The 288,358-nt window shown below is 40.0% G+C and overlaps 2 protein-coding genes across 9 annotated transcripts; one reads left to right on the top strand and one right to left on the bottom strand.

Annotated features, from left to right (window-relative positions):
* The first annotated feature begins 40,833 nt into the window (after positions 1–40,833).
* LOC126349167 (piggyBac transposable element-derived protein 4-like) lies at positions 40,834–41,244 on the top strand. Its single transcript, XM_050002412.1, has one exon. It carries the CDS (start codon positions 40,834–40,836, stop codon positions 41,242–41,244), a length of 411 nt encoding a protein of 136 aa, XP_049858369.1.
* Positions 41,245–47,914: 6,670 nt separating this feature from the next.
* LOC126348550 (metastasis-associated protein MTA3) lies at positions 47,915–250,095 on the bottom strand. Of its 8 annotated transcripts, none has more exons than XM_050002362.1 (18): positions 235,029–236,022; positions 230,487–230,554; positions 180,921–181,014; positions 94,024–94,220; positions 92,993–93,110; positions 88,803–89,005; positions 88,524–88,712; positions 88,294–88,427; positions 88,082–88,185; positions 87,710–87,826; positions 84,602–84,652; positions 83,862–83,926; positions 83,329–83,554; positions 72,749–72,952; positions 67,252–67,371; positions 55,274–55,291; positions 54,665–54,893; positions 47,915–49,255 (listed from the first exon to the last, which is right to left on the bottom strand). In XM_050002362.1, the coding sequence occupies exons 1-18, from the start codon at positions 235,054–235,056 to the stop codon at positions 49,147–49,149; spliced, it is 2,274 nt and encodes a 757-aa protein (XP_049858319.1). In that variant the 5' UTR covers positions 235,057–236,022; the 3' UTR covers positions 47,915–49,146. The 8 variants fall into 8 exon arrangements, 7 of the variants coding, with proteins under 7 accessions (XP_049858319.1, XP_049858326.1, XP_049858320.1 ...); XR_007565175.1 differs by having other exon boundaries at positions 49,166–49,255; positions 54,598–54,893; positions 235,029–235,804; XM_050002365.1 differs by having other exon boundaries at positions 49,172–49,255; positions 54,613–54,893; positions 235,029–235,804.
* Positions 250,096–288,358: the final 38,263 nt, after the last annotated feature.

Below are 288,358 nucleotides of genomic sequence, written 5' to 3'. Positions count from 1 at the left end.
GAAGTGGCTTTTGGCCTTGCAAAGAATTTCCGCGGTGGTGCTGATTGTTGTTCGGCACACACCATGCAAGAAGAGCACATATTCATAATCGCGGCATCGATTCCGAACCAAGTACAGTGCAGACGAGCAAGTTGTTTCGTTCTCACTATACCCCAATATCCTTGGTGGAGAAGCTGTAAGACAGAGGACCGTAACAAATGTGGTACCACGACCCTGGACTGATCATCACCAGAACGCAACAGCAAAACACCACGTCATACAAAAAGTCCTTGTGAGCAAAAAATCGGCGAACCAACAGGTCCCCGATCTGTGACTTTGACAAGGCCCATTGCGTAGCAACAAAACGCAGAACAGGAGCAGCAGCTGCGGCTGTAGCTACACGACGAAAATCAATCAGAAACGATTCGACCACATCATTGGTTTCCGCATTAATGAACATGCAAGCAAGTTCGGAGGAATCAAATGCCCTATCCTCAACAACAGGCAAGCGGGACAACGCATCGGCATTTCCATGCTTAGCAGTCGACCGATACAAGATATTGTAGCGGTACTGCGAGAGGAAAATAGACCAGCGAATGAATTTCTTCGCTGTACGTGGAGGTACAGGCTTGGTCGGATGAAAAAGCGATGTCAAAGGTTTGTGGTCTGTGATTATGGTAAAGTGACGACCATATAAGAAATCATGAAACTTTGTAACACCAAATACGAGAGCCAATGCTTCTTTCTCGATCTGTGAATAATTTCTTTGCGCAGACGAGAGCAATTTGGACGCAAAGGCAATAGGGCGATCATGCGATCCATCTTTGTGTGCAAGCACAGCACCAATCCCGAAATCCGATGCATCCACCATCAACAAAAGGGGCTTCCGGGGATCGAATGGCGTAAGGCAAGTATTGTAAAGCAACGCCGATTTCAACTGGCGAAAGGCGCGTTTGCATTCCATCGTCCAGACGAACGGAACACCTTTACGGCGTAAGCGATGAAGCGGAGCTGAAATGGAAGAGGCGTGTGGAACATATTTATGATAATAGTTGATGTTTCCCAGCAGACTCTGTATCTGCTTCAAATTCAGCGGCGAAGGCAAGTCTTGTATGGCAGGTGCATGGGACTGGGTGTATGCCTTGGGCATTGAGTACATGTCCCAAATATGGCAAGTCCCGAGCAAAAAACACACATTTGTCCTTCCGCAAGCGAAGACCATTTTGTCACAAGACCTGAAATAATGTTATGAGATTGGCCAAATGTTCTTCTTCCACCTTTCCGGAGATCACAATATCATCCAGATAATTTGCTGCAGTAGGGACCGACGCGCAAACAGTTTGTAGATATTGCTGAAACAATGCAGGGGCAGATGCACACCCGAATGGCAGTTGTTTGAATTGATACAACCCAAGATGCATGTTAACCACCAAAACACGCTGGGATTCTTTGTCCACCGGTATTTGCAAGTACGCATCTGCGAGGTCCAACTTCAAAAAATATTTACCCGGGCACAGTTTGTCAAAAAGATCTTCCGAGCGCGGTAAAGGAAAAGTTGCAATCACTAGTTGTGGATTCACTATTGCCTTGAAGTCTACACAAAGTCTCAACTTTCTGGAAGGTTTTGGCAAAATTACTAAGGGTGATGCCCAGAGAGAAGCCTGCACACGTTCAATTACACGTTGTGATTCCAAATCGTGTAGTGTTTTTGTGATCTCATCACGCAATGCGTGGGGAACATTGCGCGCTATGAAAAATTTCGGTCGCGTGTTTACTTTCAGTTCCAAATGTGCTTTATAGTTCTTAGCGCAACCGAGGACCGGTGCAAAAATGTCTGCAAATTCTTCACATAGACGAGAAATACTGTCTGAAGGCACAGTCTGGTTCACTGATAGGACCTGATTTACTATAGACAAGTTAAACAACTGAAATGAATCGAAACCAAACAAGTTCACTGCAGAAGAAGAACGAAGGACGTAAAATGACACAAGTTTTGTTTGTCCTTTGTATGTTGCAAGAAGGCTGCACTGTCCTAACACAGGGATCTTCTGTCCTGAATAGCTAGTTAACTTAACATTTGCGGCACACAACGGAGGTGTTCCCAGCAGTTTGTACGTGTCTTGATTGATCAGTGAAACTGCAGCTCCGGTATCAAGCTGGAATGATATCACTATGTCGTTAATGTCCAAGTCTACAAAAAGTTTATTGTCGTGCTGACGACAAGAGTGACTGTCTTGTGCAACGTGAACTGACACTGGTACATAATCACTTGCAACTTAACGGGAGTTCCGGCTATGTCGACGCACACTATTTTTGGGACGAACACAGTCACTGTTAGAGAGAGTGGCACTGGACGAAGTGGAATGAACTACATGAATTACCATGGGCAAAGTTTCACCATCCTGAGTATCCTTGGTTTGATTTCGATTCCGGCGCGAAGCAAAGGGCCTGGAACTGTTTTGAGCTTCCGATCTGAGCTTTTTCTGGCAAACACTCTGAACATGTCCCTTTTTATTACAATAAAAGCAAATAGCTTGGCGTGACGGGCAATGCTCACGCGAATGTTTAGTAGCACACCGTGGGCATGATTTGATCACTGCATTTGCGTGCCGGCGTGGCACACGTGGCTGAGAGCCTGGCGGTAGCGGCGCGGCCGGGCGCGAGGGCTGTTGACTGCTCCGTGCAGCTCGCCCGGCGGGCCGGTTGACCTGACACACTGATGGCGAAGTTTCAAATGATTCCTGAGCAAAGTCAAGTGTGTCCTGCCGATCCAATATGTCCATCACTTGTTGAAGGGAGGGATTTACTAGTTTCAAAATTTTTTCCCTTATACGAACATCAGAAACGTTCTGTGCAATTGCATCACATACCATGGTATCTGAATAAGGGAGTCCACATTGACACTCAAAAGCACAATCCCTAGTAAAGCCTTGCAAGGTTGCAACCCTCTCCCGATTAGTTTGACCTGCCGTACGTTTTGTACGAAAGAAGGTATACCGTTTGGCAACTACATTGACTGATTCTTTGAAATATGCATCTAATGCAGACAAAATTTCGTCGTAGGACAGAATTGCTACGTCGCGTCGGGGAAATAATTTGACTATCACACGGTACGTAGTCACGCCGACCGACGATAACAAAAAAGGCTGCCGCTCGTTACCTTGAATTCTGTAGGCGGCGAGATGGAATCCAAATTGGCGTGACCACTCCGTCCAGCTTTCCAGTGCAGCATCAAAAGGTCGTAAAGTTGGTGCAACAGCGTGTTGTGGCTGCGTTAGCCGTGAAGCGGCTGCCGCTGCATCGTTTTGCATCGCACGTTGACCCTGGACGAGCTGGCGTTGCATCAATTTTAACTCCTAATGCAGGAACTGCTCATGAGTGCAGAACATCTGATGCTCTTGTTAATACTCATACTTCTGTATTTATTGGTAGAATTGTTCGGTTATCTACATCTAGAAGTCGGAATCCATCATTTTCTAAGTCTTGTTCTGGTGTTATATAAGTGTCAAATTCTATGTCTATAAAGTCTGAATATTCATATCTTCAATATCATTGACGTCCAATGGTTTTAATTGTAATTATTGCATCTACTGAATCATCAAGTAAATATAATAGTCGTAATGATGGAAGGGCAATAAAAATTAGTGTAATTGCTGGTAAAGCTGTTCAGATTGTTTCAATTAAATGTCCATGAAGTATATTTCGGTTAGTATAGGCAATAAATAATATATAACTTAAGGCATAACCTACAATTACTGTAATTAATAATAAGACCATAGTATGATCATGAAAGAATGATAGTTGCTCCATTAATGGTGAAGCTCCATCTTGAAGGGATAAATTTGATCATGTTGCCAATTGAATATTTTCTAATAAAAGGTTAAACCTTTATTTGTAGAGTTTAAATCTACTGCACTAATCTGCCATATTAGAATCTAGAGATTAATGGTAATTCTGAGTATCTGTGTTCTGCAGGAGGGTTATTTTGTAGTCATTCTGTTGATCTTCTTATGTTAGCTCTAAATATAATTGCTCGGTTTGTAACCATTCTTTCTCATATAATTACAATGAACATAATAATTCCTACAATAGAAATTGTAGATCCCATTCTTGATACTACATTTCATGATGTATATGCGTCTGGGTAGTCTGAGTATCGTCGAGGTATTCCTGCTAATCCTAAGAAGTGTTGAGGAAAGAATGTTAAGTTTACTCCAATGAATATAATTGTAAATTGGATTTTTAATCATGTATTATTTATAGTTAATCCTGTGAATAGTGGATATCATTGAATAACACCCACTATAATTGCAAATACTGCTCCTATAGATAATACATAATGGAAGTGGGCTACTACATAATATGTATCATGTAATACAATATCAAGTGATGAGTTTGCTAATACTAACCCTGTTAATCCACCAATTGTAAATAGGAAAATAAATCCTAGAGCTCATAATAATGGTGGATTGAACTTGAATTTAGTTCCATATAATGTAGCTAATCATCTAAATACCTTAATTCCTGTAGGTACAGCAATAATTATTGTTGCTGATGTAAAATATGCTCGTGTGTCAACATCCATTCCTACTGTAAATATATGATGTGCTCATACAATAAATCCTATTAGTCCAATTGATAATATAGCATAAATTATACCTAATGTTCCGAATGATTCAATTTTTCCTCTTTCTTGACATACAATATGTGAAATAATTCCGAACCCTGGAAGAATTAAAATATAAACTTCTGGGTGTCCAAAGAATCAAAATAGATGTTGATATAGGATTGGGTCACCCCCTCCTGCAGGGTCAAAGAATGATGTATTTAAATTTCGGTCTGTTAATAATATAGTAATAGCTCCTGCTAAAACTGGAAGTGAAAGAAGGAGAAGTAGGGCTGTAATAGCTACAGATCAAACAAATAAAGGTGTTTGATCTAAAGTTATACTTTCTGATCGTATGTTGATTGCTGTTGTAATGAAATTTAGTGCACCAAGAATAGATGATACACCTGCTAAGTGTAGTGAAAAAATAGCTAGATCTACAGATGCACCCCCGTGTGCAATAGCTCCTGCTAGAGGAGGGTAACTGTTCATCCTGTACCAGCACCGTTATCTACTATAGAAGATGTAAGAAGAAGGGTTAGTGAAGGTGGTAATAATCAAAAACTTATATTATTTATTCGTGGAAATGCTATATCTGGTGCACCAATTATTAATGGAACAAGTCAATTACCAAATCCACCAATTATAATAGGTATTACTATAAAGAAAATTATTATGAATGCATGAGCTGTAATAATAACATTATAAATCTGGTCATCTCCAATTAGAGATCCGGGCTGACCAAGTTCAGCACGAATAAGTATTCTTATTGATGTTCCTACTATTACTGCTCATGCTCCAAATAGAAAGTATAAAGTACCAATGTCCTTATGGTTTGTTGAGAATAATCATTTTTGCGGTAAGATGGCTGAATTTTAGGTGGTAGACTGTAAATCTACTTATGAGATGTTTTCTCTCTTACCATATTTAGGTCTTATGTTCAATTATGATTCTAGACTGCAATTCTAGAGGTGTAAAATTTTACTAAGGCCTAAAAGATCATTCTTTTAATTATAACTTTGAAGGTTATTAGTTTGATTAACTTAAGTCCTTAGTATAATGAAATTAAGGTTGATGTTGAAATCAATCCTATTGTTGAAATTATTACTGTTATAGGAAGAATGATTCTTGATTTTTGAGACTTTATCTTTATAGATCATGAATTTTCTGTGTATGATATAATTAGGGCTGAGAATCTAATACGTATGTAATAATAGAGTGTAATTGTAGTTAATACAACTATAATGGTTATAATAGTTGTTATATTGTTTTCTATTAACGATTGTATTACAATTAATTTTGGTAAAAATCCAAGCAAAGGTGGTAGGCCACTTAAAGATAATAAAGATAAAAATATTATGAATTTAATTTCGGTTTTTATATTTCTGGCTGAATAAATTTGGTTTATGAAGAATAAATTTATTTGCTTAAATAATAAAACTATAATTAATCTTAATAGTGAGTAAATAATAAAGTATAGTTCTCAGATGTTTTCTCTGACTGTTAATGATCTAATTATTCACCCTAAGTGTCAATTGACGAATATGCTAGAAGTTGTTGTAGGGATGTTTGATTCAAACCTCCTATTGCCCCAATAATAATTCTTAAGATGATAATTGTTCAAATGAAAGTTCTTAATTGAATACAATAGAATAAGACCATTATTGGGGCAATTTTTTTGACATGTTACCAATGTTAAACAATTATTTCATCTTGAGGCTCCTATTACTTCTGGGAATCAGAAATGGAAAGGTGCAGCTCCAATCTTTAATAATAATCTAGATCTAATTATTATTGATGGGATAAATTCTGTTTCCCATCCCATTGGATATTTTATTTGAATCGGCAAAATTGAAAATAATAGTATTTTCGATGCTATTGCTTGGACAATAAAATATTTAATTGATGATTCGTTTATTATTATATTTTTATTTCTTGTTAGGAGCGGAATAAATGAAAATAAGTTGATCTCAAGTCCTATTCAAACGCCAAATCAGGAATTTGATGAAATGGACAGGATCGTTCCTATCATTAATGTTGATAGGAAGAGAAGTTTTGTAGAGTTGTTGGTCATTAAAAAGGAGAGGATTGATACCTCTATAAATGGGGTATGAACCCATTAGCTTGATTAGCTTCCCTTTTTACATTAAGGTGTATGATGCACGTTAGTTTTTGATACTAAAGGAGGTAGTTTAATTCTATCTTATGTAATTTTAATGAAGGTAATTTTATTTACTTTATTTACTCTATCAAGGTAACCCTTTAATCAGGCACTTCATTTATTAAATATAAAAATTGAAAGTTTCTTTTTGAAATTCTTATATGTATTATTTTGTTTATTTTGGATTAATTTATCCTGCTTCTTTTAATTTCTTTATATATATATATATATATATATATATATATATATATATATATATATATATATATATATATATATATATATAATTCTTTATATTAATATATTACATTTAACTAAATTTAAATACATATAACCTTATTTTATTTCTATTAAGTGATTATTTTAATACATTTATTTACCTAGGATTATAGCTACTTATGTTTTTAGCTTAAAATAGGTTATTATAATATAATATATATAATATGTAATTTAATATTATTATAATTGGATATAATGAATAAAATAATTAACTTTAAATATAAAATATTATATTAATATAAATATTTATATTAATTATAATAATATAATTAAAAAATTATCTATAATTAGATTATTTAATTATTTAATATTTAAGTTAACTTAATATAAAAAAGAATTCATATTAATAACATATTATATTAAATTACATAATTGTATAAAATATATTTATTATATTATTTAACCTTTCTTTATTTATTAGTGAAAAGAAAGATTAAATTAGAAAGATATAAATCATTTATTGCTATACATTTTCCATATTAATCTTTAATTATATATATTACAGAAGTTGTTGTGGTCATATGGGGGTGCGTTTCTTTTTTTTTAATGTTTGTGGTTTTTTCTTTTTTTTCTTTAAATATTTGAATCTTTTATTTTTTCTTATTTTAATAAATTTTTAAATTTCTTATTTTTTATTCCTAAAAGTTTTATTCTTGCTTGTTTATTCACTTTTTCTTTGTATTATATGTAAGTTTTGTTAGACTAAATGTTCTTTTTGCAGTAATTTGATTTAATTATCAAGTGATTTTGGATTTAGCAGTTGATTTAGTATCGGCATAATTCGTGCCAGCAGCCGCAGTTATACGATTGATACAAGTGAATATTATTGGTTAAAACAGTTGTTTATATTATTAGCGTTAAAATATAAATTTGTAAGGTGAAATGTTAAAATTTATTTGTGGCTCTTTTTATGAATCTGTGAAATTTAAATAATAAACTAGGATTAGATACCCTATTATTTTAAATGTTAATTATATTTACCAGGGTACTATTAGTTAAGGTCTTTAAACCCAAAGAATTTGGCGGTATCTCATTCCATTCAGAGGAACCTACCCCGTGATTGATAATACACGATTTACTCTACTTAATTTATTTGTTTGTATATCTCCGTTATCAGAGAATCTTTTTAGAGTTATAATTCTCAGGATTTATAATTGTAAAATATCTCGGGTCAAGGTGTAGCTTATAGTTAAGAGGAGGTTGGTTACAATAGATTTTTGTTTATAACGGATTTGATGGTGAAATACTGTTAATGAAGGTGGATTTGATAGTAATTTAATTTATTTAATTTAACTGATATTGGCTCTGAGATGTGTACACATCGCCCGTCGCTCTCATTATTGATTATTCTATTTTATTTTAAAGTAGCTTCAATTTAGATGAGATAAGTCGTAACATAGTAGATGTACTGGAAAGTGTATCTAGGAAGAGGTTCAAGATATAACTTATTAGTAGAGTGTTTCACTTACACTGAAACTTTGTTTTGCAAATCAGGATATCTTGATTATTTATTTTATTATATATATATTTTGTTTATTTAATTATTAAATATAAATAATTTTATTGGATTTTGTCTTAGTATATTTTATAGAATTGATTTTTTAAATTATAGTTTATTGGTAATGTAAGTGTTTTATGAAATATTATTTTAAATTTTTTAAAGTAGATTTTATTTATTGTACCTTTTGTATCAGGGTTTATCAAAATTTTAGTATTTATTTTATTTGTCTCGATTTGGGTTGATTTATAAATAATTTATAGTTAATGTATCATAATTATTATTAAATTATTTATAGAAATGAGATGTTAATCGTTTCCCAAGATATCTAGTTTCTTAAGAAAAAATTTAATTTTTTAAAGTTAGTTGTTTTTATTTAATTTTTTAAGTATAAATATTAACTTATTTATTCTTTAAGGGATAAGCTTTGAAGTTAATAACCTATAATTTATTTTATAAAAATATAATAGTAAGCTTTAAACCAGCTATCTTTGAGATTACATTTTAGTTCATTATTTTTTATTTTGATTTTTAAATATTTTATGTTTTCTATTAAGATTATTAATTTAATTTTAAAATTTTTGTAATAATGATAGAATTAGTATATTTGTTTGTATAAAATTTTTACCTTGTGAACTTATTATAAGGAACTAGGCAAAATTGATTTCCGCCTGTTTATCAAAAACATGTCCTCTTGAAAATACTTTGAGGTCTGGCCTGCTCACTGAGCGTATTTTTAAAGAGCCGCGGTATTTTGACCGTGCAAAGGTAGCATAATCATTAGTCTCTTAATTAGTGGCTGGAATGAATGCCTTGACGAGAAATCAACTGTCTCTTAATAAATTTTTGAATTTAACTTTTGAGTCAAAAGGCTTATATTCTTCTTTAGGACGAGAAGACCCAATAGAGCTTGACATTTTACTTTTATATAGTTTTTTGTTTGTCTTTCTATATTTAGTGATGATGTTTTGTTGGGGTGACATGAAGAATAGATAAACTCTTCATTATTATATCATTTATTTATGTTTGTTATTTTGATCCGTAATTTATGATCATAAGATTAAGTTACCTTAGGGATAACAGCGTAATTGTTTTTGAGAGCTCATATCGACAAAGCAGATTGCGACCTCGATGTTGGATTAAGAAAAATTTTGGGTGCAGGAGACCAATGATTAGGTCTGTTCGACCTTTAAATTCTTACATGATCTGAGTTCAGACCGGCGTGAGCCAGGTCGGTTTCTATCCTAAGATTATTAATCCATATTAGTACGAAAGGACCATATGGTTAAAATATTTTTTGTTATATTGATTAATATTAATTTATTTACTATTTTGACAGATTAATGTGTTGAATTTAGAATTCATTTATGTAGATTTTTTCTACAAATAGTATTGATACTTTATGATTTATTTATATTTATTTTCTTTTATTAGTTATTTGTGTTTTAATTAGTGTTGCCTTTTTTAACTTTGTTAGAGTGTAAGGTTTTAGGTTATATTCAGATTCGAAAGGGTCCAAATAAGGTAGGGTTTGTTGGAATTCCACAACCATTTAGAGATGCTATTAAGTTAATTTGTACGGAGCAGCCAATTCCTATTATATCTAATTACCTACTTTGTTATTTTTCCCGTTTTTAATTTAATAATTTCTTTAGCTGTTTGAGTAATTTTTCCTTATTTGACTTATATATGTTCTTTTTCTTATGGATTTTTATTTTTTTTATGTTGTACTAGATTAGGTGTTTATACTGTTATGATTGCTGGTTGATCTTCTAATTCAAATTATTCATTATTAGGTTCTCTTCGTTCTGTTGCTCAAACAATTTCTTATGAAGTTAGTTTAGCTTTAATTTTATTATCTTTAATTATTTTAATTGGTAGTTTTAACATGTTTGATTTTATAAATTATCAGCTTTATTGTTGGTTTATTATTATTTCTTTTCCTTTAGCTTTAGCTTGTTTTGCTTCTTGTTTAGCTGAAACTAATCGTACTCCTTTTGATTTTGCTGAAGGGGAATCTGAGTTAGTTTCAGGATTTAATATTGAATATGGTGCGGGTGGTTCTACTTTAATGTTTTTAGCTGAGTATACTAGAATTGTTTTCATCAGAATATTATTAGCTTTAATTTTTTTAGGTGGTGATTTTTATTCTTTTATATTTTTTATTAAGCTTGCTATTATATCTTTTGGTTTTATTTGAGTTCGTGGTACATTACCACGGTTTTGTTATGATAAATTAATGTACTTAGCTTGAAAATGTTTTTTACCTTTATCTTTAAATTTTTTTATTTTCTTTGTTGGTTTAAAGATTTTATTTATCTCATTTATTTAGTGAAATTTTTTGAGAAAAGTTAATAGAAGAGTTAAACTTCTAATTTTATGTTTTCAAAATATATGCTTTCCCTAAGCTAATTAACTTTATTATTCCTTAATTAATTTATCTCATGCGTTTGCAACATGGACATTAATTAAGAAGTATGTAAAGTAGATAATTGTTAAGATTTGTCCTGTTATAATATAAGGTTCTTCAACAGGTCGTTTACCAATTCATGTTAGTAAGCATAAAACAACTACTATAATTCAGAGTAAAATTTGGTTAATAGGATAGAATTGAATACCTCGGAATGGTGTTTTATTATAAAATGGTAAGATTATGAAGATTCTAATTGATAAAAATAATCCAATAACACCTCCTAGCTTATTAGGAATTGATCGTAAAATTTCATATGCAAATAAGAAATATCATTCTGGTTGAATATGAACTGGTGTTACTAATGGGTTGGCAGGTACAAAGTTGTCTGGATCTCCTAATAGATAAGGATTGATTAAACATAGTATAATTAATAGTGATGTTATTAATGCAAATGAAATAGAATCCTTAAAAGTAAAGTATGGATGGAATGGGATTTTTTCAATATCTCCATTTAGTCCTAGAGGGTTATTAGATCCTGTTTGGTGAAGAAGAGATAAATGAATTGCTGCTATAGCAGCAATGATAAATGGTAATACAAAATGGAATGTAAAGAATCGATTTAATGTTGCATTATCAACAGCAAATCCTCCCCACACTCATTGAACTAAATCTGTTCCTAAGTATGGGATTGCTGATAATAAATTAGTAATTACTGTTGCACCTCAAAAAGATATTTGACCTCAGGGTAAGACATATCCTATAAATGCAGTTGCTATAACTAAAAATAAAATCACTGTACCAATTATTCAGGTATATATATATATATATATATATATATATATATATATATATATATATGTGTGTGTGTGTGTGTGTGTGTGTGTGTGTGTGTGTGTGTGTGTGTGTGTGTGTGTGTGTGTGTATGTGTATGTATATGTATGTATAAGATCCATAGTAAATTCCCCGTCCTACATGTAAGTAAATACAAATAAAAAATATAGATGCTCCATTTGCATGTAAGGTTCGAATAATTCAACCATTGTTTACATCTCGGCAGATGTGTACTACACTACTAAATGCTATTTCAATATTTGATGTATAATGTATAGCTAAAAATAGTCCAGTTACGATTTGAATTACCAAACATAACCCTAATAGGGACCCAAAATTTCATCAAAATGAAATATTTGTTGGAGCAGGTAAGTCAATTAAAGAGTTATTAATAATTTTAATTAAAGGATGTCTAAATCGTAAGGGTTTATTCATTAGTGATTTATCTTATTTTACGAATAAGTCCCTGATTAATATTAGTGATTTTAACAACTGCTAGTAGTGCTAAAAATAAATAAATTATTATTATTATTGTAGTAATGAATGTTGGTCTGTTATATAATTTTTCTAAAGATATTGTTATTTCTTGATGATTGATTGAATTATCAATATTTATAGTTTCAGTATTTTTGAAAAAGTCTATAAATATTGTTATATCTAGAATAATTAATGTTGATATGATAAATACTCACATTGTTAATGTAATAATTATAGTAATTGATTTAGGTTGAAATATTTCGTTTGATGCATTTCTTGTAATATAAATAAATAGGACTAATATACCACCAAGAAACGATAAAAATAAAATATATGATAATCAATATCTTTCTATTATTGTTCCTGTTATTAATCCAACTAGGAAGGTTTGAAGGATAATAAAAAGCATTATTGATATTGGGTGTCTCAATTTAATAAAATGAATATTTATTACATTTGATAGTGATATAATTATTATTTTAGTCATTTCAGGGGTTAGTTTATTTAAAACATCGGTTTTGGGGACCGATGATGGAAGCTCTTCCACCCCTGAAGTTTTAAAAGTGGGGGCTTGACTTATTTACGGTTTACAAGACCGGCGTTTTTTTTTAAACTATTAAAACTAATGTTTATATTCTCTGTTGATTTATTTTGCTGGTGTTTATGTTTTTTCTTCTAAACCTAAACATTTATTAATGGTTCTTTTGAGATTAGAATATTTTGTTCTTTCTTTGTTTATATTAATTATTGTTTTTCTTATTGAGTTTGATTATGATTATTTTTTCCTTTATTTTTTTAGTTTTTTCTGTTTGTGAGGGTGCTTTAGGTTTTTCTATTTTCGTTTCAATAATTCGTTCTCATGGTAATGATGTTTTTAATTCGTTTGGTTTATCTTTATGTTAAAGTATTTATTTATAACAATTTTTTTGATCCCTCTTTGTTTATTGAATAATTGTTGATGGTTGGTTCATTCTTTAATGTTTCTGTCGAGTTTTGTGTTTATAATTTGTGATTATTCATATGCTGATTTGAATATAATTAGATATTATTTTGGTATTGATTATTTTTCTTTTAGTTTAATTTTGCTTAGTTTTTGGATTTGTTCTTTAATAATTACTGCTAGAAGTTCAGTTTATTTAAGTTCATATCATTCAAATTTTTTTGTTTTTATGGTTTTAATTTTAATAATTATGCTTTATTGTTCATTTGCTAGATTAAGTCTTCCTTCTTTTTATATTTTTTTTTTTTGAGGCTAGATTAGTTCCTACTTTACTTTTAATTTTGGGTTGAGGTTATCAACCTGAGCGTTTGCAGGCTGGTGTTTATTTAATTTTTTATACTTTAGTTGCTAGATTGCCTTTATTATTAGTTTTATTTAAGGTTTATGATTTTTCTAATACTTTATATTTCCCTTTATTAGTTGATTTTGGTTTTTATTATTTTATGTTTTATGTATTTATTATTTTGGCTTTTTTAGTTAAGATACCAATATTTTTAGTTCATTTATGGCTTCCTAAGGCTCATGTAGAGGCCCCTTTTTCAGGTAGAATAATTCTTGCTGGTGTTTTATTGAAGTTAGGTGGTTATGGCATTTTTCGTGTTATAGAGGTTATTTCTTATTTAGGTTTAAAGTTTAATTATTTTTGATTATCTTTAGGCTTGTCTGGAGGTGTTATTGTAAGATTTATTTGTTTTCGTCAGGTTGATTTGAAGTCTTTAATTGCATATTCTTCTGTTGTTCATATAAGAATGGTTATTGGTGGATTGATGACTATGAATTGATGAGGTTGTGTAGGTTCTCTTTCTTTAATGGTTGGTCATGGTTTATGTTCTTCTGGTTTATTTTGTTTGTCTAATATTGTTTATGAACGTTTAGGTAGACGAAGATTATTAATTAACAAGGGGATAATTAATTTGATACCAAGAATGGCTTTATGATGATTTCTTTTAAGATCATCAAATATGGCTGCTCCTCCTTCTTTAAATTTGGTAGGTGAAATTAGATTATTAAATAGAATTATATCTTGATCTTCTTTTAGATTTTTTTGCTTTAATTTTTTTATCTTTTTTTAGAGCTGTTTATACTTTATATATATATATATATTCTTATTCTCAGCATTGTAACTATTATTCTGGTGTTTATACTTGTTCTCTTGGTTATTTTCGTGAATATAATCTTTTACTTTTACATTGATTGCCTTTAAATATTCTTTGTTTAAAGGGTGAGTATTTCTTTGTTTAGTTTGCTTAAGTATTTTAATTAAAAATATTGTTTTGTGGAATCAATGATATGAAGTTTTTCATCTTAGGCCGTGAATTTATTTTCTATTTGTTCTTTAAGTTTTTTTTCTTTGTTTTTTTCGAGAACTATAATTTTTATTTTAGGTATTTATTATTTAATAATTGATTATAGAGTTTTTGTTGTGTGAGAGCTTTTTAATTTAAATGGTTCTATAGTTGTTATAATTTTAATTTTGGATTGAATATCTCTTATTTTCATGTCTTTTGTTATATATATTTCTTCTTTGTTTATTCTTTCTATAGGTTTTTTAATTATTAGCCCTAATTTAATTAGAATTTTATTATGTTGGGATGGTTTAGGTTTAGTTTCTTATTGTTTAGTTATTTACTATCAAAATGTAAAATCTTATAGTGCGGGTATATTAACTGCACTTTCTAATCGTATTGGTGATGTTGCTATTATGATTTCTATTGCTTGAATGTTAAATTTCGGTGGTTGAAATTATATTTATTATTATGATTTTATTTCTAATTCTTTTGAAATAAAGCTTATTACTATATTAATTGTTTTGGCAGCTATAACTAAAAGAGCTTAGATTCCTTTTTCTTCTTGACTTCCTGCTGCTATAACAGCTCCTACCCCTGTTTCTACTTTAGTTCATTCTTCTACTCTTGTTACTGCTGGTGTTTATTTATTAATTCATTTTAGACCAATATTAGATACTTATAATTGTGGTTGATTTTTACTTTTAATTGGTTGTATAACTACACTCCTGGAAATGGAAAAAAGAACACATTAACACCGGTGTGTCAGACCCACCATACTTGCTCTGGACACTGCGAGAGGGCTGTACAAGCAATGATCACACGCACGGCACAGAGGACACACCAGGAACCGCAGTGTTGGCCGTCGAATGGCGCTAGCTGCGCAGCATTTGTACACCGCCGCCGTCAGTGTCAGCCAGTTTGCCGTGGCATACGGAGCTCCATCGCAGTCTTTAACACTGGTAGCATGCCGCGACAGCGTGGACGTGAACTGTATGTGCAGTTGACGGACTTTGAGCGAGGGCGTATAGTGGGCATGCGGGAGGCCGGGTGGACGTACTGCCGAATTGCTCAACACGTGTGGTGTGAGGTCTCCACAGTACATCGATGTTGTCGCCAGTGGTCGGCGGAAGGTGCACTTGCCCGTCGACGTGGGACCGGACCGCAGCGACGCACGGATGCACGCCAAGACCGTAGGATCCTACGCAGTGCCGTAGGGGACCGCACCGCCACTTCCTAGCAAATTAGGGACACTGTTGCTCCTGGGGTATCGGCGAGGACCATTCGCAACCATCACCATGAAGCTGGGCTACGGTCTCGCACACCGTTAGGCCGTCTTCCGCTCACGCCCCAACATCGTGCAGCCCGCCTCCAGTGGTGTCGCGACAGGCGTGAATGGAGGGCCGAATGGAGACGTGTCGTCTTCAGCGATGAGAGTCGCTTCTGCCTTGGTGCCAATGATGGTCGTATGCGTGTTTGGCGCCGTGCAGGTGAGCGCCACAATCAGGACTGCATACGACCGAGGCACACAGGGCCAACACCCGGCATCATGGTATGGGGAGCGATCTCCTACACTGGCCGTACACCTCTAGTGATCGTCGAGGGGACACTGAATAGTGCACGGTACATCCAAACCGTCATCGAACCCATCGTTCTACCATTCCTAGACCAGCAAGGGAACTTGCTGTTCCAACAGGACAATGCACGTCCGCATGTATCCCGTGCCACCAAACGTGCTCTAGAATGTGTAAGTCAACTACCCTGGCCAGCAAGATCTCCGGATCTGTCCCCCATTGAGCATGTTTGGGACTGGATGAAGCATCATCTCACGCGGTCTGCACGTCCAGCACGAACGTTGGTCCAACTGAGGCGCCAGGTGGAAATGGCATGGCAAGCCGTTCCACAGGACTACATCCAGCATCTCTACGATCGTCTCCATGGGAGAATAGCAGCCTGCATTGCTGCGAAAGGTGGATATACACTGTACTAGTGCCGACATTGTGCATGCTCTGTTGCCTGTGTCTATGTGCCTGTGGTTCTGTCAGTGTGATCATGTGACGTATCTGACCCCAGGAATGTGTCAATAAAGTTTCCCCTTCCTGGGACAATGAATTCATGGTGTTCTTATTTCAATTTCCAGGAGTGTATATTTATGGCTGGATTGGGTGCTAATTTTGAATTTGATTTGAAGAAGATTATTGCTCTTTCTACTTTAAGACAACTTGGTTTAATAATAAGAATTTTAGCTATGGGTTATCCAAAGCTTGCATTTTTTCATTTATTGGCTCATGCTTTATTTAAGGCATTATTATTTATATGTGCAGGTTCAATAATTCATAATTTAAAGGATTCTCAGGATATTCGTTTTATGGGATCAATTGTTAATTTTATACTTTTAACTTCAGTTTGTTTTAATGTTTCTAGTTTGTCTTTGTGTGGTATACCTTTTTTAGCAGGATTTTATTCAAAGGATTTAATTCTTGAGATGGTTTGTTTGAGATGAATTAATTGTTTAATTTTTTTCTTTATTTTTTTTCTACTGGTTTAACTGCTTCTTACTCTTTTCGTTTGTTTTATTATTCAATGTTTGGTGATAATAATTTTTATTCTAGATTTTCTTTTGATGATAAGGGTTATTATATTTCGTTTGGAATAATTGGTTTATTGTTTGTTGCTGTTTTTGGTGGTAGTCTTTTATCTTGATTAATTTTTCCTATCCCTCCTGTGATTGCTTTGCCTTATTATTTAAAGTTTTTAACTATTACAGTTGTTATTTTAGGTGCTTATTTAGGTTATCTTATTTCTAATTTTGACTTTTCTAATAATTTATTTTCTTTAAGTATACTTTCTTTCGTCAGATTTGCCGGTTCTATATGATTTATACCTTTTCTTTCAACTAAGTTTATTCGATATATTCCTTTAAAAATAGGTTATTATTCATCTAAGTCATTTGATTATGGTTGAGGTGAATTACTTGGTGGTCAAGGTTTATATAGATTATTTATTTATTTAATTAGTTATATTCAGGGTTGATATGATTGTAATTTCAAGATTTATCTTTTAACTTTTATTTTTTGAATATTTATTTTAGTAATATTATTTTTCGTTACTTAAATAGCTTATAATTAGAGCGTGACACTGAAGATGTTAAGGAAGTATTTTTACTTTTAGGTATTTATAAATATAGATATATTATTTTTACAGTGAAAATGTAATGTTTTATTTAAACTATATAAATTTTAGAAATGTTAACGGAGTTTAACCGCTAATATAAAAACTTACACTACACTCGTTCATCCTCTGTTAGAATATTGCTGCGCAGTGTGGGATCCTTACCAGGTGGAATTCGATTACTCGATAAATAGTACAATTCTCAAGGCTGTCAATTCAACTAAGTACCTGAGTGTTAAAATTACGAACAACTTCAGTTGGAAAGACCACATAGATAATATTGTCGGGAAGGCGAGCCAAAGGTTGCGTTTCATTGGCAGGACACTTAGAAGATGCAACAAGTCCACTAAAGAGACAGCTTACACTACACTCGTTCGTCCTCTGTTAGAATATTGCTGCGCGGTGTAGGATCCTTATCAGGTGGGATTGACGGAGAGCATCGAAAGGGTGCAAAAAAGGGCAGCTCGTTTTGTATTATCACGGTATAGGGGAGAGAGTGTGGCAGATATGATACACGAGTTGGGATGGAAGTCATTACAGCATAGACGTTTTTCGTCGCAGCGAGACCTTTTTACGAAATTTCAGTCACCAACTTTCTCTTCCGAATGCGAAAATATTTTGTTGAGCCCAACCTACATAGGTAGGAATGATCATCAAAATAAAATAAGAGAAATCAGAGCTCGAACAGAAAGGTTTAGGTGTTCGTTTTTCCCGCTCGGTGTTCGGGAGTGGAATAGTAGAAAGATAGTATGATTGTGGTTCGATGAACCCTCTGCCAAGCACTTAAATGTGAATTGCAGAGTAGTCATGTAGATGTAGATGTAGATCAAGTAATGCCTGCATCTGCTGATTCTGCAAGCGATAAAATTCGGACAGTACATCTGGAGATTGTGGCGAAGCCATTACACAAGTAAATCAGGGCAATTTAGATAAGAACACTTTTACTCTCATCGCCAATGTTGTGGTTGGCAGGAGAGCCAACACCATATTACTAAAGGAGGCCGAAATGCACGCATTTTAGCTCACGCAGGCTGACGTGAGGTCTGGAGCATGACAAGGGAATTAGAATTGAGAAACCAGATATAGCTGGTGGAATACTTAACTTTAATCCATTAATGACGAACGTCACTCTTGACATTACATGATTCACAGTATCAATCGTAACTGATAATGGCGCCTTGCTAGGTCGTAGCAAATAACGTAGCTGAAGGCTGTACTAACTATCTTCTCAGCAAATGAGAGCGTAGAAATCAGTGAACCATCGCTAGCAAAGTCGGCTGTACAACTGGAGCGAGTGCTAGGAAGTCTCTCTCTAGACCTGCCATGTGGCGGCGCTCGGTCTGCAATCACTGATAGTGGCGACACGCGGGTCCGACGTATACTAACAGACTGCGGCCGATTTAAAGGCTACCACCTAGCAAGTGTGGTGTCTGGCGGTGACACCACAAGCTTGAAGTACCAGTTCTCTAAATTATCTCAACAGTGTTCTTAGAAAAGAATGTTGTCCTCCCTCCAGGGATTTCCCTCTGACTTCCTGAAGCACCTCCCTGCTTGTATGTTGCTCGGATCTATCGGTAACAAATCTAGCCTCCTGCATCTGAAATGTTTCCATTTCTTCCTTTAATCCTACCTAATTTTCATCCCAAACTAGTGTTATATATGCAGTCTCCTTTACAGATGATCCACACTTTCCCAAAATTCTCCCAGTAAAATGAAGGCAACCATTCACCTTCCTTACCACAGTCCTCACATGCCCGCTCCATTTCATATCGCATTGCAGTGTTAGGCACAAATTATAAACGACATGACTGTATTCAGCAGGACACTACTGATGCTGTATTCGAAGATTATGAGTTTGTTTTTCATCTGAATGAACTTAGATTTTTCTACCTTTAGAGCTAGCTGCCATTCATTACACTAACTAAAAATTCTGTCTAAGTCGTCTTGGATCCTCCACAGTCGCTTCTCAACGACGACACCTTCCCGTACACCACAGCATCATTGCCAAAATCAGTACCTGCTCATCCTATCTGTCAGATCATTTATGTATATAGAGAACAATAGCATTCCTATCATACTTGCCTGGAGCACTCCTGACTATAATGTTTTGTCGGAAGAGAGATTGCCATTGAGGACAACATGCTGAGTCCTGTTACTTGAAGTATTCAGCATGCTCATACCTTCATTAACAGTCTGCAGTGGCGCACCGTGTCAAACACTTTTCAAAAATCCATGAATATGGAATCTGCTGCTTGCCCTGCATCCATAGCCTGTAGGATGTTATGCGAGAAAATAGCACGCTGAGTTTGCGCTGAGTTTGGCATAAAGGATGCTTTCTAAAACCGTGATGATTTGCGAACAGAAGTTTTTCTGTCTCAAGGAAGTTTACGATATTTGAACTAAGAATATTTTCAAGAGTTCTACAGCAAACAGATGATAAGGACGTTGGTCCATAATTCTGAGGGTCCGTTCTTTTATCCCTCTTATATACAGGATTCGTGGTTCATGGTGTGGGTTCCTGTAGTCATGTCCTAGTTCATGAACCACGGGCAACGTATGAGTGGCCAAGTAAGTGGTCCCGACAGTCGGAACACCAGTTACTTTGGAAGAAGGCTGGGCATCTCGGAGATATTCTGAAGTGTGGTCACCTTTGTGCTCATACGGCAAAGACTACCAAATCCACCTGTTAGTTCCTCAACCGTTAGGGATAATACCCAATGGGACTCAGGGCAAGTAAGGCTAGCAACCTGCTTCCCTGGTACCATAAATATGATGCTGGCAACAATCAGAGCAAAATGCCTTGGACCTTTGGAGTTGACGGAGTCCCACCTCTAACTGACAAACCAGGGACTCCTAAGATATGACTTCGCAAACAAATGGTAATGAGATAGGGAGCTATTAATATCAATGGGGGCTACTCTGGGAATATGGTAGAGCTGGCAGAGGCTGCAAGTAAGATGGGGCTGGACGTTTTAGCTGTTAGTGACATTCGGGTAAGGGGTGAGAAAGAAGAGGACGTGGGAGAATACAAGGTCTACCTGTCAGGAGTCAAAGCAGGAATAGCACAATGGGGTGTAGGGCTTTACACCAGGAAAGAAATGGAACCCAGGGTAGTTGCAATAAGGTATGTAAACGAACGACTGATGTGGATAGATTTGACAGTGGCTAGCAAAAAAATTAGGACTTTGTCAGTATATTTGCATTGGGAAGGGACAGATCAAGATAAGCTGGATAGTTTTTATGAGGCACTCAGTGATGCAGTTGTTAGAGTAAAGGACAAGGACAGTGTTCTGCTCATGGGTGATTTTAACGCCAGGATTGGAAATCGAACAGAAAGGTGTGAAAAGTTTATGGGTAAATTTGGAGAGGATATGGAGGCCAACAGGAACGGGGAAACAACTCTTGGATTTCTGTGCCAGTATGGGCTTAGTAATCACAAACTCCTTTTTTAAACATAAGAACATTCACCGGTATACTTGGGAAGGCAGGGGAACCAGATCTGTCATTGACTATATAATAACAGATCAGGAATTCGGGAAGGCCGTGAGGGACACACGTGTATTCCGGGGATTCTTTGATGACACTGATCATTATTTAATCTGCAGTGAAATTGGGATTGTGAGACCGAAGGTGCAGGAGGTCAGGTCCACATGTAGGAGGATAAGAATGGAGAAACTTCAGGATAAGTAAATTAGGCACAAGTACGTGACAGCGATCTCAGAAAGGTACCAGTTAGTTGAATGTAGTCAATTACAGTCATTGGAAAAGGAATGGACAAGGTACAGGGACACAGTAGTAGAAGTGGCTAAAGAATGTCTTGGAACAGTAGTGTGTAAAAGTAGGATGAAGCAACCGGCTTGATGGAATGACACAGTCAAGGAAGCCTGTAAAAGGAAAAAGAAAGCATATCAAAAATGGCTACGTACTAGAGCTCAGGTAGACAGAGAATGTTATGTTGAAGAAAGAAACAAAGCCAAAAAGATAATTGCAGCATCCAAGAAGAAATCTCGGGAAGACTTTGGAAACAGGTCGGAGACTATGGGTCAAGCTGCTGGAAAACCATTCTGGAGTGTAATTAGCAGTCTTCGAAAGGGAGGTAAGAAGGAAATGACAAGTATTTTGGTCAGGTCAGGAAAACTGCTGGTGAATCCCGTGGATGCCTTGGGCAGATGGAGGGAATATTTTGAAGAGTTGCTCAATGTAGGTGCAAATACGATCAGTAATGTTTCAGATTTCGAGGTAGAATGGGATAGGAATGATGATGGAAATAGGATCACAGTTGAAGAAGTGGAGAAAATGGTCAATAGATTGCAGTGCAATAAAGCAGCTGGGATGGATGAAATTAAGTCAGAACTCATAAAATACAGTGGAATGTCAGGTCTTAAATGGCTACACAGGATAATTGAATTGGCCTGGGAGTCGGGTCAGGTTCCATCAGACTGGACAAAAGCAGTAATCACACCAATCTTTAAACATGGAAACAGAAAAATTGTATCAACTACAGAGGTATCTCTTTAATCAGTGTTGTGGGTAAAATCTTCTCAGGTATTGTTGAAAGGAAAGTGCGAGTATTAGTTGAGGACCAATTGGATAAAAATCAATGTGGGCTTAGACCTCTTAGAAGTTTTCAGGACCAGATCTTTGGCTTATGGCAAATAATGGAGAAGTGTTATGAGTGGAACAGGGAATTGTATCTATGCTTTATAGATCTAGAAAAGGCATATGACCGGGTTTGTAGGAGGAAGTTATTGTCTGTTCTACGAGATTATGGAATAGGAGGCAAACTTTTGCAAGCAATTAAAGGTCATTACATGGATAGTCAGGCAGCAGTTAGAGTTGACGGTAAATTGACTTCATGGTTCAGAGTAGTTTCAGGGGTAAGACAAGGCTGAAACCTGTCTCCACTGTTGTTCATATTATTTATGGAGCATATGTTGAAAACAATAGACTGGCTGGGTGAGATTAAGATATGTGAACACAAAATAAGCAGTCTTGCATATGCGGATGACTTAGTTGTGATGGCACATTCGATTGAAAGTTTGCAAAGTAATATTTCAGAGCTAGATCAGAAATGTAAGGACTATGGTATGAAGATTAGAATCTCCAAAACGAAAGTAATGTCAGTGGGAAAGAAATATAAACGGATTGAGTGCCAAATAGGAGGAACAAAGTTAGAACAGGTGGACAGTTTCAAGTACTTAGACCAACTTTGTTGTATGGGAGCGAAAGCTGGGTGGATTCAGGTTACCTTATCAACAAGGTTGAGGTTACGGATATGAAAGTAGCTAGGATGATTGCAGGTACTAGTAGATGGGAGCAATGGCAGGAGGGTGTCCACAATGAGGAAATCAAAGAAAAACTGGGAATGAACTCTATAGATGTAGCAGTCAGGGCGAACAGGCTTAGATGGTGAGATCATGTTACACACATGGGAGAAGCAAGGTTATCCAAGAGACTCATGGGTTCAGCAGTAGAGGGTAGGGGGAGTTGGGGCAGACCAAGGAGAAGGTACCTGGATTCGGTTAAGAATGATTTTGAAGTAATAGGTTTAACATCAGAAGAGGCACCAATGTTAGCACTGAATAGGGGATCATGGAGGAATTTTATAAGGGGGCTATGCTCCAGACTGAACGCTGAAAGGCATAATCAGTCTAAAATGATGATGATGATGATATACAGGAGTCATCTACGCTTTTTTTTTCAGTCACCTAGGACTTCATATTGGGCGAGAGATTCACGATAAATACACGCTAAGTAAAAGGTCTAAGCCTCTCTGTAAAACCGAAATGGGATTCCATCCGGACCTGGCGAGTTATCTACTTTAAAATCTTTCAGTTGTTTTTCTATGCCAGTGATCTCTATTACTATGTCATCCATACGGGAGTCTGTGTGATGCTGAAACGAGGGTATGTTTGTATGCTTCTGCTGGTGTCTTCTACTGCCACACCAGACTGGTCAACAAGTGACTGGATGGAAGCCTTAGCCCCTCTTGGTTATTTTACATAGGAATAGAATTTTCCCGGATTCTCCACCAGATCTTTCGCTCAAGTATGACGATGATAGCTACGCTTCGCACATAGATCTTTCTACAGATGCACGAATTCCATTAGTCTTGTCCTGCCATCATTTGTGCGTTCTTTTGAACCAGAGTTGCAACAGAATTTACTTCCTCAGTATTTTCCGAATTTCGTCACTAAACCACGGTGGGTCTTTTCTGTCCTTAACCCATTTACTAGGCACGTACTCCTGCAAAGCATGATTTACAGTCTATTTGTACCCACATCTTTACATCCATTATACGCGAACTAAATGTCATCAGTTAATTGTATAAGTGAGATGCAAACAACTACATATCTGTCCTTTGTAGCAAAAATTCTCTCCTAGACTTCTTGACTGATTTATTAATTCTAGCAACCGTAGTTGCTTTGATGACACCATGATCACTAATCCCCGTCTCTACACTGACGCCGTCGATAAGGTCAGCATGTTTGTAGCTACAACGTCTAAAATATTTCAGTTGTGTGCGGGCTACCGGACTAGCTGCTCAAGACAGCTTTCGGAAAATGTTTTCAAAAATACTTTGCAAGACTGTCTGCCTCTACCCCCTGCAATGAATCCATAGTCGTCCCAGACTATGCTCGGTAGATTAAAGTCTCTTGTATCTAGTATCACATGATTTCGGTATTTACGTGCTACTGACAGTAGACTTTCTTCGAATGACTCTAAAATAAATTGGGTGGCTGGTAAAAACATCCAACGATTAACTTGATTACACCTAGAACTGTTTGCAAGCGACCATATAACTTCACTGTCACATTCAGTTTCGTCCTCAATAGAGACAATATTTTTGTCAATTCTAATGAACACTCGCCCTCCTAAGGTGTCTGATATGTCTTTCCAATACACATTTTATGATACGTATCTCAGAGCTTTCTACTTTAGGTTTCAGCTAGCTCTGGATCCCAAGAATAATTTAATTGGAGGGCAGTAAATTTGGAAACTCTCTGAAGAATACTTCGACAATTTACTAATAAAATTTTGTATCGTCTGGTGAGTGTCCATGAGATTATCTCAAATGCCTGTCTAGCCTAAAAACCTCCCATGTGCACTCCACAAGTACTCTTCTACTCAAGTAACTACTTCCTTTATGTAGTGCAGCATTGACCTATCAGGGAGGTTCCTACAATTCCCCACCCGACTATGCAGGTCCAGAATCTGCTGCCAACACGGTCATAAATGAAGCCTTTGACTAAGACGGCATACTCAGTTCCCCTGGGAACAAAGCTGCAAATTGCAAGTTCTATTACACACCATGCACGAGGCCAGCGGCCTCCACTACTTCCACCAGCAACCTATATGAACTGACAATGGCCTCAGAACCCATGTGACAGGTGTCATTCGTGCTGACATGAACCACAACTTCCAGATGACTGCAGCCTAAATGCTCGGTGGCTCCAGGCTAATCTGCCTTCACATATTGAATGAGGACCACTATCACATATACCGAGTGCGCCTTGGCTTCCTTTCCAGCCCTGAACGCTATCTCCCTAAGGGGCTTTATTAAACGCCTAACTTTGGAGCTCCCAGTACCTAGCATTCCCTTGCCCATGTGTGCCTGCTCGGACACAGCTGAATGAATAGCCACATGCTCACTCAGAGTGTCAATAGGCGAGGTCAGACAGCCAGTCTTCACACTGGAACTTTGCCTCAGGTGACGCAAATGCATTACGACCTGCTGTAAGGGTAGATCCACGACATTGGGTGCACTATGATGTGACTCGGCAGAAGAGCCAGTGGGCAAAAAAAGTGATATGTGAGGTGTCCCATGTGATGTGCCAGATTCTCTGCCCCCCACACATAGCATGCAAATATCTTACACATCCTAACAAGACTAACTGAAGTAGTAAACTACTCGTATGAAAGCATGCAGCAACCTGGATGCAACTTGCTACCCTCCTAACATGTCACCAAAGGATGTTGATGTCTTAATGAGCTGTGTAGCTAGCTGTTTAAAAGAAATGTGTTGCAGTTTGTCTGAATTTAAAGTTGCAGTTACAAAATGTGAGAATAAATCTTTTAAACAGGAAATTTAAGAAATATGGTACTAGGGAAAACTTAAATAGTTAACTTGCCATTGTAGAGACGTGTAACAGGCGACATCTGGGGCCTAACTGACTGACTTGCTAGGCTGAAACCTGCGGACACTTACCTTGAAAACAAAACAAATGAGCAATTACTGTGCTAAAGACTGCTTTAATTTACACTTACAATTATAAAACATGAGAAAAACCTCTTAAATTTTAGAAATATAGTACTAGGAAAACACAGGAAAAGTTAAATATGTAACTCGCAGCTTTGAAGGTGTGTAACACATGATAGCTGGGGCCTAGTCTGAAATGAACGAATGCTTGTCTCCAAAACAAAACAAATGAGCAACTACTGCCCCAAAGACTTCGTGAATCTACACTTACAGTTACAAAAGTCTCTTAAATGGAAAAACAGGCAATTTTATAAAATATGCTGCTAGAAAAAGACAGGAAAATCTACACACATAACTAGCCACTTCTCCACATTTTCTCCGTCTCTTCATCTTTTCCTCTCCCTTTCTTTGTCCGTTTTCCCCATTCCCTGACTCTAACCTATCTTCTTTGGCCTGCCAAACCAACCTGCTTTGCAGGGCCAGCCTACATGTCACAAGCAAGAAACAGTTTTCCAGGTCCCAACATGTAGGCCACCCTGTGTGGCAAGCATGTTGTGTTGGAGTAGCTGGAATAGTATAAATTATTTTCAAGCCCCTAGTGTGTTTCCTGCCCTGCATGACAGACATGTTGTGGGAGTAGTATCAGACTGCTTCATTGAACTGTTTTACAAGGGCTACACATGCCAGTGTGTGTGTGTGTGTGGGGGGGGGGGGGGGGGGGGGTGGTTAATGTTTAACGTCCTGTCGACAACGAGGTCATTAGAGACGGAGCGCAAGCTCGGGTTAGGGAAGGATTGGGAAGGAAATCGGCCGTGCCCTTTCAAAGGAACCATCCCGGCATTTGCCTGAAACAATTTAGGGAAATCACGGAAAACCTAAATCAGGATGGCTGGAGACGGGATTGAACCGTCGTCCTCCCGAATGCGAGTCCAGTATGCTAACCACTGCGCCACCTCGCTCGGTATGTGTGTGTGTGTGTGTGTGTGTGTGTGTGTGTGTGTGTGTGTGTGTGTCCGTCCGTCCGTCCAAGTCCATGTACTCGTATATAGACTAGCCTTTTCTCTGTGGCTTTGCTCACTTAATTGTTAGACAAATATATTGCATCCCCTTCTCCTCCCCCTCCCTGTGTGCCCGCCTCTTTCTTACCTTATTTCTCTTCTGACCACCTCATACTCACAATTCTATCTGCCTATCTTCTCCTCCCCACTCTCTCTCTCTGTCTCTTCATTTTCATCCCACTTTTCTTTCTGCATCTACTGTACTTCCTCTCCCTGATAATATCTTCCCAAACTTCCCTCTTTCATTACCTCCTTCTCTGCCCGCGTCTATATCTCCACTTCCTCTCACTTTCCATCTCCTGCTCTCCCTCTTTATTTTCCAACTGCCTACTAACCGTCTACACCTCTCATTTGGCCCCTGAATCACTCTCTTCTCGTCACTCGCTCTTTCCATCTCCTCCTCCCCTTTCTCTGTCCATATCCTCCTTTCCATTTTCTCAGTCACTCTCATCTCCCCCTTCTCTCTGTGTATCCCCTCTTCCTCGTCTCTCTGTCCACCACCTCCTTCCCCTTCTCTCTGTCAACCAACTCCTCCCTTCTATGTCTGTCCATCCCCTCCTCAAGTTCTGTGTCCATCTGCTCCCCCTATTGTTTTCCACGTGCTCACTGCACCCTACACTGTTTAATTTCCTAATGTGCACCCCCTCCTCCACCCTCTATGTCCTCTCCTTGTTCCTTTTCCACCTGCCCACTTTCCCTCTACACCTTCTATCTACTGTCTGCAACTTACCTCCTTCCCTTTACACCAATTTCTCCTCTTCCTCTCTCTCTGGCAATCTCCTCCTCCCAGATCTCTGTATACCACATTCTGCCCCCATCTCTATGTGTCCCTCCCATCCCCCCCCTCTCTCTCTCTCTCTCTCTCTCTCTCTCTCTCTCTGTGTGTGTGTGTGTGTGTGTGTGTGTGTGTGTGTGTGTGTGTGTGTGTGTCACTATCCTCCTCCCTGCCGTCTGTCTGCCCATTTCCTTCTCTCCTCTTTCTATGACCATCTCACTGTCGCCCCTTTTGTCACTTTCCATCTCCTACCCCCTCTCTCTGCTCAGCTGTGCCCACCCAGAAATCACACCTGCAGGGCAAAGCAGTCTATAGGTCAGGTGTAGAAAATCCTTTTTTGCCTTTATTTACGCTCCTATGGATGCTGATTCTCACAGAGCACGCAACATGTGTCCCAATTTGGTTGAAATCAATCCAGTGGCATAGGAGAAGATACAAGACATACACACATACATGCAGCCTTTTTTTTATAGATGTACTAGCCTTCTCCTAGGATCTTCACCCATACACAAGTTCAACACATATATTCCAAACATCTCGTCCTTCTGCCATTCTGACTCCACCATTTCCTCTCCCTTCTCTCCGTCCACCTCATCATCATGCATCTATGTTTTCATGTCTTCCTCCCACTCTCTCTGTTTCTTCATCTCTTTCCCCCTGCTCTATTTGTCCATCCCCACCACCCCTTCTCTATTACCATCTCTTGCTTCCCTGTCCCTCTATGCATATCCTCTTTCCCCTCCTTCTGTTGATCTGTTCCTCACACCTTGCATTTTACCCTCCTTCCCCTCTGTACATCTCCTCCTACCCCTGTTTCTGATCATCTCCTACTCCTCCCCTCTCATTATGTCTCCTATTTTCCCCCCTCCCAGACATCTCCTCCTCCACCTCACATTTCTTTCTGCCCAAATTGTCCTCTTCCATCCATCTGTCCACTTAATTCTCACTTCACCATCCATCTCCTCCTCCCTCCTCTGTTTGTTATGACCATCCAAATGCATAGCCCCTGCAGGGTATGTTGATACTACATGCACATCATGACTCTTCCCCTCTCTATCTGTACCTCTCCTTCTCCCCACTCTGTGTCCATCAGATCCTTCTCTCACTCTCTGTCAAATCTTCCTCCGCACTCTGTGTCTATCAACTCCTCCAGCTTCTTGTCCATCCATTTCCTCCTCCTACTCTGTTCATTCCCTCCTCTCTCTCTCCATCTCCTCTTACTCCTCTCCCTATCACTCTACTCTTCCCCCTCTATCTATGAATTCCCTCCCGCCCACCCATCTCTCTGCCCATCCCCTTCTCCTGCCTACCACTCATGCCCTCTTTCTCTGTCCTTTCACTTACCTATCTGTCTCAACCTTCCCCAGTCGCACACGCAGTCCCTGCCTATACTTTGGGGTCACCTGGAAAACTGTTTCTTTTCATTGACATGTAGGCTGCCCTCCAAAGCAGGTCGCTGAGATAGGCTGATACTTCTCCCACACAAAAACTTGTGTAGCAGAGCAACCTACACAGCTTGTTTTTGCCCATATTTCTGCTCCTCATAGAGCTAGGTTATAAAGCCCCCAGTAGTGCTGATCAGCATGTGAAATCAGTTGGGGGGGGGGGGGGGGGGTGTAGGATTTGTGCACCATTAATGATTACATCACAAGAATTATCTCCTACTATAATATCCTGAAGGCAGTTAGTTATAATGAGACAAATTTCAAAACATCCAGTGGCAAAATATTTTCACTTCACGAATAACTTTTCATTAGATAACTAATAACAGTGCATTGGACTTTATGAATAACAATTAATTTTTTAAAATATCAGCAATGATTGGAAATTTCGAATTTGCTGTGGTACAGTTATACAGTGTGGCAGTTGAGATTATATGCTTGGCAACTGCACATTGAACATTGAGCAGCTGTAGAAAATGTAAGTGATTCTTGTCAGTCTGTCTACTGAAACAAAGGAGAGAGCACTAAAAATGGACGCCATGAAATGTATAAAAAGTGGATTAATTACTCATTTCTTTAAACCTGATAATGTTAATACTAATATACTATCAGTAGATTCAGTGATATCACAAGATACGGTAACTGAAAATGTGGGACAAAAGACATCTAGAATACTTAGAAGTGATGATGCAATCTCAGAGGTGGAGTATTTATCTTTCAATGAAGACAGAGATAGAGTTCTAAGTCGCAGTGAAGATGAACCCATATCATCATAAAGTGCGAGTGTGACAGGAAATTACTTTTCATTGTCCTGGCAGGAAAATTAAACATGGTTAATGTTAAGTAATTTTTAGACTTTCCTGGTGATTTTGTGACATCTCATTGAATTGGGTGTACTGCTGGTGGTCTGGGTTTATCTAAGACAATATTTCGACGTCGTGCATTGGCATCTTCATCAGGTGCTTCCTGTGACTGAATGACAGGCTTTTTTTTATTTTTATTTTTTTTAAATTTAATTTCTTTTTTTTTTTTAGACTTTTTATTCCCTTACCTGAAAGGGATAGGGTGGGCCGCTATACAGCTTCTTCATGCTCTTTTCAGCCCTAATGTTAAACGTATTTATTTAGTTCACTTTATTTATTACAATTGTGAGGGTATGTTAGGGGTATGGTTTTTGCGGTTGTTGGTTGTGTCTTCTCGGAGGTCTTTCTTCGTCTTCGAATTTTTTTTCTGATCTCTAGCTAGTTCCTGGCATTAGCGTCTGAACTTCTCTCTTGCACTGGATTGAACTTGGAGAAATCGATTTCACCCATTAGTTCAGAGTTCACTATGTTGTTACACCAGTTTACAAACTCCCTGGTTTGAATTGTTTGGTTTACGAGTAGCCTTTTCTTGTTTGGAGTTCGTTTCCAGTATCGGGGGCAGTCTGGGTGGCAGCTTCAATCTTTGCCTGGGCAGTGTCCTGTGTCACCCGCATTTCCATATCTGGCTATGGGGAGGGCCTCCTTCAGCCTCAGGCAGGGTGCCTCATTTCAATGTGGAGAGCCATTCGGAAGCGGGATTCTGCTTCCTGGATGGCGGTCCCGATATCCACGTTCGTTGCATCGCCCACTGTCAGTGTGGTGACTTCTTCTCTTCGGCGTTTGACAGCATTGTGCTGTCGCCCAGGTCCTGGTGGACACCTACCCCCTGCGCCACTCTAACAGGCTGCAGTGGGCGCCCCCGCAGGCGGGGGGGGGGGGGGGGGGGGGGGGCTGACGTCAGGGCACCTTTCCTCATTTCTGGCGGTGATGTCGCGGCTTTCTTGCCGCACTTCCACATCTTCGTTCTTCTCCCGCCTCTTTGTTCTTCTCTTCTTGTGGGGCTGGTTTGTCCTGTCATCTCCTGGGTGGTGTTGCAGCCAGCAAACATTTAATAGCCGCACCAGCTTGCGATGTGTGACCTGCCGCAGAGGGCACAAGTTGGACGGTTTCCTCTTCTGTGTGTGTAGCTGCGACTGTTGTGGCTGTCTCTTGGTTGTGGCAGTATTTTGCCACATGCCCTGCTTGCTGACATTTGAAGCATTGGGGCTTCATGTCTAGCTCTGCTGGAAGAGGTGTCACTGTTACTGGGAAGCCCATGAGCTTCTTCATCTCGAGATTTCCGCTGCAGGCCGTTTCTGCTCACCTCTGGCCATTTCCACAGTCAGGATGAAGAGTGGTGGTCTCTGTTTGTTGGTCTGGTTGTGGATTTTCACTGCCACATTCTCATATCCTTGCAGCAGCAGGCCTTTCTTGACTGTTTCTTCATTGCACAGCTAGGACAGTCCTCTCACAAGTGCTCTGACTGTGCCCTTCCTCTTCTTCACCACCTCCCTCCATGGTTCCGCGTTGATAGTCGGTGTGTCGACAATGTACGGCGTCAGGTGTGGGGCGAGTTTCTTAGCGTTGCCTACTCGCATTTTGCTAATATTGCAAGTAGCGAGTTGTCGTCCACTGTCACTGTGGCGGCTTCTTCTCTTCAGCGTTTGACAGCATTGTGCTGTCGCCATGGTTTGTTCCAGTCAGTCGACTAACTCTGCCCAATCTTTAACCTGGTACCGAATGTAGATTGGGTGTGTCGATGCATCTGCTTGGCAGAATCTCTCGTTGGTTCCAGTGTCTGCACTGGTGGGATCGTTCGTTCGTGGAGTCTCCTCGTCTTTTTTGTGTTTGGTGTCCATTGTCAGCTGCTGACTGTCGGGGCTGCCGAGCTTTCGATCTGCGGAGTTGGGTTCTATTCGCTCACTGGTCAGCTTTACCGTGTATTCCGGGTCTGTAGGCTTGGAATGTTCAGCATGCTTGACATTCGCAGCTTCTTGATCTCTCGATTCATCCTTTTTCTTTACCCTTCATTGCCCATAAAGTTGCGTGTGTGTCTTCACAACAATTTTGCCTTTGCCATTAAAACAGCAATGCGACAATTTGCTGGCATGCATGCAACATCAGACAATTGCACTTCATGTCCTCTCATTGCAGCGAGCACTATGTACAGCGATGCGCACGCTCCAGCTGCCCAAGCGGAACTGAATGACAGGCTGACTGTGTCCCTTATTTATGTCTGGATGGTGTCTGGCGTTCCGTATGCCGTCCGCTCCTGCTGCAACCATGTCGGTTGGTCGCCAGATGTTCTGTCTTCCATCTGCGCCCGCTTACACTGTTTTCCCCGGTGGCAGCCATTTCATGGCGTTCCCTACTAGGTCCGTGCCCACCAGGCGTGTTCCTCACACTGTCGACAAGCTGTGTTTGCTGTTGGTGACCGCTCCAACTTTCTCCAGCGCCCGTCATTCTCCTGGTCTTGTGTTTTCTTCCACTGTTTTTGTAATACGTCCAAAGCCGGGTTCCACACGCCGTGCTGAGTTGGTATCCAGCTTCCTAGTTTATCAAGTTCTCTGTCATCTTGATTTCGATCGATTCAGTGATGGTGCTATCCCAAAATTTGGGGGTCTGAGATAAGATCCTGGTTTTATCATAACTCGTGGTGTGCTCAAGTTCCAAGCAATGTTCTGCTATTGGGGTTTTAGTGGCTTGTCATAGCCTGGTATGCCTTTGGCGCTCTTTACATCTTATATCAATGGTGCTGGTGGTCTGGCCAATCTAAGACCTACTGCATTCACAGATACCAGGTTTTCTCAATCCCAGATCATCCTAAACCATCCCAAGAAGCGCCCTGATCTTGTTTGGTGGGCAGAAAGTGTTTTGACTCGGTGAACAAGTGGGCACAACATTCAAAATATTCTTCAGCTAGGTTATTCATCAAAAAATGTTTGACAACTGATACAAGTGTATCAATTTGTTATTTGTGAAATCATCGTTGTTTATATGAGTACAAATTTATGGCCCATAAAATATTCCTGCTTTTAACTTTTCTATACTGAGACCAGAAAATAACTGACAAATTTATTTGAATCAATCACTATTATTATCTAGCTTTAACAAACTGTTTTATAAGCCCAAGTTTAATATGTAGTGGCGGATGAATGATTTTTTCCCGACTGGCCAACAGTTCACGAACGATGTTATCTTTCCCTATAGTCAGGTTCATTCTCAGTGACAAGTCTTCCCTACTCCAATGTTCATTTTCCGCATGACTATCCCACAGACAAAGAAAATGGGTATTTAGTCTATCCACTGTGCTGATCCAATAAAAAATTCACCATTTTTAAAGCTACACACCCAGACCACTTATGTTTATGAAATGAAACTATCTCTAAAACAAGTTTAACATTTTGACATTCTTCTGTAAAGATAGTTGAATGAGCTATTGGGATCAAAGCCAATTTATTTCCATTATGCAGTAACACACATTTAAAACTTCTTTTTAGCTATCAGGGAAAAGTCGACAGTCTTTTGGTTGGTATATTGGAAGACCCATTACATTTAAAAGCCCAGAAATATCACTACAATAAATGATATCATTCATCTCATTAAAATATGGAAGAATGTCACGCTCCCTAATTCTATACGATGTTACTGGTATGACAGGCTGAAGGCAATGTTTTTCTTTTGGCCTTGACGCAAGAAGCTCAACTTATTTCTTAGATAAGTTTAAATCTTGACAAGTGGTTTAGCCCACCCTGAGAAAAGTCTCGCAGTGTAGGACTGCATTCTTCGCATTCACTTTCACTATTGCTTTTACTCTGGCTGTCTAATATTTTGACATCATCACAGATATCATCTGATAAGGACGTAAATACCACTATTGGCAAATCTTCAATGTGCAAGGTTGGTGGCTTACCAGACTGTAAGTTGGGATAAACTCAACAACAGTTTCTGTGTCTATTTATACCTTTTACATTCACAGCACAAAAGTAGCAATCACGGAGGTGGTTTCTTCGTGCTCTGTCCATGTCATCTGTTTCCAAACGGAAGCCCTTTTCATCCTCCATGACTCCAGTATCGAAGTGATCCTACGCAAGTTATACAAACATTGTGTGGAGCCCAACATTTATCTTGTTGGCCAAGTTGTTTTTCAAAATATGCCCAATAGCTTTATTTTGCAAAATCATTTATATTCCATCATTGCTTTTCTTAATATCTACCATGTATGTAGCAGAAATGGTCAGAGTTATTAACACAAGACTTCCATGAAGAACTCGTACTTTCTGTAACAATAACGCCCAAACAGAACAGTTGTATGAAGTAGTTGGTACAGTCACATTTGTAGAAAAATTGTAATGCAAGAAGCTTGCTAGCACAAAATAATAATGACTAAATGGCAAACAACAGAAGCTCACCTGTGAAATGACTGACAGTCATGGCACTCTCTGTGAGAAGCAGAGATAGTTAACATAGTCCGCCAAAAGCACATGAGGTGCCATCTGTCAGATTCCTGTCATAGTTACCAGTACAAAGGCACTAGGCCATATTGAATACATTTACCTTACTTCGAAAAAGACATGTTAATGATGGTAGGTTAGTAAAAATGTTATTATTTTTAGAACAGTTTATCACGGGAACCAATTCCAACAAAATAATTTAAAGGCTAACTACTTCATCATCATATATATCTAAACAGACTCTGTAAATTTATTCTGCACAAAAAAATTTGTTTTGTTCGCCTGTGTTATTGTTAGTCATCTGCGTATCTCTTAAAAGAGTATATTGGTTGTTTGGGATTACTGCAGGCAATGTAGAGCTGATGCCAGGCTGTAATGTGATCTTCCATCACTGACTTAAGTCATGGCAATGAGGTGGGGTATGTGTGTTAGCTGGTTGTATGGAATCGGAACACATAAGAGAGATCGATATGACAGAATCACAGAAGGGAGCCATTGAGTTTGGAAGTGCTCATGACCACACCATGAATGAAGTTGCTCAATTTGTTGGTATATCAAAGCAGACTGTATAACATGTCCACAAGGAATGATATACCTCTTGCAGCCATGTAAAACGGTGTAAGCACAATTTTAAAATAATCCTAATGAGGCTAGAGACTGGTCTCACACCTTGTCATTTATAATCAGTTTCAATCCTGACAGGAATTACTTCTGGCAGTAAATGCAGATCCACCTCGTCCAATTTCAAATTTTGCAAACGGAACTGCATACAATTGACATTTGGAGTCATGTACCATGCGAAAGGGCATCTTTCTTTATCAAACAACATGGAAACTGGACAATAGCTGACTGAATGCATGTGGTATGGTCTAACAAGTAGTGATATGCCTCTAATGCAGGGCACTGAGTGCAAAGTTGGCCCAGTAAAGCGGCTAATCTACATTGCGGGAGGGTTTAGTTTAGGATGGAGGTACAACTGTGATGTTTTGGGGAGGATGTTTATTTCATTGTTCTTGTTGAGCAAATGCAGCTATTTCTTCTGTACGTTCATGATGAGTATGCTGAGGTCATTCCCATCTTCCAAGATGACAATAATCATGTTCACATGGTTGCACACATACATTCCTGATTTAACAAATCCTCAAGCACCCTATTCATCTCATCTGGCCTGCTAAATCAACTGATCTTAGTCCCATAGAAACTGCCTTCGATTACTTGAAACAATAGATGAAACATGTCTTTAAAATGTCCACAATCTATGGTATCTAATCATGAACAAACAGTTTCAGCTGGATAAGGTGTACCTGAAGAAACTTGTGGACTTTCGTACTCTCTGAACTGAAACCACTGTGAAAACAAAATGCAGTAACATACAGTACTACCACGGTATCTCTTGTGGGTGCCCTGTGTGTGTGTGTGTGTGTGTGTGTGTGTGAGAGAGAGAGAGAGAGAGAGAGAGAGAGAGAGAGAGAGAGAGAGTATGACAAATACATGTACTGGAAAATCTGTTTATGCCAAGGTATATGACAAGTTTAAGATACGTTATCTGCTTTTACAGAACATTCTTATTGCTTGCCTTTTTTTACCTAAGTTCCATTGCCCTGATTAGATAATTCTACACAACAGCAGGAAACAAAGTGCGTCAAATAAGTAAGCACTCACCAAATATGAAACATTGTGATCTAAGCTTCTTGATAATTATTATGTGGACTCCATTTTAGCTGGACACTAAGGATTTTTATACATAAAATTTCATTTAGTATGACAAACTATCTGCTGTGTACCAGTAGCAAATGTGTTCAGGTATGATGATGGTTCTGTCATCAGTAAAAATACAATTTTTGAACCATCATTTAAAGTTACTGGAAGGTCATCTGTGGTGTTAAAAAGAGTGGATCCAGTATTGAACTGTACAGTGCTTTGTATTTTATGTTCACCTATTCTGTATTTAGTTTCACTATTGTAGAACAATTTGACAATGTGACCTTCATTTTTGGCTCATCTTTTATACTGTATTTGCCCAAGTATAAGATGACCCTTTCACAGGCAATGGGGAGATATCTTCCCACAAACCTTAATGTCTTCCAGGGCCACAGGACTTGACATTCCCATATCTAGCTGTTGCTGCCATCTGTAGACTAGTTTTAGGAACGTGAAAATTCCCACCGCTGCCAGCAGTCACTCTGGCAACAACTGACAAAGTATTATGTATCTTTTGGGTGCAATCTTGTGGCAAGTAGTCATCGTTTTGATGTAATTTCATGATTTTGTTTGTATATCTGCAGACAAAATGACATTTGTAAATAACTCCGTTGTACTTACTTTATATTTTATGTAATTTTCTACATGTTAATGCATGAAAGAAATTTTCTAGTCAATTGTAACACATTAAAAATAAGTTGTAAACATGTGGGATTATTTGCTCCCACAGCCCAAGTTGGCCATATGTCTGGCACTATTTCAAACTTTTAGTGTAGACAACAGACCTGATGTTTCATTAGGCATATTCACTTAGCTTAGGTATTTCTCATTGCAGAATTATTTTACCAGGTGAAGACGTGCTAGAATCTCTCTCCTCGTTTCCTGAGAATGAGTCAGTTTCTGACATTGGATCAGACAATGTTTCAACTTATGAGCATCCACCCACAATCTCCTGCTACTTTTTAACAACAAGTGCCATTAGTATGAGACAATGTTTCAGTCCAAGGACTGTGTTCAGTCTCCGCAGGTTCTCCCACAGAGTCGAAAAAAATTCCAGCTTTGAGTGAGTGATAGTGATGAGTGTGCTGAAACTGATTGGAATGTAACACTGCCCCCGTGATTAGGCATAGATTCTGTTAGGGAAAGTTTAACATTACCAACGAAAGCATTCTCTAAAATGAGTCATCCATATGAGTATTTTCTTGAGATCTTCAACAAAATATCATTCAGAATATTGTCGAACATACAAACTTGTACGATCCCAAGAGTGACACAATTTTCAACTGAGCTCTGAAACACCAGTAAGAACGAAGAACTGGGTGGACGCAACAGACTCTGAAATAAAAGCAGCATTTATTGGACTGCTTATCATTATGGGCATCCATAAATTGCCACATTTATCAAATTACTGGATTTCAGATACCGTTCTACATCTTGAATCAGTGTCGAACGTGATGACACCGAAACAGTTCAAAAACATTTCAGAAAACCTTCATCTGAATGATAATTCGAAGGCAATGGGGGAGGGTGCTAATGGATATGATAAACTATATAAAGTGTGCCCTGACTGATGCCCTAAATGCTAATTTCTTAGAGGCATATAATCATTCAGGCAAATTATCTGTTCATAAAGCTGTGACACCTTTCAAGGGTACAAGGTCTGGTGGGCTGGCTCATGCTAAGACAGGCTATCTACTGAAGTCCCTGTTCTATTGTGGAAAAAGGGTAGACAAAAGTGCTAATATTCCTCTTGGTGAAAGGGTTGTACTTGAATTGTGTTCATTTTTTGAAAACAGTAAATGTATTGTTGCATTTGACAACTATTTCACTTTGTACGCCCTAATGTAAACATTTCTAGATAATGGAATATCTTCTGTGTGTACCGTCAGAGTCAACAGAAAAAGTCTTCCATAAATGAAGAAGAAAAAACAAAAGGCGACTTCAAGGTGCAGATAAAAGATCCAGTCGTCGTGATAAAGTGGCAAGACACATGGACAGTAACAGTTTTGTCTACAGCGACATCTCCCAAGGATGTAACATTCGACTCCAGGAAATGGTGAGATGGTTCCATATGTGGCACTGCTTGTCCACGTGCCGTAAATTTGTACAACAGTGTAATGGGCAGTGTGGATCTCTTCGACCAGAAGCAAAAACGATGTGAAGTTGCATGGTGATCGCTAAAATGGTGGCACAGAATTTTTTTTTTTTTTCTTGTTGATGCTGCCACTGTGAATATGTTTATAATGCATACAGCAGTCACAGGAAATGGAGGCCAGCTAGCAGTCTGTTTACAGTTGGCAAGAGAATCACTGTCAGGATTCTCATTAAGGAAATGATGTGGACGTCCACCTGTATTCATCATTTTTTTTAAAAAAAAAGACAGCATTGGTGATCCTGATGAACTCAGACTTTCAAATGTGGGTGAACATCTGCAGTACAAGAATAGAAGAAAAAAGAATGAGAATAATATGCTCAAATTTCAATGTTGCTTCGGTCTAGATTCATGTTTCAAACTGTTCCCTAACATCCAGCAATTGAATTTTTGTTAATATTATGAGAGTGAAAGATAATCTAGTGATGATATATATTTATTATTTTGTTTTGCAGTGTCAATATTTACAATAAGGGAATTCCTAAAAATTTGATAGTATCATCCTGCGGTCCGTGGGAAGCCATCTTCCCACATAAATTTTCAAAAACATGGATGCCTAAATTTTTTTTGTTTTTGCATGATATGGCATAGGTGGTTCATAACAAGTCACGGAACTACTGTCACCTCTAATAAGCTAAGAAAAATGTGCCCACAAAAGTGTGAACTAATCAAAATTGCAAATTGTTTTAGTACCACAATGCATCTGCCCAAAACAGGTTAACATTATACCTATTCTAAACTCCTGCCATTTATTGATTGTACACTTTCTGACAATACTTACTCAATAAATTAGAAACAAAATGGTTTACATTAGTTTTTATCTTTACTTCATTTTGTGCTAACTAAAAGCCAGTCCTCCATGCTTTAACTCCTTTTAATCACCACTGCCACCGCAGGTATCTTTACCTCCATTTCTAAGCCTACTAGTACTTCTATCCTTACATGCTTCCCACTTTAAGCCACCTTCTGAATCACCCATAGCACTGGATATGCAGCACTTTTTGAATCCTTTGACAGCAAGTTCCCTTGAGATTCTGCCCTAGACGGTAATGATACACTGACCCAGAACTGGTCTTGAGAGTTTCTTTAATGTCCACCCTAGAATGAGGAAGCCAGTCAATGTTAAGCTGTTGCAGACGAGCCTTAAAGAGCATCTACACCTGAAGTTCTGAAATCAGGCTATCAGGAATTACCACCAAGTCTGCGCCGTTCTTTGCTCAACTTCTTAAGTGAGGTACCCCCCTGAAGAAATCCATCATAAACATTTTCCTTCTATTAACTCTTTCAGGGGCAGTAGTTATCTCCAGGCATTCTCTCTTTCAATGGTGGTGGTTATAAATGTCAACCACCTATTTTACGACACCTGGTGACCAAATAGGGCAGCAATTATCACTGCGAGCCACACAGTTAGTCGAGGGAGTTCCCCCTAGATGGTACGGCATTGGATATCACACATTTTGCTTTCCTGTTGGTACAGCACAATTCGTTTGTTGCTTTGCAGCAGTTTTGTGCCGTTTAGTTGGCATACATTTTGAAGAACAAATTTGGCACATATATACTACTTTCATTTCAAGTATGTATTTTCATATGTAAATTTAGTTTATGCCAATGACCGTCAGTGCAATAGTTACGTGAAACAAGTTTATTTATTTCATATTTTTGTTAATTTAATCTAGGTTAGCACTGCTAAGCACCATGCAACTGGGATACAGCTTTCATTCAGTATGGCTCGGAGGTGTCTTAGTGATGATGAAATACGAAAACTACTTTTCGAGGACCTTCCATCAGACTAAGATAGTGAAATAAGTTTGTTTGAAGACTGACACTGATCGTACATATATACCTGACTGTGGTAATATTGTGTTATGTGCTGAAGAGAGTAGCAATGAAGCAGATGATAATTTACCTGAAAGTAATCATCACTTGTGCAATAATAAACAACCTTGCGTGGCTAAAATTCCATCAAATGATGAATCACTTTCTCAGTCCATGGCTAGAGATCACCACTGCTTAAAGCAACAACATCTGTGATAGTTAGTTCTTCACATATACAAACATCCCAAATCATTTTGGTACCTCTGGTGGATCTGGAAGTGTATGCATTGTTCAGGATGATCCTCCACAATGGAGCCAAATTTCAAAGTTGAAGCACTGCCCAATTTTGTGGAAAAAATTGGCCCTGTAGCTGTTTTTACAGAGATGTCAAATCCATCACCACATAAAATATTTTGTGAATTTTTTACTGATGAAACGGTAAAAAAGTATTACATTTCACACCAATTTGTACGCCACACAAAAAGGAAAGCCTTTCATCTTAACTACCGAAGGAGAGATAAGGGTTTTCTTGGGCATCAATTTATTGGCTTACGAGTGTCAAAAAATTACGAAGTTACCGAGGTTCTTGGTCTTCATCTCCAGATTTAAATGAGTCATATATATATGACTCGATGACTGTAAAATGATTCAGTTCTCTCCTCAGTCATATCCATTCAAAATGACAACCAGATGATGCCTAAAAGGGGACAGGCCGATTTTGACAAGCTTTTTAAAATAAGGCCTCTTGTTGAAATGTTGAATAAAAGGTATGCACAGTGCTATCAGCCTCATCAAAAAGTAGCAATTGATGAGTCAATGGTGAAATTCAAAGGCAGAAGCTCAATGAAGCAGTACATGAGGGACAATCCTGTGAAAAGAGGCTATAAAATATGGATGCTATGTGATGAATCTGCATATAATTTCAAGTTCCAAATTAATAATGGAAGATTAGCTACAGAGAAGTCTGAACTGAGAGTGGGTGCACGGGAAGTAACAGATTTAGGTGAAGAACTTCATGGCAAAAATCATATCGTTTTCTTGGATAATTTCTTCACATCTTATGATCTTTTTGTCCTACTAAAACATTTTCAGTTGGAACAGTGAACCCTACACATAAATTCCTCCCAAAACTGAAGGAAGATAAAAAGATGAAATGAGGGGACTTTGACAGCTAAGTCCGCAATCATGGTGTAGCATTTTACAAGTGGATGGACAAACGAGCTGTGAGTTTGATCTCTACTATGCATGGTCCAAGTGACACCATAAGTGTAAATAGGTAGGAAAAAGATGGGTCAACTACTGTAGTGGCATGTCCCTGTGTATTGAGTGGCTATATCAGGAGGAAGAATTTAATTGACAATTTTGATCGTCTATAAGAGACTACGGTTGTGATTGCAAAAGTAAAAAATGGTGGCATAGGCTTTTTTCCCACTTTATTGATGTGTGTGTAGTCAATGCATTTATCACACACAAAGAAACTGAAATGGAACAATTCCCGAATAAAGACTTCCGAAGGAAAACGTATGAAGGAGTGCTTGCCAAGGTCATTGTCCATCGCAGTGGCCTAAGTCAAAAAGGGAAGAGCATAACTCTCAATAAACATAAACAACATGTGGACAAACAAATCAGATTGGAAGGTAAGGCACATCAGCCAAAACAGGCCACATCAAGATGTATGCAGCACACGTGCTATTCCTGTTGGAACGGTGTGGATGTTTTCTTCATGTAATGTGCCTCTTTGTCTACAAAAAGGCAAACCTTGCTTTCAAACATTTCATTCTCAATAATGATGTACTTTTGAGTTGTTTGTGTAAATTTCCTAAGAAAACTGTTCAAAATTTCTCAACAAATAAGTAACTAATGAGTATTATGTGTGGTGGTTAACAGACGTAACCACAATTTAATTCATTGTAATTAAAAAAGTAAGCAATATTATAAAATAGTATTAAAATAAATTGTTTTGATTGGTAAGCAATTTTATAATTTTGACAAATCACATTTTCATTTTAAAAAAAATTCCTGCCCCTCAAAGAGTCAAACAATGTGTCGTTTACATTGATAACCACTGCCCTGAAAGAGTTAAGCAGAGTCTCTTATTCTGTTCGAAACAACCTTCAACCAATCTACTATCAAGTCATTTGTCATCCATTCCTTTTTGTGGCGCCTAAAGATAAGTCCTGCAGGCAGTTCTTCTTTCAGTATCATTTTCTTGCAAAGAATTGCATATGGGGGCAGAATCCTTCCATTTGCTTTTGCATCCAACATCAGTGTTATACTGGCCTTCTAACTGCTTGAACTTCTTATAGGAACACTTGTTATGCACTTCACATCAAGAGTTAACATTCGATGTCATATCAAAATAAAAGGCATCCAATCTGTGTTGTCCATATGACCCGACAAATAGGCATGCTGTTTCCATAGAAGCCTTTATTCGAATAATTTGCAGGATAATCAGGAAACTTTCATTGACTTTCTCTTACACTTACTAAACAACCTACTGCTCTAATTTGTGAAACCTTCCCTGGTTTGGTCCCCTGAAAGTTTGGCATGTAGAAGTGGTGTTCCTTTAATTTATTCTTCATCTGATGCTGTCTCCAAACATACTCTTCTGCGACACCAAATTTTCTTCCTGCTCTATAGTTGTTTGTAGCCTCTGCTTTATAATCCACTATTAACTTCAAAGTAGCATCATACTGTCTGCATGAACCAGTTGCGAACTGCAAACTTGTAGGAACCATATTTCTGAACAGCTGTGGATGTAATTGGTAGCCGTTATTGAGCGTTACAATTTACATCTGTTACAGCACTGTCAACATAAGCAAACTAAATTACAGCCTGTTGTCCTCTTGATTCACAACAACTTAATTGGCAGAGATCTAACAACTTCAGACTAACACTGTAGCCCATCTTCAAAATCGACAGTGCTGTGCAGCAGTCACAGCTTTAGGCCCATTGCTGAAGCTCATGCTTCATTTGCTCTGCAATGTCTAAAGTATACTGTGTGAACATAGCATTAATCTGTCTCCTGGGCCAAGAATAGTCAGGGTCACTGCCAGTCAAGGCTGTGCATCTTGAATGCTTTCAGATAGGCAATGCATCAGCTGTGTATAGCCACTAGGACAACAGTTCCAGGTAGCAGATTTGGCATGTACATACTTGAGAATGTAACAAAACTGATTAGTCTCTTGCATCCAAACATGTCATCCAGCCACTGCTCTCTCATTGTGTAAAACCAGCAGCTGCCACACCTTTCTTTCCCGTTATACAACATAGTAACCATTCACAATATTGCTGCAAGAAACAAGTATGCCACTGGCCCCTATCTCCTGCATAAATGTATACTGTTGCCGAATATTTGGCAAATTTTGAAGTCAGTAAATTCTAACTGCAAATAGATTCAGGCAAACTCTGGTTTAAATGTGGTAGATCTTCATAAAAAGCCATGGTATGCAATATACATTCCCATGGTTAGCAGCACAACAAAATTTAGTACCCACTTACGACTTCCCACCTTACATCCATTCCAGTTCACAGCCTGGCTGTGATATTGATCTCAGTGGTAATAGTTTAATCCGCAAATGTAAGATGGTCCTGTATTTTTCAAAGGACAAATTTGGGAAAAATTTCATTTAACAGTATAATCAGAGTGTGTGAGTGTGACTACAGCATATTTATGCCCGGCAATATGTCTTTATTCATTGACTGATAAAAGGTGACTCAAGACAGTACTATCAAGTAAGCACTGCACTTCAATACTCTATTAAAAACATCATACACAGAAGAAAACTTTTCAAACTAATGTCCACAGGTGCTCTGCCTACTGCAGTGAATGTACGGCATGATTATTTGGTTTAGTCAGGCAGAGTTTAAATGTTTTGCAAACTACACTAGAGCTGCATCATGATACAAACCCCCGACAATTTTCTGTTGTTAGAATTTAACCATCTTTCATCACTTCACTTCAGTACATAAAATTCCAATATAGTCAGAAGCTTTGTCATTATTTTGACTTAACATTGCTTGACAATAGCTATTATTGATGGGTTTTGCTGCTAATTTGATACAGCTGACTTTTCAGGCCCAGACCTCTGGCTTGACACAGATTGCGTAAATCAACAATTTAATCTTGTGGTAGCAGCAGTCAAAAAAGTTGAAACATTCTTCACTGTGACATAGCGTATCACTCCATACATACATTTAGTACAAACAGGACTCGGGGATTAGGCCTTAAGTCTCTTCTGACTGGTCGACTGCTGCATACAAGGCATGATCCACGATTGTGATTCATGTAATCAATGTATCATTAATCTATCCTTGGCTCTCCAGCAGGGATACGACTTCCTAAAATCCTGCCCCGAAATGAGATCCATCCTTCATTAAATCCTCCCCACTCCACCAAGAGTGTCTTTCCGCCGTCCACCTAACCTTCGTAACCTCTTGGTTCATCCCTATGAAATCCCCAAACCACCTTCCCTACCCTCTGGCTCCTACCCTTGCATCCGCCCCCGGTGTAAAACCTGTCCTATGCACCCTCCCACCACCACCTACTCCAGTCCTGTAACCCGGAAGGTGTACACGATCAAAGGGAGAGCCACGTGTGAAAGCACCCACGTGATTTACCAACTGACCTGCCTGCACTGTGACGCTTTCTATGTGGGAATGACCAGCAACAAACTGTCCATTCGCATGAATGGACACAGGCAGACGGTGTTTGTTGGTAATGAGGATCACCCTGTGGCTAAACATGCCTTGATGCACGGCCAGCACATCTTGGCACAGTGTTACACCGTCCGAGTTATCTGGATACTTCCCACCAACACCAACCTATCCAAACTCCGGAGATGGGAACTCGCCCTTCAGTATATCCTCTCTTCTCGATATCCGCCAGGCCTCAACCTCCGCTAATTTCAAGTTGCCGCCGCTCATACCTCACCTGTCTTTCAATAACTTCTTTGCCTCTGTACTTCCGCCTCGACTGACATCTCTGCCCTTACTCTTTGCCTTTAAATATGTCTGCTTGTGTCTGTGTATGTGCGGATGGATATGTGTGTGTGTGTGTGTGTGTGTGTGTGTGTGTGTGTGTGTGTGTGTGTGTGTGTGTGTGTGTGTGTGTGCGCGCGTGTGCGTGTGTACACCTGTCCTTTTTTTCCCCTAAGGGAAGTCTTTCCGCTCCCGGGATTGGAATGACTCCTTACCCTCTCCCTTAAAACCCACATCCTTTCGTCTTTCCCTCTCCTTCCTGAAGAAGCAACCATCGGTTGCGAAAGCTAGTAATTCTGTGTGTCTGTTTGTGTGTTTTGTTCATGTGCCTGTCTGCCGGCGCTTTCCCGCTTGGTAAGTCTTGGAATCTTTGTTTTTAATATATTCTGCCACTATTATCAGTAGATGAATCATGGTGAAGCCACTGGTTAACTTCCTAGCTCAGAAAAATCAGAGGAAACATACATTTGGTGTAATAAAAATATAGCAGTGCTGTAGAAGGTCACACTATGACAGTGGCATTTTATGGATTGAATTCCTAGTGATGTTACATCCCTCGTGACAGCATTCCAGACATATTCAATAGAACAAGCAACATAAACAATCATTAAATTAGATACATATCTTCTGTACCTAGAGTGCTCATAGCACACAGTGTCATCCATCTTCGTTGCAAGATGGACAGTCCCATTTCGCCAAGACAATGGCAGTTTATGGGATGAATTCCAAAAGATGTCAAAGACATTAGGGGTCCTGACCATCGACATCTGCAGATATGTTCAGATGTGAAATGAGCTGGTGCATTGGAATTAAGGCAAATATCTGCCAGTCACAGCATTTTCGTGAGAAATAACAACTCAGGAAGCGATGGGTTTGTATTTTGTACTGCTGAATCTTCAGTTACACACTGAAATGCTTGCAGCAAACAGATGCTGTCTAAAGTTTTGTATTGTTCACTTATGACACATCATGTATACCAGATGTTCTGTTTCATATTATGTAAATGTGGGGTGCAAACACTGAAATGAACTGCATCCTGCTGGCAAGATGGGGCCTTGCCTGTGTGTTCTTTTCGATGCATTTGTACCAGGTGGTACGTCATACCATTCTTTCCTGTGTGTATTCCAACACAGCTTTTCTGTATCCGTGTAACTTTTATGCCCTGCAGTTTATCCACTCATGTAGTACAATGCATTCTATACCTCAAACCCAGAGTCATATGGCTGTATGTCATGCCAAGCTATTCCTTCTTTGCCACCACTGCCTCGCGAGGCCTCATAAATCGTAATTTTCCAAGCATGGGTAAATTCGATAAACACCCTACCCACACCTACCCACCCCAAAGCTCAGTGAATTTAATATTTGTTCTGCATTTCCATGTACACTGACAGCATTTTACTTATAGTCTACATAGGAAAATAAGACTGTTTAAGTAATTCTGAAGACAGTTGCTGATTACCTCATAATTTTTAAACCTTAAAAGAGATGTAAAACCTGTTATAAATATATGTAGAAGTCGTTTGTACTCACAGATGTAAAAGCAAAGCGTACAGTTAAGTAGAATACACAACAAATGTCACTGGAAATATTATCCGTATCATTCACTATAAACGTAACTCTTAAAAGTAAATATTTTCAAATAACTCACTAAAATTTTATAATGTCTGAGTATTTTAGTTTTATATCATCTCATTCTCAGTCTGGCTGGAAATGAATCACGGCCCACTCTTCAACACACAAATCTGCTAAAACATAGAGCTTGTGAGTTTTATGTAGCATCGGCATATTTGTTAAAATATAAAATGAAAAGCCTTCCATATTCAAATAGAACTAGAGATATTAACACAAGTGATGTCTGATTATTCATGGCTGTTTTACAGCAGATAAAATATTTTATTGCTCGTACGGGGAAAAAAAAAACACTTTAGAAATACACATTAAATATGAAATATATATATTGTGTGAAATGTACTTCATAAATTTTCCATCCACTGTGACGATCAAGACTCTTGATCCTATGAGTCAGACAACATACCTTCAATTTAAAAATATATTACAATCAAATTCAAGAAACATTCAACCTAGTTCTTTATGTAAACTTGTCAATTAGCACTGACTAAGTACCAACAAGGTTACAGTTAAAACGCAGGTAAAATTTGCCTCTGCTGCAGAACAGTTCCATCAAAAAGCTCATAAGCTACATCAAATATTATAGAAAATATTTTAATATAGCTTTTATTAATTAAATGGATCTGCTTTCTACGTTCACGAAAAGTTGATTTCTATTTTTCAATTAAAACTGGGCTGTAGGTTTCAGTGTTATTACACATGTTGTAGATCCAAAGTGGGTCATAATGGTGTTCCACATTGCAAAATGAACTAAACTTCTATTTAAAGATGAAGTTACAGGAAAAATAACAAAAGAAGAATTAACAAAAATTCACTCTGAAACATAACACTATATGCTGCAACTACAAAATTGATATATTTGTACAGGGTGTCATATTTACCCTAATCCACATTAAAAACAAGCCAAATGACGAAATGAATAAATTTTGGGTATAAAAAAAATCCTTTCTTCCTATTTGCTGTAATACTGACATTCTATGTGACATGAGCATACACACAAATTGTCATATTCACTTCCAACTTACCTACAATACTTCATAGAAAGAGAAAGTGTTTAATGATGAAAACATGGCTAAAAAGAAACATTCCTTACAGACGAGGTTTCCCAAGTCAATATCATTTACTGAAAAATGGAACTGTATGTGTGAATGTCTTGCAAATATAATGCTAGCACAGATGTGGTATTTTATTAGATATGGAATTACAAACTGGTCTGCACATCACCACATTGCCACTTGCATTAATGTCTTTAAATATGGCAATAACAGTCAACAACAGGAAGAAACAGACATATCTTAAATAGGATACAGATCTTGGGATGTAATATACATATATGTACAATAATGCAGAACAGGAAAGAAAAAAGTCTATTACTGCTTCCTTTCCCAAACCAATTCTCACATGGCAAAGGTCTCATTACATACACATTCAGATTCACCGAACAGTGCACTATGTGAGGGCCAAAAGCTTTCTTGTAACTAGCAATCCCATTTGAGTTATGTATCAATTTCTTGTCATAGGTGAGCAGTACATACAACTCCAGTCACTTTTTTTTTCTCAAAAAGAATTTCTTGGCACACACATTCAAAAAATCCACAACCACTCAAACAGCATAACAAAACTGTTCTTGAAGTGATTAATGACCTGCTTCCAGATACACAGGTAATACAGCGGCAGTTAACAAGACACAATAAACTTGTCAGTTTTTCATACCAATAAGCACCAGTAAAATTCACTCTGGATGTAATAATCGCGGAAGAGTAATTACGTATAAATTTTATTTGTGCTTCAAGTTATAAATGTGAATCATGAGCAAAATTTAACAATTTTCCACCATCAAATGTTACTTACATAAAAAAATTATCACATTCAGGTGGCAACTTATTGTAATGAGTAGTAAGAGGAATGGTAAATCGTTGATACCCTTCACTTTACAAAGAACACTCTTCTGGACAGCCTGTTTGTAACAGAGAAAGGCTGCATGAAAACACAAACACCACTTTTGTGCTACACATATTCCAATTATACGGTGTCCGATAATAGCACCTGGTTTTGACAATTTCACACTGAAAAATGTGTACAAGAAATCACCATCTGTTTCAGCACATACAGTTCTACCACTTGCTAGGTAGGCAGTGGGCAAGTATTTGTGCAGCAGTTTTTGTAAATAATAACTGAACATTTTGGTACAACGAAAGTTACTATCTTCAGGACTTCACTTCACTTGTCTTCAGAAGTTCACAGCACAAAACTCATGCATGTACACATGAATGAACTAATCATGCACACAAATCTGCATTACAGCAGCAAACACGAGATCCATCTTGAATCGCAGAGCAGGCTCCCATCTCAAAAGTATAAATTATTTTAACAACAGAGAGTCTGTGGATCATTTTGTCAGTCAAGAATAACCACCATTTCATCTGTCCCCTTGAAGTTGAGTTTTCTCCACGGTTTCCTGGCTGCCCGCCTCAGTTCCGTACCCGTCAACTGTCTTCTCATTTTCCTAAAAAGTATAATAATTTCTTTACATTTTTGCACATCTGCTTTTAGTAAAACAAAATACTATTACTCCTCCACAATTACTCAAGAACAGTTGTCTAGAAAGATGAAAACATTTGTGCTCGATGGGCACAGTAGTAGTGCCCACCACCACAATCTTTTTTCATATTACCCTGCATTACAAATCAATTAAGTAAAGGATAAACCTTGCAAACATAATGAGTGGGCAGCTTCATATTTACAAATTTGAAACATACATTTTGATCCTTACACGATTTAGAAAAGCCACAGCAGAACTAAACTGAATTGGTAGTGTTGCAATTGAAACTCCCCACCCCTTGAATACAAGTTCAGTATTTTCACCATTAACCTTATTTGGTCAAAAACATTCAGTTTTAAGCGGGAAGATATTTCTCAATGATTAATTTACAAACCCGATCAGTGAATAAATAACTATGGACAACAGAGATGAGTCTTTTTTATTACATTGTGGGCAAAGATAAGACGAGACACTAGAAAGTAAGTATCACCAAAGTTCAAACAGCGTTTATGACAATTATTAGCAATTTTATATGTCCCACGTGGGAAAAATATATCTAAAAACAAAGATTCTGTAGCTTACCAAACGAGAGCGTTGGTACGTTGATAGAGACAATAACAAACACAAACACACACACACACACACACACACACACACACACACACACACACACAATTTCAAGCTTTCGCAAGCAACGGTTGCTTTGCGCGCACGCGCACACACACACACACACACACACACACACACACACACACACACACACACACACACACAAGCAGACATGTGTGTCTGTATATCTGCAGGCGCGTGTGTGTGTGTACACCTGTCCCTGTTTCCCTCCAAGGTAAGTCTTTCCACTTCCGGGATTGGCACGAGTCCTTACCCTCTCCCTTAAAACAACCCACATCCTTTCGTCTTTCCCTCTCCTTCCCTCTTTCCTGATGAAGCAACCGTTGCTTGCGAAAGCTTGAAATTTGTGTGTGTGTTTGTTATTGTCTCTATCAACGTACCAACGCTTTCGTTTGGTAAGTTACAGAATCGAGTGTGTGTGTGTGTGTGTGTGTGTGTGTGTGTGTGTGTGTGTGTGTGTGTGTGACAGTGTACATGCATGTGTACCCGAGTTGTTCTCATTTAAGATGGTGTTCTTCGGCAGTCAATCCTCACTGACTACTTTAAACATTTCGAGTACGGAATGTTTGAGCATGTGCCGCTAGCAACGCAATCCTAATTATCGGGTGATGATGGCCTCTTTCCTATGCTGAAACTTACAAAGCAGTGGTGCAGTGAAAGAAACTGTCATTGAGCAGCTAAATAACTCGAGTAATAAGTGTAGAAAAACTCATTTTGTGTTACAATAACTGTTTTGCTTTGTGTTATGACTAAATAGAAAACTATTTTTAGTTTTTCACAAGTCTCCAAGAAATTTACCATATTCTCATAATTTCTGCAATTTTTTGTTGTTGTTGTTGTTAAATTTGAAGATGTTCCTTTAAAGTGAAGGCACTGTTCTCTTTATGTTGTGGAATATTAGTTCATTCCATATAAACCTAAGCCAACTGCACAGAACTAAAACATTGTAACATCATGTTAAATGGTAGCAATGGGAAACATAATTCGAGACAGTAATTTTTTTTTTTTAAGCTGTGTACTAGCAACAGATTAAGAGCTTCAAAATGTAAAAACTACACATCACTAAACAACATACAGAACCCCCACCCCACCCCCATATTTTTTAAAGAAAAGAGGGAATGATGTAAAACTCTTTATCACCAGAGAAATCAATTTCAATAAATCCTTTCACAAGTTAAAAAGGTATAGATATAGATTAAACTAATAATCTGTTTATACTAGGTAACTACATAGCTTTTTTTTTCAGTTTGTCAAGTCAAATAAAACACATTACAGCTATTAAAGGACAAAACTGATAATGAAATACTGCTAATGGTTATTGTTATGGGAAAAAAAGTTTGACTTGAAATGTGGTCACAAACTGCAATAAGACAGTTTTATGCGTGTGCTTATCAATAATGCAATTGTGATAAAAACAAACAGATAACACAGTAATTTTACACTATCATAGTGTAAAATTCTATGTGGGACATAAACAACTAACACTTTGACTGCTTTGGACGAGTTAAACTGTCATGCTCCACTTCTTCCCCAGGTGCTGAGCACGTGTTTAAAAACAGCCTGTGTGTTTTCCTTAAGCACTATTGACGTGTTTAGTTGTTCCCTTCTACTAACCCTCTCACTGCTGAAGATGAGTTACTTCCATACCTCAGCGAATGAAGAAGTTTGTGGTAGTTATCAAACAACATACATGACTTTTTGCAACCTATCATTTGCCAGCAACCTCGTTTTGATATCTTCAACCATTTATGAAATATGATAATTGCTATTAACACAATTTCCGATGTACAGGAATGCAACTGGGCACACCACACGTGACAGACCACTGGATATGAAGACAGGTAACTCTAAAACAAAATGAGATACTGTTCTGTTCTCAGTTTTATATAAAATTCTGATATTTTGCCAAAGGGTTAATGAGTGAAGAAAACTACTCACTGTATAATAAAGATGTTTGCCCTCAAAATAGATGCACTGGAGAATTCCAAATAAACCATAAGCAATATCCCAAGAAAAATCAGAAGGAAATCGTGAATGTGAAAGTTGAAGAAAAGACAAATACCATAAGGAACCACTATGTAAAACTTAGCAAGTGGTTTTTTTTCTTTTTTTTTTCTTTCTTTCTTTCTTTGTGACAAACTATTACACTGCAATGAACCAAAGAGACATTCCCCACTTTCATTCCTGAAAGATACTTATAGAACTAATTCAAGACATGAAAAACAACAAAGCAGCAGATGCAGAAAAAATTGCCACATGATTCTGGAACTGACTAATGGAAATCGATGGCAAACAATAAAACAGATGAATATCATTCTTAACAGTTATATACAGGGTCCTTTTCCAGGGCACTATATGATATTTGTTAGAGAAGTAGGTAGATGCAAAGACTGGGGAGTATAAAGGTGGATTTTGGAAAGGAACGTAATTATGCAGATCAGATCCTGCATCATGAGCTCATAAACCACAAAAGAATAATGAGATGCATGCCCTACGTTGCTGTGTTTGTGGACTTCAAGTTGTGTGGCTCTGTTGACAAAATGTCTCTGAAACAGTGGGAGAGTCGATTATGGATGAGAAAACAAGAAAAAGATTTGACAAAAACTAATAAACACAAAATCTAAAATTAAATCTTTAGGCGAGATATTTGAAGCTTTCGAGGTATGAACATGCGTTAGACAAGGAGATGGTCTGTCCCCTATTTTGTGCAATTGTGTTCTCAAAAAAGCGATCGAAGAATGGAAAGAACAACTTGGAAAAAGTGGGGTAAGTGACCTGGCAGACTATAAAAACAAAAATCTCGTAACTCGCTGTTTCGTGTTTACTGACGATCTTACAATACTGTCAAGAGCGCCATTGCAATGAACATAGCAGAAAAATCACATCTTTCAAGTATCTTATGCATAAACAAAAGATATGACGACTATAAAAGATGCTCCAAAGTACAAGAACACTGATTACAGAAACATTAATAGTATCACTAAATTTAAGTAGTTTGGTGAGATGACAAAAAAAGAATGGCTGTGACAAGAGAGCTAACAAATTCAGAACAAGGATATTGGAAACAACTTTGCAGTTGTTAAAACAAACTCCAATAAAATGACTGCCTCCTCTCAAGAAAAATTACAGTACTATGTTAAAATAAAATAAAAGGTTTACACACAGCCAAATGCCTGATTTGACTGTGGCACGAAGAAATAGAAAACATGGAGACGAAAGACTAGAAAATCTTTAGAAAAATTTTGGGCCAATTAAAAAAAAATATATATGATGAATTCCAGAATAGAAATAATGAAGACTTCTACAAGAAAATTTAACAACTTAATGTAACTTTGAGAAAACTCTTTTTTTATATAGCCATCTGGTTTAGATGAATGAAAACAGGTCACACAAGAGAAATTCTGAACATGCTGGCCAGAAAAAATCTCCATGGCGCAAGTGTCTCCAAGCAATCACAAGCAATCTGAAAAAGATGAAAATTTAACATCAAATTCTGAATTGAGATACCAAACTTTGACTTTAGATACCAGTATCCAGAGAAAACCAAAAAAGAAAACTGGAGAAAAATCATCGAAATTTCATAAACAACTCTGGTCCAAGGAAAAATGAATGGCAAAACCGATAGTTGCAATAGACGTAGTTATTTATGTGGTCCACAGGACGCCCAAACTAGATAAAACAATGTTTAGTAGCATGCCACCACACCAACAACAATTTCTCTGTATAATAAAGGTGTTTAGCACAATACAAGAATAACAATAAAAACAGCAGCAACAACATCAAGCATGTGTACTCTTTTTCGCTTTACCACAACTGACTGGGATTACCACGGTCTGCTTCCTCAAATACAGTGAACATTTTTGGAATGTGAATACAATCTGCTGTCATATTCTATTACAGCTTCTGTTAATTCCCCTGGGTAACTGACCATATCGATCTTCCCATTCTCTCTTTAGTGTTAAATCGGGGGAAGGACCTTACAGAATGCAAAAACAAAATTTCCACTGTCTTGTGTCAACATAGCCACCTGTTCATTTCTTTATGTAATAATTACAGACTTTTTATTCTCTACTTGCACTGCACTTTTATTCTAACGCATCATCGCATCATAGTTTCTGCGTGAAACAAAAATGATATTCACTAAGAAAAAAATACTTTAAGTGAAATGTCCTGGACGAGAGGCAGGGGACAGAAAACTATTTTAACAGGTGTGTGTGTGTGTGTGTGTGTGTGTGTGTGTGTGTGTGTGTGGGGGGGGGGGGGGGGGGGGGGGGGAGACTAGAAACTCTCTAGAAATAAAAATTGACTCTCTCTCTCTCTCTCTCTCTCTCTCTCTCTCTCTCTCTCTCACACACACGCGCACGCGCGCGCGCGCACACACACACACACACACACACACACACACACACACACACACACACACACACTCTCACTCACTCACTCACTCACACACACACACACACACACAGAAACACAGAAAAGCCAATATTTTGTTGTTCCTGTCATGTTTACACTTCTGAATCTATTACTATAGAAATTGAACCACTCACCCCCACTTCACAGCCTATAAAAACAATAGTAATGAAACAAAAGCATGGAATTTTATTTTTCTTATTAATGTGTAGTGTTTTGCCAAGGAGGCATAGAGTACCAACTGAAGCAATTGCATATCTCACTTGCATATGTGTCACCTAAGGGTTTTTTGATGTGCATGTCTTCTAATGTACCGAAGAGTTCACTCACTTGGTACCCTCTGTGGATCTAAAGTACACATCATCTGGTGCATCTGTCCAAGATGTTACTTGCTTTCGACCACTACCAGAACGGATCATTGTTGCCATTTTGGGTTTTCCATTCAGGTGATTGATGACAGATCGCCCCACCACAGGTGGGAAGTTTTCTGGTCCTCGCGAAGGTGCTATTTCTTTATTGGGTCGTTTCGCAGGAGGGCCCGGTTGTGGAACAACAATACCTGAAAAAGTTGATGTTTCATAAGTCCACACACTGCAACGTATTATGAGACAATAACCATATCAATATAAAACAATGATAGCAAGATGACAACATTTATAGAATTTAACAGCAGTTATGACTCAATGATTATTTAATCAATATGTGACAATTCAAGGCAATACAGATACGTCTTTCTCGTTTTCCTCCGCAGCATAACTTTTGTATATGACTTGAGAAATCTTCCCTGTCACTCATGATCACTTCAGAATACTGCTTATGAAATATTAGATACATTGTCTACTTTTTATAACTGTCTTGTTCTACCATTGCAGGTTCAGCTATCAGTGAATACGAAAGTTAAGAGGTGAGTTACGTAAATTAAAAGCTTTATGAACATACCTTCATCCCATTCCAGATCTGATTTGAAGCCACCAACAGAAAGAAAATAAATGTTATGGTTGAATAAATTATACTCTCAAGAAAAACAGTTATGTATACATAATTACTAGACAATAACAAACTGTTCTGGAACTTAAAGAAGTCAAACTGTTGCAATGGTTACATCTATGCAAGTAGATATACGTTACACCGATATCAATGGCGAATGTTTGTAAATAGCATACAAACTCACATAAAAAGAGATATCTGTTGTGTTTTAATCTTCTGTTTTCTGTGAGTTCGGAGAGCAGATTTACACATAGGCATACCAAACTGCTACTTGTGCTAGGTTGCATATATAATAAGTTTAAAACTATCTCAACATTTCATTCTGAAGTTTTGTCTACTATTTATTTATAATATTTATAGGGAAAAAAACTACTTATTGGAAGCAACAAATGGGACACACACAAGGAAAGAATTTTATACATGTCTGCTTTTGGAACCAGGGACTCCTTTCTCACCAGACAAATAAAACTGCCAAATAAAAAGAAATGAACCTGACAAACACTTTTTCTGTATCTTGAAGCTGTGCTGACCCAAATGTAACCCATACTTTTTCTCAAAAATTTGGCTAGTGATGTTTTTTTTTTTTTTAATTTGGAAGGGAGCAACAATATCATTAGTATTTGGAAAATAATTGTTGTATATGAGGTAACAATGTCACCATATTACATTGTTGAAATTTCTTTTAATTACGGACTATCATCATATTCACAGTTCTGTTACTCTTAAAGACAGGGTATGCACAACTTTTCCTCTAACTAACAAGCAAAATAAAGTCTTCACTATTGGGTGGTAATGTCATAAGAAAATTGTCAGCACTGTTACGATGCAAATACCAAACTCTCCATTATTTGTTACACACAAAGCACATCTAATAGAGAAGCGAACAAAAACCTTGGTTCAAATGAATATAATGTGTGTCATACAAATGCATTGAAAATATGCTGCAAACTGCTATTTCATCGCGCAAATCTCACAGATGGCTAAAAGCTGGAAAACATTCTGCACTTGAAGCTAGGGTTCATATTTTTTTTGGTACTAGTTAAAAGGACAGATGGAATAAAAATATCTTGACAAATAATCCAGTTAAAGGCTTTGGAAATAAGTGAAGATCTCAAGCATACCACAGACTGAATTCCATGGGAGTATCAGCTGGTGCTGCAGTTTTATGCACAGAAATGACCCCTCTATCTGGGGAAGCACTTCACTAGCACAGACTCTGCCAGAAGTCAAGTTTAATTCAGTTACTACTTTCCAAGTACTTTCTGTTGTGATAGTAGAGTCTCATTCATGGGTGTAAGACTAGGATCACTCGGATCAGAAGTGAAAAATCGTACGATTTAAATCTCTAAGATTAGTGCATTATCTATAGCACATTGGCCGTTGTCTAAAGACAGGTAATCAAGTATGTTAGCCACTTGTATGTACCCTCTATACAAAATCAGCACCAGCGATGAGTACAGACAGGAAAATTTTGCGAAAACAATAACACGAAAAATAATGCGAAATTAGTAGCTTTTAGCAAAATAAGGTGAAATCAGTGATTTTTATGAGATTTTACAAAAATTTGTTATTTCATTACATAACAATTTTATAAATCTGTGGATGCCCGTTTACTATTCATAACTGACAGTTACTGAATGTTAAAAGTGCATTTTGACTTCTTATCTTCTCAGGGCTGAAGGTCATATATAATCTTAAACAGCAGTTCAGTTACCGAGTAACGAACTTTGATGTGATGACAAAAACAGCAAACAATTTAGAGAAAATTCCGAATTCAGCAAAAGTCAATGGCGAATTTGGCAAAAATCTGCAGAGTTTTTTTCAAGGAACCAGCGAATTTGGCCAAAACAATGCCAGATCAAGCACAACAACACTGAATTTAGCAAAAATAGTAGATTTAGAAAAAATACAGAACCAACACTGAATTGCGCAAAAACACCACAAAACTCGACAAAAAACTAGGCTGAATTTGAAAAATAGACCATATTTGGCAGCAAACTACATCAAATTTGGCGAAAAAAGACCAAATAGACAAAATTACTTATATATATATATATATATATATATATATATATATATATATATATATATATATATATATATATTAAAAACAAAGATTCCAAGACTTACCAACCGATGGTTGCTTCTTCAGGAAAGCAGGAAGGAGAGGGAAAGACGAAAGGATGTGGGTTTTAAGGGAGAGGGTAAGGAGACATTCCAATCCCGGGAGCGGAAACACTTCCCTTAGGGGGAAAAAAGGACAGGTGTACAATCGCACACACACACACATATCCATCCGCACATACACAGACACAAGCAGACATATTTAAAGGCAAAGAGTAAGGGCAGAGATGTCAGTCGAGGCGGAAGTACAGAGGCAAAGAAGTTGTTGAAAGACAGGTGAGGTATGAGCGGCGGCAACTTGAAATTAGCGGAGGTTGAGGCCTGGCGGATATCGAGAAGAGAGGTTATACTGAAGGGCGAGTTCCCATCTCCGGAGTTTGGATAGGTTGGTGTTGGTGGGAAGTATCCAGATAACTCGGACGGTGTAACACTGTGCCAAGATGTGCTGGCCGTGCACCAAGGCATGTTTAGCCACAGGGTGATCCTCATTACCAACAAACACTGTCTGCCTGTGTCCATTCACACGAATGGACAGTTTGTTGCTGGTCATTCCCACATAGAAAGCGTCACAGTGTAGGCAGGTCAGTTGGTAAATCACGTGGGTGCTTTCACACGTGGCTCTCCCTTTGATCGTGTACACCTTCCGGGTTACAGGACTGGAGTAGGTGGTGGTGGGAGGGTGCATAGGACAGGTTTTACACCGGGGGCGGTTGCAAGGGTAGGAGCCAGAGGGTAGGGAAGGTGGTTTGGGGATTTCATAGGGATGAAACAAGAGGTTACGAAGGTTTGGTGGACGGCGGAAAGACACTCTTGGTGGAGTGGGGAGGATTTCATGAAGGATGGATCTCATTTCGGGGCAGGATTTTAGGAAGTCGTATCCCTGCTGGAGAGCCACATTCAGAGTCTGATCCAGTCCCGGGAAGCATCCTGTCACAAGTGGGGCACTTTTGGGGTTCTTCTGTGAGAGGTTCTGGGTTTGAGGGGATGAGGAAGTGGCTCTGGTTATCTGCTTCTGTACCAGGTCGGGAGGGTAGTTGCGGGATGCGAAAGCTGTTTTCAGGTGGTTGGTGTAATGGTCGAGGGATTCAGGACTGGAGCAGATTCGTTTGCCACGAAGGCCTAGGCTGTAGGGAAGGGACCGTTTGATATGGAATGGGTGGCAGCTGTCATAATGGAGGTACTGTTGCTTATTGGTGGGTTTGATGTGGACGGATGTGTGAAGCTGGCCATTGGACAGATGGAGGTCAACGTCAAGGAAGGTGGCATGGGATTTGGAGTGGGACCAGGTGAATCTGATGGAACCAAAGGAGTTGAGGTTGGAGAGGAAATTCTGGAGTTGTTCTTCACTGTGAGTCCAGATCATGAAGATGTCATCAATAAATCTGTACCAAACTTTGGGTTGGCTCGAGTGTACACCTGTCCTTTTTTCCCCCTAAGGGAAGTCTTTCCGCTCACGGGATTGGAATGACTCCTTACCCTCTCCCTTAAAACCCACATCCTTTCGTCTTTCCCTCTCCTTCCTGCTTTCCTGAAGAAGCAACCATCGGTTGCGAAAGCTAGTAATTCTGTGTGTGTGTGTGTGTGTGTGTGTGTGTGTGTGTGTGTGTGTGTGTGTGTGTGTGTGTGTGTGTTTCGTTCATTGTGCCTGTCTGCCGGCACTTTCCCGCTTGGTAAGTCTCGGAATCTTTGTTTTTAATATATTTTTCCCACGTGGAAGTTTCTTTCCAATTTGGTATACAACAACATCTAAAAACAAAAATGGAATGTGGCCATAAAACGGCGAATTTGTCAAAAAAACTACTTTTAAACTTGCGGAAAAAATACCGAATTTGGCTAAAAAACATACAGAATGTGGCAAAAAAAACACCAAATTTGCACAAAAATAACACTGAATTTGACTGTAAAATAAAATGATTTTTTCTGTCCCTACTGATGAGATGAACCATGGACCTTGCTCTTAGTAGGGAGGCTTGCATGTCTCAGAGATACGTATAGCTGTACCATATGTGCAACCACAACGGAGGAGTACCTGTGGAGAGGCCAGACAAACGGTTGGTTCCTTAAGAGGGGCAGCAGCCTTTTCAGTAGTTGCAGTGGCAACAGTCTGGATGATTGACTGATCTATTGCTATTCACAATATACATAAATGACCTGATGGGTGACATCGGAAGTTCACTGAAGCTTTTTGCAGATGATGCTGTGGTGTATCGAGAGGTTGCAACAATGAAAAATTGTACTGAAATGCAGGAGGATCTGCAGCGAATTGATGCATGGTGCAGGGAATGGCAATTGAATCTGAATGTAGACAAGTGTAATGTGCTGCGAATACATAGAAAGATAGATCCCTTATCATTTAGTTACAAAACAGCAGGTCAGCAACTGGAAGCAGTTAATTCCATAAATTATCTGGGAGTACACATTCGGAGTGATTTAAAATGGAATGATCATATGAAGTTGATCGTCGGTAAAGCAGATACAAGACTGAGATTCATTGGAAGAATCCTAAGGAAATGCAATCCGAAAACAAAGGAAATAGGTTACAGTATGCTTGTTCGCCCACTGCTTGAATACTGCTCAACAGTGTGGGATCCGTACCAGATAGGGTTGATAGAAGAGATAAAGAAGATCCAACGGAGAGCAGCGCGCTTAGTTACAGGATCATTTAGTAATCGCGAAAGCGTTACGGAGATGATAGATAAACTCCAGTGGAATACTCTGCAGGAGAGACGCTCAGTAGCTCGGTACGGGCTTTTGTTAAAGTTTCGAGGACTTACCTTCACCGAAGAGTCAAGCAGTATATTGCTCCCTCCTACGTATATCTCGCGAAGAGACCATGAGGATAAAATCAGAGAGATTAGAGCCTACACAGAAGCATACCGACAATCCTTCTTTCCACGAACAATACGAGACTGGAATAGAAGGGAGAACCGATAGAGGTACTCAGGGTACCCTCCGCCAAACACCGTCAGGTGGCTTGCGGAGTATGAATGTAGATGTAGATGTAGATCTGGGCTTATAATATCAACCAAAACAGCATTGCTGTGTTGATACTGTAAATGGCTAAAAGTAAGGGGAAACTAAAGCTGTAATTTTTCCCAAGGGCATGCATCTCACCTGTATGGTTAAATGATGATGGGAGTCCTCTTGGGTAAAATATTCCATATATATAATCAAATAGGGGTAAGGCAGGATTAGGTGGAAAAAAAATAGGAATATGGATAAGGTACTATGAACAGCATAACAAATGCATTATTATAGCTAACATAGACATGAAGCCCACACCCACCACAGTGTATATATGCCAACTAGCTCACTGATGGAGGAGGAGATTGAGGAAATGTATGATGAGAGGAAAGAAATTATTCAGATAGTTAAGGTAGGCGAAAATTTAGGTCATGGGGGACTGGAACTCGACAGCAGGGGAAGGAGGAGAAGGAAAAGTAGTGGGAGAATGTAGACAGGAATGAAAGAGGAAGCTGCCTGCTAGAATTTTCCACACAAAGAAGTTTGTATACATGGATGAGACCTGGAAAAATTGGAAGGTTTCAGGATGATTATATAATGTTAATATGGAGATTTAGCAAGCAGATTTTAAATTGTAAGACATTTCCAGGGACAGATGTGGACTGACCACAATTTATTGGTTATGAACTGCAGAATAAAACAGAAGAAACTGCGTAAAGGCAGGAATTTAAGACCATGGGATGTAGATGAACTGAAAGAGCCACAGGTTGTAGAGAGTTCCAGAGAGAGCATTAGGGAACGATTGACAAGAACGGGGGAGAGAAATAAAATATAAGAAGAATGGGCAGCTTTGAGAGATGAAATAGTGAAAGCAGCATAGGATCAAGTACGTAAAAAGACAAGGACTAGTAAAAATCCTTGGATAACACAGGAGATACTGTATTTTATCGATGAAAGGAGGAAATATAAAAATGCAATAAATGAACTGGTGAAAGGGAATAGCAATGTCTCAAAAATGAGATCAACAGGAAGTGTAAAATGGCAAAGCAGGGATGGCTAGAGTGCAAATGTAAGGATTTAGAAGCATGTATCACTAGGGGTAAGATGGATACTGCCAACAGGAACATTAACAAAGAGACCTTTGGAGAAAAGGGAACCACCTGTATGAATATCAAGAGCTCAAATGGAAAACCAGTACTAAGCAAAGAAGGGACAGCAGAAAGATGGCAGGAGTACACGGGGCAATCATAATTAATGGCGTAAATGCCTACAGTGAAATAACTAGGGATGGAAGAATAAGTAACGAAATTAATAGCAGATTACAGAAGGGAGGCAATTTCTACCAAACAATAAAACACCTGATTTGGAATAATGAAGTTTCAGAAAGAGCAAAACTCCTTTTGTATAAGAATTATTACATCTCTATTGTCACCTATGGTGGAGAAACACGGACAATGACAGAAAGGGACTGGAGCAGACTGCAAGCAGGGGAAATGAAATTTCTCAGAGCAGTTAAGGGAGAAACAAGAATGGGCAGAGTAAGGAATGTAGAAGTTAGAAAGGACCTTAAACAAGAAAGTATGAGAGAAGAAATTGAAAGAAAGAGATTAAGATAGTATGGGCATGTTAAGAGGATGCATGGGCCGAGACTCCCCAAAATTATGGAAGAACTAAAGATGGATTGGAAAAGACCTAGAGGGCACCCAAGAACACGGTGGAAAATGGGAGTGAGAATATCTGTAGAAAGGAGAGGTGTGACATGGCGGCAAGTGGAGGAAGAGAAGTGGTGGGAGGACCAAACCAAATGGAGAGGACTCATCGGCACCCAGACCCGGCAGTAGCTGGAGCGGAATTTGGATATAGATAGAAATGCATACAGTTGAGAGTACATGATACTAGAAGCAAAAAAGTCTCAGAAACATAGGAGTGTTGAATGGAGTGTAAATTATCGAACTATCAGTTTAATAAGTCACAGATGCAAAATAATGAGAAGAATCTTTCACAGAAGAATGGAAAAACTGGTAGAAGCCAACCTCGGAGAAGATCAGTTTGGATTCTGGAGAAGTGTAGAAACACGCGAGGCAATATTGACCCTATGGCTTATCTTAGAAGATACGTTAACGAAAGACAAACCTCATTTATAGCATTTGTAGATTAGAGAAAGGTGCTGATAATGTTGAATGGATGATGATGATTTGGTTTGGCTTGTGGGGAGCTCAAGTGCGGGGTCATTAGCACCTGAACAAAGTCCCAATTTTGACACTTTCGGATTTTGACACAATCCAATCAAGCCACTGTCATCAATTATGATGATGATGATGATGATGATGATGATGATGATGATGATGATGACACACAAACACCCAGTCCCTGGGTAGACAAGATCCCCAACCCAACTGGAAATCAAACCCAGGACACCATGATCTAGAGACAAACAATGTTGGCTGAAATACTCTAATCAAATTCTAAAGGTGGCAGGAGTAAAATACAGGGAGTGAAAGGCTATTTACAATTTGATGGCAGCTAAGAGAGACACGAGGCACGAAAGGGAAGCAGTGGTTGAAAAGGGAGTAAGACAGGGTTTTACTCTACCCCTGATATTATTCGATCTGTATATTGAGCAAGCAGTGAAGGAAACAAAATAAAAATTAGAAGTAGGAATTAAAATCCAGGGAGAAGAAATAAAAACGATGAAAGATTGCAGATGACATTGTAATTCTGTCAGAGACAGCAATGGACTTTGAAGAGCAATGAACAGTGTCTTGAAAACATGATATAAGATTAGGGCCTAACATTAACAAAAGCGGAATAAGAATAATGGAATGTCATCTAACTAAATCAGGTGATGCTGAGGGAATTAAATTAGGAAATTAAACACTTAAAGTGGTAGATGATTTCTGTTATTTGGGAAGGAAACTAACTGATGATGGTTGACGTAGGGAGGATATAAAATGTAGATAGGCAAAGACAAGAAAAGTGTTTCTGAAGAAATTTGTTAACACTGATTATAAATTAAATGTCAGGAAGTCCTTTCTGAAAGTACACTCCTGGAAATGGAAAAAAGAACACATTGACACCGGTGTGTCAGACCCACCATACTTGCTCCGGACACTGCGAGAGGGCTGTACAAGCAATGATCACACGCACGGCACAGCGGACACACCAGGAACCGCGGTGTTGGCCGTCGAATGGCGCTAGCTGCCCAGTATTTGTGCACCGCCGCCGTCAGTGTCAGCCAGTTTGCCGTGGCATACGGAGCTCCATCGCAGTCTTTAACACTGGTAGCATGCCGGGACAGCGTGGACGTCAACCGTATGTGCAGTTGACGGACTTTGAGCGAGGGCGTATAGTGGGCATGCGGGAGGCCGGGTGGACGTACCGCCGAATTGCTCAACACGTGGGGCGTGAGGTCTCCACAGTACATCGATGTTGTCGCCAGTGGTCGGCGGAAGGTGCACGTGCCCGTCGACCTGGGACCGGACCGCAGCGACGCACGGACGCACGCCAAGACCGTAGGATCCTACGCAGTGCCGTAGGGGACCGCACCGCCACTTCCCAGCAAATTAGGGACACTGTTGCTCCTGGGGTATCGGCGAGGACCATTCGCAACCGTCTCCATGAAGCCAGGCTACGGTCCCGCACACCTTTAGGCCGTCTTCCGCTCACGCCCCAACATCGTGCAGCCCGCCTCCAGTGGTGTCGCGACAGGCATGAATGGAGGGACGAATAGAGACGTGTCGTCTTCAGCGATGAGAGTCGCTTCTGCCTTGGTGCCAATGATGGTCGTATGCGTATTTGGCGCCGTGCAGGTGAGCGCCACAATCAGGACTGCATACGACCGAGGCACACAGGGCCAACACCCGGCATCATGGTGTGGGAAGCGATCTCCTACACTGGCCGTACACCTCTGGTGATCGTCGAGGGGACACTGAATAGTGCACGGTACATCCAAACCGTCATCGAACCCATCATTCTACCATTCCTAGACCGGCAAGGGAACTTGCTGTTCCAACAGGACAATGCACGTCCGCATGTATCCCGTGCCACCCAACGTGCTCTAGAAGGTGTAAGTCAACTACCCTGGCCAGCAAGATCTCCGGATCTGTCCCCCATTGAGCATGTTTGGGACTGGATGAAGCGTCGTCTCACGCGGTCTGCACGTCCAGCACGAATGCTGGTCCAACTGAGGCGCCAGGTGGAAATGGCATGGCAAGCCGTTCCACAGGACTACATCCAGCATCTCTATGATCGTCTCCATGGGAGAATAGCAGCCTGCATTGCTGCGAAAGGTGGATATACACTGTACTAGTGCCGACATTGTGCATGCTCTGTTGCCTGTCTCTATGTGCCTGTGGTTCTGTCAGTGTGATCATGTGATGTATCTGACCCCAGGAATGTGTCAATAAAGTTTCCCCTTCCTGGGACAATGAATTCACGGTGTTCTTATTTCAATTTCCAGGAGTGTATCTGTATGGAGTGTAGCCATGCATTAAAGTGAAACATGGACAATAAACAGTTTGGACAAGAAGAGAATAGAAGCTTTTAAAATGTAGTGCTACAGAAGAATTCTGAGGATTACATGGGCATATCACGTAACTAGTGAGGAGGTACTGAATAGAATTGGGGAGAAGAGAAATTTGTTGTACAACCCGACCAGAAGAGGGATTGGTTGGTGGGACGCATTCTGAGGCATCAAGGTACAATTTGTTTAGTGTTGGTGAGAAGCGCAGGCGGTAAAAGATCATAGGGGGAGACCACGGGATGAAAACGGTAAGCAGATTCAGAAGGATGTAGATTGCAGCAGTTACTCAGAGATGAAGAAGCTTAGAGTAGCATGGAGAGCTGCATCAAACCAGTCTTTGGACTGAAGATCACAACAACATTGATGAGATGCTGGTCTTTTGGGAAATGCAGAGCAATATGAGAGTGGCCTACAAGAAGGAAACAGGTGCCTCATTACAAACACCTGCAAATGAAAAACAAAGAATTACTGTGATGTTAGCAGTTACTCAAGAGGGTGGACAAGTCCCTCTATGTTATTCTGAAGTGTAAAATTTTGAGCAAGGAAAATTTCATTTAGAGGATTGTGATTTGTTGCCAAGAAATATGCTTTATGACAAAATTAATGATGGACTAGCCAGCTGCAATTTAAAATCACAGTCTTTGTGTACTATTCAGTATGAGTGTGTTGCTTGTGTTGGACGTCTTTGAGCGTCATCTCACACCTTAAGTAAAAAATAAAGTTGCTGCAACGTAGAGAGATCTAGTTGTTATGCCTGGAGGTATCACTTCGAAGCTGCAAGTGCTTGATGTCATGGTAAACAAGACATTTAAATGAAACCTCTGAAAACACTAATGCAATGCCATCAGTCCACTGAAAGTGTTTGTGTGGATTACCTCTTCATGGCACACAGTATCACTAGTTAATATCGTCAAAGAGTTCAAGAAGTACTGCATGTCTAGTGCAAGGACAATGTACTTCGTCAGGAGAGTTGCAAAATATTCAGAGATGAAACAATACCAGAGGTAAAATTAATATTAACATCAGGGAAGACTGACAAGATGGCTAATATTTCTATTTAATTTACTTACATAACAACATTTTAAAAATTGTTAATAGTGACCATACTGTGAACAGTTTTTGTACTCTACTATGTACCTCCCCCTCAAAATTACAGATGTACCTTACATTCATGCCAATAAGGAACTCTTTTGCTTCAAACCTTTCCTTCTGCCAGATGAATGTGCTCTTTGTCCCAAAACTTCTCATGTGTTTTGCTGTGCTGTCATTGTTGCTTTGTGAGCAGATTTTTCTCTCTGAATTACAAATATTTTCAGTTTCTTGGTCACTCATGAATCCTCCTCCTCCACCTAACGCCCACCACCACAACCACAACCTCATCTGGCACCTACTCCTGGACCAAGGTCTTTTCTGGGCCATTATATGCATTGTTTTTAGTTAATGCATCCATGTGGCTCCAGCATATATTCTGGTACCATGCATCCATGTGGCTCCTACATGTATTGTAACGTCATATTGACACCTTCAGTTAGGTCACTATCTCAGTCTTCTGTTATCTCTTGGAATCCGGTCAAGAACTTTCTGGGTTGATCTACCATGTAATTGCTTGGCTATATGTTCCACTCTACTTAATTTCCTGTTTGCAAGTAATAATTACATACCTCTTCCAGTGGGACACTTTCAGTCTGCTTGCTCTCCTGTCTGTGTTAGTCATTCCCAACATATACTTCTCCACTGCTCACTGCGATGAAACCCTCATTTTTAGTATGGTTTTTACATTTTCTCGTTGCCACAATACACGCTGGTACAACACACTGACTGTAAACTTTCACTTCCAGACAGTTCAGAAGCTTTTTGAAAAATGTATTTAGCTTACTGTAAGCAGTCCAGGTGAGTTTTACTCTTCTTTTTACTTCTTTCCCTGTCAATCCAACTATCTTCAACTGCCCTAGCTACAAAAACTGAACAACTGGTTCTCCAACTACATTATGAAATGTAACCGATTTATTTTTTATGTATATGTTATAAACATTTTTAAGTCTTACAGTAACGGATTTTAACTTCTTAAAGTTCTTCCAGTTGCAGTCTGTCAGCAAAACAAAGATAACTGAGGTATGTTCCATCAAGAAATACTCCTTCAATTTCTCAGTTCAAGGATCTGAAGACTTTGTCTTACAATGCTGAGAACAGTTACGGTGCTGTAGAATCTCCTTTCTTGACACCTCTTTCATTTACAAATTACTCCTGATGGTATCATTATCTTTACTGCAAATATCACTAAAGTTAATACATCAGCAAATAAGAAGAAAAAGTCTCTTACCATCCATACCATTCACTTCTTCATAAGCTCGCCGCTTCAGAAGAGGTGCAGATACGTTATTGAGGGCAGCTTTTTCAGCTTCTGGTTTATTTGGGACACGTTCATACAGGAGGGTGCCATCTGCAATTATAAGAACAGTATCCTGAAGAACAATTTATGAATGATACTATACTAAATCTGCAAACAACAGCTGCTATTAAAACAATGCTGTTGATAACACACAACAATAAAAATCTATTAATTTCATAGCAACGGTTTGTGGCTTATTTTACCTGACAATTTGCCTCTCTTATAAATTGTCTATTCCGTCAAGTGTTTTTTCCTGTTACAATCTTAATGTGTTACGAAACAGGTACCATGTTCAGATAGGTAATAAAATTCAAATCAAGCATGGCACCTTCTTCACAACTATCATACAATGCTATTTTCTTCCAATCACTTTCCAAGAGTGGAAGTATATGTAATGTTAATAGTCCTACTAAAGACATACCCTTCTCCATTTCCACTATACTGAACTGCAGAAAATTATGTATCAAGTTGCAGTATCACAGCATCAATCCTAAATTAGTGCTAGTCACACTGAAATGAATATACCTCTATCCACAGTAATTCGTATGTGTGGAAATATTTTATTTTGTTTGAATTGTCCTAGAGTGTTGAGTGGAAAGCTCAACATGAGTGCACCCTTTGTGGAATACTAAAGGAATTATTACTATGAACAGCAATTGGTTACATTAGAAACTTAAAAACACAAGAAATCACAAAAACTGTCATGACATGAAATGTGACGTATCCTTCTTGTTATGAAGAAGCCAATCTCATCACAAACAGTATAGTATTGCTCATCAAAATAAAATATACTCTGCCTGTAATTGTGAAAGAGATTTGAATGAGTTTCCACATTCTTGGAAACCCTGTACGAACACACTTTTTTTAAAAAGCTCACCAGAAAATGTATTCCCAGTGGTGAAATGGAGTTAACACAAGAATAATGGCAAGTAATGCTGAGATGATGTAATCAGTGTGATATCTCAAGTTGTTGCAATGACAATGTAACATTCATATACTATTGTGCAGAGACACTGTTCCAGACTGATCTTATAGTTCAGTCGAGATCTGCCTATCCGCAAATTAAATGATTTCCTGCCTCAATATCTGGCCACACGTCTCTTAAGAGAGTAAATATGTCAATGATAGTAGAATGGAATGTCACACCTTTCCTACATTAAAGGACACAATGACTAGATGACTGTGTGGCCAAGTTGTGAAGAGCAGCAAATAGTTCTACTCACAATGCTGAGACGTCGTCAGAGCTTATTGTATCATTCAACACAACGGTGTAGGTGTGTGTGTGTGTGTGTGTGTGTGTGTGTTTTTTTTAGAGATATATATATGCAAATTTGGTGAAGTCATCAATATTGTTTTTGAAACGATACTAAAGTCAAATTTTGCATAGCACTGGAGACTTTCTCCTCTACATATAGTGTGTTTAGCATTGACAACAGAACAACAGCAAGAAAGATTATAGTTGAATTAAAATTACTTGCCACAATCACTTGCTGTTGCATCAGCTGCCGCTCGCTTAAAGGCAACGCAGAAACATGGCAGGTCAGTTCACAAGTATTGAAGTGCTGTTACATGTAATGCAGGGCAACACTGGGAACGGCTGCCGTCAGGTATGATGGCAATGCCAGCTGTCCACAGCTAATTTTAAGTTACCAACGACTTAAACATATCAGACATGACATTTTCTAACCCAGAATTTACACTGATGTCCTAATCTAAGAACAATCTTGTGATGTGCAATATATCTGAGAAAACTGTGGTCAACAACCTGTGACAGAACTATTAATCACACTCACTTTTTTCCTGTGAATAAAGATAACCACTACATGCACATTCAAGACAGAAAAATTTCAGTTTCAGAACTGAAAGCAAAATGCAATTTCTTACTTTCACTGGTTGCCTGAAACGGTCCTCACACTGACTACATGAGCTGAAGCAATACCAAATGATGAGCATTCTTGTTGGCACTCTGTTACAGGTTGTACGCAATACATGCACATGGCAAACGGAAAGAGAATGATAGAAAGAAATAAACATAAGTGAACTAAAAAACCCAATACAATTCTGAAAATGATGTGGCAAAGAATAAAAAAATTAACGGAATAAAAATAATAACCAAAATCATTTGGTAATTTTTTAAAAATAAAGAAAATTATCACCTGTTGAGATTAAAACCCACAACCTCCTGAATGAGTAGACGGTTACTTATCCACTACATTACAGCACCACATGTTGTTCCAGTTCTGTATTTAGTCCTTTACAGATCCAGTCACAATTATGATTTGGTGCCTTCAAGTTCGGCCACACACAATGTTGCATGAAGCTTATCGATTGTAGGCTGACGTCTATGATGACAACTAATTATGTGACACTGAATTGTGTTTTCTGCTAAATGATCCAGTAGTGAAAGTTAGTGATGTGTGTGAAATGTGCATATTTCATTACCACTGTTGTGTGTGTGTTGTTTTTGGTGTGGTTATTATGTCTGATGACATGTGAAATGAAAGGGCCAGATCCAGAATACAGGATCCAAACACATCAAGAAAGAAAGCAGGACAAGGAGTTTAAAGTGTACTGACTGTTCCTTGTGACAGTATGGTAATGGTGAACATTTTGGTGTGACAATAAGTGCTCGGAATAGAGGAAACAAGCTCCAACATGTAAAATGTCAACAGACAAGCAATTTTAATGTTTAAGGACTTTTCTATGGTGAGGAGAGGCACAAAAATTATGTATAAATGACATTTTTAAAATGCAAAATCAGTTTTTAGCAACATAAAGCAAAATATGGAAATATTTACTAAATTTTATGAAACTTGGTATTTTCCACTTTCTTGTTTACAAAGTGAAATTGTTGCAAATCTCAATTCCACAAATCATATGAATTAGAACACTTATGCATTATTCCACTGGAGCACCTATGAGCCAGCCTCAGGGAGGAAGTGTTGTCTCAATATCTGAGAAGCGATAACGGACAGTGCTGACCAAGTGGCGCCAGGGAACAAACAGGACTACGTGCTTAGCTGTGCCTAAGGAGACAGGCCACACCAGGAGAAATATTGAATATTTGACTAGCCTTGTCTAGTGCATCACAGAATATTCTAGAAGCCGCCCTGTGATACCAAATGAGCCGTATAACTAAGGGCACATGAGGACTCAGTAGGGAGTTGAGATCTGCGGTGTATAGCGACACAGACTCTGTTATTTTGTGCCAGACACGGGCTTAGCACTATTTGCTAGCCTTGGCTCTGTAGCACTCATGAGATAGGTTCAGCAGATGAGAACTTGACTGATAGTGGGAATAAGCAGCAGTGCCAGTACGGACTTCATTTTTTCAGACGACAAGAAACTTTTTACTTATAACCGAGCTTCCCTAACCTATCCTCAACGAGTTCTGTACTCTGCACTGCCTCACAGCCTGATTCTTCCAGCCGTTGGAGTTTCAGAAGCTGCCCACGCCTACTTCCACGCATCGAGAAGGTCGGCTGAGGTAAGACCCCTGAGTTGTAGCAACGTGTCTAACTCACTCACTCCCTCTCAGGACATGACAAAATTTGAGAATATTAGTTTGCAAATATTGGTAACTGACTTATTCAATGCTGAGTTTAGATTTTTTACTTTTTCTCGAGGCTGAATGATCAGATTTAGTAGGTTTAATGTAAATTTCTCCTTTTATCAAAGTAAATAAATGTGATGTGTCATGTCAATTAATATAATGTAATTGATCAGTATGTAATGCAGCAAAATAAAGCAAAAAGAATGAATATGCAGTACAACTTAAAAAATAAGCTTCTAGGAAAAACACAAAAACTGGCAAACAAACAGAAAATTCCCTGAACTGACAAACAAAATATTACACTGAATTTTCTGTTCCTTGTATATGTAAATAACTTATCTGAACCCCAAAATTGCATGGTTGTAAGCTATGCCGATGACATATCCTATATCAGCTGTGGTAGAGATATGCAGTCTGCAGCTAACAGTACTGAGATCAGTTTCAATACTGTGTCTGCATACCTCACAGCAAACAAGCTCCTTGTAAATAAAGACAAAATGGTAACAATGAAGTTCATCCTGAGTTATAATGCTGCTATAACTGACACTGTATTTACATCCCCATTGGGTCTTGCATATGCAATTCACATAAATTTTTGGGCATTGTCGTTTATGAACACTTCTCATGGAAAGAATATGTAGATAATATTTGCAAGAAAATTAGTAGAAATGTGTATCTACTGAAATGTGTCTCAGCCTTCTTGAACCATGATACTTTAAGGCAAATTTATTTTGGGTCGATTCATCCGCACCTTCAGTATGGTATTGAGATATGGGGTGGGGCATCAGCAGTTCATACAGATAGACTTTTTAGATCACACACACACACACACACACACACACACACACACACACACACACAAAACAACCCAGTAAGAATGGTAGCCAAGGTAAAGAAGAGAGAGCCTTGTAGAGACATCTTAAGACTATATAAAATTCTTATGGTGTACTTCATGTATATACTGCAGACAGTCATGTTCGTGAAACAAAAATTTTGAATTTAATATGACAAACAGTAATGTCCACAGCTATGATACACAAGGAAGGGAAAATTTTCATAGAATTGTGATCAATAAAATGCAACGGACCACAGCCCACAGAGAATGGGAGCAATTTACTACAATGCACTACCCTGTGATCTCCAAAAAGCAAATCTAAATATACTAAAGAGTAGACTGAAGCAAGTATTAATAGAGAAGTGTTGTTACTCTATAGAGGACTTTAAGTTGTAGAGCCATCTTGGGATACATTGTATACAGACAATGTCTCCAATCTATCAATGGTATGAAAGAATGTAATTATACACAGTATTATGTTTACTGCACTATTATAAATATAAGCTAAATTGTGTTACACTATAGTGGAATCTACTTTTAGTGCCTGATCCATATGATGTTCTGAAAAAAATGTAAATATTTTACTGTATATGTGTAAAGTAAGCTAAATCTTCCCGACAATGTCCAAAAACTTTTTGTTATATGCACAGAAAATAAATACATAAAAAACAAATAAAAATTGGCAAACAAAATAACACCAAAATAAGCAAATTCTTAGAGAGAAACGGGGGGAGAGAGAGAGAGAGAGAGAGAGAGAGAGAGAGAGAGAGAGAGAGAGAGAGAGAGAGAGAGAGAGACTACTGCAAATTCATTTCGCTTGTTTTTCTCACCATATGTTCCTTTAATGACACATAACTATACACTAGAATTTTATGTGTAATAAAGGATAGAGCTATTATATCCTCTTTTCCACCCACAGGACGTTCTTGTGCAGTTCTGTTTTTCTACTCCATCTTTCTGGATACCATACAACACTCTAAGCCCGACAGTATTAATAGATATTCTATTTCTACAACACATGAAACATAATAATTACAAACCTGGTGCTTTTGGAGGTTTTGGAAAAGAAACATGATCAGGTTTTGGCAGCATATCTTTGGCTGTGAGGATTAGCCAATCAGGAGTGACAAGATTTGACTGTCCCAACCTGTTTGCAATGTACGTTACACTACCTCTCTCTTTTTTCCGATATCTCATTAACTCTTTCAGTTCCAGCATTGTCTTCCCTCCCATATGTAGCTGGCCTGAAATTACAAAAGAGGAATTTCAAAATTAAAAAATAATTGCAACATATCTACATACTTAAATTATATTCAAAAGTCTGTTACAAGTAATGACACTATCAATTGCCACTAAAAGCAATTATGGTGTACCACTTTCAAAGAAATTTAACAATAGTTAGCATACATTACGGCTCCTCACTACAAACATTTGAGGTGACTGGAAAAATTAACTGTCACTGCCAAATTTCAAGTTCATTAATATTGTTATCAGATGTAGAAAATGAGGAATGGAATGTTTTGCATGGCCAGAGACTTTTTGTGAAAAATTATTTCATATGTATGGTATATGTATTACTTCCTCAAAGTTTCATCCTAACAGTAAGAAGGGTATGAAGAACATTGATGTGAAGCTATAGGACTATTCACTTAGCATCAAAAATTCATATACAAGCATTCACCACCATTATCAGCATGAGTGCAATTTTTGTTTTCAAAACCTCAGAATTACCTCAAACATTAAATGCAGGCATGGTCAAAACAACAACAAAGGTGTATATACATAAGAGTTGTAGGTTTGGGTATAAGCTAGGATGATTTAATTAAATGTGCCAGAAAATGAACATACATGGATCTCAATACCACCTTTCACTTGGCAGCAAAGAAAAAAGAAATTCTGATGACAATATGTTTCCCGCCCATCACATGAAATCATCATTACTGGATACTTAAAAGTTCCTTTGGTCAATTACTATAGAGGGTATTTTGTTTTCATGTGCAGCTCTAGCGAGAGAAGCCTGAACTATGAAACAAACACGGCACGCATGTCACTGTCATCAACTCGTGACGTGTAGTTCAATATCTGTGGGCCAAAGGGCAAAAACAGACCAAAATTTCACAGGGGTATGTGAGGCGTGTATGGGGATGACTGTCTGGACCATAGCAATGCCTACAAGTTATGTACATTCCTTCGAGAGGGCTGTGTGAACCTTAGTGATTCACCAGGCTCCATGTGGCAGGTAACAGCAGCAACCACACAGAATGTCAGTCATTGAGGCACCAATTTTGAACAACCAGCATGTGCAATTGTCAACCTTATAGCAGCAGTTCAACATTTCATTTGGTGCAATGTATGATATTGTTCGTGACACTGAAATTTTGTAAAATTAGTGCTCCTTGGGTGCCTAAGAACCTGACAAACAACTACAAGGGCCAGCGAATGATTACAAGCTTGAATCAATTAATGCACTATGCCACAGAAGGGTGTGACTTTCTGAAAGGAATCATCACTGGTGATGAGTCATGGGCATTTCACTAGATGCCCAAAACCAAACAGGCCTCTATTGAGGGGAATTATGCTGGTTCCCAGGGGGGGGGGGGGGGGGGGGGGAGATCAAAGTGTCTCAATCTGCTACAAAAATACTCATGACATTGTTCTGAAATATGCATGGCAGAATCTGCTAAACACAGGACCACTGTGAATGCTGCAGTCTACATTAAAACTTTGGTTACCTTGCATCATGCACTTCATGGCAAACTCCACAACATTAATGCTGATGGTGTCAAACTTCTTTATGACAATGCTCGCCCCATGTTGCTGCTCCCCATCACGAGAATACGTCTAATTTGGGTGCGAGGTGTCCGGTGCCCAATGCCCAATGCCCACTGCCCACTGCACACTCCGGATCTTGTGCCATTGGACTTTTATCCATTTGGTCCCACGAAGAATTTCGTGGCCAGCCAATGGTTTGCAACAGTTAGGAAGTGAAATCAGCAGTCCGCAGATGACTTGACACCATCCAACCAGACTTATATGAGCAGGGAATGTTGAAATTGGCACCCATGATAAGAAAAATGTGTTGAGAATGTTGATGACAATGCAGAAAGTGGGTAAAATATGTAAATTCGTTCATGTTTTTATCTATACATTTTTTTTTTTTTTTTTTTTTTTTTTTTTTTTTTTTTTTTTTTTTTTTTACCTGTTTGATAACAACATTGTTGTGTGTTTCTTTTCAATCTTTCCTTCTACTGGTTGAGCTTCATTCAGACATATTTCTTGTGTTTCATTCAGGCCGTACTTACTGTAGACAACTGCATCATGCATAAAAAGTCTGAGGTTTCTATTAATACTGTCCACAGGATCGTTAACATATAACATGAACAGCAAGGGACTCAACACACTTCCCTGTGGTACACCTGAAGTACTTCTGCATCTGTCAATGACTCCTCATCCAAGACAATATGCTACATCTTACCTACCAGGAATCCTCAATCCCCTCACATATTTCATCTGATACCCCATACAACTGTACTTTTGATAATAAGTGATAGGTGTGGTACTGTGTGACATGCTTTTTGGAAATCTAGAAATACTGAGGCATTTTAAGAGTTCCTAACCAGGAGCAAGTTATTTAGTCTTACCTGTGTGCTTTGGTTCTTTAGTTTTTTAATCTCTGTGTGTTGCTCTAATTTATTAGACACAGTTTTTGTGTTTTCCTCAGTGTCTACAGTAGAAGTCTGCAGCATGTACTGATAGTCCTTTGTTTGTCTGTGTATGGTAGTTTTCCACGGTAGAGACTTTTACTGCTGTGTATGGACGCTAGCCGAGTTGGTGACACCTCGCTCTCAGCTCCAAACTGTGTTGGCCTCGGTTACACAGCTTGAGGCTGCAGTGGATGGACATCATTGTTGTGGGCCAGCTGTGAGAATCCAATGGATTTCCAGCATGACCCATGAGCCCACCGATCAGTCTACACCAATGGCCAGCCCAGTTACTTCCCACAATCAGGTTGATCCTCACTCGTGTTTGAGTGGGTAGTCACCTCGAGAAATGGCAGACCAGAAAAGACTTCCCAGGGGGTCAAATGTAAGGCCTCTCCAATTAATCTGGCAAAGGGTTTCCAGGTGCTGTCTGTGGCTGACACTGTCCCTCAGTCAGATGCAGTCACTTGTCTTGTCTCCGAGGAAAGCACTCAGCATGCATGACCTGGGCACTCACAGAGGGTGGGATCATTGGTAGTTGGGAGCTCCAATGATAGGCACACTATGGAGACCCTTAGGGACATGGCTCCCAAGGAGAGGAAGAAAGTCAGTGTGCACTCCAAGTGCATGCTGGGTGAAGTCACTGCAGATGTGAAACAGGACATTCTGGGTGCCATGAAGAGCACAGGGTGCATCCAACTACAGGTGGTGGCTCACACTGCTATCAATGATACGTGTTGCTTTGGATTGTAAAAGAGTCTCTCTGGTTTCTAGCGGCTATCAAAAGCGGTAAAGGCTGCCAGTCTTGCTTGTGAGATGAAAACAGAGCTCACCTTTTGCAGCATAGTTGACAGGACCGATTGCGGACCTCTGGTACAGAGCCGAAGAGCAGCTGAATCAGAGGCTCAGAAGGTTGTGTGACCATGTGGACTGCAGATTCCTTAACTTGTGCCATAGGATGATGGGCCTTTGTGTTCCGCTAAAGGAGTTTATTACATGCAAGAGGTTACTAAACAGGTAGAGAGGGCTGTGTGGTGTGGGCTGGGCAATTTTTTAGGTTAGATGGTCTAGGAGAAACACAAGAAGTGCTTCAGTTTCAAAGGATGCAGGTCAAACACAGGAAGAACACATATCTAGGAATTCTCAGTATAACAGTTGCAAATTGTCATAGTTGTGCTGGGAAAGTAACAGAGCTCCGCGGCCTAAAAGAAAGCACTGCTGCTCAAATTGTTATAGGCACTGAAAGCTTACTAAATTTGGAGATAAGTTCAGCCAAAATTTTTGTTCGGGACCTAACAATGGATAAGCTAAATGCAGCTGGTGGTGGCCCGGTTGTTGCTGTTAGAAGTGGCTTTATTTACCAGTGAAATTGAAGTTCGCAGTTTCTGTGAGTTAGAATGAGTAGAGGTCATTCTTGACAACAGGAATAAAATAATAATTTTATCCTACTAATCTCGTAACTCCGATGATACAATTGCTGAAAGGTTCAAAGAAAACTTAAGTGTTATTTCAAACAGTCACAGTTGGTGGCGATTTCAATTTACCTTACATACAATGATGAAAATATATATTTAGATCCTGAGGTACGCACAAACCATCATCCAAAATTGTGCTAAACGCATTTCTTGAAGATTATTTCGAGCACTTAGTTCATGCGCCCACTCGAAGAGTAATAGTTGCGAGAAGGCACATGACCTACTAGCAACAAATAATCCTAAGCTAATAAGAAGCATCAAAACAGATACAGGGATAAGTGAATACAGGGCTGTCATAGCAAGACTGAATACCACAACTCCCAAATCCACCAAAAATAAATGAAAAACACACTTGTTCAAAAAAGCAGAAAAAATATTTGCTTGACGTCTTTCTGAGAGACAATCTCCATTCCTTCCAACTTAACAATTTAAGTGTAGACCAGATGTTGCTTGAGTTGAAAGAAACAGTATTAACAGCAATCGAGAGATTTATACCATATAAATGAACAAATGATGAAGCTGATCCCCTATGGTACACTAAAAGAAACCACCACCACCACATGCAAAATTGAAACGAACTTAAAATCCCCAAAATTAGTGATCTTTGACAGAAACTCAAATTTAGCATTGACTTCAATGCGAGATGCTTATAACAATTTCTAAAACGACATTTTGTCTCAAAACCTGGCAGAAAATCCACAGAGATTCTGGTCACATCCAAAGTATGCTAGTGGTGAGACACATTCAAAGCCTTCTCTGGATGACAGCAATGGAAATACAATAAATGACAGATTTACTAAACACAGCCTTCCAAAATTCCTTGCCCAAAGAAGACAAAGTAAATATTCCAGAATTAGAATCAAGAACAGCTGCCAACCTGAGTAACTCAGAAGCAGATATCCTCAGAGCAGTGAATCAACTTAAGTCGCTTAATAAAAGCAAGACTTCTTGTCCACACTGTATACCGATTAGGTTCCTTATAGAGTATACTTATGGAATAGCTCCACACTTAAGAATCATATACAACCACTTGCTCGACAAAAGATTAATACCCAAAGACTGGAAAGTTGCACGGGTCACACCAATATTCAACAAAGGCAATAGGGATAATCCACTAAATTACAAGCCCATATCATTAACGACAGCATGCAACAGAGTTTTGGAATATATATATTGTGTTTGTACATTATGAATTACCTCAAAGAGAATGGTCTATTGACACACAATCAACATGGATTTAAAAAACATCGTTCTTGTAAAACACAACCAGCTCTTTACTCACACGAGGTGATGTATTCCTCATTTCCTGTTAGAGTGTTCACAGCTCATAGTAACTGACAGAAAGTCATTATGAACAACAGAAGTGATTTCTGGTTTTGCCCAAGGTAGCGTTCCTTATCTATATATACAATTTAGGAGACAATCTGAGCAGCTGCCTTACGTTGTTTGCAGATGATGCTGTCATTTATCATCTAATAAAGTCACCAGAAAATCAGAACAAATTGCAAAATGATTTCGATATCTGTATGGTGAAAAAATTGGCAACTGACCCTACATAATGAAATGTGTGGAGACATCCACAGGAGTGCTAAAAGGAATCCGTTTATCTTCAGTTACACAATAAATCAATCAAATCTAAAGGCTGTAAACCCAACTAAATGCCTATAAACAACTTAAAGAACACACAGGAAATGTTGTTGGGAAGGCAAACCAAAGACTTCATTTTATTGGCAAAACACTTAAGAGCGTCCATCCTCTTTTGGAGTACAGCTGCATGGTGTGGGATCCTTGCCAGTGTGGATTAACGGAGTACATCAGGAGTGTTCAAAGAAGGGAGCATGTTTTAGCTTATCGAGAAATAGGGGAGAGTGTGTCACAGACACAATACAGAATTTGGCGAAGACATCACTACAAAAAAGGCGTTTCTCATCGCAACGGGATCGTCTCATGACATTTCAATCACCAACTTTCTCTTCCAAACGCGAAAATATTTTGTCGATGCCACACTACATACGGAGAAATGATCGTTGTCATAAAATAAGAGAAATCACAGCTTGCATGGAAAGATACAGGTGTTTGTTTTTTCCCATGTGCTGTTCAAGAGTTGAATAATACAGAATTATTATGAAGGTGGTTCGATGAACCCTCTACCAGGCACTTAAGTGTGATTCATGGAGTACCCATGTCGGTGTAGATGAAGATCTACCTGCCCTGGTAAATGGCTTTCAGTATTTCATGTGAGAAAAGTGTGAGTTGTGTCCCATATGATCTATGTTTTCGAAATAAAAACTGACCGGCTTGAAGGAGGTCATTCTGTACGAGCTACAAGGTCCGTCAAAAAAGTATCCAACCTTTGGCCAGAAAAAATGAAAAACTGGCTTACCTGCTACATTGGATGCTTAATCACCCTCAACGAAATCTCTTTCCTGAAATTACGTTCCTTTCAATGACCCTGAGAGTTTGGGGAATAACCAGAAGTCACAAGGGGCCATATTAGAAGAGTAAGGAGCCTGATGAAGAACAGGAATCTGGTATTTTGCCAAAAGAGTCTGAATCAAAAGCGATAACATGCTCAAACACTGTCGTGATGGAGGCACCAATTTCCTGTTGACCGCAAGTCCAGTCTCTCGTGCTGCACAGTGTCGCATAGGTGGTGGAGTACATCCATGTAGTAGTCTTTGATGATTGATTGACCCTGTGGTGTGTACTTGTGGTGTAGCATACTGCGGGAGTTAAAGGAAAGAGTCAGCATCACTTTGACATTGCTGTACACTTGGCGGGCCCTCTTTGGCCTTGGTGATGAGGAATGGTTCCACTGCGATGACTGATTTGGTTTCCATGTCATGATTATGGTGTTCACGAAGTTGGAGTCACTGTGGAGTCCAGCATGTCCTGTGAGACTTCAACATGAAGTTGCTTTAGCTCCACAAACAGTAACTTCAGCACAAATTTCGCCAACACTCTCTTCATGGCCAAAAGTTCAGTTACAATGGATGTGTCAGAGACTGGTGATGTCCATCTCTTCCACAATTTCTCTGATAATCACACAATGGTTTCACCTCACCACACAGCGTTCACTTTGGGAATGACATGGTCATTCTGATACCCAATCATGTGTGACTCGCTCTCCACTGGAGTGCAGCTGTCTTTAAACCAATTGTACCACTCCTTAATCTGTGTGATGTCCACAGAATTGTCACTGAAAGCCATTTGAGTTTTCCAAATGGTTTCCACTTAGCTGTCACCCAGTTTCTTGTAAAACTTAATGCAATAGCAATGCTTCAGTCGTTCCATCATTTCCATTTCAATGAAAAACTGATGCAAGCACTACACACTACCTCACTCAACTGTTGCTTGCCAGCAACTGATGTTACTGAGGAGTGGGAAAAATTCACGCAAGCAAACAAAAGTTCAAGCCTGAGTCAGCAAGCGTGCTAGGTTCAAATTCATCAGGTTTGTGCAAAAAAAGACGTAAGGTCAAATACTTTTCTAACAAGCCTTGTATCTCATTATGTTTGAGGTCAGAATATGGTCTAAGATTCTGCAAGAAATTGATGTCAGGGATATTAAACAGTAGTTTTGTGGATCACTTCTACTACCCTTCTCATACGCATGTGCAAGCTGTGCTTACTTCCTTCCAGTTACTGGGCACAGTTTCTTGTTCGAGGGTCTACGATAAATTGCAGTTAACAAAGGGGATAAGTCACTTACGAATTGAGTATAAAATCTGACAGGGATTCTGTCAGGCCCTGGGGCTCCATTCAATTTTAACAGTTTCAGATGTTCTCCATGCCATTGACACCAAAACCTATTTTACTCATCTTCTCAGTGGTATGAGAATTAAATTGGGACAATACTACTGGGTTTTTCTTTGTAATGTAACATTTGAAAATGTAGTTAAGCAATTCTGTTTTTGTTTCGCTATTTACTGTTTCAGTTCCTGACTCATCCACGAGTCTCTGGACACTAACTTTCAAGCCGCTAACAGGCTTTCCATATGACTAGATGTCATAGTTGCTCTAAGTACTGCTATCCTGAGCCAAAAGTTTCAACTTCCTCACTGAGCAATGATACTATTGTTTCTCTGTCTAGTTTGCTGAATATATCAATCTTTCTGCTTGTTTCAGATGCCCTTTGTGTTTTGGCGTTCATCGTTGCTATAAGTGCTTCATGGTCACTGACATCAGTTTCAATATGGACTTCCTCAAAGAGGTCAGTCAAGTTTGTTGCCATTAGGTCTAATATACCCCGGGTGGGGTACTGAACATCTGTTCTGGGTAGTTTTTGGAGAAGATATTTAGTAATGTCTCACATTATATCTTCTCACACTCATCAGTAATGGAACTATAATTATCCCAGTTGATTGCTGGATGATTAAAGTCTCATCCAATGAGTATAGCATAATTAGGGAACGTATGTACAAGTAAACTGAGTTCCCTCTAAAGTTTTTTCGGTTACATCAGGAGGAGAATCTGAAGATCGAAAGACAGATATTATCCTGATTTTTTGCCTGCCCTTGGCACTGGCTCTTGCCCTTACAACCTAACAGGCTGCTTCGTTTCTATGTTGGTGGAACTGAATTTCTTGTCTACTGCGGTAAATACACCCCTTCCATTTTCCATTTCCCTATCCTTCTGGTATACACTTAAATTTTCCACAAAGGTCCCACTACTGTTAACTTTAGGTAGTAACCAGCTTCCTGTGCAAAATGTTATATGAGATTCAGTGCTTTTTAGGAACACTTCAAACTCGTATTTTGTTGTGAACGCTTTGGCATTTAATCACTAGGATTTTAATACTCTCATCTGCACAAGGCATTTCCTTGTACCTCACACTGAGTCTTCTAGCTCATCCCAGAACCCTCAGAGTCTCTGTTGAAGACTTTCTCTTGCTGCAGAACCAGGGGGCCGTGATCTGTTCTGGGGAAAATGTTGCAGATTGCGAGCTTCACTGAAACACTGTGAAAAAGCTAGTATTCTCAACTCTCTCTGCTAGTTGCCATAATTACTCAAGTATGACCTAGGAACACAGATGGCAGGCATCATCTGTTCCAACATACACCACAATCTGTAGTTGGTTGCATTCTGTTCCCTCAATAGCTGGCACAGTAGCCTCTTCAACATACTGAGTGTACGTAATGTTCTTTCCCATTCCCTGCTGCCACTTACTTAAGTAGTCAAGTTATTTCCCATATTTTCGAACTGCCAATGATTAATAGACCCCCTACTCATTTGTGTTTGGCTCCTCTTGACACAGAACAAAGCTGGATTCCCTGGAACACATTGAGTGATTCCCACTGGCTCAGTTTCAGTTTCGGTGAAGGCGGCACACTCAACTTGTTTCCACTTGTTTCCGAGAGGCATTGATATAACACCCTGAGTCCCCTCCTAGGCCCTGTCTCCCCTGTATATGATGAGGAGACCCAACACTGATGCACCACTCACATCAAGTGGATGGGTAATGATGGGACTTTTATTTCCTGCCGGAGAGACACTGTCTGCAGGAGAGGATAGAACTTAAGGTATCCTTAGTACCTCTGGTACACAACTCTTGGTAGCTCTTCCAACACATCCATTCACAGCAGCTTCCAATTGTTTGACAGATGTTAAGGTGATTTCCAGCTGACTGAAAACAGCAGTGAAGCTGCATAACACCTGGTGTAATGTTTTACAGAAAACTAAAAAATTTATGCCTGCTGCAGTATTTTACTAAGCAGCAAACAAATAACTTTATACTGGCCTTGCTGATGTTCTTTTACTTTATGAGTTTGATATGTTACAAATATTATCTGCAGTCTTTTGGAATTTAAGTAATTTATAACCAAAAATGTGGTCTCTATTATGGCAACAGAAAACTTTGTAAAGTTTTGCTAGTTCTCTGAAGCATTTTTTAAGTTACTGTTACTAAGAAAGTTTGACATCTGTGTTATTTTACAATAAATGTAGACAATACACACTCCTATTAAAAGAGAGAACTAATGTGAAACAATGTGTTACTCATTCACAGTAGCTGTATATGACAAACACAGTAATATGTTCCTGAAAAGCACAGGGTAGTTTACAACCGACAGTTTAACACTACACATTATACCTCAACATCAGCACAAGGTTTGATAAAATTAGCACAAAAAAAGTAAGTTTAAATCTTAAGTCAAGCTTTTGTACTTAAGTTTTTGAAATGAATTCAGGTAATGCACACGATTTTATTCCAAGACAAAGGAAATGCTGGAAGTCTGCTTATATATGTAAGTAAACTAATGTGCGAATTGCATGGATTTTGTTATGCAGCTGACTTTGTCCTCCCTTTTACACTAGCATGCCAAAGATGACAATATCACGTCTAGTTAACACCATATTATTTCAGGTTTTTATATAACTGGTCAAAAAGGAACTCGCAAATACCCAAGTTATGTAAAGAACATACTCTTAAAATAGTACTGCTTACATTCCTGCTTGACGTGAGCAACATTGATAGGCCAAAAAGGCGCTCTGGCTGCATGGCGAGGTTGTATAATGTGCCTGCAAAGGCGACGAGAGAGTCTCGTCAATGGAGTCGTGCACAGGTAAAATGCTGTGCGGGTTTTCATGATGGGCCTCGGTGAACCAGAACGTATTGCCAAACCGTGAGCTGTGGCATAGTGCCTTGCCAAGTGTGCCTTCAGTTTGAACTCCTGAAATCACAAAAGCACATATTTTGGTAAACTGAGAAAAAAGGGAAAGCTTTTTTTAATTAACAGTATTCTGTTTGGATCACATGTCGACACAGGCATTCAATAGAATATAGAGATTTTTAATGAAAGATCTTCCCCATACAAAGAAGTGATTTTCTTAAATACATGCCAGGATTTCTAGAATATTTATACAGTTACTCTCTTTTCCCCATATTTAGCATATTTTTAGAGATTTTTTAATCTTGTTTTTACCCAATATCACACCAAAAAATTATGAGTGAAAAAACTGAAAATATAAAGGACTTACTTTTCCACAATTCACTAAACTACACCTGTGTGGTCGATGAGAAGTCAAGTTTGATGGTGCCCTCTCTGTAACAAAATGACAGATTTTGTGATTACAAAATAGTTAGCCTGCATAGAATATCGCCTTTTCACAATTTAGTTTATCTCTCTTTCTCCAGATATGAGATTAAATATTCACAAAAACTTACAGTTAATAATTTATTATTATCACACAAGTTGTACGAGCATCTGACATTTATAAGCTATTTTCTTCTGCTCCCACAATATCTTTCAGGTAACAGTGTTGCAACAGCTTCCCACGATAACAGCTTTATAAATAATAAGAGCGAGATGAACAAGCCCAGTAATATCAAATCTATTAACAGTGAGATACACTGATATTTACTGTCAAATATAATTTATGTCTGATTCACATTTCAGAATTTAGTGGACAAACTTCAGTGATAGAACTACTTAGCTGCTGCAAAATCATATCTCAGCCAATATGAAAACTACAATCTGAATGTCGTGAGTAAGAACTGCTGAAGAACACAAAAATAGAGACAGACAGATCTGACTGCAATTTAGAGACAAAAATTCAGCACAAAAAAAAGGACTAATAACCCAAAAAAATTGTAGAAACTGGCCTGTCCCCGATGTGTTGATGTGGATGCGACCAGCTTCATGTTTCCTGAACAAAAAATAATATTGCTATCTTTTCAATTATAAGCAGTACTACTAATGAATATTATAAATGATTACCTTCATCAGACATGTTTCCAGACTTCTTTTTACTGTCAGGGTCATTTTCTCCTGCAGACACAAAAAGGAGACACAATATCAAAAAATGAAATAATGCACTAAAAACTTTTCTAGTGATGATATAAGGTTAGAATGGAATATTAATACTTCAGTGCATGCTTAAAGTAGAACAAGAATGTGTCATAGGTCTAATTTCCAGAGATGTTTCATAGGAATCAACATTCTACGCCAATGTTCAATGTTACACTAAAGCAGCACTCTGAATGGAACTTCAAAAAGAGTGCAACAAGAAACAAAAACTTATACTGTGGAATTTAGTTATAAGCTCTTTCAAAAATTATTCATCTTAATAATTAAATAGAACAGAAGGAAATAGTAAGAAGTTGCTGTGGATCACAAATTAACAAATCATTTGTAGGGACAAGCACCCACAACAAGCTATAAATGAAGATTATGGGTAAATAAAGGCTAATTTACAAGAAGACACTAGGTTCCAAAACTCACTTCATGAAAATACTTTTCTGAAACTGACCTGTAGGCACAGTGACACCACAGTACACTTCAGTTAAAAGTCGTGTTGTATCTTACTCATGTCTGAAATGAAAGTTTTGACAACTGCATGAGTAATGGTTGAGTTAGCAGTTTTCCACATGGAATACTCCCCAATTCTGGATCGACAAAAGTCTGCTAACTCCGGTCTGCTCATGTATTGTGTCTGGCCACTGCCAAAGTAAGTGACCTACTACAGAAACTTGCATCCGTAGCCAAAGTGACTGTTGTGCCATATTACGTTGTGTCTCAAATTAATACATCTCTTGATAAGCTGGCGAGGCAAACATTAAAGAATACAGGAACACTTTGAGAAGAATTCAGAATTTTTGCAAAGATAATCCTGTGAAATCACCAGGGACTCCTGGTAATTCAGAATTTTCAGTTTAACAGTGATTGGAAATTGTCTTCCCCATTGTCTCAATTACTTTAAAATTGTCATTTTGTTTGTGAGTAAAAGCACTATTATTTGCCGTAGGAACTACTGGTACTGTTTGCCTTACAAGGAGAAGAACCCAGAGGTGGGATGGAATTTTTGAAACCACCTATGCAGTTGAGCAGATTATGGTCCCAGGCATTATTTCACACACTGCAATTATTTACCTGTTATTTGCAAGTAATAAGAAACATTGCATTTCCTGTGATCCACTAAATGACTAAAGCTGCAATAACAACACCAATTTCTGAACCCCATCTTTTGCATAGTAGTTCACTTTTTTGGCTGGTATACTGCCGCGTGTCACTTTTTAAATATCTTTATAGAAATTACTGTCATCATTATTTTAATTCAATTAATGGCTGATGCAATGTGAATATGATTCTCCCAAATCTTCCTGCAAAGACAGACATTGTGATGAACAACACTCCATATGGACAAGTGGACAAACGTGATATGAAGAGAAAGGCCACACAGTTGACTACTAGCTATCCTATGTTGAAATGCGGTGGAACTGGCATGGGCAACAATGAAATGGTAGTTTAGAAAGCTCAACATTTCATGGGGCACGTCCAATGACACTCTGTTTAACGGCTGCTGACTGGGAAGGGTGGTGAAGGAAGGTCCAACAACTGGAAGAAGACTACTAGAGTCACAAAGATGCTGTTGAACCCATAATAAACAAAATCATTATTGAAACTGTGGAATCACATAAAAGTAATAATAATAATGAACTATGCACAGATGAGGAATATAACAAGACTGATTGTAAAAGCTTTTAAGTTTGCTTACAATTCAGAATTACATATGGCAATAAATGTTGAAAATTTTAATCATTCTTTTTTGTGCCATGAGAACAGATAGGAAATTTGTAGCAACAAGCATCACCATTCAAGACTAAACTATCAATCTCGATTTTATGAATCCTGTGTGCTTCTGTTAGGCTCCTGTGTCAACTTTTACTTTCACAGAGGTGTCATATGCAGCGGCTGGCAGTTGGGAAGATGGCCAATAGAAGACACTTGTCAACGCCACTTGAAGCATAAATAAATACATGAACAGACATCTGATGCCAGCAGTTTGTGACATAAGTATGGCTAGAGTCTCCCCACCCCAACCACCTGCCCCACACTAAGCCTGTATGCTGGGAGCCAGTGAGCAGACCTTGCTTCCTCCACTTCCCACAGAAATTATTCATCTCCTTATGAGCAGACTAAGATACTCAAGAATGGAACAATTTCTTCTGTTCCCAACTTCATATTGTTCCTATGCTGCTGATACAAAATCTAGCCTCAAAAACATGTGCAACTAAAATTCCATGTCATCGAAGTTCAAACAAGCTGGAACTGCTTTGCTTCACCAACAACTTGCGCAACTACATGCTGCTCCTGTTCAGTGGCCTGGAAGCGCAGTTCACGAAACCTAGAGTTGTCGCGTAAACTCTTTTCATCCTTTATCTAAACTCATTTAAATGTATGGGTGGAGGGTTGTGGAATAGCTTCCCTTTAATGAAGCTTTATTTCATCCTTTCCTCCTCGCTTGCCATTAACTGTAGTAATAGGAATTAGTAATGGGAGATTTCTCAATTTCATCATCACACAGACATGCATTCCTGAAACCTTTAGGTATTCAAATTCTGAAGATTTATTTTACACAAATATTTGTTTGTAGAGCTTTACTTAATTTCCTACCAATTCTGACTGTTCATTAGACAATAATTTATCAACACAAGTTTTGTTTTTAAAGAACTCTTACCAATTATGTACCTAGTGATCTAGTAATAAATTGAAAGCAACTACAAAATATTATAATAATTTACTAAGGCCAATATTAAACTACTTGTACCGTTAATGTTTTTCTACATATACCTGCCAGAAAATAATTTGGTTGTTGAGCCAACCAACAGCTTGATGAAACTGCAATGTTACTTTAGAGTACTGTGTATAAATCTAGAATGATTTCCAAGCAACACTTCTTCAGTTGCATGCATGTTTTTGTGCATCAGTATCTTACCCTCACAGTTTATTCTTTTGGTTTTATTGTATTTAAAAATGAAAATTTAAATTTATTTTCTTTACAATGTGATTCAAAATTCACTATATCAAAAATTAGGGATATCTTACCAATTCTTGATGGTACTTTGAGCCCACCATACTTCTTCCAATACAGCCAACAGTTGTGACACAGTTTACACTGCATGTGCGATGGTCCCCAGGCATACCACTGACTTGAGACAGTACCTAAATAAAAGGGTACACTTCCTATTAGAAAGAAACCACCCTCTCCCTGCCAGTAAAGTAAAATGTCATGCAACACTGACAACGACAGATACAAATTCCTCGTTTCTTCTTCATACTTCACATAAATATGGTTATAAAAGTAAGTTATACTAAAAATGAGTATTTCTACAGAAACAGTATTTCAGTTTGTTTTACAGTAACATATGTAAAAATTTTATATTTAAATCCAAAACAAACACATATAATTGACATTACCACTGCAGGATTCACAGGCTTTCCCACCAACAGCAGCTTCACCATTACTGCTACCATTAACAACATTCTTATTGTTGTTAATTACAGCTGGATTGGGTTTGTTGCTGCAAACACAATAAAAGAATACATTAAAATTCTGGAGAAGGTACAAAATAAAGAGTAGTAAAGGTGTCCTTGACAATTTTGAAGTATTGTGTGGGACTAATACTCACTAGTTTGGAATGTAAACCTGTTTCAGTTTAGATTCTGCTTCGACAGCTTTCACCCGCTTCTGCTGCACGTAACGATCTGTGGTTTTCCACATATAATAATACTCTATTATGTTTTTCAAAGTCTTCCACGGAAGCTGGAACACAAGCGTTCACAATAAGCCAAACAACACATACATAGAAATTAGTTTGCGAGTTGCTGAGTAACAGGAATTCATATTCAAGTAACTCACAAAATCTTGCCGAATATCGTTGAAGTCTTTTCCATATTTTTCAAGAGCCTCTTCAAAGAGATTTGCCTCAGATGCAGACCATTCTTCCATTTCATCACGACATAGTACAGGACCGGTAGATGGAATCAGTGAACTAATAGCTTCTGCTAAATTGTATGAATGTTTATGTAGTGTATCCATTGCATGGAACTGAAATGAAGAAATGTATACCAATTCAACCATAATGTATTAAACATACAACTCAGCTTAAAATAAGTTTCAGCCCATGCAGATTCTTACCAATGTGATATCTCTTGACGCTGCGGCTGCACTCATGTGAAGACTAGGCTGCTTCACAGAACTTGAACAGTCGAGTGCCCGTGCAAAGGTTCCAACTGACCTCGATATTACAAGAAATTGGTCAATTTGCCTATCATTCAGATGGTGATTTGGTGTCCACACCAATGTTTCTAATTCTTCTAGATTCCTTGTATCCTCTTCGTCTGCAATTTACGAACAAATGTGAAACGACACTGACTATTGCTACTTGTCTGACAATGGCATCTGCAAGATCTTATATTTACAACTAATATAAGTAGTGTATGCATCACATTTTGTAGGCGAATAAATAAATCTTGGTAAGTAATGAGTGTGTGACTTTTCTAGGAATTGCATACATCGAATGGGAGTGAACTTAAGGGTGGAAACAAATACATATATTTTGTAATATTGACCAGAAATGTGCATGGTTTGAAAATTTTTCATACAATAAAAGGCAAAAGTGCAATGCAGTCCACAACTTCTCAGGATACAACAGGAAGAGAATTCTTCCTGCATTGTGACTTTCGTTTGCGTTCGCAGAAACTCTATTTTCTTGGACCAGTACTTGAGCAAATGGACAAAATATATCAACTTACAAAAAATATAGAATTTATCCTTGTCAAGATTAGCATCATATGGGATAACTGACCTTTTCTTGGCGTGAATAAAACTGAGTTTGGAGGCTTCAATGGAACAAAAGTCTTTATTGTGGTAACAGTGTCTGCCAAATAGATTGGACAAGTGGTTACTCTTTAAATTCAGTAGGAAACAAAACATTTAACTCACAGGTGAAATATTCTGAATGTACATGTAACTCAGAACGGGCAAAGACAGAAAAACAGTCGTTCACGCTGCATCCCTGACTGACTGAATCAAGGATGGAACATACAAAATCTTATAAAAATTCACAAAATCATATAAAAATTCGGATGACAAAAAATAAACAACACAACATAATGTAAAAGCGTGTTATGAAACACAGTGTCCCTGGTGGTTGGCACGAACGCTATTTGACAATTCAGCTTATTTGTTATCATACACCCCAAGATTGCACCACTGAACAAAATGGTATCGCAGTTGGTGCGAACTCCGTAGCACATGAAACATCCTAAATTCAGCAAGCTCTGTCAATTTTACAAATGGTGAATAATTTGAATAAATTAATTCATAGCAAAACTCCTAATAGTTATCAAATCATTGTGGACCTACATGATTTGTTGTAACCTACTGCACTATGAAGCTCATTCTTATCACTGTGTGATACACATAGCCTGTTCTCTGCAGTCCCTCACTGTTTCTGTGATCTTCATGTCAAAGTTTATACTGATTATTAATCATGCTGTGGAGAAATATGTGCTGAATAAGCAGATTAAGAAAGGAAAAGACCCAGCATGGTTTAATAAAAAAGAATTTGGAAAATGCTGAGGAAGCAGAGATCAAAAACCAATGTGGAAATGTCAAAAGGAAAAATTTAATAGAAGAGACTTGCGCATGATAGAATAGAGCGGAGAACTGCATTAAACCAGTCTTCAGATTAAAGATGACAACATGTATAAAAAGATTAGAATGTGGATCATACAAAAACTTTCGCTGCCATATCTTAGTGACCATTTTGCAGAGAACTCAAGAAAACTCTGATCCTACATAAAACAAATGTTTGTATTCAGTCACTCATTGACCAGTCTGGTGTGGTAATAGAAGACTGAAAAAGGAAAGTTGAAGTTTTAAATTTCATGTTTAAAATATCATTCACATAAGGAATCATACAGATATACCATAATTTGGCCAATGCCCAGACCCCCGTATGGACGGCATAGAAACAGGCATCTGTAGCATTGAGAAGCAACTGAAAGAGGTGGAAACAAATAAGTCACCGCTCGCATGGCATCCCAATTTGGTTCTACAGAGAGTACTTTCTTTGGAGCACTCGCACCTTACTTAGCTTGCATTTATCGTGAATATCTAGCCCAGTGCAAAGTATCAAGTGACTGGAAAAAAGCGCAGGTGACTCCTGCATATAAGAAGGACAGAAGAACACACTCACAAAATTACTGACCAATATTATAACATCGTTTAGCTGTAGAATTTCAATGTAACAAATTCTTCTTCTTGTCCTCAAATCAGCACGGATTTAAAAGTATTGTTCATACAAAATTCACCTTGCCTTTATCTCGCACGTTATCCTGTGAACCATGGAATGAAGGGCAATATGTAGATTCCATAAACCTAGATTTCTGGAAAGTGTTTGACACAGTATCCTTCCATAGACTTAAAGAAGGTCCAAATATATTGACCAGGTTCTCAGATATGCGAGTGGCTGGAAGACTTCTGAAGCAATAAAACTCAGTAGGTTGTCCTTAATGGCCAGTGTATTGTCAGGAGTGCCCCAGGGAAGAGTGGTAGGACTGCTTTTTGCTCTCTAAATACATAAATGATCTCATGGATAGGGTGACCAGCAATCTGTGAATGTTTGCTGATGACAATGTAGTATATGGGGGAGTATTGTGGTTGAGTGGCTGTAGAAAGATACAGAATGCCTTTGACAGAATGTCTATTTGAAGTGATGAATGGCAGCTTGTTCTAAATGTAGAAAGATGTAAGTTAAAGCAAATGAGTAGGAATAAACTCTGTACTGTCCAAACAGAGCAGTAAGGGGTTGCTGCTTAAGAAAGTAGCATCAGTTAAATACCTAGGTGTAATGCTGGGAAGTGATACAATATGGAACGGGCTGTAGTCGTGTTGGCGTCGAGTCGATTTCTGACAGCTGCAGTACGATAATATGATTTTGTAAATCTCTTTATGGCGATACCTCAGTGCTGTCATAGGTCTACAGACGGTTACTGTTTTCACTTTCAGCCACTTGCTGTGGGAGGATGGTAGTAGAGAAGGCAAACAGTTGACTTCTGTTTATTGAGAGAGTTTTAAGGAAGTGCCGCTCATGTACAGAGGAGGAGACCAGGTATAGAACACTAGTGTGACTGATTAGTGAATACCGATGAAGTGTTTGGGGTACTCACTAGATTGGATTTAAGGAAGAAATCGAAGCAATTCAGAAGCATGCTGCTAGGTTTGTTACCAATATGTTCGATCAGCTCATGTTGATGCTTCACGAACTCAAATGTGAACCCCTGGAGGGAAAACTTTCTTTTCACGAAACACTTGAGAAAATTTAGAGAATGGGTATTTGCTGCTACTGCAAAACAATTCTAGTGCCACAAACATATAGATGGTTTTCTTTTCTTTTCTTTTTCTTTTTTTTTTCCTACCTCCATTTGCAAGTGGAATAGAACCAGAAATGAACAGCAACAGTACATGGTACCCTCTGCTATACACCATATGATGGCTTGTGGAGCAGATCAAACTGCTTCATTAAACAACCACTTCATTTAAGAGTTTTATTAATTCTTTACAAAAGTGTGGTACATAACTGACATTCTTTGATACTTAATACCACTGAATTCATTACAGGAACTTAAAACTAAGAACAGGTATACTTGCACAGAAAATAAATGCCAGACTAAAATTTGAAAGAATTTATTCGTAGAATAACAGCAGCAGTGCATACAGACCTGTAACTTATATTTGACAGATATCCCTCTTCCCTATATACATAATGTACATTACTAGTTCTGAATCCAAAAGACAGAAAAGCTGCATCTCCACAGAAGAAATACTTTCACTGAACATTGTTAGTTCTAATATGCCTCTACATACACTTCTCCATAATCTTCTTTGCATACAACTGTGCAAATGGGAATTCACAATAGGGCAATCAACAGGACTCTTTCTGCACAGAATAACTACCTTCAGAAAAATGCCCCTCTTATCAATGAACCTTTAAGTTGGACACAGGGCACGGGGCTGTTGACTTTGAAGACACTTCAGCTAAATTGCTGTCTCTCTTAGTTTTAATCTGTGGCAAACGTTTGTGTCACATATCAAAATGCAATATAGTTACCAACTTAAAATTTTTTATTCAGTTGAAACACTACAGTAAAATAGAATTTTAATCATTTCAATGCACAGCTGTACATGCCAGGGTAATATACAGCTTAATGCAGTCTGTACACTGCATATCAAACTTCACAAAATGCTGTATTTGTTTTAAGGGATCCATTTGTAAATACTGCTGTAGCTGACTAACTACTAGATTAAGCTAGACATCTAACCTTCTCTAAGCAGAGGTGTTGGTTCTGCTTGGTATCTGCTACCGACTCTTATCTCCCCCTTATCTGCAAGAAGTGTTTTGTGTGTTGGATCAAATACCAGACAATAGAAGAAAGTATCCTGGAAAGAAGACAGAAAGAAACACAATTTGAAACATTTTTTTATTGTTAAAATACTATAAAAGAGTATTGTCAAAACAACCAAAAATATAGACATACAACTTTAATGACTAAGTGAATGTGTTAATATAATATTTCCACAATCTTTCAGAATCACAAGTTACTCTTGTTAGGCACATAAGAAATAAATGAAGTCTAGGAATGGTGTAGTGTCAAGGATTGCAAGCACAAAACTTTAGAATCTAAATGAATTCAACCCTCTTGTCAATTTATTTATTCCATTTTGCATTTACTTTACTAATAATGAGTGACATGCCTGTATCTCATTTTTCCTGGTGTAGTACTGGCTTTGTAAAAGTAACCTATTTCTTGATCAATAAATTGTCTCAAAAAATTGTTAGATCCATAATGGAATGAAACAATAGCCTATTTGGGATTAAAAGGCATAGTTAAAATTTGGCTATTTTTGGTAAATAAAAACCTGATTAGAAATTCAGCATTTGAAACTAAAAACATATTTATTTTACAACCAAGTGATACTGTATCAATACAGTAATCAGAGCAATATCTCCTACTTAACAAAGGCACCCCTACAGATCCAAATTGACACATACTGCTCACCAAGCAGAAGACTTAACACAGAAAGGCTATAAACTTCTGTGTTCATTAATGTAAAATTTGCAACTTATGCAGGTGAATGGAAATGAGAAAACTTTGCTTTCTAAGTAGGTTTTACACATACTGATAGCAGTTCTTCAATGTTTAAGATACATTTTTCCACACCAAAAATTATGTCCCATTCACGTAATTTGTGATATATTTCATTAGATATGTATTAGCCTGTAAAAATTGTTTCACAGAACTTATTTTACAGAAAAAAGTCCTTTGAATCTGTAGTACATATGGAGACTCACGTCTTTATTGAGATAGCTGAGTAAAGACTCAGTTTCATTTAGTAAGGTAACAGAACATTTCCCCCTAATGTGTGTGGCTGGTAGAGTTTCAACCTGACGTGACAGGAATAATTCTCTATGCTTTAGCTGATGACGTTGTTTTCCATTCAACAGCTGGTGATCCTTGTCACGGCTGTCACATTCCTCTTCTAAGGCACCTGCAAAACACAAAAACAACAAATTTAGAGAACTGCCAAACACAAATGCTTCAGTCACTGTCAAAAAAAATTCCCATACAACCGAGTACAGAAGTATTAATCTTCTCATTACAACATTAAGATACCGGAAGAACTCAAAGTGTGATAAAAGTGACAGACAAAAATTAGAATGATGACAAGATTCATACACAATAAAAATTCATTGCCTATCAATGGCTTAATACATACATACAGTGGGAGGGGGGGCTCAGACTCTTTCACGTCTAAGAAATATTGAAGTGAAATTCAGACATATTATGTTGTCAACATTTTGCCAACTGGCCTACATTTCTTCCCATTGCAAATTGATTAAATCTTTCAATCGACATTTGATATATTGCTCACTAATACAAAAACAGAAAGACGTGAAGTAGAGATGTAGAAGAGTGCGAGTTAATATAATTCGCTACTTACTGGTGTTACTAACAGTAGGCCAGCAAAAGGAGTCAAAAGACACCTTTCAACTTTTACTTCCAAAATAATTAAATCAGTTTTTAATACTCTTCCACCCAACCTATTGACTTTTCCTCATTTCTTCTACTTTCGGCAATAGTGCACTGCAATTTTATAAATTTTCATGATTTCATGGAAATTTCATGAAGTACACCTAGAACAGTGGGAGAAGTCAATCGATCTCTTGTGTAACTCTGTTAGAATACTTGTGTCCTCATTACTGCAAAGGTACATGCATTGCGGATTGTTTTGGGCAATGAACTCTGGCTCTAATGGTAATGTACATCATGTTGGAAAGCTTTCCATGTTGGAAATTGTAACATAACTTTTCATAAATGTTTCATGTGTAGCTCGCTACTCACCTCATCAGTGAGTGTGGTTTTACTTTTTTTTTCTTATTATTACGTTGAGTTACTGCGGTCTTACAAGAGAGGAGATTGTATATTCTAGATAACTTGGATACTGTATCAGAAGGTGGCTTATCGAATTCAGGTGATGACTGTCTACCAGAGGCAACTGATTATTAACCTAGAAGAAGAGTTGCTTTGAATGTATTGAAGGAGACAGGATGCTCCACTGCATATGCCAGCCACAAAGGGATGACTCAAACAGCAGTTTCTCCCTACTTCTTTTTGATTAATAAGTGCTCTAAAACACACAGAATCGAATACTTGGAATAAAACAAAAAAAATCATTTGGACAGTAACACTGGAGGACTTGAAGGCAGTGACTTATCATGTATGCCGGAGGTACTTCTTGTGCTACAGGTTTGAGACTTTTGGTCATGTTACTGGGGTCCTAATTTTATCAGGACAAAAAGACAACAGAAAGATTTCTCCAATTTTATGGGAAGTCATCCTGATCACAATACATTCCTTATGAAATGGTCACTCTTATTTCTGAAATGTGGAATAACTTCATACAAAACTGCCTCGGCTATTACCACTCTGGTGAAAATATTACAGCTGACGTGTACTTATTTCCAAGTAAAGCAATTTGCAGGTTTACACAGTTTATGACAAATGTAACTTTACAAATATGATCACAAATTTTTGATGGTTGCAAATGTGGCATCCAAGAACATTTGCAAAACCTTTCTGTACCTCAGTAAGAATTGGGAGAACATGGTGTTCCTTGCCTCATGGAGTCATCTCTAATATTACAGCTGACATGTACTTATTTCCAAGTAAAGCAATTTGTAGGTTTACACAGTTTATGACAAATGTAACTTTACAAATATGATCACAAATTTTTGATGGTTGCAAATGTGGCATCCAAGAACATTTGCAAAACCTTTCTGTACCTCAGTAAGAATTGGGAGAACATGGTGTTCCTTGCCTCATGGAGTCATCTCTAAATCAAGAAGAAATGTGACAACAGGTAACTCCTTTTCATCCCTTCAGATTGCCAAGAAACTTCAACATAAGAAAACATCATTAGTGGGAACAATGAAGAAAATTCACCAAAATCTCCCAAACTATGTGAAGAAGACTGATGAGACAAGTGCACCTTGACAGTGTACCAAGTGAAAAAGATACTAATGTTATTCTAGTTTCAGACCACAAAAATATTTATAAATCACAGTATTAATTTTGGTTGGTACTGATCATCTTCCATCTTCTTCAAATACCAGCAGACACACATACTGTGTCTGCACAGGCCTAAAGATGATCATCACTAATTGAAGTAATAAATAGATTCATAAATATTTTCATGGCACATAACTGGAATACAAAATATATAAATATCTTACTAAATCACTGACAAATTCTGCTCCAACTATGTCGCATCTCATGATGAATGTCATTATTCTCATAAAACTACATTTCAAAGTAGCACTGAACAAAGAGGGAAAGAAGAAACCCAATGCTGTTACCTTTTATAATGTAATAAAGTATGGTCTGGACATTGTATAGCAAATAATTCTCAATTATTCAACTAAAGTTGCCAACAGGATATAGCTGATTCATGTCTTTTATAATATCCGAGATATGGCAGTAATAAATGAGTGGATCATCTACAATCAAATAGTCAAAAATAATCTGAAAGGAAGGTGTTTATTCTTCTGCTGGTAAATGAACTTAGAAATGGGAAACAAGGAAGAGCAAGACAGAAACTAATCGAACAAATAAGTGGCTGTAGGAGCAGTCAAATCAAAAAATTGAAAGAAGTGTCAAATGTATGTTTGCAAAGGAAATTAAACCAATTACATCTGAGAGAAGCGCAAGAAAGCTGTGTGCAGAAAGCACGCATGAAAATTATTAAGGTTCAATGCTTTAATTTCAGTATTTCAAAACAAACAAGTGAAATAAATTAAGAATGCTAGGATCTTTAGAAATGTGTCACATTTCTGAGTAGCTGAAAGGAAAACATATAGGTTTAACTTTTTATCATTTTGTTGATTTTTAAAGTGTCTCATTAGGGGACCCCTTCCCACTGTTCTAGGACTGCCACTTTGACTGCTGTTCTAGTACTGAATTAGTCATCAATGAAGCTGCTTTTGAAAATAACAGACCTAAGCTTCTGATGTTGGTTAATGTTTGGTGAACAAAGTTGTAGTTTTTTTGTTTGTACAAAATAACTTACAAGAGTTAGAGGTCATAATAAAGTGTTATTTTGAAGGTAGTTACATATTAGTGCTCTGATATAAAATTAAGCCCTATCACTAGACCACCAGCCAAAACATTCTGTTTCCTTTTGTTGCATACTACAACGAATTCAAATGTCTAAATAATGTCTTCAGTTCTGACTACTTGGAACACAATGTTAACATCAAAACTGAGCTCAATATCAAAAGAAAAACTGCCCAGCATGAAAAAGATGATCTACTGCTCCAATGGTAGCACTGCACAATAAAAACTGAAACAATGCTCAACACACACAACCTATTAAAATGTTGATGCAGAATGGCACTAGTTTGACGCTTCATATGGTTAAGGTGCTTTGATGGACTTTGGGGCACTGTCAAAAGATGTGCTTCTAAAGCAATTTTAGAAGAGGAATGCTGGAAAAATTAAATAAGATTATTGCCCCAGTTGAATACTTCAAAAACCATCTAAGGGGCTCTCTCATTCAGGTATTTGAATTTCAAGCTGCAATTAAGCCATCATCTACTGGTTAATCAAGTATGCAAACCATTTCTGAACAGCATACATGCTTAGAGGATTTGAATTCCACTGAAGCTTGATTGTTTACAATTGCCTTAACCAATAGCAGCAGTTCTAAAAGTTGGTGGAAAGTTGTTTGCTAGATTGATGGTCCTTTTCAAGAATGCAAATTCGAAGTTACAGCTCTCTGTTCACAGGAATCTGGTATTTCATTCTTCTATTCCTTATCTACAGCCTGGAAACTTGGATGTGCCGGCTAATCACATTCAAAGAAAGGATGTCTACTGGAAGATTCTACATACTGATCTCAGATGAGATGATAAGAACACTTCCTATTAAAAAATACATATAAATGGAAGGCATCATACAGGAAAGGTTCCTAGTAAAATACTTCAAAGTGGCTTTGTGTAGCATTTTTATTTTTATTCTCAGAATCAGAAAATTAATTGGCAGCTCTTCTAATAAAAATACAGATGATGATGATTAAAGTCATTCCTGTGCAGCAGTTTTTCTATTTCAGATAACTCGTATTACTTACATATTTTACCAGGTATATAGTACACTTGTTTTTTGAACGAAAGCATTGGTTGTATTGCAGAAAAACAATATTACTATTTTTATTTTTCAAGAACACATTTAAACAACTAGCATTATATTATTACATTCATGGCAAACCATGGCTTACACTAACACCTTTACACTGACACCACTTCCATGTTCCTAGCAGGGATAGTTTTAAAGTTTGAGCAGTTCTGTTTCATTGTACCTTCAAAAAATGAGCAAACTTTTAATTTCAAACATAAATGAACTGTGTGGGATGCAACAAAAGATTGTGAAATATTGTTCTTTTTTTAACTCTATGGGGCACATACATTGGTCGATTTGATATGGGCTGATCCATGTATTGGTGAGGTGATGGGGAGGTGGATGCAACCCTAAGTCAGTCTCGCCAAGACGGAAATTAAAACACACGGCAATTATTATTTTGGGAGCATACTTTTGAATGATATTCAATGGGCACATAGACTAATAAGTTTTGTATCACTATAAAGGTTTCGTATTACTCTTGGGTCTTTGGCGTAAATGGCTGAATAGTTCTCACACAACATTAATTACTCACTTGCAGCCACGCACCCGTTTTAATTCTCTTCAAGATAAATATACCAACTATATGAGTTAATTCGTAATTTTCTTTCATTTACTTAATAAAGCCTCGTGAAATGCTTTTATTTCACTCCATAATATTTTTAATGATAAATTTAATAATTTTCTTTGTAAGACAACTGACTGGCTGGGCGGCTCGCCAGTGGCGAGTCTCTGGTTAACATGCATTGGGGAAACCTACGTTACTTTCGAGTCACCCTGTGTCGACAAAACAGCGTCAATAAGGCGAGGGGCCGCCGCCGCTGCTGCTGCTGCTGCTGCTGCTGCCATGGTTGCCGCTGTACAGCGGCGAGAAAATGAGTATTCGTTCGTAGTCAGTCCTCTTTGTGACACTCCGCTCTCCGTTATTTACGTCGTTCCTTGACACCTGACATTGTGTAAACACCTGGAATACTGTGACGCAGCGATTGGGATATGCCGATGGAAAACTATGGTAATGACGTATATGCTTTGTAACGGCTTCCGAGATGATAAATTGGTTAAGTCCTAAGGAGATTTCAAAGAAATATCAATGAAACAAAGACTCCATTCGTCGGTGCAATGTACATACCATTCCAACACTTGTGTAAGCTGAAAATCAGAATGTGCAGAGTCCTTCGCTGAAGGTAAAATGAAGCCACGCTTTCAAGAATAAAATAATTAATAAAAAAAAACTTTTTTCGTGGCTGGAACAGTGGGTGCCTCTCGGGAATGCTTCGTTCTCAGTTCTAGTGAAACTGGAATTGTGGATGTCAAATAGAAGATAAACCTATGCCCAACCCAAAAATTTTGAAACGATGCAGTGCGTCACTAGGTACAATCCTATTAGAGATTGCATGTTCTGGTTTTCCTCCGGTCTTCGAGCTATTTCTCCCGTCACTTAACAGTGGGATTGGGGGGTCGGGGAAGGGGGCGCAACGGTTGAACTTGTAAGTAACCTATATCTTACAGCAGGGGTAATCAACACTTTATACCTACGCTCTACTTTTGTAGATCTGTTAGTAGTAAAATTTTCTAAACGCCCACTAATTCCACAGTAATGGTAAGTTATAAAGTAGCGAAGAAACTTTACACTATAAAATTTATACAGCAGCGTTCAGCAAGTTAAAGCATATAATAATAACAATAATAATTACCTACCAAATGAAAGTAACTCATACAGCCAGAAAACAGCAGAGCCAAACTTCGCACTTTTTTTATCAACAGAAATGATAACCATAACCGACCGTCTCAGACAAAAAAACAAAAGAAATATAACAAGCAAGCTACAAAACACTTACGGCAAAGGAATAAATAAAAAGATGAGGCGAATTACATAAATGGGTACGGTACTAATAATTCAAAACTCTCACATTTACGAATGACTCATGTGCAGTCGTCCTTTCTGTGGCGTTCTTACTCGTCTGTAAGTGAGCATATGCTGCGAAAGATTATCTACCACATAGTTCAAACTGTCAAAGGTGGAATTATCTGTTTTTACAAGTTCACATACTGCTCCATTTATATGATCTACTACAGTAGGTGAACTTGTAAAAACAGGTAATCCCACCTTTGACAGTTTGAACTATGTGGTAGATAATCTTTCGCAGCATATGCTCACTTACAGACGAGTAAGAACACAGAAAGGACGACTGCACACGAGTCATTCGTAAATGTGAGGGTTTTGAATTATTAGTACCTATTTGGGTAATTCGCCTCATCTTTTTATTTATTCCTTTGCCTTAAGCGTTTTGTAGCTTACGTGTTATATTTCTATTGCTTTTTTGTCTGAGACGGTCGGTTACGGAATGCATACTAAGCACCACATGCGCAATGTGTTTATATTTTCCCCAAAAGGGACGTACACGGAGATAAGATATTTGTATTGCCCTGCAAATTAACGCAAAGTCTCAAGTACGATTCAATTTATCTCAAACTTAGATTATACCAAACAGCTGGAAGAGAGACAGAGAGAATACCTAAACGAGAATATCTTGTTTGCCAGTTCTATATGGCGACACACAAATTCTTTCTTTTTAAGCCAGCACGGAAACGAGGAATTTCTCTCGCATAAATCTTTATCTTAAGTACATAATAGGTTTACACCTTACGTGAAGATCAAAATGAAAACGCTTTTCACTTTCTTCAGCGCCTCGAGCTAGGTGGAACTGAAATCCCCTCCAAGCCAAGAAGAATCTTTACTGTCACTACTCTTTGTAATTAAAAACATTCTGGGTACCAGCTAACGGATTGCCTAAGAGCTGCTCAGTTTTTTGTGATGGCTCTTGGGGTAATTCACAGATTGAAATACGTAGCGATTTATAAAGCTGCACCTTACTTAATCTCCACTAGGGAGTTCTGACTATACTTCCTCCCCCGCTCCTGCTTTGTAACGTGTGAGCCAGTCCTTTCAGCCCATATACGAAAAGTACAGCAGACCATAGTCACTACCCATTAACTATATTTATGTTCCATCGTTTCGCTGCCAATGACAGAATCATCTCCTATCTTTGCAAACACTTTACTTGACAATTAAAGCAGCGTTCACCGAGTATTAACGACGATTCAGTAAACAGCACTGCGCCAAGTTTAGTTAAACCTTGGCCGATCAACTATTAAGAAATACCCTCAGAGAAATAGAGTATTTCTGGTACATTTAATGGACTCTTCTACTGAGCCGGAGAGTTTTTCCGACCACCTGAAGCACAATGTTAACTTGTTGGCATATGAGTTTCGGCATAAATCTATGAAATGCTTCAAGTTAACTCTGAGCTGTCCTTTTTGAACCCGAAATATGCTACTTATCCGCAATTCCAACGGCATGTCATTCGTCCGCATCCAGCACCGGCAATTTGAATTTGAGACGGTAGTGATCAGTTCTTGGGATTCTACCCTAGTTAACAATCTATCCGTCAAGATATTTGTGTGGCTGAACGAATAATTGTCAAGTTAAACTTATAAAGGTTTCTAGACCATTTTTTTTATCAATGATTATCTAGTATGAGAAGTGTCAAGTTGTACGAAAATTTACAAGTAAGAAAAACATTACGATATATCCCTTCCAATAGGGCCATACATAGTGAAACACTGTAGTGTCAAAAGCTAGCTCGAAGTGACTGACTTCTTTAATTTCATACTTATCTATTTAAAGGAGGTGAGTATGAAACCCAACAAAGAGGTGCTGTTCGTCAAAAATTGTTAATTGGCTACAACTCTAAAACCATTCATTACAAGCTTGCGAGGACGAGCTGAAGAACTTTATTCTTATCACATTTTCAAATATTTACGGTTCTTTTTCAAACAACCAGTGATTCACTATTTTTTCTTCCTACTCGGTATTGCTTTGCTTCCTCCTCACGAAAGCCAATGTCACTTAAGTCACTTACCTACAAGTGTTTCTCTCTTCTTTACCTTAGTTTACATCTTTTTCCTCTTTCTATTGCTCGATTTCTTGACCTGATGCTTGCATTACATTCAGTCTTCGTCTATAGCAATATTACAACATAAACTGTAAATAACGCAGAGTCTTCGTAAATTCCCTTTGCAAACTTCTAGGACCTGTAGAGCGCAGTGAGTACGTAATATTCTGAATAGGGATCCGTGTCTGGAAACTCACCGTTTCTGTCCTACAACGGTTTCAGTTCAGATGTTTAACTCATCCACTTCTGTTTGAGTTAATTTCCTGTCGGAAATGCAGTGGAACAGCTTTCAAGAACGGGTCAAATACGTTTTGTAGGAAGATCAAGTATGCGTGACTAGTTGTCTTGTGTGGAAACAGGCGTGAACGCATTACACACTTGAAATGAAACCGTCATAGAACAGAAATGGTATGTTACCGGACACGATTTCCTGTTAAAAAAATTATGTATTCATTCTCGTCAACCACTCCAGAAGTTTGTAACTGGAATTACCGAACATGTACTTTAGCACCAATGAAAGGAGGCAAATACTCGCGTGCGCGCAAAATGCGCCGAAGTGTTCCACACGTTCAATAATTTGAACATGGATGCGCTTCAGCAACAGCTACAGGTCATTAAATGAATCCAAAGCAGCTAACCAAGCTGCAACTGATTGGCTGCTTTGGATTCATTTACTAAAGTTCAAGAAAACGGTCGTTATGTCTTAAAACTGAGTCGTCGTTTATTTGTGGAGTATTAAACACCAGGTAAACTGTTTGTCTTTGGCTGCATGTGAGAATTACACACTGATTTAGATTCAGTCTGCAAATTAATATATCCCTCCGGAATGTTTATTATTCGGTCAGCAATGTGTAAATGTGTTCGTTAAATTAAACATCTTATGACAGCATAAAAGAAAACTAAGTGGAATTTCTATTTAAAAACTATTTTAATAGTCTTGTGCAGGATGTTTAAATCACTGACTTCACACAACCTTACTTTTTCTGTTAGCAAAACAAGTATTCTCATTTTTGCAGCATAAGATCAAATATTGATATTGTAAAACAAAGTAAGTAGGTAACTATACGGAGCGACTTTAGGGGGTAGGACGTCAAACGGGCCGACTTGGAGCGGGAGAGGCATCACAGGATTTTTTAATTTCCACTGTCTGTACTTTTACAAATACACTCATAAAACTTGTAAATGAGATGATTCCAAATCTTATTTACGTGGTCATAAATATAAAACATATCTGTCGCGGTACTCGTTTAATGTATGTTTGGTTGGTTGTACTCCTATGGAAATAGTAGTACGAAATCACGGGAAATATTTCAGATTGTAACACCATGGTGGCGACGAATGCCTCCCAGCACACCTAAACAACCTCTGCTGGGCATTCGTGTTACGCGGAGATCACTGGCTAGGACGAATCCGCACATCGTAGCGAGCACGATTCGAGCTATAGTTAGCTCCTGCTCGCTCTCGTTCCAGGCTGCCCGTCGGTCACGCTACGTTCTCCATTTATCTACAATTTTACGGTTTGTAGCCAGAATCGCGTAAGTTGTGACAGACCGCGTTAAAGTTGTGACAGACACAGGGCAACTGCCCTGCTCGCACATTACAAGCGGTATGTCCGTTTAGTACAACAGTCCGCTCCGTGTAAATAGATTCAATAAGTAATAACAAATTTTATTATATATTGAATGAACTTACAAAACAGTGTTTTCTAACTGTATTTTGCGGAAAACAAATGTTACAACCATACTAGGCGGAGGGCATCACTACGGGTATTTACCGTCGCTCATAGACAGAAATATTTCAGTTCGTCTATTATTTCTTTGATATGTGCTTGTATTTCATCGCAGCCTTACCTCAGCATTGATTTTCCAATTAGTCTTTCTATGTTATTTCTTTCGAAGCTACACTATTAATGACAAACCGCTGGGAACAACATTTGCAGTAAAACATCTAGGAGTAACTATACGGAGCGACTTTAAGGGGGGTAGGACGTCAAACGGGCCGACTTGGAGCGGGAGAGGCATCACAGGATATTTTAATTTCCACTGTCTATACAGTTACAAATAAATTCATAAAACTTTGTCAGCATGACCAGGAATGATTCAGAATTTACACTCGCAGCAGTGGAAGTCCGAAAACATAACAAAATAAATTTTTTTTACATGTGAAATTTCATCATTTTTTTCCACTTACTAATGGCAGCATTTGTTGCTATAGGTACACTTCTCTCCATAAGTAAGAGAGATTCTTCGATGAATTTTGCACGGCACACAAAACATACTCAAAGGTGTATTAAACTCTAGAATTTTACAAATCTATTAAAAACTGTGGTAAAAATTGACGTAATTAACTAGAAAATTTGTGTTTTTCCTAAACATGAAGTTTAAAATATAACATCTCATTGATTTTTTCATAAATTAAATAAATTCTAGAGTTTCATACACCTGTAAGTATGGTTTGTATGCTTTGCAAAATTCATCGAAGAATCTCTGTAACTTATGAAGAAAAGTGTACCTATAGCAACTAATGCAGCCATTAGTAAGTGAAAGAATGATGAAATTTCAAATGTAAAAAAAAATTATTTTGTCATGTTTTCGATCTTCCACTGCAATGAGTGTGAATCCTGAATCCTTCCTGGTGATGCTGACAAAGTTTTATGAATTTATTTGTAAATGTATAGACAGTGGAAATTAAAATGTCCTGTGATGCCTCTCCTGCTCTAAGTCGGCACGTTTGACGTCCTACCCCCCTTAAGGCGAATGACCACATAAAACTAATAGTGGGAAAAGCAGATTCCAGACTCAGATTCATGGGAAGAATCTTAAGGAAATTTAACTCATCCACGAAGAAAGTGGCTGATAAGGCGCTTGTTCGACCTATTCCTGAGTCTTGTCCATCTAACTGACATCCGTATATCATAGGACTGATAGAAAAGAGAGAGAGAGAGAGAGAGAGAGAGAGAGAGAGAGAGAGAGAGAGAGAGAGATCCAATGAAAAGCGGTACGTTTCGTCACTGGATCGTTTAGTTGGCATTAGAGCGTTACGGAGATGCGAAAACAAAGTTCATTGGGAGACGTTACAAGAGAGGCGTTGTGCGTCACAGAGAGATTTACTGCTGAAATTTCGCGAGAACACATTCCGGGGAGAGTCGGGCAACATATTACTTCTCCCCACATACATCTCGCGTAATGACCATGAGGAGAAAATTTGAGAAATTAGAGCCAATACGGAGGCTTTCCGACAATCATTCCTGTCGCGCGCTATTAGAGAGTGGGACAAGGTTGGAGGGCTCAGTTAGTGGTACAAACAGTACCCTCCACCACACATCATTAGGTGGCTTGCGGAGTATGATGTAGATGTACACCTACTGCCGTATTCCTTACAGTGACCGCGGTATATCTGCACAACTAGATGACGTTCTTGGCTGAGAGATTCCGTGGAGTTGAAGGAGCCTATGTTGTAAGTATTCTTCCCCTGTGTGCACTGGCACATTTCTGGTATGAATCACCACTGTCGTTGAGTTTCAAGATTTAGTTTTAATCATGGATAACATGGGTTTATGTTGGCTGCAGCACCCTGCTAATTTCCCTTAGTATACCATCAGTTCGTAAGCAAAACATTTTATTGTGTATGTTACATGCGACTTGATGTGCAGTAATATCTCTCTGTTGTTAAATTCTCTTTTAACATCGAGCGCAGTCACAAGAGTGCCTGACAAATATAGCAGAGAAAGTTGAGAATTAAACAGCATTTTATATTTACACCGAAATATGTACGTTTTCGTTTCAGCATCAATTCTCTGACGCAATTTCCAATCAATAAATAAACAGCAGTCAATGAATAAAATGCTGTTCCACTGAAACATGTTTCAGCCATACAATCTAAAACATTTCCCATCAACAGAGCTATTCATAATGCTGTCAAAAACAACAACGCAAGTAGTAAAGACTCAATTGCAGCAGAATTATTGAAATGTTCAGAAGGAGCTATTATAAGTGATCTACATTTACTTTCTAAGAACATCCGAAAAACAGAAAGCTTCCTGGGAAGTGGAAAACAGTGTTAATTCACCCGCTTCATAAAAAGGGAGACAAAAATTTCAACAATTACTGAGGAATGTCATTTCTGTCAGTGGCACAAAAAATATTATGAAAAAACTTCCTGAATAAAATCGAAGAAGCTTTAGGAAAACAACTGGGAAAATATCAGAGTTCTCGAAACGCAAGATGTTGCACAGCATAGATTTTTAAGTTAAAGTCAATGATTTGCCACAATGTTAAACAGCACACCTATAATAGTATCTTTAATTGATTTCAAAAAACACTTAATTTTAAAGCAAAATCAGCAAACATAATTCGCGAAACTCTTGCCAAGTAGTTAAGTTGAATTCAAAGCAGAAGTATCTTAACCATTTAAAGTTAAAACCTGATATTAGACAAGAGGTAGAATATCACCTTTCCTGTTAAACTGCGTTTTAGAAAAATGTAAGAATTTGAGACTAACAAATCACAAAATTGAACCAATAATTGAAGAAAACATCAAATGGACTAATGTAAACTGTCTGTCTTTTGCAGACGATTTTTGTAATACTTTCAGAAAATCTGACAGAAGTGTCTCAAGCTCAGTTGAAGTAACTACATTTATGAAGAATATGAAAAATGAACCATAATACATAGAAACATAAGCACGTAAAATACAGTGAGTTAGATAGCAGACACTATGATGCAGGATTCTTCCTTGGTCGGCCGCGGTGGCCGAGCGGTTCTAGGCGTTTTAGTCCGGAACCGCGCGACTGCTACGGTCGCAGGTTCGAATCCTGCCTCGGGCATGGATGTGTTTGATGTCCTAAGGTTAGTTAGGTTTAAGTAGTTCTAAGCTCTAGGGGACTGATGACAGATGTTAGGTCCCATAGTGCTCAAGCCCTGTGAACCATTTGATTCTTCCTTTCTATCAACGACTTCAGTTCCCCAATGCTGTATCACGCGTTACTAGTGCGGTCGTTTTCTAACGAAATCACTAACCACTACTTACCTCAGCTGATCAAGAATAATTGTTCCAAATTAAGGAATGGAGTCCCAGTCTTGCACTTCAGAAGTCTGTCGGCCCTATTATACTGTTAACAAGTATACTGTAACTACTCAGACTCCATATACATTACAATGGGGATAATTTACTACAGCAGCTATGATTATTGGCTGGTATCCTTTCAAAAATAACCTCGGAATCTCGGTCGTAATGAAGTGTGGAAAATAAGCTTCAATTCACCAGTAACTGAAGAGTACTACATAAGACGGGGAATTTTTTGGAAACGGGTACGCCGTCCTCAGGCGAACGCCAGACGAGGTATCCGTCGTGGTTACTACACGCTCTGAAACGACCTCTTACATCTCACGGAACGTGTCCCTCGTCGAACGTGACCGCAGCTCCCTCCAGCGGTCGGTAGTCGTCTGCATTTGTCGTACGAATTACCAGTACACAGTCTGCTTACGAAAATGGACGTGCGTAAATCGTCTGGGTTAATTCTGTTTGCGATTGGCGAAGGTGGTGAAAATCAGCCGGTGACATAAGACTGCATGCAGTCACGTAATTCTCTGTTCCAGTTCCTTGAGCCCATTAAAAATCTAACAAACGGACGGACGGACGGGCAGAGCGCTCTTATTTATAGACCTGAGTTATGCAGATCACACTTCTACTACATTAATAAGAAAGCCCTAGCTTTCAGCAAAAATAAGGCGAAAGAAATCATGCATTTACCAAGACGCCAACCTGCTCCCTTTGCACTGGCAGTTCACTATGTTACTAAGGCAACCTGCCCGGATAGCTGTGAGTGTTAAAGCGCTACTTTCGAGTCCGCACGGCGGATTAAAGATGACGGTCGATGTACTTCCCCGTCTGGAAGTGGGTAGTTTCCCATATCTGACTAGGTGAATACCGGGCTGGTTCCCCAAGTACCACCTCAGTTACAAGACTCACAAACATTAAAAAACCTTTCACTCACTACCAAATAAATAGAACTAGACATAGACAGCTGAGGTGCACACTTCCCGTCTCGGCGATAACGGATTGGCAATAGGAAGGGCACTCCGCCACTCCTTAACTTGTTGTTGTTGTTGTCTTCAGTCCAGAAACTGGTTTGATGCAGCTCTCCATGCTACTCTATAATGTGCAAGCTTCTTCATCTCCCAGTACCTACTGCAACCTACATCCTTCTGAATCTGCTTAGTGTATTCATCTCTTGGTCTCCCTCTACGATTTTTACCCTCCACGCTGCCCTCCAATACTAAATTGGTGATCCCTTGATGCCTCAGAACATGTCCTACCAACCGATCCCTTCTTCTGGTCAAGTTGTGCCACAAACTTCTCTTCTCCCCAATCCTATTCAATACTTCTTCATTAGTTATGTGATCTACCCATCTAATCTTCAGCATTCTTCTGTAGCACCACATTTCGAAAGCTTCTATTCTCTTCTTGTCCAAACTATTTATCGTCCATGTTTCACTTCCATACGTGGCTACACTCCATACAAATACTTTCAGAAATGACTTCCTGACACTTAAATCTATACTCGATGTTAAGAAACTTTTCTTCTTCAGAAACGCTTTCCTTGCCATTGCCAGTCTACATTTTATGTCCTCTCTACTTCGACCATCATCAGTTATTTTTCTCCCCAAATAGCAAAACTCCTTTACTACTTTAAGTGTCTCATTTCCTAATCTAATTCCCTCAGCATCACCCGACTTAATTCGACTACATTCCATTATCCTCGTTTTGCTTTTGTTGATGGTAAGCATGCCAAATACATTACCAACCACGCCGCCCCTTCGCGGATGTCTGATGTTTACAGATTGTAACCGTAGACATTATTCAATGTTTAACTATAACAAACTGCGGCAAAGCAACGTGCTTTTGAAAAATCATCAATGCGGCGTAGCGTAAAAAGGGTGTAGTTTCATAGTCAGCAAGTTTCAATGCAATAGCGTCAAATACGAGACGCCTTCACCTACAGGTACGTAGTTTCCCGTCATTTTATTGTAACAAATGGTGTGAAAACAACTAGTTTTATGGAGAGCCATCGTGTTTCAGCGCTTTGAAGTAGCACATATATACACACACGCGCGTACATTATAATTTAAAAACCAGAGATAGACTATGTATGACTTACTCAATTATGAAGTGAAACTTCCTGGCATATTAAAAGTGTGTGCCCTACCGAGACTCGAACTCGGGACCTTTGCCTTTCGCGGGCAAGTGCGGGCAAAGCACTTGCCCGCGAAAGGCAAAGGTTCCGAGTTCGAGTCTCGGTAGGGCACACACTTTTAATCTGCCAGGAAGTTTCATATCAGCGCACACTCCGCTGCAGAGTGAAAATCTCATTCTGGCAATTATGAAATGTTGTAAGTCCTGCTTGTGGCGTAAAACCGATGTTGCACCTCATGCCCACGACCCCCCCCCCCCCCCCCTCAAAGTAAAAAACCCGACTTTACAGATAAATTAACCGGCTACTTCAAAAATCAGGAAAGCTGAATTTGGAAGTGGAAATTGTCTAATTACAGCTGACTTCCGCAATCTAGAAAAAAGGGCTCAATTTGCCCCATTAGACAAATAGAATGGTTGTCACAAATAATGCAAGTAGCTTCATAGTTCAAGATCTGAACCACATTTACACTCTATCACTGTACAATAAATGTTAAATAGGCTTAAGTGAGGTAAGCACTAGTGAACGTTATTAAAGTTCAAAAGTAGAATATGTACAGGGCGACCGTGGAAATTACTAATACACTGTACTGGAAACGTTTCATAAACACTATTTTTTTGGATTTGCAGTGTAAATGGTATGTAAAACATCACAATAAACACTCCATGATTTCTTTGGAGATATTTATCTGTTCTGTTCTTTTAACGCAATTATATATAAACGGCGTCCGGTAACACGTGGAATGAGGACTACACTGTCAACACTTGTTAACGTTTCGCAAAAGATTACGCGAAACGTATTGAATATGACGCTGCATGTATGCCGGCAGAGTGCACCTTTGGTCACATTATTCGATGTTATTATGACTGGGGCGGTACTCTGCTCTCTCAGCAAACTCGGACTTGTCACTCATCAATGATATTCCCTTTTTGTGAAACGTTTGAATATCTTCCCTTTTTGTGAAACGTTTGAATATCAGTAATAATGGGGCCCGCAAAACCGGCCACTAGAGGGCGCTACTAGGATGTGAGATCACTACCTTTTTTGTCAGTTATTTTTAGGACAGTTCAGAAATTGTTGTTAAAATGATACTGCGCACAACATACACTACCTGATCAAAAGTATCCATACAGCCGTATGTAATGCTGAACTAACCATTAGATGTCACGAAAGATGGACCAGCCAGTATAAAAGTTGGCGGTGAGTACTGTGTTAGCAGAGAAGCAGTAACAGCAGAATAGTTCGGCTAGTCATAAGATGTCAGCTGAGTAACAATCCATCAGGGACACTTCAACCCTTCTCAAGCTGCCCAACTCGACCGTTGTTGATGCGATTGTTAAGTGCAAACGCCAAGAACAACCAGAGCTAAACCAGGACCACGCGGACCTCTTGTACTAACGGACAAGGCCGTCGAGCGTTGCGGATGCTGGACGGTGCATGAGTGAAGAGTGATTTGGGGAGATGAATAAAACTACACACTCTGGCAATCCGATGGAAGGGTCTGGATTTGGCTAATGCATGCATAACGTCACCTGCCATATGTTTAGTAGAGAAACTGAAGTACGGAAGAGGTTCTGTTTGCATTAGGGTATTGTCTCCTTAATTCACTAAAAATGCGAAAGTACTGAACACATTTTTACAGCACTGTGTACCGCGTACAATGGAGGAACAGTTCGGAGACGATGACTGATTATACCAGCGTAACAATGCACTACCTCATAAAGCAGCATCTACAGTATGTGGCAATGGTTTGCCGAAAATAACATTCCCGAAACGGATTGGCCTGCTCATGACCCAATGGAACACTTTTGGGTTGAATAAGGCCACCGACTTCGCTCCGGACCGCAACGTCCAACGTCCGTGCCTTCTCTGATTTTAGCTACTGAGGAAGAATGGGCTGCAATTTCTCCGAAGATTTTCAGGCAACTAGTTGAGAGTTTCCGCAGCAGTATTCGAGCGTCATAAAGACGAAGGATTGTCAAAACCTACATTCACGTCCACTAATAGGTGTCCGAATACTTTTGATCACCCAGTGTAGTTGAAGGAGTTCGGCATGTGGCCTACCGTCAGATAATGGCATCCTTAGGCGTACCGAAGACAGCAGTACCTGTGATAAAGCATTAATATAATCAGAAGGCAACTGTTACGAGCTGAACTGAGAAAAACGAATTAGTTCGCCGCAGAGCACTTCCAAGAAAAGGTACCTCGTTTCTTTGGTTGAAATGGATACGTCGCGAACATAGTATCACCGGTTGTTAGAACAATAAATACTGAATTCTATACAAAATTAATTTGCATAAGCTACCTATGAAATGAAAAACAACAGAAAATGGTGCACCGTTCTTTATAAAGACAGTGCCACAAAACATGTCAACTGGTAGGATGTTACTCTCCGTTAAATAAAGTATTGACCTATTTATCGCATAATGACTTGCTTTTGTTTCCACATGTCAAATAAAAACTGCTTGGAGAGCAATTTTTATCACCTAAAGTAAGGTATTCTTCCGCTTTTGGAAGGTTTGAACGACAGACTGGGAAAAATATTTCCAGAATTGTTTCGAAATCATGGAAGTGTGTAAAATTTAAAGGCGGAAATTTAAGAACCACAACGATTTTTACAAAAAACTGTTTTTGTAGAAAACTTAAAAGGCGGCCTAGCCAAATAACGCGGGGTGTGTTGTCGCATTTGAAGAAGTGCCACATACAACACCCGAATGATGCGGGTTGATGAGCAGTATAGTGCAAATGTAGATGGGATATACTTTGTAAGCGGGCTAATAAGAGATACGAGTGTAGTGAGCAAGACACAACGACGCGAGTGAACTGTAGACGACAATAGATGCAAGGTGCTTGGGTCATTGCATATCTCATACTGGGCCAGAAATGTAGAGTATTTATTGTTTGGCCTGATATCAAGTCATGGTCAGTGAAAATTTACACGGACTCTTTTAAATCATCAGCAATTCGGCTAGCATGCACTATGCAATATACAATGGCGGCCTCAGTTTTCCCCTGCCCCAACAAATGTGCAGTATACTCTCTCCTAATTGTCTAATAAGCACTTCGAGTCATCAATTTAACTGTTTATTTCAAGTTTTAAGATTTTTTTACTGGCTGACGTAACATATTTTCTAAGTTTCTTCCTTACAAAACTTCATTCTGTTTAAGTCTCAAGTTTCATGCTGAACTGCGCCCTAGCGCACCATCTCAATCACTTCAGTAAAACTATGCCAAAACTGACAAGCTAATTCTTGAATAACGGTTGAAATATTGCCAAAGATTCATATTACTTGTTTCAGCATATCTTTACATGTTATGATAATCCACAAATAGTTTCATCATGATGTGTAATCTCTAGTTATATGCAAATTGAACATTATGAGAAAGGTATAAACTCTATCAAGAAAATATGCATCATGTCGTCACGTGATAAAAGCAGCTACCGATAAAATCTTTCACCATGTGATGGAATGATGCATATTTTATATACATATTTCATACCATTTTCACGATATTCAGTCTCCATTCGGTGGGTCTGATTATAGGCGTGCTCCAATCAGACTGTGAAGCAATGTACTGCTCAGCTGTCCTCCAGTGTACTTTATTAATTACTGTATTTATCACCATATTTTCTCTACTTCGCCATCAACTTTTGGCGGGAGCATGCAAGCATTGCACAATGCCAGTTCTGGTTTAGTTTCATGTCTGACAAAAATAATTCTGTCTTACAGTAAGTCTTTTTCTTATTCACAATTATCTGAAAATCTGTTACATTAGTAGCTGATGGCATGGCCATCATTCTTCAGTTCTTTGCTTAGAACCAAACCCGTCCCTTCATTTCCGTAACGTATACTCATTACATTTTCTGTAGCTCTTCATACTTTCCAGCTTCCCTCCAAAATTTAAATTTGTCACACTCCACTCTGAGGGCAAGAGCTTGACTCACTCACCTCACAAATAATCCTTTGTCAATAGTCCTTATTTTAATCTTTGACGTCACAACTAAGTTATTTCCATCTGCACCGTCGACCCACTTCCCCTTGCACAATATCACAAAAAAATCATGAGATTGTTCTTACAGTGCAGTTACGTTTGATGGATCAATTACGCTTAATAGTAATGGCTTCCCAATGCTTAAACTGCCATTCCTTGTTGACAGGTTCACGTTAGTCTCCCGAGCTCTTCTGTGAGAAACAGCAAAAATTAACTTCTCATGGTTGGGATTCACAGTCTTATAATATTTCTTAAAAGACATTATATTCGCCGTTGACTGTATAAAATATTTATTGTTACTACTGCAATTTAGGCCTTATGACCATTTTCAAGTAACAATGCAAAGTTACATTCTGTCAGAATATAAAACTATCTGACATGAGTACATGTCGTCGTCAAAATGCAGCCTTTTGACTGTGGAGCCCCACAAGATCTGATGAGTAAGGCACTTACTACATCGTAAGTTGTTGTCAAGTATATACTGAACTGTCGACGTTAATATTCAGCTCGGTATATATTTAACAACATATTACGATGTAGTTAGTGTCGTACTCATCAGATCTTGTGGGGCTCTCACAGTCAAAAGGCTGCATTCTGGCGACGACATGTACTCATGTCAGATAGTTTTATATTCTGACAGAATGTAACTTTGCAGTGTTATTTGAAAATGGCCATCCGGCCGAAACTGCAATAGTAACACTAAATATTTTATACAGTCAACGGCGACTATGATGTTTTTTTAGAAAAAGTTGGCAGAAAGTTTACTAAGGGTTGTGAAATATAAAACATGTCCCAATTTCTTCGCAATGACTGTGATTGAAATTTTATGATTTCGAACAGTCATCAGTAACGTTAATCATCGTAATGTGGTACATACTACATAGATTCATATGACAAACATTACTTGAAAAAAGAACATTACGCCTCTCACGCAAGGTAACATGGAATACCTGTTAAGCATTAATGTTTGTCAGTGACCTAGTAGGTTAAGTCGGAAGTTCAACGAACCTTTCCGCGGTTGTGCTGTCGTATAAAGAGAAGTCGCAACGGCGGACAATTTAGCAAAATGCGGGAAGACTTGCACAGGATCGACGTTTGGTGCAGAGAATGGCAACAGCCCTGCAATACAAATAAATGTAACGTATCGCGAATGCATAGACAAAAAGTCGGTTTACTGCACGACTGCAGAACAATCATTGGAAGCAGTTACTTAACAACATCTACGGGTATGCGTACGGAGTGATTTGAAGTGGAATGACCACACAAAATCAATCGCGGGTACGAAAGATGTCGAACCGAGATTCGCCGGAAGAATCCTCAGGCTACGTAGTTCAACAACAAACGCAGTATGCAGCTTAAAACACTCGTTCGACCAATACTTGAATACCGCTCGTCAGTCTGGGATGCGTGCCTAGTTGAACTGACAGAGGAAATATAGAAGATCCAAAGAGCAGCAGCACGATTCGCTACAGGTTCATTCAGTATGCGCGAAAGCATCACGCTGATGATCACGTTGTACAGCCAACTCCAGAGGCAGACGCAGCAAGAGATGCATTTTTCACCTAATGTACTCTTAGAAGTTCCGAGATCGCACATTCCTAGAAGAGTCAAGCTACATATTGCTTCCTCTCACATATATCTTTCGAAAAGGTCATAAAGATGGAGATTGGAGCGCACAAGGATGCCTACTAGCAATTATTCCTCTCGCAAACCATACGCGACTGGAACAGGAAAAATGGGGAAGTGGGATTGGTACACACAAGTGCCCTCCGCCACACACCGTAAAGTGACACTTGCGGACGCTGAGGTGAAAAAAAATCATGGGATACTGTCGTTTAAATATCTGGGCGTAATGTTGCAAAGTGATATGAGATGGAAGAAGCATGTGAGAACCGTGGTAGGAAAGGCGAATGGTCGACTTCGCTTTATTGGCAGTATTTTTGGAAAGAGTGGTTCACTTGTAAAGGAATCCGCACATAGGACGCTGGTGCGACGTATTATTGAGTACTCTCGAGTGTTCCGGATCCGTACCAGGTCAGATTGAGGGAAGACATTGAAGGAATTCAGAGGCGGGCTGCTAGATTTGTTAGCGGTTGGTTCGAACAACACGTAAGTGTTATGTGGATGCTTCGGAAAATCAAATAGGAATCCCTGGAGGAAAGGCGACGTACTTTTCGAGAAACACTAATGAAGAAATTTAGGGAATCGGCATTTTAAGCTAACAGTCGAATGATTCTACTGCCACCAACATACATTGCGCAGAAGGACCACGAAGATTAGATACGGGAAATTAGGGCTCACGCGGAGGCATACAGATAATCGTTTTTCCCTTGCCGTATTTACGAGAGTAACAGGAAAGATAATGACAAGTAGTGGTAGAGGGTTCCCTCCGCCGTGCACCGTACGGTGGCTTGCCACGTATCTACGTAGATGTAGCTACCTCCTAATATCATGTCGAACCTCCTTTGCACGGCATAGTGCAGCAACTTGATGTGGCATGGAGCCGACAAGTCGTTGGAAATACCCTGCAGAAATATTGAGCCATGATGCCATTAAATCCGTCCAAAATTGCGAAAGTGTTGCTGGTGCAGGATTCTGTGCACGATATGACCTCTCGATTACGTCCCATAGATGTTCGATGGGATTTAATGTAGGGCTATATGGATGGCCAAATCATTCTCTACAATGTTCTTCAAACCGAGCGCAAACAACCGCGGTTCGGAGACATGGTGCACTGTCATCCACAAAAATTCCATCCTTGTTGGCAACGTGAATCCAAGAATAGTTGTGAATAGTCTCCAAATAGCCGAACATAACCATTTCCAGTCAAAGATCGGTTCAGCTGGACCAGAGGGCCCAGTCAATTCCACGAAAACGCATGACATTATGGAGTCACCACCAGCTTGCACAGTGCCTTACGAACAACTTAGGCCGCTGGCTTCGTGGGGTCTGCGCCACTCTTACCAGCTCTTACTAACTGAAATCGATAGTTACCTGACCGTGCCACAGTTTTCCAGTCGTCTAGGGTCCAACAAATATGGTCACGAGACCAGGAGAGGCACTGCAGATTATGCCGTGCTGTCAAGAAGACACTCGGTTGTCAGCACCCATAGCCCATTAACATCAAATTTAGCCACACTGTCCTAATGGATACGTTAGCCGTACGTCCCACATTAATTTCTGCTGTTATTTCACGTAGTGTTGCTTGTCTGTTAGCACTGACAACTCTACGCAAACACCGCTGCCCTCGACCGTTACGTGAAGCTGTCTGCAACTGTGTTGTCCGTGATATGGAGTAATGCTTGAAATTGGTATTCTCGGCACACTCTTGAACTATGGCTCTCGGAAAATTGAATTCCCTAATTATTTCCGGAATGGCATACCCCATGTGTCTAGCTCCAACTAATACTCCGCGTTCAAAATTTTTAATTTCTGTCGTGCGGCCATAATCACGTCGAAAATCTCTTTACACGAATCACCTGAGTACACATGACAGCTGTCCCAACGCACTGCCCTTTTATATCTTGTGTACGCGATATTATCGTCATCCGTATATGTGCATATCGCTATCCCATGATTTTTGTCACCTCAGTGTAAATCCTAGTGTAGGACGATATAAAGCGTACTACAACTATGGGCCGAATTCGGCGCGAGACATTTTTACACTTAAACGACACGAACCAACGCTATATACCAAGGTCCACAGTAATATGGAGATCCATAATTCGAAACCAAGTACAGATTATTTTTGGTAACAACATTATAATTTATGGTGTGCTTGCTTCATAAAATAGGCATTCCTTGTAGCTTTAAGTGAGACACGACGCATTTCAAAACCTCCATTGAAGAGACGAAAGAAGTGTGTCGCACAGCAGACACTGAATTACACACGAGACAAAAGTGGTGGGAAATATACAGGAAGCGCATGCCCAGAGCGACTGCGGGCGCGAAAGGGTTGTGGAGCAGCTCGGCGGGGCCAGAGCCGCCGTAAGCAATTACCGGCCGGCTGCTGATAGAGTGCCTGAGAGGGGAGGCGGCCACTGCACACACCTATCGATCGAGCACCTTACATACGAATGGCCCGGCCCGACTACCACCGAGACCGCCACCCACGGATGCGCCTCTTCCCAGCGATACGTCCTCCCGCCCTATGGACGGCACAGCGAACTACCAACACTTATTACTTCGGTTCGGGACAGACATCAATATCGAGCAATGACTCACGAGCCAATGGTACTTTGTCCAATATGTCATGCAAAGTTACATACCTTCTCTAACAGTCTACAGCACGAAAGAAAAGACTATTATCAAAAGAAATATGTACCAAAAATATTTAATACCGATAAGGGAATTAAACAGGAAAGGGGGAAAAAAAAGGAGAATCGCGCAAGGTGGCGCAGAGCTGAAGCATTACATTCAAAGGCGGGAAACCAGGTCCAATTTAGGTCCCAGCCAATCTCATTCCAGTCAGCAGTAACTTCTCAGAGTCAGATCGCAAATAGCGCATTAGTGCCTCCAGCATGATCACAACCGCTGTTCTCCAAATATTCTTCGAAAACGTGGAATCACTCCCTCTACTGAGACAGCTGACTGTTATACTGACATTCAAATTCTACGTTAAGTTTATTGTCCCAGTAATATATGAATAACTTGCGTATTAAGAAACTTCCAGGCAGATTAAAACTGTGTGACAGGCCGCGACTCGAACTCTGGATGTTTGCCTTTAGCGGGCAAGTGCTCATCCAACTGAGCTACCCAAGCACGATCACGACCCTTCCTCGAAGGCTGGTACGAGATGAGGTACTGGCGGAGGTAAAGCTTTAGGGACGGGACGTGGGTCGTGCTTGAATAGCTCAGTTGGTAGAGCACTTGTCCGCGAATGGCAAGGTCCCGCGTTCGAGTCTCAGGTCGGCAATTTCGATCTTCACGGAAGTTTCATATCAGCGAACACTCGGTTGCAGAGTGAAAATCTTATTCTGGAAACATTACCCAGGCAGTGGTGAAGCCATGTCTCCACAAAATCTTCCCTTCCAGGAGCTTCTGTTAAGTTTTAAAGTTAGGAGATGGGACACTGGCAGAGCTAAAGTTGTGGGGTCGATTAGTCAGTACTGCTTGGGTAGCTCAATTGGTAGAGCACTCGCCCGCGAAAGGCAAAGGTTAGGAGTCAAAGTTCGGTACGGCACACAGTTTTAATCTGCAAGCTGAGAACATTCCAGATTACCCGAGAATTTCAGAGAAAATCGCAAAAATGAATAGTCAAGGAAATCATAAAATGTTAATATTTCAACTCTGAGAAAATCTCCTCTTTTAAGTTTCGGGACCCTATTAAATGTTAATATCGCGTACCGCACAAAATTACACTACACCATTCGTTACTTTAAACAGTTCATTCCCACTTAAATTTATTTCACTTTTTCTTTATCCGCTGTAATCGATTTCCTAACGCATCTGACGCAAGCGTCTCGCCTCCACCTAAACAGGTTGAATCACCTGAAACACAACACAAATATTGCGGAGATGGAAAGTGCTATTGATGTGCGTGTTTAACAGAATGGGTTGGTGGTCAGGGGCTCGTACTGTTAGCCAAGCAACAGATTGTAATAATAAACAGAAAGCGTATTTTAGTGCAAACACACACTTTTTCAAATTGAACAATGGCTATTAAAAATAACAAATTAAAAGTAGGTTAAATAAGAATGTCAGTGGTGTTTGTTGCAAAACTCTAGTGCGAGTCGTTACAAGATATCGTATTTTGAAAAGTTCCCATACCGACACTTGTACAGTACCTGTGGTAACACACACTAAAGAACAACGTACATTCACTAGTTATGTGGATTTTGACCAGAAAGCAGACAATTGACCATCACAGGTTATGTTAAAAATGATCATCGACAGCGGCAATATAAGATTCCCGTCTGAAATGGAACGACTTCTGCACACGTGCTAGCATTTCAGCGCAGATATACGAGCATGCTGCAGTAATATGTCGTCGCATATCATCGGGTGTAGCTGATTTGTCGCAATAGATAGTGCCTTTCAGCTTTCCCCACACAAAAATAGAGTGCAGGTGTCAAATCCATGGAACGAGCCGGTCAAGGTAAAGATCCTCTGTGTCCAGTCCAGCGATTTGTAAACAATTCCTGAAGACACGCGGTAGTACTTCGTCCACTATGGGCTGGATAAGCACCATGTTCGTACCACAGGTTTCTCCTAGTCTGTAGAGTAACGTCTCCTAACATACACTCCTGGAAATTGAAATAAGAACACCGTGAATTCATGGTCCCAGGAAGGGGAAACTTTATTGACACATTCCTGGGGTCAGATACATCACATGATCACACTGACAGAACCACAGGCACATAGACACAGGCAACAGAGCATGCTGTATCCATACTCCGCAGGCCACCTGACGGTGTGTGGCGGAGGGTACCCTGAGTACCTCTATCGGTTCTCCCTTCTATTCCAGTCTCGTATTGTACGTGGAAAGAAGGATTGTCGGTATGCTTCTGTGTGGGCTCTAATCTCTCTGATTTTATCCTCATGGTCTCTTCGCGAGATATACGTAGGAGGGAGCAATATACTGCTTGACTCTTCGGTGAAGGTATGTTCTCGAAACTTTAACAAAAGCCCGTACCGAACTACTGAGCGTCTCTTCTGCAGAGTCTTCCACTGGAGTTTATCTATCATCTCCGTAACGCTTTCGCAATTACTAAATGATCCTGTAACGAAGCGCGCTGCTCTCCGTTGGATCTTCTCTATCTCTTCTATGAACCCTACCTGGTGCGGATCCCACACTGCTGAGCAGTATTCAAGCATTGGGCGAACAAGCGTACTGTAACCTACTTCCTTTGTTGTCGGATTGCATTTCCTTAGGATTCTTCCAATGAATCTCAGTCTGGCAGCTACTTTACCGACGATCAACTTTATATGATCATTCCATTTTAAATCACTCCTAATGAGTACTCCCAGATAATTTATGGAATTAACTGCTTCCAGTTGCTGACCTGCTATTTTGTAGCTAAATGATAAGGGACCTATCTTTCTATGTATTCGCATCACATTAGACTTGTCTACATTGAGATTCAATTGCCATTCCGTGCACCATGCGTCAATTCGCTGCAGATCCTCCTGCATTTCAGTATATCCACCTTTCGCAGCAATGCAGGCTGCTATTCTCCCATGGAGACGATCGTAGAGATGCTGGATGTAGTCCTGTGGAACGGCTTGCCATGCCATTTCCACCTGGCGCCTCAGTTGGACCAGCGTTCGTGCTGGACGTGCAGACCGCGTGAGACGACGCTTCATCCAGTCCCAAACATGCTCAATGGTGGACAGATCCGGAGATCTTGCTGGCCAGGGTAGTTGACTTACACCTTCTAGAACACGTTGGGTGGCACGGGATACATGCGGACGTGCATTGTCCTGTTGGAACAGCAAGTTCCCTTGCCGGTCTAGCAATGGTAGAACGATGGGTTCGATGACGGTTTGGATGTACCGTGCACTATTCAGTGTCCCCTCGACGATCACCAGAGGTGTACGGCCAGTGTAGGAGATCGCTCCCCACACCATGATGCCGGGTGTTGGCCCTGTGTGCCTCGGTCGTATGCAGTCCTGATTGTGGCGCTCACCTGCACGGCGCCAAACACGCACACGACCATCATTGGCACCAAGGCAGAAGCGACTCTCATCGCTGAAGACGACACGTCTCCATTCGTCCCTCCATTCACGCCTGTCGCGACACCACTGGAGGCGGGCTGCACGATGTTGGGGCGTGAGCGGAAGACGGCCTTAACGGTGTGCGGGACCGTAGCCCAGCTTCATGGAGACGCTTGCGAATGGTCCTCGCCGATACCCCAGGAGCATCAGTGTCCCTAATTTGCTAGGAAGTGGCGGTGCGGTCCCCTACGGCACTGCGTAGGATCCTACGGTCTTGGCGTGCATCCGTGCGTCGCTGCGGTCCGGTCCCAGGTCGACGGGCACGTGCACCTTCCGCCGACCACTGGCGACAACATCGATGTACTGTGGAGACCTCACGCCCCACGTGTTGAGCAATTCGGCGGTACGTCCACCCGGCCTCCCGCATGCCCACTATACGCCCTCGCTCAAAGTCCGTCAACTGCACATACGGTTCACGTCGACACTGTCGCGGCATGCTACCAGTGTTAAAGACTGCGATGGAGCTCCGTATGCCACGGCAAACTGGCTGACACTGACGGCGGCGGTGCACAAATGTTGCGCAGCTAGCGCCATTCGACGGCCAACACCGCGGTTCCTGGTGTGTCTGCTGTACCGTGCGTGTGATCATTGCTTGTACAGCCCTCTCGCAGTGTCCGGAGCAAGTATGGTGGGTCTGACACACCGGTGTCAATGTGTTCCTTTTTCCATTTCCAGGAGTGTATGTAGAAGATGGTTGTTAGGAGGCCCCAATGCTTGTGCGCATTCGTTGTTCCGTCTACGTGCCTATGAGCTGATGGTTCACAATCCCACACCAAACGTTTACATTGCTTCAATGCTGACGTTCCCCTTGACGAAGCCAACGTGGACTGTCAACAGACCAATAGTGCATGTTTCGACATGATGGTAGATGTGGCTTCCTTACTACTTACTCAAGAAGGTACATGATACATCTGGAGTATCCTGTATTAATTCCCATCCACGGAAGTTAACACTATTCTCATAATCGTTTCTATGCAGGTCTTGATGGAGAGAGATGTGGTAGGAATGGAATCTATGTCGATGGAGAACGCCTGACTCAGTCATTTCCTAGCCCGATTGTGCAGGATCTGAGGTGCGAGTGCAGAACATTCATCTTCCCCTCTTCTGTCGTCACTTGTTTCCTTCTGTAACGTTTTCTAGGTGTTGGAGAAGCCGATAAATAATTACCAAAGTAAATAAATTATAAATAATCCGCCTCGATTTATAATTTATTTAGATAATTACGATTGCTGACACGCTGCAATGCTGAAAGTTCTTAATTACCAAGGTAACTGACGACTATTGCGATATCTGCCACATACACTGTGCACGATCGAACTGCATTCTTCCTACACTCTCCATACACCATGATCATGTCGGCTTTTTCTGCATTGGTAAATCCCACGAAGAATCACATACGTAGGGACTTCAGAAAGTAAGTTACCCATGTCGTCCCATACCAAGACCATTGTGCAACATAAGTGACGCATTGTCACAAGAAACGTTCCAGGTTTTCTGCAGAGGGAGTTCTGCTGCGTTACGGATAACAAGTGCAAAACAGTGTGGGAGTGAAACGGCATGGCAGCTGGGAGCGCACTCCGTAGTTGAAGGACGTGGGACAGTACAATTATAGTGGGTAAAAGGTCTAAATTGGACCGCACATATAAACCGTGAAATTCTTGGGATGTATGGACCAAACGCACGCCATGTCTTGTCCTCTCATAGTGAAAGGGAGCACAACAATTTGACCATGACCGCAAAACTTTGGTAGCACCAGATCTTGTATCAAGTGATTTCCATCTTTTAGGCAAACTGGATATCCGTGAAGGGGGGATTTTTCCAACGACGAGAACGCCCACACAGCGATTTTCAAAAAATGTTCAAATGTGTGTGAAATCTTTGTGGAACTTAACTGCTACGGTCATCAGTCTCTAAGCTTACACACTACTAAACCTAAATTATCCTAAGGACAAACACACACATACACATAAGAATAAACAGTATTTATAGAAAAATTTAAACAGCCACTGTTTAAATCAAGTTTTATTCGAAAATTATTGATTTGAATCGTGAAACAGAGGGATATTGTAACAAAAATACACAATACATATGTTATTACTAGACCGTGGATTTTAGGTACAAACCTATTTAGTTCCTGAGTTCCTATTTGCATAAAAGTGTGTACTTATGCGTTTCATGACTATTTACACTTAATAGCGTTAATTTTATAGGACCTAAAAAAGCCTATTTCGACGTTAGTGCCTATTTTTGCCTATTTCGGCTTTAATATCCTAAAAAGTGCCTATTTCATTATATAAGACAGTGGCTCCAAGCTTTTCCACACTATACGACAGATGGAAAAAAATATTTTCTCCCCAGCATGCAGAAAGGTGGCTAGTTGCTTTTTTTTATTTTTATATCGCTATCCCTGTTAATACCAAATACTCTTTATAGGTGTTTTATTATTCATATGTAAAAAATAGATCACGGATCTTTAGGTTAAAATATATTTTTTTCCTAAACTCCAATTTTCATATAAGTTGGTACTTAATGCTTTTCATGACTAACTAAACTGAATACCGTAAGTTCTATAGGACCTAAAATTGCGTATTTCGACGTTGACGCCTAATTTTGCCTATTTCGGCATCAAAATCCTCAAAAGTACCTATTTCGTTAATCTGACAGAGTTCTTGTGTTTTCAAAGATTAGAAAAATGAAGTAAACTTAGAGCTTTACGTCTCGTCGAAGGCGAAGGTCGCTAGACTTTAAAATTCTTTTGTTTGCCTTACTACCTACAACACTCGGCACGGTTGAACGGTCATCCATTCAAGTACGCGCCGAGCGCGACTGCTTAGCTTCGGTGAGCGAATGGGCACCGGTCAAAAATTTGAGTTACACATTAGAATCGAACGTGGGAGTACTAAATGTTATATTTGAAAATATTTCGTTCGTAGGATTCTGGCCAGCTGTGTATTTTCGCAAACAAACTGTTTCATAGGCCTTAAGCTGAGCACGGATTTAAAAAATCACAATGTTAATCGTAGACGCCCTCTATAGCTAAATTACTGCTCTTGGCGCATTTTCTCGCTGCTGTCTACAGGCAGTCCTATCATACTACTCTGTTTCGTGAAAGGTTCGAAAAATAATTTGCCAGTAGTGAGATGTTTTCATATGAAGCACCAGTAGATTCCATTCGCTTGTTCAGAAGGGGCGGCCATCTGTCAGGTGCCATATGTCCAGCAACGAGTACGGTACTTCCCCTACCGCTCCCATGCACCGCAGAAAAAAAGGTCATCGTTCACTTTTTCCCAGCGAAAACAAATTGTGTAGCGACCGACATGTTAAGTGTTAAGTGTTACTGACGTTCTAAGTGCAAAATAAATTCTAGTTTCTGTGTGAGAATACTACGCCATGCCGAAAACAGCTAGTTCAAAGTCTACATATAAGGCAGTGGTTGCAAGATTTTCCGCATTATACAACAGATGGGAAAATTATTTTCTGCCAAGCATGCAACAAGGAGGTTATTTGATGTTTTTCTTAGACTAGTTATTTTCCTGTCACTTAGGATTATTTTTTATCGCCATCCTTTACTAATACGAAATACTCTTTAAATGCGATTCTAAACCGCATTTCCCTTTTCTCTCGTATTAGGTTTAGAGTGTTAAGAAATCTCACTTAACTCAGCATGCAGATGGAATCGCACATAAAACTAATGTCGAACGAAAGTCAAAATTGAAGCAAACTCTTTCAACCAATAAATCTGGGAATGCTCCGAAAAAACAAGTTCTGCAGTGATTTGTGTCATGCACTTGTGGCAACAAACATCCCCTTTCGGAAACTAGAAAACCCTATTTTCCGGGGTTTTCTTGAGAAGTACTGCCATCAGTCTATTCCTGCATTGTCAACTTTACGTAAGAATTATGTGGATTCAGCTTACAATTCTGCATTGCACAGAATCCGAGATGTTGGAGAATCTATATGGATTTCTGTGGATGAAACTACTGACAGTCTTGGCCGTTACATTGCAAACCTGATTATTGGCAAGCTAGATCCAGATGCTCCATCCAGGGCTCATTTGATTTACTCAAAACAGCTTGTAAAAACTAACCAACAAACAACAGCACAGTTTGTGAACAATGGGCTTAAGGAGCTATACCCAAATGGAGTGGATGAGAATAAGGTGCTTCTGGCCGTCACTGATGCTGCTTTATATATGATAGCAGCGTTTCAACTATTAAAAGTATTCTACCCATTGATGCTGCATGTAACTTGTGTAGTGCATGGGATGAACCGCATAGCAGAGCAAGTAAGGCTACAATTTCCTAAAGTACATAAAGTAATATCTAAGGTGAAGAAAATTTTTATTAAGGCACCATCAAGAATACAGGCATTCAAAGAACAGCTTCCAGATGTCCTATTGCCGCCAGAGCCTGTTGTCACCCGCTGGGGCACGTGACTGATAGCAGCAGAATATTATAGAAAGCATCTCTCAGATGTCAAGAAGGTGGTTGAAAATATACCGGAGGATGCTGCATCCGTAACTGCAAAAATGGAGCTACTCACAGATTCTTCTTTAAAACGGGACTTATCTTCCATTAGGGCCCACTACACATTTATGGCAAAAATAATTTCACAGTTAGGAGGCTCAGGGAGACCTACCTACGACAATATTTCTTTGCTTGAAGAAGAAAAAATGAAAATCAATGAAGTGCTAGGTGAAGTAGGGGAAAAAGTACGAGCAAAACTGCAAACGGTTTTGCAGAAGAACACTGGCCTGAAGGAGTTGTATGCTTAGTGGAAAATCCAACACTCCAGACTGCAGCATTCCTGTCCAACATGTGCCGAAACTGAAGTACGCTCCTGTCACATCTGTTGATGTAGAACGTTCATTTCCAGCGTATAAATTGATTCTGACTGACAAGCGCCACAGTTTTTCACTAGAAAACCTAGAAAAGATTTTGGTTATTTATTGTGAAGTCAACTATGGTCAGAATATGTGAAACTACGAATGTATTAATTAAACCATTGCTACATCTTTTTTACGGAGATCTTTATCTTGCAAGAACTCAAAAATATCTGGAGTTATGTTCAACATTAATGTTTTAGATTGCTGTGCTCTGTAACTGTGTAAATATTCATTCTCCTTGTTTTAATTACTAATAAGATGTTCATACTGTCAACACTGTGTATTTTAATATATTTTTATTTTCGCTGCATCATTTTTATTAGAGCCTATTTTAGGTTTTATATAGCCTAAATGAACTACTGAAGGAGCCCATTTTAGGTGCCTAAAACACACTTTTTTTCGACCTAAAAATCAGTGGTCTAGTTATTACACAGCGTTAGAAACGCAATTTCCTCAAACAGAAAGATGAAAGAAATAAAAAACCCAATAGAAAAATATATCAAACATCGCTTCAATACTTCGTTGAACTTATATTAAACATAATTCTGTTGTTCATAAACAAGTTTCGCATTTATCAATAATAACAGGAATCACTTGCCACTGATGATGAAGAACGTTATATCGATTACACAATAACAACAGTACTTACATATATTTTTTAAGTCTGTGCCTGTAAACTGTACTTTCATCAAATGCAACTGTTTTAGTTAGATAAAAGTGCAGAAGTTACATGATCAACTAATTTTCATTAGTTACAACAGGCAATTTGTATCCTGTAAGGATATAAAACACTCAATGAACGAAGGCCGAACGACGTGCAGTTCTAATTATGTGCAAAACACACATCCAAACTAAAAATCAAAGAGAAGTAGTCGGGTTCCATTCTCTCTCTTTCACATTCATTAATGTTTCAATCCCTATTAATTCTACCAATACTAACGGAAATCCTACCATTTACTGCGCCATTTAAGTAGTGTACCAAAACTGCCAAACCGTAGTTTTGGTGAAGCCCCAACTCTAATTTGGACGTTCTCTTTATTAACCATGCTGCATTTACAAATTACGCACACTTTCCAAATTAATGAAAGAATATTTTGTACGTATACAGTTTTTTGCTAATAACTCAATTCTCATGTTTTATGAATGGAAATTATGTACGTCTTAGTTTGCGTCATATGATCCTTTGGGCGAAATTCCAATAATGTTACCCACGGAATAGTTGCGATGAACTTAACTCCTTATTTTGGACTCGCGACCGATCAATACACCTTATATTTTGTAAAAGCACACTCCAGAGTTTGTGTTGTTTACGCTTGACTTACTCTCGATTTTACGTTTGGCTATAGCTCTGAATAAGCCTTATCTTTAGGTAAAATCACAAATATCAAGATGGTCAAGTCAAACAGCGCTTACAGCATACGGGCACATGGGTGGCAACGCTCTGCGAAGCCATGTTGTGAAGTGAGTGCGCCCCAAGGGCGACGCGTAATGGCCGCGAGGTGCAGGTGCGCGTCCACGTCCGCATCCGCAGCGGCAAATAGTGCTAGCGGAGCGTCCGGCCGCGTCCGACGCCGCCAACACCACACTGCCACGACAGAGCCGGGGGGGGGGGGGGGGGGGGGCGGTGGGACAGCACAGTCATTACCGGTCGCGCTGAGCCGAGCCCGTGGCGCCACTGCTATTCCCAAGCGTAAGGTTTGGCTTTGGAGAACCGGCGCATTGTACAAGCAATTAATGAGCAAGTGACTAGCACGAATCCCTCAAATATTATTTCCAAAATAGCTTGAGCATTTTCTTGAAGTCTACAATACGTATCCTGTTATGCTCAAACATTTCCCCCGACTCTTAGTTCGAAGGCAGTGAAGGTTACAGTTTAGCTAGCCACGAAAGTCGAAGTCATAACGGAGTACTAGTCCCGATGGAACAAATATGAGGTAAAAAAGCTAGCTGTCCCCTAGTTTTAAAAAATGTGCAACTGTCAAAGGAGGTCTGAGGAATTTATGTCAAGGCAAGATTTGAATCCATGTCTTCCAATGCACGGTCGAGCTACGCGGTACTGTAGTCAGGCACTGCATCTCGATTCGGGTGGGTGGTGGGTCAAATTTCTAAAGGTCATCCAAATTTAGTTTTCCCGTGATTTCACAAAATCTGAGGGCGGGTGCCGGAATAGTTCGTTTGAAGGGACATGGCAGTTCTCGTTCCCAATCCGATTCTGTGTTGCGCCTCTAATGACATCACCGAGACGATCAACTGTCTTTAGTCCATTTCCAATACATGAGTATCTTAATCACTTCGAGTTTCCGCTCGATGCTAGGAATGGCGGTGCTGACAATAGTTTTTGGCGTCAGAAAACCGGTCTCTCTCCCTTCCTCCCAACAACCTAAAATATCATAAGACCTGAAAAGTGATCTACCAACGTCAGATACAGATACCCTATGAGCATGTCCAAATAATCAACTGTATGCGGCGTTATTGTGTTGTGTTTAGTTTTGTTCGGAATAATCAGTGATCAACCGAGCGGCTTAAAACACCAAACCGCAGCTACTGTACAGAAAACTAAAAATAAGTAACAATAATCGTCTGCCCACGTACAGAGTGACAGGACCACAGCCAAATGGCCTGTAATTACCTACACACACACACACACACACACACACACACACACACACACACACTAGTCAACATTTATCCTCATCTGTCTCGATCATACGAAAGCGATGTAAAAGAATGTAAGCTGAATCACAAGGAGTTGAAATGACTACAAGGTATCTCATCAAAACGTTCAGTCTTTGAACGCCTTCCAACTTTTAGTTACATGTGTGTTTCACGAATGTTTCCTCTAGCAGAGAAAACTGTGTTTAACTGGCAATGTTCTACCGATGATAATATGAAATCGCTTCTCATGTTGTGCAAATAAAGTCACTCAATGGAACTAAGCAGTTTATCAAATGACATTGAACAGCATGTTTAATCATTATAACTGACTTGTTTCCCTACGTCTTACCGTCAAAACAGAATTTACTTCTTTATTTACAACCCCTAGATTCTTTAATAGTAAAGCACATACATTTTCCCGCGTAAATCCTGCCTCTAAGTTCACTATACTTTTAAATACATGAAATACAAGTATTTACGAAGTACTGTGTTCCCACATACGTCGTACAACAATTTTCTGCTCACATGTAAGTAAATAAAGTACCGTACAACTTCCTTAAAGAGAAAGCAGTAAAGCACACACATGTTGTTCGATATTTAATCACATAAGCGTACAGGTGGAACTACATACGGTAATTCTACATGAGTAAATGACGCAACTACAGAAACGTCCATTTGCAAGTATTAATGCGTACCACTAATTCTCAATCGCACATTGGACGAACGAGATAGCTTTCAAACTGCGAAGGTTTATGAGGAATTGTACATGTAGAGGAAAAGACAGACTTAGTTACTGCGGCTTCATAAATATGATGGAATGAATGGTGAACTCCAACTGGGGTCGAATCGGCGCTGCTTCGGTCACGTAGGAACACAGTGTGTCCGGGGGTCCATCTTAGTCGATCGATCGCCAGAGGGTGCGCGTCAGGCCCAATCCCCACGCGGCTTTGTCAGAATGCTATATTAAAAGGGCGGCTCGCCAAACAACTGCAATTAATACGAAGAGAAAAGAAAAAGACCAACCTCGTTTTCGCACTTATTTCAATCTTTCACCAACACAGCTGTGCAATCGACGTCGTGAAAGATATGAATGATGTGGCACATTGTGCTTTTCGAACAGAAAATAAAGGTTAGAGAGAGAAAAACAAAGGATTTAATCATTTCAATGAAATATTGCTGCGACAGCTCCGACAAATCTTCAGTTGCTGTGCAATAAATTAAATTTCCTAATAGTTTTCGATTGGTTGGGCCCACATTAGCGTGCAGCTTTCAGTCAACGAAAAACAAGTACGCTAGTTCGAAGCAAATAATGAGAATGTTTAAATACAGTAGCATTAGGTCTAATCCATGGTATCAAAACATCATACTAGACGTTCCACAACTAAAAGTTACGAATTAAACTTCTAGCACGTTCGTGACTGCTTCAACAAGGCTCTGGAGGCGTACCAGACTGTTAAATGCGGTTTGTTTTAAATGCACCTACGATTTCATCGTAACGTCTCATGTGCACACTGACACTGATAAAAAGTCCTTTGTGCGAGAACAAAGAGGTACGTTGTTTTCCGCCCCAAACAGAGACTGCCATACTTCACAGACGTAGTTTCCTAGTTTATGTCAACATCCATGCTGCATGAATTTCTAAAAGGAACTAAACCAAACAACGATTTTGTTTCTCAGGGCGCTAGTCTGACAAGATGTGCAGGAGACCTAAAAGTTGATAATATACTGAAAGGAGTTTAAGTTTCGTCATGCCTCTTAGTTGTCAAGAGTTTCAGTTACTGTGTAGTCTATCAATAAGATTCAAACTTCGGGACGGGAGATTGAAGGTATAGGAGGAAGGGGGAATGGAAGTGCAATCGCCATGGCTATTTTGAAATCACTTTACAATGCAATAATGAAGCAAATTGGTCATGATGAATTAGAGCATAGATACATCAAAGGGTAAACTGCACAGTCACATACAGCGAAAATAGTCATATCAATGCATCTTGTTCCAAGATGATACTCAACGGTAATCATACCATAACGGCTGTAGTTCGTTCAATACAACGTCCAAACTGATACCATGAAAACACCAAACATACGAGCTTAGATATTCACTAATACAAATAACGCAAGCGGATTAGCAGCGAAAGGTGCTTCTTCAAATGAGTTTTCCTTTACTTCCAACTACACCAATAAGTGCATACATATTAAATGTTAAGCGCCATTATCAAGCAAGGGTTCTGGAGCACCGCAAAAGACGTACTGTAAGCGTGACTGCATGGGAAATCACGTAATTCTCTGTGACCTAGTGTCTTTCTTCGTCACAAATTCTCGCGCTACATCTGTTTGCTTTTTGCCACCAACATACATGTACACAGACAGATGGCGTTAGTACCGTGTATACAAGATATAAAATGGCAGTGCATTGGCGGAGCTGTCATTGGTACTCAGGTGGTTCATGTCAAACGGGTATGACGTGATTATGGCCGCACGACGGGAATTATAATATTGAACGCGGTAGGGTAGTTTGGAGCTAGACGCATGGGACATTCCGTTTAGGAAATAGTTAGGGAAGTTAATAATCCGAAATTCACACTGTCAAGAGTGTGCCGAGAATATCACATTTCTGGCGTATTACCTCCCGCCTTGGCTTACACATAATGACCGAGAGCAGCAGCGTTTCCGTAGTTATCAGTGCTAACGCACAAGCAACAGAGCGTGAAATAGCCGCAGAAATCAATGCGGGAAGTATGACGAAAGTATCCCTTAGGACAGAGCGGAGAAATAAGGCGTTAATGGGCTATTGCAGCAGACGACCGACGCGAGTGCCTTTGCTAACAGCACGACATCGCCAATAGCGCATCTCCTGAGCTCGTGACCAAATCTGTTGGGTCCTAGAAGACTGCAAAATCGTGGCCTAGTCAGGTGAGACCCGATTTCAGCTTACAACAGCCGATTTAAGGGTTCGAGTGTGGTGCAGATCCCACGAAGGCATGGACCCAAGTTCTCAAAAAGGCACTATGCAAGCTGGTGGCGGTTCCACAACGGTGTGGGCTGTGTTTGCATAATATGAAATGGTACTCTAGTCGAACTAAACCGATCACTGACTGGACTAGGTTCTATTCGGCTACTTGGACACCATTGACAATCATTCACCGGTCTCATGTGCCCAAACAACGATGGATTTTTTTTTTATAGATGACAATGTATAACGACCCAGGCCCAGAACTGTTCGCGATTGGTTTGAAGAGCATTCTGGACAATTTGAGTGAATGATTTGGCAGCCCACTTCGACCGAAATGAATCTCTTCGAATATTTACGGGACATAATAGAGAGGTTAGATCGTGCACAAAATCCTGCAAGGGCCGTCCACCTATAGGGGCACCATGGTTCAGTATTTCTGCAAGCGACTTCCAACGACTTGGGTGCATGTCACGTGGAGTTGCTGCATTATGCTGGACATAAGGAGGTCCGACAAGATATTAGGAGGTATCCCATGACTGGTCACCTCAGTGTGTAACACTGCAAAGTACCTAAGCAGGCACGCCTTCTTGGCTTGTCCGTTTACAGTGCGTGTTACTGAAAGAAGCGTATAAAAAGCTGCCAACTAATAAACAGACCTCCTCTGCTCAACCAAAACATTCAAAATCGGCAGTGAAGCAGCCACATCTCTCTGAAGAGACGGCAGGAGCCTTACTACCATCATACAGGAGCTTTGTAGTGATGGAAAAAAGCGAATGAAATCAATCGCTTCAATCGGTTGTACTACTCATTTATACCTTTGAGTGAAATCAGTCTGCAACCGAATGAGAATAGCGTTCAGCTGGTCGGACTACTTCACTCTTTTGACTGAAACCAGTAGGTACGAGCATTCGTGTCAATCGGTTGTAGTTTTCCCTGTCGTTTGGATTATTATTCATTTACTTTCTTTGAGAGGTCAGTGGTAGCAATCGAATGAAAAGATTCGACACCGTTGTAGCTTTGCATATTGACTGAATCATTCATTCTTTCTTTTCAACTGAAAACAATGCTTAGTTTTTCTGTCGGTTGAACCATGTGTTCATTCTTTAACTAAAATCAATCTGTAGTGTTTCAGATGACCGAGCTATCTATTCATTCTTTTGACTGAAACCAGCCTGCAACGATTTAATTAGTTGAACTAAAGCAGTGCTTCACTATACTGACAGAGGATGGTTTTAAGTGAAGACGTATCTCAGTGATATACCTAAGTTGAAATAAGCAGTAAACATGGTCATTTAATTATGTTCTGAATGGAGTGATTTTTCGTCATCCAGAACGGATTCAAGTACTGTTGTGTATAAAATTTTTCCAGGTGCCATTAACCTGACGTATCGCTGGGGTAAGCCTGTCATCATTACATTGCTAACCCCAGACAAAAAATTCGAAAACCCCAGACATCTAGGTCAAATCGGATTTTTTTTTTTTTTCCCGGACACAAACAGTCGGTACACGATAACTTGGTCGATGGCCATGATGTTGCGCGGGGAAGGGGGACTACTATTTTGCAGTAACGAATATGAACGTAAATGAAATAACTTTCAAACACCTCAATGAGTAGAATGCAAATGATATTTCAAGTTTTGGGTATTCAGTTGTCCGGCGTGCGGGGCAGCGTCGCGGTGTAGGCCTATTATATGTGATCGCCCGTTGTCCGTGGCTTCTCATTGTCTCAATAATGAAGTATGGAAACGGGCGTTCCAAAATTGTCTTTACAGTTTTGATCACATATATTACAGAAATAGGGATAGGTAAAAAAGCGCGACTTGCGGCATAATGTTCATACATACCTAAGGTTCTAGTAGCCGCGTAACAGAATTCATAGTGTTAAGTTGACTATATTTTCTAGCGTCAAATTCCAGAAACATGAAAAATTTTTGATGTTGCTAAAAGAGAGTCTTAATAGAATGTAATAAACGCAAACTATCGCTTTAATTCTTTACCGAAAGTACTTTAATTTATATTTTATTAATACCTTCTAGGATGAAGGAGTGCGAACAGAAATACAGTATTCATCAGTGCTTTAAATTTTCTTCGGCATGTCTACTCTTCAACAGCATTATGAAAACATTCAACTAAAGTTTTATCATAATTCACTATGTCACTGTCACTCCTTTCATAGTTTCTACGACAAACTGTTATGTCGCTGCTCCATACATTTACTCATTTGGGAAAATACCCTTTCAGAAACAGCAAACAGACACAGATGAAATGAACATGTAATTCGGGATAATAGTTTCATGACTGTTCCAGGAACAATACTTTTCCCGAAATAATTTAGAAAAGTTTCGGGACAGACCTAGGAAAACCTTGATTGCCACCAAAAACGGGGGGGGGGGGGGGGGGGGTTGCCACCTCAAATGTGCGCGCTATCTGTAGCACACAGGTTATTTTAACGATATTCCAGGTCCATGTCCGGCCTACGACGTCCTCCACTGAAGTGTGCTATTGCTGTTCATCGAGGTTCCACCCGAAGGAAAAAAAGTGTCAGATCTAGTCAGTGCCAACCATTCCAGACCCTCTGTCAACTGCCGGAGTGAGGCCAGTCAATAACTGACACGGGAAAATAAGAAAAATATCAGCTTTAGGTTTGTGTGAACATGGTGCCATAAATCACACCTTTCTATGTAGTCCAATTTGTAAAATATACGTGATCAAAGTTGTAAAGATCATTTTGGCACATACTGTATGCGTATAAGAGAGCTTGCCGCTGCGTTTTTAATAAACTAAAACGAAGAAACTATCTATGCTTATCTTTTAATGAATTTAAACTGAAGTTTATTACTTTCCATTTCCGATCAATCTTATTTCAATCAGGACCAATCGGGGGAAATCCAACGTATTGCAGTCCTAGTTGGCGATCCACATATGAGAGCAATGGTTCCCTTGATGACAAATGAAGAACAAAGGAATCTAGCTTTAGTAACAGTTTGCATTCAGTTTTATAGGCAATGTGTAATAATCTCCAAAAATGCAAAATCATTTGAATATTCAGCCATTTACTTGTATGGAAGATGGATATTTTGTACAGGAAATTACATCACAAGCCACATACGTGCCCCCGTCTTTTTCGGTTCTACAGGAAGTGTCACAGGTAGCAGAAATTCGCAAGCACAAATTTTCAGGACTGTCAGGACGTTAGAAGTCTGTTTGGGGCTATTTTATTATTATATTATTATATTATTATATTATTTAATATTTCTTAGTCAGTTTTATATTAAAAAGTTTCTCTATTTAAATACTACTCCTGCTTTTTAATCTCGTGTGGTGAAATTTTTCAACTGATTTAAAATATTTTGATGAGATTACAACAGAGAGATGGGGCAAACATCAGGTTTATTTCAGTTTCCTTTGAACTGAGTCGACCAATATATTGCTTTCTCATACGCATACGCATATCCCACGAAAAGACCGCAACTGTAAAAATGAGACACAATCGAGCTCACAGGGGAGCTTAACACACTCGTTCTTGACTGTGAAACCATTCGCTACCGGAACAACTAAACAGGGAAATAGCAGTGGTACACGGAGTACCTACTGTCCGCCACTCACCAGAAGAGAAGGCGATTTAATACGGATTGTCGTCCAGTTCTCAGTTAAGTTCAAAGTTTCAAATATACAGCTTATCGGGAAGTTAGTTTAAAAGCAATTGCAAAATTCGTACCGGAAAAAACAGACAAGAAATCGACCTAATAAAAACATTAAAAAGTGATTTTTCATATTCACATATAAAAGTCCACAATGCAGCACCAGATAATAAACTTTTAAAACCAACAAAAATTGATATTTAATACAAGTACGAAAATTCGTACGTCAGTAAGTAAATACGTGAATTTTATACTTTGCCGGCCGTGGTGGCCGAGCGGTTTTAGGCTCTCCAGTCCGGAACCACATGACCGCTGCGGTCGCAGTTCGAATCCTGCCTCGGGCATGGATGTGTGTGATGTCCTTAGGTTAGTTAGGTTTAAGTAGTTCTAAGTTCTAGGGGCCTGATGACGTCAGAAGTTAAGTCCCATAGTGTTCAGAGCCATTTGAACCATTTTTTAATTTTATACTTTATTTTTAGAAATATACTTTTCATACTTTAAATAAGATAACACTTCATTCGTCTCTAAAAACGTCCTAGTCATGGCTCATATACAATCGGAAAGACAAAGAGATGTAAGTAAAATCATTCAAACACGAGGAGTGAAAGCATTCATTTAGCGGCCGTAACCTACGGAGGCTTGTTTCAATCGGCTGTCTCACACTGAGTAGAACACTCAAATGACATGGCTGCAGACACTAGTTTCATTCGACTGAAAAAACCGACTGAACGAAAAACAATCGACTGACCAATCGAATGTTAAAAACTGTCGATTGTCCAATCAGTAGAACTTTGGTCTTTTCACTGCGCGAGATATTAGCCACGATGCCACCTATTTCGAACGAGGGCTCTCCCATGGGCGCCGCACAGCCAGTGCAATGACGACCTGGCGCGATGGCCACTGCTGGGGAGTCCCAGTGCTTCCAAAAGTATTGGCAGCTAGTCCTCCGCATAAGCGGGGAGGTACCAGCTCTAGCAGCAATAGTGCGTTCCCTGCGTTTTCATAGAGCTATCACCTTACGTGTATCTGGCAACGCTCCTCCCCCACCCGTGAACTGGTATACCATGCTGTGCTTTAGGCGACCTTTCCCTGCACGGCTATATATCGGCAGAAACTTCTGAGCAGGTCAGATCACATTTGGGCCCAAACACGAGTTAACAAAATAAGAAGTGGAAAATAAATACACGAAGTAGGAAGAACTGTAATCGATCTCATACGAACATGGTCGGCTGCCCACAGGAAATCTGTCCTACAGAGAAAGTCAGGAAAGTTGCAGTCAAACTTAAGTCAGAACAGTTACAGTCAGAGCACGACTGCCGCACAGGAGAGGAAGAAATACGGCAATGATTGGGACCCCATGCTCACAGCGCAAGTACTCACAAGAGTTCTGGGCCCCCTATGCTGTTACTCCGACAATTTATGTGAATGAGCACTTCTGGTCGATTACTAGAGATTGAGAACATAAAGTTCCTTTCTTTACACTTTTGCCGCTAATCATTCATACGGCACAATAAAAGCGGTAGAAACAGTCCTCCTTGGTGCCTGCTTCACTCCTGTTTATTGCGAGTATAGACCAATAAAAACAGGAGGAAGGGGGGGGGGGGGGGGAGGAAGGAAGAGGCTACCCTCTGAAGTCGGAATTTACGAGGAGCAATGGCTCCTCGATAACAGTCTGCAGTTTAGCTTTATATAGACGAATAAATATAACAAAAATATTCTCCAACCCTCTACATCACTCCTATACACGGAATCAATTAGTTGTTGTCCGCGGCTTTATCTCACTACTGAATTAGGACGCACTAAATCGCTAGTAGTAATTTTTTTTCCTGCACGAAAGGGAATATGTGTAGTAGTAATGATTTTTCTCCTGTAATAAGGGAAGATGCTCTCGCAGTCAATGTGTTACTTTGCCATCTGCTCCTGAATTCGTCTAGGATGGCGATCCAGAAATAATTAAGGCCGTTTTTATTTGTCTTCAAAAACTTACACTGGCAATTATTACATTTTCAAGATATTACTGAGTTTTTTTTAAATTAGTTTTGAAATTTAATCATAAAATTCAAGGACACCCTCACTTTCACATAAAGAAGAAAGTAAATGACTGCATTATCGTCGAAATAGAAGTGACAAAACATCGCGCAAAAAAGTTAACGAAATGTTGAATGGAACACGAGTGCAGCAGCGCACTTATTAAAAAACTATCAAAAGAGCTTTTTTAGCGCCTGCTGTCAACAACAAACCAAATACCATGGTTACGAAAGCTGACAGTATATCGTGGCAGAAAACAAGCTGGTATCGAACATTCACGGATAATAGATCAGCAACCGACGACAGAATGCTGTTGTGAGAATTAATTATGTCTGTTAGGACTGGAATAAGTGCTTGACAACTTACATGCTCAATGCAAACACCGACAGTGGTGAGATAGTTGGCGGCAATTCAACAGGTAACACAGCGCTGATGCACCATTTTGTTTACGATGCCGCTATGAAGAGGACACGGGAGGGCGAGAGAGCCGGCCCAATCCACGGCTATCAATAACGGCCCGCCACACGCGGATGAGCTATGAGCTGCTACAACGGGGCAATACAGGAATCACTGGCCAAGTGCGAAGCTGCATTGGTTAATCATTCGCCATCGCTTAAACTGTCGCAAGATTTGTCACTCAATTTGAATGGCATTTGCGGCATATTGCCAGCACCATATTACATCAATAGCAAATTAATGTGGATATGTACAGATCACATTCTTGTTGAAAAAATACGTAGGTTACACATTCTTTAAAATGCTATGCTTATAACCGGCAAATAAACTGACCAACAGCTGCGATAGCCTTAGAAGGATCAGCGTACCCATTGGCCCGTTTGCCACGTCAGAACGTTATGACCACCGACCTAGTACCGATACAGACCCGTCCAGGCGATAGCGGCGCCACATGGCGAGGAGTGACTGCTAGTCAGACACGTGCGAAGTGCATGTAGTATCAGTGAGTGTAGTATCAGTCTGTGTGTAGAACGGGAGGGCGCGCGATTTATCTGAGTTACACCAGGGCAGATTGGGATGGCCCTCAGGCTCGCCATGAGCTTTTCGGAAACTGCACGATTTGTCGGGTTTCGAGGAGTGTTGTTGTGAGTGCTTCCAACACATGGTGAAACCACGTCCAGACGCTGTGGGGTTGGGCGGCCACCCATTACTACATACGTCGGACGTCGTAGCCTGGGTAGACTGGTAAAACGGGTCGGGCAGAGAACTGTGGCGGAAGTAACAGCAGACTTTAATGCTGGTCAGAGAACAAGTGCGTCTGAACACACAGTGCACTGACCACTAGTAACGATGGGCCTCTGCAGCCGAGGACCCATGCATGTGCCCATCGGCGCTGAACGTTGGCGCAATGACAGAGCATTGCATGGTCTGATGGATCTAGATACCTTCATCATCATCATCATCATCATCATCATCATCATCATCATCATCATCATCATCATCATCTTGCCGATGGGAGGGCGCCAGGAAAACATTCACGTTGGCATCCATGGGTACAGTAGAGCTCGTGCAAAGCAACATGACGGTCAGGAAGTATCGTACACTGGTTGCAGTCCTTTGTGACGGCCAGATCTCCAGACGGCACTGGCACTTTTCAACAAGATAACGCGCCATGTTACAAGGCCAGGAGTGTGAAAGAGTGGTTCGAGGAACACAGTGGCGAGTTTCAACTGTGTGCTGGCCCTCCAACTCTTCAGATCTGAACCCCGAACTCGATTGGCAGAGAGGCATCAGAGCTCATCGCCCCCCTCCCCGAAATTCACGGGAATTAGACTACTTGTGTGTGTGCAGATATGGTACCAGCTCCCACCAGCAACCTATCAAGACCTAGTTGATTCCATGCCACGACGCTTCGCCGCTGTTACCCGTGCCAAAGGTAGACATACTGGTCATTGGGTAGATGGTCATAATATTCTGACTGATCAGTGTACGACCCAGCTGCAGTCTACACTAGGCCATCGTTCAATCTTTGCCGGCCGCGGTGGTCTCGCGGTTCTAGGCGCGCAGTCCGGAACCGTGGGACTGCTACGGTCGCAGGTTCGAATCCTGCCTCGGGCATGGATGTGTGCGATGTCCTTAGGTTAGTTAGGTTTAAGTAGTTCTAAGTTCTAGGGGATTAATGACCACAGCAGTTGAGTCCCATAGTGCTCAGAGCCATTTGAACCATTTTTTTTGTTCAATCTTTCGTGCATCATGTTAGCCTTCCTCAAAGATTTATCATTATATTAACTGCATTGTTATGAAGAACGAATGCGTGGTAATGTCAAGGGGATAACTTCGGACTGTTGGGCGGGTAATATAAATCGCCTCATCCGAAAGAATGCAAGTCCCTAATCTTACACACTACTTAACCTAAACTACCCTAAGGACAAACATACATACACACACCCTTGCCCGAGGGAGGACTCGAACCTCCGCCGGGATCAGCCGCACAGTCCATGACTGCAGCGCCTTAAACCGCTCGGCTAACCACGCGCGGCAAATCACAATGATGTTAATTACGATAAAATTAAGAAGTTTTATTATTTAAGCCAATGTTATTCTATGCAGTGATGTTTAAAATAGTTCAGAATTATTATCAAGTGACAATTTTGGACATCGCATCTAAGTACCACAGTGACAATCGAAAACTCATCTTGAAACAGGCCAAGTCGCTTTTTATTTATTCTTAGTGAACTGTTTCGGTTAAGCTAAACGAGTATTTAAACCAAAATGTCTCTGTTCTGATGGCAGCTTTCGCGGAATCGATGTTATTACGTACTAGTTAATGAGTTAGGTAAATAATTTGGGAAACTTTAGTCTAGAGATAGTTTAATACACAATGGCAACAAAAAATAAATAATAAACGACCTCGATTATTTGAAGATAGTTTTCCGTTAACAACTGTATGAAACTTTTGCTACAAGATGTACATTAAGTTTCGAAAACCAAAGTGCAAAAATCTGTAAATGAATCACGAATCTTATCAATACACAATCCGGGCATGAAAAATCATCGAAAGTAATTAAATGCTTAGCGCCCCGCGACAACTCTGTTCGGAATCATGATATGCGTCGAACTCAAAAAACAGCTTTTAAGGCTTATTAAACGTCTTTATTATATGTCTTCCATATTTATTGCGACGATTTCTGTGACTGTTGTCTTAAATACTTCGAATTGCTAGGTTTCGGTTTGCAGTGTACAGTCAACACCTACCACTAACACTCTATAATGGCAGCTACACAGTATCAATGTTTCAAACGAAAAATTTTCCATCTTGGAGTATAATTACTGTTTATTTTCCACTGTTGACCAATTTCGGCTATTATGTCATTTTCATGCCGTAGAAGACATGCATGATCACAAACCACCAAGCTGTCCAAGCACCAATTATGGTGGATAAAGATAATAATTACGATAAGTATTCTTGTGTACAATTGGTATAAAACACTTTAAAATAGGAGCTGAAGCTGGGTAAGGGAATTAAAGTTCACGAAGAAGGAACAAAATCTTTGAAGTTTTCTGATGACACTGTAATTGTATCAAAGACGGCAGAACTCAGTTGAAAGGAATGACGAGTCTTCTGAAAATAGATTACAAGATGAAAAATCAATAAAAATAAAACACGTCTAATTAAATGAGGCGATGGCGAAGGAATGAGATTAGGAAAGAGGCACTTAAAGTGGATAAGTTTTGCTATTTCGGTAATAAAATAGCTTGAGGATGAGCGAAGTAGAGAGGATGAAAAAAAAGCAGACTACCAATAGATAGAAAAACATATGAAATTAGAAATTTGTGAACATAAAATATACATTTAAGTGTTAGGAAGTCGCGTCTGAATGTATTGTGTTGAGTGTAACCTTGTACGAAAGTAAAACATTGCGAACAGTTAAGACACGAAGTGAAAAGAAGCTTTTCAAATGTACAGAAGAATCCTGGAGATTTGAGAGGTGGATAGAATAAATTATAAGGAGGTACTGAACCGAACAGGGGAAGAAAAATTTATGGCAAAAGTTGGCTGAGAGAACACATTCAACGGAATCTAAGAATGTTCAGGGCGGTAATGGAAATGTGCAGTATCGAAGAGGGGAGGCGGGTGTTTAGAGGGCGACCAAGGATAGACTCGTGTGGAAAGCTGCAGCAAACCACTCTTCGAACACAACAACAATAGCGCCAAAGTTTCAGTACACCAATAAAGCAGTACACGAATGGCCTACACAAGAGGTCAAAAACGTCCTACACAAGAGGTCAAAAACGTATTTCCTGTTGGAAAAAAATACTGGGTGCCAAAAGATGGGTTTGATGCACCAATCTACGCTAGTCTATCCTGCGCAGGCTTAGTCTCTGCATAACTACTGCAACCTACATCCATTTGTACCTGCTTACTCTAGTCAAGCCATGGTCTCCCTCAACACGCTTTACCCTCCAAAATTCCATTACGAAACTGACTTCCTTAATGTCTCTGGGTGAGTCCTACTGCAGATCTCTCTTTTTATAGTCAAGCTATGCCAAAACTTCTCCCCGCTACAAATCATCCTCATTAGTCATTCGATCTATCCATCTATTGTTTTGTTCGGCATTCTAGAGCACCACATTTCAAAAGTTTCTATTCTCTTCTCGTCTGAAATGTTCATCTGAGCCGGCCGCGGTGCTCTCGCGGTTCTAGGCGCGCAGTCCGGAACCGTGCGACTGCTACGGTCGGAGGTTCGAATCCTGCCTCGGGCGTGGATGTGTGTGATGTCCTTAGGTTAGTTAGGTTTAAGTAGTTCTAAATTCTAGGGGACTGATGACCACAGAAGTTGAGTCCCATAGTGCTCCGAGCCATTTGAACCATTTGTTCATCTGCCACGTTCACTTGCGCGAAAGGCTACACTCCAGACTAATGCCTTCAGTAGGGACTATATTTTATATTAACAACTCCATCTTTTTCAGAACCGCTTTTCTTTCTATCGCTAAGTTGCATTTTACATCATCTCTACTTTGGCCGTCATCGGTTGCTTTGTTGTCTAAGCAGCTGAACTCATCTGCTTCTTTCAGAGTCTCATTTAGTAAACTAACTGTCTCATAATTGCCTGATTTATTTACAAATCTTTTCATTGTCGTTTTACTTTTGTTGAAGTTTATCTAATAACATCTTTTCAAGATACTTTCAATCCTATTCAACTGGTCTTCCAAGTCGTTTGTCGTCTGTGGCAAAATTACGTCGTCGTCGGCAATCTTCAAGTTTTTATTTTTTCTTCCTGAACTATACCTCCCTATCCAAGTTTCTCCGTGATTCCCTTTACTGCTTGCTCAATATCGGGTACTGACATGGAAGTAGACACGTAGAAAAAAAGTTTCGTGCTACTATCAGGTAAAACTGATTGTAATTAAAATATTTACGGCGAACAGAGTGCTGTACGCCGTCCCGCCAAAATAACGGCGGCGGGGTCTGCTCACACGCCGGCCGCAGCCGTGGCCGATCGATGGGTGGCCGCCGCCGCCGGCTCATGGCCGCACTCCGGCCGGCCGGATGCTCACGTCACAGTCGGACCCATCCGGGCGGTGCGGCCGGCGCATCCACACGCCGCCTGGCCGATCCTACCCTCTCCCACATACATCAACTGTACCCTACGACATACTGCACCGTATCTTCTTACCGGCAGATCTCGATGCCGTCTGCGGCACGCTTTTAAACGTCCGGAGCAACGTTGACGCCACTCACATAGAACGTTTCAGCAAACATCTGCACAATTAGCTCCCCATCCACACTAACCTTTTTACTGCTTACTTTCTAGTGGTAGTACAATTGGTTTCCGTAACTTAGTCCTGATAGTTATCGAAGCTTCATATACGATTTGTGACCAAAAACTATCGGAAGTTTGTTTTTCTTAAAGATTTTTTTTTTTTTTTTTTTTTTTAATTGATCAACATTCACTTTGTCCGCTTCAAAGCAATCACCTTCAGATATAATTCACTTGTACCAGCGCTTTTTCCAATCTTGGAAGCACTTCTGGAATTCACTTTTCCTTATGGTTTTCGGTTCCTTCAGCGATTCCGTTTTATCTCACCATTGGTGGATAACGACGTCCTTACATGGTTCTCTTCAGCCTCGCAAATAGAAAGAAGTCGCAGGGGTGCATGTTCAAACTAACGAATAAGCACTGAGATGCGAGGGGATGTATTATAGTTATGTAATTTCCACGACTGTTCTGCCACAATTTTGGTCGTTTTCTTCGGATTGATTCAAGCAAATGACACATACCTTCTAGGTAGTATTCCTTATTATTAATATGGTAGTATTGGCCATACGACCGTAAGGTTTTAGTCGAAGAAAACAGTGAGAAAAACCAGAATGAGATTTTCACTCTGCAGCGGAGTGTGCGCTGATATGAAACTGCCTGGCAGATTAAAACTGTGTGCCGGACTGAGACTGGAACTCGGGACCTTTGCCTTTCACGGGAAAGTGCTCTACCAACTGAGCTACCCAAGCACGACTCACGCCCAGTCCTCACAGCTTCACTTCTGCCAGTACCTCGCCTCTTATCTTCCAAACTTTACAGAGGCTCTCCTGCGAAAACTTGCAAAACTAGCACTCCTGAAAGAAAGGATATTGCGGAGACAGGGAGTTTCAGTGAGAAAAACCTTCACACATCATCGAACTCGTCTTTTTTTTTAGGTTTGGCTCTTCGGGCAGTTTTTATTGGGACGATTGGACCTTGGTTTCGACATCGTACCCGTACACCCATGTTTCGTCACACGTTATAACCTTTTCTGTGTTTTGGTGCGTTGTAGACTTCATTCGGCAATTCCCGAGCGAAATCTATGCGACGTCGCTTTTGGTCGAAATTCAACAATTTAGGAACAAACTTTGTTGCTACACGCTCATGCCCAAAACATCTGAAATAATTGCTTGGCATGAGCCAAAGGATACGTCATCGTCAGCAAATTCACTTATGGTGATTCGACCATTTTAGAGAACCATTTCCTTCACTTTTTCCAAACTGTTGTCAGCAACTGATGTCCTAGGGCGTCCAGAGAGGTAGTCATCTTCAGCGCCTTTCACCCCTCTTTGAAACGTTTATACCACTCGTAAACTCCGGACTTGCTCATAGTAGATGCGCCAAAAGCCACAGTCAACATTTCTAATGCGGTGCTGCACTTTTATTCCATTTTCAAGCAAAATGTATACGTATTCTTTGATCCAACTTTTTCGAACGTAAAAATTCGCCGAGTATTCGAAAACACAAATAGCCATTGCGACTATCAAAAATAAACTAAACATTCATACAGCTGAAAATGCAAACATGCACCAGGAACATGTGTACCAACAACATTAACAAAAAGAGCAGGTAGCCTATATAAAGACAGCGAAATTAAAAAACAAACCCGTTTCTTTTTGATCAGTTCGCGTATGTACCTTGGTGACAACGGGCGAACACAAATTTCGATTCTCCCCCTCAGGAAGAAGCACACGGCCTCTGAGCTCCGGAGAACGAGGAATGCTTGCGAGAGTTTTCAGTTTAATACTTTATCTGAATCTGCTTACACTGGCATTTACATTGTTGGTATTTGAAAAAGTACAGATTCATATCCAACTAAACAATGTTCGCTATTGTACTATAACAAAAACTGGCAGGAAATCTAAATAAGTAAAATTTTTTGCTGGATGATTACTTGTCTAATTCTGTAAAAAGCAAAGATGGATCTTCCTCAAACGAGTTTTGTAAAAAACTTAAATTAGTCTTTAGCTTAAAAATACATTTCTAATAAAAATGTAATAGTATTCTTTAGCTTAACATTGCTGTTTGTCTGCAACACGGCTTCCTCTTGTCTTGCGGGGAGTGACTAAGAAAGAGCACATGTTGGCACTGCTGGCGGTGACGGCCGTTTTGGGCAAGTTGCGGAGATCGTATGCTGGGCATGTACAAGTTGCGGAGTTCGAGCGACAGCGTATTCTCGCTTATCTATGACAAGAGGGACTGACCTTTACTTACACACCAGAGCTTATTAGAATGTGGTAGGAGAAATACAGGAAACTCACACAATGGCAGTGAGCGCAGGCTACCGTGCACGTTCCGGTGCAAACTACTACTCATCAGGTTACCCACGACCACAAGAAAATCTTGGCGGCGAAGTCTCAAAGCGCTCACACCAAAAAAATGGGAACTAAAGAAGGGAAAATAAGGAAAAACGATGATGAAAAAAAGATGACGACACCCATCACGTACGTTACTGTGTTGATGGCGCATTGTAGGCAATAGTGAAAGCCGCAGGCTTCCATTAGGTACAGCTATAGCAGCCGTTTTCACTTCCAGTTTCCGCTTCACTAACTCGCTCCCGAGGGAAATTGTAAAACCTAACTTTTCAGTATGTATCATAGTGAAAAGTGTGGTCGACTGCCTTAAAAAAGGATTATATCCTCTCGATGAGCCTTGACGTGTGGCAAGTCATTCTGGGCGGCCTACAGTAACTCACAGTATGACCGTCCAATCGACTGATGACTGCATATAAAATTTGTAACTATTCGTAACTGAGATACCTCTTCTACGGTACACTTCGCCAAGTATGCGACACATCGAGTGTCAATGTATGTATCAGTCACCAACCACTTAAAAGTGAATAAGCCATTTGCGAGTTTACGTAGATGGAGAAATGTAATCACGTCTCATTTCTTAATGACAGTGCACATACATTTCAGTCGGTCATGTACAGTGATGCAAAACAACGCTTTTGTGAAGTTTTAGAGGACGACCCGAACTGACTCCGTGGTATCAAGCGCCCATTTGCAAGGTGGCAGCTGATAACTGCAGAAGACACTAGCTTTACTGCACACATACTTCTCCGATAAAAAAGAAACCGGTAAGTGCCAGGAAACTCGGCTAGTTGGAATAACAGGAGTATCAACTTTTAAAACTGTAACGATATTACACTGACGGGAAAAAATCGCAACACTAAGGAGTTGTGCGACATAAACGAAAATTATTAGCCGTGTTTCTACATCTGAAAGATGGTGTCTATTCACTTTTCGCTCCAGTCACATAAGAGTGGCGCTAGTTGCGCCACTATGACGATGTAAATCAGGCTTCCTTTAAATTCAGGAAGTAACGGTCGTGAGCATGCGGTGCAAGAATGCCTTTAAGGCGACAAATACGCCATTATCTACACCTCAATGAGTTTGAACGAGATCGTGTAACAAGAAGCGGGATGTTCTTCCTACGATACTGAAGAAAGACTTGACAGGAATGTAGTCACTATATATGATTGCCGGCAACGGAGGTCACGACGATGTACGGTCGCAATAAGACAGGAACGGCCACGTGGCACTACCGAGAGGAAAGACCATTGTGTTCGGCGTATTGCCCTGGCGCATGGTACTGCATCTGCAGCAGCAATTTGAGCAGCAGTTAGCACCACAGTGCACAACTAAGTTAAAAAAATCGGTTAATTCAAAGGCAGCTCCGACCCAAACGCCCTGTACCATGCATTCCACTGACCCCAAACCACCGCCATTCGTGTCTTCACTGGTGTCAAACACAGCTCATCGGAGGGCATGGCGGAGATCTGTTGTTTTCTGATGGAGCTTGTTCTGCCTCGGTGTCAGTGATGGCCGTGTGTTGGTTAGGAGGAAGCCAGTTGAGGGCATGCAACCAACCTGTCGGCATACTGAGATTTTCACTCTGCAGCGGAGTGTGCGCTGGTATGAAACTTCCTGGCAGATTAAAACTGTGTACCGGACCGAGCCTCGAACTCCGTACGTTAAACTGGTGATTCGACCTGCTGTGCTGCCGTTATGAACAGCACTCCAGGTGGTGTTTTCCAAACGGATAACGCTCGCCCACATGCCGCAGTTGTAACCCAACATGCTTTACTATGGCCGATATGTTGCTTTTGCCTGTTCGATCAACAGATCTGTCTACAGTCAAAAATATATGAGACGTCTTGGACGATAACTCCAGCATCATCCACAAACATTTATATTTCAACCTTAAATTATTGTTATTTTGAGAAGTATCATTCTTTGTAAATGTTGTAGATAAAACAAAAGGAAAGAAAACTGTAATAAGATGAAAAATGGAAATTGTAAGATGTACGACCTGTTTTAAATATCAGGTAACAGGTCTATAATCTGGCAATAAATAAATAATCCACAAACATCATTAACCGTCCCGTTATTGACAGATCAGGTGCAACAGGCATGGGACGGCATCCCCCAAACTGACACACGGCTTGAGATCTGTTGGCAGCAAAATTATCCTGGAGGCGACAAAGTGGCCAGTATGATACAAAACGCACAAGAAAAACAGTCACGTTCCTAAAACAGTATATATTAAAGTGAATAGAAAATGAGTTTAGCGATGTTAACTCTATCCGTACTGAATTGTACTTTCGGGGTTCGAGACTAAGACAATATCAAAAGCAAAATTCTCGTTACTAAAGTACAAACAATTGTTATAGGAATGTACTATAAGCCTAGTACCCTTAATAGCAGCAATAGTACTAACAGTAGCAGTTAATTTAGGCTCCTACAATACTGAAGGTGGTGGTGGCGGACAGCCTATATTGTTACAGTATTAACAGAAAAAGGCAGTAGTATCATTTTCCTAATATAATCTACAGAAATGGGCAAGAAAATTAAATGAATATCAAGTTAGAACGGATAAAACAGAGAGAAAATAGATGATCCTTCTTCAAACACAAGAAAATTTTAGAATAAGGTACAGTTTTTACATTCTGCCGCAAAAAATAAATTAATAAAAAAGAACATTTACAACAGTCACATATTAACATCTCATTAAATCTACACAGATCGCCTTGTCATGTGACTATGTTCGTTTCCGAACTGAATAGATCGAAAGGAAAAAATATTGTGTAGTCTAGTATTTTTCTTCCAAGAAAATGATTTAAAAGTCGGTGTTACGTAAGTCTCCCCCCCCCCCCCCCACCCCAACAATCAATCGCAAGGGCGCCCTAGGTCTCATCATGTATATACCCCATTGTATTATACTGCATGGAACTGGAGACTAAGAAACGACGGAGAGGCTTCGTCCCAGCCATAACCCTCAGTGGACCATTCTTTGTTTTAAAATATGACGAAAACAAGATTAGAGTTTGACGTTCGTTCGATGGTTATGTCATTCGAGGCGGGACACAAACTCAGAGAAGATAAAAGATTAATCTGATTAGTTTATAAATTATAGAGCGCAGCAGCAATCAGTTTTTTTTTTTGATGTTTTATTTGGTAAACCCAGATTTCGGCTAGTACCTAGCCATTATCAATGTACTATATTCTAGGCTCGATACATGTCAGTTCCCTGCTGTTCGGTTGTCAGTCACAGTTCTTTGAATGCAACTCAGTAGAAAATAGTGCATTGATAATGGCTTGGCACTAGCCGAAATCTGGATTTGCCAAGTAAAACCTACAAAAAGGGACGACTGATTGCTGCGCTCTATAATTTATGAGTATCACAGTCGCTGAGTGCACAAACTTTCCTAGTGGAAGGTAACCCGATAAATCTGCATAGTGTTTCAAAAGTAAACCACAACACGATTAGCATTAATCGCTTTAGGGAAATCTTGAAAATCTATGTCTTAATGATCGGACGTGAATCTGAACCTAGCTCTTACCGCGTGTCAAAGCAGCACCTCACCGACTGTGCTATCTTGCACCGTCGTTGATTTTCTTGAGGGGCAAGCGCTGCATGTACCAGCGCTAGGTTTCGCTTTCATTTTCAACAATAGTTGCAATACTGACTTCGAAAAATTTGGGAGAATTAAGAAAAGATTAGCTCCCTAATAGTTCCAACTGCGGACCTCCAGATAAGTTCAGCATCTATTCTTTCGAGTGTCCATCATTATAGAGAGAACAGTCTAAGTTATGGATAGGAGATATACTTGGTAGATATCGTCAACATCAACATCTTCCAGTGTGGTTGCATTGTAAACTAAGACTGGCTAGGGCAAGTAGAAGTTGAGCAGTTCCATCATTTCACAGGACTATTATAAAATCACCCAGAAATATCGTACACGACTGTGTATTGATACACTATGAGATCAAAAGTATCCGGACACCTGGCTAAAACTAACTTACACGTTCGTGGTGTCATCCATCGGTAATGCTGGAATTCAAGATGGTGCTGGCCCACCTTTGCCTTGATGACAGCTCCCTTCCCTCGCAAGTATACGTTCAATCAGATGATGGATGGTTCTTGGGGAATTGAAGCCCATTCTTCACAGAGTGCTGCAGTGAGGAAAGGTATCGATGTCGGGCGGAGTTGCTTGGCACGAAGTCGGCGTTCCAAAACATCCCAAAGGTGTTGTATAAGAATCAGGTCAGGACGCTGTGCAGGCCAGTCCATTACAGGGATGTTATTGTCGTGTAACCATTTTGCCACATCGTGTATTATTAACAGGTGCTCGATCGTGTTGAAAGATGCAATCGCCATCACCGAATTGCTCTTCAAGCAAGAAGGTGCTCAAAATATCAATGTTGGCGTGAGCTGCGATGGTGCCACGCAAAACAACAAGGGTCCAAGCCCCCGCCACGAAAAACACGACCACACAACACAACCGCCTCCAAATTTTACTATTGGCACCACACACGCTGGCAGATGACGTTCAACGGGCATCCGCCACACCCACACCCTGCCTTCGTATCGCCACATTGTGTACCGTGATTCGTCACTCCACACAACGCTTTTCCACTGATCAATAGTCCAATGTTTACGCTCCTTGCACCAAGCGAGGCGTTGTTTGGTATTTACCGGGGTGATGTGTGGCTTATGAGCAACCGCTCGACCATGAAATCGAAGTTTTCTCACCTTCCGCATAACTGTCGTAGTACTTGCAGTGGATCCTGATGCAGTTTGGAATTCCGATGTGAAGGTCTGGACAGATGTATGCCTATTACACATTACAACCCTTTCCAACTGTAGGCGGTCTCTGTCAGTCAATAGACGAAATCGGCCTGTACGCTTTTGTACTGAAAGTGTTTCGTCAGGTTTCCACTTCACTATCACATCGGAAACGGTGGACCTATGGATGTTTAGGAGTGTGGAAATCTCGTGTACAGACGTATGACACAAGTGACACCCAATCATCTGACCATTTTCGAAGTCCGTGACTTCGGCGGAGCGCCACTTTGTGCTCTCTCACGATGTCTAATGGCTACTGAGGTCGCTGACATGGAGTACCTGGCAGTAGGTGGCAGCAGAATGCACCTAATATGAAAAACGTTTTTTCCGAAGGTGTCCAGGTACTTCTTTGCCCCAACTGCTAAGAGTACAGTGTTACAAAGCTTTGAAAAGCCCGAAGGTTGCAGCGTAAATGTAGCGGAAGTAAAAATAACTATTGCCCCTCTTAATTATGCAGAATTATTGCAGTAATATTGCAAGCGCAGAGTACATCTTGTTTCTAAGTTATAAAGAACTCTGGAACTGCAACATCGAATCAAAATAGGCCAGGAATTGAACATTTTAAATGCGATATTCTAGGCAGCTATCGTTCTTATTACCGAGTTTCCTCTTCATGTTATGAGTATGCGAGATTCAACATCAGTAACAGTAAAACTATGCGCTGCGGTGAAATCAAAGCTGCGGTTTACCAGCCATGATAGATCTTTCCGTAAACACGCATGAACAGGTTTGGCAATACATCTCTCTCCAAGGATAGACTACGGATCGTTCGCAAAACTCTCTGTAAAAATATGAAAAACGTCAGATGTACGACCTGTTTTAAACCATCGGGTAACAGGTCTATAATTTGGCAATAAATAAATAACACTGGTTCTTGAAGCTTCGAAACAGGGGTTTCGCCGGATAGAAAGATTCTGCCGGTTTATGTTGTTAGCACCTTCGTGACACCATCCCGTGGCTCGAACAAACCTGTGGCCATTCATGCCGCAAATTTTTGTACGAGGTGTGATCAAAAAGCAACGGGAATGTTTTCATTTCGCTCGTTTTATACATCAGATTTTCAATTTTTTATTTTGTTGGCTGCTTGTCAGCGGGTTTAAATATATATTTTATTGCTGATAGTCTAATACGTTATACGTGTTTTCGAATGTTCGGCTAGTTTTTACTTTCGAAAAAGCTCGATCAAACAATACACATAAATTTCGCATGAAAAATAGAATAAAATGTTACACTACATTATAAATGTTGAGTATGGCCTTTACGAGTGGTATAAACGTTTCAAAGAAGGTTGAGATGTTGAAGGCGATGACGACCGCCCTGGACACCCTGGCACATCAATTACTTACGACAGTGTGGAAGAAGTAAAGAAAAAGGCAAATTGCCATAGGATAGGTAGCTGACGATGTCGACAATAGCCATGTAACGTCTTGGGCGTAAAGCGTGTAGCAGCAAAAGTCTGTTCCGGAACTGCTGAATTTCGACCAAAAAACGTCTTCACAAAGGCATCGCACAGTAACTGCTGAGTTAAGTCTACAACGCTCCACAACTTCTAAAGAAGGTTATAACAGGCGGCGAAACATCAGACTGCAGGTATGACGTCGACACCAAGGTCCAATCGTCCCAATAGAAACTGCCTAAAGAACGACGACCGAAATAGAAACAACGAGTTCGATCACGTGTGAAGGTGTTTCCTTCGACTACAATGGGACAGTGCATAATGAGTTCCTACCTTACGGTCATGCTGTCAATAAGGAATACTGCCTGGAAGCTAGGCGCCGTTTGCGCGAAGCAATCCGAAGAGAAATGTCAGAATTATGCCAAAACCAAACTTTGAATTGTTTCACGATAATGCTCCCACCCGCACCTCAACGCTTGTTCGTGACTTTTTCTGGAGGGGAGAGGGGGGGGGGGGGCAAAAAACGAATCCGTTACGTCTCCTCAACCACCGTATTCACCGCACCCCCCCCCCCCCCGCCCTCTCCTACTACTTTCTATTCACGAAGCTGAAGAGAACCATAAAAGGGCTCGTTTTTCCACCACTGATGAGGTAAAAACGGAATCACTGAATGAACTGAACACCACCGAGTTCGAGAAGTGTTTCGAGGACTGGAAAAAGCACTGGCACAAGTATATTATAATGCAGGGTAATTAATTTTAAGGCGAAAAACTTGATGTTGAGTACCGATGTCGCAAGCTGAAGATGAAGTGTCAGAGAAAGTATACGAGGATACTGAAAGGGTAATACAGTACGAAAGGGAGATGAAAATCTGATTGTCATAGGGGACTGGAATGCAGTTGTAGGGGAGGGAGCAGAACAAAATTTTACAGCAGAATATGGGCTTGGGACGAGGAATGAGAGAGGAGAAAGACTAATTGAGTTCTGTAATAAATTGCAGCTAATAATAGGGAATACTCTGTTCAAGAATCGCAAGAGGACGTATACTTGGAAAAGATGAGTGTTACGGGAAGATTTCAATTACATTACATCATGGCCAGACAGAGGTTCAGAAACTAGATACTGGATTGTAGGGCATACCCAGGAGCAGATACAGACTCAGATCACAACGTATTAGTTATGAACAGTAGGCTGAAGTTAAAGAGTTTGTCAATAAGAATCAATACGCAAAGAAGTGGGAACAGAAGTACTAAGCGATGGCGAGACACGTTTGAAGTTCTCTAAGGCTAGAGATATAGCAATAAGGAATAGCTCAGTAGGCGGTGCAGTTGAACAGAAATGGACATCTCTAAAAAGGGCACTCGCAGAAGTTGGAAAGATAAACGTATGTACAAAGAACGTAACTGCGAAGAAACCATGGATTAACAGAAGCAATACTTCAGTTGATCAATGAAATCAGCAAAAATGTTAAGTGAAATTCAGGAATACAGAGAACATAAGTCACCGAGGACTGAAATAAATAGGAATTGCGGAAAAAGCTAAGCCGAAAAGGCAGCATAGAAAATGTGAAATTAAAAGCAAGGGTGGTAACGTTAAGAGTGCAACGGATGTTCCACTGTTAAATGCAGCGAAGGGAGCTGGTATATGGAAAGAGTACACTGAAGGGCTCTACGAGGAGGAAAATTTGTCTAATGCAACAGAAGAAGAAACAGGAGTCTGTTTAGAAGAGATAAAAGACCCAGTATTAGAATCAGAATTTACGAGAGCTTTGGAGAAATTAAGAACAAGTAAGACAGAAGGGATAGATAACATTCCGTCAGAATTTCATAAATCACTGAGGGAAGTGGCAACAAAACGGATATTCACGTTGGTGTGTCGAACATATGAGTGTGGCGACATACCATCTGACTTTTGGGAAAATATCATTCACAGAATTCCGAAAACTGCAAGAGCTGACATGTGCGGGAGTTATCGCACAATCAGCAGCTCATGCATCCAAGTTGCTTAGAAGAATAATACACAGAAGAATGTAAAAGAAAATTGAGATTGTTAGATGACAAGCAGTTTGGCTTTAGGAAAGGTGACGGAACGAGGGAAATAATTCTGACGTTGCAGCTGATAATGGAAGCAAGTCTAAAGAAAAATCAAGACACGTTCATAGGATTTATCGACTTGGAAAACGCGTTTGACCGACAATGTAAAATGGTGCAAGATGTTCGAAATGCAGAGAACAACGGGGGTAATCTATAGGATGAGACGGGTAATATACAATATGTACAAGACTCAAGAGGGAATAATAAGGGTGGACGACCAAGAACGAAGTGCTCGGATGAAAAAGGGTGTAAGACATGGATGTAGTCTTTCGCCCCTACTGTTCAATTTGTACATCGAAGAGGCAATGATGGAAATAAAAGAAAGGTTTAGGAGTGGAATAAAAATTCAAGGTGAAAGGATATCAATGATACGATTCGCTGATGAAATTGCTATCCTGAGTGAACTGAAGAAAAATTACAGGCTCTGTTGAATGGAATATACAGTCTAATGAGTACACAATATGGATTGTCAGTAAATCGAAGAAAGGCGAACGTAATGGGAAGCAGTAGAAATGAGAACGGCGAGAAACTTACCAGGATTGACGGTCACGGAGTACGTGAAGTTAAGGAATTCTGCTACCTAAACAGCAAAATAACCAATGAAGAACGGAGTAAGGGGGGACATCAAAAACAGACTAGCACTGGCAAAAAGGGAATTCCTGGCCACGAGAAGTCTACTAGTATCAAACATAGGCCTTCATTTGAGGAAGAAATTTCTGAGAATGTACGTCTGGAGCGCAGCATTCTATGGATGTGAAACACGGACTGTTAGAAAACCAGAACAGAAGAGAATCGAAGCATTTGAGATGTGGTGCTACAGACGAATGTTGAAAATTAGGCGGACTGATAAGGTAAGGAATGAGGAGGTTCTGCGCAGTCAGGGAATAACTGCATTGGCACTAGAGAGAGCTGTAGAGAGCAAAAACTGTAGAGGAAGACAGAGATTGGAATACATCTACCCCAAGTAATTGAGGACGTGGGTTGCTATGCTACTCTGAGATGAAGTACTTGGCACAGGAGAGAAATTTGTGGTGGGCCCTATCAAACCAGTTAGAAGCCTGAAGAATCAAAAAGAGAAACTGACGTTACTTTCTGTTCACATCTCATATATATTAGATATGCCTTGTTCCTGTTTGGTATGGGCCCCAGTCACTTTAACACGAGCGTGGTCATACCGCTTCCAACCCTGACAAATTGGGATACTCAAAAGTGTCTACGTCATAGCTTCTTACTCGGTGAAACATGGGAAGTACGCCACCGACGACAGCCGGCTAGCCAATCACCGGCGGCAGCGGGGCACCGGCGTCAGCGGCAGCTGGTAGCGCGGGGGACGGCCCGGCTTGTCCTTGGGGAGCGACACGCACCGGGGCCGGCGCGGCCACACGCGACCGTTATCGATATCGCGCCGCCTACGGCTACGCGTCGCTCGCCGTCGTCACGCCGGCTGCACGACTCCTCGCGTTCTCAGTCAGAAGCCGTCCTCACACTGGACGAGGCAGCTAGCGCTGACGAGAACGGAACATCCGATCTCATAAGGGGCAGCGCCGCCGGCATACATGGGAGCTGCTTAACGCGATTAGCGCTCTCCAACGGCAGTTGTCGGCTTCATATGGCTCGCAAACCGTACAATTTGTTAGCGGCAATCGACAACCGTGAAACAGCTGCGTTAACTCTGTTAGCAAATGTCAATGACGAGCGGAAATACAGTTAAGAAGGTTCTGGGTTCGTCGATGGTTTCACCCGTGATCACTCGCGTTGTTAGCAAAAAATCTAACATTTACCATTTTAATTTAATATTCCAGCACATTTCAAAGCTAATGCACTGACTTGTACGATCAGGCTCCCAAACATGTTAAGATCGTAATAGGAAACAAGAAAGCATGCAAAAATGGGAAAAGGGGAGGATTATCAGCCAACTACAGGCAGACATAGGCTCCATAAAATACCTAATGACAATGGAAGTAGGGTTGTAGATTCTGCTATAAGTAAAAACATGTCTGTCAGCAACACGTGTTTTTCACACAAAAAGATACACGAAGAAACATGGATGTCACCAGATGGACAAACTAGAAATCAGATAGACCATATACTGATTGATCGGAGGCACGGTTAGGACATAATGGATGTTAGGGGCCAACGAGAGCTGACTGCCTGTACGTAATTCTCAGTAGATGCTGATCTAAACTGCAAAGGATCTCACTGTTGAGTGAACAAGAAGACCACTAACAAAAGAGTTTTGACTTTTAGAAGCTGGAGTTAGAAGAAATACGGAGAGCATAACAGATTAACACAGAAGAGGGCACTAAGAACGATGCCGACACTTCAAATGAACATATAGAAATAATGCGAAAACGATGTACGACTGCAATCCTCGAGGCATCTGGAGAGGCTTGGGACAAATACGGGCTCAAAGGAAGACAGATTCGTTTGATGAATAATGTATAAGAAGAGCTGTGGAGCGTAACACAGCACGAACGAAATTATTTCAAAGAAGAACTACAGCAAATTTGAATGAAGCGCCGTGTAGCTAAGAGGGTTTGCAGACAGAAGAAAAGAGCACTAGAGAAGAAGAAATTGAAGAGATAGGAGAAGAGAAGCAAGTACGTGAAATGTACCAAAAATAAAGCAGGAAAGGCTGGGTTTCAAATCTGAACAAATATTTGTATGAGTAAAGAAGGGGATTTGATACGGGAGAGTAATAAAATACTTGACAGAGGGGCGGAATACTTCCAAGAGTTACTGAACCTAGGCGTAGTAGGATTAGAATAAGAGGAACTGGCGAAAATAACTTATTATGGACCAGAGGTCTTAACACCAGAACCCAGACTAGAGGAAGTATTACAAGCCATTAAGACCTTAAAAAAACAATAAGGCACCTGGAGAAGATCAGATCCACGCGGAACTTCTCAAATATAGTGGGGAAACACTGTGGAACGCAATAGATAAAGTAATACTGAGCGTCTGGCAGGAGGAAATCATGCGAAAGGAGTAGTAGAAAACCGCTTATTATGTGCCCTATACATAAAAAAGGAGATAAATTAAACTGCCACAACTGTCGAGGAATCTCCCTGCTAAATAATATAAAGTGTTCTTCGAGATGCTAACTAGAGGACTCATCCCTATGCGGAAGAACGAACTGGAGACTATTAGAGTGGCTTTAGAAGGAACAGGCTAACAACTGACCAAATATTCACTTTAGGTATACTACTTGAAAAATGTTATGAACAGCAAATAAACATACACCAGCGATATATAGACTTAAAAAAAAAAAGACTGATAGCATCTCACGAGCTGCATTGAGGAATGGAATAAACTTACTATGACGACCCTCAGTGAAACCAACTGTAAAACAAAAATACAAGGCGAAATCTTCAAAGAAGTGGAAGTGAAGAAGGGACTGAGACAGGGTGGCAACTTCTTGTCACTGCTACTCAGCCTCTGCCTAGGCTCTGAGCACTATGCGACTTAACTTCTGAGGTCATCAGTCGCCTAGAACTTAGAACTAATTAAACCTAACTAACCTAAGGACATCACACACATCCATGCTCGATGCAGGATTCGAACCTGCGACCGTAGCGGTCGCTCGGCTCCAGACTGTCAGCCTCTGCCTAGAAAAAGTCTTAAGTCAGATACAGTTAAATAGAGGAGAATCCATTTTCACTCGTTCACTGCATTACCTAACCTACGCAGACGATGAGGCATTACTTGCACGAAACACTTCTGTGCTGGCCGATGCCTATCAACAGCTGGAGAGAGAGGCACAAGGGAACTTGGCCTGGTAGTCAATGTCGAAAAGACCAAATGTGCTGTAATGACCAACCAGCGAAACTTATCAAATCTCGTGGACCATGACTGCAAATGAGGAAAATCCTTAGCATTTGGGAGAGAGAGGTTCTGCGTAAAATATATGGCCCAATATACGATCACGGAGGTTGGCGCATCCGTACGAATGCAGAACTAGAACAACTTTTTGAAGAACCTGACACCGTCATTACCATTAAAATATGAAGACAGCGGTAGGCAGGACAAGTAGTCAGAATGGAGGAAGATAGGACATGTAAGAAGATTTTTGATGGCAAGGCTGGAGGAAGACGACGGAAGGGACTCCCAGAAATAGATGGGTGGACGGAGTTGAAGAAGACATGAAAAAGCTGGGTGCCAGAGGGTGGAGACGGAAGGCCATGGATGGGCAGAATGGCACGATATTGTAATTCAGGCCAAGGCCCTTCAAGGGCTGTCGAGTCGAGGAGTAAAGTAAAGTAAAAGAATAAAGTAAAAATATCAAAATGCCACTTACAGATAGCACTGATATTCACCACTACAGGAAATCGGTAAATAAAAAACATGTGTATTCCTTGAACGATTGTCCCTAAAATATTTGTGGTTGAACTGTAAGTCATAACCGTAGTAGGTCATAACCGTAAACAGGTTTCACAATGTATACGTTATATTCACTGGTAAATATCTTTTCAGTGTAAATAATTACAAGAGACAGATTGGGTGCACAAATGTGGTGATATATATTTTACATATGTACCAGCATATAGAGACATAAAAATTCTGCAAAGAACAGTTTCATAAAGAAATCCAGTTATAAAGCAGGAAATTATCCGACTCAATTCTTAGAAGATCAACTTATCATCCCTTGGGAGATTACATCCCTTGTGACCCTTGTGACTTAAATATATGTTGCCTGCCGAAACTGCGAACGTCACGGCGACGTCATTCAACTATTAAGCCACTATCGTGAGACACGAAAGGGTGAACATCTGTTTCGTAGTACCCCTTGAGTTTCATGTGTTTTAGTATCGGGGTCATATCAAACACAACTGAATTACATAGCAATACAATTATTTCCAGATATAATTTTAAAATCTGTAGAAAATTCGATGTTAAAGCCACTGTTTTTCCTTAATAATATGCTCTCAGGCAGTCACATGCACAACGAATTCCTTTAAAACTATTTATTTCGCTGTGTAGTTTCACCAGTGTGCGTCTGCTGTGAGCGCTTTAGTGAAAACAATGATCGCCCGTGCATGGAGTTTAATTTCTGTGCGTATTGAGTAAAACGACTGTTCAACAGATAAAACAAAAAATTACGCCTTATGTTATACAGGATTAAGCTACACCTAGCGCCATGCACTTTGGTTTTGGCATACTACTGGAAAAGTTCCAAGGAAAAAATGCAGTTTTCAATGTGATTACTGCAACAGGATCCCGTCAGAAGCAACCTCTTGTTATTTCCGTTAACGTAATCTGCCACAATGCACAAATTAATGGGCTGTGCTCTCGTCGAATTCATTACATTCAATCCTGATCAGATAATATTTGGCACCAATGTGGAATTAGCAGCCTTCGATGGTGATCTTATTCTGACCCATAAAGGATTGGTAGTAGTCTACTTTAACAATCTGCAGTATTTAAGGAAGCAGATGTCTTCTTAAATTCAAGATGAACATGAAGTAATAGGTAACTTTTACAAGGTCGCGCTGAAACATGAGGAAGAGAGACTTCTCGAATTGTGAATTACAGAGTTTCTCCTCCGATTCTCTAATGTCGGAACTTCCAGCTGAAAATGTACATACCATCCGCCCCAAGATGAGGAAGTTTTGAAACTAAGACCGGAAACGTGAAGGTTCAATGTTTTAACTACAAAAACAAAGCCTCAAATACCGTTCAATATGAATATGTTTGTATGCTAGTATACTGTATGACTAAATCGAATCATACGTTTTGGCGGTCTGTTAGAACGGCAAAACGTAGAGTCGTCGACAGTTAATACTGGAGAAGCTACTGAACGTACCACTAGCACAAACTGTGGCAAAAGGTAAAAGCAACGTCAAAGTCTTTGTTATAACGTATTTCAATGAGGATCGATGTCGATCGTTCACCTGCGAATATCTTCACGTACAGTAAAAAACGTACAATTAGGAAAAAAAAAGAGGGGGAGAGAACCCAAATATTCCATCTCCTAGTAGGATACAATTTAGCTTTCTTGCCGGATTCAATGGTAAAAGAACTACTTTTACTGGGAGGGCACTAACGTAATATTCTTTTAAAGACCGTATTAAAAGGATGCAAGGTTAATGTTTGCTACACAAAACTTACCAGTTTTGTAATGTCTTTGATGAAACTCTTTTTCCCCTATTAGTGTGATTTTTACATTCAGAATGCGTGTTTCAACTCTATTTGGTAATGGCTGATTACCTAATTACTGATAAAACACATTTTGTTGCACGGAAATATAAAATGACAATTTTACACAGTGCTGTTTTTATTTAGAAATAATAATTACGTAAATAACACCTCCGCCTCGGTCCCTGATTCGACTCAGACATAAAAGTTGTGCAGCGTCCGACCGGCGGTCCCGGTTCCGATAAAAGCATCTCCGTTCCATCCCTAATGTGAACGTACATGTGCGTGGGAACCAGGAGCAGTGGAACGCCGGGTGAGTGACTTGTGCGGCAATTACGCGGCGGCTCGCGAGCAGCTCTGTTACGCAACAGCTCCGCCAGGAGAAAGCGGCGCCAGGACGCCACAGACAAGTCAACGGTGGAAACCGGCCCCGCAGGCTCACCCTACATGCCTAGCCACTGAGAATGGTTCGGTCGATACCGCCACACCGCTTGTGAAAACGACACCTTGTTAATGCTCCGTGTAACATCCCCGTGGACTCCATTTCGGAGTTATAGAGGGTATCTGGCGGCTCTCCCACACCCAATATTGTTGTCGTAATAATGTGTCAATACTGTGCGTAAGTTCGAGGTCATGAAAAATCACAATATTACTGTGCAATTATGTATGACTGGGAGGCGCCAATAAGAACTTTGCCTTCACTGCGCACATGTCGCCTACTGACGAAATGGAACTTGGATGAATTGTCACCGAGTTGCTTGCCTTGCAAAACTCAAGCATAAAATTATGCATGGCGAGCGAAGAAAGCCCGAGAAGCTATTTGTGAATATTTCAATGGACTGGGGCTCTTCATGCCAGAATAGATTATTAAACCAGAATAACTAATTAGAAACTAACAAAACAACTGCATAATTTATCGTGTACTTGTGCTGTTTTCTATGTATTCTGTAATGCAACTTCTGTTGCAACCGAAATAAAACAATTATGCTCATTGAAAGCATAAATAGATATGCACGCGATAGCATGCGTTATCAATAGGTTCCAAAATGCCGCGGATAAAAACGAGATTTTTACGCGGCTCTTTCCTCGGGTTCTATTCGTGACAGAAAGGCAGGGCCAAGTGTATTGGCTAGCCCTCTAACTAGGATTCCAAGTTACACTACTTGTACAGGTAAAATCCGCTGCGAGGCGAAAAGGTAGTATGTTTTGCTGAAGCACAAGCAAAATTTTTCTGCACGTAAAATCCGATCAGAGGTGTAAAATTAGTTTTGGTTACTTGAGTTTCATATAAGCAGACAACCAAAAAAACCTATAAAGTTCTTTTCACACAAGCGACTTGCCCTACTGTGGCAGGTAAAAGAAGGGAACCAGCTCAAAAATGTTTCTAGTGGGTCACAAACACGGTATTATGCGCCTATTTAACAGACTGACTGAAATGTGGGATACCAGCTGCCTCCTCCTGCCTTCCTCAGCACCTTTAACAATTTTCCCAAAAAATTTGGGTTACCAACATATTCGCCTTTCTAGGCTGAGAGAAGACAGTGGCAGTCGGAAAGAGACGGAGAAGTTAATACATACTGGAAGATACGAGACTGGTTGTGGTATAGAAAGAGCGAAGGATACAATAGAAGCGTAAAAGAGAGGGTCAAAGGGCCAGTGGAACATAAATGACAGTGAAAGAACAGTGACAGGAAAACAGTGAAGGTGACAGTGCCAGAGGAAGAGGACTGACGGTGAGGGGAGGGAGGGGAAAGAGAGAGAGAGAGAGAGAGAGAGAGAGAGAGAGAGAGAGAGAGAGAGAGAGAGAGACCAACATTGGAAAGCAAGGAATGAATGAGCTAGTAACAACACTAGAGAACAAGAGGTAGGCGGTGAGAGTGTAAGGAGACCGTAGTAGTAGGACAGAATGAAGAGAATTATGGCTGTGAGCAAGAAGACAGTGAAAAGAGATAATGACAATAATCTGGACTGAATGAGTGAGTGAGAATGGGCAAGTGGACGCGTGTGAGCGAGTTACACCTAGGGGAACTTGTGGAAGCGAGAGGTGATAACTCACCTCATGTTAGGCACGTAAGCCGATAGCTGAAGCATAAAAAAGGCATCTAAACTGGGGTCGTCTTGTATAACAGACATAAACAATAAAACTTGGCTCTTGCTTCGAATTTCCTTCTTTTTGTTGGTTCCATCAGCAGGCGCGCACACAAAATTTTCCGCCGTTTAAACTTACAGCATAAACGGTTTGAGCACACAACACAAACTATAACAATTCTTGTTAGCTGCACTTAACGAGTTCGTTATTCGGCACGTGGTAAACTATGTATCTTTGACGAAAATTTATACCTCGTCTTATCTAAAGGTCTTCTTGTCCGCAGAAATATACGGTACACATTGAAATGAGCACAGATATATTGGCATGCGAAAATAAATACGTGGATTTTTTAAATATGTTAATAAAGAAGGTAGAACGAGGTAGCTGGTACCACATTTTTCTGTTAGAGCCTTTCGAACAGCAGCATTTTCGTCTTTTTTTTCCTACAGGAGCATTCTGCCTCTGGTGATCTTATGTGTGTACTGCGACAAACGTTAAAACAAAAATAATCATGAATGCTCATTTGGAAACAGGTCCGATACTTGTCAATTCCGAAAACTACTACAAGTAAAATAAACGCTTATGTTTCTTGTCGTACCACTGCGATATTCTGACGAATAAGGAACTTCATTTCTTCGAAGTACCAAGCGGCCCAGCTTTCGTATACAACTTCCAACAAACTTCCTGATTTTTAACATTTACCTTAAGGTTATCTGCGTAAATTAGGTGGAGCGAATTAAATTTCTCTCGAGCATGGCAGAAACGGACGTATACTGTGCAATACCACCCGTGTGCAGTATGGTGGTGGTGATGGTTGTGGTCTTCACGTCCAAATACTAGTTTGATACAGCTATACATGCTACTCTATCCTGTGCAAGCCTCTTCACGTATGAATAGCTGCTGCGATCTACATCCATTTGAACCTGCTTATTGTAAGTCTGGGTCTCCCTACACAATTGTTTTCGCCACACTTCCCTCCATTACGAAACTGACAATTACTTGATTTTTCTCCAATTCGGTTAGTAATGCTTCTTTCTTCTGCCACACGTTTTCCCCCTTTTCCGTTGCAATTTGACGTCATTCCGACCAGTAGCGTTATTTCTACAGCGGTTTGAAAGTTTAATTATAATCATTCTGTATATCACTTGCGCAGGACGATTATACTCCTAATGCATGACGCAAATTGTAAACGGGTAACTGCCAATGCAATATGTATTTATTACGTAGATTGAGTTTTCCGATGACAAAATTTTGTATACTTTCAAATAAATAACTATTTGCCTCCTCTATCACACATGGGCGGGAAAAATCCTAGCACTGCAGCCAGTATTAAATAACGAAGTCAAGTTACTGTGGTCAATGGTCTGCATGGAGTCCAGTGCCCTCCCTCAACTTGCTGTGGACGTAATCGAAGGAAGTTCCTTTGGAATTAAGATCAGGAAATACTTCCAACTAAATGGAACACCTGTTAAGTCCCCACACGAAAGTGGTGCCATGTATCAATGATGTCTATTTTACGATTGGGCCGTTGGTGGTGGCTTTGTTGCTTAAGCATCAATTGTTGTTGTTGTTGTTGTCGTTGCGGTCTTCAGTACTGAGACTGGTTTGATGCAGCTCTCCATGCTACTCTATCCTATGCAAGCTTCTTTATCTCCCAGTACCTACTGCAACCTACATCCTTCTGAATCTGCTTAGTGTATCCATCTCTTGGTCTCCCTCTACGATTTTTACACTCCACGCAGCCCTCCAATACTAGACTGGTGATCCCTTGATGCCTCAGAACATGTCCTACCAACCGATCCCTTCTTCTGGTCAAGTTGTGCCACAAACTTCTCTTCTCCCCAATCCTATTCAATACCTCCTCATTAGTTATGTGATCTACCCATCTAATCTTCAGCATTCTTCTGTAGCACCACATTTCGAAAGCTTCTATTCTCTTCTTGTCCAAACTATTTATCGTCCATGTTTCACTTCCATAGATGGCTACACTCCATACAAATACTTTCAGAAATGACTTCCTGAAACTTAAATCTATACTCGATGTTAACAAATTTCTCTTCTTCAGAAACGCTTTCCTTGCCATTGCCAGTCTACATTTTATATCCTCTCTACTTCGACCATCATCAGTTATTTTACTTCCTAAATAGCAAAACTCCTTTACTACTTTAAGTGTCTCATTTCCTAATCTAATTCCCTCAGCATCACCCGACTTTATTCGATTACATTCCATTATCTTCGATTTGCTTTTGTTGATGTTCATCTTATATCCTCCTTTCAAGACACAGTCCATTCCATACAACTGCTCTTCCAAGTCCTTTGTTGTCTCTGACAGAATTACAATGTCATCGGCGAACATCAAAGTTTTTATTTCTTCTCCATGGATTTTAATACCTACTCCGAATTTTTCTTTTGTTTCCTTTACTGCTTGCTCAATATACAGATTGAATAACATCGGGGAGAGGCTACAATCCTGTATTACTCCCTTCTCGACAACTGCTTCCCTTTCATACCCCTTGACTCATAACTGCCATCTGGTTTCTGTATAAATTGTAAGTAGCCTTTCGCTCCCTGTATTATACCCCTGCCACCTTCAGAAATTGAAAGAGAGTATTCCAGTCAACACATTGTCAAAAGCTTTCTCTAAGTCTACAAATGCTAGAAACGTAGGTTTGCCTTTCCTTAATCTTTCTTCTAAGATAAGTCGTAGGTTCAGTATCGCCTCACGTGTTCCAGTGTTTCTACGGAATCCAAACTGATCTTCCCCGAGGTCGGCTTCTACTAGTTTTTCCATTCGTCTGTAAAGAATTCGTGTTAGTATTTTGCAGCTGTGGCTTATTAAACTGATTGTTCGATAATTTTCACATCTGTCAACACCTGCTTTCTTTGGGATTGGAATTATTATATTCTTCTAGAAGTCTGAGGGTATTTCACCTGTCTCATACATCTTGCTCACCAGATGGTAGAGTTTTGCCAGGACTGGCTCTCCCAAGGCCGTCAGTAGTTCCAATGGAATGTTGTCTACTCCGGGGCCTTGTTTCGACTCAGGTGCACTGAGTGCTCTGTCAAACTCTTCAAGCAGTATCTTATCTCCCATTTCGTCTTCATCTACATTCTCTTCCATTTCCATAATTTTGTCCTCAAGTACATCACCCTAGTATAGGCCCTCTATATACTCCTTCCACCTTTCTGCTTTCCCTTCTTTGCTTAGAACTGGGTTTCCATCAAAGCTCTTGATATTCATGCAAGTGGTTCTCCTTTCACCAAAGGTCTCTCTAATTTTCCTGTAGGCAGTATCTATCTTACCCCTAGTGAGATAAGCTTCTACATCCTTCCATTTGTCATCTAGCCATCCCTGCTTAGCCATTTTGCACTTCCTGTCGATCTCATTTTTGAGACGTTTGTATTCCTTTTTGCCTGCTTCATTTACTGCATTTTTATATTTTCTCCTTTCATCAATTTAATTCAATATTTCTTCTGTTACCCAAGGATTTCTAGCAGACCTCCTCTTTTTACCTACTTTATCCTCTGCTGCCTTCACTACTTCATCCCTCAAACCTACCCATTCTTCTTCTACTGTATTTCTTTCCCCCCATTCCTGTAAATTGTTCCCTTATGCTCTCCCTGAAACTCTGTACAACCTCTGGTTCTTTCAGTTTATCCAGGTCCCACCTCCTTAAATTCCCACCTTTTTGCAGTTTCTTCAGTTTTAATCTACAGGTCATAACCAATAGATTGTTGTCAGAGTCCACATCTGCCCCTGGAAATGTCTTACAATTTAAAACCTGGTTCCTAAATCTCTGTCTTACCATTATATAATCTATCTGATACCTTTTAGTATCTCCAGAGTTCTTCCATGTATACAACCTTCTTTCATGATTCTTAGACCAAGTGTTAGCTATGATTAAGTTATGCGCTGTGCAAAATTCTACCAGGTGGCATCCTCTTTCATTTCTTACCCCCAGTCCATATTCACCTACTACGTTTCCTTCTCTCCCTTTTTTTACTACCGCATTCCAGTCACCCATGACTATTAAATTTTCATCTCCCTGCACTATCTGAACAATTTCTTTTATTTCATCATACATTTCTTCAATTTCTTCGTCATCTGCAGAGCTAGTTGGCATATAAACTTGTACTACTGTAGTAGGTGTGGGCTTCGTATCTATCTTGGCAACAATAATGCGTTCACTATGCTGTTTGTAGTAGCTTACCCGCATTCCTATTTTCCTATTCATTATTAAACCGTCTCCTGCATTACCCCTATTTGATTTTGTGTTTATAACCCTGTAGTCACCTGACCAGAAGTCTTGTTCCTCCTGCCACCGAACTTCACTAATTTCCACTATATCTAATTTTAACCTATCCATTTCCCTTTTTAAATTTTCTAACCTACCTGCCCGATTAAGGGATCTGACATTCCACGCTCCGATCCGTATAACGCCAGTTTTCTTTCTCCTGATAACGACATCCTCTCGAGTAGTCCCCGCTCGGAGATCCGAATGGGGGGCTATTTTACCTCCGGAATATTTTACCCAAAAGGACGCCATCATCATTTAATCATACAGTAAAGCTGCATGCCCTCGGGAAAAATTACGGCCGTAGTTTCCCCTTGCTTTCAGCCGTTCGCAGTACCAGCACATCAAGGCCGTTTTGGTTATTGTTACAAGGCCAGATCAGTCAATCATCCAGACTGTTGCCCTTGCGACTACTGAAAAGGCTGCTGCCCCTCTTCAGGAACCACACGTTTGTCTGTCCTCTCAACAGATACCCCTCCGTTGTGGTTGCACCTACGGTACGGCCATCTGTATCGCTGAGGCACGCAAGCCTCCCCACCAACGGCAAGGTCCATGGTTCATGGGGGGGGGGGGGGGGAGTAAGCATCAATATCACCATAATATTTCCTCCACTAAATTACTTTTTGTGGGTATGTTGAAAAATAAAATGTGTAAAAATAGAAACTTCAATTAACATAGGAAATACTTCTTGTTTATATGACTGTGCGCACATTAAAAGGAGGATGCAGACGCCAGTTCCGATTGGCAACACAGTATGTGTCTACATGAGCTGTAAAAGTTGAACTGAACAGTCTTGCCTAGTGGTCTGGTGTCGGATGCGAGCCTGGAAACCGAAACGTCGCGGAATCAAATACTGTTCGGAACACGGAATATTCAGTTTGCCCTTAACGTAGTCTTCACCTCTCAATAATGTGTAGATTTGGCAGGACGGATTACTAATACGGTTAAAGGCACACAAGTCGTAGAAGTGGCGTAAAATTTTTATCATTATTATTGCTGTACTGAAGTGGAATGAAATGTCCAAACGAACAGTAATAATGACGAAATGCTGAAGCGGCAAGGGTATTTCAAATACACTGCAATAATTAAACAAATCTAATCTATTCTTCAATCAACAACAGCATAATTAAAGTTGAGACTCCAAGAAACAATTCCCTCTCCCCCATTTTCAATGTTTTCAGTGCTGAATTACATATTCCGCGGAACGACTGGACAAAGTCGAAAGGAAAATGCCTTCATGAAAGACCGAAAGTTACTGTGACTTTTGTTATAAATGAAAAGAAAACTATAGGCAAACTTGGTGAATAGATATGAGAAACGTGTTACCTACAATGCAATTTTAGTTGGATTAGTCTTTCTTGAATCCACAACCAACGGTTCAAAGCACGGTCGACGACAACTAGGCACGATCGCACGCTCACTGCTTCTGCTCTTTCATAAGGAATGTCGCCGTCCATAGGAAACAATGCATCTATCCCGAGAAACGTTGTTGAAACTACATCATTATAAACCAAATGCTGAATTTTATCACGCACTGTGTTACACTGATTGTCGAAAATCATCAAGGTGTGATAATCTGCAGCATGTGGGACGTCTCTATGCGGCAGATCACGATTTAGTTCGTGTACATTGAGCCTGTCGGCCCAGGACCTGTGCTGCGCCCATCCACGGACAACCCTAGCCAGCCCATCCCCTCTTTCTCTGTCCCGCAATTTACTGTGCATGAGAAACTCCTGCTAATCGATAGGAGCGGCACAACTTTCATCTGGCTGCTCGGGCCAGCAGCTACAGCAACACTAACATACGGTCCACATAACGTTTTTCAAATGTACTGAAGACCAGCGAAAAAGATATTCGGATGCGCCTGCTGCACATAATACGCACAGTACCTAAAGCAAACTTTTCCCACCAGGCGGAATATTGCATTCCCTTTGCATAAATCTTTGCGAATGGTCAGAGTGGGGTTCTGAACTAGCTGCTCTAGATTGTCGTTTAAGTGCCTTTTTCATGGCACTAAAATGCTCGGTGTGTGTGTGTGTGTGTGTGTGTGTGTGTGTGTGTGTGTGTGTGTGCTCGCGCGCGCTTTGCTGACATAGTGCAGCTGTGAGCGAGGCGGAAGAGTTAACTTTGGATTCTTAATGGGTTTGTGTGTTAAATAGCCTTTTGTGTTGCTTGTCAATTTTTTCTTTTATGTACCTATTTCTTCCACGACGTATCTCAGGCAATGATTTTTCAAGTACGTTTTTCGTATATTAAAGCACTTATTCAAGATGTTTTCGATGTGTTACGTCCATCACGCATAAATTCTGTAACACCGCTAAAGGAAAAAAATTGCAGCATCAAAGAATAATTAATGTAGCGTAATGACATTTCGGGAGAACATATGTCTAGGTAATACACTTTAAGTGATTGACATGGCAAGATCACAGGTTAACGCAAGCGCGAGACACAGCAATGCAAATGTGGAATGCTGGTACATTAATAACCAGTCAATCGCCAGAATGTTGAATGCAAGATGTGTACAGGAACCAAATGTCAGTTTGAGGGATGGGGTTCAATGCCTATTGCGCTTGGTCAGTCAAAACAGGGACGGTTATGCTGGTTATGGTTGACGATGGAGCTATCGTCACATGATTGGAGGCACATCTGGTGATCGAGCAGACCATGGCAATATGTCGATACACCGTAGAGCATGTTGGATTGCAACTGCGGTATGTGGGCGAGCGTTATCCTGTTGGAAAATACCCTCTGAAATGGTGTTCTTGAATGGCAGCACACAGGCCCAATCGCCAGTTTAACGTACAAATTTGCAGTCAGGGAGCATGGGACAATGCTCCTGTTGACACACGAAATCTTACTCCATTCCATAAATCACAGTACAGCTCCAGGGTGTGTAGGCTACTGACAAGCTGGTGGCAGTAGCTCACCTGGCTTCCTCCAAACCAACACGCGGTCATCCTTGGCACCGAATCTGGACCAGCTTTCATCAGATGATGATGATTATTGTTTTGTAGGGAGCTCAAACGCAGTCATCAGCGCCCGTACAAAGTCCCAATTTTTTTCACAGTCCAGTCCAGCCACTGTCACGAATGGTGGTGGTGGTGGTGGTGGTGGTGGTGGTGAAATAATGAGGACAACACAAACACCCAGTACCCGGGCAGAGAAAATCCCCGACCCGGCCGGGAATCGAACCCGGGTCCCCTTAATCCAGAGGTAGCAATGCTAGCCACTAGACCACGAGCTGCGGTCCCAGCTTTCACCAGATAACACCTGTCCTGCCCTCCACTGAGGTCTCCTTTGACACCACTAAAGTAACAAAACGCGGTAGTTCGGGGTAAGTGGAATGCAAGCACGCTACTCTGCGTCTAGATCGGAGCTGTCGAAGTAATAGATTTGTATTAGTTCGTTGTGCAACTGTGGTGCCAACTGCTGCTCAAGCTACGATGCGACAAAAGCATACGCCGGACACGATGCTCTTCCCTCTCTGTAGTACACAACGTAGCCGTCCGGAGCCCGGTCTTCGACCGTGACCACTGCTGCCAGGAATCAAGTACTATGTATGTTCAGAAAATTCCAGAACTTTGTCCTCAAAATTTTTCTACGCTTACTTTGTACTTATTGTGCATGGTCTCCTTCGAAATAATCTCCTTTACAATCGATTCAACGGTCCCAACGCCGTTTCCACTTTCGGAAGAAGTCATAGTACGCCTCTTAGTGTATCACGCGAAGCGCCGTCTGCGACTTTTCTTTCACCTCGTCTATCGTTGCAAGTCTTCGTCCTTTAAATTGAACTTTCAACTTTGGAAATAAAAAAAAAGTCCGCAGGGGCCAACTCTAGAGAGTACGGAGGATGAGGCAGTACAGTGATTTCGTTTTTTGCGCAATAGTTACGCACGAACAGTGATGAGTGTGCGAGTGCACCGTGATGCAAGAGCCATGAATTGTCTTTTCACATTTTCTCGCAATCGTTGAAACATGATTAGTTAGTACCATCGATTGACAGGTTGTCCCTGTAGTACAAATTCATGATGAACTAATCCTTCATAATCACAACAGCGTATATTTAAAGCGAACGTCATATACATCCTTGCACCAGTCTTATGCGACTGGCGCGAAATTTGAATAGCCATCATCTTTCAGATACAAAAACACGCCTACCAACTTTCGTTTACGTCTCACAACTTCTTTCGACCAGTGTAGTTGTTTTAAATCTCCGTATAGAGGCGGCATTGACTCGCAGAGAAGCACAATGAAAAAGGCTGCTAAAATATTAAACCTTTCGGGCGAAGTCCTCCTCCTGCAGTAGAAAACACAAACATGCACACAATCACAACTCGCTCACACATAGCGCTTTCTGTAGTCTTTTCCATTGTGTCTGCCTGCGACTCAGTGCCTCCTCTTTATGTAGAGTAGCAACCTATCCTTTCTATATTATTGCTATTCCATCCTGGAATTTCCATGGTTTACGTGATCAGGCACAACGGAGTGTGCACTGCCACAAGTTTCCTTCTCCACAGCCTTCTATCCAAGGTTGTCATTTGCCACCCGTCCATATCTACCGCAGACTGTTGCAGGTCTTCATCGACGCCATCCCTCCATATCTTCCTTCGCCTTTCTGGGGGTCTCCTACCTGAAGGGATGAAATCCGGAGTTTCCGTGCCATCTGTCGTCTTCCATCCGAGCCTTACTTCTGATGATACCATCTCGGGGCAGTTCATCTAGCTCGACCATCTGTTCACTGTATTTCAGCCTAACATCGGACCAACGACCTTCCGCATCAATTTTCTTTCAAATACAGTAGGTTTACGAAAGCCCTGCTTTCGGATACGCCATGTTTCACAGCCACATAGTACCACGGGTTGGATCAGGGTTTCATACAGTCGAATCTTGAACCATCTGGAGACACATCTGAACCGAAGCAGTTGTGTTAGGCTGTAGGAGGATAGGTTTCCTGCCTGAATCCTGGCGTTGATCTCTACTTCGTGTGATGAGTTCTCCGTTAAATGCGCTCCTAGGAATCACATTCGTGGTCACACTTGGTAGAACCGGTCTCCCACCCGCTGTGAATGTAGTCTTAGTAACTTGACCTTGTTGACGAGTTAAAACACGACAATCCACTTTCGCTTCATATATGACGAGCCCAAATTTGCCAGCGACCATCTCTAGTGCCCTGTCATTTGTTTGATTTCCTCTACAGACCTGCTGAATAAGCAGATATCATCTGCGTAGGCTAGATACACCAAATTCTTTCCTTTGACTTGGATTCCTTCGAAATTCACTTTAAAAGTCTCACGTATGATCTCCTTATGGCAAAACAGAACAGGCGACAAGAAACTGTCTCCTTGCCTCAGACCCGTCGCAATTTCCAAGTCATCTATTATTCGATTTTCCATCTTCACCTTACTGCTTGTTTCACTCACCCCGATCTTCATGAGGGTGATGAGTTTCTGTGGCATCCTGAACTCAACAGGCTCTAGCGGCACATGCAGTCATACGCCCCCTTGAAATCAACAAACAAAATGCGCAGTTTTGTACCACATTCTGTAAGTTTCTCACCGAGCTGGCACAAAGCACTCTACTTTTGACGGCCCTGGCCGAAACTCTTCTCGGAATTCACTAATATTATTGATTCTGTCAATATCTGAATTCCATGTATGAGGCAACTGGACAAGATCTCTTAACATAGGGCGATTTCTCGATAGTTGTCACAGTTAAATTTGTGATCCTTGTTATTGACTGAACAGGTATGAGCCATTTTCCATTCTGTTGGTAGTTTTTCTTTGATCTAGGTTAACTGTTATCAGCTGATGCAGTCTTACTGCAAGTTTATTGCCTGCTGCCTGGATCATCTTGGCCTGTATCCTACCTTCACATGCCCTTCTTACGCCATTTGATGAGCGTTTTGATCACACCAATGTGAGGAGGTGGAGAGAGGGGGGAGGGGGGGGGGAGAGCGCAATCTGAGTTATCTGTGGCTAGAAACTGGAAACTGAAACGCACTGCAAGTTCAGCAAAGTTGACAAGCTGGTCGAAGTATTCACATCTTTCGGCGATGTCACTACCACTGGTCACGATTTTATCATCCACGTCTTTGACAAATTTCTGCCTAGCCTGTTACCTTTGCTAAAATACTTCACCCTTTGGTGCATTTCCCTGGTCTCGTTTCTTCTATGATCACTATCGCCTCAACGATGATGTCCTGAACATATTATCTATTTGCTCTTCTCAGAGACGTTCGTGCAACTCTTTGAAGCTCCTTAGATCGTGCTTTACCCTGCACCAGATCTGTCTTCCTCAACTACTTGCTCCTAGCTTCGTGTCTCTGCCCCAAAACATCCAAACAAGATCTTCACGCCAACGGGGTCTCCCTTGATAGTATATTTTGCTGCATCAGTCACTGAGATGCGGATGTCTATATTTGTTCAGGATCTTCACTACCATACCGTTCACTTAGTGTGTCGAAATGGTTGTGAAGTGGCAGCTCGTATTGGTTGTTTATTCATTACCTTTTAGCCTTTTAACGTGGTATCCCCCAGGCCTCAGCAGCTTATCCCTGGTCTTTCCTACACGCAGCACTTGTACTGGGCCTCTGACCCAAAAATTGTCAGTTCCACACTTCAGACTCCCCACCATCATTTGACGCTTACATATATGGCCATGTCGTCTATGTGGTTTATTGTCCTCCCCTCTCAGGTTCCATTACATACAACTTTACAGTGGAAGTCAGTGCTGGAGATGAACAGATCTGTTGAACTGGCGAAGCAAATGAATCTCGAACCATTATCGCTGAGTAGCCCAGGCTGTCTCTTTCTATTGTGTCTCAGTTAACTTGTTCTTTCCAAACTTTAGCATTAATATCGCTGACGAGGATCATCGATTACCTAGTTGAGGCAGTATCAACTACTGCTTCAATCTGTGCACAGAACTCATCTTTCACTTCTGTAATACTTTCTTCTTTGAGAGCATGACAGTTCACGAAATTTGTCTTGTTACGCTTTCCACTTAATATTAAGACAAATTTTCTTGGGTTAACACACACACTCTGAAACATCAGGGGCCAACACCTTGTTCACACAAAAACCTGTACCTCGTTTATGACCTCGATCACAGGCTCTGAAGAAGACTGTATAATCTTCAACATCGAAGCTGCCTGAATCTTCCCGCCAGATTTCTTGCATAGCAGTTACATCTGACCTGTATTTCTATTCACTCACTGGTTGTTACCCTTGCCTTATATAGACATAAACGCTACAATGTAAAAATGCACTTGAAAATGGGAATCATTTTCCAAAACGCGTAATGAAAGAAATAAATGAAAGAGTATAATTTTCTTGAAAAAAGTAAACTGTTTTGTGAAATTATTTGTGTAGCAATAAGAAATAAAACAGAAAAGAGAAACATTTGACACGCATTTGAATGATGCTCAAAATCATATTCAACAAATGAGACATGTCAAATTTTTCTCTGATCTATTTAATTTCTTACTTTTAAACAAGACACTTCACTAAATATTTGAGTTTTTTTCTTTAATTTCAATTTTTGTTCCGAAAGCATGAAATATATATTTCAATACGGACCGGTATGCTCCTGCTGTTGCTGCTGCTACTACTATTATTATTATTCAAGATTAAGCGTATACAGATCCACAGAAAGCAAGAAAGATTCTGTTTATGCTGTAAGTAAATATTTTTTTTCAACATTAAAGTATTCTACATCAATCGAACTTAATATGCACAAAATAATTATGTTTTCAATACATGAACTTTCTGACACTTCACTTACATAGCTAACAGCAGCTGTTCGTGAAATATCGCAATTTCCGAAATTGTTTGACAGGGAGAGATCACACTGTAGTGCCTCCTTAAAATCGCCGCACGTACGACAAAATGGCTGATATCTAAGTGACCAAGAAGATAGAAAAGCAACAGAAATTGCTCAACAGACTAAAGGCGACTGGACCTTGCGAGGTACCAATTCGATTCTCTATGCAGTATGCCCCTCTCCTGGCAGCAATGCACTTGAGGAGTCGAGTGTTTCGCACGGTTGGAAAAAAGCACGACATACCCGTTTTCAAGAAGGGTCGTCGACATACGCACAAAACTGTAGGTTTGTATCTCTGACATCGTTCAATTACAAAATTTTGGAACATGTTTTATGCCCCCGTACAAAGATATTTCTGGAGAGCGAACACCTTCTCTGTAGAAACCAACAAGGGTTCCGAAAACAACAATCCCGTGAAACACCGCTCGCTCTCTTCGTCAAGACACCCAGATAGCGATAGTTATCGAGGCCCAGATAGATGCCGTGTTCCTTGATTTTCGTAAGACATTCGATACACTTCCGCACTATCGCAAAAAAATACGAGCGTGACTGAACTGAAGAGTTTCTAGTTAACAGAACACAATATGTCATTCTGAACGAATAGAAGTCTTCAGACGTAGAAGCGACTTCGGGCGTACACCCCAAGAGTACTGTAGGCCCATTATTATTCACAATATATGTAAACAAAATAGTGGACTACATGAAGCTTTCTGCGGGTGACGCTGTTATACACGGAGAAGTCGAAACGCTAACGAAATGCAGGAAGATCTGCCGAGGATCGACTCTTGGTGCAGGAAATGGCAACTGACCCTCAACGTACACAATCGTAGAGTATTGTGTATACAGACGAAGACCCATTATTGTTGATTACATGACTGCATAAAAAGCACTGGAAGCCATTATTTCAGTAAAATATCTTTGAGTATGCGTTCAAGACGACTTGAATTGTAACGACCACATAATTAGCAAAACAGGCATATTCCAGACAAGAGATTCATTGTAGGGCTACTCAGGAAATGCACTCCATCAGCAAAGGAGGCACTTTACAAAACCTTCGTTCGACTCATTGATTATTGCTCTTCTGTATGGGATTCGTACCAGATAGGACTGATAGAGGAAATACAGAACACCCAAACAAGAGCAGCATGCTGTGTTATGGGTTCATTTAGTAAGGACGACAACATCACGGAGACGAACAAACAGCTCCAGTCGTAGACACTGCAAGAGAGGTGTTCTGCATCACGGTATGGTTAATTGTTAAAAGTTCCGAGAGCGTACGTTCCTAGAAGAGTCAACCAATATACTGCTTCCTTCTTCGTATATCTCGCGAAATGACAATTCTAGAGTTTCGATCTCACGCACAGGCATGGCAATCTTTCTTCCCGCAAACTATTCGCGACTGGAACAGAAAAAAAGGGGGTGGGGTGGAAAGTGACGGTGGTACACAGAGCACCGTCTGCCACTTGCGGAGTCTAGATGTAATGCAATATATTTTATTTATTTACTTTTTTGCCAATCTGGAATTCACACTGTTTAATGTGACACCCCATCTGCCCATTTCCCGTCTTCGTTAGACCATAAATATTCGGATAAAAATTTTCCCTCAAACCATTAAGTTTTTCTTGATTATCCAGATTATCTTCAAGTAGCAAAAACATTTTTTTTCCTGAAAAGCGTGATTCGCGCTTGTCAACTTATTGGCCAAACACTTTTGAGAAATTAGGATATGAAAATTTAGACAAAAATCCACTGTGTAAATATTAGGACTTGCTTTTGCACTGCTCAGCTATTTCAAAAACGTGACTGGTAGCAGGAAAAGTTATTTCATGAGCAAAATCATTCTTTTCATATTCGCTGGCTTTCATCGAACATTTCTAATAGGGAAAAGAAATTATTCTTGACTCTGCTTTGAGTGTTATGGGCGGCCAACCTGATTTAGATTTTTCATTGTTCCCTAAAACACTTCTTACGAGTGATTGAGCGATTACTCTAACAGTGCTAGGAATAATGATTCTCCTACCTTTGACAATTGATCTAATGTTGTGTCTTCAACGTTTTAACTGTAATTTTTTTTTAATTTCGTTTTCTTGTCTTCGAGCCCTAGCGTATGTGGCACTTGCTATCTACTAAGCCACGTCAAGAAACACCTGACAGCTGAAAAGATGAAGCGTCGTTTCTGTGTGTATTTCTAGTAAACTGTGAATTACGTTACGAGTTGAGTTGATGCAGCGGTCAAGACGTTTGATTGGTATTTGGACTAAAGCAGATTAGCTCTATCCGTTGCCGCCCTGATTCAAATGCTTCCGTGGTTCACTGTACGTTAATGATTTCCGAGTGTTGTTCACGACAAATGCTGCCAAAGGCGCAAGCAGCAAAACCACTAAGCTTTATATCAAGCGCCAACAGTATAAAATATTTTCTACGGTAATTAATTAATATAATTTCGCTTTCTTGTTTTGGATATCGATTTTGGACCAGCACTGGTTAAGTTAGAAGTACGTTCTTCGGTTATGTTTTAATTTATAGGTCACCGCCTATTACGTTTTACTTGACATATATAATTCCTTATTAAAATAGTCCCATCAAAGAACAAAACGTCGAACAGATTGAGTGACTGCTTCGTTGGTCACTCACGCGCGTAGAAAGATCGTACCAGAACTGCTAACATTTACTCCTCCACTTAGAATGCACCCAATTTCTGAAAATAACATCGTCTATGACTAATTTATGGCAGCAGTCGTTGATTAACTTCTACGGTAGACTTTAGATGTGAGCTACTGCTTGCGCCCCAGCAGTCTTCGCGCTTTACGTGTACAGGCGCCTATTTTCGCCGTTGACTCCGAGCCACGTCATTTTCAAGACAAACTTTTTCCTTTTGTTTTTCCTCAACGTTTGGCAAATTACAGAAACACTAACATACTTTATAGTGTAAACGTACAAGTATTACGAGATAAAAAATAAAATACTGCAGGAGGTGTGAAACTGTTTCACCTGTTTTACGAAAAATGTCGTCGATGATGAATTTGCATTGTTAGATCTCGTAAAAAACGTCGAGAAAAGTTGAACAAAACTATAAAATAATTCTAGTAACACCTGAGACATAATTATTGTATCGTGTCACGTGTGAACCCAATTTATTTACTAGGGACTTACTGCCCGACAGTGCGCGTATACTTGGATGGCGCCGCCAGGATTTTTGTTCAAACGACTCGTCGTAATAGGATCGAGAATACGCCCTACATCAAGGCAATTTTTTTATTCGCTTCTGTTACAGACCATTCATCACTTCTCCCATCACCCAAAATTCCGATATACGCTATTCGAATGTAACAGTCGGTACTTTCGGGCCACCATTTCCGTTGAAGTCACGCAAAATATATTTGTTGGTGAGTTTTTGTGAAACCCACGTTTTATCGAAGTGGCTACAAGACTGTCCTCAGCGCGGAATATGAGCCTTGCACACCAAAGCTTTGCTCTTACTGTTGCATTCTACATTCAATTAAAAATGTTGGTCCATCAATACACTTTCTGAACCAAAAACAAAGTGAGCGAGGAAGACGAAGAACAGAGGTCTCTGAGCCAGAACAATACTTCTCTCTCTCTCTCTCTCTCTCTCTCTCTCTCCCTCCCTCCCTCCAGAGATCAGCCTGTTTTTCTGGCCGTCCGATACGCTCCTCTGTCGTAGTTACCAAGCACAGTTCTACGCCTAACCATCAATTTCCGTAGCTTTCTGTTTTCGTTTATAAGCCTTTCTTGGAGAATAAGAATATGTGCTCACATCTACAGATGCTGCCGATGTCGATGCACCGTTAGTATGGGATATCCATTCGGAAATACCACAGTATTTTGCTGTCAGATATGAGTCTGCGCAAAATTTATATTATTCCTGGCTTCTTCGCTGTTGGCCTAATAAGTAATTTAAAAAACCTGCAGAATGTTCAATTCGACAATTTTAGCTTGTTTTTGGGTATCTTCTCGCGCTTTTCGCACGCCGACCGGTTAGGGGCTTGCCCCTGCTTTACTTTCACCACAAAACATCACCACAAAACACGTCAATTGTCTTTTCATGGATGATAAGCTGCACATGAACACACGACATCGCATGGGAACACTACACTTACAGCTAGCGGGCAACAAATCTGTGAAGAGGACAATCACAGCGCTTCACGGCGTGTATGACCCTGACATGTCTATTTTGATGATGGCCGCTATACACAGTTTTTTCTTGTTTTGCTCCATACTACATCCTCTCAAAATACTGAAATCAAAGCGCATGCAGCAGAAGGGAGTGTTTCACTGCATCGAAAGTGAAGAAATACTCACGAATTTTTTGCGTCTATTGATTGTTCCCGTCATATTCCTGAATATTGACCACTCCTCTTGGAACACTCAATATAAGCATACTTCTACCCAAATTATCAATTTCACTTATTTTACCATTTATTTTTCCTCTTGTTTTCTTGTCTCCAAACTGGTAATGAATTAAAATAATAAATTTGAAAACAAACAGTAACGAAGGAAGAAACCGAGAATAAAGTAGCCATCTTGTTATATGGAAAAATACATACATAAATACTCTGTTTTTTTCTGATGACCAAGTAATTATTCAGAGGGCAGAACATGACTTCTACTTTGCAACACATTACCTAAACCACATTTCAAGAACTACAGTGCCACCTACAAATTTCAGTAAAAAAAACAAAACAAAAAAAAAACACAAAGGAAGACATCCACCATCCACTGCATGCCAAAATAATACTAGGTGATCAATCAACGGAACAGGCATCGCTGTTTTACCTGTTTCTCCATGATGTTGACTATGAATATAAAAGTAGTAAAATGAGTTTCCAGTGATATATGGCACAACACACCACAATGCATGAAATGACAAGGAAGAATAGAAAGCTATAATTTTATAAAGTAATGGCCATCCTAATATAATATATGGAAGTGAATCTCGTAAGTAACTAATGAAAGGCAAAAAGAATAAAGTCGGCTGAAACATCTTTTTTTTGGGGGGGGGGGGGGGAGGGGGAGAGAGAGAAATTAAAAGATACACCCTCAGAGAACAAATTAAAACAATATTAGAATAGAATTTACAATATACTACGAGCAAAAGTTTACAAAATGAAAGCAACGTGTCAATACAATTGGGGGTGATAAAAATTAGTTAAAGACACATAACCAATCATAAACCACGAGGAAATTGATATGTACAACGACCGAGAAATAGATAGCCTCAGTGAAGAATTGTAATTTTTATAGTCAAGCATAGCTGGATGTTCCTTTTCAGAACGTAGATTTGGTAACATGTAGTCGTGTGTGTGATACAAAATTAATTCTGTATTTCAAGTGAAAAATAATAACATGCAACAATTTATGAAGTCAATACTTATCACCAGAAATAAGTACACTTCTGTGCCAGCACAAAGCCCGCCTCCTATCAATGATGAAAAATTTGCCTTTTATTTAGCTGTATCTAGTCTCGTTTCGGGCGCCCGCGCGATAACATTATTTCCGTGTACAGCAGAGCTCAGTATGACGAACGATTCGGGCCACGTGAGGCTACAACATGTGACTAACGCCGGCGTTAAAAGATCGTCTTTTAGTGAAACTCCTCCACAAAATAATCCTGCCTGCAATTAAATATTACAATTAATAAGACTTGACGCATACTTTGTCGTCCATGTGTCGTGGCACTACTGGAAGGCAAATGCGAAGTTCTATGCCACCACATGTGTATCAAACCTCAGTGTCAATAACGTATGTTCAAAATATATTTCCACCACTATCTGCTAACTGAACGGCTTTCAAACTACCTGTTTGATGTAAATTTTTATACTAGGTCATACCTTGGATGACGTAAGCAAAAGCTATAAATTATTATAATGAAATACGAGCCCAAAGACTGCATTCTATATGTTCCACAGACATAAACAATCCAACGCAGAGTTAGATGAAACGTGTTAAGAACCTCTGAAGAAGGAAGTTTGTGGTCCATCGCCCGACCAACAAGGAGAAGTTAAGAGGACCACAAGCTAGGACAGGGCTAGAATGGGGGTAGGATATAGGAGTGACGTTTCCAAGAAAACATCGTTATTTCGAACACCAGAGCAAAACTAAACGTGTATGATCGGACGAGGATGCGTGGTTTGCTGATCTTTTTACGACGTCACTTGTTGCTTTCTCAGATTCATATTGCCAACATACTGATGTGTCCAGTGGTGTTCTTTGTCTTCCCTGTGTGAGTATAAATATACGAGTTGTGTACAGTTTTATTCCCAGGTGTTCGATTCTGAACCAATATTTCTCGATAGCATTCAACAGAAATGTTGAAACTAGACGATAATGACACTCCAGTCATGAAGATAAGTCGGCAAGATAATACAATTTTCCTCTTAAGCACTGATTACGATACACTGTCGTCGTCGTCGTCATCGTCATCGATATCAATTAGTAGTCATATACGTTAAAAACTGAATCCAGCTCTTAGACTTCCATCACCGTTCACGACAAGCGCATCGCAATGGACCTGAATTTTTGAGTACCTACTCGAATCTTCAGTTATAAATAGCCTTGTGCGATCACATGCATTGAAAGTGAGTTTTACTGCAAAAGATTTATAGTGCTGGAAGAAAGTAAACAGCTAGTAATCTAGTTCACTGTACCACACGGCACACTTGGGCAATCTGCTAAGACATTTTAACTGGCAACGTACTCTACGTCAGTTAACGATCAGCAAATGGTGAATGCGTTGCATATTTTTATAAAACAATATACTCACATTGGTGTTTGTCAGCCAGCATGATTAGAGTATTTGGCAGATCTCGTCTCCTGAAGAAGCACATCACTTTAGCTTCTACGTTTCCGTTCGGCGTCTGAAACAAATAAAATAGCGTCAGACTATTTTCCAAATGTGTCTCTGCATCTTGAAGACCTTCAATTGGGGTCCATGGATGAACAAATAACTGCAATAATAGTCTTTTGTGAGGAAGTCGGCCAAACCTAAAGTGTAACAAACGATCTCTGCAAGTCCACTTGGGTTTTCTTAGGGAGTATAAAATATTCTAAACTAACACGATTGGATACATGCCACAATCTATTACCGAGCACGAAAATTTCAAATGAATGTCATACTGTTTGTGTAGAACGTATTTGTATGTCCTAGGTGTGACTTTAATAGGAAGAATTTGGAACACTGGCGGAGCTACGTAGCAATACGTGTTACAGTCAGAAAGCATGAGGAGGAATGAGGATAAAGCCACATCTTTGAAGTGTCTAGAATCGTGTTAATGACTGTCAATGCACAGACTTGTAAATGTGAAAATCATTCTAAAAAAGACACTGAGAAGATTCGACTGTGTTAGCAGATGTAAGGCATCTGAATTATACGTATCACGTTTCCATTGAAGAACACTATGCATGTCCAAAATCTAGAGGACGCTTCGACAATGCAACATTCATATTAGTATCGTTAAGTTTATTAGGCATCGGTACAGTAATTTAGAATATGATGTTGACAGTCTTGTTAAACCCTTCTCAAGAACGAATGTAGCATGTGGTCGGCGTAGGGCAACACGGGGTTGCCATCCGTGCGGATTTATCGGTACCGTCCACCTTTGTGGATGTATATGGCCTATATTGTGGACTATAGAAGTTCGTTGTAGTTTATAACATGCATCTTATGAATCAAACTGTTTCACATATGCTGGTATAGCTTAAAAATATTGTGGCGGGAATCTTTCATCTCTGTCTACTGTTGTTAAGGATTCGGTCGCAGACAAATACTTGTGGCAAACTAGAGCATAAAGTTTCAAATGCAGTAATTGCAGTTGTGCTCTTAAGAGTCCTGTCTGACCACACAGTCGGAAATCGCTACGTATTCAGAAAAAAACGGTTAACTATTTGTGACAAGAAAAAGTATAAATGTCAATGTCAATTGTTTCCCGCGCAGCAATTTTATCTTTCATTTCTTAAGCATATGGAAGTAACTAAATCAAAGATACCCATTACTGAGAAAAGGCGCTCTTACGTGTAAATAACAACGAATATTTCAGAAAAATGCTTAAGTCACAGAATGTGGTACAAATACAAAGAGGAAAAAAATATTTTCGTATCCAGCGGTATGCGAAACTACGATCTTAGACACGGCAATCCCTTGCCTTACCCACTTTTTTTTAATATCAATCATTCATATATCACTCATTTTGTCTTTATGAATAATCATAATCGTCTCATGGGACGTAAAGGCTTCAGGCTACTCCTAGCGTTGACCGTCGCCCAAGTGAAGATTCAATACGGCGAAGGAGAATTTTGCGCGAAGAACAATCGTTACCATGTTTGTCAGTTGTCCTTCCGAGCTAAAGCTGTAAAACTGTTTCCTCCGGGCCGGATTCGAAGTGGCGACCTATGCATTTCTGCTTACAGAGCCTCTATAGTCCACGACCTATCTAAATTCTTCAAGTCTTCGTTCGAGTTTTATTTTCTTTCTAAGTACATTATCATTTTCGTTTGTAATTACTTGCAGTGTCACCTGACCAGAGCGCGAGAGATGACGTAGTGTCATCGGACCAGCGCGCGAGGGATGACATTTCAGGGTTCTGCCGGGGCCTTTACGGTTACCGTACTGGCCTTGAGACCCACCAAGTCCCCACCATACATAGCCTTCAGCAGCTATCCCCTACTAGTTTCCATCACCCCTACACGCTCCACAGCAAATAAATTGAGCAGCTACATGTTGCTTATGCTACACCCGACTTTGGAAATGGATGTTTAGCATACTTCCATATTGTAGTTTGTGGTCTTTTAATGTGTGTGCGAGAAAATACTCGTTTGTAACTCAAGTAGGCTGGCATCCCCTTTCCTGTTAATAATGAATCTGACATAATACCCGAAAATCCACATGTGGAGGTTTCTTTCATGTAGGGTTAAGCTACATGATCTGGGACCAAGTCAGAGATTTCTACATACTATCAGTTCGTTTTAGCAAAGCTATTTTTCTTTTGAATCCTTCCATATATTTAAAATAGCGACCACAAGTAAATCTGTGTGTGAGCGTGTCCACAAGTAGGCATTTTTGACATGGATTTGTATCGCATAAACCAATAGCATTAAATCTCACAGTTTTACTTATCACAATACTGACGACTCTGTATCAGGAGTACTTCACTTGATAAAACATTTCTGGCGATATTTTTCCAGATTGTCTTACAATACTTATCTAGATATTTCTATTCAATTTTATTCCGTTTCATATTCTGCATTATCATTTCCACGCTCCAACGGTTGCTTGCGTCTGACTGGTTTCTTCGCTTGATTCTGATATAGCTGAGTTCAATGTAAAATTACACATTATTCTAGTCGAGAGAAACGCACGCGGACTTCATTGCCGAATGATGCAGGTGCAAGCCGTAAATACATGAAATTTTTGAAGGTTTCCTCTACCAGGCTTCACAAAATTCCTTTTCACTGTTAAAAGCTTGAAACTCGTATTGGTAATAAATACGTAAATCATTTGCGGAAAAAAGTAAGCGAAGTCACTAGTAATTTCAGCTAACACTCATGTGATATACGTAAGCAGAGCCGACCTTTAGGAATTTAAGAATTTTTTAAACTCTTAGTAATGTAAAAATAACAGGTATTTTCTGAGACTATTGACCAAAACTGTTTTTTTAAAAAAAAATAAGACTGGGTATGACAAGGAAAACGTTTCTGAAGAAGAGGAATTTGTTAAGATCTGGTATAGATTTAAGTTTCAGGGCACATTCTGAGGCATCAAGGGATCACCTATTTAGTATTGGAGGGTATTGTGGGGCGTAAAAATAGTAAAGGTAGACCAAGAGATGAATACACTAAGCAGATTCAGAAAGATGCAGGTTGCAGTAGTTACTCAGAGACAAAGCTTGCACAGGAAAGATTAGCATGGAGAGCTCCATCAAACCAGTCCGTAGACTGAAGACCACAACAACAACAATCATTCACAGTAACAACGACACAAACCATATTTCTAATACAGGAAAAGAGTCTATTATGAATTCACTTTCCACCTGGATGTGTCCTGGTGATTCTCACAATCACTAAAACCGACGCTAAAACCTCTCAATATGTCTACAATAAAAAATTCTAAATGTAAATAAATCACACCATATGAACAAGAGGGCCATACCGAAATCTGAAACCTCTCAGTACAGTCGTCGAAAAAATAGGCATGAGGACCAATCGGTAACAGGTCTCAGAAGCTTACAGAATAGCAACTTCGGTTACGAACCGAAAATGATGGCACTTCCCAGGCTAGCCTACTGCACTAATCGGCATGAACGACACAGCATAGCGCGACTATGACGACAGCTGATTTTAAGTGACCAATGACTCAACAGCGACAGACGACACGCTTTGTAGGCCTGACTTTAAATCATGTCCTATCCTAACCACAGCCTCGGGCAATATATCCGAGAAAACAACAGTCAACAATCAGCGGCAGAACTAAACTCACTACCGCTTTGTTCACGACGATTAAAGTTAACCTCTACGGGCAAACTAAAAGATATAAAAAATTCATTTTCAGCGCTAAAAGCAAAATGTAATTTCTCGGTATCACTGGTTACCTGAAACTAGCCTCACAGTGGCTACACGAACTGTCGCGTTACCAGCCGCTGAGCAGTACTGGTTGGCACTTGTTTGTAGATTATAAATGATAACGGCAGATTCCCACCGAAAAATGAATGAGAGGAAGAAAAATAAGAGCAAATAAAAGAATCAGCACGATAGTGAACTTGACGTGGCAACGTATTAGAAATTTACAAAAATACATTTTAAGCAGTTAACTGATTAAAAATAACAAATATTTTGATAAGATTTATAAATAAAAAAACTTAATTTATTTCGCGAGATTCGAAACTACAACCTTCTACACGACAGGTTAATGTGCTAACCACTGCGTTACGACACTACGCTGAGTCAAGTTTTGTGTGTCTGGTACCCCAATTGCAAGAATGAACTGCAAACTTCAAAAATTCTTCACGTAATGTCGTGCGAGACTTATTAAATGTAAGCGAATATCCGCGATAATAATAACGTTATATGTGGCGCTGCATCGTGTTTAGTGCGTAAAAATGTTTGGTTAGGGTTGTGTATGAAAGACATGTATATCATTAGCATCGTGTGTGTGTGTGTGTGTGTGTGTGTGTGTGTGTGTGTGGGCGCGCGCGCGCGGTGATATACAAAGCAGGTGGGCCGGATCCAGGATTCGAGAGGAGGGAGGAAAAAAAAAATAAATAAAACTGCAAACAGTTCGGCCGTGAAGATGTGTGCTCTGAGTGGAGGGAACTAGCTTCAGCGCGTGAAGTAATTTTAATCTGACTAGTAGCAGTAGGACTAGTAGTAGGTGAAAATAATCCCAGACGCAAATAAGTCAGTTACCAAACATGCTATGAATCTTGCTAAGCAATTTTATCTTAAAAGTTAAGCGATAATGTTTCATCAGACTTCTACATATCTATTCATGATCTCAGTTTGGAACTCCTATCACACTTCTGTGTCAACTGAGTACTGATTCCCGAATATATTATCGCATACGCTCATCTTAGGGAACCGTGTAACGATGGTTCCGTTCATATTCAATGACTTCTGGCCTTGGGTGAGATTGGTATCTCGTGAAAGATACATTTTTCCCCTATTTTCAGTATCTGTGAAGGAAGCCATCTGCAAAATCGCATCTTTGGTGTGTTGTCGGCTAAACACAGATGGTGTCGGGTTGCTTCTTTCTGCGATATACATTTGAAAGCCGCATTCCGGCGAACACTACGGAGATGCGCCAAGAATCTATTGGGGCTACGTAGTTGTACTATCACATTAAAAAAAAAAAAATAAAATAAAATAAAATAACATCGCGTAAAATGCCGTCCTAGTAATGTCTTGCGTTATTATCAAGTGCAATGTTCAGAAACCGGAACTTACGGCATTACAAAAAATTGAAATACGCAATAAAAGACAATACAGAAAAATATTACATTGCGCCAATTTATTAACAAGACTGCATTATTGACACAATCGACATATTATGTTAACATCGTGTTTTATTATATTTTTAAGTAACTTTAAAGCTTTAAATAAAGTGCTAATTATACCTGGTAGAAAAATGAAATGTTTTTGAAAACTAACGCATTACAGTGATTTATCGGCTTATTGGTTGCACATAACATCCAAATGTTTTTTAAGATATTCTCATGCCATGTTGAGTCAGTCAGGAGGAGGAGGAGTTAACGTCCCGTCGACAACGAGGGCATTAGAGACTGCGCACAAGCTCGGATTAGGAAATGATGGGGAAGGAAATCGGCTGTGCCGTTTCAAAGGAACCATCCCAGCATTTGCTTGAAGCGATGTAGGGAAATCAAGGAAAACCGAACTCAGGATGGCCACATGTTGGTTGTTCCCGCCGTCCTCACGAATGCTAGTTCAGTGTGCTAATCACTGCGCCACCTAGCTCTGTTTTGAGTCTGCCAGGTAATAAATTTTTACTCTGAGAAAATGACCATGGATAATTGCAGCAAATCTTAAAACACTGAACCACTGTGGGATCAATTTCTACAATTGTCACATTGTAGAATTTTTGGAATGTTTATAAAGTGTTCACAATCACTTTCCACTTTTCCCTAAACAATGTACCCCATTTCCTTAGCACTCCAACATCTGCACTGCATCATCCACAATTTTCACTGACTTCGTCAAAGGCAGTCCTGCTTCTTGAAATTGGCGGGCCTCTTGAGGCAGGAAACCGAACTCGGTCACAATGAAAGTTAAGTCATTTCTCACTTCCCAAATCTTCGAAAGTTCCTTTGCTGCTACTAGTGAAGCAGCTTCAGGCTCCAGAGCGATGATCTTGATAGTGGAAATTAATTTGTCGCCATCCGAAAACAACCTTCGTACGTCTCCTGCAACCCTGTGAATGTGCTATGCCGATCACGTGAAGCACGTTTGGAAATAGAACTTTCAAAACTTTAATAGCTTCTTTTGTGTATGGTGCAGCGTCTGAGATGAAGAGTAATACATAGCCGAATTTCTTCAGGTCACAGTGACTGTAGCGAATTGGTAAATAACTATGCGGTAGTTGAAGTGTTAACTTTTTCTAGACACACTGTTGTAGGAGGAATGTTTTTATTTGTTCTCCTTCTGAATATTCTTAAATATCCATCCCCAAACAGTGTCTTAATGCATGATTCTGAAATTTTTGCGAAGGGACTCCGGTATCAATAAAAGCTTTACGTAAGTGGAATGCACACCGCGATTTTCGAATCGATGTCGCAGCTTCAGCTGGCAGCGAAGAAATCTTCCTCCCAGAAGATCTGAAAACTGCATTTTTGTGTTTCGTTGTTCCGATATGTTGAGGAATGTAATTTTTTTCGGTAGTTCGCTGTCTACGCACATATTTAGTGCATGAATATTTTACGGTCAGTACAAAATAAGTCGAATCTGAAAATATTAAGGTAACTTTGCAATTTACTGAATAAAGGAAAACTGAATTTCGATATGTTACTAGCTACGTTCCACGACAACATCGCAAAGAAAACTGAAAGAAATATAAATTTACAATAATACTTAACACAAGTTTTAGCTACGGAACTCATTGTTGCTTTCGAAAGAGGTATGATCCGACAGAGCGACAAGTACACACACGCCATAACAGAACCCTTACTGTTACTTCTTTTCACGGCGTCAGTCATTGTTTATTATAATAAAGGAACTGATAATAAAAAAGGCAAATCATCAGCATTAGTGTTCTGCCCCAGTTTTCACATTGTAACTCTCCTGTCTTTTGCCATATCTTCAGGTCCTTGTTATTTCCGCTTCCCTTTAATGTCGTTTATCATCTTGTATCTCCTTCTTCCTCTCCATCTCCACCTACAAACTAGTCCTTCCAAAGTGTCTAGTAATTTTCCATTCAGTTGTTCTTCCCTTCTCTTATAACCTGCAGCAGTTTTCTCCTCTCACCAATCCTATCCAACACTCTTTAGTTACTCATTCTTTCCTTCCAGCTTATCTTTCCCCTTCTCCACCCCACATTCACATCTCAAATGCTTTTAGACTTTTTTCTTTATCTCCTCGTCTGCCCCATCGAGTGCCATACTCCTGACAAAAAAAAAAAAGCCAAGCCTATTCCTCAAATCTTTATCTAGTTTGCCATATATTAATCTCATATCTATTGAATGCCTCCTTTACTATAGCAATGCGAGTTTTCGCCTCCTAATGACACCTCAAATCTTCAGTGATCGTATGTTCAAGATATGTTCTTACTTGCTAATAACAACTTGTCCTATTTCAATATTTAGCAGTCTCCTTCCTGTACCAATCATCATCATACTACTCCTTTCTGCTCTATCGATTCTCACACTATATTCCACATACGCTTAATTCAGATATTTCATAGTTTTATTTACAGTTAGTTCACTTTTTGCCACTAATAGCATGTCATCAGCAAATTTTAAACATTTTATTCTCTTCCCACCAAAACATATTTCTCTTTTTCCATCTAAGCCTTTCGCAACAATTTCTTCCAGGTATCCGTTAAACAACAAAGGGCTCAAGCAGCAATCTTTTCGAACGCCCATTCCAATGCTGATTCTTCCCGACATTTAATTTCCAATTCTTGTTCTAACTTTCTGTTGTAATCATACATTGTGTTCCGGTATTCTCTCCTTCCAATTTACTCCTTTTCTCTTCCAATCTACTCCTTTTCTCTTCAAAATATCTATATAGATGTTCCACTGAAATCTGTCGAAATCTTTTTCCAAATCAATAAAAACAGGATAGATTTCTTTCTCAGTACATCTTTCCCCGATGATTCTTAAAACCACCTTTCATTGATACTGTCTGGTCTCTCAGACCCAGGGCTATGTTGGTGACTGGTTTTTATGAAGTTTAGGACACTATACCCGCGCCGCATTTCGTGTAGCTTCTTTATCTTTCACTGCTGTGAAATTTGATTGTTGAGTGTGGGTTGAAGTGCATTGTCTACGAGTGAGTTTGACGTATATGGATCTGCCAAAACCTCCGGCAGCAAGCAGGAAAGTACTGTTTGGGTCTGCAGGAGCCACAGAAGCACTTGTGACATCTTTTTTTGTAACACAAACACGATTTTCGCACACATTCAGTAGGCTGAATCACGTTGTTTATTTCAGAGAAGGACTAAAATGGATGAGAGAGAAGATCTATGTTAAATATACATTACTGAACAAAATGGATAGCAAAGAACCAGGTGAAGAAGGTGTAGACTCAGACTCCAGACTACATAGGGAGAAACTGGAGACGATATTGATACAAATCAGAATAATAATTAACACTTTTTTGGCACGGATAACCATGCTAAATAGACGAAAGACATTCCTAATCCTAGTAACAGGACTACGTTACAGGATATTTTATTACATGTTACAGGAGGGAGGGGAATTGTGAAGGATAAAAAAAAAAAAACAAACAGACATGGAGTTTGTTTTTAACTGATACTAAGCTATACATCATGTCTACTAATTCTAGATATTCTTGTTCTCAGTCCTTTATTCTTGAGACCGGCAGAGCTGAAATTGAAGGCTTTATTGGTGTGATGTATTAGGGTGGAATATACAAGGTTGCTTAGGATAAATTTAAATGAACCCTGGGGCAGAGATGGTAAAGGATTAGGAATACTCTATTCTGCAATGACTCTACAGGGGTTTAGGTTTCTGGTATAGTGTCTAAGGTTTGATAATAAGTCAACTAGTTCACACGGAGGAGTATCTGATAAGAAGGCTGCTACACGAAATATCTCAGATGTGCTCACAAAAAACTGCATGGCGCCCTATTCTCATGGGGAATATGTGGCTGTAAGTGAAATGTTTGTAAAATTTCGAGGAGATGTTTTCGAATGTACATTTCTTCCAAACCTCTTAAATATGGGATGAAAGTGTTCAGTCTAGGTGGGTCAAGAACAGCTTACATCTCAAATCTGGAAGTTTATTGAGGGCAGCAACTAAATGGGGACCTTATAAGCTGAGTAACCGCAACTGATGCCGTGAGATGGTTGTGTAATCCAATTTCCAAAACATCACGGAACTTAACCATGGATTCCTGGTTTACGAGCTACGAACTGGCCCTGCCCTGTCATTTCTGAAAGACCTCCAACCAAATAGTAAAACAAAAATTTATTGAAATCTTAAGCAAAACGTATTTGCTTACTTTACAAATCAATGTCAATCCTTTCTGTATTCCGGATCATTACACTAAAGAAAAAATCAGATTGGGTATACGAGACCCACCATAGCACAGGTGATACGAAAGAAGCACTGCCCTACCTCGCTCGGTGCAAGTCATCAGGGGCCGTTACCCTTTGTCGTATATCTCATGACAGAGGCAGACTATTCCCTTCCTCCCCTTTTCCCATCATCACTTCTGCTGGTACTTTATCGATTCCACATGGCTTCCGATTCTTTATCTCATTCAGCGCCTGTTCTACTTCTGACTCCAAGATACTGTACCCATTTCCATCTTCCGACACACATGCCTCCTCTTCAAGCTTGATTCCACTTCATATCTGATCCATTTTGTACAAAATATTTGTTTGGTGCATAAGTTGGTTGCCTTTTTGTTTTGCATGTCCGTATAATGATTGCTATGGGTTTATTGATCGATTGTCATTTTTTATTTGCTCCATTCAGGTGACAAGTCACGGGATAGTGACATGCGCATATACAGATGACAGCAGTATCGCGTACTCTAGGTGCAAAAGAGCAGTAAATTGGCGGGGCTGTCACCCGTGCTCAGGTGATACGTGTGAAAAGGTTTGCAATGCGATTATGGCTTCTCCATGGGAATTAACAATGTTGAAGCTAGACGCATGGGACATTCCATTTCGGAACTCGTTAGGGAATTCAGTATCCCGAATCCATAGTGCCAAGAGTGTGCCGAGAATACCACATTCGAGGCATTACCTCTCACCACAGGCAATGCAAAACCAGCGGTCATCACTTAACGGTCGAGAGCAGCGGCATTGAAGTAGAGCTGTCAATGCTAACAAAAGCAACACCGCATCAAATAACCGTAGAAATCAATGCGGGGCTTACGACCGACATATCCGTTAGGGCAGGGCAGTGAAATTTGACGTTCATGGGCTATGCCAGCAGGCGACTGGCACGAGTACCTTGCTAACACCACGGTATCGCCTGTAGCGTGTGGCGCAGACCCCACAAGGCCATGGACCCACGTTGTCAACAAGACATCGTGAAAGCTGGTGGTGGCTCCATAATGTGCGGGCTATGCTTACATGGAATGGACTGTGTCCTCTGGTCCAACTGCACCGAACATTGACTGGAAATGGTCATGATCGGCTACTTGGAGACTATCTACAGCCATTCATAGACTTTTCATTCACAAACAATGGAAGTTCAACAGCGCCCCGACAGCAGAGCGTTTTAAGGAGAATGGTTTTGACATTAGTGATATTCGATGTTCAGGAAGAACTTCAAATGAACTCAACTTCATTGTTCTAGCTTAATTAGAACACACGTTCTGAACAAATCACTACAGCACAGCACGTCAAAAGTTCGATTTCTTTTACATTTTTGAGCACCCATTTACTGAGAAACCACCGGTCAGAAAAATGTGAAAAAACGGTCTTGTGTTACTATTAATGAACAGTACTTGCATATTTAATTTCAAATAAATCCAACAGGGTCAGGTAGAAACACATTTTTATTTGTTGATTTGACATGGACTGACCTGACAGCTGAACGACACAAGATAGAGTAACAGTCAAAATTGCCCCAGTTCTTCAAATTTGTCGATAAATTAAAATTATTTTATGCTCCTCAAGAGTTCTGCACTACTTTCACTGGGAATCAGCTCGGTGAGAAATAAAGCTGGTAAATACACGTATTAAATCTGTAACGTTTAATGATTCAAAAACATAAATTATGCTAAACGCAGCAACATACACGGTAGAGCTTAAGGAGGGGTGTAATGGATTTTGGCCCAATAAATCGATTTTTCAAAAATATTGTTTTCTTGATCTACACAGTTTAATCTACGTTGAGAGTGAATTTTATCGGTGCAGCAGTTTTAAATTGTTAAACTGATTAACTCTGACGTCTTCAACTTTTGTGGTCCTGTCTTCCTCAGTTGCGTGTAATATTACGGTACATTGATAATTTTTACTTATGGACTGTCTGACAGAAACTGAATAAAACAATTTTAGTGCCATACGCGTTTCGCCTTTATTTTCTGCAAGGCATCATCAGTGGCCTGGAATATGGACATATGTTACATTGCATTGAAACACGCGTTAGTGCATAATGCTGTGGAATGTGGAAAAAACCGCAAATTGGCGTTCATAAGAAGAAGAATAACACCAAAGGTGCAACAGGAGCGTAATATGTAAGAAATTGTCCACGCAACCTGTAAGTACAGTTCACAACATTACTACTTAATAGGAAATACCAACCACCAGAACTGTTTATAACCTATAGGCACAGTGACAAAAATGTAAATAAAATAGCTAACATATGTACATATTCCAGGTCACTGATGATGCCTTGCAGAAAATAAAGGCGAAACGCGTATGGCAATAAAATTGTGTTTTATTCAGTTGCTGTCAGACGGTCCATAAGTAAAAATTAACAATATACCGTGATTAACTCTGCATTGGCGGCCACCCCCACCTTTTCCGACATTTGGGAATCTGCTTGCTTCAGCGGAATTTTTGGCAGTGTGAAGGTTATTTTCTTTCGATATTTTTGGCTGACATCTATATCTTTCCCTGAAAACTATCTTTCATGTGGTTTGTCTAAGTTTTGACAATACTAACATACATTATGAGGTGGAATGTTGAATTCGCAAACTTCTACGTCGAAGTCAAGATTTATGCATAGTGGGTGGTGGAAAAACTGTGTTTAGGAAATGGAGGTTTCATGGAAATCGGTTTACAAACAAAAAGGAGGAAGCAGCTCGAAATGAAGAACATAAGCTCTCAGCTTCAGCATCGAAACTTGGGATGGGATAATTGTATAAGTGCGTGAATGATGTTGATACGGACCCTAAGAAATGAGGAAAGAAACCTTTTCGACTGTCGCTTACGTACCCATATGGTAAAAGCTGTTCAACGAAAGAGCTGCAGAAATGAGAATCGCGTCAAGCTTGTGTAGCAAAGAATCTGTGTTCGATTCTCAGATGTATTCTGTAGATTGTATTTCAATTGCATCTTTTCAGCATCGAAATTGATAGGAACAGCCGTGTTAACAAGGGAAGTAAATCAAAAAGGAATAACAACGAGACAGGCAAATAAGTTTCTCAAAAGACTTGGGTAAGTGCATAATTAAAATATTAAGCCTCGTAGTTTGAAAACAATTCCTGAGACCAGTAATCGACGGACAATATAGCACAAGTCAGAAAAAATAATCCTTGTCGCATCTGGTAGCATACATAATATAACACGTTCCTAAATGGCGCTATATTCTACGTTTGGAAAATGGTTGCCTAAAGTTTTCCTGTGCTTTCAAGAAACTAATGATTAATTTGGTCCTCTCAGCAAAGAAGATATCAATCGTTAAAGCTATTCATTAAAAACTGTTTACGACACTTGCCAAAAATCCAGGAAATTGACAAATTCAATTTACAAAACATATCTTGGCAATATTTTAAAACCATACATTGCTGATAAGTTTTGTCTGATACTGGATTCCTGGGGTGGACAAACACTAATACGGTCAGGTATGACAGCACGTTTACAGACGGCATGAATCAACCGACTTGGACGATAGCAGTAATACCACGAAACTGGAAACGTGTGTGCCGGCCAGTGGTGTTTACTTCTACTGCCACGTTAAAAACTGTACTTCGAGGCCGTAACATTGCAATTTGTTTCTGGAAACCAAGCAGGAATTATACGACAATGCGACTGCAATAACAATTCACAGCACGTTTCATGCCCAACTTTCAGCACCGATTTTTCAGGCAGTATTATGCATGATATGCATCAAAATTAATTCCCGAAAAAGAAATATTTTTAAATGTAAGTCAAGTGTGTTTTCCGCCGAATCTTTGGATGGAGTGATGTAGTTGCGCGAGGACTGCATTCATTGGATGTTCTTGGTGGTTCGAGTATATGTACCTATATGTTTACATTATGAAACTGAAGACAAGTAACGGAGTGCATAAAAGAGCCACTCTACACTGAGGTGACAAATGTCATGGGATACCTCTTACTGCTACCCGGTGTAGCACAGCAAATCTATGTGACATGGACTCACCAAGTCGTTGGGAGTCCCCTGCAGACATACTGAGCCATGCTGCCTCTATAGCCGCCCATAATTGCGAAAGGGGTGCCGGTACAGGTTTTTGTGCACGAAATTACCTCTCGGATTATGTCTCGTAAGTGTTCGATGGGATTCATGTCGACCGATTTGGGTGGCCAAGTCATTCGCTCGAACTGTCCAGAATGTTCTTCAAACCAAACAATTGTGCCTCAGTGAGATAGCTCACTGTCAGCCACAAAAATTCCGTCGTTGTTTGGGAACATGAAGCCTATGATTGGCTGCAAATTGTCTCCAAGTAACTGAACATAACCATTTCAAGTCAATGATAGGTTCAGTTGGACCAGAGAACCCAGTCCACTCCGTGTAAACACAGCCCACACCGTTATGGAGCCACCATGATCGCACAGCGCCTTGAAGAGAACATGGGTCCATGGCTACATATGGTCTGCGCCACACTCTTCGTGCTGCCATAACTACGTGGGAAAACTTTTTACATGAATCACCTGCATACAAATGACAGCTCTGCCAATGCACAGTCGTTTTATGTCTTGTGTACGCTACACTATCGCCACCTGTTTATGTGCATACCGCTATCCCATGACTTCTGTCACCTCGGTGTGGGGTGAACAGGATCAAATGTTTAATTCTTTACTAATCCAAGTCAGTTAAGGAATGTATTTGCTTCCCTTGTTATTATGTCTTATTGATTTACTTACCTTGTTAAGCTTCCTATACGTACCAATTTCGAAAAGGGGAAAACTTCATGTCGGTATCGAACATGGGTTTTCTGCTCCCCATTAGATAAGTGCCAGTCGTTAAAGTTTCTTTCCTCGATTTCTAGAGAAATAATGCCTTTTGCGGACCCCACATACGATGATGAAAAGTGCTCCATTGTGAATTATCTATCGTTCCTGTCAATTTTAAGATTGCGCCTCATGAACATAAGGGCCGTTTCTCAAAACCAGGAGTTTTTATTCAAAATATCGTAAGAGCATTTCCTTTTAGGCTGTTCACACGCAACCTGCCAAAAATGAGCGAAAGCGGTTGGCCGTCTCTCGAGCCTTCTCTTTGTTAGTGGAGATGATGCCTACTTGCGGGAAGTATATGGCGTCGCATGATTAGGAAAGCCGACCCCAGTTATCTAGAAAAGGGGAAGACAAAGCTGGTGTGTCTTTCATACTGATTTTAACGACTATGTCGCTCACGTTACTGTAACAACGAATATGTGCATGTGCTTAGTAACTGCCTCTCATCTTTATTAAAAACACGAACTATACGACAGAAATTTTCTGAAAACAAATGCAGACATCCGTGTAAGGCAAAGTTTGTTCCACGGTAAATACCGGTTTTCAAAACAAATGTAATGCATCTCCCCAATTTCCTGAAACTAAAGCTTAATGTTCCCCAACAAATTTTCGAAGATTGCAGAGTCGAAATAATGTACTAATGGATGTATTTATGACAAGATAGGGGATATGGATATGGATTAATCATTACGAGATTCCAGTCAAATCTTGAGTTTTTGTTTTGTAGTCTATGCTGGTGCTCCGCCGTATATTGTTCTAATATTCTCATTTGCTCCAAACACACTTACACGAAAGAAAAAACTGCACAAATCAGTTCCTAGAAACATTACAGACGAAACGTGTGCGTTAGCGAGCCTTGTTAAAATGTGGGAAAGTGCAAAAATGTACTACAGATTCTGCTTGGTGTACTGATCATTTCCAAAAATCTATATAAGTCTATACAAAATCCACATACACCGTCAGTCTAAAAAATTTCGAGGCTGTTTTTATTCCTGGCGTATAAGCGACGTCAGCTCAGTAACTACGGTGCCAGCTTGATCTAATAATTGTAAACAACCTATGTGCATTCGACCATAGTCGAATCAATTAAGTTGCAGTGGCTTTGGTGCATCGTCTTCTCGCGCTTACCTCAACCAAACGCGATTCCATAAACATCTCTATAGCAACGCCTGTGTTATCGCACTTCTATAGAATGCTATTGTTTTCGCCTTCAGTCGTTTGTGCTTTGCAGTTGAACGTGGCAACAGTTCTGCTAGCTACGCCAACTCGACTATAGTAAGACGTACGTTAAAATGCGATCGTGTTTCAGCGCTTATTGTGGGGCTAAGAATTGTAGCACCAATCAAAGGTGTAATCCCAAAATATGTTTTTTTTTTTTAATTTTCACAGGATGCTGAGAGTTAAGTCAATAATCTTACGAATAACAAATGCTAATTTTTGGGATGGTAAGTTATATTTTGGGGCATGCGAGGAAATGTTAAACATTTCCATTCACTCTCAGTGTCTTCAGAACTTTGCCTCTTAATGAAGACAGCAAAATCTTAATCACCATTTCATAATGTTACTATTGTGTAAAAATATATATGGACGTTTCGACGTTGCAGATAAGCGATCGACAAATTTTTCAATGGAGCCTACTTAGTTTCCTACTTCAATTTCACAGAAATATACATACCGATGTATTTCTGCGGTCTTCTACTAGAACAAGGAAAAGCTTGGTTGCAAGTAATTATTAGAAAGAAGTTCATGACAGCAAGGAAACGTTCTGGATAGCATTATGTTACATTGTGTGGTTATAAACAAAGTGATACTTATAATATTTTACGGACGGTGTAACATGTATTGTGGTCCAATATGCATGAGTCACGGTTTTTTCATAAAGCAATCGTTTATTTTCACTCCACAGAAGCAAGTTGTTGCTTATAAAAGAGAAGGGCCGATCTGATGATGAAGGATAAGCATAAATTTAAGATATGCACATAAATAAGAAGAAAGCCTCACAGACGGTCACCGTGATACCTGGGAAGCAGGGAAGATAACCATGATAGGTAAAACGCAAGGCATAGAAAAACAAGGACAAAGCGAAAAGGGCGTTTATAAGGGGAATTAGAACAATCTCCAAGAGTGTAAAAATCCTGTCTAGTTTTGAATGTATTAAAATGAGTCCCCCAAAATCCGCTAAAAAAAACCTCATGAAACGATCTACAAACTGCGCAAAGCATCAGAAAGTACGCGCCAAGCAGTGCATATAATCATAATCAGTTCTTCTGGAACTTCTCCAGTTACAATCCATGCCTCCTCTTAACACGCTTTTCCATCTGAACGATTACGACACTGCGACTGTAAACCGTATGTATTACATTGCATTGACATTACTATGGACTGATATTAACAGGAGATGGGATATTACTTTAGCACGTGTGGCGCGGCGGAGCGCACCGCGCATTTTTGGAACTACACACGTTCAAATAAGACCGCGTAAATTGCGACTGGGACACGGCAGGCGCCTGCGCCAGGTCGCGCGGCGTTGTGGTTGCTGCACAGTTTCTCGCGCCGCGAGAGCACTGCGGGAGGGGGGAGGCAGGGAGCGGGAGGCAGTCCTGCCAAATGCTCACTTCGCCATGGAGCATATGGGCAGTGGAAGTATTACCCATCCGAAAGATACGGCCTTACTGTATACTGGATTTTGTTATTACTGAATAGAGTTTCGTTCTTCGCCGTTTAAGCGCTACATCTCTTTTCGTTAGTGCATAATAGTTTTCAGTTACATATATCTGTACAATTCTTTTGTTTTGTTTCTTCTTTTGTCAAGAACAACACACAGTTCAGTAACTGGTGAGCCATTAGCCACTGGGATTACATCTACCTCCACAATGTTTTCAGATCGTAAGAAGGGTCACACTATTCATCGGAGGGTAGTGAATAAGGCAGTAAGGAAAAGTAAAAAAAAAGTTATCTACTTGCTGCTGCCTATTAAGGTATCTCTAATATCTGTTACAAAAAGTAGGAAAGGCGTAATTTCCACAGGCATGATCCCTTTGTGTTCCTGGTGAAAAGCGTCCGACATACGAAGTACATAAGTTTCACAATCATGATTTGGATATGTATGTATTAAGAGACACTATACTAAGTACATGTGGACATCGCATTTCCACTGCAAGCTAGAAAATATGATTTTAATTGGCTCGCCGTGACAAGAAAAAGCGTTTCAATGTTGCCTTATCAGCATCAATAAACTAATTATACAACAGGCTACACAAATAAAAAAGATGGTCGTATTACTACGAAAGTATGAGTATCCTGAAATAGTGTGGTAATTAGAGTAATTAATTTGTTGAAAGGTATTGCTGTCAAAAGGCGAATCTACTTTCATAACAATGTTTTTCGAACGACGTGAACTCCCACTCACAAGGCACACATGTATAGCTTCCGAAATCCTGTCGTGCATTATTCTCAGCTGCTGACGGTGTACTGATCATTGTGTTGTGGTGGCAGATCAATTGTTTATTTTCCTCAATAACTATTTTATACGCGGATCACACATTGTCAGTTCGGCAAGCCGTCGGTGAGTAACCAGCATCTGGCATGTGCCTATCATTCCAACCGAAGGGAACACTCGTCATTATTTTAACACTGCTCTGATCAAGAGAAGGAATAAAATCCTTTGATAAGTTTCCATTCCAGGTGTTCAGTGTTAAAAATACGATGGGTTACAGGGATTCAACCAAAATTCCAACAGGACTGGCAATTAAATTTTGTATGAATTGTTAACCTTTTCTCATTCGAAGAAGCATCACCATTTATGAGTAATGGCCACATTTATCTTGTTCACAGGTTTAATTGTACTTCCTTCGAAGAAAAAAAAATGTAATTGCACAAACTCATCTCACAGCAGCTATTGCGACAGAATTCTGAAAGAGTGCCTCATTAAACAAGTAACTGGCAATCAGAACGCTCAATAACTTACGAGAACCCTCATAGTGTCTGTTTACAGTAACGTAAGAGAAGAAATTTCATGTTTATTTTCATACTAGGAATCTCTTGTTTCACTAGCTGTCGATAGCTCTTAAAAAAAATTAGTCACTGGAATGAAAAAAAATAGAAAAGGAAGTATTACTACCGATATGTATTGTCATAGATAAGGAAGTTCCGTGTGTTTACGATTTGTCAAAATACTCTCCTCCTTGTGTGCTATCATTTGCCAAAATCTCGATTTCTCGAGCGGTTTAGGAGATATGAGGGATGTTGCGACTATTTCATTCTCGATGGCGTGAGATCGGAAGTGTGCGCGTTCCATAGGATCCATTTTCTCGCGATCGGAAGTAGATATAGACCTTTCTCCTAAAGTCTAAAGAAAAAATCAACAAGTCAGTTAAATTTCAAACGCAGCAACATATGGTGTAATATGCACCAAATGCAAAATCATAGCTACCCCTATTTTTCATTGCAAACTTTTTTACTAAAATGTGTATACCACAATAAGTATAACCATTAGCGAGATGATGGGCACTTCACCACGAAGCTGACATATAACGCTATAAGCAACGTACAAATCAAATATTTTTACTGAGTAGTTAGTGTATAATAGTTTGAGAAAGATTACAGTGTGCGCTCGCTTCGTTTGTCAGCGCAGAGCGTCGCCAACCTGTGCGTGCGAGGTATGTGTACGCGTCTCAATATGCGTTGGACCCGCGCGACACGTGCGGAACATGCGCGTCGCAAAGCAGTGTCTTGTCACCGCTATTCCCCCACACCTGGACTAGTTATCAGTTGTCAGCAGGCAGTGTAAAGTAGGGGACGTGAGGCTGCAGTCTGTCAATGTTTGACAAAGCGGACTAAATCAAGAAAAAGAGAAAGGTTTGTGCAAAGTGTGTCCGCGACTCCCTAACAAAAGCAACTCATAGACGCCTGCGTCTAGATGGTTGAAATCCAAAAGGCGAATAATTATTTCTGAAAAAAAAAAGACCAACCAAACCACGGCTGACGAAACTTAAGAGTGTCATCAATATGAATGTACCACAAAATGACAAAGTGCAGAAATTCAGATGAAGAGTCTACGTTTTGACGAAATACCCAACTTTCGAGCCAATGTGACATGCCAAAGGAGGACATTCCTGTCAGTTACAAGTAATTCTATGAACGTTCTGTGCATCATATTCAACTGAGGGGAGACTATGTAGAACACCAAAACTATTAAAAATCATCGTCTTAATTTTGCTATAGTTTTTATTAATCCTCTGTTCTAAACTGTTAGGATTGATGTAATGACGTCGTTAACGACATAGAATTTTGCAGAACATCAAGTATTTTTTCGTCCCTTTTTAATATTTAGAAACATGTCTAGCTAGCCATTAACAGCGCAAAGAAGAGGACCAGTCTGTCTCGAAATATGGCAGAAAATCCAAAAATATTGTGGTCATATATAGAGTACACCAGCGACAAGACACAATCACTACCTTCACTGCACAATAGCAATGGTAATGCTACCGATGACAGTGCCACTTAAGTTACTAATCACGGTTTAACGAAAATCGTTTCCTCGCCAAAGTACACGAAATCAATATTAAACATGAGAAATTTACATGTCGATATCCTCGGCGTCGCAAAACGAAATAAACAACTTACTAAAAGACAAGCCTTCTTCCAGTCCAGACAGTACACCTATTGCGTTCCTCGCAGAGGATGGTGATATAAAAGCCCCTTAACAGCAATCATATAGTACTACTCTACATCTACATCATACTCCACAAGCCACCTAATGCTGTGTGGCGTAGGGCACTTACGGTACCACTATCTGATCCACTCGCGAATAGTGTGTGGGAAGAATGGTTGTCAGTAGTCCTCTGTATTGACTATAATTTCTCGAATTTTCTCCTCGCGGTTAATATGCGAGATGTTTGCAGTGGGAAGTAATAAGTTGTCTGACTCATCCTGAAAAGTGCTGTAATCTCTCTGTGATGCACAACGCCTCTCTTGTAATGTCTGCCAGTTGCATTTATTGAGCATCTCCGAAGCTCGCTCGCTCGATCGCTCTCTCTCTCTCTCTCTCTCTCTCTCTCTCTCTCTCTCTCTCTCTCTCTCACCAGCTAAACTAACGTGACGAAACACGCTGCTCTTTGTTGCATCTTCACTGTCTCCCTACCTGATAGGGATCTCAGATAGATGAACAGTACTCAAGAATCGGTAAGCCACTTCTTTCGTGGATGAGTTACATTTCCTTAAGATTCTTACGATGAATCTGAACCTGGTGCCTGCTTTTCTAACTATCTATTTTATATGATAATTCCACTTAAGGTCGCTCTGGATAGTTACGCCTGGATGTTTCACGGCAGACCCGTCTCCAGCTGTTTCTCGTCAATAGTGTATCTGTATAGTAGTGGATTTCTTTTCCTATGTAAACGCAATATGTTATATTTATTTACGCTCAGGATCAACTGCCAGAGTCTGCACCATTCATCAATTCCCTGCAGGTCGTTCTGCAAATTCTTACTATCTTCTGGCATTGTTACTATAGTATAAACGATCTCATCATCTGCGAATAGCCTTAAAGAGCATCCGATGCCTTCTACTAAATCATTTATATATAGCCTATTGTGAACAGCGCCAGTCCTATCACATTTCCCTGTCGTGCTCCTGATATTTCCTTTACATCTGCCGATTTAGTTCCGTTACTAGCGACGTGTTGAATTCTATCTGCAATAAAGTCTTGCATCCAATCGTAGGTCTGCTCCGATACTCCGCAAGCGCGTATGTTTTTCATTAAACGGCAATGCGAGACGGTGTCAAAAGCCTTACTGAAATGAAGGAACAAGGCATCAACCTGAGCGCCATTGTGCAATACGCTGTGGATCTCATGGAGGAACAGAGCGAGCTGAGTTTCGCAGGATCTCTGTTTGCGGAAACCATGTTGATTTTTATGGACAAGATGCTCACTTTCCAAGAACATCATAATTCTTGAGCATAAAACATGTTCCATAATCCTACAACAGATTGATGTCAACGATGTAGGTCTAAAGTTGTGTGGATCTGTCTTACGGCTTTTCTTAAAAAAATGAGAATGACCTGCACTTTTTTTTCGAGTCGTTAGGTGCCTTTCGTTGCTTAATCGATCTACAATAAATTACAGCTAGAAGGAGAGCAAGTTTTTTCACACAATTTTATAGAATCTTATCGGCATCTCATCTGGTCCTGAAGCCTTTCCACTAGTAAACGATTGTAGCTGCTTTTCAATTTCGCGATCGGTTATCTCAATATCTCCAATTCGACGTTCGGACGATGATTGAAAGGAGGGATCTTCCGCGGTGAAACAACTTCGGAAGACCGAATTCAGTATTTCGGCCGTCCCTCTGCTATCTTCAGTTTCGATACCGGTGTGGTCGCTGAGAGAATGAACGAATATTTTTGGCCCACTTGCTGATGTTACATACGACCAAAATCTCTTAGGGTTTTTACTCAGGTCAACTGGCAACGTCTTACTTTCAAAATCATTAACCGCTTCTGTCATTGCTCTCCTTACGCTCATTTTCGCTTCGTTCAGCTTTTATTTGTCAGCTAGGTTTTGCTTCTCTTGAATCTGAGATGAAGTGCTCTTTGTTTACGTAGCGCTTTTATAACACGGCTATTAAACCACGGTGGATATTTCCCATCGCTTAAAGTTTTTACTCGAAACATGCCTGTCTAGGGCCTATTGAACGATGCCTTTGAATTTTTTCTATTTGTTCTCCACATCTTCGTCCTCATCACCGAATATATGATGCTGACTGCTGATCTATCCTAAAATTTGTGTCCCGTCACCCTTGCTGAGCAAATATACCTCCCTACTTTTCTTAACATTCCATGAAGGGCCCGTCGTCATAGATGTTGTCACAGCCTTATGACCACTGATATCTTCCTCCACGTTAACTGATTTCTAAGTTCAGGGCGGTATGTTGCCAGGAGTTGTTGTTATTGTCTTCAGTCCTGAGACTGGTTTGATGCAGCTCTCCATGCTACTCTATCTGTGCAAGCTTCTTCATCACCCAGTACCTACTGCAACCTATATCCTTCTGAATCTGCTTAGTGTACTCATCTCTCGGTCTCCCTCTACGATTTTTACCCTCCACGCTGCCCTCCAATGCTAAATTTGTGATCCCTTGATGCCTCAAAACATGTCCTACCAACCGATCCCTTCTTCTGGTCAAGTTGTGCCACAAACTTCTCTTCTCCCCAATCCTATTCAATACCTCCTCATTAGTTACGTGATCTATCCACCTTATCTTCAGTATTCTTCTGTAGCATCACATTTCGAAAGCTTCTATTCTCTTCTTGTCCAAACTAGTTATCGTCCATGTTTCACTTCCATACATGGTTACACTCCAAACAAATACTTTCAGAAACATAAATCTATATTCGATGTTAACAAATTTCTCTTCTTCAGAAACGCTTTCCTTGCCATTGCCAGTCTACATTTTATATCCTCTCTACTTCGACCATCATCAGTTATTTTACTTCCTAAATAGCAAAACTCCTTTACTACTTTAAGTGTCTCATTTCCTAATCTAATTCAATCAGCATCACCCGATTTAATTTGACTACATTCCATTATCCTCGTTTTGATTTTGTTGATGTTCATCTTATATCCTCTTTTCAAGACATTGTGCCTTCAACTGCTTTTCCAAGTCCTTTGCCGTCTCTGACAGAATTAAAATGTCATCGGCGAACCTCAAAGTTTTTATTTCTTCTACGTGGATTTTAATACCTACTCCGAATTTTTCTTTTGTTTCCTTTACTGCTTGCTCAATATACAGATTGAATAACATCGGGGAGAGGCTACAACCCTGCATTACTCCCTTCCCGACCACTGCTTCCCTTTCATACCCCTTGACTCATAACTGCCATCTGGTTTCTGTATAAATTGTAAGTAGCCTTTCGCTCCCTGTATTTTACCCCTGCCACCTTCAGAATTTGAAAGAGAGTATTCCAGTCAACACTGTCAAAAGCTTTCTCTAAGTCTACAAATGCTAGAAACGTAGGTTTGCCTTTCCTTAATCTTTCTTCTAAGATAAGTCGTAGGTTCAGTATCGCCTCACGTGTTCCAGTGTTTCTACGGAATCCAAACTGATCTTCCCCGAGGTCGGCTTCTACTAGTTTTTCCATTCGTCTGTAAAGAATTCGTGTTAGTATTTTGCAGCTGTGGCTTATTAAACTGATTGTTCGATAATTTTCACATCTGTCAACACCTGCTTTCTTTGGGATTGGAATTATTATATTCTTCTAGAAGTCTGAGGGTATTTCGCCTGTTTCATACATCTTGCTCACCAGATGGTAGAGTTTTGCCAGGACTGGCTCTCCCAAGGCCGTCAGTAGTTCCAATGGAATGCTGTCTACTCCGGGGCCTTGTTTCGACTCAGGTGCACTGAGTGCTCTGTCAAACTCTTCAAGCAGTATCTTATCTCCCATTTCGTCTTCATCTACATTCTCTTCCATTTCCATAATTTTGTCCTCAAGTACATCACCCTAGTATAGGCCCTCTATATACTCCTTCCACCTTTCTGCTTTCCCTTCTTTGCTTAGAACTGGGTTTCCATTAAAGCTCTTGATATTCATGCAAGTGGTTCTCCTTTCACCAAAGGTCTCTTTAATTTTCCTGTAGGCAGTATCTATCTTACCCCTAGTGAGATAAGCTTCTACATCCTTACATTTGTCCTCTAGCCATCCCTGCTTAACCATTTTGCACTTCCTGTCGATCTCATTTTTGAGACGTTTGTATTCCTTTTTGCCTGCTTCATTTACTGCATTTTTATATTTTCTCCTTTCATCAATTTAATTCAATATTTCTTCTGTTACCCAAGGATTTCTAGCAGACCTCCTCTTTTTACCTACTTTATCCTCTGCTGCCTTCACTACTTCATCACTCAAACCTACCCATTCTTCTTCTACTGTATTTCTTTCCCCTATTCCTGTCAATTGTTCCCTTATGCTCTCCCTGAAACTCTGTACAACCTCTGGTTCTTTCAGTTTATCCAGGTCCCATCTCCTTAATTTCCCACATTTTTGCAGTTTCTTCAGTTTTAATCTACAGGTCATAACCAATAGATTGGGGTCAGAGTCCACATCTGCCCCTGGAAATGTCTTACAACTTAAAACCTGGTTCCTAAATCTCTGTCTTATCATTATATAATCTATCTGATACCTTCTAGTATCTCCAGTGTTCTTCCATGCATACAACCTTCTTTCATGATTCTTGAACCAAGTGTTAGCTATGATTAAGTTACACTCTATGCAAAATTCTACCAAGTGGCTTCCTCTTTGATTTCTTAGCCACAATCCATATTCACTTACTATGTTTCCTTCTCTTCATTTTCCTACTGTCAAATTCCAGTCACCCATGACTATTAAGTTTTCGTCTCCCTTCAGTACTTGAATAATTTCTTTTATCTCATCATACACTTCATCAATTTCTTCGTCATCTGCAGAGCTAGTTGGCATATAAACTTGTATTACTGTAGTAGGTGTGGGCTTCGTATCTATCTTGGCCACAATAATGCGTTCACTATGCTGTTTGTAGTAGCTTACCCGCATTCCTATTTTCCTATTCATTATTAAACTGTCTCCTGCATTACCCCTATTTGATTTTGTGTTTATAACCCTGTAGTCACCTGACCAGAAGTCTTGTTCCTCCTGCCACCGAACTTCACTAATTCCCACTATATCTAACTTTAACCTATCCATTTCTCTTTTTAAATTTTCTAACCTACCTGCCCGATTAAGGGATCTGACATTCCACGCTCCGATCCGTATAACGCCAGTTTTCTTTCTCCTGATAACGACATCCTCTTGAGAAGTCCCCGCCCGGAGATCCGAATGGGGGACTATTTTACCTCCGGAATATTTTACCCAAGAGGACGCCATCATCATTTAGTCATACAGTAAAGCTGCATGTCCTCGGGAAAAATTACGGCTGTAGTTTCCCCTTGCTTTCAGCCGTTCGCAGTACCAGCACAGCAAGGCCGTTTTGGTTAATGTTGCAAGGCCAGATCAGTCAATCATCCAGACTGTTGCCCCTGCAACTACTGAAAAGGCTGCTGCCCCTCTTCAGGAACCACACGTTTGTCTGGCCTCTCAACAGATACCCCTCCGTTGTGGTTGCACCTACGGTACGGCCATCTGTATCGCTGAGGCACGCAAGCCTCCCCACCAACGGCAAGGTCCATGGTTTATGGGGGAAGGTTGCCAGGAGGTGTAAGACGTTATCCTCACGAGTTGGTTCTCTATCTGCTCAAGGTAATTTTCGGACAAGACATCCAGAACAATGCCACACGATTCCCTGTCTCTGGCACCAGTTTTGATGGCATCACACTCCCAATCTACACCTGGCAAATTTATGTCATTCTCTATTACAACGGCACGATTAGGAAAATTACTAACGATATTCTGCAAGTTCTGTCAGAAGCGCCCGACAACTAAAGGTCTTGACCCAGGTGGTCTATAAAATCATCCGATCGCCATTTTAGACCGTTCTTTGATACTCAATTTCACCAAATTTAATTCACATTCGGAATCCGCGATAACCTAGCTAGATTTTATCGAAATTTTACTGAAATAAACACGACGCCATCATTGGCGGCTAACCGATCCTTACGAAAAATATTCCAGTCTGAACCTAGGATTCGTTGTCACTGACGCCTGACTTCAAACCAGCTTTCTGTTCCCAATACTATATGTGTATCTAACCTTCATAAGCGATACTAATTCTGGGACCTTTCTTTGGATGCTCCCGCAGTTTAGTAAAATCATATTAATCTCTATCTCTGATCTGCAGGGATCAAGATTCTCTGAGGTTGCTGTGGCTGATTTAACAGGCAAATCGTCTTGCTCCCAAGGGAGGAAGATCCGTACCTGAAGACTGGGAAGGCGCACATAAATATTCATGGAAGAAAAATAGGAGTAATCCACTGAATTAAAAACCGTATCACTGTTGTAGATTTGCAGTAGGATTTTGGAACATATATTGTGTTCGAACGTTATGAATTACCTCGACGAAAACTATCTACTGACACAGTCAGCACAGATTCAGAAAATATTCTTGTAAACTAGAGTAGCACTTTATTCACGCGAAGTAATGAATGCTATCGACAGGGGACCTCAAATGAATTCCATACTTCTGGATTTTCAGAGGGCTTTGACACCGTTACTCAGAAGCTGCATCTAATCAAACTGCATTCCCATGGAGTCGTTTCAGCTGTGCAATTGGATTCGTGATTTCCTGTCAGAAAGATCACAGTTCGTAGTAATCGATGGGAAGTCATCAAATGAAATAGAAGTGATACCTGACGTTCTGCTGTTCTTACTCTATTATATAGAATTTAAGAGACAAACTGAAAAGCTCTCTTGGATGGTTTGCAGATGATGCTGTCGTTTGCGTCTAGTAAAGTAATCAAAAGATCAAAACCAATTGGAAAATGATCTAGATATGTTATGATGCGAAAAGCTTCAACTGACTGTAGATAATGAAAAGTGTGACTATTAAAAGGAATCCGTTAAATTCAGGTGACACGATAAATCGCATAACTCTAAGGGCTGTCAATTGAACTAAATACCTACAGATTACAACTGCAAACAACTTAAGTTTGAACGATCACGCACAAAAAAGCTGTGAGGGAGGCGAACCAAACACTTGTGTTTTATTGGGGGAACACTTAAGATATGCAACTGATTTACTAAAGAGACTGCCTACTCTACGCTTGTCCGTCCTCTTCTGAAGGAAGTATTGTTGTGCGATATGAGATCCTTTTTGAACAGGGTGTGCATTGCGTCCGGGAACACTGTCAATTATTTATTGCACAAGAACGAAACATTGTATAAATGTCATAGATGTGTCATTTTGAAGAGAAAACCTGGAATTTTTTTTTTCCATGCATACCACCACAGCGTGTACTTTGATTATTTGCCGATAGCGCTAGTCGCAAACATGGCGAGTTCAGGTGCGGAGCGAGCTTTCTGTGTTGGAGTTCGGCTAAAACACCAGATCTCACTCCGTGTGACTTTTTTTGTGGGGACACATTAAAGATCTGGTGTATGCACCGCCTCTACTACGTAATGCAGCAGAGCTCCGGGAGAGAATACGAAGCGACTGTCAAAGTCGACGATGCCATGCTGGGACCGATATGGCAAGAATTCGATTACCATACTGACGTCTGCCCGGTCACTCATGATTCGCATATCGAATGTTTGTAAAAAAAACTTTCAGAGTTTCTCTTCAAAATGCAATATGTATGACATCTGTACAATGCTTAGTTCTTGTGCAATAAATAATTGAAAGTGTTCCCCGGCTTAATGTACACCCTTTATTACCGCAAGATATGGGAGGGAGAGTCATGGATTGACATGCGAATTGGGGTGACAATAACTAGTACAAAGGTATTTTCCGTTACAACAGGTTCTTTTCAAGTAATTTCAATCCCCGGCTTTGCTCGGGAGTGGAACGATAGAGAATCGCAGATTAGTCATGTACATGTAGATGGTCTGGATGGATCACGAAACGATGACTTGTGCTTAGCCCAGTAATAGTAATTTCTTTCAATCACAAGACCTGAAGAGAGTTTCACTGCAGATTTAATAGTCAAATTCATACTCGAGAAGGTATAACTCTGCATCGTTATGCGTTGTCTTCTGTTACGCGTCTCTCTCTTACCACACACAATCTTTGATAGCTTTACCATCTAGAACATCTTCAGCCATTCCCCTTTACAGCGTCGTACAAAAAACGGTACTCCATCTGTTTCCTCTTTAGGTCTAGAAAAAAGTTTTACGTATTCTTAATTTTATTACCTGTTGCTACATACGTTGCAAGATCTGATGAGGTGATAAGAGGGCATGGGCAAACGAAACTTATTGTCTCATAGTAAGTACTCTCCACTCAAGCTGACAAGTTTCCAACACGAACAAACTGAGCAGAGCGCTGTAACTACCCTTGGTCGAAATTGCGCTGCAATTAGTTCTGCTCCTGATAGAGGACTCTGGTTATAATTGATGTAAGGCATCGAAACCATATGAACGTAAGATGTTGATGACCCTTGTAAGAACAAGAGCTGGACAAAGTAATATCAACGCTAGTATAAATGTCTCACTTTCGGGCAGTTTTCTTACTTGTCATCCCGCGACACACTTTTCTGTTATATCCTGCACTGTGACATTTATGCAGCTGTTTGGGGACGCCAGCAAACTTACATTCTGATGGTGCTATGTTTATCCAGCATTACGCTAGGTTTACTTATATTTACATGGTTACTCTGCAAATCGCATTAAGTGCTTGGCAGAGGGTTCATCGAACCATCTTTACAGTAGTTGTTGTTGTCTTCAGTCCTGAGACTGGTTTGATGCAGCTCTCCATGCTACTCTATCCTGTGCAAGCTTCTTCATCTCCCAGTACCTACTGCAACCTACATTCTTCTGAATCTGCTTAGTGTATTCATCTCTTGGTCTCCCTCTACGATTTTTACACTCCACGCTGCCCTCCAACACTAAATTGGTGATCCCTTGACGCCTCAGAACATGTCCTACCAACTGATCCCTTCTTCTGGTCAAGTTGTGCCACAAACTCCTCTTCTCCCCAATTCTACTCAATACCTCCTCATTAGTTACGTGATCCATCCACCTTATCTTCAGCATTCTTCTGTCGCACCACATTTCGAAAGCTTCTATTCTCTTCTTGACCAAACTATTTATCGTCCATGTTTCACTTCCACACATGGCTACACTCTATACTCGATGTTAACAAATTTCTCTTCTTCAGAAACGCTTTCCTTGCCATTGCCAGTCCACATTTTATATCCTCTCTACTTCGACCATCATCAGTTATTTTGCTCCCCAAATAGCAAAACTCCTTTACTACTTTAAGTGTCTCATTTCCTAATCTAACTCCCTCAGCATCACCCGACTTAATTCGACAACATTCCATTATCCTCGTTTTGCTTTTGTTGATGTTCATCTTATATCCTCCTTTCAAGACACAGTCCATTCCATACAACTGCTCTTCCAAGTCCTTTGTTGTCTCTGACAGATTTACAATGTCATCGGCGAACCTCAGAGTTTTTATTTCTTCTCCATGGATTTTAATACCTACTCCGAATTTTTCTTTTGTTTCCTTTACTGCTTGCTCAATATACAGATTGAATAACATCGGGGAGAGGCTAAAACCCTGTCTTACTCCCTTCCCAACCACTGCTTCCCTTTCATGTCCCTCGACTCTTATAACTGCCATCCAGTTTCTGTACAAATTGTAAATAGCCTTTCGCTCCCTGTATTTTACCCCTGCCACCTTCAGAATTTGAAAGAGAGTATTCCAGTCAACATTGTCAAAAGCTTTCTCTAAGTCTACGAATGCTAGAAACGTAGGTTTGCCTTTTCTTAATCTTTCTTCTAAGATAAGTCGTAAGGTCAGTATTGCCTCATGTGTTCCAGTATTTCTACGGAATCCAAACTGATCTTCCCCGAGATCGGCTTCTACCAGTTTTTCCATTCGTCTGTAAAGAATTCGAGTTAGTATTTTGCAGCTCTGACTTATTAAACTGGTAGTTCGGTAATTTTCACATCTGTCAGCACCTGCTTTCTTTGGGATTGGAATTATTATATTCTTCTTGAAGTCTGAGGGTATTTCGCCTGTCTCAAACATCTTGCTCACCAGCTGGTAGAGTTTTGTCATGACTGGCTCTCTCAAGGCCGTAAGTAGTTCTAATGGAATGTTGTCTACTCCGGGGGCCTTGTTTCGACTCAGGTCTTTCAGTGCTCTGTCAAACTCTTCACGCAGTATCGTATCTCCCATTTCGTCTTCATCTACATCCTCTTCCATTTCCATAATATTGTCCTCAAGTACATCGCCATTGTATAAACCTTGTATATACTCCTTCCACCTTTCTGCCTTCCCTTCTTTGCCTAGAACTGGGTTGCCATCTGAGCTCTTGATATTCATACACTTGGTTCTCTTCTCTCCAAAGGTCTCTTTAATTTTCCTGTAGGCAGTATCTATCTTACCCCTAGTGAGATAAGCTTCTACATCCTTACATTTGTCCTCTAGCCATCCCTGCTTAGCCATTTTGCACTTCCTGTCGATCTCATTTTTGAGACGTTTGTATTCCTTTTTGCCTGCTTCATTTACTGCATTTTTATATTTTCTCCTTTCATCAATTTAATTCAATATTTCTTCTGTTACCCAAGGATTTCTAGCAGACCTCCTCTTTTTACCTACTTTATCCTCTGCTGCCTTCACTACTTCATCACTCAAACCTACCCATTCTTCTTCTACTGTATTTCTTTCCCCTATTCCTGTCAATTGTTCCCTTATGCTCTCCCTGAAACTCTGTACAACCTCTGGTTCTTTCAGTTTATCCAGGTCCCATCTCCTTAATTTCCCACATTTTTGCAGTTTCTTCAGTTTTAATCTACAGGTCATAACCAATAGATTGGGGTCAGAGTCCACATCTGCCCCTGGAAATGTCTTACAACTTAAAACCTGGTTCCTAAATCTCTGTCTTACCATTATATAATCTATCTGATACCTTTTATAATCTCCAGGGTTCTTCCATGTATAAAACCTTCTTTCATGATTCTTAGACCAAGTGTTAGCTATGATTAAGTTGTGCTCTCTTAGCCATTTTGCACTTCCTGTCGATCTCATTTTTGAGACGTTTGTATTCCTTTTTGCCTGCTTCATTTACTGCATTTTTATATTTTCTCCTTTCATCAATTTAATTCAATATTTCTTCTGTTACCCAAGGATTTCTAGCAGACCTCCTCTTTTTACCTACTTTATCCTCTGCTGCCTTCACTACTTCATCCCTCAAACCTACCCATTCTTCTTCTACTGTATTTCTTTCCCCTATTCCTGTCAATTGTTCCCTTATGCTCTCCCTGAAACTCTGTACAACCTCTGGTTCTTTCAATTTATCCAGGTCCCATCTCCTTAATTTCCCACATTTTTGCAGTTTCTTCAGTTTTAATCTACAGTTTATAACCAATAGATTGTGGTCAGAGTTCACATCTGCCCCTGGAAATGTCTTACAATTTAAAACCTGGTTCCTAAATCTCTGTCTTACCATTATATAATCTATCTGATACCTTTTATAATCTCCAGGGTTCTTCCATGTATAAAACCTTCTTTCATGATTCTTAGACCAAGTGTTAGCTATGATTAAGTTGTGCTCTGTGCAAAATTCTACCAAGCGGCTTCCTCTTTCATTTCTTATCCCCAATCCATATTCACCTACTACGTTTCCTTATCTCCCCCTTTTCCTACACTCGAATTCCAGTCACCCATGACTATTAAATTTTCATCTCCCTGCACTATCTGAATAATTTCTTTTATTTCATCATACAATTTCTTCGTCATCTGCAGAGCTAGTTGGCATATAAACTTGTACTACTGTAGTAGGTGTGAGCTTCGTATCTATCTTGGCCACAATAATGCGTTCACTATGCTGTTTGTAGTAGCTTACCCGCATTCCTATTTTCCTATTCATTATTAAACTGTCTCCTGCATTACCCCTATTTGATTTTGTGTTTATAACCCTGTAGTCACCTGACCAGAAGTCTTGTTCCTCCTGCCACCGAACTTCACTAATTTCCACTATATCTAATTTTAACCTATCCATTTCCCTTTTTAAATTTTCTAACCTACCTGCCCGATTAAGGGATCTGACATTCCACGCTCCGATCCGTATAACGCCAGTTTTCTTTCTCCTGATAACGACATCCTCTCGAGTAGTCCCCGACCGGAGATCTGAATGGGGGACTATTTTACCTCCGGAATATTTTACCCAAGAGGAAGCCATCATCACTTAATCATACAGTAAAGCTCCATGCCCTCGGGAAAAATTACCAGCTTTCAGCCGTTCGCAGTACCAGCACAGCAAGGCCGATTTGGTTATTGTTACAAGGCCAGATCAGTCAATCATCCAGACTGTTGCCCCTGCAACTACTGAAAAGGCTGCTGCCCCTCTTCAGGAACCACACGTTTGTCTGGACCTTTACCTTAATTCTCCATTATTTCCACTCTCGAGCAGCGCGAGGAAGAAACGAACACCGATATCTTTCAGTGCGAGCTCTGATTTCCATTGTTTTACGATGATCTTTTATCCCTATTTAAGTCGTCGTCAACAAAATATTTTGTATTCGGAGGGGAAAGACGGCGATCGAAATTTCGTGAGCGGATCCCGCCGCAACAAAAAACCTCTTTGTTCCCAACTAAAATTCTGTATCATGCTTGTGACACTCTCTTCCCTATTTTTTGATAACAAAAAATGTGCTGTCCTTCTTTGAATTTTCTCGGTGTACCCGTTAAGCCTATCTGGTAAGGATCCCACACGCACAGCAGAGGATGAACAATCGTAGAGCAGGCAGTCTTTTTAGTAGATCTATTGCATCTTCTAAATGTTCTGCCGATAAACCGCTCTCTTTGGTTCACCTTTCCTCACAACATTTTCTGTGTGTTCTAATTTAAGTCGTTCGTAAATGTAAAACCCAAGATTTAGTTAAATTTGCAGCTTTTAAATTTGACTGAAGTTCCTTTTAACATTCATCTGTACGAACTCAAACTTTTCATTATTTAGAGTCAATTAATTGCTGATTTTCGCACCATACAGGTATCTTTACCCAAATCATTTTAAAATTGGTTTTGATCTTCTAATGGCTATACTAGACGATAAACGACAGCATCAACTGCAAACAACCTAGAACGGCTACTCAGATTGTCTCCTAAATCGTTTATATAGATAAGGAACAACACAGGGCCCTCAACATTACCTCGGGCAACACCAGAAATCACTTCTGTTTTACTTTATGTGTGACATCTCAGACAGAAAATCACTAATCCAGTCACATTACAACACTCGAAAATTTTCTAATAATTTTCTAATGTTCACTTTCTTAGTGCATCCTTGATAATACATTCAAATGTTTAACACACTGTTTTGAAACAGAGGGGCCATAAAAAGAGGGTTAGTAACGAAATCGCTGCTACGAATGCACCACACACGGCACTACATGAAAAAAAAAGCGATGGGGACTTCACGAAGGGGAAAGAAGTGGAATTTTCTATTGTCAAAACTAGTGAAAAAATACATTTTAATCCGCTTAATTCAAAGAGAATCTCCACTTTCAAATCATCCTCCCACGTCTTCGATTTCTCTTTAACTTGCCTTCAACATAAGATCGTGGCACCGAGAAAGACAAAAGTTACATGTTAGTCATTTCAACTCTTGTAGCAAAGTAACAATCATCGTATTGCAATGTGTGGAGACTCTGCAAGTTGCCACTTCCAAGAATGGGATCTGGATCAGCTTCGTGCCTGATGGTAAAACTGCTGTCAGTAAACACCATTTAAACTGACTGGTACATTGCTGTTTAGCACCAGCCTCAGAGACTTTGAAGCCTGACGAATTCCAAGTATGCTGAGAGCATTTAGCCAATCTTGCGTACAACTTCTGTTCTTGCCACTGAGAATTTAGAACGCAGTGCAGTGCGCGATGTAACTGTTCATCTTTTAATAACTCTTCACAACTTTTGACACAGTATGAAGGACCTTCGGAGAGCCATACAAGGTTAAAATGTCTTTTGGAAAAAGATATGACAGAAACCCTACAGGGTTGTGATCAAGGGTCACGAGTCATACCTCAATAGCTCAGTAGGTACGAGGATTGCACGTGAAAGGCTGTGTTCTTAGTTCGACTCTCGGTCACACAGTTTTAACCTGCTAGGAAATTTCTTTGTGGAGACCAACTGCCACTATGAAAGAAATATAATTTTTGTTTGTTGATCTAAAGGTGAAAACTTTCATATGAAAGTAATATGCTAGCTTCGAAAATTACCATTTCACACTAAAATAACTCTGGTGGATGTTGTCACAATGACACTTCATCAACTGCATCAAGACATTCGATTTCAGTAATTAGCATGCAAAATTATATGTAAATAGACGGCCAAGTGTAGAAACATTTGATTATTAAACTCGTCCTCATATTAACAGAAATTCATAATGTCGCCTCCAATGATGGAATCACAATATGCACATGCGAATAAAATGTCTTCTAATGATTTACATGTGTTATTTGGTAAAATTTGTCAAATCATGAAAATAAGTTAGTACCAATTTCTAAAAAGATTATGACAAAATCAATTTTATGCCTTTCCCAGCACAATACCAATACCTCCAGCGGCATTCCAGATTATTAAGAATATAATGTGTTTCACAGCCATTCATACAAGGGAGGATCGAAAGTAATGCACAATAATTATTTTTTTCTCCTGGTACTGCAGCTTGAATGTTGAAATGTCATGACCATATAGTTTGAAGTTGGCATTACAAAAGGTATTTTGTTTTCATACGCAGCTCTAGTGACACACGCCTGAGCTACAAAAAAAGGTGCGCATGTCACTGTCAACAAAGTGTAGTTCACTATTTGTGAGCCAAAGCCCATAAAACAAGTGAAATTCACACTGACATCCGCGGTGTCTATGGGGATGACTATATGGAGAATAGAAATGTCTCCAGGTGGTACGCATTCTTCCAAGAGGGCCGTGTGAAACTTTCTGATTCTCCACGCTCCGGACGGGCCGTAACATCTGCAACTTCACAGACTGTTGTAGCCACTGAGGCAGCAATTTTGAATGACCGGCGTGTGCAACCATGAAGCTTATCACAGCAGTTCGACATTTCCTATGGCCAGTGTACAATATTGTTCATAACATGTTGAAATTTCTTAAAGTTAGTGCTTGCTGGTTACCTAAGAACCTGACAGTGTCAGAGAATAGTGACAAGCTTGGACCACTAAATGCATTACGCCACAGAAGGGCATGATGCTGTGAAAAGAATCATCACTGGTGATTGTGGGCGTACCACTATACGCCCGAAAACAAGCACGCCTCTATGGACTGGAAACACGCTGGTTCCCTAGTACAAAAAATATTCAAAGTGACTCAACTTGCTAGGAAACTGCTTGTCACAGTGTTGTCGGATATCCACGGTGTGTTACTGATGAACTTTGCTGATTATGGGACTACTATGAATGCTGCAGCCTACATTAAAACTTTGCTTAAGCCGCATTGAGGCCTTCGTGAGAAACGGCACAACATTAATGTTGACAGAATCAAACTCCTTCCTGATTATGCTTGCCCCATGTTACTGCTCCTGTTTATGAGGAAATGGCTAAATTTTGGTGGGAGGTGCTCCTGCATTCACCACACAGACTGAACTCGCACTGTCAGACTTTCATCTATTCGGTCCCACAAAGAAATACCGGGCTGGTCAACACTGTGACAGATGTGGAAGTGAAATCGGCAGTCCACAGATGGCTATACTCCAACCGAACAGATTTCCACAAACAGGACATATTGAAACTGGTACCATAATGGGAGAAATGTGTCAAAGTTGCTGATGACGTAGAACAGCAGGTAAAAAAAGGAGTTAATTTGTGATTCTTTTATGTTTTGTAACTTATTAACCTTTTTTGTAATAAAATTAATTTGCATTACTTTCCTATCTTCCATCATATTTAAACTAATTATTTCAGGAAGTGATGATGATATGACTACACGTGAAATTTAAATTTTAGAAACAGAGGAATGAAAAAAGGTAAGAAATTTTGGAAACTTTGCAAGACTGAAATTCCATGTACGTAAGCAGTTTTTGTTAAACAATATACCCATATTACTTACAAAGAGCTGGAAGGACATCACAGACATAACTGAATTATATATACATTAAATTGTCTAATCGTGCAAGGAGAAAATGGACAAAGAAATCAATGCTCAAAGTTACTGTTAACATGGTGGCAGTTGCTGAGGTGAGATAACCAACAGCAGAGGTGGTCCTACCCAAGGGTGCAAGGAGTGCACTGCGTTGAGTTTGAGACATTGTGTGAAGATGGAAGTGTCGCAATTTCTAAGGAGCCCACAACACTTCAAGTAGTGGCCCTTGGAACAGGTTGTTCCAGAAGTGGGATACACCACCCTGTTTGCCATTATCTGCGACACATATCATTGGGGAAGATTATATCTAACTAGCTAGAATATGGTTTTCTGACACAGATATTATGAGTTCCAATTATAATTTTAATCAGTGTTTGTGGATATAAGTTCAGTGTTGTGGCCTTGCTCCTGCCTGTTCTGCTCTAATACATCTTTCCCCAGAAATGTTGGATGATGGTTGGTAGGGTATTCAGGGGAATATCCCTGAAAACCAAAAGTCCCTGGTCTTCTATCACTGTACTGTGGACCAGTGGCTCAATAATGAGCACATGGCAAGCGATATGTGGAATTGCAGTGGGTTTACGCCGCTGCACTTCAATGTCTCCGAAGATGAAACCAAAGGATAAATCACTGCTAAAAAATCTTGGAGAAGTTGCAAAGTACTTTGGCCACCAAGTTGCCTGATCAGTTCTAAATTTCAATGGGAATTGACAAGAATAGACAAGAAGAGAATAGAAGCCTTCAAAATGTGGAGCTACAGAAGAATGCTGAAGATTAGATGGTTATATCACATACCTAATGAGGAGGTACTGAAGAGGATTGTGGAGAAGAGAAGTTTGTGGCACAACTTGACTAGAAGGAGGGATCAGTTGGTAGGACTTGTTCTGAGGCATCAAGGGATCATCAATTTAGTAATGGAGGGCAGCGTGGAGGGTAAAAATCATAGAGGGAGACCAAGAGATGAATACACTAAGCAGATTCAGAAGGATGTAGGCTGTAGTAGGTACTGGAAGATGAAGAAGCTTGCACAGGATAGAGTACCATGTAGATCTGCATCAAACCAGTCTCAGGAATGAAAACCACAACAACAATATGGTCGAATGCACATACGTTGTTTACAAGAAGTTAGCAATTAAGAAGGATGAGATTATTGCAATGATTTTAAATTGTTTCTAAATTTTGTGTCCTAAGCACGGAAATTACAGTGAAGATTAAAATGTCACAAACATGGGACATTATGAAGAAACTGAAAAGTAGTTTAGTGCACTGGCAACCTTGTAGACACTGTAACTAAATGCTCATGGCATTCTCTGTAAACGATAAGAAGTCTACAATGTCAATTACATTTTGTAAAATATTTGCTAATGAGGACAGACGATGCTATCTCATGGCCATGCCTTTTCTTAGAAATCACTGCAACACCCCGCTCGAGACATTCTTAAAATCAAAATCTGTGTTGGTGGACACACAATATAAAATTGTTGCAACAGATACACAGACAAATCACACGCAACTACTTTCACTCATTCCCTCTCTCAAAAATACATCTTGTTTTGCCAAATAAATCACACATCTATTAAATATCATTTTACCAATTTTTTATTTTTATTTTGTACATTTGGTTCCACGAGCCAAAACTGAAGAGTAAATCCTGAAGGTCACGGAATGAGCGAGTACAGGAAATCAACATTACAAAAAATTAATACAGGTAAAGCAAAATTTAACGGATCTTATGCAGATGGCAAGTTGCTGCGTATCATTATTCTTAAGATTTTTAAATTTTTGTCGTAGCTTCCCATGGTGGATGTGACTGTTGATATCCTGTAAGATAAAAAAAACAGCAACCAGTCGCTTTTTTATGATAATTTTTTTGCCATTTCCCTTATGAACTTCGTTATTACATACTGATAGCAATAATTTATGCAATATTGATATCATTATATATACATAAGTAACCACCATCTCCATATGCACAAACCTGCACGGAACTTCACTTCATCTCAAATTCAAAGGGAGTAAAAACCTAGCTGCCAAACGAAAGCTGAACAAGTGAAAATGAGGATGAGGAGAGCAATGAGAAGCGTCCACTGATTTTGAAAGTAAGAAGTTGTCAATCGACCTGAATAAAAACCCTAAGAGATTTTGTTTTATGTAAGTGGGTCAAAATCGTCTATTCATTCTCTCAACAACCACACTGGCACCGAAAAGAAAGATAACAGAGAGAAGGCCGAAATACTGAATTCGGTCTTCTGAAGTTGTTTCATCGCAGAAGATCGTAATACTGTCCCTTCTTTCAAACGTCATCCGAACGTCAAAATGGGAGATACTGAGATAAGCGATCGCAAAATTGAAAACCAGCTACTATCGTTTAGTAGTAGAAAGGCTTCATGACCAGATGAGATACCTATAAGATTCTATAAAGATTGTGCAAAAAAAAAAACTTGCTCTCCTTCTAGCAGTAATTTATCGTAGATCGATTAAGCAACGAAAGGTACCTAACAGCTGGAACAAACTGCAGGTCATTCTCGTTCTGAAGAAAAGCCATAAGACAGATCCACACAATTATAGACGTCACTCTGTTGTAGGATTATGGAACATGTTCTATGCTCAAGAATTATGACTTTCTTGAAAAATGAGCATCTTGTCCATAAAAATCAACATGGATTCCGCAGACAGAGATCCTGCGAAACTAAGCTCGCTCTGTTCCTCCATGAGACCAACTGCGCAGTGCACAATGGCGCTCCAGTTGACGCCTTATTCCTCGATTTCAGTAAGGCTTTTGACACCATCCTGCATTGCCATTTAATGAAAAAATACGAGCTTATGGAGTATCGGAGCAGACCTGCGATTGGATGCAAGACTTTCTTGTAGATAGACTTCAACACGTCGTTACTAACGGAACTAAATCGGCAGATGTAAAGATAATATCAGGAGCACGACAGGGAAATGTGATAGGACTGGCGCTGTTCACAATAGTCTATATATAAATGATCTAGTGGACGGCGTTGGATGCTCTTTAAGGCTATTCACAGATGATGCAGTTGTTTATACCAAAGTAGCAACGCCAGAAGATAGTAAGAATTTGCAGAAAGACCTGCAGATAATTGACGAATCGTGCTGAGTCTGGCATTTGATCCTGAACTTAAATAAATGTAACATATTGTGCATACATAGGAAAAGAAATCCACTACTGTACAGATACACTATTGACGAGAAACAGCTGGAGACGGGTCTGCCGTGAAACATCCAGGCGTAACTATCCAGATCGACCTTAAGTGGAATGATCATATAAAACAGATAGTGAGAAAAGCAGGCAGCAAACTCAGATTAAATGGAAGGATCTTAAGGAAATGAAACTCATCCATGAAAGAAGTGGCTTATAAGGCACTTGTTCGCCCGATTCTTGAGTACTGTTCATCTACCCGAGATCCCTATCAGGTAGGACTGATAGAAGAGAGAACATCCAACGAGCGCAGCATGTTTTGTCAGGGAATCATTTAGCTGGTGAGAGAGCGTTATGGAGATGCTCAATAAATTCAACTGGCAGACATTACAAGAGAGGCGTTGAGCATCACGGAGAGATTTACTATTGAAATTTCGGGACAGCACTTTTCAGGAGGAGTCAGACAACTTATTACTTCCCAATACAAACATCTCACATATCAACCATGAGGAGAAAATTCGAGAAATTATAGTCAATACAGAGGATTACTGACAACCATTCTTCCCATACATTATTTGCGAAAGGAACAGGGTTGGAAGGACCAGATAGTGGTACCTTAAGTACTCTCCAACACACACCTTTAGGTGGCTTGCGAAGTATTATGTAGATGTTGCTGAACTGGTAAAGGCAAAATAAATCATCATAATAAAGTGATTGGTCACACTTTTTTCAACCTTTCAACATATATTAAAACTAATTCCTAGTTTTTTCAAAGACTGAACATAAATTAAAACTAATTTCTAATAACTCATGTCATAAGACAACAGCAAGCTGTGGTACACTGCTAGATAGGAAACAAAGTCTTAGTGTGCCTATATGCTACTTGCAATATGCGAATTAACCCAACAGGCACCCCCGGCTATGCAGAAATGTCTCTCCACATAAATATCACTGCATACAACTGTTCCAATCCCCAGTGCAATCAGGTGCCAGCTCCAATATGGTCCCAAAGGTTGAGTGACAGACTTCTGAACATGTATGACACAATGGTGGAATGTCCCTTGTACTGTTGCTATACAGTCATTACCATCCCACTTCCACTCATAAATGTAGCAATGGAAAAAGGACTATCTATACACTTTCATACGAGCCCTGATTCTCTTATCTTGTCTTGTCTTTGTCATCATCACACAAGTTTTATGTTGGTGGAAGTAGGAGCATTCTGTTTCCTGTCACAAATGCCGGTTCTATAAACTTTCTCAATTGTATTTTGCGAAAAAGATTAACATTGAGTTCATGGAGCTTTTCCATAAAACTGAGTGTTGATCAAACCTACGTGTATCACTCCAGCAGATAGACTTGAACGACTTCAATGTCTTCTTTTAATCTGACCTGACAGAGATTCCAAACATACGAGCAATAATCAAGAATGGGCATAGAAGAGTTTTGTACACAATCTCCTTTATAGATGAGAGACACTTTCCAAAAATTCTCCCAACAAACCAACTCAACCATTCATCTTCGCTACCACTGACCTTAAGTGCTTGTTCAACTTTATGTCACTTTGCTATATTACGCCTAGATATTTAATCGATATGAACATCTAAAGCAGCACATCACTAATACTGTATTGGAATGTTACAGGATCGCTTTTCCTATTCATCAACATTAACTTACGTTATCCCACATTTAATAGTAAGTCGTCATTCATCACACTAAATGGAAATTCTATGCACAACAATCTGTATCCTTCTAAACCCACTCTAAGACAACACTTTGCTGTATGCTACATTTTCATCAGCAAATAGCAGCAGACTGCTGTGGACCCTATCTGTCAGATCCTTTATGTGTATATAGATTAAAAGTGACCTTATCACACTTCCCTGGGGTATTCCCCGCGTAACTTTTGTCTCATAACAACACATGTTATCCAGGACAGCATACCGAGTTCTATCACTTGAAACGTCTTCAAGCTGTTCACGTATCTGAGAACAAATTCCATATGCTCGAACATTCGTTAACAGTATGTAACATGGAACTTTCAACTGGTCCCTGGGGGCAAACAGTAGTTCTCATGTCCCAGTGACGCATAGGCTATGGCATTTTCCCATGAAGAGGTATTAATGCAGACACTAGTGTCACATCATTTTGCACTACACATTCCTAGTCAATATTATTGGTGTTGACTATCATCACCAAGTCTAGTAGCATACAGTGACATAGCTCTACCTGACTATTATTGGCCAACAACAGATTTGACACCACGGGGTAAGGAGATAAAGTACATGACTCACTCAGTGCTTACAGTTATTAATGATACCCAGATGACACAGCAATAAACTGGAGGCATTATAACGCTGAATGGTTCAAATGGTTTAGTTGTTACAGCACCATACTTGCATTTGGGAGAAGCAAACTACAAATCCTCTTACAGCCATCCCGAATTTAAATTTTCCATGACTGCCCTAAATTAGTTACAGTAAAACCTGACACAGTTCCTTTGCAATAGACAAGATCAACTTCTTACCCACACTTGCCCAATCCACACTTATGCTCCTTTCTCTTATTGTATTTCTGACGCAGCACTTCACCAAGTCATTCCCTTCTACGGGCATTTGACAGCAAATAAGCAAATGATTGCATAACACAGTATCTGCTGCCATGTCCAGTACAACCAGGGTTGAAACTTCCTGGCACATTAAAACTGTGTGCTGGACCGAGACTCTTAACTCGGGACCTTTGCCTTTCGCGGGCATGTGCTCTACCGACTGAGTTACCCAAGCACGACTCACTTCCCGTCCTCACAGCTTTACTATTGCCAGTACCTCGTCTTCTACCTTCCAAACTTAACAGAAGCTCGCAGGAGAGTTCCAGAACCTCAATATTTTCTTCCCCAGTCGCTTCATCTAGTCCTCTTCAACACACCAAGCCACATTTTTCAACACTGATCTCCACTTCAAGAATGGCTACATCAGTACCTCTGGCCACATCAAATCCAACAACCACCAACCACTAACAATACCTCCACACTTTGACAGCTGCCATCTATTCCATACCGAGAAGACCCTTCTATACACACTAGTCACCTGAGATCAACGCATCTGTAGTGACAAGCAGTTCCTTTCCAAATACACCAAGGGACAGATTTCCCTTATCTTGTCTATCCAGTTGCCTACCACCTCTAACATACCCACCATAAGTCCACATTGGAGCACTCTCCTCATGACTCAATATCACTCCATCCAGGACTGGAACAACTGAATTACAGTATCTGCCAGGGGTTTGACTATCTTTCATTGTGTCCACTCACACGAGGAATATCCTGCCCACTATCCTCCCCAACCCTCTCACTGCAGTATTCTGCCACACACTGAACCTAGCCAATATCTTTGTCCGTCCCTATGCTACCCCTTCTCGCAAAACCCCTTGTCTCATGGCCCATATACCTTCAAAAGACATAGATGCAAGACCTGTCCCAGACATCCTCTCACTACCACATCCTCCTGCCCTGGCACAGGCATCTTCAATACTATCAGAGGCAGGGTTACTTGTGAAAGCAGCCATGTGATCTACAAACAAAGCAGCAACCAGTGTGCTGCTTTCTAATAAGCATGACAACTAAGTAACAAGTCATCTGCCCACATGAATGGCCACTGTCAAACTGTGACCATGGGACAGCTGGAACACCGCCTGGTGCCCAACATGGTGGGCTTCACTTCAGTGATTTTTTCACATGCTCCACTGTCTGCATCCTTCCTACAAACACCAGCTTTTCTGAATTATGCAGGTGGAACTCTCCCTAAAACATATCCTTTGTTCCCATAATCCTCCTGGCACCACCCTTCTTTAGTCTCAGTCCTCCACCTACTTAACACTCTTTCCCTCTTCCTACTCCAGCACTACATACACCTTCCATTCCACCAACATGCCCTGCCCCTTTCTCTATTTCTCCCCCCTCTCTTTTATGCTCTATTGCCCCCTCCACCCAAGTACAGTGACCCAACTCTGTAACAGCAGCATTATGCTATTCACACCATATCCCTGCTATCCCTCCGCCTCATGCCGCCTCCTTGCTCCCATCACCCATCTTCCATGCATGCTCATGTCAGACCCAATTGCAGCCTACAGTCTGCCCACGGCAGCTGGAGACAGTGGACAGTGACTGTGTGTGTGTGTGTGTGTGTGTGTGTGTGTGTGTGTGTGTGTGTGTGTGTGTGTGTGGGTGGGTGGGTGGTTTTCTTTTTGTCCCCTCCCCTTGAGCAACTGGCTATGTGCTTCCTACTTCCAAAGATGGCCTTTTGGCCAAAAGATTAAATATTTAGTAGTATTCTGATTGTCCCAATCTGCAACTTCTCTTTGTGGTGAGTAGCAATCTATCCTCATAATATTCTTGTTAATGGAGTTTGGCATTCAAACCAAAGAGAAATGACTGCTGGCATTTCCCACAATTTTATCGCAAACTGCTACAAAATCTGAGACAGCTTCGTGTGAGGAGCACAGGACATACAGCAAGAGGATGACAGGAAAAAATTAAGTACATAAAACCACTCAAAACTAAATAAAAAAAGTAACATAGGAATGCCATTTGCACTGCAATAAAGTCTTATTTGGATCACAAGCATTTCATTTTATCCAAAGTAGCTTTAGTGGTTACTCTTTCGCCTTTTACTTATTTCCACTTACTTTCGTACACACTGGCGTTCGATTTTTAGTACACCATACTATATTATAGTGCAAAAGACTAAATTTTGATATTCGTAAATCCCCAGTTTTTTAAAGAATCATATGCCTATGAATAAAACAGCTTCAAACTCCTGATTTTTTTTATGGATGCCTTATGGTAGCCATACATACCGCAAGACAGAGCACCGCAAGTGCCCAAAACCTAACAACCTTTTTGTTTCATTAAAGTTTTGCAACCAATAACTAAATTTCCGCTATTTCCGCCAGCACAGCGACAGCGTCTAACTGAACATTGTCCAGCTAAGGTACAAAAAATAAATGGCATCAATATGTCCAAAACAGGGACTGGTTGCAGATTCATACCCAAATGAATGCCAATTTAAATTACCGTTTCTCTTCATCATCCATAGTGGATAATAACATACGAGATGGAACACAAGACATTCTGACATTGTATTTGTGGACTAGATACAGCTGAGCCTTTCCTGAACAAGAATTCATTTCTGCACTGTTTATGATCTTGGAATCATGAATAAAATTGTCAGATTAATAATACTGATTTCAGGAATTAGGAAGTATTGTATCAAACGCTAACATTACTTTTTGATGAAACAACTTGTGCACTACAATTTTAGAAATCAAACACATTTAATATACAATTAAACTGCACTAAATTATTCTTAAAATTTAGCCACATTTGATCTTTCAATTTCTGGACTGTAAACCAAAGTTCTGTAGCAGTTCCCACAATGTAACGAAGGGCAACACAGAAACACTCAAAATCTATCTAAATATTGTTTTACCCAAACGGAAAAGACTACTGGTACATAGCCCAACAATTTATGCCAAAAATGTCTAAATCCGGTACTGCAGCAGTCAGTTACAACAACTATTTCACTTTTAAACTGGGTTTCAATAATTCTACTATCTGAACAATTTCTTATCAACAGTAACACGAATAAATATATCTACAAAGTAATCAACTTAGAATAAGCAAACACGTTAATCATATGTACGACTGAATCCTTACTTGCCCACTGCAGGAACTCTCTCTTTATCAAGGATATCCTTAACTATGTTAAGATTTGTGCAGGAATGATCAGTAATGAATTAAATTTTGTCCACAAAAAATGAAAGAATTAACAAATAAAACTATCCACTGAGAAAATGTGTCTCTGAAGTGAGCCATTCTCTGTGTTTTGTCAAAGTAAAAATTTCACCATGGACAGACCAAGAAGGAAGCACTTACAATTCAGACAAAAAGTCCCAAAAATTTATTGAAACTTGGAATGTGCAGTATTCTATTGGATTATAGTTCTAGTAACACACTGAATAGGTATGCTTTCAGGTTCCATAGTATCCACGAACCAAATATTACTTATGTACAAAAGCCACAGTGAAGAAACATCTTCAAACAGGTAGCAGTTTCCCCATTTTGTGCGAAGACTAGAAATGAAATTCCACATTCCTCCACTGACTAACGGAACAAGTTTATCATTTAGTTGAATACACATAGGGACAATTCTCACTGCCCTGCATCTTTAAGTGCAAATATCATCAGTACTGCATCTCACTTTCTCCTTTTGCAGTTGCACAATTACACAATATGGCAAATGCACACATTGCCAAAACTGCAACACATCCACTCCAAAAATAAAAAGTAATTAAAAATAAGTAAACAAGTCACCTTAAACTCCATAACTTGTCCACATGCACACTTTGGAAAGTTCAGTTTGCTGCAGACAACACACAATGTTCAACACTATCATACTGTCTATATGTGCACTTGAAATGACCATTCAGAAAGTGTTGGTCGGCCCAGGAATGCGCAATTCCCTGTAGCTGCAACTAATTAATATGTTATGCCCATCTTTGTGGTCTTCAGTCTGAAAACTGGTCTGATGCAGCTGTTCACACTAGTCCATTCTGTCCAAAACTCTTCATCTTTGTGTAATCCTGCAACTTACTATCCTCAAATGAAGACAAGTCATAGTAGCTTGCAGAAGATATCACCTGGTGATGACCTTTAGTCTGAACTACCAACAATCGTCCCTTACCACACTGACAATGAGACAGAGGATACTTATCACTTTCCTCCAATTAAAATTACTTTGGAATTGACAGAGTGCAGTGGCATGGGGAAGTGTTGTCAGCAGCAAGCAGTCACACTTCACAAGGCTCTCCATACCCACAAAACAGGTGACACGGCAGCTACGTGGGGGCTCAAGAGAGAACTACAATTGGTTGTACACAGGACCCTCCCACTTTACTCACTAAAACATCAACCACATAATAATTCTAATCAGTACAAGACTTAACGCTAGTGTTGGGCACGTATATTGGACACTTTCTACTTACTTTGCCTCTCATCCCTCTCACAGGGGAAATCCCTCTGTGCAACTACAGAATATGCATTTGAAACTGCTTATTGCAGTCAAGACTTGGTCTCCCTCTACAATTTTTATCCTCCACACTTCCATCCATTACCAAATTGATGATTTCTTGGTGCCTCAGCATCCTGACTATTAGTCAAGTTGTGCCATAAATTTATTTTCTCCCTAATCAGACTCAGTATCTCTTCATTAGTTACATGATCTTCCGCTTAATCTTCCGTATTCTGCAACAGTGCATTTCAAAAGCTTCTGTTCTCTTCTTGCATGTAGTTCTTATTCTTCAAGTTTCTGTTCCATACAATGCTACACTCCACACTGCCACCTTCTGGAAAGACCTATTCATTATACCCTTATTTAAATACACTATGTGTTCTTATATGTTTGTTTCATATGCTACATTTTTGGCGGATAGTATAATTATGAGGGTACATACCCAAAATAATAACAAGTTTCCAACTTTACAACATCTGTTCTCTATGGCGGTAGCAAAGTTTTTTTGCATCAGGTGTTAGTAACAAGGTCTGCATGCCACCAAAAGTACTCCATGTAAGTATATATACATGTTGACATTTACAAATCCTCTTACTTATTTTAAAGTCATCATGTGTGTCACAAACTGGTAAGAATCTTGGAAGACATCTCATTCATACTCACGAAATAATGCTATTATTGGCTTCTTGGCAGATAAATGGCGCATTAGAATATGGAAGGATCTGACCTACCTCATTCTCTCTAATCACTATAACTAGTTTATGACACATGGAGATAGCTACAGTTGGCACGTGTGTAACCAAATGCATACTACTGGCAATGTGGTGCCTGTAAAATATCCAGTTCTCCACAAGATGGTGCCCATTGGTGACAAACTTTCTGGACCCTGCACGGATGCAGAAAGAAATAACATTCGAAAATATTTGTACCTTAGTAGTTTCACAGAGTTTCATTGTTGGGGAGGGGGGAGGGCAGTGCAATGAAAGTTGGTGGGAAATACCTTATGCACACTTACTTCATTAAAGCTGGTGCACCAGCTCAAATCTGAGAGTTTGCGAGAAAGAAGCAGCTGCTGTACATGGAACCAACCTTGCAACCCTCTGAAGTGATCTGGATTGACTACAGAACATCCAAACAACACTGAGCAGAGTTTTGCTTTGCTGTATGAAGATTACCAGCCAGAGTTTTTGCACGATTTTGTATAAAAGTTGTAAAACACATTTTTGTTTCTTCCAGTTCTTTTTTCTGAGGTTCATAATACCGTTACTTGTCCACATTCACTGCCACTGAATTATAGTTCACATAATGACCACATCTTTGATTTCTCCAATAACTATTTGGCGCATAAAACACAATAATAAACTGATTTCTCTATCAATAAAGTAGCTTAGTAGGTGACAATTATATTATAAAAACTTTATTTTGTCAGATGAACTACCCTATGCAGAGCTATCCTTCTTACTGTTGGCGTGTTCTAAATAATTTTATTTAAAATTTGTTTTAACAAGTGACCTTTCATTATCTAACTAGAACTAACAATTTTATAGTAGTCTAACAACCTTAGAGCTTGTAGCAAACAGAAAGTAGCAAATGCTGCCAACTACCATTGGTCATGCTGTCACCATTCCTCTTATCTCCTTTACATAAGACTGCAAGTTTTGCATTTCCATCAAGAGAAACTCTTAACTCTCAACTCCACTTTCTAAAGATTTTCCTTCCTTCTTCAATAAAACACCAGACCTATTTGTGTAGATGAGATTGCTAATGCATGACTGTGCACTGGCACTTGACTGTTGAACATCAAGCTTGCAAGAAGAGGAGAAATAGCTATGTACAACCCTTTATCACCAGACATGTGCAGTACTAGATTTGTCAGGAACATAATCGTGAGACATTACAGCTACACACACACACACACACACACACACACACACACACACACACACACACCACCAGCTTGTTACATATACTACTTATCCACAAGCATACACACCGCCACACCAGACATCACAAATATGGAATAATAAAAAGTTAGATAATGAAAAACGGAGATATGGTGCATTTCTTGAACTGACACAATCTCAAAAGCTACTCAAGAAACCTGACTTGAATGCCAACTATGTTTGCAGATCTCACTGTAACTGAAACCGATAAGAATAAGGGCATTGTCACGAGGGCACTTTTCTTCCATTGCACTTGGGGTGATAAGTTTCATACAGGAAATAGCAGCACAGTTTCAGCTAATCTGTAAGAGCTAAATATATGTAGGCATAACATGGTTTAATATAAAAATTTGAGGCTTTTGACAGTGTCTGGAGCCTGTTTCCAGTTCTGCATCATTCTTCAGAATTTAACCCCCCCCCCCCCCCCCGCTCATAGTTGTGGTTATTTTAGGACACACAAGTGAAACTTAAATTATAAAGAAAGGGAGCATGCTTAATAATTCAATAGTTCAGCAGCAGCTAATGCGGTAATGTCTGTCCCGAAGCATAAAAACCTTTTGAATTAAAACAAAATCAAAAGCATCAGGCTGATTTAGAAATTAAAGATCTGGTACACAAAGTTAAGGACTGCCACACAAAACTATAAATCACTCAGTATATGCATCACCAAAATAATACACAGAAGGAAAATTAGACACATAGATAGTGTAATGATGATATGGGGGTAGTAATGTAAGTAGACACAGGCAGAGAGGAAGAAGGCAAGGAATAAGAAAAGATTCAAGAAGAAAAAGGGAAATATGTGGTAATTTAGATTATGCTCTCGAACATAACAAACCTAAAAGCGAAGCACTGATTATTAGTACAAAGCTTTTAATTTGTGAGCCTAGTAAAGTTATTGCATGAGAGAATGCTGGGTGGGAATTATACACTCACTATTAGCTAACAATAACTGGTTGACAAAAACCGATCCTCCATTGCTGAGGTGGTTGTACAACAGAACAAGTGCCACAAGTATATTTGCAGTTAATATAACAAGTGAAGTAAGAAAACAGTTGGTATCCCAAACAACATGAGTGTGGCAATCACATTTTGTTGGGGACTGAATGTACTGAACATTCGTAATGGTGTACCCATCTTTCACTATTGGCAAATAAATGTTAGCCTAACAACATACAAACGATGCCACAGCAAAGAAACACGAACAATGTTTAATGATGATACATGATGAGTCATCCTTCATATGCTGGAGATTATATATACTTGTGTGCTTGTGTGTCAACGTGGGGGGTGCGCAGACGTGCGTGCGTAAGCACATTGGCATGAATTGTTTCCACGCCTAAATTATAAGTAAGTGATCATTTACAGAACTTACCTTGTTTAATTCCTCTATCCTCCTAATTTGATATGGCGAAGTAGATGATGTCTCGAAATATACATAATCTGGAAGAGACAAAAGAATTTTTAAAATGATACCTGCACAACATATACACAGGAAAAGACAGCACAGCCTTAGCGTGGAGTGAAAATGCACACTACAATAACAATTTTACAAATCTATACATCTTAATAGTACTTGTTCACTTAAAATTTGTGCTACTATTCATTCTATGAGGTAGCATAATCAAGGGTTGATCACACAAAGCAGACAAAATCTTGTAGGGATTTTTAAGCTTTGTATGTCGAGCAGCGGCTATACAAAACCTTAAAAGTTTCATTGCTACTAATCACATAATCTTTGATCCCCTGCCTACCGAATCTTTTGTGTGTACTTAATTAATTTCACTCCATCCACAACATTTTATGTTTTCACTGTCAAACTAAACAGGCCATGACTACTTTAACTGTTTTAAGTGACAATCTGCACAACCAAATTGCTGCAGAGCAGCAGATTGGAAAACTGCCCTGTTACATTCCAAATTATCACAATGAGAACTTCATCTCTCTAACAAATCACCCATTACCAATGCTCATAAGTCTGACTTGGGGACATCCATTTACTTGAAATTCAAGTATAGGCACATGTAATAGGCAATCAGAAATACCCATCTCCTCATTCAACAGCTGTGATATGAAAATGTTAACTTAATCAACTCCAAATAGTTGCCTCTACACTTAATATGAACTTGCCAATGGGTTAGTTAGACATAACCAAGATCAAGAGCATTATGATAACGTTTCACAAGTGCAGTAGACATTTTAATTAAAAGACATATATGGTACAAAATTCTTTTATCAAACAGTTTTCCCTCATTTGCCAACAATCTGAAGCCTAAAGCTTTACCACCCAGACACACACTATACCTCATGGCACCATAAAATGAGTTTATGAGTACACGGAGACTGATCATGCACTGATATGAACCTAATGAACCATCAAACGTTCAGGACACATTTACATAATACAACATTTTACACAGTCCCTTCCTTTAGCAAAGATTTGTTGCCCATAAAAGGAATTTTCTACAAAAAGCACCAGGCATATATCATTATTTTAGCCATGGATATTACGAAGCAATTGAAATCTACATATACGTCTACAGAGATAATATTATGAAATCTGATACAAAAGTTACTGACATATTCGCTATTTAACTGAATGCTGTTACAATATAAAAATATAGTTTTATGATGTTAATGGAGTAAAGAACAACTGGTTTGAATCATAGTTTACAAGGAAAAGTTACGTAAAATAACCAAATTAACTGAGGAAAGAGGGCATAAATTCGCTAAGACAACAATGGCAGAAGTGCAAAATGTTTGACCAAATGGTTCCAACAGACTTTCTGAAGATGACAAATATCATCAAAATTTCTAATGGGATACTATATTTCCAAAAAAGTATTAATTATTTTTCTGGAAATTGTCTCTACCCTTACACTATGAATGCAAATTATGCCGCACAAGTGTTTAGTCCTAAGGTGGTGATGTAAATGTTTTAATGTGCATCTAAGAAGACAAAACAAAGTCACGTCTATAGATTTTAAAATCAATGTGGGCCATTGTTGTTCCTCTTCTGTGTTGAGCAACATGTTTGTTTCCCTACTTGGACTCCTCTGGAACCAAAAAGGATAATGTAAGAGAAAACACTTTAAATAGTAATGATGTGTTTATTGTCCAGAAGTATCAGCAAATTACACTATGGTCCCATTATGGACCATCATGCAACCATCTTAATCACAGTACACCTCCAACAAACACTTATTTCCTTTAATGGGAACTGTTTTACACAGTTCCTCTCTGACAGAAGGGTTTAATAAAGCTCATAATTACTTTGGAAACTCCATACCCGAATAACAACAATCTAAGGAAGAAGACAGATTGCTACTCACTGTAAACATGATGTGCTAAGTTGCAGACAGCATCAACAAAAAGACTGATACACATTTAGCTTTCGGCCTGTCTGCAACTCAACATTTTATATTTATGTTGGGTAGCAATTTCTCATTTTTCTTGTATTATTCACAGCCCTAATTACTTTAACCTATCATTCACTTCAGAAATATACATAAAAAAAACCTTCATCCTAGGCTGACAGTGCACACCAGGAACAATACCAATTCCAAGATAAAATTAAATCCTCCTATCAAAATGAATAGTAACTTAAACTACAAACAGTGTGGTGTGCTCTGGAATAGGCCTACATGTTACCTGATCACTATGTGAAACCACAGTAATAAAATGAACCCTCACTAAACAATTGCAGTAATAATGGGCTCCAAGTTAAATAAAAGATTTAAAAGAAACTGAGGCATCAACAATTTTATGTACATGGCAAAATGACTTGAAACAGTCGATGAGTAAATACATTGATATTGTAGGTCAGTCCTACAGTTAGTTATCAAAACTATCATTATTATCTCCACTGTAAAGTTTTCAAAGAAAATCTCAGCTTCCAAGTAAATAAGATTTTAATTTGGAATCTAAGTGACCTACGTAAAATATACAAACCATCCACGCATCCCGTTTGATTGCAACTCAAATCTGTTTTATCCCAGCAAGAAAGCATTGGAATTGAATCGTTTCTTTTGTTATAATGTGAATTTCAGCTATGGAGTCCAGTTCTGATGTAAAATTAATACTAATAAGCTTGCACCTGACTGAGACAACAGTTGGTGATATGCTAGACGTTATATACGTATATAACAAGGGCATGTTCAGCCTTCACATCTGGTAAGAAACACAAATCAACTGCTGAATTGCCACATTAAGTTGTTGTTATTGTTGCTGCTGCTAGTCTCTCTTGTGGAATCGTCTTTATCTCTGTGTAACCATGGCAACCTATGTCATTTGGAACCTGTTTACTCTAACCATGCTTTGTTCTCAACAAAGAAACAATTATTATTCTCCTTGCCACAGAACGCATGGAGAAAAGCAGTCATCACGTCATGTTGATTTCCACTCCTTGGCACAACAGATTGACATTACATGATTCTCCTTATTTAAATTCATTTAATAGATACATCTGACCTCTGCCAGATGTCAATATGAATGATAGGAACTTCTACTATTTCACCAAACCTAGTACTGTAACTATAAATGACACCAAACACTTTTACTGAGAGCAACATTTCACCATATCTTTGGAAATCTTAATTAAAACATCCTTATGAACTACTGGTTAGATTTCAGAGCCCATCACAATGCAGAATTTTTTGTGTTCTTCATATATATTTCGAGAAGATAGACTTGTACAAGAAGAAACTCGGGGGGTTTGATAAAAGTGTGACAAAGTGAAGAAAATGAGTGGTCACTACAGAGCAAGTACCTTACTTCTTATCATAGGATTTGTCTATGATAAACCTCTCATGGGAAAAAAGGGAATTGCCATTGATTCCAAAGTAATAGTGCAACACCCTCTGGCATCTCAAAAATGGCAGTTACTGGTGATCTGGGGAGCCCTTGCAAAAGATACAACCACCATAATTTCAAAACTGTGCTGTTTGCACACTGGTCCACGTAAGTAATATCATTGTTATTACAATAGAAATCAAGTGTAATGATATTCATGATCTTGTGCAGCATGGTTACTGTACTTCACATAAGCAGATCTGTGGTTCTAGTAATGGTCTGGATAGACTGAACCAGGGACTCACAAATTACTTCTCCATCCCTAAGAGAATTTCCATTCTTCTCAAAGCTCTTCACAAATATCAAACGTAAATCAGTGTAAAGTGTGGCGTTCAACATTAATAGGAGGAGTCGGCTGAAATTTTGTACAAATTATATATCAAAAAATGTGTTCATATTCAACTCATAAGGGAGAAAGCTAATGTAATATTTTGGATAACTACATGTAACTGTAATTAATCTCTCACTATTGGAAACCAACGCTGCATTAATTGACAAACAACATGGTGAAGTGACGAACACTTAAATAAAGCTGGTCGAAAGATACAAAACCATTTTTGCAAAAGGAACGAGCCGATTAATATAACTGTATACCTAATAACAAAGCCACTACTAGTTGTCAGTACTTCACATTATATTACAAATCAAAACAAACACCTCCCGACATGTAAACAAATATTATGGCGTGGTCTCTAGCCGTATACTATCTTAGTACAACAGCTACAAATTAAGTAGATTTTCCAATTATTTTATATGCACCTAATTATTTTTCCAAATTAATGTTTAGACGCCTTCCAAACTAACACCAAGCATTCATGTGCTCATCCGAAAAAAATAGTGCAAATTTGTTTGCCAAACAATTAACAATAAGCAACATTTCTGATATGGAATGTAATACTGTTAAATACAAACATGTGAAACGTGCACATAAAAGTCAAATGTTTATTTTCACTCCAAGAAACGCATTTTAAACAATCGAGTAAAGCACTACAATATCAATGCGCGCGCCCAGCAGTCTAGTGTGTAGCCGGCCTAGCTATTTAAAACATTATATATATATGCTTACCTCCAACTCTATACATATTTGCTGTCATGGTGTCGTCTTCAGCACTTCAAATCACTATCTTCGACAACTACATTTAACACACACTTTGTCTATGTCTCTGTTCACGCAGTTACTACAACGGATCACTGGACATCCCACAGCAACAACTCGCCATTTTCCTCTCCTACCTCTCTTCCACCACCGACCTATGACGTCACACTGCACAGTCCGACGGAATTTTTGTCAACAAATTATTTGCGAAATAATAACGGATCATACTTTACTGCAATAGTGCCCCTGTTCAAGACGACAGAGGAAGAACAAACAAAGGTAAGCATAATGTTTCAGTCCTTTGTCTCACATTTGCGTGCGATGGCGTTTCTGCCGCAGCGCGCAATGAACTGTCAACACGGTTATTTCGCAAACTGCATCGAAAATTGTCGTGACACATATAACTCTTTGTTTATATTATTTCCAAAAAAGGAGCAATAAGAGGGTAAAATATCTTATGATTGCATTCTGTGAATAGCAGAGCAGTGTTTCTACTTTTACATCCTTCTCGGAAAAAGGGATGCAACTCCCAAATTTTTAAATGTTGCACCCAATATATGCTTAGAAATTGGTACTTAGGTCATATAAAGTAGTTTCCAGTTCAGAAACTTGGTCCTCTAATCAAAAGAAAACCGTAATTTCTGCGTTGTCTTCTAATCCAGAACAGACGCAACCATGTCGATGTCCATACGCTCTTCTTTTCTAGGACGTAACAAGTCTTTCAGATGACTAATTCATTGACTTCTATAGATATTTTATAGTTTAGAAAATAATATTTAAATTTCAGCGCGTCTTATAGTTGGCATGGAAACAGATCCAGAGCACATACTTTAACTGCCAGTTGAACCATGTGCTTCGATTCAACGCCATCTATGGAGTGCTTCATTAACGAACTCGATAGGATATACCCAACTTGTCATTGTGGAAGTAATTCAAATCGAAACATTCGGAAAGAAAGACAGACGAATAAATATCTCAAACACGAATAATATTTGAAATTTATGAAAGTGGTATAGAAGTTACTTATTTAAAATGTTATTCCAGAGGAAAGTCTCCTGCACAATTAAATTTATCCTGATTGAAGTACTGTAATTCGAATTATGAGTAAATTACAAGAATATCACTGAAAATTAATTCAGATACATTCATTATGTTAAAGCAAGAGATGATTGCATAATACATATCGTCAATAGAACCGCATTTAATGGAATGTAACAAACACTAGGGCAGAAATGGAAAGTGAGTAACAAAGCCTAAGAAACAAATATGACTTAAAACAAGTGAGCGTAATATTCTATAAAAAAGTATAATGTGCTTAAGTTCGTGCAAAGTGATACATTTATATTTTATACCATCATCTTTCATTTTTAAAAATAAAAATTTGTTAGCTTGTTGTTCTATTGTAATAACATATAATTTGCTTCATTATGTGCATAGTGGTTTAATTATGTTTTATAGCATCTTCTTTCTTTAAAAAAATCAAAATAAAAAAATGTGAGACTGCTTGCGTTTAATTTTGTAACACTTAAGTGTTGGAGGGCTATGTCGGCTGTAGCGTGGCTACCAGCAGGGTCACCCATGCCGGACAGCCCGTAGAGGAGAAGCCAGACCAAGTGTGTCCCACAACGACCTATCGAAAACCTGTCTCTTATCCTTTTCCTATCCCTAGCCCATCCTTTTTCTTTTCCTTCCAATTTCCCCCATTTAAGCGATGCTGGCGTTTAAGCCACGTGTAGGGGTGAGGAGGAAATGCCAAGCCAAAATGCCGAAAATCTGGAAAATCGTCAGTGCGTGGGCAATAAGGTGGCAGGCCCACCAAGGTAAGCGGAAGCGGTGGGCCAACCACCTGCCCTTCTTAAATAACCTGATTACTGAAACCGTGATCCATTATAATAATGAATATTCTCTTTCTTTGAGGGACTTTCAAGACAATTAATTTAATTAACCTGTTAATAGTGCACCTTAAAGATAGTTATGATTTTCATCTCTGATTTCACAGAAAAAACATGGTATATAGATTTAGAAAGTACATTAAACAACGTTCTTAACCTGTGATTAAAAACACCATATTTTAAACATGCCACCCTGAGCAGTATTTGGGCTGAACAAGAAAGGCAAATAGGCTTCGCAAAAATAGTATTAATCGTTATGATTGATCTCTAAACAAATTGACCTTTTATACAGTGGGTCCCACCTAAACTTTTCATTGCCAATATCTCTGGAACCACGATAGATATTGACAAACTGTTTTCACGGGTATGAATGTACAGCAGGGGCTCACGAAAGTAAATACTATGAGACATTCTAAGACGTATGCAGATATTGGTTTCAACGAAATTTATGTTTTTTTAATGGACACCCCCACTATTCCATACGCAATCAGTAACATGACAAATCACAATAATAATGGCGTTGGTTGCATCGCAATACATCAATTACATCCCAAGAAACTGAAATGCATGAAAGAATGAAACACAACGATAATGCTCTTCTGTAGTGCAAGCATGAACATACGTTCTGCATAACTGCGATGTGACTGTCATACTACGATCAAAAAAATGCTGTACTTACATATTGTTATGTACACTGATAGTACGCGGCCTGCGAAACATATGAATGTCCAGTCAACCACAATGAAAACAAGGACGCAGTTTACTGGTACGTGCTTTTTGAACTTTTCGACTGTACTACAACAGACGTTAACGAAATACCGATAACCACCAACCAGAATGAACAAAATTAATGACTAGCAAAGCTTCGCACAGAAGGATACATGCTGTCTGATTGTAGTTGTACATCAGTTACACAGTGGTACATGCCACGTACAAGACATGTCACTGAACATCTTTAATGACTGCGACACAATTGAATTGTTGCAGATGGTGCAACACATACATAAACACAGAGTAGTACTAACAAAACAAACATACATTCTCTTCACAAGACACAGAATGTATGCTGATATATAATCACATGTCTCACACCCGAAACACTACAACATATGTTCAAAGAGATCGCCATTTGATTGGCAATACTGCTGTCTATGCTCCAGCAAAGATCCACTCATGGCTGTAAGCGTCTGTGCTGTTATTGCAGTGCAAGCAGCTGTAATATGGTCTTTCATGTTGGCCATTGTTGTTGGGACGTGCTGATACAGCACATCTTTCACATTCCCCCGAAAAAGAGGATTAGGCCCAGCATCCATGCTAGAAATCCATGAATGGGACTACCCCTTCGAATCCATTGATGTGGGAATTGTCGGTTTAGCAGCTGTTGTACCACCATGGCATTATACGTAGGGCATCCATCATGTTCGATACCAAATTATTTGACACAGATGAAGGAGTAGGTCGTCCATCAGTTCAGGTAAGGAACATTGCAGGAAGCGCTCATTCTCCCACTCATTAAGAGTGCCATCAATGTAATATGGGTCAATGATGAGGTGTCCTACAATATCACATCATACACTGACACTCCACTGACGTTGATGTTCAATCCGGTGAATCCAGTGTGGGTTTCCTGGTGACCAGTAGTGCATATTGCGTAAGTTGACATTCCCATCTTTTGTAAGCATGGCCTCACTGGCAAACTGTACCCTATGCATAAAGTCATGGCGTTGCTGCAGAACCCACTGACATACTCCAGGCAAGTGTGAATGTCGTTGCCATGGAAGCCTTGATGGAGCACCATGTGATATGGGTGGTATCTATTCCTTTGCAGAATACGCATCACACTCGTTCAAGAGTTTTCCGTCCCTCTCTCCATTTCACAAATACCTGGATGAGGTGTATTGCAATGGCTCCCACAACAGCTATCTCTGCTGCTTCATGTGTTACACCTCTGCTCCATATCCACATTCCTGGAGACAACCGCCCAGTCATGCGAAGCTTTCTAACAGTATTCATATAGGTATGGCAGGTCGGATGAGTCTGTTAGGCTACTACTGGGTACATACCTGTGCCACACATGTGCCATTTTGGTGATATTCTACATACAGTAATATCATGTTAACCATTTCCTCACTTGTGAATACCATGTCGAATGCCTAGAATGGATGGAAACGCAAATTTATATCACAATTACAGCAATGATAGCAATTATGGTGTACAGCACACCGGTGTCATGTGCCAGTATGTAGTTCCACACAGAACAACCTGCTTCATAGTGAGCTGTTCCCACACACGGCACCAACTGCTGCCTGTTCCTGTAAAAAGAGTTGAATGGGGAGGCTACACTGGGCGGTACTGTTCCATAGTCTGTATGTATGCAAATGCAACATAATATGAGGAACCCTGTTATGTACATACCAACGTTTGTGGTGGGAATCCCTTTTTCCAGCTCTCATTATAAGAGTGAAAGTAAGAATATGTACATCAATCACTTCACAATTACGAGCAAAGTGCAGATCATGCTTGCTTTGTGGGAAGTGCAATAGTGGTGTGTTTCATTCATTTCACACGCCTTTTTAAGTTCCAATTTCTCGGAATGAAGTTGACGTATTGCGATGCGACCACCACCATTATCAATGTGAATTCCAGTGTTATTGATTGCGTATGGAGTAGTAAGGGGGTGAACATTTAAAAAAACGTAAGTTTAGATTGAAACCAATAGTTGTACACAGTCTCATAGTATTTACTTTTGTGAGGCCCTGCCATACAATCATACTCATGAAAGTCGTTTGACAACATCTATTGTCATTCCAGAAATATGGCCAATTTTAAATTTAGGTTAAACACCCTGTATATTATATACCAGGTGATCAAAAAGTCAGTATAAATTTGAAAACTTAATAAACCACGGAATAATGTAGATAGAGAAGTAAAAATTGACACACATGCTTGGAATGACATGGAGTTTTTAGAGAACAAAAAAAAAATTCACAAAATGTCCGACAGATGGCGCAGGACAGCAAAACGTCAGTGACTGCGCATGACAATCGTGTATAAAAGAAGCTGTAATGAGAGAGAAAATCAGATGCGCCAGCAGTCACAGCATGTTGATGTTACCTGAAAAGGCGCTTTTAGTGAAGCTATATTATCAGAATGGGGAATTTGCTAGTTCATCGTTATGATCCTATCGCCATAGGAAGGGGATTCGAACGGGTGAGAATGATTTCGAAGTTCGAAGCCACAGGTTGGTTAGACTATAGACCCCATAGTAGCTGACCGAGCACAAGTCATAACGCTGCTGAGAGAGTTCAGGAAGAAATGGAGACTGCAGCGGGTTCGTCTATCCATGGGGAAGTCAGCGCTCATGCAGTCGCATGTCACACCGGCATTGCATACACTACTGTTTGGTTGGCACTTAGACGTATCCTCCGATGCTATCCATACAAAATCCATTGGCATCATGAACTGTTACCTGGCGATTTAGTGAAACGGAGGGCATTTGCGGTGTGGGCGTTGCAAAAGATGGCGGATGATGACGATTGGTTGAGTAACGTGTTGTGGACCGACGAAGCTCATTTCACGATCCGAGGGTCTGTCAACGGCCACAACTGCAGAATTTGGGGTACCAAAAATCCTAGAACTGTCGTGGAAACTTCATTGCACGACGAGAAAGTCACGGTATAGGTTGGAGTTACCACATCTATTGTTATTGGGCCTTTTTTCTTCGAGGAAATGCGTGATTCTGGGTTTGTAACTGCTACCATGACGGCTGAGAGGTACGCCAATATGTTACAGAATCGCATGATCCCCAGCCTGGCTGATAATCACCTGCTGGAACGTACAATGTTTATGCAGGGTGGCGCTCCACCCCATATTGCTAGACATGTGAAAGATCTCTTGCGCACGTCGTTTGGTGATGATCGTGTGCTCAGCTGCCAGTTTCGTCATGCTTGGTCTCCCATGTCCCCAGACCTCAGTCCGTGCGATTATTGGCTTTGGGGTTACCTAAAGTTGCAAGTGTATTGTGATCGACCAACATCTCTAGGAATGCTGAAAGACAACATCCGACGCCAATGCCTCACCATAACTCCAGACATGCTTTAGAGTGCCGTTCACAACATTATTCCTCGACTACAGCTATTGTTGAGGAATGATGATGGACATGTTCAGCATTTCCTGTAAAGAACATCATCTTTGCTTTCTCTTACTTTGTTATGCTAATTATTGCTATTCCAATCAGCTGAAGCGCCATCTGTCGGACTTTTTTGAACTTTTGAATCTTTTTGGTTCTAATAACACCCCAAGTCATTCCAAGCATGTGTGTCAATTTGTACCTCTCTATCTACATTATTCTGTGATTTATTCAGTTTTAAAATTTATACTGACTTTCTGATCACCCGGTACATTAAATATCATTAAAACATTGCTTACTCTGCATATGAAAGACAACATTCTTGGTGCTTTCCTTTGAACCCTATGATTATGTAGCATTTCAGTCTCTTCATTTAAATGATCACTACGAGAATTCTTGTATGAACTTCAGCTTAGCTTCTTTCCACAAACACTTAAGTTCTTTCTGGTGCATTTGGTTTCACTTTTTGGTGCGCCACTTACAACATGTCTCTCCGGTGGACAGGCATTTGGATGCCTCTAATGAGCCTGTGTCAGTAACTCAAAGACACAAAGCCACCATATCAGTGACACTGCTATCAAAATTATACACATGGATTTTCAAGCAAGTGGTTGTAAAATGCGGCCCTGTGTAGGGAAACTGGAGATGACACATTGTATTCCTGATTGTAAAACTACTCCTATTATCTTCCATGTAAGTAATTAACATGAATAAAAGGTGATGATGGAACCTTGGGATGCAAATATCACGACAGAATTATTCATAAAAACATGAGTCAAATGGAATATAGGTCAATATAATACATTACTGCTAATTTATGTTCATAGATTAAAAAGCCGCATGGGATTATCCGAGCGGTTTGAAGGCACTGCAGTCATGGCCTGCGTGGCTGGTCCTGGCAAGGGTTTGAATCCTCCCTCGGGGCCTTGGGGGATTAGTCGAGCGGTCTGAAGGCACTACAGTCATGGCTTGCACGGCTGGTCCCGGCGGAGGTTCGAATCCTCCCTCGGGGCAGCGCGGGATTAGCCGAGTGGTCTGAAGGCACTACAATCATGGCCTGCACGGCTGGTCCCGACGAGGTTTCGAATCCTCCCTCGGGTCCATGCGGGATTAGCCGAGCGGTCTCAAGGCACTAAAGTCATGGCTTGCATGGCTGGTCAAGGCGGAGGTTCGAATCCTCCCTCAGATCCCGGCTGAGGTTCGAATCCTCCCTCGGGGCCGTGCATGATTAGCCGAGTGGTCTGAAGGTGCTGCAGTCATAGCTTGCATGGCTGGTCCTGGCGGAGGTTCGCATCATCCCTTGAGGCTGTGTGGTATTAGCTGAGTGGTCTGAAGGCACTGCAGTCATGGCTTTGCACGGCTGGTCCTGGCAGAGTTTCGAAACCTCCCTCGGGGCTGCTCGGGATTAGCCGAGTGGTCTAAAGGCACTGCAGTCATGGCTTGCACGGCTGGTCCCGAAGGAGGTTCGAATCCTCCCTCGGGGCCGCGTGGGATTATCCGAGTGGTCTGGAGGCATTGCAGTCATGGCCTATGTGGCTGGTCCTGACGGAGGTTCGAATCCTCCCTCGCGGCCGTGCGGGATTATCCGAGCGGTCTGAAGGCATTCCAGTCATGTCTGACGCGGCTGGTCCCGGCGGAGGTTCGAATCGGGGCTGCGTGGGATTAGCCGAGTGGTCTAAAGGCACTGCAGTCATGGCTTGCACGGCTGGTCCCGGCGGAGATTCGAATCCTCCCTCGGGGCCGCGCAGGATTAGCCGAGTGGTCTGAACTCACTGCAGTCAGGGCCTACCCGGCTTGTCCCGGCGGAGGTTCGAATCCTCCCTCGGGGCCGCGCGGGATTAGCCGAGCGGTCTGAAGGCACTATAGTCATGGCTTGCACGGCTGGTCCCGGCTGAGGTTCGAATCCTCCCTCGGGCATGGCTGTGTGTGCTTGTCCTTAGGATAATTTAGGTTAAGGAGTGTGAAAGCTTATTGACTGATGATCTTAGCACTTAAGTCCCATAAGATTTCACACACATTTGACCATTTTTTTCCCTTCCTTGGGCATGGGTGTGTGTGTTCGTCCTTAGGATAATTTAGGTTAAGTAACGTGTAAGCTTAGTACTGATGACCTTAGCAGTTAAGTCCCATAAGATTTCATACTCACATTTGCTTCTAGAGTAAAAAGATCTGATTGGCGACTGAAAAAGTTGAACCAAGGGCGATGACTCAACTATAATTGTGACTTCAAATGGATAGCGCAATCTGACTGTGATTAATACGAACAACAGTGATTGTGAACTGAAACTGGAATCAAACTACCATGATGCATCTGAATCGTTCAACTGCTGCTGTGTGGCCGCACAATTGAGTAAGAGAATTTCACTCTAAAGATTCCTAGTGCCGTGCTCTGAAATGCGCACTCTTTACGTGTAGAAAACTCGAGGTGCAATGCCCAGTGTAAATCGGCCTCGAATTTGGTGGAGAATTCCGTCACCTCCTCTCAGTTGGATACACCTTCGCACCTATACTCCGAGTCCAAGAAAAATCAAATCTCCTCTGGAGGACGGGGCCAAATCTCGTCCGCATTCCTCTGTGGTTCGGCACCGAATCCCGTGCTTCTCACACTATCCACCGCCAACTGAAAACTCGAAAAACACTCCTCCACCTATTGTGCAGTTGTTCGTATACCATACTGGCTCCCTCCATCAGAGATAGGAAAAAACCTTTTCTCCAATGCCAGTACATCGGCAGGCATCCACTGTGACATTTCCGACGTCTCAGGCCCCAATCCAATCAACACACTGTTATTTTGCATGTGAGGGAAGCCGCGTGATCCAGAGCATTTAAGTGACCTAAAAGAAATGCTACACCATTCTCTGTCAGCCAGTGTCTGCCTACTAGCAAAACTTTCACGAAATGTTTTCGCTGGTCAAATTGATACCGATCTGAGAGGCAGCTGGGTAGAATATGACGTCTCCTGCCGAATCAGTGAGCTGTGCTTCGACTCATCCAGCAACAATCGCCGCTCTCACATTCCTTTGGAACTCTGCGAAATAAATTGTGAGAAATGCTTCGTTTTTTATTTTTTTGACCTGGCTTCAGGGAGAGGAAGCCACGGCGCCCTCCTACTGGGCTCCCTTGCCTGACCAAAAACAAATGCTCATCTTCTCCACCTCAAGCAACAGCATGCATCTAGCTGCAATTGAATTCAACATTACAACCACCGTCAGTCCTATCTAATAATCTCATGGACCATAGAGTATGTGTTTATCATTTCGACCGAGTAAATTTTTCCTGATAAATGTCACTTCACACTCAGACCACACTCCTACAATTGCAAGGATTTTTCCTACAATATGTATATTTTCTTTTTCCTCTAACTTTACTAAAACAAAATCATCTGAGATGGATGAGCACTCTAAGTATTCGGAGTTAACAAATTCTGGCTCTGGAAACAGGTATTACAAATTACAGTTCTCAGCACTTAAGAATCTTGAAAAACTCATTCATTTTCGTCAGAATCATTGTCACCATCTAGGAATAATGCTCATTTTGGTTTAGGTCTCTTAATGCCCTTTGGTTTTCGTTTCATTTGTAGTCCATTCCTTCCTAGCATGCCTATTGCAATCCTTATTTTTCTTTTAGGTCATGATGAGTCTACGTTTTCCTTCGTTTAGCCGTTGGGAACCTCGTATACCCCCTGCAGAGAGGGGATGCAGATCTTTCTTATGGTTGTGAAGAACTCGTCACCGTACATAGTGTTTGACTATCAAAATTTGATGGATGTCAAACGCCAGTTTCAGGTATAAGGACTTTGTGAGATGCTTTGTCTGTTTCCAGTCTTTTACGTAGAGGCCTAGGGAACAGAGGATGGGAGAAATTCATCTTCATTGAACATATGGCGAGCAAATGAAAAAAAAAATGCCTGTCTTCTTACTGTAATAACCCTTTAGTGTCGTTGTTAATAGTTGTTAGCCTATCAAAGTAATAAAAGAAGGTACAGCCAATTTTTTTATATATTTTTTTTTAGAGCAACTAGGAGATGCCTGGCTCTTTGCACTTGTCTTTCTGCTTTCAACCTACGTAATGTAAGCATTGTGGACTATAGCTGTAGTGATTGCACAATATACTAACTTATTTTGAGTTACTTAATAGTTTTATTATTAATCGTCCAGTCAAAAATTTTAATTTCATTATTCATTGTATTACAAGTTTCATTTTTCCACATTTCTAACAAGGAATACTCAACGCTTCGATGTAGCACCAGTTCGCCATTGGCGTGATTTCATTATTAATTTGTGATGTCCATTCTTACCAAAGAAGATGAAGTAAACATTCCAAAATTCTAATCAAGAACAGCTGCCAACATGAGTAACTTAGAAGTAGATATCCTCGGAATAGTGGAACAACTTAAATCACTTAATAAAAGCCAGCCTCCTAGTCCAGACTGTATACCACTAAGGTTTCTTTCAGAGTATACTGATGTAGTAGCTCCATACTTAATAATCATACACAATTGCTCGCTCGACGAAAGATCTGTACCCAAAAACTGGAAGTTTCACAGGTCACACCAGTATCCAAGAAAGGTAGTAGAAGTAATCCAATAAATTACAGGCCCATATCATTAACGTCGTTATGCACGAGGATTCTGGAACGTATATTGTGTTCGAATATTATGAATTACCTGGAAACCGAGCGAAGTGGCGCAGTGGTTAGCACACTGGACTCGCATTCGGGTGGACGACGGTTCAAACCCGCGTCCGGCCATCCTCATTTAGGTTTTCCCTGGTTTTCCTAAATCGCTTCAGGCAAATGCCGGGATGGTTCCTTAGAAAGGGCACGACCGACTTCTTTCCCCATCTTTCCCGCTCTCGCTTTTTGGTCCCCTCCCCCAAATCAACCTATGAGTTACCTCAAAGAGAACGGTCTATTGCCACACATTCAACACGGATCTAGAAAACATCGTTCTTGTGAAACAGTGAAACACATATATCTATTTGCATACTTTTAATGTTGAGTGCTATTAACAAGGGACTTCAAATTGATTCCGTATTTCTAGATTTCCAAAAGGCTTTTAAAACTGTACCACACAAGCGGCTTTTAATGAAATTGCCTGTAAATGACTGGATTAGTGATTTCGTATCAGAGAGGTCACAGTTCGTAGTAACTGACAGAAAGTCATCGAGTAAAACAAAAGTGATTTCTGGCATACCCCAAGGTAGTGTTATAAGACCTCCGCTGTTCCTTATCTATATAAATGATTTAAGAGACAATCTGAGCAGCCATCTAGTAAAGTAATCAGAAGATAAAAAAAACTGCAAAACGATTTAGAAAAGATATCTGAATGGTACAAAAATTGGCAAGTGACCCTAAATAATGAAAAATGTGAGGTCTTCCACATGATTGCTAAACGGAATCCGTTAACTTTGGTTACACAGTAAATTAGTCTAATCTAAAGGCCGTAAATTCGATTAACTACCTAGGGATTACAATTACGAACAATTTAACCTGGAAAGAACACGTCGAAAATGTTGTTGGGAAGGCAAACCAAAGACCGAGTTTTACTGGCATAACACTTAGAAAATTTAACAGATCTACTAAAGAGATTGCCTACACTACACTTGTCCATCCTGATTTGGAGTATTGCTGCGCAGTCTGGGATCATTGCCAGATAGGATTAACGGAGTACGCCGAGAAAGTTCAACCAAGAGCAAAACGTCCAGTATTACTGCGAAATAGGAAAGAGAATGTCACGGACAGGATACAGGATTTTGGTTGGAAACGATAAAACAAAAGGGAAGCAGGCCTATTTCACACTTTCCTGTCTAGAAATGCCTAATCGTGAGTGCAGTTGGCGTTGAGTCACACGGGGATAGGATGGAGATTCTTGTGACAACTGAGCTAGGTGGAGCAATGGAAACCCATTCCTAGTAATTGATCATTTAGTTACTGACTGCCTGATAGGTGTATATTCTCTGACAGAAAAAGATGCAATAATTGATTTCACCTTAGGAAATTGTTTCTTGACAGTCAGCGGCTATAAGATTGGAGTAAATCTTCATAGATAAAAGTTAAATCATAGCAAATACTGCTGGAGCTATCGTATACTATTTTTAGGCAATGGCGGCAGCCGGAAAAAAGACGAAATACACTGGAGACCCAAAGAAATTGATACACCAATCTAATGTCGTGTAGGGTTCACGCGAGCACGCAGAAGTGTCGCAACACGACGTGGCGTGGACTCAACTAATGTCTGAAGTAGTGCTGAATGGGAACTGACGCCACGAATCCTGCAGGGCTGTTCGTAAATCCGTAGGAGTACGAGGGAGTGGAGATCTCTTCTGAACAGAACGTTGCAAGACAACCCAGATATGCTCAATAATGTTCATGTCTGGGAAGTTTGGTAGGCAGCGAAAGTGTTTAAACTCAGAAGAGTGTTCCTGGAGCCATTCTGTAGCAATTCTGGATGTGTGGGGTGTCGCATTGTCTTGCTGGAATTGCCCAAGTCCGTCTGAATGCACAATGGACTTGAATGGATGCAGGTGATCAGACATGATGCTTACATACGTGGCACCTGTCAGAGTCGTATCTAGACGTATCAAGGGTCCCACATTACTCCAACAGCACACGGACCACACCATTACAGAGCCTCCATCAGTTTGAACACTCCCTGTTGACGTGCAGGGTCCATGGATTCATGAGGTTATCTCGATACCCTTACACGTCCATCCGTTCGATACAATTTGAAACGCGACTCGTCCAACCAGGCAACATGTCTCCAGTCATAAACAATCCAACATCGGAGTTGAGGGGCCGAGGTGAGGCATAAAACTTTGTGTCGTGCAGTCATCAAGGGTAAACGAGTCGGACTTTGGCTCCGAAAGCCCATATTGATGATGTTTTGTTGAATAGTTCGCACACTGACACTTGTTGATGGCCCAGCATTGAAATCTGCAGCAATTTGAGGAACGGTTCTCTTCAGTCGTCTTTGGACACGTTTTTGCAGGATCTTTTTCCTGCCGCATGTTTTATCGGATTCTGAAACTTACTTAGATCTTGATGAACTGTCATTGTAGCAGCAGTAACCGATCTCCGAGTAACAACTGCGCCAGACATTTATGGTCTTATATAGACTTTGGCGACCGAAACGCCGTATTCTGCCTGTTTACATGTCTTTGTATTTGAATAGGCATCCCTATACCAGTTTCTTTGGCGCTTCAGTGTATCTAAAGCTTCTTGTAGCCAATTAAATGTTTGACTCTACAATTAGAAGGAAACATCAAGGTAAGTTATATGATTTCTTCCGGTATTTACACGAAATCCGCATGTCATTAAAACTCTGTTTACAGAATGGAAATTTGTTCCTATGATGTGTTTTGCCTCAATACCTGTATGATCCTCTGGTCAAAGAGAGCAGCAATGAATGAGAGATGAGATTAGGCAAATACCAGAATGGAATATTATTGAACCGTCTGTAACACCATACTACAGTTCACTGTTAGTGGTAACCAAACCTAATGGAAGTATCTCATATTAGACGTAAGAGCCCTAAATAAAATAATTGTAACTGTACGCACAAGTCCTGAAAATCTTGATGAGCAATTACCTGAAATTCCATGGTGTCGAATACCTCACAAGTTCTGGTTTAATAAATTCATACTAGGAGGTTAAATTAGCACCAGAATCTACAAAGTATGCGTAGAAAGGACACTAAGAGAAATTTTTGCAGAGAGATGTCACAGCAAATTTACAAAAATCTAAGTTTGAAAGAGAGGAGATGAAATTTCTAGTACATATAATATCCTCGCATGGAATATGACTAGGTTCTGATAAAATAGCGCAATCAAGAATTTCCCATACCCAGATACAAAGGAGCAGTTACAGGCCTCTTTTTGGACTTGGCTCTTACTCTTGACATTTGGTTCCAGATCCATTATTAAACAGTACAGCATTACTACATTTATGTAAAAAGACCCCTTCATCCCTTTGAATAAAGGAATGTACTAATGATTTTGAAGCAATCACAGAAGCATTAGTTTTTTCGGGTGCCTTGTATCATCGTGGAATGAGCAAAGATTTTTTTGTCGCTACAAGTACTTCAAAAATAGATTTGGGTTTGTGTCTGTTTCCGATCGATGAAGAACAAGATAAGTATGAAGTAAAAGTGTTTACCTTTGCAAGTAGGACACTCAAGGAATACAAGCATTCTTATTCAGCGACAGAATTAGAAACTCTAACGAATGTGTGGACATTCAAAAAGTTCTACATTTATGATGAAAACATTAAAGTATATACTGATCACCAAGCTTTCAGTTTTTCGATGTCGTGCAAATTGTTACACCCGCACTTAGCACGTTAGGCATTAGCCTTACGTTTGAAGTAAATCATTTAGTAGGAAAACAGAACATTGTAGCTGGCGCATTATTCAGACAACCACAAGGTGTAACTGAAATTGCAGAAACGCAAGATTACGTAACAGATTGTCGCATTTTACTCGTGGAAGACAAACACTGCAGACAATACTATATTGGCATATGCAGAAACATGAAAGAATTAAATGAAGCAAATCCACATAGGTACAAGATGAGAATACAGTAAAAACAGAAGACCACAGACAGTTTGAAACAATATTAAGCCTTGCACAATGACATTTTGTCGTACTGGAGAGATCCTGGTGTGTATGCATTCCATCTGAAGCTGCAGATAAACTTATTTTGTATACACATCATACGCTGTGTAATTTAATAAAAAAAAATTTAAAAATTTAAAGGAAAGCAATAAAAGAAATTGATTGGTAATTGTCCTTTTGCTTGCAATGAAGAGAGAATATTAGTACAAATGTGTTATTATGAAATGTTGTGCATGTACAAAATTGTGCTATTGTTCATTCACTTTACCTTGCGTCGTTTCTTTTTCTGTGTCGATCTTCTGGAATTTTTTACATCTGTTTATCTTACGAAAATATGATCGTGGACTTCCTTTTCTCCATTTCAATTGTAGATGCAGGCAGCCGACTCTAGGAAACACCAGTGACTAAACTTCTACATACGAGAGAGCCAGACTGAGAATGTCTAAAAAACAAAATCGTATACAAATAATTGAATGAAAGTCCATTCATTTGTCTGCGCCCCACCGCGCATTCACAATTAACGTCTCTGACAACTCTTACGCTCAATCGGTGTTTCATTTTTATTTTATTCTTAAATAAATATTAACTTTACGGTATGCTGGGGGTCCTTCATCATGTATCTACACAACCGCCCCCACACTATACGTTCACATGGTGTTATGGAGCCGTACAGTGTTTCTATTTTTATTTATTTATCGATGCCCTTTGTTGTCACCTTCTTTTTTATTCAATGGAATGGATATGTCAGCTTACGCTATAAAAGTATTATATACATAATATGTGAGTCCATTACATATTAAAATTTAGCGGGTTAACAATAATGTCCAGTTTGCTCCATTCTCAGTGTCGGGTTTCGCGCTGGCGCACTGACTAATTTGGCGGCAAGAACTAGGTGCCAATGGTCCAAATGCTATATGCTACTGTTGCACGTGCGTGCACTCGTTTTCTTGGTGTTGATGTCCCATTGAGTGTCACACTTTCATTTGAGTGCCACGTATCGAAGAATTGCTGTGGCGTTTGTCTTCATTCTGGGTGCAATGAGTGTGTGCTTATTGTTGCAAAATCCGACGCTGTGGCAGAAGAACTCAATTTTTATGGCCCGGGTGTCATTACTACCCGTCGAACTCGCATTTTCAGTGAGAGAACCCTGACCAACAGCATCTGTCGATGAGGTGAGTAACTGCTCGAACAACTATAGTTCACTTGTCCATGTATCAAACGTTGTGAGCCACAATATTCATAAATTATTTCTTGCACACGCATGTTCATGTCACCACTCTTGACCGTGCACTTCTTGAAAGACACATTTAACTGCCCAAAATATTTTATAAACTGCTTGTCTTTGAAGTTCATTTCTTCATATAGAGTTTGGTTTCCGAAGAAAGAATTGAGTTACAACAATACAAATAAGAGGGGCGTTTGAAAAGTCCGTGCAAAGTCCGAGAGAGGGCACCACTGGTGCGTATCGAGGTCATGTTTAGTTAGTAGCACCTTTGGAAAGAATGCACACGATGTTTCAGCCATATTGATCTATTTCTTTGTGTCTGGCATTCGTGTGAATCAAGGAAGTCGAGTGATTGTCAAAAAATGGACGAAAAAGAATTTCGTGTGGTGATTAAACATTATTTTATGAAAGGCAAAGCGCCTTAGGAGATTAAAGGGAAGCTTGCTAAACATTACGGTGACTCTGCACCTTCGATTAGAACAGTTTATAAGTGGTTTCAAAATTTTAGGAGTAGCCATATGGACACAAGTGATATTGAACGTTCTGGACGCCCTGTGGAGGTTACGACTCCAGATAAAACCCTGATAAAACCCATGATATGGCGATGGATGACAGAAGAGTTAAGGTGCGTGAGATTGCTGTTGCTGTGGGCATTCGAATGAGCGGGTACATAATATTTTGCATAAACATTTGGACATGAGAAAGCTATCCGCAAGATGGGTTCCGCGATTGCTCATGCTTGACCAAAAACGGAATCATGTGAAATGTTGCAAGCATGATTTGCAGCTTTCATGAAGAATCCACAGGACTTTGAAGTGTCGTTTCGTCACTGTGGATGAAGCATGGATACATTAGTATACTCGTGAGACCAAACAACATTCTAAACAAAGGGTTATCAATGGAGAATCGGAACAAAAAGAGGCGAAGATCAGTCCTTCGGCCGGAAAGGTTATGGCGACTGTCTTTTGGGATTCGCAAAGGGTAATCCTCATTGACTATCTGGAAAAGGGTAAAACTGTTACTGGTGTATATTATTCATCGTTATTGGACCGCCTGAAAACCGAGTTGCAAGAAAAACGCTGGCAATTCGACCGCAAATTAAGTCCTTTTCCATCACGACAATGCACCAGCACACACCTCAGCAATTGTGGTCGCAAAATTAGTGGCAACATTATTCCAACTCGTTTCACATCCCCCCTATTCTCCAGACTTGGCTCCCTCAGACTACTATTTGTTCCCCAATTTGAAGAAATGGCTGGTGGGACAAAGATTTTATTCAAACGTGGAGGCAGCAACTAATAGCAGTTTTGCAGACTTGGATAATTCCTATTATTCGAAAGGGATCAACAAATTAGAACAGTGTTTGATGAAGTGTATAAGTCTGAAAGGAGGCTATGTCGAAAAATAAAAAAAGGTTTACCCCAAACACATAAGTAGTTTTTAATTTTGGCCAGACTTCTCAAATGCCCGTCGTAACACGATAGCTTATACCTATGGGTGACATTCCATCTATTGGTTATATTACGAAGACACATTTCTTAAGTTTTAAAACGTCATAAAAATTTTCGTTAACTTGGTTCTGTTAATACAGTTTGTTTGTTAGCTTCAACTTATCTTAGTTCACATCACATATACTAATAAATCACATATCTCATTTTTATGACGCAATACAAACATATGATACAGTTTTGCTTCATTTTATAATAGGCTTTTATCACTTATGGGAGCTTATTTATTTCTTAGGTAGAAGCGGGAGAAAAACATTCGAAATAGGACTAAAACATTGCGCATTGCTGGCCTAATTACGCTTGGCGCCGCCTACTTTGTTTGTAAGGGAAGAAAGGAAATACTCATCTACTGGTTGAAGGGCCGGCCGGAGTGGCCGAGCCGTTCTAGGCTGTAGAGTCTGGAACCGCGCGACCGCTATGGTCGCAGGTTCGAATCCTGTCTCGCCCATGGATGTGTGTGATGTCCTTAGGTTAGTTAGTTCTAAGTAGTTCAAAGTTTTTGGGGACTGATGACCTCAGAAGTTAAGTCTCATAGTGCTGAGAGCCATTTGAACCATTTTCAACTGGTTCAGGGATTTATGTGGAAGTGTTACTCGTACAATCATGGACTAGTTGCCAAGGAACTTTTGCTTCTTTGAAAGAATGTGTACCGACTAATCATTGACGAAGAGTCAGGTTGTTTCTTCATGTACTAGTGCTGTTTACTTCAATTCAAGTGTAGCTTAGTGTGATATCAAATGTTTTAACCATCGTATACTTATCTTTCTCAAATACCTGGCATTGTCATTATTCAAGCTTTCATGTGTGACGATAAAAAATTAATTGGTTTTTGTAAAATCTCATGCTTAAATGTATATGTGTACTCTGCAGCGAATAGGTAGTGGTAATTGTCACGGAGACACATTGCGACGATGCATACTTCATTTTTCATTTGCCTTATGACTTTTATTGTAAATATCCTTATAGCTAAATTGTTTACTCGAGATGAGGCCCGTTTCTTCATTTGGTACCGGCTACTCTCGCGTAATTCTCTTCTTCTGCGCCGTGACGATGCACTGGCCACTGAAAGAAAAACTTAAAACTAACTTAAAAATAATTGCATGCACACTGATACATTTGCTCATTGCATACGCCGCAAATATTTTCATACTTTGTGTACATTCATAGTCTGTTATCCATTATGATCATTTACTTTACAATGAAAATCAGCTGACATTTCTTATCGTATTTTGTGGTTAGTCGATAGCTTACACGTCTCGTATAGTTTTTCATAATGCTCCCCTTTGGTTGTAAATATGTTTTATATATAATACACTCCTGGAAATGGAAAAAAGAACACATTGATACCGGTGTGTCAGACCCACCATACTTGCTCCGGACACTGCGAGAGGGCTGTACAAGCAATGATCACACGCACGGCACAGCGGACACACCAGGAACCGCGGTGTTAGCCGTCGAATGGCGCTAGCTGCGCAGCATTTGTGCACCGCCGCCGTCAGTCAGCCAGTTTGCCGTGGCATACGGAGCTCCATCGCAGTCTTTAACACTGGTAGCATGCCGCGACAGGGTGGACGTGAACCGTATGTGCAGTTGACGGACTTTGAACGAGGGCGTATAGTGGGCATGCGGGAGGCCGGGTGGACGTACCGCCGAATTGCTCAACACGTGGGGCGTGAGGTCTCCACAGTACATCGATGTTGTCGCCAATGGTCGGCGGAAGGTGCACGTGCCCGTCGACCTGGGACCGGACCGCAGCGACGCACGGATGCACGCCAAAACCTTAGGATCCTACGCAGTGCCGTAGGGGACCGCACCGCCACTTCCCAGCAAATTAGGGACACTGTTGCTCCTGGGGTATCGGCGAGGACCATTCGCAACCGTCTCCATGAAGCTGGGCTACGGTCCCGCACACCGTTAGGCCGTCTTCCGCTCACGCCCCAACATCGTGCAGCCCGCCTCCAGTGGTGTCGCTACAGGCGTGAATGGAGGGACGAATGGAGATGTGTCGTCTTCAGCGATGACAGTCGCTTCTGCCTTGGTGCCAATGATGGTCGTATGCGTGTTTGGCGCCGTGCAGGTGAGCGCCACAATCAGGACTGCATACGACCGAGACACACAGGGCCAACACCCGGCATCATGGTGTGGGGAGCGATCTCCTACACTGGCCGTACACCTCTGGTGATCGTCGAGGGGACACTGAATAGTGCACGGTACATCCAGACCGTCATCGAACCCATCGTTCTACCATTCCTAGACCGGCAAGGGAACTTGCTGTTCCAACAGGACAATGCATGTCCGCATGTATCCCGTGCCGCCCAACGTGCTCTAGAAGGTGTAAGTCAACTACCCTGGCCAGCAAGATCTCCGGATCTGTCCCCCATTGAGCATGTTTGGGACTGGATGAAGCGTTGTCTCACGCGGTCTGCACGTCCAGCACGAACGCTGGTCCAACTGAGGCGCCAGGTGGTAATGGCATGGCAAGCCGTTCCACAGGACTACATCCAGCATCTCTACGATCGTCTCCATGGGAGAATAGCAGCCTGCATTGCTGCGAAAGGTGGATATACACTGTACTAGTGCCGACATTGTGCATGCTCTGTTGCCTGTGTCTATGTGCCTGTGGTTCTGTCAGTGTGATCATGTGATGTATCTGACCCCAGGAATGTGTCAATAAAGTTTCCCCTTCCTGGGACAATGAATTCACGGTGTTCTTATTTCAATTTCCTGGAGTGTAGCTTAGTATTTAAGTAAATCAGTGTACATATATCAGTAGGTTCCTTAGTTTCCTAGACAGTAGATGTATTTACGCACTATTTCCGTTTACTTTGTATTTAGGTTAAGTACATATTGCATTCTTATTTTGGCTGCGCCTGCAGCCAGTCTTTCGCGCGTGCCTACAAGTCAGTGTCTCTCTCCTGCTACTGACGTCAGCGCGTATTGTTGAGCGCGCGGCAGCTGAGCCACAAGCTAATTTTGTTTATACCTTCGCTTCGCACGAAGCCGTGTGTTACTTCCCATTCCTGTTAATTTTTATTCCTATCTGTACAAATTAGAAAGATTACTTATGCCTATACACATTACTTTACCTTATAGTACACTCCAGAAGAAAAATTTCTCTTAGGATTATGTACACTATGTACAATTGATGATGATGATGAGGTCCCATACTCCGAGGAGCGTAGAGGACGATGCGGGAGACCTGCACCGCTGACTAGGCATGGTCCTAGCGGAGGTGGTACAATTATCCTGCGATAAAAGAAATTGTTACCACACTTCGTCATTCTATAAATGCTTTTATGTCTTTGTGACGGTAGATACCCTAGTCTCTTCCCGTTTTCTCATAGACTAATCTGTAAGTCGAAGAATATGGTATTTTGGAAATTAGATATGGTCCTCAATGGAGTAATTGCCACTTTTTATTTAGTTTGCCAAATTTTGTCCATTTAGGGTGCGTCCGTAAGAGGTCTCGTTGCCCTTCAAAAATTGTGTAACACGTTTCAGTTTATTGATATAAATTTTCTTTCTGTACTCGGCCCTGTTTTCTAGTGTAACCATGGCTTGTTTCATTTCGTCTTGTAGTGTCATTTCTGTAGTGGGTACCTTTGGTGTGGACGACTCCCCCTCATTCTTTGCTTTGTCTGGAACATCAGTTCATTAGGTGTGAAACCTGTTGAAGAATGTGGAAGGTTATTGACAACTTGCAGGCAAGGAGTTACATATTCTAACCGTTGGGTATGTTTGTGAGGGGTGTATGTTCTAATAAACCGGTTAAATTCTTTAAAGACTTGCTCAACTGGGCTTGCTTCTGGGTGAAAAAAGCTTACTAATATATGTTTTATGCCCTGTTAGATCATAAATTGTTTCCACTTTCGCCCAACGAAATATGAAGCTTTATCGGTTAGTAGTACTTTCGGTTTACTTACTCTTCTCAAATAGTCTCCCTCAAGTCTTTTTCTGACATTTGTGGCTGTTGCATTTTTAATGGCATACATTTCGATGTTTCGAGCTAATGTCGGATAGTGCTACTATATATTTTACTCCTACTTTACTTTTTGGATATGGACCAGCTATGTCCAGTGATTCAATATCTAGAGGTTTTTTTTGTGAGTATTGGGTGTAACTCAGTATATTTTGACACATTCGACTGTTTTGATTTTTTACATATCCCACATTTTCTTAATACTTGTAGGACTCGCCTTCTCAAATTTGGAAAATAACGAAGTTTTGCAATTTTTGCAGTACATTTGCACACTCCATAATGTCCCCCATACTTCATGTGTGTGTCTCATAAATCAGTCGATATAATCTTCCGGGACACACACACACACACCATTGATCAGATTTTTCATGTTTCCTATGAAACAAAGTGCCCTTATACTCCTCATACCAGTTACGTACTTTTCCACCTTCATCTTTCTTAAGGTTTTGAATGACTTTACTCCCTCTACGATCTTGCTGTTGTATAATTTTCATCTGCGTACAAAACTTATGATAATCAGACTGTTGTGTTGTACCTTGCATTAATAACGTTTTGATTTCTGCATCTTCCTCTGTTACTTCACTAAATTCCTCTAAACCTAGTGGTAGCCTAGACGAGGCGTCTGCAATGACGATATTTAATATAAATGATCTCAAAATTGAATTCTTGTAAATATAGACACCACGTAGCTAATCTACAGTGCAATAGTTTACATGTTAAAAGAAGTGGCAGTGACTGGTGGTCACAGTAAATTTTGATATTCTTGCGCCACAAAAAAAATTCAAACTTTTTAAATGCCCATCTTACCGCTAAACTTTCCAATTCTGACACAGAGTAAGACCTTTCTGCTTCTGATAACGTGCGAATAGCAAAACTGATGACCTTGGGTACTTCCTTACCTTCTTCCCCTTGCGTCTGGAATAAGCAAGCCCCTAGCCCTTGGGATGAGGCATCTGTGCATAGACAAAAACTCTTGGACATGCCAGGATGGCTAAGAATGTTTGTATTTATCAATGCCTGCTTAATGTTATTAAAGTCCTCCTGACACTGTTCATCCCATAACCAAAGCCTTTTTTTTCGTTACAAGTTGAGCAACACATCACTGTTCATCAGTTGTTGTGGTACGAATTTACGAAAAAAACGAAGCTAGTCCTAAAAAGGCTTTTAGTTGCTTTTTATTCCTTGGAGCTGGACAATTGCGTATGGCATCAAGTTTTTTCGGGTCAGGTAATATGCCTTGTTCTGACACAACATGTCCTAAAAATTTGATTTGCTCCTTACCAAAACTAGACTTTTTTTAAAATTGGGCTGCTACTCCGTAATCTGTGAATCTTTCAAGTACCTGCTCAATGAGTCTGATATGTTCTAACCAAGAGGGTGTCGCTATTAGCAGGTCGTCTACATAGGCAGTGACTTTGCTAAGCAGTTCTGGTCCTAGAATCCTGTCCAATGCAGATATAAACACTCTTGCGCTAATGTTCAGTCCCAAATGTAGACCACAGAATTCGTAACTTTTGCCCCCACTAACAAATGCAGTATATTTTCGACTTTCTTCGTAGAACTCTATTTGCCAGTAGGACCTCTTAAGATCGAGTATACTGAAATATTTTGTATTGTAAAACTTTAGAGGCTGTTCGTCCAAGTTGTCTGGTCTTATGCGTGCTGGTACTATAATCTTATTGATACCTCTATCATCGTAAACTAATCTTACAGAACCATCTGGTTTACTTACTGGTAATATTGGACTACAATAGGGTGAAAATGAAAGTTGTATAATCCCCCATTTAATCATACGATTGATGTCTTCCCTTACTATCTCTCGCTTTGCCCATGGAATACGATTTGACACTACACAAAATGTCTCATGTGGATGGACTTCAAATTTATATTCATAGTCTTTGATTACTTCTGGCTCCTTACTGGAAACATTGGCATACTTAAACAAAAAGTTAGAAAGTTCTTGTCGTTGCATCTCGTTTAGTACCTGTGATTCACTTAGTTTCTGCTCTACCATTTCGTAACTAACCTCAGTGTTCGCTTCTTGTTCAGCATCGAATTTGTTTGTGAAACATACAGCTTTCAATCCAATAAGATTCATTCTCTTTCCGAGCGGCTAGCTGCGAGATGCAACTAGACGACGAGAATCTATCTCCTGCACGCTGTGGTGTTGCCGTACTTCGCGACAACCGAATTATTCATTCAACAGTTGGTGATTCATATTTCTTGTAGGTATATTGCTGAGGATGTGTGTCTGTAAACGTTTTAGTGAGGTTAAAAAATGTCAGGCGATGGCAATAAACACAAAGTGCTTCACAAGCATGCGAGGGGAACTATTTACCGCATTTATAGCTTTTTCAAACGTCAGTTTTAAAATGGGCCTCCTACTGTTGACATCTGAAGACACAAGAATAGACTACAGAATCATGTGGTGTTGGCAACAGAACTGTGAAAGGAATCGTAAACGAAACTGTTATAGAGGAACCTATGGAAAAAGTGGTTTTGTGTCGTCTGAAACGCGTCGAAATCGCAAGAAACCTAGAACACAAAAAGTCTTAAAGCGCTCCATATGAATGGTGAATACCCGACACCCCAAAAACTTGTTACAATTATTCATGCCTCCAAAGATCGCGCTTCGTCAGTGTAAAAAAATTAAAAAGACATTGGTTTCAGGTACATTAAGACGAGAGCTTACAGTTGAAAGAAGGGACACAGTCACAGCACAAACCACAACTCTTATAAAGATGCATGATACAAGAGAAGAAGGTAGTTCAACAGTGTATTACCCTGATGAAACACGAGCGAATCAGAATCATTCCAGGTAGACCTGCTGGAAAATGGGTGTTGGGATTGGGGGTTTTAAAGTTCCCATAGGAGTAGGAGTAATAGGACAAAGTCTGTCCTGGGACAGATAATTTATTCACAATGACGGCTAGGTTCGCCCACCCCCTCCATCCCCACCACCGCACATCACCCACACAAAATGTGGAAAGGACAGGAAATTTCAAATTTTGGCAGGAAATAGGTCAGATGGGCTATCTCCACTAACGAAGCTCCCTAACCTCTCTCCCCATTGCTATGACATCACCCACCTTTCTCGACCATCATCCTGCCCCTGGAAATGGTGGGAAATGGTCAGTCTGTACTGAACTGCCAGAGAGAGAGGTTAGGTTAGTATACTTTATTTATTTTCTGTGTACTCTACCGCCCCTTCCTCCACTTTCTGCCGCCCTTGTCCCCGCTTTAAATGTTCAGCTGCTTGTTTAGAGAAACCATCAGAGGGAAAAAAATTTCAGAGTCATACAGTTACTTTGGTGTTCATCACTCTTCTGAAACACTGAGTGGGTTTAGCTTATTTTCACTGCTGTAGTCAGCGATGTTAAGGCACTTGTTTTTTTATATTTTTCACTTTCGCAAGCACAGTTCTACAAGAAGATATCCAGTCTGGTATTGAAGAGAAAATCTTAACAATTACAGTCTAAAAGTTCATGATATGTTTTGAAACCCCACTACAAATCGAGAAAAAAAAACAGATGAAGCAGATTAGATTTCTAAAAGATTATCCCAGAATTCAAAGTACTGTCCTACAGACGGGAACAAAGGCTGGAAATTTCTGTGAATTTTCGATGTGTTACAACAGCCTGGATGTCTGGAGATGCTCTAAGGCCACAGTGGAGAGTAGGTGACAGCATCCCACATGTCCGAGCCAGAGGACGCTGATCATCCTGGACTGCTCTCTGAATATTCAAACAAAGAAGCTATCATGTGACTCTCTGACATCATGGAACCTTCTGTAGATGCCTAGTTCAGACCCTGCCCTGTTTGAACCAGTCTGTATAAACTCCTGTGGCCCCCACATAGTATGTCTTGTGACCCTTTGATGTCATGGAACTTCCTGTGAATGGAATGTCTTGATGGGTTGTAACTGAATTTACCCACCGAAAAGCTGCTGTAATGTGGGAACACTGTCCACTACTTTCTACATATGGACAAATTGCGAGAATTTCAGAGGAAAACTATTATGTACAGATAGAAAAACATGTAGCAGTCATATTAAACCATGAAAAAGTGGTATATGAATAATGAAATAAGGGACTATTGCCAAAGACACTTAGTCAATTACTCTTCCCTGCTACTGCCGAGGAAAGTTTGATTTTTTCGGCATGGAACCGATCTCCATCGAGGCTCTATCACCACAACGATTGGGACCTCCATACCATATTGTTATGTCGCAGTACTAAAAAAAAGTCGTATCCTGCACGATACAAAATCACCACTTCTCAAACCTGCATATCGCCATACACTCCTACACACATTGCAAAGACACACAGATCTCAAAAACAGAACCACAAGCACCATATATAGTCGCAGAACTAGATATCCCCCACCAACAAAAGCATTTCATCAGCAAGGTCAGTCGGTCATCTACCACAGCCAACGAATATGAGGCAACTGACCCGGCATGAACCTAATGGGTGATTGGGGTGCCCTCTGCAGATGGTGGCAGAAGTAGGGAGATGGCGTTACCAGCACAGTTTGTTTGTGTGTGTTGCATTCATTCAGGGGCAATAAAAGCTTCAGAGGCAAGCCTATTGTTATGGTAATTGACTTACAACCTCCAGGAGATAACCAGTGCTTCTGCAAAACCCCAAATGAGAAACACACGCGACTATAACTATTAAAACGTTAATTATCTCATTGAAATCGGTATTCGTTAAAACATATGAGTTGAACTAACAATTTCCTCTATTTTTAATTTTACACTTGAAGATCTGCCTTTATGAGATAAGTTTCTAGTTGCTCAATGGTTTGCAGCATGTCCCACATAATGACCTTGCTAAAGTTTCGGTCTTGTAGAGATATAATTTCCACTCTTTATCTTCAGAACAATTCTCTGTAAGCGATCTATAGCATACTGCTAGGCAGTTGATATCGAGAACAATCGCGAAAATGATATGATTTTCTGGCAAACTGTATGAAAATACATGAAACTGCGGAAATTTTCATACGCTATGTGATGATTTCAGCATAAAAGTGCCACAAATACGTCGTTTTTGGATGTGTAAACTCTGATATTGCTGCTGATCTTGGCTTTGAGATCGACGAAGCAATTCTCGTCGACAGTAAATGTTCTTGTAATATCAAACTAAGTCTCTGCAGAAACAACAGCAGCAAGCAAGCCAGATCGGTAGCAGTACCGTTAGCTCACGCCTTTGTGCCAGGGGAACCAGCCCAGCCTTTGTACACCAGTTTGGAGAGTGGGCGTTGTCCACAGAGGGAGCTCCAAGGTGAATGAGCGACCGACGTCACATGGAATCTCTCATGCTGTTAGTCTATACAGTGCACGTGCTTAGGATTTTTGGTATCTGTCTATCTTCGCGCTATTATGTTTCAGTGTCTGGTGGTGGTCGACAGCTATATGCAGGTTACAGTAGTGATGATTGTCTATTGTGTAGGATAAGAATTGTGTTTAACATTATGGTGTAGGATGCGAATTGTGTTTACTACAACGATATGAAATGGTGGTACAGACTTATGTGGTATTATAGCCTGATTGGAGATTGGTTTCACGCCGAAAAATTCAAGCTTTCCTCAAAAATAACAGAGCAGTGTAACTGATGAAGCGTCTTTTGCGATAGTTTCCATATTTCAAGCTCTGCAGACCACTTATACAGTTTTTAACTATCAGTACAATATGACTGGTTAGATGACGTCAGAGAGTCACAAGACATTGTTTGTGGGGGGCATAGGAGTCACTTCAGACTGGTTTGAATAAGAGAGAATTCCGTCACGCCAGAGAGTCACGTGATACTTAAGTATTCAGAGACAAGTGCAGGCAGACCAGTCTCCTCTGGCCATTGTGGCTTTAGAATATCTCCAGATCAGTAGTTGTAGGACATCGAAAATTCAAAGAAAATTCCACCGTCTTTCTCGTCTGCAGGATAGTGCTTCGAATTCTAGGAGAATGTTTTAGACATTCGATCTGCTGAGTGCCTGTAGTTTTTTTTTTTTTTTTTTTTTTTTTGTACCGACAGTTGTGAGTTTCTAAATATGTCATGAACTTTTAGACAAGTAGCTGTTGTGATTTTCCAATCTCTGCTAAGCCACCAGTATTCTTCGAAAAGTGGGTAAAGTAAAAAAGAAGTGCCTTAACATCACCGACTCCAGCTGTAAATACAGTATAAACTAAAGCCGCGCAGCTTTTTGTAAAAGTGGTGAACACTACAACAGCTGTAGGACTCAGGAACTTTTTCTGTATGACTGTATCTTCAAACAAGCAGTCAAAGCTCGAAAAGTTGTGAGCATCCTATTTAGAGTTACAGAGATATTTAGTTTTTCATTTTGAGTTGCAGGTGAAAGGGCGCACTCTATGTAGAGTTCGATTCTGCCTGCTACTGGTTTTGAGTGGTACTGTGAACTTTTTAACACCAGTTGTGTGACATCATCAACATCAAACTGTATTGTGATTTTAGGCATAAATAAAAAAAATAAGTGTGTGAAATCCAACCATGGAAACTCATTAAATTAACAATATTCTGCAGCGCCTTGTCTTCTGCAAATCGTTTAAACAATATTCCACGTTTAAACAATATTCCAGTGATTTAAATCGTTTAACAAAATGCGATTGACAGTATATTAGCTTACCGTCATGAGATCCTCCCACTCCAACACAGGATGAGCGATCTTCTGGGAGGGGAGACATCCTCTGGTAGTGGAATTCCTAATTGTTTAAATAAAGAAATAAACAGGATGAAATTGTTTGAATGAATCATCCCAGTCTGGCAACTCAACACAGACTGAGCATTTCCTAACATTATTCCTGTTGATGGGGTGGGGGGGGGGCTGAGCTTTTCCTGCCAATTTCCAACAGAGTAGCACCCAAAATACAGAAAATAAATTACCCTATGTCCTTCCTCTCCAGCAGCTCAGCACAGATCGAGTCTTTTCCACACCAGTTTCCAGAAGGGAATGGGAGGGGGTGAGGGGAAAGAGTGTGGAAGGTGGGGCTGGGGGATTTCCCAGAGGGTGAGGGGGTAATTTAATTAATTAGACAATTAATTTCATATCATTAATATGCTTATATCGTCGAGGGAAAGGAGACAGGGGTTGGGGATTTCCCAGAGATGTGGAGGAGGAGAGAGGTGGTGGTAGGGGGGGGGGGGGGTTCACACAAGGACTGATTATGCCCAAGGGGTCATAAACCAATCCTCAGAGAGTCATAAATCAATTAGCATAACAACAGGTTTGCCGCTGAATGTTTGATTACTCCTGAATGTCTGCAACCCACCCAAACAAAGTACACTGATAACACCATTGCCCTACTACTGGCAGTCAGTCTCCCGATTATTGTTCAAAGGATGGGCTGGTTTCTCTGGCACAAAGGTTTCAGGCCTGCTTCCTGTTGTGGTTTTTGCATTGAGATGCGACTATCTCTGTACTCTGGGATTTCAAGAATAGTTACTTTCTGAGCTCTGTCGATGAGAAATATTTCATCAGTCTCGAAACTGATGTCAGCTGCAATATCCGATTTTACACACCAAAACGACGACATTTGTGACACTTTTATGCTGTAATTATTGAGTGGCATATGAAAGTTTCCAGGATTTCATGTATTTTCACATGGTTTACCGGAATATCATATCATTTACGCAGTTGTTCTCAGTATCAGCCACATAGCACTATGCTACGGGTTGCTTGCACAGTATAATTCCGAAGATAAAAAGTGGAAACTATATCACTAGAGACCCGAAACTTAAGCGTAGTCATTACCTGGGGCTTGTTACAAATATGAATATGCAGTAACTTATACCATCTGTGAAGATTTTTCTGTGTAACTCGAAAATAGTGAAAACTGGCAATTCCATCATATTTTTTAATGAATGCCGATATAACAGATTCCATACTACCCTTGTATTTTACAAAGTCAACCTGCTATCCAGGATTCAACCCCATAACAATCTGCTTTCCATATCTATTCCTCCCCCTTCTGGATTTTTCTTGCCTCCTATTGGAACATAGTAGCACAGTTAGGTCGTTTGGGGGAAAATCCCTCACATTGGAGGTAGCTGAGGGTGGTAGTAAGAAATTCAAATTCCACACAGAGCACAATTGAACTCCTCCACTGTGTCCTTCAGCAATTTGCAGCAGTAGAGCAGAGTGCTCATGGTACAACTATTGGAAACAATAACCTGATTAATTGGGAATTTGGAGTTGTGATTGGAAGCAGTGGTGCACAAAAAGATAGTTATAATTTCAAATTTCTGCGGGAATTTATGCTTCATGGTTGTGTAATTCCCGACCATCTACAGGTCTGTTAAGTGTATTTTTTAAAGCAGTATACAATTTCCAACTTCGTTCTCTCCGCTACACCAGGAACAAGAATGAAAGAGTCTGCTGTGTAAGGGGTAGTAACAACAACAAGAAATCCACCAATATATAAATAAATACCATTTCACCCTTTTCGCTGTAAGACAGAGTCCACTGGATATATAGAGAAGCACTCAAAGCCACACACAGTAACTGTCACCACATGGACAGGACACTTTGAAATTCACACACACTCAAAGCACAAAACCATTCGAAGGCAAGTGTTGTGGCTAGGTGTCAGAGATCTTACAAACTTCTGTAGGTCTCCATGTACCACTGCTGCCCCCTAGCCACACCAACAGTCGTCTCCTGGCATCCACACTGTGACTGCTAAGCTGTCAACTGCTCAATTTACATGGGTGGAGGGGTGGGGGGCGGGGGATCAAATAATCGACTTGCGCGATAGTGGCGAATGCCATAGCAGGAAGAATCGACACATCTGATGTAGAGAGAGTAACTTAGAAGACTTCACCTAACTTCTACAAAAACGTTACCTCAGCCCCCCACCCCAGATGCCTCATCTCCAAGATATATCTAGACTTCGCTCCTTCCACGAAATGATTTAATATATAGGTCTTACAGCCAATTGGAATCGATAACAGATGTTGAAAATAAATGGATCGGTCTCCAGATTTCACAATGACTGCTGCTTTATGATATGTTGATGTGATAGATAATGGCTGTTGGTGTATTCCCATCCACACTTTGTCCTTGCAGTACCCCTGGATTAATCCACAGTTCAACACATGACGCATTTATTGAAGTTCAGTTCCGAACTGCACCATGCTGTTTAGTCTGAGCGATCAAAATAGAGAGAAGAATATACAACTACTCTCATTCATCCACATTTTTGTCGTATTTTCCTTACTATTACATATTTTCCGTCAATTTCGCAATTTTACCACGTTTTTCCATAACGCAATTATACAGTAACTCGAGTTCAGAACCACTGCTATCGAAAACTGCTCATATCACAAAATGTCTCATCAGTTCGATCATAATGCTATCAGCCATTGACACTGCGACATGGTTTTCAATTTCTGTACCATTTGCTAAACCACCACCTCCATTACTTTACAAGTGCTTCATACATGTGAACATATCCTGGACCCTGTTTCACTACCCACATCACATGACACAATAGCCAGTAACAGAGAGGAGTTGCTAAAACTACTTTCATTAGTGGAAACACTTTATAAATTCGGTAAGACTTTATTATGATTGACCATCTGCTCCTATGTGTATGGGAATCATGAAGTACTCTCACATTCGTAGGATAAACTCAGAGAGTGAGAGACCTCACCAACATCTTTGATGATTACCACCCCAACAAACGAACCATATCCATAACAGCACTCTGTCCTCTATTTCGAAATGAGCTGTCTCTTCGTTAAACCTATCAGCTAAGTATTATGACCAAAAGCTCTAGATGGTCTCTCTCTATGCATCTAGTACCTCTTCCTTTGTCTTTAACCAACCCTCCCTGCAACATCGCATCCGATTTAATTGAGAACTATGTAGGAGGGTACCATATCCGATACATTCGTAGTCTTATGAAGAAAGAGAACAATCTGAGTTCCATGTAATCAACACACTTCGATATTTAGCTTTTGGGGTGAGTATAAAACATATTCCAAACTTATACTACCAACCATCGGTAGTGGTATAAACCGGTATTTCATCCCAATGCTGTAACAGCCGTTCTGCGAAGATTGTTCAATGCCAAACTTACTACACCCATCCAGTTACACACACTCTCTCTAGATGTATGCATGTTGGGCATGTTAGCACTCCTTATTGGTGCATCACAGATATGAACCTGATACATTTGATAGTATTATGGTGACGTAGCACACAATTAAGAAGAAGAAACTTACGGTTTATGCATGATGGAGCTTCAGATGAAAGGAGTTTGAAACATTTTACGTAAGTCACTTGTGCTATCAATTCCGTAGTACTGTTATAGTATTTGGATTCAATCCCAAGAAGGTATTGGAAAAAGAGAAATGATCCTAGAACATTAACATATGCGTTTCTTTTTTTTTGTTAATGTTTGTGATTTTTTTTCATTAAATATTTGAATCGTAAGTCTAATGTTAAAAGGAATGTGGTTTCCAATGTTTAGTCATGTCGAATGCAATGCTGTTAATTCTCCAATTCGTAAACATTTTCCAACATCTGACATACATTTACCCTGCAAGTGTTATATCCCACTCAACATGGCGAGAACCTTTAAGATGATAAAACTACTACCACCTACACCAAAAGCAAAAATCAAAATCTCTTTGATACTTACGTTATACAACTCTCTGGAGGTGTAATGCACACCATTCACATCTGACTGTGGTTCACAAATTATGCTATGCTTGCATCAGTCATATTAAATGACCGTCAGAAATGGAAAATGCGTGAAACAATGACATCATATGAGGAAACAGACAAATGCACAGTGGTGGTGTTTGATTATGGTAGGGAAATGGAGTACTTCGCATACATCTTCGTTCTTCTAGAGGGGCGTGCTAAAATAGGCTTTCCATCGGTTTCGCGGACCTGATTCATCACGCATGCCTTGGAATTCCTCTGCCGACTGTGGTAGGGGGAGGTTATCTGTTAATAATTGCAGCTCTTAATACTTAACTGTAGAAAGATGCAAAGTGCCAAATTTATGAACTGAAGTTATTACAAACAAACTGTCTGTAGTGCAATGTTTTACTTATTTATTCCACAAACATTTCCATGTTTTAAATGAGTGTATCTTATCATATATTAGTGATGGTTTCATGACACAGTTGGAATTGTTTGGCGCTGAAGGCAATTCAAACAGAAACATTTATGGAAGGTGCTAAGTCCCATCAAATTATTCTAGGTGCTATGTTCTTAGTCAGTCTCCACAGATCTGCATACAATATTCTTTATGCTCATTCTTTTCCAGGTAAGGTATCACAACCTTTAGATCCTTCTCCTTTTCATCTGTAATTGACTGGATTGAGAAAATAGATTCAAAGGTAGCAGACTGAATCTTTCTTAAATGTTTCCCTTTCTTGCGCACGTTCACCTTACGGATCCTTTCTATGTCGGTGTAACATTTTTTTATTGGTGCACGTGCTACATCTGGTGAATCACATTTGATGCTGACTTCTTTTGAAATGTTCACTGTTTTGTAAAGAGTATCTCGTCTGCCACAGTTTGAATATTAAAAAATAATTGGAAGTATCCGTAGACATTACTTTGGAAGGTCTAACAAGCTTTGCCTCCTCGACCATTTTGCATAGGTCGCTGGGTACAAATGCCTTCGTCACCGACTTCCTTCTCTCTATCAAGACAAACTCAGAGTCACAGGGCAGGAAGCAGTGCCCACTAACAAGAAACTGTTGTTTTATTCGTGTGAACAACCAATTTACCACTAGAAAAAGAAATACCATCATTCGATTCTTGTTTTGTGGAGCACAGTTGTCACTCCAAACAATAAAGTTTTTTCTTCGTTGTTTAACACTTTGAGAATGCATGATGCGCTGTCATTTACACCCCTACCAGCGATACTCTCATCCAACATGCACATGTAAGACTGAAGGGTGTCTGCCAAGTTGTAACAAGATAACTGGTGAAGATAAAACATCTCTCAGTGCGTTAGTGTGGGCACAAACATAACCTGCTACACATCAATCGATATACACCGAATGTCACTGTCAGGGAACTGAGATGAACTGCTGTAACTCTTCAGAAGGCTCTGCGCCCTCTCAGCCTTCCTTCGCTGCTTCGCTAAAGGCACCTGTGACCGTGGTGAACCTGCTTTTGTTTCAATGTTCAGTAGGTCACATGTCTTGCAGGTATCATTCCTAGGTCGGTGGAAGTAAAGGTTGGTAAATTCTTTCAGAAAGACTCTACCATGAAAACTGGAATTTATGAAGCTTTCAAGAAATGCCTTTGTAAGTGGGACTACGTTCTTGAAATATTCAGGTCAGGACTGAGGTATCCCTTACTTGATCTTGATAGGCTGTAATGGCTAACTTCCCGGGGAAAGCTATTATGTGCTGTTTTATACTCATTTTGCCTTCGTCGCTGTATTGTGATTGAGCGTTGGTGAATGTTGCCTCTCAAGATTTTTCTTCTTAATAAGTATTTTCAGCTATTTCTTTCCAACAGCAAAAATATTCATAAAAGTGGTTTTGCAAACTGCAATAAGATCCCCTGTACCATTTGAAATAGAATACCGAACTGTTCCCTGCCAGCGATTTTCGGCAGGATTATCATAGGTTCCATGCCAACGACGCTGTAGTGGTGTGACACTAAGAAGATCCACCAAGGAGGTTCCTTCTGTTGAGTAATTTTGCTTATAGAACTTAGAAAACAACTCTGTTTTCAATGGAAGTAACAGCACACTGCAAAAAAATGGTTCAAATAGCTCTAAGCACTATGAGACTTAACATCTTAGGTCATCAGTCCCCAAGACTTAGAACTGCTTAAACCTAACTAACCTAAGGACATCAAACACATCCATGTCAGAGGCAGGATTCGAACCTGCGACAGTAGCACGAGCGCGGTTCCGGACTGAAGCGCCTAGAACCGCTCGCTCACAGTGGCCGGCTAGCTCACTGCACCTTACTCTATATTTGCATAGCACCTAAAGGAAAGAACAATAGAACATTCGTTTTCTATAGAGGACACGGAAATATGTACACATGCAACACCAATCATTCCTTACATAGATTTCACAGCTAGTGAAGGGCTTAAAATCGTATATGCGGCGAGGAATGGATCTTAGCTGCTATAACAGTTTTTTTGTGTGTTTCATACAGTAAACCTTTCATTTTTAATTTATTTTGTCCCTCTATGAGTCATCTACTATCATTCTTCCTCTGTCTCCTACCCATGTGGCTTTCATCAGCCATGAGCCACAACGTAACATATGGACATCACATATGTACAAAATGATTTAAGGATAACATGAAGGTATATAATATTTCATTTATATGACAGTGTTATATGACTGTATATGACCATAATATTATGTGATGCTTATACACATACCTTACAACATGAGCCGGCCGCTGTGGAAGAGCGGTTCTAGGCTCTTCAGTCCGGAACAACGCGGCTGCTACAGTCACAGATTCAAATCCTGCCTTGGGCATGGATGTGTGTGATGTCCTTAGGTTAGTTAGGTTGAAGTAGATCTAAGTCTAGAAGACTGATGACCTCAGATGTTAAGTCCCATAGTGCTTAGAGCTATTTGAAGAGCAGTGATTCACAATAAAGGACAAAATAGACATCTATGCATACACTTACATGGCAGCAAAGTGAAACAAACACAACTGAATGGCACATAGCACCTTTATTATGAAATCAGCAGGCATCTTAGCACCATTGCCATCTAGTGGTGGCAAGTGTAACCACCTGGAATTCTCGGTGAACATAGCACTTTTCATGTGTAATCCTCCTCGGTATCCCGCAGCTTTAAAACCAGTTATGATATTTTTCACGAATTTGGCACTTAGCACTATTCTACAGCTAAGTATCCAATTGTATACGAATCCAATGCAGGTTATTTCGCACAACATACCGCCCGACAGAACAATGGGAAAAAATAACTAAATATGAGATAAATGACCTACCACTACGCTTCCGCTCTCTAAAAAGCATCAGTTGACCAATAAATCATACTTCGTTACAACCTCATTCAACCGATTACTCCATGTATCTTCTATCATCCTTTAACGCAGGTCCATGTCAATTTAAACGCAAATGGCACTCTTTTTAGGGAAGCGTCCAAGAGAGAAGTTAACTTGCATTTATTCTTATTACCCTCTATAGATACACAGCAGAATGTTGTTATAAACCAAGCAGCAACAGCTCTGTAAGGTATTTGTTAGCTGACACTGCATGGTTGTGATAGGTAGAGTGCAGAGAAGCGTATTGTAAATACTGTTTGTTAGAGTTTAAAACACTTAAACAGTCTTTCACAGGGTTAAACACGTGATCCATTCTGTACTTGCATGCTGCATTCTGCAAGCCGGTAATACAATGCTCTTTATATAAGGATGACACAAAGTTCACCTCCAGACACTTCATGAGAATTTTAAAGGCACATTTGCATTCTGAGCTTTTCTTATTATAAAACGTAATTGTAAGTAATAAAAAAATTAATTTAAGCTATAGATATAGTCCACTGCTGTATAAATATTGTATGCATCCGCTGGAAACATTTGATGATTTTTGATCGTCATATTATTGGTGAAAGAGGAAGAGTCATCTTTTGTTTTCTAGGTCTGGTCCAGATCGGACGTATATGGCACACAGCCAATAATACTACAATTATTTCATTATTTTATGCACGAGTCGCAACCAAACGGCACTCGTAATCTCATAATGTAAAACTGTTATTAACAACTTACGTATGTTTTATTTTGTGTCTTTAGTCATTGTAAGATTTTTGGGTGACTTGGCATGGCAAAAGGTTCCGTACTTTTAAGCAGAAAGTCGTCCAGCTCAATCCACCGTAGTCTTCTGGTGCTGTCATACTACAAAGTCCGAATTTAGTGATAACACAGAAAAAGGAACTCGATTAAAAATACATGAACGGGGACCTTTAACAAGAATGACATGCTCAAGCGCGGATAGTTTGTAAATTTAAAAATAAAATACATTACTATAATTTATTGTATGGTCTCGATCCAGTTACTAATCATCATCATCAACATCATCATCATTTAAGACTGATTATGCCTTTCAGCGTTCAGTCTGGAGCATAGCCCCCTTATAAAATTCCTCCACGATCCCCTATTCAGTGCTAACATGGTGCCTCTTCTGATGTTAAACCTATTACTTCAAAATCATTCTTAACCGAATCCAGGTACCTTCTCCTTGGTCTGCCCCGACTCCTACCCTCTACTGCTGAACCCATGAGTCTCTTGGGTAACCTTGCTTCTCCCACGTGTGTAACATGACCTCACCATCTAAGCCTGTTCGCCCTGACTGCTACATCTATAGAGTTCATTCCCAGTTTTTCTTTGATTTCCTCATTGTGGACACCCTCCTGCCATTGTTCCCATCTACTAGTACCTGCAATCATCCTACCTACTTTCATATCTGTATCCTCAACCTTGTTGATTAGGTAACCTGAATCCACCCAGCTTTCGCTCCCATACAACAAAGTTGGTCGAAAGATTGAACTGTGCACAGATAACTTAGTCTTGGTACTGACTTCCTTCTTGCAGAAGAGAGTAGATCGTAGCTAAGCGCTCACTGCATTACCTTTGCTACACCTCGCTTCCAGTTCTTTCACTATGTTGCCATCCTGCGAGAATATGCATCATTGCGAGAATATGCATCCTAAGTACTAGAAACCGCCCACCTGTTCTAACTTTGTTCCTCCTATTTGGCAGTCAATCTGTTTATATTTCTTTCCCACTGAAATTACTTTCGTTTTGGAGATGCCAATCTTCATATCATAGTCATTACATTTCTGATCTAGCTCTGAAATATTACTTTGCAAACTTTCAATCGAATCTGCCATCACAACTAAGTCATCTGCATATGCAAGACTGCTTATTTTGTGTTCACATATCTTAATCTCACCCAGCCAGTCTATTGTTTTCAACATATGCTCCATAAATAATATGAACAACAGTGGGGACAGGTTTCAGCCTTGTCTTACCCCTGAAACTACTCTGAACCATGAACTCGGTTTACCGTCAACTCTAACTGCTGCCTGACTATCCATGTAAAGACTTTAATTGCTTGCAAAAGTTTGCCTCTTATTCCATAATCTCGTAGAACAGACAATAACTTCCTCCTAGGAACCCGGTCATATGCCTTTTCTAGATCTATAAAGCATAGATACAATTCCCTGTTCGAGTCATAACACTTCGCCATTATTTGCCATAAGGTAAAGGTCTGGTCCTGACAACCCGTAAGAGGCCTAAACCCACACTGATTTTCATCCAATTGGTCCTCAACTAATACTCGCACTTTCCTTTCAACAATACCTGAGAAGATTTTACCCACAACGCTGATTAAAGAGATACCTCTGTAGTTGATACAATCTTTTCTGTTTCCATGTTTAAAGATTGGTGTGATTACTGCTTTTGTCCAGTCTGATGGAACCTGTCCCGACTCCCAGGCCAATTCAGTTATCCTGTGTAGCCATTTAAGACATGACATTCCACTGTATTTGATGAGTTCCGACTTAATTTCATCCACCCCAGCTGCTTTATTGTACTGCAATCTATTGACCATTTTCTCCACTTCCTCAAATGTGATCCTATTTCCGTCATCATTCCTATCCCATTCTACCTCGAAATCTGAAACATTACTGATCGTATTTTCACCTACATTGAGCAACTCTTCAAAATATTCCCTCCATCTGCCCAAGGCATCCACAGGATTCACTAGCAGTTTTCTGGACCTGACCAAAATACTTGTCATTTCCTTCTTACCTCCCTTTCGAAGACTGCTAATTACACTCCAGAATGGTTTTCCAGCAGTTTGACCCATAGTCTCCAACCTGTTTCCAAAGTCTTCCCAAGATTTCTTCTTGGATGCTGCAATTATCTGTTTGTCTTTGTTTCTTTTTTTCAACAGAACTTTCTCTGTCTACCTGAGTTCTAGTATGTAGCCATTTTTGATACGCCTTCTTTTTCCTTTTACAGGCTGTGTCATTCCACCAAGCTGTTTGCTTCTTCCTGCTTTTACACACTACTGTTCCAAGACATTATTTAGCCACTTCTAGTACTGTGTCCCTGTACCTTGTCCATTCCTTTTCCAGTGACTGTAATTGACTACATTCAACGAACTGGTACCTTTCTGAGATCGCTGTTATGCACTTGTGCCTGATTTCCTTATCCTGAAATTTCTCCACTCTTATCCTCCTACATATGGACCTGACCACCTGCACTTTCGGCCTCACTATCCCAATTTCACTGCAGATTAAATAATGATCAGTGTCATCAAAGAATCCACTGAATACACGTGTGTCCCTCACAACCTTTCTGAATTCCTGATCTGTTATTATATAGTCAATGACAGATCTGGTTCCCCTGCCTTCCCAAGTATACCGGTGAATGTTCTTATGTTTAAAAAAGGAGTTTGTGATTACTAAGCCCATACTGGCACAGAAATCCAAGAGTTGTTTCTCGTTCCGGTTGGCCTCCATATCCTCTCCAAATTTACCCAAAACTTTTTCATACCCTACTGTTCGATTTCCAATCCTGGCGTTAAAATCACCTATGAGCAGAACACTGTCCTTGTCCTTCACTCTAACAACTACATCACTGAGTGCCTCAGAAAAACTATCCACCTTATCTTGATCTGTCCCTTCACAATGCGAATATACTGACACAATCCTAATTTTCTTGCTAGACACTGTCAAATCTATCCACATCAGTCGTTCGTTTACATACCTTATTGCAACTACGCTGGGTTCCATTTCTTTCCTGATGTAAAGCCCTACACCCCATTGTGCTATTCCTGCTCTGACTCCTGACAGGTAGACCTTGTATTCTCCCTCTTCCTCTTCTTTCTCACCCCTTACCCGAATGTCACTAACAGCTAAAAGGTCCAGCCTCATCTTACTTGCAGCCTCTGCCTTCTTCCCAGAGTAGCCCCCATTGATATTAATAGCTCCCCATCTCATTCCCACTTGTTTGCCAAGTCGTATCTTAGGAGTCCCTGGTTTGTCAGTTAGAGGTGGGACTCCGTCACCTTCAAAGGTCCGAGGCATTTTGCTCTGATTGTTGCCAGCATCATATTTAAAGTACCAGGGAAGCAGGTTGCTAGCCTTACTTGCCCTGAGTCCCATTGGGTATTACCCCTAACGGTTGAGGGACTAACAGGTGGATTTGGTAGTCTTTGCCGTATGAGCACAAAGGTGACCACGACTCAGAATATGTCCAAGATGCCCTGCCTTATTCCAAAGTAACTGGTATCCCGACTGTCAGGACCACTTACTTGGCCACTCATACGTTGCCCGTGGTTCATGAACTACGACATGACTACAGGAACCCACACCATGAACCACCCAGTTACGAATGAGCCAAAAAAAAAAAAATAATAATAATTAAATTGGCGACTTCGTGTCTGGACGCATTGTTATATGTACTATATTGTCTTCCTTTTGTTACATGTTTATTGCAAATGACATACGGGATACGAGACCAGAATACATTGAAGTAAGACTAATTACTGGATTCTATGTCGGCATATGAAATTACGCTGCAATCGCTGATACAAGGTAAGGCACCCCATCTTTGCATCAGCAATCTTGCCCAAGCGCTTTGTATTATCGTAGCTTGCGTGGTAGATCTGTCATAATTTTCCGTTTCTGTAACAGTGATTTTAAGCTTCATCGCGGCTTCCAAAATTATTTTCATTATTCATACAGATTAACAATAGTTTTATCAGTTCACAACATGGCTCCGTAATATGGCGTGCAGCCATTAGTATTCAAATTTCACCGTTACTTCAGACAGTTAATTTTCTTGTTCAGACATTGTCGCACAGCGAGATTAATTTTTACATTTATTCTGATTATACATAAAGTTAAAATTTTTATTGTTTCATATATCACGTGTGGCATGGTACTGAGCAGTAAACAATTAGCCAAGATTGAGAACCAGAGACTGCAAACACAGACGCAATCCGACACTGGCATACCATTAAATATTGAAAGTGACGTTACGGTTCACCCGAATACTAACGAGCGACGTATTATTGACTATTCTGGTGACGCAAATTTAGAAAGTACACCGTCTACCCGTAATATGCCTAAGTCTAGATCCGAACCCATTTTGCTGTCTGGCGTCATGTCTAACGACGTGGAGGGGGCGAAACAGTTGCCATCACTAGCATTGCCAGAATGTTCGATGCTTTATTAAAGAAATGACACAACATGACCAACAGATGACGTCTATACGCACCACATTGAAAGAAGCTCATGACGAGATGAAAACACGACATGATGAAATTAAATCAGATTTTGCTGCACAAAACGTCAAACGACACTTTGTGTAGTCGTGTTGTGGGGATAAGTAACAGACTTACTGGACAATTGTCCGACCTCAACGCGAAATTTTCGGAGCTTTCATTACAACAAGAAAATACAAATAAAGATGTGATAGATATGCAAGCACGAGTGAACAATCTCAGTAAAACATGCGAGTCTGTAGTTACTCAGACTAAATCTTATCCGGCAGTGCATGATGATACGCGTATTGCCGATGTCGAAAACAAGGTTGACACTATTGGCAAACAGCTTTCTATAAAGTAAGACTACGCACTGACAACCATTTCTCATGAATCAGCAGAGAATTTCACAGTTGGATACAGCAAAAAAGACAAATATTTTGACGAGTGGTTACTTGAAAAATTGTCTGCTGTTGTCCACGACACTGTCGCGGAATTTATAACAATAAACACGTAATCTGTCAAGCAGCACAATTTGCCGCTGCGCCATCGGAACAGTTTGACAATTACGTACAGCCAGTGTGCAATGACAGTAGTAGCAACCATAACACAGTTTAGCAATGAACACAATTTTTACTACCGTGCAGTTTCTATGCCGACAAGGACTAGCAATTTGAGGGCACGAAGACGTAAACTCAATTTCTTTCAATTGATGGAACTCCTAAAGAATGACATACCTGAGTTTAAAGATTGGTTAGGGCATTCGGGGCATAAATGGACATCCCACGATGTTCGAAACGAGATCATTGATCTACTAGGAAAGTCTGTGTTGAGAAGGGTATTGGCTTCACTCAAGAAGACTGAACATTTTTCTATTATGATTGACGAAACAAGTGATTCTTCGATTCATGAACAAGTGTCATTTTGTATTCGTACTCTCGATGATTCCTTAATCACCAATGAGGACTTTATTGTCTTATTCGAGACCCCCAACACTGAATCACAAACTCTGTTTAATATGATGTTATGCTCGCCCTGATTTGTCAATGGATAACTTAAGAGGACAGTGCTATGATGGTGCCTCGAATATCAGAGGTAAGTTCAAAAGACTAAAATAGTTAGTTTTGGATATACAAACAAAAGCAAAATTATGTGGACTGCACTGCTAACAGTTTAGACTTGGCAGTTGTAGATAGTCTCCGCCATCTTACATCTGTTGGATTTAGCACCATAAGGGAATCCAACAAAAGGATGGGACTTTTCAGAAGCATACGATGTGAGAGCTCCAACGACCAAGCTGGTCTACAACCCCTTTGCCCGATTCGATGGACTATGCGACTTCTAGTGTCTTGAGAATATTGAAAAACTTTGAAGAACTTCTAGAGCTTTTTGAAACATTTTCTGCAGAGGACAAAACAGTGGCAAGTTACAAATGTGCAGGCTACCTTGAGTCAATGTTACAATTCAAGACATTTATTTTTACACCTTTATAGCCATGCAATGAACCCAGTAGAGGATGTCAATGAAAAAATTCAGTGCCATCAGCTAAGCGTTGCTGATCTGGAAAAAATATATGACAGCTTGATTTGTATATTGAATGGAAGGCGTGATAGTTTTGAACACTTTTAGGAATTGTGTTTAAAAGAAAACTCTTCACAAGTTGATGATCCTTCACTTCCTCGGAATCGAAGTATACCAAAGAAGTATTAAAACAACGAAGCCAGCTTACCGCATACATTCAAAACCCCAAAAGAATACTACAAAGCTATTTACAATGAAGTCTGTGAAATGGTGCTATCTTGTATTACTGAGCGGTTTGCTTCTACTGGACTCACACAGGTCATTGCAGTTGAACAAGAGTGGTTGCTTTTAGTAAACAAAGATGAAACGAATTTGGAAAAAGAAAGTGAGTTTTTCAAAAAAATGGTTCGAATGGCTCTGAGCACTATGGGACTTATCATCTGAGGTCATCAGTCGCCTAGAATTTAGAATCACTTAAACCTAACTACCCTAAGGACATCACACACATCCATGCCCGAGGCAGGATTCGAACCTGCGACCGTAGCTGTCGTGCGGTTCCACACTGTAGCGCCTAGAACCGCTCGGCCACTCTGGCCGGCCTGAGTTTTTCAAAAATGACCCAGACATTGAGAGACTGCGCTTACGCTTGAATATGTTAGCCAATGTCGCTAATAAAAAACAACTGTTTTAAAAAACATGCGTGATGTAACGAAGTACATTACACAATTGCCTGCAGCTGGAGAAATGTTATGTGCAGTAGTGAAGTGCATTAAGCTTCTCCAAGTAGTTCCAATCACGACAGCAACAGTAGAACGGTCATTTAGCGCCCTTAGACGCCTGGAGTCATATCTCCGATCAACAATGGAACAGAAGCGATTGAACAACTTGGCTGTTCTTCATGCCCGTCGAGATGTTTTGGATGAACTGGATATCCGACCAGTCATCAACGGCTTCATATTCAGTAATCCAGTCAGACGATCGACATCTCCACCTTTCTAAAGCCACTCAAGCCCCAATAACGGCATTTAGTGCAATATTAAAAATCTTTATAAAATAGAGAATTAAATACATACATAATGTTAAATTTTCAGTTTCAAAATATCAGCACTAGTTTAGTGCTGTATTACTATTTTACTATAGTACTGTATTAGTCATTCTCAAATACTTAAATATTTTTGGGTGTAGGACCCAATTAAAAGCCGCTATTTGCAAACTTTTTGACTGAAAGTATTAGGCATACTGTATTAACTTTATTAACCATATTAAAGTATTAACTTTGAGATATTGTTTTTATTTAATGAACCCTGAGCCTTATTCAAAGTAAGCTAAAAGTAGCTTAGTAATACAATAATTCCATGAAAATAATCAAATGATAAGTCTTGTAAGCAGAGATAATGCCTTATGGTCCGTTACGATTTAGAGATTTTGCCTGCTAAATAATATCTAAATTTTGTTAATCCTCACAGGACTGCAGGCATCTCTCTCTCTCTCTCTCTGTTATGGTATACTGCTGGGCCCATTTAGAGCCCTGTTTGTGAATGCAACGGTTTTTATGTCGTCTGGATCAGGCTCATCTATTTCATACATTGTACATCCAATCCAAAGTCCAAAATGTCACAGACCAAGAAAAACTCCTTAGTCAAATTTAGAAGTAAATGTAATTGCGGAATGCACACCTGTCACTTAATCTCTTCAAATGCCTCTTAGTATTCTTCAGTTCTTGCCATAGCATCTTGTTATTTAGTAAGTTCCACAGACGTGGTTGTTAAGTGGTCGACCTCTAATGAACTAATTCGCGACACATGCACAGACATAGACATGTAGAAAACAGAGCAAACGCAACTGTGGAATCTGTGGTTGGAGATGACTGGATGCATTTGATTACAATGCTATACTATACCCTCCGACCAGAAAAATACTGCCTCTGTGCTAGGTATTGGAAACTGTATTGCATTTTCAAGCAATTTTAGAATATGGAACGAGAAGTGATGTCACGACTGCATGGGTAGAAATAACGTAAAATCGTTACAATTAGGAAAATTGAAGTAAAATACATATAACTTGAAGGATAATACGCTGAAATGCTGGGATATTGAGAGGGTACTTGCATGTCTTCTTCAGGACAATTCTTGTACATGGGAACGTGTATGTGACAGCAAGAGCAATACGAGAAAACGTTGATGCGGAAGCGCTGGGAACCAGGAAAACAGTCATTCTTCGTCGACAGCGATAACTAGTGTGCTTAACGTGGATGAGCGCCAAATGTAGACTAATAAATTTATATATTTCGGATGACAAGACCAGGTGTATACTGCTACAGAAAGTATCGCCTGTTTCACCCTGTGCAGTATTATTGAGGTGTTTTAAACCCTAACAAACAGTATTTACAACGTGCTTCTCTGCACTCTCCGCCAATCACAACCTTGCGGCGTCGGCTAACAAACCGTTTGCTACATGGTAACATTCTACTGTACGTCTATTGAGATAACAGTGATACATGTAAGTCGACTGTTGTCTTTGATACGTTCCTGGAAAAGAGAGCCATCTGCCTCTAAACTTACATGGATCTGCGTTAAAGGACGATAGAATGTAGATGGATAGGGGGAGAGAGGCAGGAGTTGCTGCAGCCGTTTATCGTGCTTTTAAACATTTTTTTCCGTTGTTCTCTCAGCATGCATCATATTTCTTGGTATAACGTACGACCGACTAGTATACAACTGCGTGTTCTTGTGAGACTTACAGCACTATCTACCTGCGATCGTTAACAGCAAACCTCTCCAAACCACAGTCATCAGAGGACCCAACTCACGTGTGATGAAACATGTCCAACGATGAAAAATCTGTTTCGGTACCGTCCTCTAGACGAACAAAGATGTATGCGAAGTAGCCCATTTCTCTGCCACATCTTGGACATAAATCGAGTCTACAGTGTCATATAGTTACGAAACGACCGTTACTGTACTTTTATTGTTCGTCCCATCCTAAATACAGGTAAGTGAGTCATAGAGGAGAGGACAAGTTATGCACCTCTGGTAACCTATGTATCGTATGTGTTACAAAGAATCGATGTTTTGTTTGCTGTGCTAGGAAGTAGTTGTATCGCTTTACAGTTTGTCATCATAGTTTACCGAAGAGGAACTCGCATGTAGAATGTATGTCATGCGCTTGGGATATATTAGTTATATTGAAGTGTTAACAGCGCTGCATTCTCACAGGACTAATAGGTTGGAAGTCGCACTGCTCTGGTGTTATAGCGCGTTTTAAGTCAGAATCGTGTAGCCTTAGAAATGCATATGTTTATGTTCTCTCTTACCAATACCTTCTTGGTACTGATCTCAGGCACTAGAACAATACTTCTGAATTGATAGCGTATTAGATTTACGGAAAATGCTTCAAACCACGTCCGTCTCGAGCTCCATTAACTGCATAAACCACACGTTTCTTCTTCACAACTGTCTGTTATATCATCACAAGACTTTCATATCTACTATACACCGATAAGGGTCACTAACCTCCTCGACATGCATCTGGGATGATCTTTGGTATGGAGCAGCAGTTACAGACTCAGCTCGCTCTGCTCCTCGTGGAGTGTAGCGGTCTATTTCTGGACAGCCGCAAATTAAATCGGCGAATATCCTCAGTATGCGAGAATGCTCTGAGACTCCCATCCGCATAGGGAAACATCGTAAACTATGCCCATTGATCGAGGTGCTAGAAATAAACTATGTGATCAAAAGTATCCGGACACCTGGCTGAAAATGACTCGTAAGTTCGTGGCGCCCTCCATCGGTAATGCTGGAATTCAATATGGTGTTGGCCCACCCTTAGCCTTGATGACAGCTTCCACTCTCCCAGGCATATGTTCAATCAGGTGCTGGAAGATTTGTTGGGGAGTGCTGCTCTGAGGAGAGGTATCGATGTCTGTCGGTGAGGCCTGGCATGAAGTCGGCGTTGTAAAACACCCCAAAGGTGTTCTACCGATTCAGGTCAGGACTCTGTGCAGACCAGTCCATTACAGGGATGTTTTAGCCATGTAACCACTCCGCCACAGGCCATGCATTGTGAACAGGTGCTCGATCGTGCTAAAACATGCAATCGCCATCCCCGAATTGGTCTTCAACAGTGGGAAGCAAGAAGGTGCTTAAAACGTTAATGTAAGCCTGCGCTGTGATTATGCCACTCAAAACAACAATGGGTGCAAGTCCCCCCCTCCCCATGACCATGAAAAACGTGGCCACACCATAACACTACAGCCGCCGAATTTTACGGTTGGCACTGCACACTCTGGCAGATGACATTCATCGGGTATTCGCCACACCCACACCCTGCCATCGGGTCGCCACATTGTTTACCGTGATTCTTCACTCCACACATGTTTTTCCACTGTTCAATCAACCAATGTTGACGCTCCTTAGACCAAGCGAAGCGTCGTTTGGCATTTACCGTCGTGATGTGTGGCTTATGAGCAGCCGCTCGACCATGAAATCCAAGATTTCTCAACTCCCGCCTAACTATCACAGTGCTTGCAGTGGATCTTGATGCAGTTTGGAATTCCTGTGTGATGGTCTGGATAGATGTCTGCCTATTACACATTATGACCATCTAAAAATGTGGGCGATCTGTGTCTGTCAACAGACGAGGTCGCCCTGTACGGTTTTGTGCTGCACGTGTTCCTTTGAAACGTCCCCTTAGAAATATTATACATGACTGTGCTTAAACTGACACACAATATTTTTTTTTTTAGCGCAACGCAATCTGACTTTCAAAAATCCCTACAAAAAAATGGCCCTGACTGACATTAACCTATACGTTTCACAAATTGCATACCACACAAAAATTTTGGTTACTCGAACTATTGCAATACAGCGAGCGCCACTACTGCCAGCTAAATAAAAGATTCAAACTACGGAAGGCACTAACTACTGATAGGGATAGTTAGCAAATGAAAGATTTTAATAGAGAACAAACAATGTATTTACCTTAATATCATCAAATGTCATAATATATATAGCAGTTCATGACATCCAGTCTTACAGATTTCAAAACTCCGCCATTTCTCTCCACACATCCACCACTGCTGGCGGCTGACCTCCAACTGCACAACGCTACAATGGCAGGCAACAATGCAAACTAGCCACAGATTGCACACAGCACAGCCAGTGATTTTCATACACAGTGCTAAGTGGCGTTACCAATAAGAAAACCTAAACAGCCTACTTACATAGCCCCCATGCTCCCCACAAAAAATTTTACAAATTGTTATGGACACTGGGCAATACATATTTGTTAAAATTTTTTCACAATTACAATAACAAAGAAATCAAATCCATACACTTATTGAGACAATGTTGGTCAGAAGCTAATATTTTCTCACAGTCCATAAAGACAGTCCTAATCGTTCATCACAATAAAATAGCACTGTTTTTCTCAAAGTCTGAGCAGTAAAAGAAAATGCACACAGAAGTAGTGGATTTCCATGCAGTCTTGAAGAAGTAGTGTTGTCCTTCCAACTGAAAGACAGTGCTGACTCTTGACATGCAGACAGGTAATGGGCCACAACAGGGCAAACCCACAACAGAGTCAGTTGAAGTTTTGAAGAATATTGATAGGTAGGTCATCACAGAGTAGACCCACTAGAGTCCTGGTAGAGATTACGGTATTGGTGGGCCACCAGAGATTCAGACCCACTACACTCCTTGTAGAAATAATGATATTGGTGGGCCATCAAAGGTGCAGACACGCTGAAGTCCTTGTAGAGATAATGGTATTGGTGGGCCATCAAACGTGCAGACCCTCTGTAGTCCTTGTAGAAATAATGGTATTGGTGGGCCATCAAAGATGCAGACCCATTGCAGTCCTTGTAGAGACGGCCAGCAGCCATCTGTTGCAACTGTGCAGGTGCACAATCACCATCGAAGAGTCTTGTAGACAATTTAGCAAGTCCATAAACCACCACTTGTGCACTCACAAAGTTTTTGGAACCAGCAATGCTGTTATCCAGTCCCTTGCTGAATTATTAACACACGTGCAAACACTAACAGTCTCCACTTCTCACATATTGTCCATATACTGTGACCAACAGAAACGTGTGCAGTGAAATGTAACTTACAAGTTACTTAATTTGATGAACTGGTGTCAATTACAATTTTATAACATAAGAATACAATAACAAAGGTACAAGAACATAACAGTACAGATAACATTTGTAGTAACACAGACTTTACAAAAGAATAGAAATAAACATATACATCAGTGTTACAGTAATTATGAAATAAGTAAATATATAAAATAATGAGAATAGTTTTTGTAACATTAATTTCACACATGAGCATTGAAACAGAACAGAATTAGTAATGTCTAAACATCTTTACAAAGTAAATAACATAGTATTTGAAAAATTCTACAACATAAATCTAATTAGCTAAACTTTTAAAGACAGGAAAAAGACAAATACACAAGGGTACATAAACACATAGCGGAATAATACAAAAGGAAAGACAGGGTTCGTTTTCAGTGTGACATTTGGTACTGCAGTCCAACCCAAAACTTCGTTCTTTAGATCTTTCCTCTTATTTCAACGGGGGACAAGGAAGGAGCCTTCCAGAAGATTGTACATGTACAGTCGGGCGTCCCTGGGCAACGGTAAAGACCGGCAGATCCTTCCACACACTGAGCTACGTCTAAAACCACATGTATTCAGAATCTAAAACGAAGAAAAGGCCCTTTTCAGATCCATGTTTGACAGTCATATCTCTCAACATCGAGGGCATATCATCTGAAAAAGAAGAACTTATATCCAACACATGTAAACTTCATTCCTGCGACGTCCTGTGCCTCCAGGAGAAACATAGAGGGTCATCACAACGCCGTCCAAATATTCCTGGGATGACCTTGGTGAAGGAGTGCCCTCACAACCAATATGGAAGTGCTCTGTTTATTCGGCCTGGAATCAAAGTATCCAACATTCAAGTTTACACCGTTAACAACACGGAAATCATTTCTGTTACTATCGGAAGCATTACTGTGTCATCAATATATAAACCACCAGGGGAAAGGTTTGCTTTCAGCCAACGCGTCTGTCACCCACAGCTAATAATGGGAGACTTTAACTGTCACAATAGAGTGTGGGGCTATCAAGACACAAATGAGGATGGAGAACTACTGGAAAACTGGGCAGAAAAAACACGAGCTGCATCTCATCCATGATCAGAAACAGCCTGTGTCATTTAACAGTGCAAGATGGAAGAGAGGGTATAACCCAGACCTCATATTTGTTTCCAAAACCTTGTCTGGGTCATGCAACAAATTCGTTCTCAACCCTATCCCAAAGACCCAACACAGATCAATCATGCTAAAGTTTAGACTAGTAATACTGCCACAAAAAGTACCCTTTAAAAGACGTTTTAACTTCAAAAGGGCCAACTGGAAAAAATTTGCGGACATCTTAGACATGGAAATCGTAAATTGACCATCAAACACTGAAAACGACATGAAACAGATATATAACGAATACCTGGAGCAGTACAGCATGGACCCTTTCAGTGAAGAAACCATAAAACTTGGGGATCAGCTAATTGAAACTATAAGCAAAGACAGACAAGAGTCCTGGAAACATACGTTGGAGAGTCTTGACATGAAGCACAGTAGCAGGAGAGCTTGGAACCTCATAAAGCGATTGTCCAGCGACCCAGCAGCCCCCAAGGATCAGGTTTCCGTACCAGCTAATCAAATCGCACATCAGCTCCTTTTGAATGGTAAACCAACCAGGAACAGTAAGACTGCCACCTCATATAAGAGGCCACAAGTGACTGAAATACCACCTGAGCCATACTTCACTTCAACAGAACTGGAAGCTGCTATCAGTTCCTTGAAACCAAGGAAGGCCGCGGGTCCCGATGACGTCATTAATGAATTTATACAGAACCTAGGGCCCATAGCTAAGGAATGGCTTTTAGAACTCTATAATCTCTGCTGGTCAAACAAGACGATACCTAAGCTATGGTTGAAGGCCAAGGTAGTAGCTATCCCAAAGCCAGGTAAACCAAGAGATGATGCTAAGAACTATAGTCCAATATCGCTGCTGTGCTGCCCTTTCAAGCTATATGAACGTCTTACCTTGAATAAAATAGCACCACAACTAGAAAGGCAAATCATTCCACAACAAGCAGGATTCAGACCAGGTAAATCTTGCACTGGCCAGGTCCTCTGCCTAACACAATACATAGAGGACGGTTTGGGGAAGGGAGAAAAAACTGGCGTGGTGTTTGTCGACTTACCAGTAGCTTACGACACGAAAAACCACAAAATCATCCTGGGAAAAAATTTCAAAATGACGGGAAACTACCACCTTACTGAAGTTGTGAGATCACTGATCTTTAACAGAAGATACTATGTGGAATTTGAAGAACAAAGAAGTCGCTGGAGGAACCAGAAGAACAGGCTCCCACAAGGTAGTGTTTTGCCCCCCTACTTTTTAATCTGTATACAAATGACCAACCAGTTGGACCGACGACAAGAAGCTTTATCTATGCTGATGATGTAGCCATTGCATGCCAATCTAGATCAATCAAACAGATTGAGAGAAACCTAACAGATGCCTTAGAAGTACTAACTGAATATTATAACGGGAACCAGCTTCGACCTAATCCAGCAAAGACGCAGACTTGTTTATTTCATCTAAACAACAAGGAAGCAAACAGGGAATTACAATTGGAATGGAACTCAGTTAAACTTCAACACTGCCCAAACCCAGATTATCTTGGAGTCACGTTAGATCGAACATTGTCTTACAAGAAACACGTAGAAAAAACTAGAGCGAAAGTCAACACACGGAACGGCATAATCCGTAAATTTACCAACTCACATGTGGGAGCAAACCCTGAAATTCTACGTGCATCATCCCTGGCATTGTTCTTTGCTCCAACTGAATATGCATGCCCCGTATGGAGAAGATCGACACGTGCTCAGAAGCTACAAGCAGCACTGAATGACTCATGTCGATTAATCACGGTATGCCTGAAGCCTACAAACCGTGATCTCCTTTATATGTGTTCTGGAATAGCCCCCCCACAGATCAGACGGCAAACGTTGGCGATGGCCGAACGAAGCAGGCAGTGCGAAGATAGAAGACATCCCCTGTACGCACATCAGCCAGCGGAAGCAAGACTTAAATCTAGGAAAGACTTCATAAAAGTTGAATGTCCACTAACCGAAAGTCAGTCTACAACTAGAGAATCAATGTGGAAACAGAAATTGGATAAAGGCAGTCTGAGAAGTTGGAACATTAAAGAAAAACTTCCTGCTGGATCACAATTGGAATGAAGAGTCTAGAAGAGCCTAAATAGACTTAGATGTAAAATGGGAAGATCACAGGATAACCTGATCAAGTGGGGATATGCCGAAGAAGAGCCCTGCCAATCTGGAGGAAAACAAACCATGACACACCTGCTGACCTGTCCATCTTTGCTGGCCCCATGCACTTTCCAAGACCTGTGGTTGGCCAACGACACTGCAGTGAAGTGTGCCAAACATTGGAGAGAGATATGAGCCTTGCTTTAGACAATAATGACGACATACAATATGTGAAGATCATGAATGTATATATGAATGTATAACTATCATTTACTTGTATTTGTAATCTAGTATATATAGTGTATTAATTAATTACAGATGTAGCTCAGACACGATTAAATAAATAAATAAATTTCAACATTTGTTTCCACCAAAAAAATCCTATCCAAACATGCTTTCTGTATTCTGTTCACATCCTCTTTCAAAATTCTTTTTTGGCCAAACCATTTTGTTATAGCTTCTCAATGCATTTCTTCCAATTCATCACAACTCGTTCTCACATATAGCCTACCCCATCTTAAGCTAACTTAAATCTTCTGAGCTCAGATGCTAAACCAAGGGACAAGGCAATGCAACAGCACAAAACAATTAACACAAACAGCAATGACAAAAAAATGGAAACTGGCAAAGCAGGCTACAGTAAGTCTCAATTACCAAGCAAATACAACATTACAACTAATATGAGCCAATGTGCAGCAAGAAGAAAAATAAATTAGTAGTAAAACTGGCTTAACAGAGTAATACAAAGTGAAATTTAGTATCACTATGCCTGGCAAACAGCAGCAGCAAATGCAATAACTTATATCTAAACATGACAAAGCTCAAGCAGAAAAAATATTTCAGTAAAAATGGCCATGTTTAGTACCTCTGTCACATCTTAATACTAGAGTGATGCATCACAATAACGTACTCTACCAAAAAAATTACCAAGTAGTTGAAAAGAAAATTATGTATGCAGTTACTGTTGTTAATCCCTTCTTATTGTTCTTTCCATTCCAAGTGCTCCATTTTCGAAGAATATGGATCATAAAATTATTATTTAATAGATCTGTTGGCAGAAAGTGTTCACATTAGCAAATGCACTTAATTTTATTTTATAAAACTAATGCTGTAACACAGCTGGAGACCAGATATTAAACAAAATGAGCAATCTCTCAACTAGAAAGACAATAGATGTAAAATGTTTCTCATCATTTCATTAGGCTTTTAGTAAATACTTAAGAGCTCCACAGTGTAATCGTATGTTTTCAAGTTCGAGCGTGTCGTCTTTGCGATGCTTTCGACAAAGAAATATCAATAGCGAGGATAATGGCCACTTTTTTTTCTCCACCTAATGGCTTTTTTTTGTCAGATGACTATCTCTCAGCTTGGCGCCCAAAACGCATTACGTCAAGGTGACTTACCTTCCTTACCGAAATATTTACGACATCAGTTTATGCTAGAGTGACAGTCTCATATAAAAATTTCGCGGGTCGAGAATTTGCGTTACAAATGTGTAGAAACAAAATCCTGTAAATATAACAGTGTTCAAAAACTTTTCGTCGGCATTGTGGTACATTCACGCATTTACACACATTTCATAACTGTTAAAGTACGATTCTTGGTTTCCAACATCCTTTTTCACAAGTCAGAGTCCCTAACCACTACTCATTATTCCTTACCTTATTACACATATAAATATTCGTCGACACTTCTTCAATATTTCATCATAATAAATACGTAGCATAATCAAATCCCTCATATAGCATCAGCTTATTGATCATAAACATACCTCAACAGCATTATACACATTGTCATCGTAATAATAACATCATAAAAACTTAT

This window comes from Schistocerca gregaria, chromosome 1, assembly GCF_023897955.1.
Source record: "Schistocerca gregaria isolate iqSchGreg1 chromosome 1, iqSchGreg1.2, whole genome shotgun sequence".
Lineage (NCBI taxonomy): Eukaryota > Metazoa > Arthropoda > Insecta > Orthoptera > Acrididae > Schistocerca > Schistocerca gregaria.
The sequence above is the reverse complement of the archived record's forward strand: the minus strand, read 5'-3'. Positions and strand labels throughout refer to the sequence as shown.

Coding starts and splice junctions, on each gene's coding strand:
- LOC126349167 (XM_050002412.1), top strand. CDS start 40,834: ATGCCTAAAAGGGGACAGGCCGATTTTGACAAGCTTTTTAAAATAAGG.
- LOC126348550 (XM_050002362.1), bottom strand. CDS start 235,056: ATGACAGCAAATATGTATAGAGTTGGAG. Junction 181,015..230,486: donor GGATAGAGGAATTAAACAAG/GTAAGTTCTGTA, acceptor TATTTGTTTCAG/ACGCCGAACGGAAACGTAGA. Junction 67,372..72,748: donor AAAACCTCCAAAAGCACCAG/GTTTGTAATTAT, acceptor TTATAATTGCAG/ATGGCACCCTCCTGTATGAA.